The sequence below is a fragment of the Cololabis saira genome, chromosome 8 (assembly GCF_033807715.1).
Source record: "Cololabis saira isolate AMF1-May2022 chromosome 8, fColSai1.1, whole genome shotgun sequence".
In the NCBI taxonomy this organism is placed as follows: domain Eukaryota; kingdom Metazoa; phylum Chordata; class Actinopteri; order Beloniformes; family Belonidae; genus Cololabis; species Cololabis saira.
Genome location: NC_084594.1, coordinates 23,468,097 through 23,730,786, shown reverse-complemented (window position 1 = coordinate 23,730,786; position 262,690 = coordinate 23,468,097). Strand labels below are relative to the sequence as shown.

Here is a 262,690-nt window from a genome sequence, read left to right as displayed (position 1 = left end):
GATGACTGAAGACACCAAGGCGTGTCTGAGTGTTACAACATATCATTAAATTGATATCATTAAATTAACTAGAAATGTAATTGAGCAGGGTTAGATTTTTTTTCAGTTCAGTTCATAGATAGTAAGTTGAGTACCAAACTAACTAAATGTAAACTAATATTATCTAGTCTTTTTCCACATGGGGGGTATTTACACCTAGCATCAACATGCATCTTCGGTGATCCAATCACGATTGGACGGTTCTAAGTGCAGGTATAAGCACTCTCAGGAGACATTATAGATTGGTCCAGATCTGATCACTCACATCCCATTCGTGGTTGATCTGGGACACATGTAGCTACAGTCTGTTCAAATTAGTTCAAAAGGCCAGACTCAAAGGCTGCAGACTCATCTGAAGTGCCTCCACTTTTCTTTTTTTCTTTGTCTTTTGCTGCTCTGATGTGGAGAAAGAAACATACTCCTAATAAAGCTGAGTCCAAACATGTATTAATTTCTTCAGGGACAGCAAACAAAACAACACAGAGCGGATCACCAAAGCTGTGCAGCGAGTGGAGGGATGTGTTGTTACAAAAGCACAAAGATGTTATGTATTATTTCCAGAACAAAAGTTTTCAGGTGACAGAATGTAATAATTCAGGACTTTGCAGAAACTTGAAACTCACAAGTAATCACTGAGACGCAGGTGGAGACGCACCTCAATACCAGGTGTAAACTGACGCGGAGCTTTCTTCCCGTGATTGGCTAGCCCAAAGTGCATGTTGATGCCAGGTGTAAGTGGCTCAATAATATGAACCTTTAATGGATAACTGAATGTCTTAAACCAGCTTCTAAAGTAGTTGGACAAGAATGTTTTTGACACCTTCTTGCTGGGAGTGTTTTGCATTTACAATGACAGCATGAAGCCATCATTTCTAATATGTCAACTTCCTAAGATTGTTTCATCATGTGTGACAAACATTTATCCACTATGTGTCTCTTAAAAGTTGTGCATTACTTGAATATCACTAATCATTCACTTGATATGTTTTTTTTTAATTCCATCTATTATCACTTATGTTATATTTCGAGAATTTCATGTATTTCAGCATTGTTGACTAAACTGCTGCCAGATTACAGAAAAACTCAATGTTGCATTGACTTTACTTGTTTGCCCCATGGACTACCTCTGAAGACATCCACGCTTGGGTCATCTCTGGGGAGGCTTTTGGCCACTCGTGGTCAGAGGTTTCCGTCAGACTTGCAGGCGATGCATATAATGTATTCTTGAAATAACTGTCAGCTAGTACTGTTGTAGTCCACACATCTCATCTCACTACATTCATGACCATAAATGAATGGGAGACAGCCTGAAGAGTGCCTCTTAATGTTAACTCCAGCTGAGTCAATGTGTGTTATTTTACACAAGTTGTGTTTGGATATTTACTCTCTATATGGGGACAATGTTGTTCTGTGATATTACTGATAGTGATATAGTTACATACAGTACTTGATCTATTTTCAACTATTGAAAAGTTGAAGTGTAACTTGAGAAATCATCTTTTTATGCCTTACTTTTAACACCATTTTATAGTTATGTTATAGATATGTCCTCATCCACTCATTAATACAACTCACAAACCTGTGATATATATTTTGTTATGGTTCTTTACCTTGTGATTTGTGTTAATCTACTTCTTTGCGCTTATCAATAAAATATCACACTTATAAACCTGTTTGTTACGGATTATTTGTACAACATTTGCTCAATTGGTTTTGAAGGTTTAATGTATACAGATGAAATCAATATCCTTCATTGAACATGAAAGAAAAGTGAAAACAAACACGGCAACAAATCCCACATTCAGGCTTGTCAGAGATGCAAGACCACAAAATCACTAGTACAAACATTTGCACATCTCTCTTGTGAAACATGAAATTAGATGCTGAAGATTGGAGGACCTTTACTGACAAGCTACCAAATATTTTAACATCAATGACACGACATGGTTGTTGAAAAAGTGCACCATACTTTGTGCGCTAAACAATTAACAGTGCAAGATCATGACTGTTTCCTTCTTAACTTATATATGAAACTTCTTTTGTCACAATGTTTAAAACACTGCTTAGTCACATACTGTGATGAAAACGTTCATCAGAGCTTCAGTGGCACGCTAAAACAGTCCTGTTTCCCTTTCTTTTCTTTCCGGAGCGACAGTCTGTGTCTGCATGAGGCCAACAGCCCTGCAAACTCAGATCAGCTAATGGAAGAGAGTTGTTAAGCGTTGAGGGCTTTGGCTACATCTGTGAAGACCAGACGACTGGGCCGCTGCGTTATCCCTTGGGAGGTTGTGAGAGTCTGCAGAAGAGAAAGATAAAAACAGTGAGGAAAGTTAAGATCACATAGGGACCCCAACCCTGAATTGCAAAAAAGAATTATTAATAATAATGATAAAAATCCCACAAGAAGTGCTTTATCAATGTAACAGGTGCCTGATATGTGAGTTTTTAATTTACTACTAAGTCAACTAATTATTTTAGGACGTAGACTAGGATTAATTATTAAAAGCAGGAAATTAGTAGTCCCAGAGCCACAGACCACAGAAATGTAAACACCTGTACAAAGTGAAGACGTTCAATTATTTTGTTGGGGTTTTTTTTCAAATGCTTGGATACAAGTAATCTTTGCTAGAGCTCAAGCTTTTAAATTAGTTGTCTCTGCTCAGATGCAACGAGTGGATCTAGTGAAACGAATAAGAAAAGCTCATAACACGGCAAAGATCTTGTGCATTACATCCATGTGATAATGCTCTGGGTACTGAACAAAAACCCTTCAATATTCATGCACTCATCACTGACTACCTAAAGAAGTATAAGTATTAATCAATTTATAATGGCATTTAAGCCCAGGTAACATATCACAACATGGTCTTCGTGTGGCACCTGGAATATTTCTATTGAAATAATTAGTTGAGGGATTATAAAGGAAAGGAGTTGAAAGATAAAGTGGATGTAGGAGAAGATTTCAATTATAATGCTGGGTCCAGATGTTATGATGCTAATAAGTCAACATTAATTATCAAAATAATCATTTTCAAACATCTAGCCTGCCAGGTTTTTTTTCAAATACTGAAACAAAGACAGCATGAAAGATTAAGGGTAACATGGAGAAAAGGGGAAGTGTAAGAGAAACGGTTCAAAAGACACACAGGTGATACTTTACCATCTTTGCCTTACACCATTGTCAAAACTTTAAAAAAGGAAATAAAAGAAAATACAGCATAATTACCACAGTGGGAAAAAAAAACATAAAGTAGCCTCATCAAAATAATTGTTTTACAGATCAACAAACTTAACTCTACTTATTTTACAGACAGTGCTATGAAAAATGTTTTGCCCACTAATGGATATTATTATTAATATCAGACAAAGATAACCTGAGTACATGCAAAATGCAATTTTCAAATTATGAAAGAGACAAAAGCTAAAGAAACTATTTAATTTATGAATAAACTTTTTTTTTTGGAAAAGATCCAGACCCAGAACAACATCCGAATCACTGCAGGCCTCACTTGCCTCAGTTAAAGTCAGTATTTATTATACAACAATGAGAAAAACAACTGGCAAAAATTGCATTTATGGGAGAGTTGCAAGGTGAAAACCACTGCTGACCAAAAAGAACACAAAGACCTGTATAACATTCCCCCCACCCCCCAAAAAAGACTTTTGTGAAAATATTCTGTGGACTGATGAAACAAAAGTGGAGTTTATGAGAAGGTGTGCGTCCTGTTGCATCTGGTGTAAAACCAACACAGCCCTTCAGAAAAGAACATCATACCAGCAGTAAACATGGTAGTGATGGTCTGGAGATGGTTTGCTGCTTCAGGACCAGGACGACTTCTCGTAATTCATGAAACGATGAACATCGCTCTCTACCCCCTTACAGGAGAATGTCTGGGCAGCAATTCGGGACCTTGAGCTCAAGCACACTTTGGCAGGACAATGATCCGAAGCCCACCAGAAAGTCCACCTCTGAATGGCTAAAAAGCTCCACTCCAAGATTTTGGAGTGGCCTTGTCAAAGTCTGGACCAATTAAGATCCCGTGGCATGACCTTATAAGGGCTGTTCATGCTCAAAGCATCCGATGAGGCTGAATTAAAACAATTCTGAAAGTTCCTTCACAGCAATGTGAAAGACTCATTGCCAGACAGTTATCGCTCACGCTTGATTTTTATTAGATTTTGGTGGCAACTACCTTTTCACATAGGGCCAGGTTGGTTTGGATAGATTTTTCTTTTCCCCATAATAAATGAAATCGCCCTTTTGAAGACAACATTTTGTATTATCTTTGTCTGATATATAAAGAGTGATAATCTGAGAAGTGTACATGTGACAAAAAAAGTAAAAACAGAAGGTATCTGTATGCCATTTACACTAAACTCATCACATATTGCTGCAGTAAAGCAAATGGAAGCAAAAAAGTGTTTTGCAGGAGGATATTGAAGAGACGACAGCACCGTCTGATCTTAGCCTGGCATACCTTGGCATTGGGACCTGTGAGGCTGCCTTCCCGGCTGTGATCCAGTAGTTCCTGTTCCAGCAGGTCATCTTGTTCTTCCGCCGGGTCAAAGTTGTACATGGGCATAAGCTGGTGTCTCAGTTTCTCCAACCTGTAGGACAAAACACGAAATCAGAGGTGAAGAGCAGCGGTATCTGTAAAGATTTCTATCCTTGTCGCATGGTTATTGCCAGAATAATACATCACAGTTCGCATTAGGTCTCTGGGTCAGTGATGCAATGACCTTTAGGCTTTTGACGCACCAAAACTGTTGTCTTGATCAGTTTGTAAGCATTCAGACATTATTAAACTCAATAAACTTACCGCTTCCGTTTCCGAATATACAGCATCTAGAGTAAAAGAGAGACAAATTAATAATAGAATGAACTTACCCATTCTCAATGATAAAAGGTGTGTACTGAGGACTTTTCTGTTTGCTGTTGTATCAATAAGTCTGTTAGAGATAATGTTGAAGGGTTTCCTTACTATTGCCACGGCTAGGCCGATGACTGTGATGATACCAAAGGGTACGAGCAACATTCCAACACCCGAGCCCTCAATCAAAACTTCTGGAAGTGTGGTGGTGTTGAAGGTGGTCTCATTTGTTGTTATGGTAACAGTCATTAATGTTCTCGCTGTGATGTTGTCTCTGGCTCCTGGACTCGTTGAGAGCAAGGGGGCCGGGGTGGTTGTGGCAGTTGTGGATAGAAAAGTTGCAGTTGTTTTAGCTGCATCTACAGCCATGGTCAGGTGTAACTGTTTCAACTGAAGGAAGTGTTTTGGATCTCTGCGTGGATGTTGTTAAGTTGCTCAGTTTCTAGTGCGTCTCATTGTCAACACAGGTGTGCTCCCGCTGGTTTTGGATCCACCAAGGCATTGCTTGTGCCTCTGCCATAAAATCTGTCGGGAAAAACAATAATAACATTTTACTGTCCTAAAGTTTTGCCTGGATGGGTTGAATGTGATGTGCAATGAACTGAAGTAAGCATAACCGTAGTGTTGCCTAACACTTGAATTCTTGTAAAAACTCTGAGGGTTGGTGTGCTTCAAGATAAAAAAAAAAAAAAAAAAAATCAAACATCCTCATTTTCAACCCATGGCATGGCTGATAGTGCCAGCGGGGTTGTGGTGGGTGTTTGGGGCAGGATGTGGGTAGCAAATGCACATGAGGAATCTGGCATACAAATTTGATATATAGAGAAGAATACTAACCACTCCAACTGTAACGTACACCGTGAGGAAACGTGTTGGCACCACTTTCAAACTTCAAATTCAGCTTACACCCACACACATTATCACACACACATTCACAATTTCCATAAATATCCATTGCATCCAGGAGTATGTGCCTCCCACTTACAGATGTACTACACACATCACATGAGACTGAGGAGCAAGTTGTTCTGAAGATTTGTACGTGTGACGAGTTTTTAAACAGGAGCACACTTCTATTTCTGTTATATGGTGACACAGGAAGGCGCAGACATATGATCCATTCCTCCCTCCTCATCCTGTCTACTTATGCCCTTAATGAGGAACATGTGCAACTGAAGCCAACCAATGAAAAACAAAGAGGGGATTCAGTCATTGCTGTTGTTCAGTGAACAAGCTCTGCACAACACTTGCAGGATTTTACCCACAAGTCTGCAAGCATTATTTTATACTCTTGTTGTGCTCATACATGGATGTTATTTTTAGTTAAGGTGCACTGTAACTCAGCTGTCTCACTCTAACAGCTGAACTACTAATCCTGCCAACAGGAGCAGGAGTCTTGCTCCTGTGTCCACTCAGATTAGAGACGCATACGTACCTTAACATACAACATCCATGTTCAGAGGTGAATTGCGCCAGGCTGGGGATAGTTAAAGGCATTAAAAAAAATCATGGAAGAGGAAACATTTGCTCCAGTGTCTGCCCCTCCTCCTTCTCCTCCTCCTCTTCTTCCCCTTTAGCAATGCAGGTATTACACAGGCTGTTTACATTGACACAAAAGCTATTTTCTCTGAGGATGGACTCCACACACTAAAGTAACCCTATCCCAGCAGCTCCCAAGAGATTCACCTCCAATTCTTCGATTGCTTCCTTGGATCCAGTCCCGCTGTCTTGCCCTTTCTTGTATTTCACACAACAGAGGCTGCTCTTGGGATGCTGCAAACAGAGATCAGTGCAGCAAGCTCCCTCCCCCTTCACGGTGCAATTGGTCTAATGGATTCAAGATGATAGATGTGGTTGGCTCACTCAGCTGCCTGTTAAGCTTTGCAGGGATGAGAATGGGATTTAATGGCTCTGCACACCAGATGCTGTCAGACCCATGTGAATGACTGCATCCGGGTGGCAGGTCTGAGTAAATTAACCCTATGATGTCTTGTGTCAAGACAGTCAATGACCTGATTTGCTTACACAAGCAAAGAAAAAAAAGGTCAGTGGGGAAGTTTTTAACGTGAGGTTTGTTGTTTTTTTGTGAAAGATTTTTTTTTTTCTTGGTTTATTCAGAATTAGATACCAGATCAGAATCAACTTTATTGGCCAGGTTTGGAAAAACAGACATAAAATTTTTCTACGAATAACATGTTCAGTGTAAATGGGATAAACTTGAGTAATTAAAACAATTATGTACATGCCTTACTTAAAAAAATGTATGTAAACATGGATCACTGTAATTTAGAAAAGCAAAGAGCATAAATAAATTTTAAAAAAGCATCACAGCCTAACAAAGTTTTAGATTTTCCTGGTATTTGGAGGTAAGAGTTCATCAGGGCGACGGCCTGGGGGAAGAAACGGTTCCTGTGTCTGGCGGTTTTTGTTAACAGTGCTATGCAACGTCTACTAGAGGAATGGAGTTGAAATAGTTTGTGTTCGACTCATTCTAAGCAGGATCCAAGTCACCATCGTGACAAATTCTACAAACAAAAATAAAACTCATGAGTAAATAGCATACTAAGTTCCATGCTATGAAGTTCCTTTAATGCCCAACATGTTTATGACTGTCTATTTATGACCATTTGACAAGGCTTTTGACCAGGTTTTTTGTAACTTTAAACGGTCAAACCTTGACAGATCTCCTTTAACTCCTACAATGTCTATGCCCATTGCTAGCCTGGCATAGCGTTTGGTTGTTGTTATTCAACTTCAGTTTATACTTCTGTTGGAATCTGTCTGGTTGTGCTTATTTATGTCTGAATCAGTTAGTGCAAACTATTTTCTATGATCTACACCTGGATCATTTTCTTGTAATTTCATTCAGTAGTAATTGCCAAAGACCCTCAACTGTCATATAATTCTTCACTGCAAAGAAATAATGACATATGAGGACGACACATCAGAACAACACGTTAGATGCACTCCCAAACACCACATGAGAACAACACAGCATAACGAGACATCAGAACTACAGAGTGCAAGCTCCAGGTGGTTCTGACTGCACCACTGGACCAGCTGTTACACTTCCTGCCTGTACGCAGACTCATCACCATCATGGATCAAACCAACGATGGCGGTGCCATCTGCACACTTCAGGAGTTTTACAGATGGGCTTTTTGAGCCGCAGTCATTAGTGTTGAGGGAGTAGAGCAGTGGGGAAAGGACACACCCCTGTGGGACGCCTGTACTGATGGACCTGGTTTTGGATGAGATGCTTCCCAGTCTGACATGCTGCTGCCTTTCAGTCAGAAAGCTGATAATCCACAGACAGGTAGAGGCAGGCTGAGAACTGGGTGAACGTTCCTGGGCAGTAGGGCAAAGGTAGAGAAGAAAGAAAGAATGTGTGGTGAGAATGTGCACAGTTCATGCATTCTTCAGATCATTCGTATAAATATTTTTGGGCTCTTTAATGCTGGTGGGGAAGTGGGGATGTAAAGAAGCATCACAGAATATTACAAAACAAAACTGCTTTGTTAGAAATGTTTCAAAGGGGTTTTTGCCTTAATGTTCCTCTTTTTTTTTCTTTCTAACATATATGTTAGGTTGTTTGGTCATTCCGAACTGACAATAGAACTGACGCTAAGATGTTGTTAATCTCTTCTGTCTCTATGGCTCTGTGATGGACTGGGAACCTGTTGGAATACAGATTATTGCAGTCTAGGGCAACGGTCACGCATTAGGATACCAGTGATGGAAAATCAGATTTATGCAATTATAAAAAGAAAATGCATATTTGAGATCGTTCTGATTTTCTGGCACAAAAAAAAGACAGCTGTGCACATTTCTGCCTTCGATTGTGCACACAGCATTTTATACATGAAGTAGCACATAGTTTTATTAATTTTGCTCCTTGTTAAACTGAAGATAGTGTTAGAAGAAAAAAAAGTACTTTGCATAAATGTATTTCCATCCACACAATATTTAGATATCAAAACGTATGTAGTCAACATAAAGTTAACGTTATAAAAGTAGCCCATGAAGTTTTAAAAAGAATAGCCTATTGCATTTACGGTTCTTTATGTATTTTTCAAGTGTATATGGCGTTGAACAGTAAATATGATTTTATTTAATCTAATAATGTTTCTATCTTCATCTCTATTTTCGCATTTCACAATTTGCAGTGATTTCTTTGCAATTTATTTCCCTCAATGACAGCTGGAAAAGACTCCAGCACACAGAATCAGTAGGTGGAAAAAAGACATGCATGAATAGAATCATACCAGGAACAAAATGCATTAGAGTTCATATAGTTTTTATGTGGAGTAAAATGAGAGATTATCAACCTCTTTCCATTGTTTGATAATGGCATAAGGTATTTAAAGGGGGAAAAGTATTTAAATATGATCCAGAAAGATTGCTGCCTTCTCTGGGCCAGAACTTAATAAAAGTGGACTGGGACTATGTGGAAGTAAAAAAAAGCTTGATTTTTGGGGGGTTGTCAAGGGCCGAAGATTCCCAAAGCTCAGAGGGGGAGCAACTGGTTTATCATCAGCACACATTTCAAAAGGGTCACGGCATGCAAGTGCATTAAAATGCTTGTTATGGATCTTACACATTTGTTGAACAAAACCATAAATGCGCCACAATATACAGCTGTTTCGGAGGAACACAAGCTTCCATCCAGATGGCCCTTTTTCAGGCAAGGCATTGATTATTTCAACAAGACAATGTCCAACAAAATCTTGCAATTATTACAATAGCATGGCTCCTAAATTTAAAAGTCCAGGTGATAAACTGACCTGCCAGTCCAGAAATGACAACCACTCAAAACATTTGGAGAGCTTAGAAGCAAAAATCACAACAAAGAAGGCTGAGCTGTAATACGCACACAAAAAAACCCAACAAAATATCACTTTTGTAACCACAGCAGTAATTTAAAGGTAAAGGTAATTAAAGGTAATTTCCTGTGAAAATGTCATTAACATAAATGTCCAAACAATGTGTACCAACAACATCAAATCAAATTTAAAGCATATAAGTTTCATCATTTTTTTTATCTACTCTTTGTCCTATTTTGTATTAAACAATTTCCAAATCATCACATTCTGATTTCGTTTGCATTCTCCACAGCATCCAATCAATTTTGGAAATGGGGTTGTAAACTACTCATTAAAATTGAGTTGCTCTTTAAATATTTAAAGAGTGTCTTAGACCGAATCTCAAATTGCAGTATCTCATCTTACACACGTTCTTTCTTTTTTCAGCTCACGGTCAGAATTAAGACATAAAGCAACCATGAGGGGAAATAGGAAGCAGGAAAGGAAATGGTATCCTCCTGCACCAGCAGATGAAATAACAGAAATATTGCTAAAATGTGTAAAAGGAACTTAGACTGACATGCACTTATACCATTAAAGACTCATTTTAACAATGTCCTCTTTAAATGAGGGGAAGGTTCAATGTATTTCTATAGCTCTTATGATAAATCTCATTCACCTCAATTGAAAACTCAATTTTAATCCTTTTTTGTTTCCCAATTCGTTTTCACAGTAACCTAGGCAAATAATAATAATATGTTACAAATCTACTGACGGAATTCATCTGCAGTAGAATTTTGGAAATGAAATGAAAAACCACAAACATCAATTTTATAAAACAAATAATTTAATGACTAAACTGACCGAGTAAAAAAAATAATCTCTTCTTTAAACCGCATTATAGAAACAATTGTTAGGGGGTTGACAGCTGGATGCTGGCTGGTATTTGAAGACTGTACTGGATCAACTCCAGCTATGTTTTTAGACGATTGTTTCTTTGTGAGGTCGGGATCGTGGTTGTGCATCCCAGTCCACCGCGTTATGAAACATTGCCACCTAGTGAGGAATCGGTCAACCAGCAGTTATTGAATCCATTTTCTGCATCGACCAACACCACTCGCTGAAGTTAATGGCTTTTACTGCAAAACCCAGGCTTTGAGTACTTACTCAGTTTGGAATTGAGCTTTCGAAAGAATCAAGCTTCCACTAACATCCACACCTCCAAGTGCAGCTCAGACTAATTACAAGCCATTAGTCGAAGGATTTTGAAAGGGGCACTTATATGCAAAAAGAACTGGAGTACAATGTAACTTGGGTCGTCCAACAAAACCACTCTGGCCTGACAATAGAGCTGAAACAATAGCATTTAAACAAAGTGTGACTGAAAAGACTGAGTATTATATATTAAATTATTCAGTAAAGTAAGAATTGTGGTAGAGCTGATGCAGAAGATTACTTTATTTTATCCTAAGCCTAACTTCTTATGTATCATGTACATGTAAAGTAAATAAAATAAAATGAAAAATAAACTAAAATTAAATTTCATGTCATTTTAGTTTGTTTTAGGGAATGGCATTCATTTATTACCATTGTTGTCCATATCCTTAGAGCTCTCTCTTTTTGGGACTCATTCCCCAAACGCCATCATCAGCTCCATTTACCTCTAAATCCAACATCTCAAAAATGAATTTTGACAGATTTTTCTCTACTGATAACTTGCCCACCTGGAATAAAATTAAAATGGGTGAACTGCTTCAGGGACTATTCTGTTTGTTATAAAAAGATCAGCCAAAGGGGGACATACATCAGTGCAATGAAACCTCTTGAATTCGTGTTGATATTTTAATTAGACAGGCTTGCTAAAAGTAATAAGGATAAATTAAGTTAGGGCACACAAAAGATAACAACAACTTTTGTTCTTGTGATATAAAAAATGATAATGATAAGCTTTTGTCAACTGATGACAGTGAGAAACTGACTCCATCATTACTACACTCCTAATGCTCTTCCTCAGGAGTGTGCAGAAGCATATTTGACCTGTTATGGCACTAAAAGAATGAAATGAATCATCTTCAATTAGTGATAATGAAATACTGATCTCAACAAGCAAACAGAAAAGCAGAATAAAGTTGGGTAAAACTGAAATTTAAAATCAGTGAAACATTGGTATTTTTAGAGACACACACCTTTGTGAAGACAGAACGAGATCATTTTGAACAAATCCGATTTATTTATTTATTATTTATTTGTGACCTAAACATCAAGCGATGTTTTAGTTATGGCAAATTACATGGCTTGATTTGGGCCCCTTATGTTTGTGCTGCCCCCAGTGGCTCTCATGAGAAGTAACAGCCATATAAACAGAGTCGAACGATTTTATATCCAGCATTGCAATGAGATTATTCGTTTTTCTTTCACATTTCTAGGCTGAGTACAAGAGCTTTGAATCCCTGTACGTCACATGCGTTGGATGATCCTCCGTTTATTATAAGAGATTGAGGGGATTTAATAAGTAAATCAAATGAAAAATTACAGGTCATGTGACATTTTTGAGACATCACATTTATATAAGGTAATCCCATCAAGGTAATAAAATGTATGGTAAATCACAGATTATGTTTATGATTTTTAATCTTGATTTATACGTCCGTTATTACCAGGCATATTTCATTGGGCTGTATTTAACCGGTTATTTGAAACATGAAAGGATTAAAAGCCTCAAAGTGAGCAATATTTTCCTTTAGAACAATGCTTTTTGGAAAAGTTATGAATAGTAAAATGCAGGTCCATTTGGACTCAAAGAATGTGCAAAGCCATTAGTTATAGAAATTCAGTCATTTTCCTGCTATCTTACAATTAGAGAATCATTTTCATGCAATGATCCAGTCATATCATACAAAATACCTTAAGAATTCAAAATAAAGCTGACGATAAAGATGGTGAAAATTATATATATTTTTCAGGAGTATGGATGCCGAATAGATGGAAATGAGTGTGCAGAGGGCAGGGCTGTCTCGGTTTCAGGCGTAATGTCATCTGAGCCTTCTTTCAGCCCCAGATGTCTCAGGAACAGATAGAAGGGAGAGGTCTGCAAGGCAGAGTGAATGAAGATATTGAATAGAGTGAATGGATGTGGTAAGGGAAAGGATGAGGGTACTGGAAACTAGAAGCGTGAAAAAAGAGTAGTTAACAGATAAAAGGACTGATTAGTCAGATATACTGTGCCTGACAGTTTATTAGAGGGTTGGCTAAGCTGTGACTCAGCACTTTACAATATGTATTACAAGTAAATTGAAAGGAAACGTCAAAATAGTTATGAATTACATTTCAAGAAAGCTTTTTCTGAATGACTTCAAAATTCAAATCTTATTATGCAATAACATTGTACGCTGTGTTCCTTTTTTTCCTTCAGCTTTGATTTGTTACCAGAATAAACAGCACTACTGTATTTTCAGTGGACCAATTTGTGATTGTTTAAAAATGTTATCTTTCTGTCAAACAATTTCTTTGCTTTTAACAGACTGCTCTTATGTTTTAAGTAAGTCTTTAAATTAAAATGCTTTTTTTACTTTTTAAAAGTTAGTTTTATTATTATTATTGCACTATTACTGCTGCTGCTACTACTACTGCTAATAATAAGGATCATTATAGTTGTATTTTACATTTGAAAAAGCAGTCTCTCAGCTAATCTCAAGTACAGAAAAGGTTTGAAATTATGCTTTAAATATGAGGATGCCTCCATTCAGGTTTTCAATTGAAGACATTTAAAAGGTTTTGTATTAATATAGAACCCCATCTTAGTATATAAATTGTATCAACTCCCCCATACTATAGTTTTCTTATTGAACTTACTAAATAAATAAATAAATAAGATTGTGACAAGCAAATTCCGGTTAAAAGATCAAACGGATATCTGTATAAGGAACAACTTCACCTTTTGCAGATAAATCTTCATTTATAAAAAGCAAATATGACTACAAAATAATTAGCTTTTCTTTTTGAAACTCCAATATATTTTCAGTTCAAAATCAAAATGGAATTTTGAATTTGAAAAATGTAAAATCTATCAAATCGGGTTGCTCATATAAAATACTAGCAAAAATTGCAGATGTACTGGGCTTATTCTACAACATATGGGGTGTCATTTATTTTGTGTATGTTTTTGTTTCAACTGTTTCTAAATAAAAATAACATTAAGAACTTCCTCGTTTTCAGTACAAATAAACAAAAAAAATGTAAATTCAAAAACTTAAAGTTTGTCTTTGAAGTGACTTAATGAAAAAAAATGGCATCAAACTAATATAAAGTTAATTTGACATAAACAGTGATCATAAAACAAAACAGAGTAACAACTGGTATACTTTTTTCTTTTGGTTCAATAAAGATTAAGGGAAATCATGTATAATTGTAATAAATCACCATAAACTGTGCATGTGTGTTTGTGTGTAATATTGTCTATTTAAACCACTTTATGTTGCCATCTGATTACGCAATCCCCATTGTATGTAATCCGATACAACCCAACCCTGTTCCCATCAGTACACTCAATGAAATACGGTTCAAAAAACCCCAACAACAACAAAAAAAAAACATGCGATATTACTGGCGCTTCTGTCGTTATACTGAATGAATGAATGAATGAATGAATGAATGAATGAATGAATGAATTAATTAATTAATTAATTAATTAATTTTTATTTCGAACATGTATATATAAAAAAATAAAATAAACAGTAACATCTTCATATTCATATATGTTTGAAAAAAGGAGTAGGAAGAAGTATACACTTTTTCCTAGTTCCTACTCCTTTATAACTATGAATTTACATTATTGTTAATATTATATCTACACAATATCCATATAAATATAGTCTATATAAATACTACGTATTGTAAATATGCCTCTTACTACATAAGTATCCATATAAGTATATAGAAAATACAAATATTACATAAATATTATATCAATATATATCAAATACAAATATTATATAAATCTATATAAATATACACTAGATAAACTACATAAATATCCCTATATATATATATATATATATATATATATATATATATATATATATAGGGATATTTATGTAGTTTATCTAGTGTATATTTATATAGATTTATATAATATATATATATATACATATATATACATATATATACATATATATATACCTAATAAATATATAACATATATTACATAATTATAACTATCCCTCTCAACATATAATATGTACTACCTAAATATCTAAACATATCTTAAGCAAGTATAATATACCCTTTTCCCTATTTTATTTGTTTGAACTACTGAAAAATACTTGGAAAAAAAAGCTTTTCAAGAGTCAATCTGAGTATGTAAGAAAAAAATGAACACAATGTTCTCCAGGCATTTCTAGTACCTCTATGAAATACAAATACAAATATAGCAAACGAGAAGTGTGGATTTGTGAAATTTGCTCAGAAGTGACAACAGTTGCTCCTCCAGCTGACTGCAGCCCCAGCGAGCCGGCTGCTGCTGCTGCAGCGTGGGGTTTCCCGGCGCCGACTGCAGGGTCACCGCGCCCATCTCGTCGTTCATGGCCGCACGGCAGTCTAACCTCGCACAGGGACGGCGCTGAACCCGCCCGAGTGGCTGCAGCGGGGTCTCTCCTCCATGAAGAGTTGTGACTTTGAAAATTGGGTTGTTTTTTGGTTTTGACGGCGTCGTGTCTCACTAGTGGGTGTGATTTCCCCCCACCCTCTTCCTCCTCCTCCTCCGCCTCCTCCTCCTCCCCATCAAGCCGCGTTAAATCGACGCAGTAGGGTACGGCGTAGGGTACGCGGTACGTGCACGTCGCCGCGTACCCTACGCCGTATGCTCTGCGTCGGTGTAACGCGGGACCATAAATCAGCCTTCAAACCTGCTGCTCCCTCCTCGCAGAACGACGCTAGCTGCTGGGGCTAGTCGCTGAGCCCGTCGATGCGTGGATCGGAGAAATAACGCCGTCTTGTTTTCCAGTCAATGCCAAAAAACGCAAAAACGGGTGCGAATTAAATCAGGTAAGATCTTTACAAAAAGATTGCGCTGCTTTCAGCCTTTTTCCACCCCTCTCCTTGCATATATTGTAACCAATAATAACCCCAGCACCGATAAATGGTTGTGTTTGCAGGGGGTGGGGTAGCAGCAGCTACTAGTAGCTACTTTACAGCCAGCAGACACTAATAACCCCAGGTTTTTAAGAGTGTTTTAGTTATTATTTACATTATTATTGCTGCAAATCCTCCTAGACCGGTCAGCTTAACTTAATATCAATGTAAAAGCCCAGGATTACCGTGGAAGTAACCTTAATGTTGGCCAGTTTTTATTTTAATGGCCCAGTGGAGATGATTATTGGCCTTAAAAGACCAGGCTATAAACAACTGTTCTTTGTTAAGTCACTAGTTGCAGTGGCTTTTATAAAGGAGCATTGTAAAATAATAACATCAAGCCTCATCCTTGCATTATATTGCCTTTATTTGCAAATGTAACATGTAATGATGTTGCTGTGTCTTGATGACACACTGGGCTGGGCTGAGACGATAAAGAAATTAACAAGCAAATATTAGTAACTGGTGGTTGCTGAATATATGCATCTGGTATCATTTTTTTAGGTTTGCTGGTGCCTTATTTCTATATATATTTCTTTGTCTCTCATTCTCTATGTATGCATGCATGCATGTATGTGTGTGTGTGTATATATCTATATCTATATCTCTATCTATCTATATATATATATAATAATGTTTGTGTGTCAGAAGGTGCTGTTGTGGCAGTATTCAGTGTTAACACCCTGTTTTCATAAGCCAAATTTAGCTTATTTGTGCCGTCTTGCAACAGGGCGCCGGTGCAACGCCTAAACTCATGTTAGTGACGACGGGGATTTACAGATTTATGTCTTCATCAATCGATACTAATAGGTCGCTCACTTTTATGAAAAATCTCCAGCCTCTTGTTATTGCATTTGCCGTTTACTGAAGTGAATTCGTCGCCCGACCTTGCAGGGTTTTTTTTTTCCTCTCATTTTTTTCTCTCAGGTTCCCTACAGGATTAGACAAAAGTAAATATACGGATACGTCGTAATTAAATCCTGTTGCGTTTAATGAGATTGCTAGTGTGTGAGTAAGTGGATTTCTGCAGGCCGTACAGCAAGCCGGTTTCAAGGTTTACCCACTGATGGCCTAAATGCTAACCACATAGCACTGGGTGTAATTGCGGAAGAGCAGCAAGTCTTCCCTGAAGTGACTTTGGTTAGCGTTTCTTTGGATTAGATAATTTTACTGTTTTGGTCGGTATGTGAAAACATTTGGCGACTTTAGGGGCTGGATTCAGATTACTTACCCCTTAAGCACTGTGAAGACATACGTGGAATTGTTAGGATATTGATTGTGTACATTTCATATTTGCCCTGCCTGCAGGCCTTCACAGCTGAGCTAACTAGCAGACAGCAGTCTGCAAGATGGCGTTTAGCCGCATCAGATTTCCATCCGTGCAAGTCACATTATTACACGTAAAAATTCGATTAGACTTAATTAGATACTAACAGGCTATTCTTCATCAGTTTGCTGCACATTGTGAAAAATTGCAGAAATGTCCCTTTTGATATGGTCTCTATGAATGAACTGTATAACAAATTGGAAAGGCAAACCAACCAGACACGTAAAATGCAAAACATGTTATTTGAATGCAACAGTGTTGTAGGCAAATCAGACTGCTCATAGCTTCTAGGTCAACTGTCTGTACAGCCTTGGATAAGCTTGTGTAAAGCAGTTGGACATATAGTATATCTGTTTGTTTAATAGTGTTGATTTATGCTTCTAAATCTTGCATCCATCAAAAAGTAACTCACTTTATGTTTAAATTAGTGTAGGGTTTCATGTTAATTTCACATATTCATGGGTTTCAAAATAATGCAGGTTTGCTTATTAGTATTTCAATAGAGGTACTGTAGATTTTTCAGTATCTGGACATACTGGATAATTGGAAAAGAGGATCTGTATAAGGGTAGCAACTTCACTGGCAGCATAAAATCTAGGCACTTGTCTAGAGAAAGTGCCTGGATTTGTTGTATGTGCGTGAAAGAAGTAAGATTAGAATCATCCCTTTTATAATTCTGAAAACATATTTTTAATGCCTGGACAGGCTTTGCTATTATCTATGTTAGTGGACATGGATAGGATTACAGACTCATTGACTGAGGATTTTAGCTTTTAGGATTATGGTGTTGCTCAGTGATATTGCTGGTTATAGCTTTTTCTGTTATCCAGCTTAAGACCTGTGAAACATTGCATTATCATAGTTTAGCGGTACAGATAATCTGACTGGTCCTTTGTGAACAGATGTTTGTTTTCCTTTCTGCCACATTAATTTTTTCAAAATTTACAGGAAATGTACGAGATACCTTTTTTATAATTACACACACATACACAGCCCTTGAGGGACTTAAACATCTAGTGAGCTGCAACTTCAGGCTGTTTGCCACTGCTTATTGTTTATCATGCAGTCAGCTGACCCTGATCAGGCGCTTGGAAAGGAGAAGTGATGATGGGGAAGAACTCTTTAACTGTAAGCATCCACAGAGGTCAATAGGGTTTTTATTTCTGAATGAGTATTTAAAACTTTTATTTATTTCAAGATGCTTATAACCACAGGCTATGCTATATTAGTAATTATCATTGATGTTTGCAGAGTTGGATTTTTATTTTTTAGGGGGGGGATTTTGACACCTTTTTATAGGTGAGTATTCATTGGTGGGAGTGCCGGGTAAATTTTTCGGGGCCGGGCCTTTGCGGTATGTTTCCATGACCAGGAACAGCCCAGTAGTGTGGCCTTCAGGAACTTTTTATGGGGACAAAAAACGACCCTGTAGTAGGAGAGGGACGTTTTTCGGCCTGGAGGGGCTACCTGGTGGGTGGTCTCCGATGATTGGCAAACGCATTTTATTTCATGCGATTTTGGGGGGGAAAAGTATAAGTCCCATTAAGGGGACTTTTAAAAAAAAAAACAAAAAAAAAAAAACATTCAATTAACCATTTAGTAATTAATTTGTGGTGATAAAGCACTGTTAGGTTTAACTCATAATATTTATAAAAACATCAGTTTAGGTCTAGTTATTAATGGCAGGGTTGGATTTGCACATAGCAACAACTAAGAAGGTGTTTATCTGATATGTGTGGTTACACAGTCATAGAGCTATGAATCAAATAGTTTTTTGTAAAGCTTTCCAGATCTGGGAAATTATTTTGGGAATAAAAAATAACATTTGTTTAATTGTTTATGTTCTATTCCTAGAAAAAAATAATTAAATAAGCACATCATTTTTGGCATTTTGTGCATAAAAGACATAGCCACTATTATGTCTCCTTATTTGAACAGTTTGCTGCCTTGGTTTGATGTTTCAGCCATCTTCATCTTTGTTTTTGAGACACTTTGAGTTTGACTAAGATGCCACAAGAATTTAGATGCATGCTAGATGCAAGCTATGCAAAGAATCGCTTGCATTTTTGGTACCTTGCATGCCAGCGTCAATGAGAAACACATTTTGTAAGTACTTTATACCTCCGAGTTAACTCCCAAAGCTTTAGGAGCTTTGGGAGTTAAATATTTTTTCCTCCATCCCCATAGGCAGAAAACTACCAGGGAGCCATGTTAGCATCACTAGAAATATTTCTATCTATCTTATGCAATGTGAACCTTCCTTTTGTGTTTTTCAAATCTCTATAGAGGACCACAGTACTGGTACAGTTTATCATTATTTTCTTAAATAAATCTCAAATATTAAATCACTTATTTTCCTGCATCCCAATGTCTTAAAAACATTAGGAGGGCTGCATTTAATGAGTTTGTGTGTGTGTGTGTGTGTGTGTATGTATATATATATATATATATATATATATATATATATATATATATATATATATTATAGTAGACTATTGAAATTATTATTGACTGATTGGATCATGAATAGGGCAATAACGTAAACCATTTTATTTAACGATATACTTTGGCTTAGGATTGTTTAAGGCATATAGGAGCTAACCAGAAAATGTTTATTTTCCACCAAAAATGTGATTTATTTAACGTGTGTGATGAACAAACTTCTCTGCTCATAAGACTAATAAAAAATAAAGTTAAGAAATCAAGTTAAACCCCATTCGTGACCATCCTGTCATTGCCAACATGATTTGGCAGTGCTTCTCATAACAATAACTCTTTGATTCTGGAAAATTCAAAAACTACCGGAAGTGAAAGAGGACATGAAGTTAGTTGGTGTCAGAGAAGAGGATGCAGAAGACGGGGTTAGATGGAAGCAGATGATTCGCTGTGGTGACCCCTCAAGGGAAAAGTTGATGGGAAAAGACCAGAAAGCAGAGAAATAGAGCTTTGCACGCCTATACAACTATCTTTACAGCTCCTATACATCTATCATTACTGCGCTCCCAGGACTTCTGAAGTACAATCACAAACAACATTCACATCGTACATATATTTACAGTCTGTCGTCGCACATTTGTTATGTTAATTTTTCGCTGCCAGGGGCCAACCATCTAACTTCTGGGTTGTGTCTCATGTGGAACTAAGATTTGTTGGAATTCCACGGGTGGCCACTGTAGGGTGCTCCAAAAGAGAGACAATCTCCACTGACTTCCATGTTAAAATGTCCAACTTTAGAGCAGAAGTAAACATATTTACAGTCTGGTTCAACAAACCTGTTTTGGTCTCAATCTGTTGAATTCACGTCCATACATTTATTTCCAGTATGATTGATTGGCAGTTGATCAGCTAATGGCTAGCTAAGTTTCGCAGATCAGTTTCTGAGATAATTTGGTCTTTGTTTCGGAAAAGACACCAAGCATTGTTTTTTTCAATTACAATTTCCCCTGCTCTCTATCGCTCACAGCAGACTTTTGCGCACACACACACAAATGCACACGTTTGAGCACACTCCCACCAACAGACAGCACGTCAGAAAATATGTTGCATTAACCACCTTAAACGGATAAAAATCTGTGCGTTTGGAAAAAAAAGAAAATTTTTACACGGTAATATTGATTGTCATTAAAAGAAAGATGAACACCATTATTCCTCAAGGAAGTCTTATAAGTTGTGATCCACAGCATAAAAAAGACCTGTGGTGACGTCGCCAACTAATAATCGATTATTAAATTGATTGTTAACTAAATTTGCCATTGATCTTTGTTAACTACGTCTAATTTGTTGCAGCCCTAATCATTAGTCTAGTGTATAAATGTTATTGTAAATGGCTGCAATACTGGTTGGCATTGTAAACTATAGACAAAAATAGTTGCTAAGAGCACTGCAGAATAGTATTTTTGGGCAGCACTTCCAACACTATTTATACATATTGTTCAGCTGGTGATATTTATATGCACTGTTTATTAATTCAGTTGAAAGCTACAGTTTTTGGATCCTCTTTGCAGAACACATTAAAGTGTCCAACTCCAACTGGTCATATTAAAACAATAAGTTTGACCACAAAGATTCACCTAGGTATTGCAAGCGATATTATTGCCTGCATTTTTAAATGCATGTAATATTACAGTGAAATATTAGTCCACGGATTAGTAAGCAAGGTATGTGGGGAAAGATGCTCATTTGCAAACAATTAGAAGTTGCAAGTGATTCTGCAGTGCAACAGTGGGATTGTCTGAGGGGGGCCTGCAGTGGGGGAAATGGTGTCAGTATTGGGTATTATGCTTTTACTTGTTTGTGTTTTTAATCTTTATCTGACACAAATAAAGCACTATAAAAAAAAAATAGTACATAACTAATCCAAGTAGGTTTTCAATATCCCAAAGGACAAGCAGTACACCAGTAAACTCTGCAACAGAGAATTTTCTTCCTGTATTTCCCTGTTTTTTTTTGTTTTTTTTTCTTCCCCCTGTGCAGACACATGGACAATAAGAGATTATGTTTTCATATAGTGTGAAGTGGCACTTTTTGGTCTGTGTGAGAAAGGAACTGAACCAAGTTAAAAACACTACGTTTACAAGCTTATCAAGTGATGTTGGACCTGAACAAACAAATGTGTGAAAGCACCTTTAATTATTGTCATCAGTCTGGGGCTTGGTGTAACGTTTGTGAAGAGTTTTGCTGTAGAGACGCTGGCCCGTGACCGAAAACAGTGATGGTGACAAAGACAATGATCAAATCAATGGAATATTCAATAGAATAATCGATTACCAAAATATTAGATGGCTGCAGCGTTTTCTTTATTCAGTTGGTGTCAAGGTGAAGTGTCATCCCACTCCCAATAAGATACTAAATAAGAATTGTTTTCCATGACTCATTTATTATAAGATTAATGAGTCTAAGAGGATAACCTGTGTTTTAAAAAGGTCAACTTATCGGCAGATCTAAAAGATTATGTAGTCAGGGAGTTTTGTCTTTTTTTTTTTTTTTACAAAGTCCACTCACATAGATGTATTGACTGAAATACAACAGTTAAGACGTCTGGGAGGGCAAGGTTGGTTGAACTTAATCTTTCATTGCTGTTTATAGTTGCAGAAGCCCCTTTCACACAGAGATTCCGCAATATTGGTGTAAAGAAGTCCTGCCAATACGCCGCCTTTGTTGGTTCACACAGAACCATACAACGCCGGCATAACGCCGCTCCCGTCTGTAAATTCACACAGCATGCCGGCGTTCCGCAATCAGAGGCGTGACGACAGCGTCAGCGCTGGCCCCGGCTGGCCCCGGCTGGCCCCGGCATGCCGGCTGTGTCATTCACACAGACCCCGTTTCGGCTCTGTGACTACCTCCGCTGCCGGCTTATTGGTGGGGCCACTTGGCCCCCCCATTCCGCCTCCGTGACTTTCACACAGAACAGCGAGGCGGCTTAAAGGCGCAACGTTCCCGCCTCGAACTGGCTGTGTGAAAGGGGCAAGAGTTTATTGGGTGTGCTAATAAACTCTGGGTTACTTTCAAAGGTGCATTTGTCTAAAAGTTGATCAGACCAAGTGCGGTATTCATTAAGTTACTTTCTTATTATTTATTTCAAATGTTGATTCAACCTTTTTGAAATTCTTAGTAACATTTAATTTGTAGAAAATGTTGAGTTATGTGGATGCATGCTCATTCATAGTGAACAGTTTTCTGAGACTCATCTGGAATTATATTGTCCATTAATTAGTACTACAGAAATAGTCCACCATCTTCATCAGTCATATTTACATTACCGCAGAGGTTAATTAGCGGTGTGCTCCCAGATGTAGTTCTGGTGACACATTTAAATGATTAATTAAGTGGATCTGAGTACATGGTTATATTGCAGTCAGTGTAACTGGAGTCTGTAAGAGATGGGTGACCTTTTTTTAAATACGGTATATATGTGCTGTGTGCATGTGGGGAAAAAAAAAAAGTAATATACAGATTTTTTTTCAATATACATTATACAATGTACACATAGACTTTTTCAGTGTATGGCTCTCCAAGCCAATTATAATTTCTTCTTGTGTTCTTTTTAAATTGGTAATCTGTGTAAAGGAAATCAATGTTTTGTGCAGAAATGATGATAATGAAGTTATATTACTAGCTTAATGTATTAATTTGCTTTATTAGATCATATAGGATATTTTATCGATTTCTTTCTTATATCAGAGATAATTCTTGTACAATGTTTCAAATTTAAAATCTTACTTTATTAGATGAACTTTGAGGGGGCCTTGTGGCTCTGTATTAATTTAAGTGGCTTATTGATCACTTAATGAAAACTATAGGTATCCCAGGGATTGAGGTCAACAGGATAATGACTGCTTTTCAATTCGCTGGAAAGTTGTGCCTTAACAGGATTTATTATTATTATACTCGGGAAATGCACAATAATTCTTAGTACTGGAATGTATGTGTGCAAATGGCAATCAAAATCTATTCTATACCTAGTATTTATCATTATTAAGCTTGAAACATTAGCATGTCACTGGTGGTTGTGTCTGAGCTCATTCCAGAGGCACTTTTAACATAACATTGATTTTGAAATGAAGATTTGTGTGACGGAGAATCTCACTATTATTCGTTTACTTAAATATTTAATTATGCTTCATTTTAGATCAACAAGTGTCCTGGTTGCTGGAGTAAGGTATTAAAAAAACGCACTTTAAAATGAGTGAACTGGACCAGTTACGCCAAGAGGCGGAGCAGCTCAAGAATCAGATCAGAGTAAGTAACAAAATGTGATGTAATGTGAGTGTGTGTTTTTTTTTTTTTTTTTTCCCCGGATGCAATTGACTATCATAAGGAATGTACAAGGAAAATTTGACGTGACTTGGAGAAATTAAGCACTAAAGACTTGACTTCTCTTTTTCTCAGGATGCTAGGAAAGCATGTGCAGATGCCACACTATCACAGGTATTTTTTACATGTCGGTCTTTTGTTTTGAGTTAGAACCATATACTGTTGTCTGACATTAATCTGAGTATGTAATGTTTTGCAGATCACAGCTAATATTGACCCAGTTGGTCGAATCCAAATGCGTACAAGACGAACGCTGCGGGGTCATTTGGCTAAAATCTATGCCATGCACTGGGGAACAGATTCCAGGTATACTGACCATCATAAAATATTAATCCTGGTGTATAGGTTGATGTTATTGTTTTTTTTGGCAAAGTGCAAAATCTTGCTCAATGTCCAAATGTTAAACCTATATTTTATTGGTGGCATTTTTATGTTGTCCTATTGAAACTTAATCTTGCGTGAGAACTCTTGTTCATATTGTTGCTCTTTTTTTCCTAGGCTCTTGGTCAGTGCCTCTCAAGATGGCAAACTCATTATTTGGGATAGTTATACCACAAACAAGGTAAGTCATGTTACGTATTCATTCAAAGAAACTGCCCTTTACAGAAAATTGATGTAAAAAATACTTTTGAATGTTTTGTTTATATTGGTTTGTGATATAAAGATTTGTATAGAATTTATCAGGTAGTTATAAAGTTTTTTACTGCATTAATTTGCAATATCTTCAAGAGGGCCGTTGATCATCATCAAATAAACATATTTAGCTCACTTAGTTGTCTCAAGGAAAGTTCTGGGGTTTTTTTTTTTGCTACTCCATCAGAAAGTTTAAAACATGAACCCGATGTTTACAGGAAATCAACTGAAACTAACTGAGCTGACCTGCTGTCGACTAGCCTGAATTCAAACTTTTCTCCTGGTCTGCTTGTATTTAAAATGGTTGCAGGCTCAAGCACAATTCAAATTTATCAAGGGACTTCTCATAATGTGACTGTTTTGCATCTTTGGCTCCATCAGATTACTTGTTGGGGCTGAATCCCATTACCACCACCCCAGTGTGGTGCAGTGTTGGGCAAGTTACATCCAAAATATAATACATTATATATTACTAGTTACTGTCATTTGAAAGTAATTAGTTACATTACAATATTACTATATCTGAATTGTAATGCGTTACACTACTTGTGTATTACTTTTGAGTTACTTTCAACAAAATAGCAAAAAAAAATAAATCTTGTCCCACTGGCAGATTTTTCTACTTATTTCAAGTGAAAATTTACTTGAAACAGGTGAAAATTGTCAAATAAGTTATTTTTCTGGTGATGACTCTAAATGTTGAAATAGCAGTAAAACCACATTCATTGATGAAATGACATAAGGGATGGAAAGGAGGGATGGCAGTTTTACAGGGGGGATGATTTGGACCGTTTTTATTTCAGGGGGGATGATTTGGACCGTTTTTATTTCAGGGATGATTTGGACTGTTTTTATTTCAGGGGGGATGATTTGGACCGTTTTTATTTCAGGGGGGGGGGGTGATTTGGACCGTTTTAATTTCAGGGGGGGTGCCATCACATCACCCCTCATCCCCCCTCAACTCGAATTGAGTTGTTTAGCGTGACGTCATTTCTAGGCTGACGTCCGACCCGGTTTACAGGCATAGCAGGCACCGTTGTAAACAACATGTTTGAACCCGTGAATCTCTTTACTATAACCTCCTTTTTCAGAAAGGAACCATTGAGGGTTAAAAAGGGTCTTAACGCTTTCAACTCGAATAGAGTTATTACAGTAATACAGAGTTAATACAGTTCCATTGCTTTATTTTTTATTGCACTGTCCATACTGGTTGCGAGCGGCGCAGCGCGACGCAGCGCCTTTTTGAGCTGGATTTCTGTCGGGCGCCCTGTTTCTATTTTCTTCCTGTCGCTGGCGTTGAAAGCTCTGTAGGAAACAGTCATTTCAATACAAGAACCTCAATAAAGTAGCAGCTGCTAGAGGGAGATCGCCAGGGAGAACGGTTTTGATAAGATAATAAGATATAATAATAAGAATCTTATTAGGGCTTAATTTGTGTCAGATTCTGCTGGAACAAGATCCGGCACCTCCTTTTACCCACATTCCCTTGGTGTTTGTTTCTCATTGAAGTTCATAGATCGCCTGATTGTCTATTTCGGATGCATCATGCTGCGCTCTCTCCCCGATCACCTGCGCTGCGCGTCCCCGTCACAGTCTCCATCACCAGCGGTTTCCCAAATAAAACTCAGCCTGGATCATTTCTCGTGTCCTCTGCTTTTTCCCCACATCCCAGTAATGATCTGACATGCTGATATGTTTGCTGCATTTAACACCACGAACACGCCGCTCATTCCACGCTGTTCGCTGTTTGATTGCGTCACCACACGCAGTTATTAATTGTTCGTTTTTTTCCCCACTTACAGGACCTTTTCTCTCCCTCCCGATGTTCCGGGACCTTATAATAATAATAATAAGATAGTATTTCTTTCTGCCACTTATTGAGGTTTTTGTAGTGAAATGAGGAGGAATCATAGAGATAACTTCTCATTTCAACTAACTGGATCAGCCGTTCCTCATCCATGACTGTTTCCTAGTGTTTTCAACCGGCTTTCAACGCGAGTGACAGGAAGAAAATAGAAGAACATTTAAATATCACAATATCAAGCTTGTTTTCTGTTTAGAAAGTACAAACGTAGGAAGATTACAAGTAAGCACCCATCAAGAGCCCTAACGCTGAGACCATGGTAGATTTAAGTTACACGCGGACACGCCGCACTGTTGACTTTTCCCTGCCGGCTCTGCTCACTGAACAGTCCCCACACAAACAGTGTCCAGCGGCGCTACGTTCTGCCGCGCCGCGTTCCCAACGCTTTTTTCTGTTGTCGGGATGTCTCGCGGACGCGGTGTTGGTGAATTCTTTAAAAAACAACAGCTAAACGGGTTAAAATGCGTTGTAACGCGCGTTACTTAGATTGTAACGAGTAAAATATTAACGAAAATTTATTAGTAATGCGTTATATTACTGCGTTACAGCAAATAGTAATACATTACTGTAATTGCGTTACTTTTGTAACGCGTTACCCCCAACACTGGTGTGGTGTTTTAAATTTGGATTGGTTCTCCCAATGTAATGATTGAAAATTATTGAGACTAAGATTCTGCAAACACTGAGTTAATCAGGAGAAAATCCCAGCATACACAGTCTCTACACTCTCTACGCTGCTCCCTCCTGTATGAGTGCTTGAAGGCTTCCTGTCCTGTAGCTCTGTAATATGCTCTCAGGGCCTGGATTATGATGGCTATGGCAGTTATAATACACACACTGCCCCATCTGGACAGTGGATCTATGACAATTGGTGTATGTGATAGTGTCTAAATCGATTCTCCTATTAATTCCTAAAAATCGATTTTTATTTTTTTTATTTATTTATTTTTTCTTTCATAACATTTTCACCCGGTGAACTTTAATCCCAGTAGTCACGTAATTTCATTCACACATGCGCATGGTGTGAATAAGCCAGGGACACGGCGCGCTTTTCTGCCCCTTCCCGCCCCCGCTGCCCTCACAAAACAAATATGTCGTCGCGGCCGCCTGAGAAATCAGCGCAGAAGCTACAGAACTACCGGATTATTCCCAGGTACAGGGCAGAGCAGCTTCCCCAGGAATGTTAATGCTGGAATATACTAGCTGTTTGAGCCTGCGTTCGCATCCGTTCGCACAACCAGCTGCGTTGTAAACGGACCTCACTCGCCCTCCACGCGAGGAGAGTGCCTCGTACTGTAATACAAAATTACGATTCCACCTACTACAGATGTTAAAGCCGTTAAAGTACATGATCGCCAGCCTCTTTGTGTTGTAACGTTTGTTTTTCCCTATGTAAGTGTTCTTCTTAAATTTGCATAAAATGCTAAAAACCAAATTCTCAAAAATTAAAAACCGAAAAACAAAGAAAATGGAAAAAATAAAAACGTAATGTGGGAAAAGATTCAAACGATTTCATAGGGCCCTACCTCTGTTCTGCCCTGGATCTGTTTAATAATTCTGCCCCACACAATGTTTCTGAAAGCAATTATATCACAATACTGGGAGCCATCATTAGTTGCCAATACTTGTTTTTGAATCTCAATATAATACTAGTATTAATATGTTGCATAACTACAGACATATAATTCAGGCAACAGCTCAAAGTACATTTTTAATAACACTAACCCAAATCAACATCGGATCGTATCAGATCCTGATAATCGAATTGATTATTGATATTTGAATCGATAACCAGCCCTAGACATAATGGTACATTGTTTTAATCAAAATCAAAATTGTTGACTCTTTCAGATTTTATTTTCCTTTTAGGCACTGCAACGACCAGGTGATAAAAGAAGGGTCATTTTATGCTAGACATACAGAATAGTTACAACTCGCGAGCGAGCGTCAGCGTCAAAAACTATTCCATTGCTTTATTTTCTATTGGACTGTCCAAACTGGCTGCGAGCGACGCAGCGCGACGCGGCATGCCGTTTTGAGCTGGACTTTGGTCGGACGCCCTGTTTCTATTTTATTCCTGTCGCTCGCGTTGAAAGCCGGTTGAAAGCGCTGTAGGAAACAGTCATTTCAATACAAGAACCTCAATAAAGTGGCAGCTGGCGGGAGGGAGATCGCCAGGGAGTTGGAAGGTTCTGATAAGATAATAAGATATAATAATAAGATAATAATAGGATAATATTTCTTTCTGCCACTTTATTGAGGTTTTTGTAGTGAAATGAGGAGGTATCATAGAGATTCCTACAGCGCTTTCAACCGGCTTCCAATGCGAGCGGCAGGAAGAAAATAGAAGAACATTTAAATATCACAATATCAAGCTTGTTTTCTGTTTAGAAAGTACAACCGTAGGAAGATTACAAGTACTCAGCCATCTTTTACTTGTCTCTTTACTCTTTTAGGAGTTTCTTTTAGGAGTGCACGGGCGGGTAGTGCGGTTAAGGCTGATTTATGGTTCCGCGTAAAAAAGACGGTGTAGCCTACGGCGTAGGTTACGCAACAACGCGCACAGTTCGGTGCGTCGCCGCGTACCCTACTCCGTAGGGTCTGCGTTGGTGTAACGCGGAACCATAAATCAGCCTCTTAAAAAGCGAGTTTCAGCTGTCAATCAAAAGAACGTGGGGGCCCATAACGCTTTCAGCGTGGACAGAGAGCGTCCTATGCCACGCAGTGCGACGCGATAGTCGGACGCTCGCATGCAGTTAGGACAGGCTGTAAAGATGTAGAACATGGAGGAGATGATGTATGCGCTGCTGGGTCTGTGACTTGTGTTCGATATCAAGTTTAAAAAATGGGAGTGAAAGAAGCTTCAAGCGGCAACGCTTTTTTTTTTTTTTTTGACGAGTGGCTAATAAGTGACAGAGCGCCTAGTAGATCTGATCGTTCCGTATCGCCCGTCTAGATCCCTTGTTAATTCTCTCCTCAGCCACCAGGTTTATGAACATCTGCACCTCAGAGTTGGATGAAACAGACGTTTGCGCTGCCATTGCCTGTTGAATAAAATCGCTGCGAGTTGCTCTCGCGCTGACTCCCGCATCCTGATTCAAACGTCTGACAGCCCCGCCCCCCGACCAATTGGTGGCGTGTATTGTGATGATGTCAGATCCAGGGCCGACTCAGCACGCTAACCCTGCGTTCACACTGAAAGCGTCACGGGCGTCATAGGCGTCTGGCTGCCATTCATTGTCTATGAAAAACGGGCGTCGGGGGGCGGCGAGACCGGCGGGAGCGGCACGTCAATTTAAAAGTTGAAAAATCTGAACTTTATGCAAATGAGCAGCGGCGATGCCGAGGCGTCGTCCAATCACACACCGGGATTCCCGAAGCGAGAACTCTCAGCAGATTGTACTTTCATGTAGACACAAACGTACACTCATTCACATGCGTACAGGAGCAGAGCTGTGCACTTACAAACTTATTTTTATCAGGAATTAATATATTTCATCCAGCAAAATGACATTTTTGCTGGTTTGACTGCCGTTTTACCTGAACTGATCACGTGAAACACGTATCTGATGGGTGAGGAGCTGGATGGTCCCAACGATTTTATTTGCTACATTGATCCAACGAAAAATAATTAAAACCCGTGCTTATTAATCACAAAACACAGGTTAAACATCATGACCAAATCCGCTCCGACCCGGTGTGTCAGTGATCAGCGCAGACAGACTGCAGCTTCGCCTGAATTATGGTTCCGCGTAAAATGTGACGCGGAACCATAAATCAGCCACGGGGAGCAAGTGCTCGCGGTTGATGTTGATCCAGGACCAAACTTGCTAAGGAGCATCAAACTCACTCTAATCTACGCGGAAATAACGCTAAAATATAAAGAAGGCGTCCCAAAGTGTGATCTATGGTGAAATAGGAAAATTAAGAGGGTTAGAACCTTGGCAGAATAGATATAGAAAAAGTATCTACTCGGCACGCCTCCACCCACCTCCACCCGTAGTTTAAAAGTGCAAAACGGGGGCGTGGCGAGTAGAGTCGCGCTGAGTAGGTACTAGTGTAAAAGCGCCATATATGACTAGCCTTGGTGGGATTTGGTAGTTTGAGCTTTGGTTGGTCTGCTGTCAAGGACAGTTTTATTTTAAAACCACACCAATTATACCGTAACTGTATTTGGGGGGGGGGGGGGGCGATTAAAAATACGTTTTTTAAACATTTAAATTTTAGCAATTCATCTGTTTATTAATTAATCTTCACTCAAGAACCGGTGTGTGTAGAGACTTCATTATGTTTAGTGACAATCATTCCTCTTTAAGTTTTGAGCTCTCTCCTAGTTGCTGCAGCTGAGGTAATTTTTCGAATGTCATGATGCTGTTGCCACCATGTTTCCCTTCTTCATCAGACACACCAAAGACAAATAACATCAATAGGACACAAGTGGATATAATTAGGAGTGCCAAAAAGTGAAGTGACGCTACAGTAGAGGCTGGGGTTACGTTATGCATCCATTAGACCAAGGGTCGGCAGCGGCTCCGGAGCCGCATGCGGCTCTTTCATCCTTATACTGCGGCTCCGAGTGGCTTCGGAAAATAAATTACAAAAAAAAAACTAAGTATTTAATTGAAGTGTATTTTATTTGTGTTAGTTCTTCAATATTTTAGTTCTAAATTGGAAGATCGTGTGATCTTGACATATTAGAATAAATATATTTTACTGTTTTTCGACGCTCAAAATAAACGTCATACTCGCCCTTATACCTGCCAAAACGCCATCCATTCGTCGCGACTTTCAACCCCAGCAAGGCCAAGTATGGAGAAATGTAAGAAAAGAAAAATATCTGAAGAAAATCGAACATTCAATGATGCCTGGGCAGATTAATTTGCATTTACCTCTGATGAGAGTGGCCTACCAGTATGCCTAATTTGTGGAGGAAAAACTGTCTAACAATAAACGGTCAAATGTTGCAAGACATTTCAACAATACACACAGAGCCTTTGCTGAAAAATATCCAGAGGGAGAAGAGAGAAAAAAAGCTGTTTCGGAACTGATGCGGAAGGCTGATCTGACGAAAAAATCACTTCAAGAAGTGGGTGAAGTTGCGGCTCAATATTGATCCATATTTAAGGCGCACCGGATTATAAGGCGTCATTATGGTCAGCTTTTGAAAAAAATTGAAGGCTTTTAGGTGCGCCTTATAGTGCGGAAAATACGGTATCTCAAAGTTCCCGTATAGCCAAGTGTGAACTCCTTATATTCTCTCTGGAATATCCTAAGGTTTCTTTTTTCCAGACAAAGTTCCGACTTCTTACCTTCCGTTCTAACAGTTTCGGCGGTTCTCCCTCCTTCCTCAGAGTGTCACGTGATTGGAAGTGACAACGTCCTTATCAGCTGTTTTTACTATGAGGGCGTGGTCAGGTTTGACAGGTCGGCCACGCCCCCCGCTGTCAATCAGAACTTTTGTCTGGAAAAAGAAACCTTAGGATATCTATCTGAAGACATAATGAACACAATACAACTTCTCTCTGGAATGTTTGTTTTCTTGGGTGGGATGACTTCATGTGAGATGCTGTCCAAACACTAAATCTTACCCACCAGCAACTCACCAGTCACAAGTAAAACGGCCTGAGTAAATGAATGTACTATGTTTGTTTTTGGTTACTGTATTTTGTAGGTTCATGCCATTCCACTTCGATCTTCCTGGGTCATGACTTGTGCATATGCACCATCAGGAAACTATGTGGCCTGTGGTGGCTTAGACAACATCTGCTCCATTTACAACCTGAAAACACGTGAGGGGAATGTACGTGTGAGCCGTGAGCTCGCTGGACATACAGGTATGGGATGTTCTTTTTTTTTTTATCCCTCTGTTAAAATATATTTACTATCCTTAAAAAACTGAAAGTCTTAACAAATGTTAGTTTTCAAATTTTTACAAAATGTAAAATGTTGGTCAAGGTCCAAAAATTGGGCAATACCCAATTGCCCTTGACTTCGACCTAGTTTGCACACTTATACAGTCATATAAATATTTTTCAGATATACCTTATGTGTAAATATATCTCCAATGCTGATTTGTGAATTACCGAACTTCTTTCCTGATTCTCTAAATATCAGGGTATTTGTCCTGTTGTCGCTTTCTTGATGACAACCAGATTGTTACAAGCTCTGGAGATACCACTTGGTGAGTTAAAAGAATACCTACACTAAATTACTATTGTTTCAGCATTGTTCTGCAGCTAGAAAGTTGGAAGAAATGTGTAACAATGATTTATATATTTTACTTTACAGTGCACTTTGGGACATTGAGACAGGTCAGCAGACGACCACATTTGCTGGACACACCGGTGATGTCATGAGCCTGTCACTGGCCCCTGACGCACGGTTATTCGTCTCTGGTGCTTGTGATGCCTCTGCTAAACTCTGGGACATTCGAGAGGGCATGTGCAGACAGACATTTACTGGTCATGAGTCTGACATTAACGCCATCTGTGTAAGTTATCCACAAAAAAAGCAAACTTCAAGATTATATAGATTGCCTTTATTGCAAGTTGACACAAGTCAAGTTCTGAATGAAATTTCTGATGTAATTTGTACAATGCCCCCCTTTACTGTTTTGTAGCAGTTTGTAAACTGCATTTCTTCTCTTCCAAGTTGTCCTTTTTTATATTAGTCACAAAGCTTTATGCTACCATACAAATGTAAATTAGGACACACAACTACATTCAATAACCATTGAGGATGGTTTTACTGAATGAGAGGTCAAACTTACCCATCTTGACAGTTCACCCTAGAGTTCTCTTAACTGAATTAAAAAAAATACAACTCTCAATTGTATTTGTAAACTAAATTTCCCTTGTCTATAGTTGGACCATGGGCAACGTATCCTTATTTTTAGGCATATGTTCGTCCCATGTCATTTGTTTAACTGTCAAGTTTGCAAACCATCAAAACTGTGGAAAATGTTGGGGAAAAGAATCAACAGAAGTCAGATTCTCTAGTTGAGCTATAAGAAAACAGAGAAAGCACTGATAGGATATTATTAGCTCATTCCTATTTTTAGTTAATTTGGCTGCATAGCATGATAATTGGATCTTAAAGGCAAAATTCAAAAGCAAAATAATTTTCACCTCCTAGGTACTGTCAGTACATTTACATGCACAGTTTAGCCAAACTACAGGAATAGCTCAAGTAAGCTGTTTGATTTGAATCATGTCTTTGTCCCACTGTACATGTACATGCATGCTCAATTCAATTTTATTTACATAGCGTCTAATACAACAAAGGTTGTCTTTAGACGCTTTCCAGAGACCCATACCCAGAACATGACCCCGAGCAATTATTACATAAACAATGGCAGGTAAAAACTCCCCTAGTGGGAGAAAAACCGTAAGCCAATGTTAAGGAAATAGATATACCGATCAAACTACGTCTCACTCAGCCATGATGGTTGACGGTGGTGGCTGCTTTTAACTTGTTAGCATTGTGCTCTTCCACTTTACTTATTACACAACCAACTACTAAATCTTTAGTTTCGCTGGTGGAAGCAAATTGGAAAAATGGCTAACGTTGAATTGGAAAGGATTACAGCTCTGTGCATTTTACACATTCTGTGTACGTTTTCTTTTCTCTGTATTAGTCTGTATCGGCTTCTTTGGCCCTCCGGGTCAAAGCCCAGGGCAGGTAACTGGAGCATGCACAGAGCATGTAGTTTATTTCCAGTCAAATTCTTTCATACAATGAAAAGCTCCACTTCAGCTACATAATCTGAGTGTGTTAATCCAACTTTCAGAAGTACGGTCTACTTTGATTTCAGGTGGACTTTAAAACTATGCAGCTATTTTTATTTTATTTTATTGTATTGTATTTCTGACATCATGAAAGAACAGTAAATGAGGAGAACTAGTTTAATTGGAGTTGCTGCTGTGATGTAATGATACCCTAAAAATGCTGAACTTCTCACTTTAATGGATATTAATAGACCAATGCCCTCAACCACACAGGGATGTGCTTGACAGCTCCAGAGTTTCAGTAACTCCAGGCATCTAAATGAGTGTTTTAAAGCACAGAATATTCTAATGTTCATATTATTTCCACTTTAAAAAGTATTGGGATATGTTTTCAAACAATTATTTTTAAACATGTTGTTGTGCTATACTTCCATTGTGGATTAGTATATGTTTATATTTTTTTCCCTCTGTCTTTACAGTTCTTCCCTAATGGCAATGCCTTTGCCACGGGCTCTGATGATGCCACCTGCAGGCTGTTTGATCTGCGTGCTGATCAGGAATTAATGATCTACTCTCATGACAATATCATATGTGGCATCACATCTGTTGCATTCTCAAAAAGCGGCCGCTTACTCTTGGCAGGATATGATGACTTCAACTGTAATGTGTGGGATACGCTAAAAGCTGACCGTGCTGGTACGTAATTAATCTTGGTCTTAAACAGCAGATTTTAGATACTCTAACAAAATAGTTAGTACCCCAGTTAAAAAATACTGACTGAACTTTACTCTTAGCTTGATTCTATCAGTGTTTCCTCCTGGATTTTTTTCAGCAGTGGGGGCCGGCTCTCCGGGGAGTCGTTGCACTCAACTCCAGATTTTACTGTTACAAACTCTTTATTGAATAGCCAGTTGGAAATGTCATTTTCAAGGCTGAATGTAAAACGAAATAAATAAAACTATTAAATTAAATTTAAAAAATAAATAATAAGTCATTTATGGAGAACCAGTGGCAAAGTTTGCACCCAGGCTCAGAACATTGGATTTTTCTGGGTTTTTTGTAGAACAGCTCTAAGCCTCTGTTGTATGGGACATCTTTAATGCTCAGCGGCATACAGGCTCCAAGGTGACCCACCTCCCCCTCCCGCTGCCCGTTTGTCAAGTCAGTCTTCACCTACAAATATAAGACAATAATGAGATTGTTTCTCTCAATTTCCTACACCCTATTAATTTTAAATTTGTTTCTAGTTTGTGATATATTATTAAATGTCTTACCTTATTCATTACAGGGCCCAATTAACTTAAGCTACCGATATGTTCCGTAACGTTAGCTGACCATCAATATTTTAAGAATCTATTTAACTAAAATCTTTTCTGAGTTATCTTAAGCTAATAAGTACTTCGCTGCCCCTATTTACCAAGAGGACACCTGTTGCCTGACTGCGCTCTCACGAGTAATTAACATGGTATTACACCCCCCCCCCCCGCCCACAAAAAAATACATACAGAGTAAGATAGTTGTCTGTAGCTCACGTTAGCATTTGTGAGTACCCGACCCAGTGCAAGACTCTTCTGTGAAGGCATGCAACAGTTGTGTATTTGCCACAATTTAGAAAAAAAATAATAATACAAATAAATCCTAAGATTTAGGAATCTCGGCCCGCCACTACTACATGAATGTAGAGAGGAAACACTGTCCATGTTCTTGTTCTTTGGACTAAAGTTCAGCTGTGTTTCTTTTCCAGGTGTGTTGGCTGGACATGACAACCGCGTTAGCTGCCTGGGAGTTACTGATGACGGCATGGCAGTTGCAACGGGATCCTGGGACAGTTTTCTGAAGATCTGGAATTGAAGCCTGAAGGTTTGTTTTGATTTTTTTTCCTTGTATTTTGCAAGCTCCCAAAAATTCTAATGACTTAATTTGTTCTGCAGATGTGTGTGCAATGAACGTAAGCTGCCTCCCTATTATTAACTTTCTGTTCTAACTTAATTTGTTATATTTTTATATAATACCGAACAGAAAGTTGGATTAGGTTAATTGGAGATCATATTAATTTATAAATTTAACATTTTGTCTTTGCTTCACAGATGTTCTTTTAACTCCAAAGTTGACTGGAAGACAATTACAACTTGAGAATGTTCACAGCATCTTCTTCAACACTGTTTAAACTGACTTGGACACCACAAAAACGAAGGGAAATCAATGCCTTTCCTACACAAAGAAGAGCACAATTGTCTATCACCTAGTTAAGAAAGGATCTCCTGTGGTATCAAATCAGAAACTTGTGCATTCCTTCTTGGACCATTTTATGTTACCTTGAAAGAGAAAACAACACTATCATCCCATGCAAATGTATGCGTCTTGAAAGCAAATGTTGGAGTGTAATTGTACAAATTATTTAACTTTTTTTTCTCTTTTTTTTTTAAGATTTCTATTCTGATGGTTTGTTATTCTTGATGGCTTTCTTTTTTGTCATACTTTAGTGGTTTTAGATATGTTTGAATTACAGCTTGTCTTTCTAATCCAAGAAAATCGTGTAAGACAGATAAGAAAACAAAGTTGGATCATATTACATGAGCAGCTTTCAACATGTCAATAATGTATTTATATTCTAGCTGGTCTTTTTTCTTTTCATCACAGCTTTTTGCACATGAAGCTTTGCCTCTAAAACTAATACTATGTTAACTAACCAAGCACATGCTATAAGTTATGAATGCTCATTCCAATACAAAAGGAGTCGTTATAAGTAAATTATCCAGTTAAGCCCCTTGAATCTCATTCATGCCTTTTGACTATTAGTTGGAAATGGTTCGGTAGTGGCGTCGGTGCGATGAAAATTGAGGCATGATTTGATTTCACTATAAAGGAGGGGGTTTGTGTTCCGTATCCACTTCGAGTGAAACACCTCACCTGAATAAGTAGACACTTCCTTTGCTTGGGACTGCAGTTGCAACTCTGTGAATGAAATGTACAAATCAATGTCTGAAAATAATGGTCTGTTTTAAGTTGACATTTAATTTTGTCTGCCATGAGTTAATTTAGATGTGCATGCTGTAGACTTGCTTTCAATGGTGCAAAAAATCCTAGATTTTCTTTTACCAAAAAAAGGAGAGTAACTTATTGATTGAACTTAACAGAGGCCAATTTTTTTTTGCTCAGACTCTGCATACATCATATACTAATACTGGTAATGCTATGCACCAGAGTGAGCAAGAATGGCTAAGGACTTAATATTGACAGCATACTTAGTGTAAATTATGCTTACCGGTTCTATTGATGCCAATTTTTGTAATAATCATACGAATCATTGTGAGAATTCTATCCTTGAGAAGTTCTTTTCTCTCCTTAAACTCTTCACTCTCCATAGAACAAAAATGTGCTCACATATTGTGCATACTAAAACTTTTGTACATTTTTATTTCTTGGTCTTAAATTGAAAATCAGAGCATCTGAATGACAACTTTTCACTGTATACAGAAGCACTTTTGTTAAGGTTGTGACATATTTTCACTTTTCTTTTTGTTTCTGCAATGATGTACAATAAATGTGATGTATTCGTGCGTGGCCACAAGTGAAAATGCAATTCAACTGAGATGGATTTCCTTTTCTCTTTCCATTAATATTATAGAGCTCTGCACCCTTATGTACCTTTTCACTTTTTGTATTTCATTTCAGTCTGTTGGTGTTCCACGGTGAGCTGGATGCAAGATAGATACTGTACTAAATTGTACTGTTCTTGATTGAAAAATGTAATAAAAAGCTGTTTGAGATCTCTTAGTTATTGTGAATCTAATGACTTTACTGAATGTATTTTATATATTTATTTAGCATGTGTGTATTGTAGTCTACTTCTATCCTCTTTTGTGTTCCTTACTTAGACGAATACTTGGAAAAGCAGCATACACAATGCATATTTTGGGACTTAATTGGTTTTGGTCACTCAGACTTTAGAATGTAAGTCTTTTAAGTCATCCAATTATAATACATTTAGTATTGACTTTTTTAACTCGAAAACCTGCAAGAAAAACTCTTTCCCTTTTTATTTAAATGGAAATGAGCTCAGACTGAAATGCCACTGCAAGGTTTAAAATTCTTCATTGGACAGGTAAGTTTATTTTATTTGTAATACAATAAAACTGCCAGTTGCTTGCTTTTGCAAAGAAAATGTGTCGCGAAACCCTGGTTTACAAAGATTTTGAATGTGCGTTTTAACAAATGACGCTGTGTTGTCGAATTTGAAGAGATATTTTTATATTGGATAAATACAGGTTAAAAAGTTATTTGGGGTATAGCTTTGTTGATCGTAGTCTGACAGGTGTATGTGTGTGTCATGTGACACATCTGTTTAAGACACAATGATCAAGAAAGCCATAAATATATATACAGTGGGGCAAAAAAGTATTTAGTCAGCCACCAATTGTCCCAAGTTCTCCAACTTAAAAAGATGAAAGGCCTGTAATTTTCATCAAAGGTACACTTCAACTATGAGAGACAGAATGGGTGGAAAGAATCCAGGAAATCACATTGTAGGATTTTTACTGAATGAATTGGTAAATTCCTGGGTAAAATAAGTATTTAGTCACCTACAAACAGCAAGATTTCTGGCTTTCACAGACCTGTAACTTCTTTAAGAGGCTCCTCTGTTCTCCACTTGTTACCTGTATTAATGGCACCTGTTTTACCTCGTTATCAGTATAAAAGACACCTGTCCACAACATCAAACAGTCACACTCCAAACTCCACTATGGCCAAGACCAAGGAGCTGTCAAAGGACGTGAGAAACAAAACTGTAGACCTGCACCAGGCTGTGAAGACTGAATCTGCAATAGGTAAGCAGCTTGGTGTGAAGAAATCAACCGTGGGAGCAATTATTAGAAAATGGAAGACATACAAGACCACTGATAATCTCCCTGGATCTGGGGCTCCACCAAGATCTCACACCGTGGGGTAAAAATTATCACAAGAACGGTGAATAAAAATCCCAGAATCACACGGGGCACATAGTGAATGACCTGCAGCGAGCTGGGACCAAAGTAACAAAGGCTACACACTACGCCGCCAGAGACTGAAATCCTGCAGTGCCAGATGTTCCCCCTGCTTAAGCCAGTACAAGTCCAGGGCCGTCTGAAGTTTGCTAGAGAGCATTTGGATGATGCATGAGAGGATTGGGAGAATGTTATATGGTCAGATGAAACCAAAATAGAATTTTTTTTGTAGAAAAAACTTGGAACTTTGGAAGGGAAAGAAAGCTGAGTTGCATCCAAAGAACACCATACCTACTGTGAAGCATGGGGGTGGAAACATCATGCTTTGGGGATGTTTTTCTGCAAAGGGACCAGGACGACTGATCAGTGTAAGAGAAAGAATGAATGGGAGATTTTGAGTGAAAACCTCCTTCCATCAGCAAGGGCATTGTGAAACATAGATGAAACGTGGCTGGGTCTTTCAGCATGACAATGATCCCAAACACACCGCCCAGGCAACGGAGTGGCTTCGTAAGAAACATTTCAAGGTCCTGAAGTGGCTTAGCCTGTCTTCAGATCTCAACCCCATAGAAAATCTTTGGAGGGAGTTGAAAGTCTGTGTTGCCCAGCGACAGCCCCAAAACATCACTGCTCTAGAGGAGATCTGCATGGAGGAACGGGCCAAAATACCAGCAACAGTGTGGGAAATCCTTGTGAAGACTTACAGAAAACGTTTGACCTCTGTCTTTGCCAACAAAGGGTATATAACAAAGTATTGAGATGAACTTTAGTCATTGGCCAAATACTTATTTTCCACTATAATTTGCAAGTACATTCTTTAAAAATCAGACTGTGATTTTTCTGGATTTTTTTTTTTCATTTTGTCTCCATTACCATGTCTACCTCATACTGATACACCTTTCACTGTTTTTTTTTTAATTGTATATAAGTTAATAAGTGCCATTTGTCTATTTACTGTTTGCAAATATTTAAATCTGGGTTCAGTGAGCGAAACAACCAAAGTCAAATTCACTGTCTGGCATGTTCATAACGGCCAATAAAGCTTATTCTATTCTCTCATAGTTGAGATATTCTTTTTATTTATACAAATATTTGTATTGAGTTTTCAGTGTTATGAATTACACATATCACACATAAGAACATCTCAGCCATATAGACAACTACACATTGACAAAAGACGGAAACAAACAAAAATAATACATATCACCTAATCAGGGAGGGAGGGGGGGAGGGGGTCAGTGCTGCCATGTGCAGCCACAGAGAGTCCCTTATTGAAATAGTCCATGAATGGCTGCCAAACATTATAAAACTTTTTGGTACAACCGTAGGAGGAGTATCTCAGTTTCTCTAACTTTAAATGGACCAACACTTTCTCGAGCCAGTGTTTATGTGTTGGAGCCTTAACATTCTTCCAATTGCGAAGAATCAATCTTCTGGCAAGTAGTGTAACGAAAGCAACCACATCTGCCTGATTTCTAGAAAGTGTAATTTGTTCGGGTGAGGTACCAAATATTGCCATAATTGGGTTGGGGCTGATCTTTTTCTTAAAAACATGAGAGATGGTGTCATAGATAGACAGCCAGAAGGAGCTCAACATCGAGCATGACCAAAACATGTGGCTGAGGGTGGCCTCGGTCTGGTGACATCTTTCACATATTGGGTCATAGTTGAGATATTCTTGTGATGAAAATTACAGATAGGCCTATATCATCCTTTTAAGTGGGAGAACTTACACGATTGGTGGCTGACTGAATATTTGTTTGCCCCACTGTGTATGTATATGTATATTGTGTGTGTGTGTGTGTGTATTGTATTACCATATTACACTGGTCATGAAATCGCTACACTGGCTTCCAGTGAGTCAAAGGATAGAGTTTCATAATACATGCTTGATCTGTTAGTTCCCTATGAAGCTCCCAGACCCCTGAGCAAGGGCGTAGGTTTGCATAGGGACGGTAGGGACATAACACTAGCAACTTTTCAGGGGCCTCAAATTGTCCCCACCAACCTTATTTGCATTATATAATGAGTTCAGATATAAAGGTAATTTAGATTGTCTTCCCAAATGTTGTAAGAATAGAATTGACCCTACCATTATTAAGTGAATTATTTTCATTATGTTCAGACTTACATTTACCCCTTTTCATTTGCTGAATGTACCGGTACATTTTTTTTTCCTCAAACGCACGTTTGATTGGCTGATGAAAAAATAGATAAGAAATCAAACCCCCTTCTCCCCAATTTTCATTTGTATTTTATTTATGTGGTCTTAAAGCAGCCCAAAAGAGCTTTCATTTTTTGTTGAGTTTGGCTGTGCTTGTGGACAAAAGCAGTAGTGTTTAACCTAAAGGAAGGTTCCATTTTTATTTATTTTTGTTTTTGCAGTTATATTTAATTTATTTATTTAGACAAACAATGTTGAGTGTTCTTAAGACAAATGTTTATTTTTTGCATTCTGGATAGTTAAGAGATTATTAATAAATTTGTATTTATTGTGTATGTTAATATAATTTAAGTTATGTTTTAAAATGTTTTAAAAATGTTTCTTTAGTAGTTTTTGAAAACAAAGGTTTGAATCGAACCGTGTATCAGGTGAACCAATACACATGAAAGTTAGTATAAGTCAATACAGATTTATTTTGCATTGATCATTTATCCTACCAATTAGGTTCATATTCGTGACAAATGTAGCCCTGACCCCCGTTCACCCAATCTGTTTGGTCTTATCAATGTCCCGTCCCCAGCAAAAAGTGTACATGCAGGTTATGCTGTTATATCGTCCCTACCAATGTCGAGACCAAACCTACGCCCTTGCCCCTGAGGTTCATCTGGATCTGGTTTGTTGTGTGTCCCAAGAACCAGAACCAAGCAAGGTGAGGCAGCGTTCAGTTATTCTGCTCCTCACCGGTGGAACAAACTTCCTGTAGACCTGAGGTCTGCTCCAACTGTAGATCCTTTAAATCAGGGTTAAAAACATTACTGTTATTGAAGAGTACTGACCTGCTGTACTCTACTGCCCTTACTTTCAACAACTTGTGCTTTTTATTATTTTACCTCTTTTCTTATCATTTTATTCTATTTATTTGTTATTTAAGCGTACTCTTAAATCAGTAACTTGTGTGTTTTATAATTTTATTTCATTTTATTTGTTATTTACTGTCTAATTATGTCTTGCTGCTTTTAATGTCGATGTAAAGCACTTTGAATTACCTTGTATTGAATTGTGCTATATAAATAAACTTTCCTTGCCTTGCCTTGTATGTCACTGTCACTTTACTTCAATAAAACATGCTTCTGTTTTTAATGTTTGTATGGGTAAATATGAACCGCCATCTTATCATTGCCAACCAACACTGCGCCTGACGGAAGCTGTCGTCCTGGGAGTAAACCATTCTGTTGAAGGGGGATGCCAATTATCAAACATTTATTATCTACCATACAGTTCCAAAAATCTGACGAGGTTTATACAAATGGGTATAAATGGTTTATAGAGTCTTGATCCAGAGATTTATTTCTCACTAATTATATAAGATTTCTTACATAAACAACATGCACTTCTCGCGGCGACCCCCGCGAGTTGGACCGCTCCACTCTGACGTAGTTCCTCCTTCGCTTAGATAATGCCATTTTGGCAGGCCTTGCGCGGTGCACTGTTTTTACCTCGTGGAAAAGTACGCATGCTATTGAATTTCTGCGTGTTGGGATAAAACGGTCGCTTTGTTTAAGTTGTGTAACTTTTTCAAGCTGCTAAAATATATATATTTTAAGGAATAGGTTTTTTTTCCCTTAGGAAAGTGCGCAGTTGTCAGGGGTCGGCTCACAGCGAACAAAGGAACTGCACTCCGCTGTCGCGTTTTCATTCATAAGGAATTCATCTCTTTTCGGGGGGAGGAGGCGGGAAAATGGCGGAAGGTTACATTCGAGTGGCGGAGGAGGAAAATGAGGAGCCCATGGAGATCCCGGCCGAGGACGACGGCACGGTGCTGCTGTCCACCGTGGCGGCTCAGTTCCCCGGAGCCTGCGGGCTGCGGTTCCGCAGCCCCGTGTCCCAGTGCATGAGGGGGGTCCGGCTGGTGGAGGGAGTGCTGCACGCCCCGGAGACCGGCTGGGGGAACATCGCGTATGTGGTCAACTACCCCAAAGGTAAAATGCCGGACATCTGGATACTTTGCACGTCTCTAAAAGCCTGAATTATGGTTCTGCGGTGAATCGACGCAGAGTTACGGCGTAGGCTCTGCGTCGATTTAACGCGGAACCATAAATCAGCCTTAATGTGCAGTCCAACACGTACACGGTGAAGTGGCCACAGGTTCTGTTTATGTTGTTGCGTAATCTTGAGTACACTGGAAATGGATGAGTGACTTGTATTGCACCTTTCATCCAGGTACATGAAATACAAAGTGCTTAACATTTTGACTGGAAAAATAAGCATAATAAAAACAAAAATAAAAACTGGGAGACCAATGCACACTGACATACAATATAGTTAATAAAAATGAAATAATGATAAAAGTTCAAGAATTAAGGCTAAAAAAATAATCTGTCCACAGCAAAAAAATATAATAATAATAATAAAAACATTACAACAAATGGATAAATAAATAAAACAAATGCCTCTAAAAAATCTTAAAGGAGCTGTATGTAAGAGCAATAATAAAACGAATCATAAAATGACCCCAATATGTCAACAGACATTTAAAAATCATGTTCATTTCAAATACTTATGTCACTGACAACAGCACTCAAGCCAGGATATTCCAGTTTAAAAAGAGGAGTTGCAGCCCTCAACTGATGTTTATGTTGTCATTTTCTGTTTTGGCCTGAAGCTCCACCCTCCACCTATCTCCCAATCACCAAGTCAGTATTGTTTCTGAAGCTCCACCCTCCACCTATCTCCCAATCACCAAGTCAGTATTGTTTCTGAAGCGCCACCCTCCACCTATCTCCCAATCACCAAGTCAGTATTGTTTCTGAAGCTCCACCCTCCACCTATCTCCCAATCACCAAGTCAGTATTGTTTCTGAAGCTCCACCCTCCACCTATCTCCCAATCACCAAGTCAGTATTGTTTCTGAAGCGCCACCCTCCACCTATCTCCCAATCACCAAGTCAGTATTGTTTCTGAAGCTCCACCCTCCACCTATCTCCCAATCACCAAGTCAGTATTGTTTCTGAAGCTCCACCCTCCACCTATCTCCCAATCACCAAGTCAGTATTGTTTCGGCATCCGGGTTGCCAGCTCGGCTCTAATTATCGCAGCCATGGCAGCCTACGTTCCTGCTGCATTCTGCAGCCTACCTGGCAACCTCTGGTCGGGGGGAGGAGGGGGAGGGTACACGCTGCTCAACAATATTTTGAAAGTGACTGCAGTACCAGTTTTGATCATTTCTTACAGGCGGCTCCTTTAAACAGAATAAAACTATAAAATTTGATGCTACATAAAAGCCAGACCAAAGAGCTGAGTTTTTAGTCTACGTTTAAAAATGTCCACATTTCCAGATCCTCCAGCAGGTTGTTCCACAGTTTTGGAGCATCGTGGCTAAAAGCATCACCAAATGTTTTAGTTCTACTCTGTGGAACAGCTAGAAAAGAAGAGCCAGAGGGTCTGAGTTCCTTCCTGGTTCATAGAATAAAAACATCTCTGAAATATACTCTGGTGCAAGCCCATGTAGCGCTTTATAAACTAATAAAAACTTTAAAATCAACACGAAAACTAACAGGTAGCCAGTGTAAGGATTTTAAAATGGGCCTAATGTGTGCTACAGTGGAGTTGTTATTGTTTTTTTTTTAGTTGGTGGTTTTAAAATGTTTCGAATGAATTAATTATCTTTTTCTTCACAGAAAGAGTTTTACTTTTTCCAGTTTGGGGCTTTGCACAATTTTTCATTTTTTTCATTTTTTTTTCTTTTAGACAATAAAAGAAAAATGGATGAAATCGATGCCTCTTCTGCTGTGAAGATGAAGAGGGGGGATATGAAGACATCTGACCTGATCGTACTAGGTCTTCCTTGGAAAACATCTGAACAAGACCTGAAAGACTACTTTAGCACATTCGGAGAGGTCATCATGGTTCAGGTACAACTTTAAATGTTAATAACAACATACACACAAGCATTGATTTTAAATTTGGATTGTTGTGACTCATTACCAACTTTTTTTTTTAATATTCACAGGTCAAGCGAGATGCCAAGACCGGAAACTCTAAAGGATTTGGCTTTGTGAGATTTACAGAATACGAAGCTCAAGAAAAGGTGATATCCCAGCGCCATATGATTGATGGAAGATGGTGTGACTGCAAGCTTCCTAATTCGAAGGTAGATATGGTAATGTCCCTGCATATATCCCCTCATTATAGGAAGCAAATTATCTTATAATTAACACACTAACTTTTAGTATACATACATACATACGCACGCACGCACGCCATATCTCGATATTTTCTAGCTGAATGGCGATACTCGATATATATCTCGATATTTTTTCTGTGCCTTAATTGGGGTTTCCCCCAAAGCATTATAGCATAGCATCTCTGTTAGCTTCATTTTTTTCTGAGGCAAACTCTTAAAAAAACAGTCAGTTTTAATACAAAGCCTCGTGCCAAATGTCACACAGGTACCTTTATTAACAGAGGTCTGCACAATATCAAAATGTATAAAACAAATGAAATAAAAATAACCTGCCTGCATATATAGAATAAAAATGCTTCTTGAATAAAATAAAACAAATATCCCTTTCCTGCATAACAATTAAATTAAAATACACTGCAATTAATACAATGTAGACAGTAACAGGCAGACTTTTCCACTGAGGTTGACAGTTGTTCAAATAACAAAACATTTGTGCAAATCTCAAAATTTTTTTTTTTTTTTTTTTTTTAATCGATATAAACGATATTGTCTCGTACCATATCGTGTTTGAAAATATATCGATATATATTAAAATCTCGATATATCGCCCAGCCCTAATACATACATACATACATGTACACACACACACACACACACACACACACACACGTATATGTGTGTGTATATATTTTTTACCCTTTTTTTTGATTGCAGCAAGGTCCAGATGAACCGTTAAGGAGTCGGAAAGTGTTTGTTGGCCGTTGTACAGAGGACATGACCACAGATGACCTCCGACAGTTCTTTATGCAGTATGGAGAAGTCACAGATGTGTTCATTCCCAAACCATTCCGTGCATTTGCCTTTGTCACATTTGCAGATGATCAGGTATTGTATTGGCAGCGCAGAGATGACTGGGTTGTAGTGTCGTCCTTTCCCACGTGACCTGATTGGCTCCATTTTCTCCCTCGCAGGTCGCCCAGTCTCTCTGTGGAGAGGATCTTATTATCAAAGGAGTCAGTGTTCACATCTCCAATGCTGAGCCCAAACATGGAAATAGGCAGTTCGATCGTACAACACGGTTTGGAAATGGTTTTGGAGCCCAAGCATTTGGTGGCAGTCGTGGTGGGTTGGGGAGCAGCACTAACAGTAGTCTGGCTAATTTCGGTTCCTTCAGCCTGAACCCTGCCATGATGGCTGCTGCTCAGGCTGCTCTGCAGAGTAGTTGGGGGATGATGGGCATGCTGGCTAGCCAGCAGCAGACATCCACCTCAGGCAGCACCTCTAGTGGAACCAGTTCTAGTAGGGACGGAAGTCAGTCTTTCAGTGCAGGCAACAGCAACTACGGCACCAGTTCAGCCAGTCTTGGCTGGGGTACAGGGTCAAACTCCACAACCAGCGGTAGTGGGTTTAGCTCAGGTTTTGGGTCCAGCATGGAGTCAAAGTCATCTGGGTGGGGTATGTAAGTTTAGTGTTTGTATGGTAAGTATTGTGAGAAAGATGAGTCCTTTTCCAAATTTATTTCTGGTGTTAATGCGTATCTGAAAACTTAACACTTTTGTGGAAGATGTTTTGTACACTTGGAAAAAAAAAAAGCTAAAGATTTAATTTAGAAAATGTTGAAGTGAATTGTTTACCAGAATCTCTGACTAAAGTGCTATTTTTGATGTCTTGTTTGTATCCATTTCAACTGGATTCTCTAATGCATGTATTGTGAAATGTGATGCTCATTTTTGAAAATGCATGAATGTTTGTGGTTCACCATCACCCAACTTTGTCATAGACTTATAAGCAATCTTGCATTGGAAAGAATCTGGTTGAAACCTAAATGTTTTAAGTGCAACTTTATTTGCAGTCTAGTTCTGTGGAAAAGCCTTCATTGAAATCTCTTCTGCAGTTCACCTCTCTTCCATTTCCCTGCGAGGAAGCTCCTAATTGGCAGCATTCTTGGGGTGATATCGGTATCATTCTCCCTCTTCCCACCTGTAAATGCTATGCCATCAAACAACGGCTTCACTCCGCATGTTCTAAGAGACGGTGGGTGTTTTCACTTTTATCCACTTTTTAAATGGAAAGAACTGCGCAACTGACTTTTTAAGAACTGATGAGTGCGATTGAGGATGGCTTGTGGCGAAGAGTGAAGCTATGAGTGAGCGAACGGAGAGAGACGCGTGAAACGGACTGGTTGTGCAGTGAAAGAGCCCAATTTTGACTGCTTTCTGAGTGTGTGAGTGGAAGCTGCAGATGCTACCAGCACCTCCCCTAACATGGACATTCTTAAATTAGTACTTCAATATTTTCCTTTTTTTTTTTTTTTAAACTTTGCAACTTTTTTTCCCTTTAAGTATGTCTGTCAAGTGCAGAAATATCAAAATGTAGTGGAATGTTGTGATGAATATTTGTATTGCGTATATTATCTGATTTGAATGCTGTCTGGCGTGTGCTTTCATGTTATTGAACTGATCTGTAAGTGTGTTCTTGATGTGGATGACACCTGCTGAAGACTCTGGGGAACGCGAGTGATGGTGTGAGAACGTGGAGTGGTGTGTCCAATGGGTCCCAGTTGCTCATGTTGTTTGAGGTGTTTAAAACATGTCAAATGAAGGGAGTTTCTCTAATAAAGTTCATTTGAATAGTTAGATATTATTTGAGTCAGTTTGTCAAATCAAAAACATCTAATTCGATTCACATATCTAGGGACCTTGGGCTCTGCTGGTCGAGGTCTCCGTTTGAACCCTGACTGAAGTCTGTTCTGATGGACGAAGATGGAAGTTCCTACACTTTCAGTGTGTGGCCCTCTCAGACATGACACTGGGTAGTACCTGTCTTTTTGCTGCGTTGATAGCATGCTAGTGAATTCTTTATTACCATCAACTTCTAAAGGTCAGTGGCAAGTTCCTGAGTCAATTGGCTCAGAAGAGATATTACCCAGTAATGAGAACCTGGTTGTCTGGCCTCAATTTATATGCTATAGAAAAAAAGTGTCACTAAGCTGGAATTTAATTTCACGGTAAGTTTGCCTTTAATAGCTCCCTCCCCAAAGTTTCCTTCAGTTATAAATGGCACCCACAAAACGGGGTTTTGGAGGAAATACTTAGACAACTGTTCAGCTCAAATCAATATACAACATTAACCATGTTAGTCATTGTAATGTCACTTTGACAATGCTTGATTTTAGAAGAGAAAAAATATACTTATGTTCTTCAGCTGAGTTTGTCAAAATGTCAGATACAAAGTATCAGATTCAAAAGTTTGACATCTTTCTTAGTGCAGATGATGTACCGTATTATGTCATGCTATTAAGATTTTTGAAATGCGTAATATAAACTTGTGATGCAAAGTACTTTTCATTTTCATTTATTTAATGACAACTCGTGTGCTGGTCAGTCTTCATGTTCGTTTACATGTTGGGGACAAATGAGACACCACAGGCTCCCCAGTGTCTTGTCATTCTCTGCTCTCCTCAGTGTTTTTGCTCTTCCTCTTCCCACCACTCTTCTTTTTCATATCCCTCTGTTCCTGGGCCAGTTCTTCACTTTTATTCTGTATGTAGATTGACTGAAATAAAAGCAAATTAAACATTAAATATGCAGTCTTCTCGAGAATGTGTGTGTGTGTGTGTATATTTATATATTGGCCTAGTATACTGAATTTTAACATGATCGATGGTATTCAATACAGTACTCTATACTTGTTTTATATTATCTAACCAGTAGTTGTACAACTGACTTACTAGTTCCTAACTCTTAATATAACTCACCAGTGCAGTACTGCGACGGGCAGCCAGCTTCACATCATCTGGAGACACTGTGGTTCTTTTAGCATGCCTGAAATCAAAGTTGGTATTACAAAAACCAGCTCTACAAAAGGTCTTGATAGTTTTGACAAAAAATAAACAGGTAATTTAAAAGTTAACATGGCTGCAAAGAAATTATCCTCACCTTGCAAAGGCCTCCAAGTCTTTAGCAAATATATCTGTGGAAAAAAAAGAGGCATCCAAGAGTGAGATAATGAGCTTGGGCAGTTGCAAAAATAAGACATTGCTAGTGATGATATCCATTTCTGTGTTCAACAAGGGGCTTAATTGATAATGCAAGCTTTGCACAACCATTCAAGTGACCTGCTAGGGGTAAATCCCCTAAATGTAATTTAATTAAATCAGAATCATTTGTTATATTCCTTTATTTTGAATTAAACTAAAATAGTGTAAATGTGAAGTTTCTCAAATGGGACATTATTCCTGCTGCAAGAAAAATGTAAACACTTGCAGCTGCGAGAGATTATCTGGAAGGCAATTAATCCCTTTTGTTTTCTTTCTTGACAAGATGTGGCTGGATGAAAATCAGATGCTTGCTAAAACTCAAACCACCAAAGCATAGTCTAAAACTAACTGGTCAAATGATTAATTGATGAGGCACTTATCAATTAATAAGTGATAATTACAATAATTACTAATTATCAATTAAAATTTGATAATTGCACTTAAGAGTTACAGCAGCAGTATGGCATACACCACAGCCAACCATGGAGCATGAAGGTTGAGGTCTCTTGAATGTAAATGCTGTTTGTGGATGTATGGTGATAGTCTTATTAATCACCTCATATGCTGATGACCTGGGGTCCGTTTCACAAAGCAGGTTTAGTGAAAACTGGAGTCTGTTAACCCTGAAATGAGGGAAACTGAGTTTTCCGTTTCACAAAGGGAGGTAATTCAAACCAGAGAAAGAGAGGTAACTAGCCTATTTCACTAAAGAGGGAGTGGTGGTGACGTATACAGTAACGTGATGACGTGGCTCTCTGGCCAGCTGCTGGGCAGCACCAGCTTGTGTAAAAGCAAACGGTTCTTACTTAGAACCAACCGCGAACCGGCTCTAGCACCAGCACTAGCACCAGCCCTGGTACCAGCTTGGTGTAAAAGGGGTAAAAGAGAGGTAACTTAAGCTCTGGGTCAGTTACCATAGTAACAGACGCTCTGAACCTAACCTGGTCGGGACCAGGTTTATCTCAATGAACCTAGGGTTTCTTTGTGTCTCCGCCTCTTTCAGAGCCGCAGGCACATTTGATTTCCTCATTCATTCAGTCAGCAGGCGAGTTTTGGTGAAGTTCTGCCGTCTGTCATTAAAAACGAGTCAGTTTATATATTAGAAGTCCATTGTCACGAACACGGCATGTCCTTTTGATGAAGTTGAAGGTGCAGCATTAATGCGCAGAGAATTAAATATTCGTTGGGAGATGGTTATCAGACCACGTAATACATGTATATTACATAGTCTCATTACAGGCAAAGCAATATATGTTAATCCTTTATTTGTTATAATTTTCATGATTGAATTGTTTATTGATTTCATAATATATTCTAATTTTTTGAGATTTTTTATTTGGGGTTTTCATAAACTGTGAGCCATAATCATTAAAATTATAACAAATAAAGGCTTGAAATATCTCACTTTGCATGTAGTGGGAAATAATATTTGTTTCACCTTAAGTTGAATTTACTACGAATGAAGTTTTGCAATATATTCACATTTTCCGACCTCCACCTGTATATTATTACATAAATAAATAAGAGCATAATATATGTCTGTATTGGTTCAATATGGAATGCAACTTTTAATTCCCAATTACGGAATAATTCTGTATTTCAAGGGACGGGTGGCAAGCACATAAACCTATCCAAGCCATCAAGGAGGAGTTCCACAGGATTGCAGGTGAATGATGTAGAGATCTGTTCAATTAATTTTATATTATATTCTGTGCTGCGGTGTTACTCTTATCTCGAAAAACATGTTCAAATTTGCCGTATGCGCGCATTCAAATCTCTAATTCCATTCGGGTGAAAAAGCAGACCTCCTCTTTCCCGTTGCCATGGTGAATTGTTGAATCGGGGCTCCATAGATGCTGGCTTTTTGTAGTTGTGGTGCACGGGGTTAAAGGGAAAGTTCCGTTTTTTACAACCTGGACCTTATTTCTGGCATTTTTTATGGTCGTATACTCACCCAGAAAAGTTTGGTGTCATTTGGAGTCCTTCGGAAGTTATAAGGAGTTTTGTGCGAGCCGCTTATCCATATAATGGTAGTGAATGGGGCACAGCGGGACACAGACGATGCAGCGTCTAAATAACACATTATTGCCGCGAAACTCGTTCATTTCTTTTATGAATCACCCGATCTGCTTCTGTGCATCTTCTAGGACCTGTTGTCTACATCCGGGGCTGTTTGTGTAACAAAGAAATCAGTTTGTAAACAAGACCTCTGAACTCATGACGTCATCTCTGTGCGCGCGTCCCAGACACAGCTCCGTGTACAGCTGGAGTTCGCTACTGTTAGTTTACTGTTAGTTATTTGAAACATGTCTGAATATTTGTCAAATTCTGAGGTTGTGGACGACGACTTTGAATATGATGGACGTCCTTACCGTTTTGAGCCAGAGTATAAGTTAGCAAAGTCTAGCTGTACCTGTCCGGGATGCGAGTTTCGCGGCAATAATGTGTTATTTAGACGCTGCATCGTCTGTGTCCCGCTGTGCCTCGTTCACTACCGTTATATAGAGAAGCGGCTCGCACAAAACTCCTTATATCTTCCGAAGGACTCCAAATGACACCAAACTTTTCTGGGTGAGTATACGACCATAAAAAATGCCAGAAATAAGGTCCAGGTTGTAAAAAACGGAACTTTCCCTTTAACTCCAGGTGAAACTACTTAGAGTTGAGTAAATTAACTCTAAATCGCTGTTCTGGAACCGAAAACTCAGAGTTTCCGATCTCAGAGTAGATCAAGTAAGAGTTCAGGATTAGACTCAGAGTTTGTTGAACCTGCTTTTTGAAACGGACCCCTGGTCATCATGTCTCCATACAGTGCTGGGCTGCAGCAACTGCTTACAGTGCTCTAGCTATGGAGTCCAGAATGACATTGTGTTTAACCCTAAGAAGAGTGTTATTCTGATTGTTAAAGCTAAAGGCTGAATTATGCTTCTGCGTCAAAACGACGCCGTGTCTACGGCGTGTGGTTTTTGTACACGCAGAGGACACACCGTCACATGCGCCGTCAGTGACGTGCACCTCCCGAAAATTGTAACTACGCGTCGAGGAGACGCCGACCACACGCAGACCGAGAGGGCTGTGATTGGTTCGTTTGAAAGCGAAGCATTTCCGGTTTCCGGTTTGAATCAGTAGTGAACTTCCAGGGCGTTTTTCTTTGTTTATATGTGATTTTTTTTGTTTTTGTTTTTTGCACAATAGTTGTCCTTATTTCTTTGATTTACTGTGACCGGAAAAAGTCGGATAAACCATTCAGAAAAAGATCGCTAACTAGTGGCCGCGGGGGGTACTGCACCGCGACCAAACGGAGAGACGGAGAACTCTGAACGATTCGTGACGGCACCACGGGTGCGCCGTGTGCTCTGCGTGTGTGTGACGCAGAACCATACCCGCACCTTCAGGAGGATCAGAAACAAAAGTTTCCCCCATTCTTACTGTCTGACCGCTCCTTAGATGTTAAGAGAGTACGGTATTTGGGTCACATCATAAATGAGGGTCTATGATGATGACGACATCCAGCGTCAGTGCTGTAAGCTCTATGCTCAGGCCAATATGCTGCCCGTAGATTCCATATGTGCACAGCTGATGTTAAAGTAAATCTATTCAGAGCCTATTGTACACCTCTTTACACAGCTCACCTTTGGTGTAATTATACCACCGCCAAGCTAAAGAAGTTGCAGGTAGCATATAATGATGCGTTCAGGATCCTCCTTAAGCTTCCAAGATGGACAAGTGCAAGCACTTTATTTGTTAATTGTTATGTCCCCACCTTCCATGCTCTGCTGAGGAATTTTATGTTTCAATTTATGTGTCGACTCCATGAGTCAGAAAATTGTCTAATAACTGCACTCACTAACATCAAACGGAGTGATACAAGGTACACACATCTGGACTATGGAAACATTGGAACAGATGTTTGCATGTAGATGTGGAGTAATCAGACGTATACGGCATCTATTACTAAGAAAAATCTGTATTAATTTATATTATACTATGATTTATCCTTATATTTCATACTGCAATGTCATTTTGGCAAGTACCGTCATGAGCAACCTCAACTGTATCTTAATCCTGCAAAAACGTTTTAGCAAAATGATTACATTTTCCAATAGACTTACTAGATCCACCCCATTGTTCCAATCCCCAAGTATTCTCCCTATTTTTGCTGTAAATGTTTTTCAGATTTGTCTTTTTGTCTATCAATCCATTCACAAGCTACTTCCAACCTTTTTTCATTCTTTATTTCAATTCAATTCCCAAATTCATCACTTCAATAGTAGGTCTGCAAACAATCTCCATCCCACCCTTTTCAGGTCTACTTTTTCCCAATTTTCAATTAGGTTCAGAGGTCATCTTTATTGGAACACCTTACCACACCATATTAGACAATGCTCGAGTACAAATAATTTAAAAAACAAATCACAACATTTTTGCTAGCCCAACTTAGCAAATCTTAACCATTCATTTCCAGTACTTCTCTGCACACCCTCATTAGATTCCTGTTTTTGTTTTCTAGTAATTTAGCTTATTTTCCTTAGTTGTCTTATATAGGTTTTACATATTTCTGTAGATATTGTTTGTTTCATTATAGGAGAACCACTCAACAAGCCCTTATGGGTTTTTTTGGTTCCTCCCGCACATTTTCTGTTATATTGTATTTCTTGTTTTATTTCCTTTTTTTTCCTACATACTGTTCATTGGTACTTTTAAAACGGTTGTATATTTTTATGTGCAAATAAACTAAACTAAATATGTATTTTAATGTGTGACCTGTAATTTTTATGTATTTTATATGGAACCTTTTGAGTCTGTAATAAAGTATTCATATCTTAAAACCACAATTATAACTTTGCTCAGTAATGTATATCGAGCTGATGAAGGTGCTGTAGTGCAAATATTGCGATGATTGACATGCATGTGTCTGTCGATTGTTATCATTGGAGGTGTTTTAATGGCAGGTGTGCATGTGAAGGGAGGACGACCCACCACATTGTCGGAAGGCGGTCTCGGTTATGGCAGCCACGACCTGCCGGCTGAACTCCCTGCGGTGTTCTGCTCCGACCTTCCCACACAGACGGCCCACGGTGAGATGAACCGCTGCCTTCAGTCTCTGCAGGGAAAACAACACAGAGTAAAGGCTAGCGGAACCGGGCAGGGTCCATTTGAAAACATCTACTTAAATGAATCAAAATGAAAGTGATGGTAATATTACATTAAAAATCTGTAATGTTGATATTGAAAGGGTTTTTGAGACTAAATTCCTTGGGGTTGTCACTGACCAAAAGATGGAAACAACACATTGAATACATTAAAGGGAAAATTTCAAAATCACTCGTAATCCTGTATAAATCCAGAAATGTACTGAATTCCAAGGCCTTGCATTTGATCTACCACTCATTGATTGTTCCCTATTTATCTTACTGTGTGGAATTGTGGGGATCCACCTTTAAAACCACCTTAAATTCAATAATAAAACTGCAAAAACGAGCCATACGTATCATCAATTTTTCTAAATTCTCATGTTATTAAATTTTATGATTTGTTTTATTATAAAATCATGCAAATAATGTTCAGAGCAAAATCAAAAATGCTCCCTGACTGATACAGAGGTTTTGTTTCAATTCAGGAGACTCCGTAATCTTAGAGGTGTCTGCAATTTTACTGTACAAAAAGCTAAAAAAAAAAAAAGGTATGAGAAGGAGATGTGTCTCCATTATTGTAGTTAAATTCTGGAATTATGCCAACATAAATTTAAAAACACGTCATTCTCTTTTGGTTTTTAAGAAGATTTTTGAAGCTTATAAGTGCAATTGACTATCTGTTAATGTTTCTTTGCTTTTCTGTTGTTTCTTTGGTTTTCTGGAGGTCGGTAGTTGTCATGATTCAATAAACTTCATTCATTCATTCAAATGAAGGTTTCTGTAGCAAAGACATCTAACTTTGTGAATGCAGCACTGTCTGTATTTCCATAACAAAACCTCATATAGGAATACAACATGCCTATAATGATATTTTAAGAAAAACTGCATAAAAAGTTTATATTAAAACTGGACCTGGAGCACTTTTGTTTTCCAGGATGAATCCACCTTCACATTAGACAAAGCTTAATTATTCACACATGGAGGGGAAAGAAAAGTCTCACCTGCCGAGTTTCATCTGTATCAAGAGACATTGTATTTCTTAACCTGGAAACGCAAACCCTAAAGTAACAAACTAAGCAAAACCTTTTAAACAATACGGATTTATGAACTCAGATTTCGACGTCTCATCTTAAAACTGTCTCAGCCGTCCGGTTATCTGCGTTACAAGCGTTGACTGTTAAAAATAAAACCCATCAGCCTAAACTAAAACTCCCGGCACAAACTTGTCAGCAAACAAACCAACGACTCATTTTTCATGATTTTGCTTTTCTCCCAAAGTTGAGGGCCCCATCATGTGGTGTGGAGGAGGTACTACTACATTTTAATGTTTTAACACATTAGAAAGTGTTGCATTTACAGATCTCTTGGTAGCAATGTAACATTTTACTTTTATTTAATTATTATTAATAATAATGATAATAATCACATGTAAATATGAACGCCTGTGATTTCATTTAAGCCCTTAGATGCTGACGGACTGTGAGTCGTGCTTTAATATTTCTTGTATATATGTGTATAGGTTTACCTAATCATAATAAATCACTGAATAATATGATAAGACTTAATACCTATCTCTTAATTTACAATGCAAATGTATTTGCAATATCTTTCATTCACTGCAACGTGCAATTATGTAAATATCCATCTGTAAATATCCGTCTGTTATTTTTTGTATTTCTTATTATTTATTTTTCTTCTTATTATTATTATTATTATGGTATATACCAGTTTACTGTTTATAGTGTGTTATTATTACTGTGTTATTACTATTTCTATTGATGCCTCTTGTTTTTGCACTATCCCCTTTGCTGCTGTAAACTGCAAATTTCCCCTCTGTGGGACTATTAAAGGATTATCTTATCTTATCTTATCTTATCTTATCTTATGATGCATTTTAAAACAAAAATGATCCTCCCACAGTCTAAAACATTAATGATTCAAAGGGATTCAAATACACAGAATGTAAAAAAAAAACAAAAACAAATTCGTCTTACATTATTGATTCTCTTTTATTATTTTATTGAATTTGAAAATAATTGGGGATCCCATTTTGGTGCATGAAATGCTTCAAGATAGCAGGTAAAAATCAGTCAGTGTTCTTGTTATTCGTATTCTTAGGTTAAGCAATACCTCTATGTTGATGCTTAAATGTTGGTAAATAAAACAAGAAAAAAACATCAACAACACTGCATTCTTTATTAAATGTGCAGCAAACAGCATGCAACGCATTTCATTCACAGAAATAATACACATGAAATGGTTTTTAAAAAGGTGAGATCACTGAGTCTTTTTAAAGATTTGCTTGCAGACTTGATCTTCACAAGTGAGTTCCTAAAGAGAGAAACAAAATCACATAAAAAAAAGAAACGTTAAAAAAAAGCATTCCAAGTGTTTTATAGCAGCAATTAGTACCTTATATTATCTTACTGGGTTTGGGTTACAAATACACTTCAATATCGATTCACGTGATGATAAAAAATTTTCATAATTCAATTCTATCTCATTTAAACAGCATTTATTACAATAAAAATTGTCTCTCGGTGCTTTCCAGAGATCTATAGCATGACATCTGAGTAAATATGAAAGAAACAATGACAGGTAAAAACTCCCCTAGCAGGAGAAAAACCTGTAAGCCAAACATTAGCAAGGAAAAACTCGCTTTAGGAGGGAAGAAAGCTTGAGCAGGACCTGGCCCATAAAGGGGGGGGGGGGGCTTCCTGCCCAAAGACCAGTTGGGTGGAGGGAGGTAGAAAAAAAAGGGAGGATGAAGTACAAAGAGAGGAAGGGCACAAATGTATTTTCAATATTACATGAGACAAAATATAGTATATTGGTAGTCATTATCTGTTAGTGGACAAACTAAGAGTTCAAAGTACTTATATCATGACTGATACAGGGTTATTTAATGTACTACAGAGATGAGTATACATTATGTCTGACAAGTCAAGAGTCTTCTGAATTTTCTGAGTAGCCAGTAAGAATAAAATCTGTAGAAACATACCAGATGAAGCTCGTCTCCCTGAATCCAGTGAGTCCAGCCCCTGTTTCTCTTTTCTCCTTTCTGAATACCCACCAGTTTATCATTTTCCCAGTTGATAGTAGTCTGGCAAGGAACCAACAGTAAATAAGAATATTGCAAATATTATCTGAAATTGCTCTTTACAAAAAAAAAAAAAGTCACGTGTGGCAGTGCTCAAAAACTTTAATAAATGGGTCTACTTGGAGACTTAAATTTAGATTTTCTTACCTTGCAGGTCCGATTGTCCATGCCTTTTGTTACCTCCTTGAACTCCTCTCCAATTTTGAAAGAAAACTCATAATTTCTGAATGAGGTGAAAGTTCCGATGGTGAAACAGTCTCCGTCTTGCTTGATCACCTTCTGAGGCTTCAGCAGTCTGGCAATCTTCCGCGTTGCAAAGTCGATGCCTGCATGTCAAGAAAGACCTTAAGTTTACTCTGATAGATCCTTCTTTGTTCTTCTCGATGAGCAGATAAATTACTATTCTTCTCTATGATAAGAAGTTAAATGAGTGAACACATACTGTACATTTCTAGATGTTGCTGTATTCCAAATGAGTGTTACTCCACACAATGCTTGGAGGTAGAAAGCATGTCCAAGAGATAGTTAGACTTACCGAGTGCGACCATGTAACCCTCAAAGTTGACATTGCTGACAACGTCCCATGTCCCACTGTAGTCGACGCCCATGTTTGGATGTTAGTTGTGACTCTTTGGAAGCTTCAGGAGTGAACAGAACCAAAGCTCATGTGTGGGATGTTTTAATATGAGTCTATGTGGGGCAAAAGTGATGCGTCTCTTGTCCCAGTTTTTCTTTGGGGGGGACATACAGTATGTACAAGAGGAATGCTGGAGAGGGGAGTGGGACTTTTTTTTTCTTAATTTGTTTTTACATAATGTGAGGAAATGATCTTGTTCCTGATAAAGCCTTGCAGGATGCAACACCTTTCTAGGGTATAGTGCACAAGTCGGAGGCAACCTTTGACCAAAAGCACAACGGCCTAATCATCTGGCTTTGTCTTTAGTGGAAATGTTCAGCTTTCAAGGGAACGCAATATGCAGTAAAGTCTCAGGGCTTGGAAGCAGTGAAATACAATCCTTCCTCAGGGTAAATGCAGCCACCAGCTCCGGTGTTTCACCACATTAGTCTGCTCTGGATGTTCAACAATCCAATGTTTCTTTACATGTTAATCTTCTTGGCGTATCGCAGCAGCAGACGGATACCACAGAAACAGAGGTTAAAACTGTAAGTACTGCCCAGGGCAGACAAATAATAACTATTCAAGCTGCCATGTTGATGCTTTATTCATTTCTCATCCGCAGTCAAATAGTGAATGCAGTGTTCACAGTAATTGTTCTGGTCCCTCAGCTCTACGTGATGGGAAGGTAACCAGGCTGCATGCCGTGGCATCAAGCCATACAGGTCATGGGCTACTTGCACAAGGGGGAACGTATAAATAACAATGGTGTTTGTTTTGATTCAAGTCCCAAATCCTCAAGATACTGCCGGCAGCCTCTTCTGAACAACCTATCGGCCTCTGTTGCCTTGTCCCTCGTTGCTTCAGGTGAGTCCCATCAGATCACTGATATATATCAGAAATGTAGTGATAAAAAAACGCTGAAGAAACGTTTCCTCTCTTAAAGGATTTTCGGTGGCATTCACATTGATAGACCCAGCTCCTCAAAGTTTTTGGGCCTTTTATCATGTGTTCGGGCTGTTTTCATGTGGACATGGATTATGCACTGCCATTCTAACTCTCACTGCAGCATCATGTGTAAGAAAAATTGGAAAAACCAGTGCTATTCATAAGGGGGAAAAAAAAACACATTATTTCCATCCAGATATCTTTTATTTTGACAGGCTAAAACCACTCCAGAGCTGTACTACGTATCCCTAACTCTTACAGTCGCCTCTATTTTCAGTGCAGGTGTGTTACACCTCTGTGCATTGTAATAGTCACAGATTACATGCTAAACTGTACAGTTTGAAGGAGTAACACCTGTTTATGTCTGTCCAGGTTTCTTCATGGTGAGAGGAGGATTGCAGTTAACCAACAGGCGGTCTGTGACTGAGACGAGCGGAAACAACGAGGGCTAAAACGGTCCAGCTGTCCCCACACCGACACCTAATACTGCACGTTTAAACTATTCATGAGGTTTCTGTACCAGCAGCAGCTGCTCTCTATAAACCATGAAGAAAAGCAGCGAGTTCATCCATCTCACGTTTTATAAGCTTCCTGCAGAAAAGCAGATGTTTTGTCCAGTGTACCATTTCATGAAGCCATTGATCCAAGTAGGCTAATGAATATGTAGTTTACACATTAGAGTAAACTATATATTGTATAACACTAAGCCAAGAAAAATAGATTAAATGACAAATGGTGGTAAATCAGAATGAGAGAAATGATCAGTTTTTCTTTTTCTTAAATGTTTCCCTGAGTGAACAATGAAAAGTTATTTTTTATAGCAGATTCAGTTTTAATGTCATACTATAAATATTTGTGGATACATGGAGAAGACTGACTTTTATAAATGACGATCAATTCATTAACAATTATTCAGTGTCACCAAGCTTTTATTCAAATACACTCTTTACAGATTACAGTTCATCCCATTTGAAATTATAAACACACACACACGCACGCACACACGCACAAAAACCCTTTCAGACAATTAATGCAGCCTTGAAGGAATGTCAGAATTTTTTTTTTTTTTTAATATATTTCCTTCTAATTCCTGAAGCACCAATATTTTACATTCATTAAATATATGTGCTGCATAGAAATGTATCTTCCTTATAAGTAAAAAATTATTTTTTTGGCACCACCTACCATTCTACTAATTCCTAACATCACTTTAATCAGGTCTCCGTCAATCAACAATGGGAAATATATAATCAAAAAATTGCAGCTTTTCCTGGACACTGCACGCAGTTTCTGCAAGAACACCTGAGATATGATAGAATTCACATTTACAAACATGCTGGAATTGTCGTAGGAAAACCAGCATTTGTGCTTGGTGGAACTGTCTTTCAGCTGCAGATATTTAAAATGTCACATACGGCATCCTCTGTAAACTTGGAGACATGTATGCTCCACATAGCTGTCCAGATTTCCATGCATTTGAAGCTCAACTGGACTGATTCATGTCATATAAAGTCTAGCTATGCATTCACATGAGGTTTCATCTTTAATAAAAATGTACAAAAAAAAGAACCCCAACCGTTGTCAGTTAGAAACTGCGAATATTTGACATTTCTGCAGTTAAATTTTAAACAATTGTACCAGAAACCCATCAGCTTGAAAGGTCGGAGTTGTGGTAACAGTGTAATGGAGCCAAAATCCTTGGCATTGATTCCTTTTGCTGGAAAACTTCAAATTCACCATATAAGCATTGCTAGTTGACTCTACAGGAGTCCTTTCAGCATAGGAACTTTCAAACCACAAACTTCCCAGAATCCCAATTTCCCCTCAAGTCCACCACAAAGGACTATTTCAAACAGATTTCCACTGTTCTACTTCATTCTGACTGCTCTTAAAGACTTCTTTGTCTTTGCAAATGCAGTTGTGGTTGGGAATACATGAAAAACCAGGAGGATTTATTTATTTATTTTTTTTTTTAAATCCAGCAGCAGTTTTAAGTTTATTTGATTTATAGTTAAAAAGTTAAAGCTTGAAAGCTTCTGGTCCTCTCCATATACACATCACTTTTCACCAGTTAAAAACATCTGCAAAGTCTGAGTGAAAATAAGAAACATACAGAACCCTTATCCTAAAAGTGCATCGTAGTCGATATACCAAACGAGCTTCCCATTAGCAGGTTTCACCCCGGTAACGGGATATTTGTCTGGGTTGTCCTTCACTCGGCTCAGCTGTGTTATCAGCTCATGCTTGCCTTTGCCCATCACCAGCAGAGCAACCCTGCGGGCTCGGTTAATGGCATTTAAAGTGAGGCTCATGCGCTGGTGAGGCTTGACGGGGCTCTCGGTGACGGCCACCAGGCGCTCCCCGACTTCCCCCAGTTTCCCGCCAGGGAAAAGAGACGCCGTGTGGCCGTCGTAGCCGACGCCGAGTAGTACGAAGTGGAAGCTGGATCCGTTGACTTGTTGGCTGAGCTCGTTCTCGTACAGCAGCGCTCCTCCATCTTCCTCTACACAAAGACGCTGGTTGAGCTGCACTGGCATGGGGTGGATGTTGTAGTAGGGTATCCTCACGTGCTGCAGTAGGTTCTCATGCAAGTTGTAGAAGTTAGACTCCAGTTCAGTCAGCGGCACGCATCGCTCATCCACCATCCAGACATGCGTGTCCCTCCAGGGGAAGGAGAAGTGGTGCAGGGCCAACCTGTGGAAAAGCGCCAGAGGTGTCGACCCTCCGGAGAGAGCAAGGTGGAAAACGCCGCCTTCGTGCACCGCTGCCTCTGCCGCTTCCTGCATATCTCTAGCTAGTGTCTCGACCAGCTCCTCGGTCCAAGCTGACACCATGTCAGCGCTGCGAAATTTGCCCTGCATCACCTGGAAACTGTTTGCAGACTCACCCCCCATCTGATCAGGGCTGATCAGCACCACCTCGCTGTTATAACTAATCTCTTTTCCTTTCAGATGGACATCTAACATGCCTCCGTTCTCAGCACCGCCGGGATAGATGCGGGGGAAAGAACTCACTAGGCTACTAAGAAGTGGCGTCCATAAAGACCAAGACGCCAGCAGGTTTTCAGTACTTATGAAGTTATTCCTACGTCCAGAAAAGATGTGAGAGATGAGCTCTGCGTAAGCCTCCTTCTCTACCGCTGGGGTTTGCACGTAGTAGTCTGACAGCGGCAAACCTAAAACACTGACGTCTGTGTGCTCCGTCACCTCTTTCCAGTCGCTGTCCGTGACAGTTGGCCTGAATAAGTTTTTGCTGACGAGGATTCCTGGATACTGAAGGCTGCCGTGCCCAAAATAGAAAACCACCTGCTTGGGCCTGCAGTGAACATTGTCGTCGTTCTGGAGGCAAAAGATGTCGTTCTTGAAAAGGACACGTGCGTATCCCACCCGCTCATCTAACATCTTCCCAGAGATCAGGAGAATGGGCACGCCTTCATACTGCGCGTCATCGATGTGAGCCAGAACAGCTGAAACACAGTCACACGGAGGCATCACAATCTGAGCTTTTAACTACTGATCAATGAGGAATATACCGTATTTTCTGGACTATAAGCCGCACCTGTATATAAGCCGCATCAGCTCTATTTAAAAAAAAAAAAAACAATAAAAAAAGATATATAAGCCGCATACGCTCTATTTAAAAAAAAAAGATATGCAAGCCGCAGATATTTATGTTGTTAGATTAGATATTTACTACATGTACAGAAGGATTTTGAACTGTAAATGATGTACATGTTTGTACCTAAATAGATCCTTTCCTAACAGTGTCTTTTAACACGGCAGCAACTTTGCTGATTAAAACTGGACAGAACCAAGAGAAAATAACCGGTATTTATTTATCTATTTATCTGTTTGAAATCTGCTTCTACCTACTTCTATCTGCTAAAGAAGAAGTAGCGTATTCTTCTTTGCATTTATTTTGTCTTAGTTTTTATTCTAATTCCGGTTAGCATTCCCCCTAGCGGTGGAAGAAAAATCCACAGAATAGCCGCACCTTTGTATAAGCCGCATGGTTCAAAACCTAGGAAAAAAGTAGCGGCTTATAGTCCAGAAAATACGGTACATAAAACAAAGCATGGTGTTCACCTGCAAATGTGGGTGTCAGGCTAACGTGGTCTTTAGTCTTATTCAGCTCCTGCTGTACCTCGGATTTGTATGCTTGATACTGTCCGACGACAGCTTGATTCTTTCCTAACGGCAACAGGGAGCTGAGGATCTGCAGTTTTTTTTCAACAACTTCTTCACCGCTGCTCATATTCACAGGAAGCTTCATAGTCAACAAGGTCATGACCTCGGTCAGGTGGTTCTGCAGTACATCTCTGATCACGCCGTACTGGTCGTAGAAAGGGATACGGCCTTTGGGGATGAAATCAGAGGAAAAGGGAAAGCGTGAAGTCTCCATTTAGGATTTTACAAGCGGGGTTATGAAAGTTTTCCTTACCTTTAACATCCAGGATTTCTTTCAAAACAATCTCTATTCGCTCAATCTTGTGCCGGTTCCAGATGGGATCCAGAAATTTTCTGTTCTCCATTCTGAATGGAAGTATCTTTGACACCACCTTTTTTTTCCACAGAAGAAGAACAGAAAATCAAACGCTTCAAACTGCAAAAGTGAATTAAACATGGTGTCTAGGTAGGGCTGGGCGATATGGACCAAAAGTCATATCTCGATATTTTCTAGCTAAATGGCGATACTCGATATATATCTCGATATTTTTTTCTGTGCCTTAATTGGGGTTTCCCCCAAAGCATTATAGCATAGCATCTCTGTTAGCTTCATTTTTTTCTGAGGCAAACCCTTAAAAAAACAGTCAGTTTTAATACAAAGCCTCGTGCCAAATGTTACACAGGTACATTTATTAACAGAGGTCTGCACAATATCAAAATGTATAAAACAAATGAAATAAAAATAAACTGCCTGCATATATAGAATAAAAATGCTTCTTGAATAAAATAAAACAAATATCCCTTTCCTGCATAACAATTAAATTAAAATACACTGTAAAATTAATACAATGTAGACAGTAACAGGCAGACTTTTCCACTGAGGTTGACAGTTGTGCAAATTACAAAACATTTGTGCAAATCTCAAATAAAACATTCAAGTCAATTTGTCACAAAATAAGCTATATCAAAATCATTAAAAAAATATATATATATATATTTTTTTTTTTTATATCGATAAACGATATTGTCTCGTACCATATCGTGTTTGAAAATATATCGATATATATTAAAATCTCGATATATCGCCCAGCCCTATGTCTAGGTTTCTCTTACCTGCTTCCCCAAGTAGTGGTCAATTTTGTACATTTCCTCATTCTTTAATGAGCTCCCAAGTTCAGATGCTAGGACCTGAGCACTCCTGTAGTCATGTCCAAAAGGTTTCTCCAGCACCACCCTCACCCAGGCACCACTGGCTGGCCTGCAACTGCTGTTAATCTTCTCAGCAATATCTGCATATGCAAAAGCTGGAACAGAGAGGTAAAAGAGTCTCCCTTGCTCCGTCATTCCCTCCTGCTGAAGCTGTTGCTCGATGTGCCTGGCGAGCTCCTGGTAGTCCTCTGTAGTTTTCAGCTGCTGATACTGCGAGACCCTCAGGAACTGATCTTTCAGCACGGCACAGCGCTCCTTTGATACGTCCTTTGGGCAAGAAGTTGCCTTCAGGATCTCGAAGAAGACCGGCTTGGCCTTTTCAGCAGGCGACAGTCCTCCGCCATAAAAGGAAAAGCTGTTGCCAACACCGACCTGGTTGACGTACAGCTGAAAAAATCCCTGCCACAGATATTTCTTTGCCAGGTCTCCTGTGCCTCCCACTATGATCACAGAAACATGTCCAGGTCTCTGTGGCTCCTCTCTCTCCTCGCCACTTCCTCTGTGGACACACAGGGTGACCAGAAGCAGGAAAACTGTCCACAACATCATCTGGTCCTAAATGTCCAAAACCCTGTACAGACACAGCAATAAGAAGCATAACTCAGGAGTTAAAATATCGATTGACTCAGTGTGTGGATATAAATACTTGCATATGCTAGTACAGGACTGTCTCAGAAAATTAGAATATTGTGATTTTCTGTAATGCAATTACAAAAACAAAAATGTCATACATTCTGGATTCATTACAAATCAACTGAAATATTGCAAGCCTTTTATTATTTTAATATTGCTGATCATGGCTTACAGTTTAAGAAAACTCAAATATCCTATCTCAAAAAATTAGAATATTCTGGGAATCTTAATCTTAAACTGTAAACCATAATCAGCAATATTAAAATAATAAAAGGCTTGCAATATTTCAGTTGATTTGTAATGAATCCAGAATGTATGACATTTTAGTTTTTTTTAAATTGCATTACAGAAAATAAAGAACTTTATCACAATATTCTAATTTTCTGAGACAGTCCTGTAAATATGATAGTTTGTTGTCCAAAGATTATCAGCTGTATAATCTAATAATACAGGGTGACTCAGCTGATATTTTTATCTCTAAATAATGACTAATTTTCTGCACAAACAAACCGAAATGAAGAATGATCTGAGAAGTTAATGCAGACATAAGTGAAGCATTTGCAGTTCTTCACTTTAGCAAAATGCCCAAATACAATACCAGGTAACACAAACTCCAAGCAATGACTTCAATGACATGCTACACATTTTTGCTGTATTTAACGTATACAATAAATACATTTCCAAAGATTAAATGGTTTACTTATCAAAGTCCCAAAGCCCCAGATTTTTAAGAGTCCCGCGAGAGCCAGCGACACCGTCTTGAGTGTAGTGACGACTAGATATTGGTGGGTGTACGGCGGGGGTGTAGACTTTGGACTTTGCTTGGGGGCGTTGAGCTCCTGGTGTAAGAGCAGGACTGTTGACTGTTCTGGGGAAATCTTTCCAACTTATTCATGATTTTACAAATAAAGAAAGTACTTTGTTGAGCAAGATGGGAAACGATAAACTAAAAAAAGCACATGGTAAGTAAACCACACCATTTATCATTTAGTGGCAATGGTACATTTTCATGGTATCTATGTTCTACTAAGTTCTTTACAATAAGTTTCTCATTCACCCACTCACACACACGGTACTTATATCAAACAGTCATGTGAAAAATAAAGTGTGCCCTCTTTCATTACGTAAATTTATGTATCAGTGTATAATTTAAAAAACCCATCTGACCCATAACATAATTTCATATTATGTAAAATGCAACGTCAGATGCACAGCAGCACATAACATAATAACAGTGTCTTTATTTAACCTGAGTGCATTGTTCCACAGTGAGAAAGATCATTCCCATTACTAACAAGTGGAGAACATTTAAGACAGGGTAATCCCTGGTCATGCTTAGACTCTTTTTGTATGTTGATATTCGTGATATTAACATTGGTGACTTTTACAGAAATGCTGGAAGAGTATGTTTTGTTTGGAGAGTTGCCAGGAGAAAGCCTCTTCAATCGCAAAATAATACGGCAAAGTTGTTTTGTTTTTCAGAAGTGCATCTGAATATATTTCAAGACTTCTGAAATAAAGTCCTATAGAGCAACAAGACTAAAGTAAGGTGCTTAGCTATAATAAGTTTGCTGAAAACCAAATGAAACTTTTTTTAGCATTAACACAGCAAAGGGCTGATAATTTGATGGCTTGTTTTGCAGTCAAAGAACCTGGGTACCATGAAGCCCTCGAGTTGAATATGAACTCCTTCTTATGTCAAAGTTCTCAAGTCAAAAGCAAGAGACACTTCCAACAGTTAAAACTTGGCTGAAACTGGAGCATTCAACAAGGACACTGATCCCAAACACACCAGCAAATCTGCATAGTGGCTGCAAAAGCAAAAAATACAACGGGCCTGCAATGACCAAATCAAAGTTCAGCCGTCACCCTGAGGGAAATGCTGTAGCAGGAAGAGAACTGTGCATAAACACACTGCCCACAAACTTTAATGAACCGATGCAACAATGCACAGAAGAAAGGGCCAAAATTCCTCCACAATGATGCGCTAGACTGATGAGAACCTCCACAAAGTGATTACTTTAAGTTATGGCCGCCAAAGGATATTTGACAAGTGTCTGAATCGTGGAGATGCCGAAAGAGTTTCTCTCACACCTTCTGCATTTTACTTGGTCTTTTTAAAATAAACTTTGACAAAGTGTAATATGTCACGTGTCATTAATCATGTGATGTTGTATAAACATTATCATAAGACCTGTTAAAAAGTAGATCGTTATTTCAAGTTATGACACATAAAACACAAGTTGCACTAATTGTTTCATAAAACGTATGCAGCGTTTTTGTGTCTACAAACAAATAACCACAATGATGATCAATCCAATGAACATCTAGCAGGAAAATAACCACTTTTCTATTTGTTTTCTAAGAAAAAAAAAAAAGAGTTCAATAATATGCTATCGAGTTCTGTTAAGAGTTTTATTTGCTATATTTATATTATAATAAGGAGAGATGGAAAGCACTGGTCCACGGACATTGAGTATTTAGTCACTTTATGATGTGCTGACTAAAAGGTCTGGATAACCTCTAGTGAACCAGAAAAAATGATTTTAAATACTAATATAAGATAAAGGTAAGAGTTCCTCAGGGAAATATCCAGTTACAGTATAAAAAGACAAGCCTCTCACAGGCAGAGCAAAATCAAATAATTTTTTCCAGACATGGAAAATAAATTCCATGTTAAGTCAAAATTGTGAGATACAGACCTCAAACCAAATAAACATATTTCCAGCTTATAACCTTCCTTTTGTCCATGGTCTAAATGAGATTTCTGCTTCAGGTAAAAGAAAAAAATAGATCTTTAAATTCCCAATATAAAAGAGACAGCAAAAGCACAAGAAAACAATCTGCGCCGCTTCACATTCACAAGATGTCTGAGAAGAATAACTCTTTAAAGTAGTCCTGTTCCCCTCCCTGCAATATGCAAATGGAGAACAGACACGTCGTTTATTCATTGTCTCAATGAAGTTTTGGATAATCAAAGCTTTCAATTATGTTTGCTGTTTGAAAAACCAGGTGTATACACAAGGGATCCAAGTTTGAAATTGGAAATTTTCAGCTGCATGGCATTATACAACAACTTCCAATGAACGCCATGATGTAAAAAAAATAAAATAAAAACCCTGAATAATGAAAGAACAGTTTTTATTTGCCACATTATCAAGGGAGACTTGACCCATACAATGAGACATATTTTATGGCTGAGCGCAACATCTGGACTCCCAGAAACTGTCATGTTTACACAGTGACAATCCAAACAGCAAAGGCCACTTTATGACTGGTTCAACAACGGCTGAATTTCAAACTCCTTTATTATTGATGGCTGCAATAAAAAAAAGAAAAAAGAAAAGAGGTTTATGATCAACATCATCCTTAAATGTACACAGAACGGCTGGGAAACGCCTCACCAGCTATCTCACTGTTGTCATCCTTTTCTACAGTTCAGAAAGAGATACACCTTTGTAAAATGTCAGAATAATTAGGGATATTATTTTAACAGAACTTTCTTCAAAATCAGTTGCCACAGTAAAACACTTTTTGTACGACATGAGCTGAAAGGTCACACAAGGAGAAAGCCCCCTGAAGCAGAACCACCATAAAAAGTCAGATTACAGTCTGCAGCTGAGTGTAAAATTGAATGCTGCACGTCTAGATGGGATCATGAGGAATAGTTAGAGCTTGGGGGTGAATGGGTCTTCCATATGGGCAATAGCCCAAGAACTCCTTTTAAGGTGGTTGAAGGATGACAAAGTGAAGAGCAAGGGTCCCCATCACAAGCCCCTTGACCTCAAGCATAATTCTAACTTGTGGGAAAAGCTGCGAAAGCATGTGCACAAATTTGACTCAACTACACCAGTTGTGTCAGGAGAAAAATGGGCCAGAATTCCAGTAAGAGATTAAGAGGAGTTTGTGGAGGGTTACACTGTTAAACTGACCAAGCTTGTACAAACATCATAAAAAAGTTTAAATTAAATAAATCATCAAAAAAATACTCCTGTGCATGTTTGACTTATTGACATCTGAGGTTATTTTTATATGGATTCAGATATACAAAACAGTATATTACACCACGTCACTAAACTAAACTGCAAAAGTAGCCTACTAGAAAACTGATTTTAGTAGCAATGACTTGAAGTACTAGTTTTCTGAACAACATTACTGCACAGCCCTGTGGAGAAATTTTGGACCGTTCCCCTTTAAAATGTCATGTGATTTTTTTAATACGTTTTGGCTTATCTATCTTAGATCATCCATCTTATCTTTCAATTGCTTTAATGTTTAGAATTTGTCTCGGCCATCAAACATTTCTTTGGAGCTATTCAAAAACTTTTTTTGTTTCAACATCATGGGATGTTGTTTGAGGTTTTCTTTTTTCCATATGTGCCAATCACGTAGCACCAAATCTTTAAATTGAGTTTTTCTTTTTTCTTTTTGTAAAGATGACTGTATATCCCTCTGGACATACCTGTACATATTTATATCTTAGTGTAATGCGAATGCTGTTTCCTTCTTGCAAAAAAGGAGGGTTCCCCATTTCAAGCATGGTCACATTATCCAGAGTAAATTACCCTTGTGTGTAATGGATGCTTGTCTAATGATATAACAGTTATATTCATGAGTATAGTGTGCATACTGAAGAGATCCTTTCACATCCCATTTGTCTTTGGGGACAAATTTTTCACAGTCACGCGTTCAAATACAACTCCAGGGATGTTAAAACTTTTCTCTAAATTAAAACTGATGAGCCCACTGATCTATAATCCATTGTGACTTATAACCAAGCCAACTGCCCTTAGTTCAAACCACACAATTTTGAAGAAAATGACTGTGAACTACAGATCTGGAATACTAACCTCCTAAAGTTGGATAAGCTATTAGTGTTATCTTCAGTTAGACAATGAGGGAAAGTGGGGTCCTCCAAGTTTATCACCATCAGAGAGATGAACAGCTGATGAGGAGTAAAGGTACACATGGGACATCTCCTGAACAAACCAATATAATATGGCTAATCATATAAGATATTAACAACCAACAACTGAAAATATTCTGTTTAACTCAGTAGCACTTGGGTTCTTAAAGTCTTATTGCATATTTTTAAAGTTTTGTACAAATGATTATTTCTAGTTCTACACCAGCATATGTGAATCTTCTTGCCATGTAGGTTCTTATAGATTGAGATATCTTCATGGTCTCTGAACAATCATCAATCTCAACTCTTTCATACATGTAATGATCTGGACCACAAGTGTATCAGTTATAGAGCATTATACACTAAAGTAACTGCAGTATTTATACATTCACAACCTTGAGACTCACTCATGTCTTGCCAAACTGATCTCATCAATATCCTTCTGTATCCTTCTTAATTGTAGGTAAACAGTATAACTATTTAGGTATTAGCTAAGTCTGAATCATTAAGATGTATTTTGGACAACAAACTTTTTTCTAATATTAGATTAGATCTTTATTAGTCATTGTTATATAACAACGAAATTAAAAGTGCAATCAGTCGGTGCTAAAAAATAAATAGATGAATACTATGGTATATAAAACATGCATACAACATAAAATAAAACAAACAACTGATTAAAACCAAAAAATTATTAAAAATAGCTACACATGCACACAATCCCTCATATCAGTTACAGTTTATTTTTGAGTAGATTGAGTTTTGTTACAGCTGTAGGATAAAAACTGTCTCTAAAACGGGTTGTTCTTGTTTTTATTGCTCTGTACCGTCTACCTGAGGGCAACAGTGCAAACGGAGAGTGCCCAGGGTGAGAAGTGTCCTTTGTGATCCGTTTTACCTTTTTAATACAGCAGTTGTTGTCCAAGTCCTATATAGTTCTTAAAACTAAGAATTTCCCTGATTTGTTTGTCTATACCCCAGAAACTGAGGACTGCTGTGATTTCACTGTTCTGCACTGACAGGGCCTCTTTTGGCTCCTACCTTGGAGTAAGTCCTCACTGTGCAAGTAGGAAGGTTTCTGTGATGTTACTGTATATAGTTGAGTTGAATGTGCATGAAACGCACCAACAAAAAACATGTATTACAGTCACATCCATCTGGACCAGAGCTTAAAATAAAATCACTACACCAAGAACTGAGGATGCTTCAAGAACCTGCAGAGGTTTTTAAAAAGTATTACAATGATAATCTGAAGAAAGGGATGCATAATAATTTTAAATCATCAATTTAAAATTGTGAGTAAATGAACCTGGAACAGTTGAGCTGTTGAATCAGTTCTACAGAGGCAACTATTTAAAACACACGTGATTCAGTCAAAGTTAAACAAGGCTGCTGCATTTCATTTAACTGTTCAATTCTGCTCCTCCAAACAAATGTTATAGCCATGCAGCCCCCGATCACGCTGCCAACCAACACGCTTATATAAACACATTAGCTTGACTTGGCCAAAAGTAGCTGATAGTTGATAAAAGGGAAGATAATAGCGATAAAACTATAAATGTAACAGTCAGGGGTGCAGATCCGATGTCAGGATTGGGGGGGACACCAACGTGATTTTAATTTTTTATTTTTTGCCAATATGCAACTCATACCATGCCATAGATTGGTAAAGGCTCGCCAAAAAATACTGCACAGGGAATCATTTATTGAGCTTACCTTTCTTGTTTATTTGTCCTAAACAGCCAACAGTGTGTGTCACTGCTTACTTAACTTTTATTCGTAAATCATAATTTTAAGGGTTTTGGGCATGTAGTGTCTACTCATCTCAAATTCTTCTCACCATCTTCCTTTTATCCTATGGGACTACTTTATGCACGGTCAATTGATATATGGATGAAATATGGAGCCCTAAACAAGTTGTTTAAACTAACTGATCATGTTTTAACATAGTTATGGTGGTAAACAGTTCTAAAAAAAAAGGACCCATTGCTAAGAGCACAATAAACACAGCACAAGTTGACCCAACATCAAATTTATTTACATAAATGTCCATGTTCATTTATGGAATTACTCTGTCTATTTGAATTGATTATTCTATTATTTAATACATATAAAATAACTACAAATGCAAATCAGAACAACATGATCGATTTCAGTTATTATACACTGCAAAAACTCAAAATCTTAACAAGAATATTTGTCTTATTTCTAGTTTAAATGTCTAATTTTTAGTCAGAAAAATCTCATTACATTTAAGACAAGACTCAAAAACTCAAAAAACAACAATTTTCATCTGTTTCAAGTAGATTTTCACTTAAAATAAGTAGACTTTTTTTTTGCTTGTAATGAGAAGATAAATCTTGTCCCACTGGCAGATTTTTCTACTTATTTCAATTGAAAATGTACTTGAAACAGGTGAAAATGTTCAAATAAGTTATTTTTCTGACGATGACTCTTGTTTTAAGTGTAATGAGACTAAAAATGAGACATTTTAACTAGAAATAAGACAAATATTCCTGGTAAGATTTTGAGTTTTTGCAGTGCATTTGAAAAATGTCCAGTTTTCTTGACCACACAGTAAAGATAAGCTACATAGCAGACTTCTGTGATGAGTATTTGCTGGGAGTGTTGATTGATACTCTAGTTAAGTACTGTGACTCATAACCTTGCCATACCTTAGCTTCGACTGAATTGACGCCGCTGCCCTGGAAGAAGAGATCCTGTATCTTAATAGGCTAACTCTTCTTGTCTGTATAAATCTTCTTAATTGTATCTAGACAACTCATGGATAATACAACTTGACAATAACTTACTTATTTATATTGGGGGGGACAATTCATGTTTTTCAGAAATTGGGGGGGGCATGTCCCCCCGGTCCCCCCCGGGATCTGCACCCATGATAATAGATAAAACTATAAATGTAACAGATAAGCGAGCGCTGAACAGGTGGACCAGCTGTCACACCACAACGTCGTGGGTGAAGATAAAGGCTGATTTATGGTTCCGCGTTGCACCAACGCAGACCCTACAGCGTACGGTGCGCGTCGCCGCGTAACCTACGCCGTATGCTCCGCGTCGATTTAACTCTTAATTCAGGCTTAACGTACCTTCATGGATAGTTTTTACAAACTCGTTTATTGATATCATATTTTCATAAATGATGTAGCTTATTTGGGATGAAAGTCAAATACACGACACCTGCTAGCTGTCAAACTTCACTTCCGCTATGAACCCGGGATATAATCTTTTTCCGTAATATTATACTGTAGCGTTGTTAGATGGTCAGAGGACTGAACTGCAAAAATTAAAAAAATAAAATAAAAAAAACATTTAACAGCAACTTACAAACTTGATGAAAGTGAAGCGGTGGATACGCACCTGGCCGGCGCTGCACACGCCATCAACTTCCTGGTCCAGTCACGTGACCCGCTCCTGCTCCAAACACGAGGAGGATGTGGGGATTTTTTTTTCCTTCTGACTCATATCTACTCTAATATTTTGATTATGTTATGTCTCTGTGATACATTTAAAAATGTATTACATTTTTCAAAGTAGGATTTAGGATCCGTTGCCTTGTTTTTGTTAATAAATCCTTCAATAAATAGACAAAATAATTTTATTATAGGATATTTTCAGGAGTAGGCTAGATTTTAAAATCCCAATTATCTAAGTCAATAATTAATTCATCATTTAATAATGTCATTTTAAAATAGAAAATACATGTTAAAATACATGTTAAAAAATGAGAAATAGGTAACCACATTTACTAATTCATTGAGGAATGCAATATCTATTCAGTCATTTAAAATGGTAATTCCGTTTCCAATTCTGTTTCCTTTTCTCTGCTATAGCGTCTCCATTTACCGTTTCCATGCCACTTTCACCCTTGAGCAAAGAAAAGCGGGCTAAACAATGCAAATAAGGTCCTTTAATGGAACAAAGTGCTCTGCATGGTTGGTCATACAATGACTAATCAGATTTATGTAAGCTCTCCGACTGGTCTATAAGGATCCTATAAACTTCATAGCTAAACAGGATGTTTGACATACAATACTTCCATGGTGGTGTGCGGTGGTTTTCAGAGTTTCGTTCTAGTTTGGAGATAGTTTGTAAAGCATTTCAAATACCTAGAGTTGTTCTTAATAAGACACAACTTAGTGTCATGATTAGCCTTGTGTTTGAGACTGAACTGATTGGTCAAACTGTGCATTGGCAGGATTTAAAAAAACAGAATAAAACAAATGAGTTCATCCTTTTATTCAGTTTTGTCCTAATTACTACACTCAGAAAAATCTAAAATACTATTTTTAAAAACCGGTATGTTAGTGATAATTAGTACTTGAGTTCCAATAGTCTTATTACATACTCTAACTTTTTGTTCTGATGATTATTTCTGTATTTTACAAACAAAAACATTAAAATAAATACTAAAATAATGGAACATGTTTGCATCATCAAGTGTGTATCAGGTGGGTGATGTGGGAGGTCAAAGAAACAGGAATACTAAATACTTAAATGAAATACACAACATTATAAGCTTTTATTAATGTAGTAAAATAAAGTGTCAAATAAGAACACATTGCAAAGTCACATCAATTTGATTTCTTTAGTACATTTAAAATAACCTCAACAAAGTGCTATACAGGATAAACCAGAAAGAAATATCTCCAAATCAACAATAAATATGAAAACATGTCTAATAAAACAAAATACAAATTATAATTAAAAAAACAGAGCAAACAACGATGTTTACTAAAATTGTAAGGACAACAATTCTAAAATGAAATAATAAAACCAAAATAAAATAAAATGATTGATATGTGTGTATGTATACATACAATGAAATAAAATAAAATGATCAAGTTGGGGGGAAAGCCTGGGCAAAAAGGTATGTTTTTAACAAAGATTTAAAATGATCATTGGTCTGGACACATCTGATACTAAGAGGTGGACTGTGCCACAGTTTGGGATTAACAACAAAAAAAGCTCAATTTCCTCTGCTTTGCAATTTAGATCGGGGAACTGCCAATATTAGCAATGTCAGATCACATTTGGCAACAAATGACTTTAAAGCAGCATTTTTTTCATGTCATAATATCAATTTGATTTAAAGCAATATTTGTTTTAAGAAGCGTTGTTGCCAGTTAGCAAACTGCTCTATGTACAGAGGTTACTGTCCTCACAGAGGCTGCCAAGATTCAGCTCTTTAACTTTTCCCAGAGCTTGTGGGTAATTTGATGTGGGTTTTCCCAAACTCTCTGCCCCATTTTCAGTCACAATACTTAACATAAAAGGTCAGAGCCACAAAATGAAAAATAAAAAGTCTCATCCTGTGCCTCTATAATGGCAAAAACTGTCAAAAGTGATTGTGGTCTCGGACAATTGCATTTGTATCTTTGAGGCACAAGCACAGTCACCAAACCATTTAATGCCACTATGTCAAACATCAATAACAATGAAACTAGCTCACAGAGCTGCAATTGACAAGTAGAGGCAACAATAAGACTCAAAAATATAAAGACAGAATTAAAAAAAGTGTGATTGAGCAAGAAACCAAACAACAGAAAATCTTGCTTAGTGTCGTAAAAGCAACGTAACCTCTAAGCTTATAGGGGAAACTATTACACCTTTGTGCTGCTTTAACTGAATTTTCAAACTGCTTTAAAAGCTAGACTACTACCAAGTTGCAACCATCTAACATCCATATTGATGCCAACCCGGCAGGAACAAAAGTTGCAGTCCCTCTACATCGACCCGTGTTAAAATGTCCGACACTATAAAAGAAATAAACATATTTGTCAACCTGATGAATTTGATTTTCTTTGCTACATCAGGTGAATTTATATAACGCAATACATTTATTTCTAATGTGAGGCATAGCCTTTTGATTGACAGCAGGCTCAGCTAGTGGCCATTATCACTTCCTCCCTCAGTGCCATGCTATATAGCTAAGCATAATAAATCCGGTTTCTAAGCGGCAACCATCTGACCTCTGGGTTGAGTCTTATGTGTAGATAATAATCATTACAGTTCCTGGACTGGCTGCTGGGGGCTGGCTCCAAAAGCGAGTAAATCTCCATTGACTCCCAAGTTAAAATGTCAACCTTTAGACCAGAAATCAACATATTTACAAAACGTTTTGATGTCAATTATTTGATGTCATATCCATGAAAACTCTGAGGGACATGCATTTTTTGTACCACATCAGGAGAATTTATATAAAGCAATGAAAGTATTTCTAATATGATTGATTGACAGTGGCTGGCCACTATCACTCTCATCCATAGTGGTCATGCTACCACGCTTAGGGAAGCAATCAGCCGGTTGTACTAACCCAGCGTCTGCAACATCTGCAGGCAACTCTTCAGAAATTTTGGCCGGGATTGGCTGAAGGAGCTGATAGCCAAAGCTAATTCCGGTTGACACATCAACGGCGTACAAATAAAAAAAAGGGTATTAAATCCTCAGAAACCAATGGGTTACGTGAATGCTTAATGTTTTGTCTGTTGTTTTGTACAGTGTATGGTTTGTACTAATCCAATGTCAGCTGAACGCAGCAGTGATTTCAGATTTACCACTGATATAAATCGGTGCAGAGGAACACCCTCAGCACCTCATCTAAACATTACCAGCTGCAAAAAACTGACAGCAAAAGTTCCCATAGCTTTTCATGTTTTTGTACCTCAGGCATAAAAACTTTTTCTGTTTTTACAGCAGAAATTTTAAATTCTTGTCTTGAATACCAAACCAGTTTGATATACCCAAGAGTATAAGGATGGACTGGCAATGGCTCATTTTGGTTTCCATCTCTATCTTAGATCAAAGTAAGGGTAAATAAGAACTATTTTTTGTATTCTGCTTTATGACAGAAAACCTGTGTGTTTGTACTGCAGTCTATGCAGTTCAACTGAGACTACCCTGTCTAATTGGATTTTTGTTGCAGTGCTCCAAATTTTCAATACGACTTTCCCAATTATAATCTGATTGCCCCAGTTGTTCAGTTTCTTCTTGCCTTTCGTCAAACTCTGATTTGAGTTTAACAATCCAGAAAAAAACATCTTAATTTGCTTAGGCAATACATTCCTAACACCCTGAAGACTCTGCACTGTTGCTCTCAGCTGTTCAGTTCAGTTCATCTCTTCTCTCTTGAATCTTCTGTTGTGAATACTTCACAAACCCTGTTTAAAAATGAAAAGACTTCTAATTGTTATCTCCTTTGGAATTAAACGGCAGATGGCAAATTGTGCTGGATGCTACTGCCACCAACTGTGAGTCTGGCTGTTACTGCAGTCTGCGGATGCCAGCATTAAGTGGAAATCATAGTGAAGTATGTTGTGATCTAAAGGGGACTTCTTGATCAAATAAAAAACAAAAAACAAAAAAAAACGTTATAAACACGTTAAAAACCGTAAAAAAAATAAATAAATAAAAAAGCATCAAAAAGCCGGAGTACATATTTTTTTGTAGCTGATGACATTTGTCATCTGTATTTTGTGTCTGGGAGTGTTGCGGCACTTTTTCTTGTGTTGTCATGACAAGAGCGACCCCTGTTGGTCTGTAAGTACTAACTGCTTTCTACATTCCAACCCATAGAAATCATGGGCTCTAAACCTAAATACTACATACCCAAATGTGCTAAATACTACATCTCAAACTAAAAAAAAAATTAAAAAAAAATGCTTCCATCAAATCAGCAGCCTGTACGAAATATCATGTTTTTATTAAAAAATAAAAAATAAACAAAAATGAGAAATGCTGTTTTTGGTGGAGAAACATCTTCTCCTGTTTCCTCCGTATTTTTCAGCTGTCTCATTTCATCACTCTTCTGACTCCAAGCCCACCTCAAACAAAGCAGGTGTCCATTTGACTCAGTAACGACCTGATTGTTGTGGACCACACTGCCTGTTGTTCTTTCCTTCCTCTGAGCAGATGTGGACAACCACAGTGCCATTGGCCCAGTTGTCCCTTTTTACAAAAGGTAACTGCTTAACTTGAAGTTAATATCTCCTGTAAGTGTTTTCAGTGTTTGGATTTTCCCATTTTGGTGAAATGTGACTGTACTTCAGTACAGCTGACAGTCTTCCTCAATTGCCATTTTCTTAGAGCATCAATGACTTTTTGGTCCAAGCTTTTATGCCTAATGATGGGTACGATAGTCCTTGAAGTGTTTCAGATACGGATACGGGAAGTGGTCAGAGAAAATAAAGAGTCAAAGAAAATAAGTGGACGTTGGAACACCTACAATTAGGAGACGGACTACCTTACAGACAGCTGTAATGCCTGTGATCACAGAAGAGCCCTCCCAAGTCGGCCAGCCACTGTGAAATGTCAACAGTAAACAGGATGGAGCATCCTGTGTTTGTGTGCAGACTGTCGCAGACTGCAAGGGTGTTTGTGTGTGGAAGGAGGGGGTTGGGGGTCCGCTAAAGAGAGAAAGAGCCCATGCAGAGCGTGCTAGCCCAGCTGTCACTGCTATAACCTCAGACTTGAGCGACCACAAGGCGCAGGCTGAATCCTGTGTATGTGTGTGTGTGTGTATTTGTTGTCACCCCACACCCCCCGGGCATTCTGCACAACCCCCTGGCTTCCTTCCTCCCCTTTGTCAAGCCTGCAGGGCAGACTTATCCAAGCTGAGCACACAAACACATGCATATGAATGTGTGCTGTCATCTTTATTAGGCTGCTTTACCAACATTCATTACATTTAACACGGGTCTTTACTGAAGGGGGTCACACTTTTAGACCTGCTCTCGTTCCCCTCACTCTTACTTGCCAGACGCCAAGGATTAGAGTGACCTTGGTCTGGGATAAATTTGAATACACAACCTGTTACATACTAATAAGAGAACACAATCCGGGTTCATGAACGATTGGCTTACTTTTAAACGACTCATTGGTTCCCATAGTCATTTTAGGAGTGGTAACAGCTTGCTATTTGATATTCAACTTTGAAGGTAAAGGCAATTTTGAAGGGTATTACATTTCAAAGTGTCTCTTTGCAGGATTTTTTTTCGTCTAAAATATGTCTACCTACCTTCTGTGATACTTTTTTCTCTGCAGCTGCTCTTTGATGCATGCGTTTGTGCAAAAACAGGCAGTGATGACTGATCAGGGCGAAGACACCTTCAGACCAACCCATGTTCACATGAGCAATGACCTGTATTTTTCTAACCGCATTCTCCCGTTTCTCCTCTTCATAATGCAAAAACTTGTTAGAACGTGTTGTTTCTTTTGTTTCAGGGTGCTTTCCAAGCCACCACAAAGACAGCAGACACCCATCCCAAGTTCCAGCTAAGAGCATTACTACTTCCAGAGGTGACATGTGGAGCTTTTAAAAGGAAATGACCGAGGACGTCGGGAAAAAAATGCACGAGCTTCTCAACAAAGAACAGACAAGAGAGCTCAAGATAAAGAAGCTCCCACAAAGTCCATTCAGAGTTTGTGAGGAAGACAAAAGGGTGTTGCCTTGACAATAGTTTTATTGTTTTGTCTTAGAAGCACAGTTTTTGTGTATACTTTACATTACGGGAATTTTATCTTGATTCAGTGAAAAACTAAAGCATGTCAGTGAGAAGTGTTGTCATTATTACTGGGCAGAGATCAGTAATTTTGCTGAATTTTGCTGAAGTTTCTTTCTATGTTGCGAAGTAACATAGAATATACGGCTCATACTGTGTCCGATTTCTGTCATGGGATGAAAGATTGCAGAATTCTCTGTGGGTTGAAACCAGTTGAACGTACCACCTTGCAGGCTCATTAAAACGGCTCTTTACCAAAAGTGACTGCCTTGATGTGGTTGCAGACCTCAGAATCAGGACCTTCCAGTGATTCAGATCCAGTCTCATTGCCAGTTTCTTCAAAGAAACAAAAAAAAAGGAAATACTTAAATCTGTAACAAAAATGTTTTAGTAAACGGCAGATTATGACTCATAATAACTTAATCTCATAACTGTGTGATAGTATAGCGCATTGATGACTCATCATATTACACATTATATCTGGCTTCACTTTACGAATTAAAACATAAATTGCTTTGAATAACAATTTACTTTAACATCAACATCTGTAATGGTTTAAGTGCCTTTCGAACTACATTTGGTCTTTCAAATGAAATCATCTCATTGTTTCTTCCACCACCGTTGGTAATTCGAAGGTCATGCACAAACATCGTCATATGAATGCCATCATTTCTTAACAAGGGTTTTAAAAGGGGGAGGGGCCGATTTGTGAGAGTGATGCAAGGCAGTAGGTGCATTTTATGTTACGCTGCACAAAAACTCCCCAGTGCTTTGAATAGGGTTCCACCTCTCTGTTTGCTGATGCCACGAGAAGTGGGGTAATAGGGAGGGTGGTGGGTGGGGGCGAGGGGGGTCTGAATGACATGCATAGGCCGTTGCTCGCTGACCCACAAAATGCAGGCCCAGCCCCCTGCGTGAAGTACTTTTGTGTTGTCATCACCCCCAGCAGCCCAGGACCTGAGAGGCAGAAAGGGGAGGGGCAGTAAAATAAAAAAAGGGGAGGGGGGGGTGATGTTTGGGCACCCGGAGGGTTGAGCGATCTGTGAGGCAGCAGTCCACTCTCCAGCGGGACACATGCTCCGCTGGGTGAATGAAAAGAAGCATGTATTGTAATGAAAGCATTTGCATACTTGTGCGTTAGAGAGGGTGTTAACCTTTGACACCTTTGAGGACTGGATGACAACAGCGGCCCCTTCTCAGAGTCTAAGCATTAACGCACTCGAAAATAACACCTAAGCATACCCCAACGCGTATCAAAACCAATGAGAGAAAGGGCCATTCGAGGGCTTAAGATGGAAGTGTCTATCAAGTGTGAGTTCACACTCAAAATAAAGTGTCTTGAATTATTTGCAAGCAAGGAAAATGTGGACATTAAAGCACAGTGTTGGGTCTTTTGTTTTTTCCCAGTGGACTGAAGACATGAAACTAATGTTTGGTTCCCTCAAGTGCTGCTTAGAGAAGAATATTGATGTAAGTAAGTTAAGCTTACAAATAGTAAGTACAGATTAAGGGTATGGATTTGTCCTGAGAAGCACAAGTTAATATATGCAGTACAATAATGAATACCTGTATGCATAAAACAAACATCCGTTAGAGAGTTGTTAGAGAGAATAATCTAAAAGTCTTGTGAAAATGACACAAGTGTTAATGACAGATAGTTTTTTAAAACTGAGTGGGATGTTTAAGGTCAGAGAGTCATATTTCAACCCACACTTAACTTGTTAATCTGTTTCTTTCAGCAGTGGCTCTCATTCTTTCTGCCGTATGATTAATGTCCATGTATGGTCGTATTGGACAAGATAGTGCTCAGCCCTTCAGTTTATTTTATGGGAGCTCTTTGTCAGGATGGTCGGCCGTCTTCGGCTCTCAGCCTCAGCCCAAGTGCACACGGCTTCACAGAGGAGACTTGACTCTGACATTCCTCCAGATAAGAGTTGCTAGGTGACACTATTGTTAGATTTTCTTTGTGGCCACATATTCATACCCAAATTGTGAGGTTCTTTTTTGAAGACTGTCTCATTAGTAGTCATATATTCATACCAGACCACCCCCCCACTTGACCCCTCCTTTACCAGTCGTGGGAAAGACAAGACCTGGGCGAGATGTGGCGGATTCAAGCAATTACTTCGAAGACGGTCAAATCATCGCCCAAATTAAACATACTTTAAAGATCATAGAGAAAAAAGAAATTACAGTTTGCATACTGTATTATCAAGATGTAAAACATTTCCAGCCACAACTGAGAATTTCAGTAGAAAGTAAACATCCACGATGGTTTGCAGACACGTGTTTAAACAACCCGTGGAACTGCACCAAGAGAAGAGGGGAAAACTATTGTTCAGCCATACTGCTGAAATTAAATTCTTATTTTTTGTGCAAGAGAATACATAAAAGTTACACAAACAAACCAAAAAAAGACCTGACGATATAACCTGAAAAACCTTTAAAAAATATTTTCGTATTTCTTTTAATTCTCCTCTTTTTAAATTTGTAAAGCTTTCTTTATTGATAATGCAATAAAGAGAAATGTAGAGGTATTAAAAGCACTTTTATTAATCTAAATTTACAAAAAACAAAGAACTCAAAGTAGAATAATATACGTAACTCTACAAAGACGATTCATTTACCCACTGGAATAATGTTTTGTTTTTTTTTAAATCCACAATTAGCTAAACATTAAAAATTGGAGAGTAATCACATACATTTACAGAGGTATTCCTTTGTGGTGCTTGTAATTTCATTGGTAGAAATACCTTTTGGCTACTGAGTTGTTTTACAATTCTGAGGGAACTTATTCTCTGTTTGTTTCAAATTTAGATATTTCTGAAATGATGTAGAATTAAAGTGATTGAGTGAAATTAAAGTGAATTTGTTTAGCCGATATGGTAAGATTTCCTCAAAAGGAACATATGATCTTGATGTATCTTTCTTTGTTTTACTATAAAAGTATCAAATATACTAAATAATGTAATTGTTGATAGCAAACGATAAAGTATTTGAGATATTAATTCAAACATACAGTAAGAACCCAGACCCATTTCCCCTTTAGGAAAAAATATTTGAATGAATAACAGAGACAAAGTGGACTATGTCATGAACTTTCCAGGACATTTGAAGGCAGTGTGACACCTGCGTCACTATGGGTCTGTATGGGTTTAGGTGTGCAACAGCAATGAGATGTTGTTGTGGCATTATCCATTTATCCATTCATTGTTCATTCCATGCAGATGCCTTTGTACCAAGAGAAGCCACATCTGGACAAAATGATATGGTGTTTTTTTGTTGTTTGTTTGGTTTTCATTCTTGAATGTAACAGTACAGTGTATTGTTTGTGAAATTAATCATAACACTGTTTTGGTACTAGAAAAGCAGGAAATAATGTGTAATAATAAATGTCTATTCAATTAAATTTTACTGTATTGCTCAACAAAAAGCATAAAACTCCAAAGAACTGCAACACAAATACCATGTATTGCACATAGAAGATATGTATATATATATATATATATACATTTTTGAATTAACCTTTGTCTGGTGTGAGCTTTCTGTTACCATCTCCGATGTTAACGGGTCGGTTTTGACCCGTGTTTTAAATCTTCTCTAAAATACACTAAAAGCAATTATCCATCATCCAATTTGTTTCTCATCTCTTGGTTACATTGTTAGGCTTTAATATTCTTGGTGTGGGCCTCTGGGCCTTTTTTGTCAGTATAGCCCTTGATTTCAATTTTAAAAACTGGTAAAATGAGCCTCAAGAGAATCCTATGAATAAATAAAACGTTGTTGTGTTACCTGGCTATTACTGAGGGGTATTAGAACACATCTCTTAAATACATTTGTTTCATTTATTTTTTCATTTTAATATTATTAACTATAGTAACATCTATGGTGTTATGGGTCAATTTCGACCTATATACATTTACTTCAAGGAAATGGAAAAAAAAGTATTTTTTCAGCAATAGAACTTGTCACAAGTGATATTGTGACCCTGCAGGCCAGTAGTCAAATCAAGGGCCGCACATTTTCCTTGGTTCCTTGTAAATCTGTAGGTTCCAGGCATAGCTGTTTTTGGCATCGCAGGCTGCCCAGATTTTTATGCCGTACTTCCCTGGCTTACCGGGTATGTATTGCCGGAAGGGGCATTTTCCTGGGAAAGGGAGAAGACGTTCATCCACTGTCACCTCTGGTCCTGGGTTGAACATCAGTGGAAGAAGCTGCACCCATTTCTCCCAGACATCCCTGATGGGGGCAAGCTTGTCAGATCTTGCTCTGGTATCCCTGTTGTCAAATCTGAGGACTCGTGATATCATTCGAAAGGTCTGAAGTGACATTGTTGCCCGGAAAATATGTCTGCCTGTCGATGCATCCCAGAGACTATCAGTGTCCTCATTGCAGGATCTGTACACTCCAGCAAAAAGAAAAATACCAATATAAGGGTCCAGTCATTCCTCATCCATGTCTTTCCACATGTCGCCATGGACTTTTTTCCCTTCAAGGTTTGTCATAGCAATTATGACTCTTTTTATAAACAATAGCTTTTGATATCACTGACTCTTGTCAAAGCAAACCTTGTGATTCCAGGGGTCTTTTTGATGACATTTTCAGCAGCTGCCCTGCCATGTACATCATGAGGTACTGAGTTCCAAAGTATCTTTCCATTTTTGGACTTGAATTTTTCAGCAGGAGAAGCTTCAGCACCAGTGACCTCCTCGTCAGACTCACCAGATGTGTCAGTATCTTCTGGATGATACTCCACATCATCTTCCTCCTCAGAATCCTGCTCCTCTGCATCACTATGCTGCTCATTGTCGTCTCTCTCATTTTCAACAAAAATATAGTCCAGAACTTGGCTTACTGTAAATCTTCTTCTCATCTTTGCATGCTGCAAACTGGAGATTTGCACTCTGCAAGTGAAATGAGTGAATTGACCCTACATGTCTGGACATGCCCGACTTGACTTGTTTTTGTTTCTGTGCAGGTAAACTGGAAAAAAAAATCCAAAATGAGAATCCACTGAAGCTCACATGACTGGGAGAGTAGCTGGCTGTCTGACAGTGCACTTATGATTTCAGTTTTGACCCCGGTTGGGGTCGGTTTCAAACCCAACCGGGTCGAAACCGACCCTAACACCACAAAGATAACAATTTCAACCAGAGCATTTTATAATTTAGTGAAAAAAAAAATATGGATATTATTTTGTTGAAATAGAGGTTCCTGACAAAGTCAAAAAGCTTTGATGCAACGCATTTTTGTGGTAGTTTTATTAATTTAAAACCTAAGAACGGGTCGGTGGCGACCCTAACAACAGACGAAGATTAAGATGTAGTTGCTCATTAAGCGAAAATCAACAAGTGCTGTTACAGAAGCAGAGGTGTCAAGTAATGAAGTACAAATACTTCGTCACCTTACTTAAGTAGAAATTTTGGTTATCTATACTTCACTGGAGTAATTATTTTTCAGACGACTTTTTACTTTTACTCCTTACATTTTCACGCAATTATCTGTACTTTTTACTCTTTACATTTTAAAAACAGCCTCGTTACTCTATTTCATTTCGGCCTTTAAAAAAAAACTATCCAGTTAAATTGCTCCATCCGGATAGAGTGAATTAGGTTGTGGTTGTTTCAGATGTTCTTGTCCAGTTTTGTTCTTACATCCGTCGCCCTCAGATTCCTGCAACTAAACTTGTATGTACATTCCAATAAAGGTTAGGATAAATGATAACATGCCTCTGAAGTTTGACTTTTTGCACCATTACAATACTTATAGGCAACTAGTATTCATATCTCCTGCTCTCTGAAACACATGTTAATGCTCAATAGTACACATATATGGTTCTTTAATATATTTGCATTATACTAAGATGCATTCATTTTCAATGGCTTTTGTCCTTAATGGCTTTTTCCCCCTTACATTACTTTTACTTTTATACTTTAAGTAGTTTTGAAAACAGTACTTTTATACTTTTACTCGAGTAAAAAACTTGAGTTAATACTTCAACTTCTACAGGAGTATTTTTAAACTCTAGTATCTATACTTCTACCTGAGTAATGAATGTGAATACTTTTGACACCTCTGTACAGAAGACATATTTTCTAGCAAATGCAACAGGTGTGATTCCTTGGCGCCGCCCTCTCAACAATGTAAAAGAGCGTCCACATTCCAAGGGGCGGGGCGATGACGCCACCTGTTTCTCAATGGGCTGCAGCTCGTTCCCTGAGCCGCTGTCGGGACTGCTGGCTGGAGGAGCGAGGCTTCAGGCGGAGGACACCGCGCATACAGCTCTTAAAAAGTTGTATGGAATCATGGAGCTTCGTGGAGTCAACTTCCTCCTATTTTTATTTATGAATCAAGTTTTTATCAGCCTCCAGTCGAAAGAACGTAAGTACTGAATATATATTTATATACATCAAACATATATAGGCTATTATTTAAGTATTTAAGCGTAGGCTATAGCGTTACCCCACCTTATGAGTCAGGAGGTAGGAATTCATAGACAGGTTTAAAGTTTTACTTTTTCTTCTATATTTTTCCGTTAATAAAACATTAACCTCCATTCAGAATAGAAATTTGAAAAAATTATTTTTATTTTTTCCAAGTTCGTTATCATGATAATCCAGTGCGTGATTTTTTTGAATCTATCGATTGTACTTTCAATTTTCCTTAAAAATTACAGAATTATTTCCATTAAGCTATAGTATGCTTAAATATTGGATATTGTTTTAAATTTAAACCCATCACACTTTTTACTTTTCTTCTCTTTTCCTTTCTTTTTTGATGGAAGTGAAACCAGTGAGTCGGCTGATGACGGGCACCTGTTTGATGGTTTTAACATGACACACTTTTTTGTCTTACTCATGTACTTCTCCGGTCATGGCGATTTAACAACCCACGCCTTTCTCAGACACCATTAGTCCTGGATCCTGGACTTAGAGGACACGCTCAATGAAAGCCTGAATCTACCGACATGCTTGATTAGAAGTCAAAGCGTGGCATGCGCGCCCCATAAAAAAATGTTGCCCCCAGAGAGCAAGGCAAAGAAATCCAACTGTTGAGTCAAATCAAAGCGCTGTCTACTAATAACCCATTATTTATTATGTATACACTATGTCTCTTCCCTTCAGGCAAAATGAGCCTGAGGAATTGTTAATAGTTAAAACTTAGTTGAATGTAAATACATAGTAATGCCGAGTTTGTTACAGATTAGATGGTATGTGTTGCACCATGTTATAATCTTTTTTTTCTGTTTGTCCCTGCAGAAGTATTGCTGGATATGAAGGCTTTAGGATCAGAATTAGGATGGCTGACATTGCCACACGAGAACGGGGTGAGTATTTATACCTCAACAGGCATTTTTAAGAGTCCAGGTTCACCACTTGAAACCGTCTTTCTCTCTGTATGCCTTGAAGAGAACTAGTGAAATGTTTGTCTCAAGAATCTGAAACCTGCTTGGTGACAGAGGACTGTTTCTGGTCATTCAGACCACAAAAAAAGCTCTCTGGGAGAGATGGAATGAGCGGCAGCTCCGTGAGGTTTGGCAGGGATCAACCAGTCTTGTGTTAAAGCAAACCCTTTCATAAAGAGCTTATGAATGCCATTAAAATGTCAAGGTTCAGCCTACATTTAAATTTACTATACCAAAGTGCATTTTACACATTCACAGTGGAGCTCTTTATCTACACGTATAAACCAAAGAACTTTTAGGATGATTTTTTTTTTTTACTCTTGTTTGCAACTCCTTTTTAAAATGACAGATTCAACTTTTAAGACAATATTTATGATGGAAAGCTGCGAGTAAAAAGAAAAGCCAGATGTGGAGAACCATTCCTTTCTTCTCTATCTATAGTTCAGTGGCTTTCCGTCTAAACTAAGCAGCAGGATATGGTCCGTTCTAGTGTGTGGCCTGTTTCGTGTGCGACTGTTCTCAAGGATCTTGGGATGTAGGATTGTTGTTGTATTGGGGAGGATTTCCTCTTGTCTACCAAAATAAGCGATGTTCTTCTACAAAGACACAAAATGTATTCATGATCATTTTATCACAATTTTTATAATCAACCCTAACTCAGCAATAATAGTTGATAAGAGTTTATTTAGTATGTGAAATGACCATGGATAGATGACTCAAGAACAGTTACTGTAGAATAAATGAAACGTTTGGTAAATCTAGGAAAAGTTTCTCATAGCAACAGTTTAAATATTTAAATCATTGCCTTTTTCTCTTAAACCCAGCTGGACTTGTAACATGTGAGGTATTTGGGAGGGGGGGGGGTGATCTTAAATTAAGTCTTTATTCATTTTTTTCCCCCTTGTTGTTGCTTCCTCTGTCATAAAAAACTCTTAATTGTTGGTAATTTTGCTGTCATGGCTCGAACAGCTCTGCGCTTAAAAATCTTGTTGCTTGTTTAACTGCTATAAATGGTAGTTGGTATTCTATTCGCTGGATTTATGTCTCAGTAGCGTGTGTGTTAATGGCAAACCACACACGTCGTGAGCACAACATGTGTCCAAAGCAATGATGGTTAATGTGTGGAAAAAACGCCTCAGCTCACTGACTAAGAAAGTAGAGGTGTCTCATCAATAAAACTGGTTCTTGGCAAGCATAAAGCTTCCAAGCAATGTGGTTATTCCCTGAAAGAAAGAAAGAAAGAAAAAACTTTTTTTCAGCTGATTTTTGCCCCATGGACTGATGGGTCTGCTCTTTCTTTGTCTCCTTTTTGATCTGCAGTGGGAGATTGTCCAGACGGTGGTGAATGGCTCACTTTTTTATACCTATAGTGTTTGCAGCATAGACTCTGGTGAACAGGATAACTGGCTACGCACGACGTTCATTCAGCGGCGCCCTGGGATTAGCCGTGTCTCTGTGGAGCTCCGTTTTGTTGTGCGAGACTGCAACACGTTTGATGGTTCTTCCGTCGCCTGCAAAGAAACCTTCAACCTTTTCATCTCGGAGGCCGATGCCGATGTGGGGACCAACTTCCGCAAAGGGCAATTCCGCAAAGTGGCCACCATTGCTCCTGATGAGGTGACCCGAGGCCGCCTGCTGAAGGTCAACATCGAGACGAAGACGGTTGAGCCCCTGTCCAAAAAGGGCTTCTACCTGGCTTTCCAGGACGTGGGCGCCTGTGTGGCCCTGCTGTCGGCCAGAGTGTACTACAAGACCTGCCCGTCCACCGTGCAGAGCTTGGCAGCCTTCCCGGAGACCGTGGCAGATGCTCTGAAGGAAGTGGAGGGAGTCTGCGTCCAGAATGCCATCAGTCAGGCTTCCCCACGCATTTACTGCACAGCTGAAGGAGAATGGGTGGTTCCCGTGGGTCAGTGCCAATGTCTCCCAGGCTACGAAACCACAGGGGACTCGTGCCAAGGTAAGCACTGCCAGAAATGTGCCACGCATTCACACATGTTTGTCTGGCTTTGAAACTTACAACCAATTTGTCAAGGATTGAAAAATGATTGCACAGTAATGTTGATTGTGTAAGATGTGCTTGGTGCTGGCTTTGGCTCAGACACAACAGGAATTAGAGGCAACCACAGATCTCCTGTATCAACAGAAGAAATCTATATGAGGAAATTTCAACTGTATCCCGTTCATGCCTCGTCATGTCGTTGGTCAGTAGATCAGTCAACCCGCTGCTGTTCCTCAGGTTTCAGGAAGGAGCTCCACTGACTCACCGTTTTATGAATAGGTTCATCACCGGAGCTGATAAAATACAGTGGAAAAACGGCTGATTTCCAGTTCTGTGTGGACTTTGACTTTTTTATTATTTTTTTTACACTGCAAAAATAGATGTAAGAACAATTTGGAAAAACCGAGGCACTCAAGAAGTTAGGAAAATTTAAAAGGCCTTTATTAAATCATGGCTTAGAAAAAGTTAAAATGCCTAGAAAAAGTTTAAACTTTTTCTAAGCCATGATTTAATAAAGGCCTTTTAAATTTTTCTAACTTCTTGAGTGCCTCGGTTTTTCCAAATTGTTTTTGAATCTTTTGGATCCCCATACCGAAGAGCACCTGAAGTATACTTTTCTTACACCCAGCAGCACTCCATGCGTTTGTAGTTGCCTTAATAGATGTAAGAACATTCAAAGGTTTAGTTTTAAGTGGTTATGGATAACATATATTCTTTAATGGAAACTGCAGAGAAATTGGCACACATTACTTTAAAATAATTATATTTAGTAATTTGCTGAACAAAAACAAAAACCTGCCTCTACAATAGCTACAAGCTCTATAGGTTTTTTTTTTTTTACATTTAAAGGTTTCTAATAATTGTTTTCCTCTTTATAATCACCTAAACAAAACAGAACTTCAAATATGTGGTAAGGTAAAAGTTTCTGAGACGCAAGAGCATGCTGTTGATCTTCTCAAACTGAGTTTAAGTACAAAGAGAGTTTGTGGTATGTGGGGCTCGCGAGAAAGACTTTACAATGATAGGGGAAAAAAGACACAGCTGTGGCGTTATACCGTATGTGCTCCTTGTGTTTGTGTGGAAGTGAGCCTGTCCTTTGGCATTCTGGGGTGTGGTGCGTTGAACGGTCTGGAGGAAACGTGGGAGGAGAGAGGGTACAGAGTGAAGAGGAAGGAGGGAGGAAGGGGCCAGTATGCTGCAGGGATTTCTGAAAGGAATTCTTTCATCCTCGCGTCACCTGCCTCCAAGACTGATTGACTAAAGGAAGGGCTGTGTGAATATGCCATGATAACTACCTGAGTGGTGTGTCTTCTGCTCACAGGAATTTGTTTTGAGCGAGTTGCTAGGCGACGGCAACCACAGATTGCAGGGACGAGGTAGACACGCCTGCCAGGGGTTAGACTGAGTCAGACTGCGGTTTAGGACTCCTGCTGGTACGAGTCACCTTGACTGGCAGATTCAGTGTAATTTCTATTCTCATATGTGGGAAGATTATTCAAGCTGGAAGAACTGAGCAACCCTTTTATTAACTGGTCTCCATCTCATTGGTACGACGGAGTATTAGGGCCAAACTAAGACAAAAAAAAATTGGAAATTACGAGAATAAAGTCATAATATAATGAGAATAAAGTCGTAAAATTACGAGAATAAAGTCGTAATGTTGTGAGAATAAAGTCGTAATAGAATAAAGTCGTAATATTATGAGAATAAAGTCGTAATATTATGAGAATAAAGTCGTAATATTACGAGAATAAAGTCGTAAAATTCCGAGAATAAAGTCGTAAAATTCCGAGAATAAAGTTGTGACATTACGAGAATAAAGTCGTAATGAATAAAGTGGTAATTTATGAGAATAAAGTCATAATATTATGAAAATAAAGTGGTAATTTATGAGAACTCTAACAGGAAGAGCATCTTCTCCCTGTGTTAAAATGAAGAATATTGAGCATCTTGTGAAGTTATATTTATGTATTTATAATATATTACAACTTTATTCTCGTAATATTACGACTTTATTCTCGTAATTTCCTTTTTTTGTTTTTTTGTTTGGCCCTAATACTCCGTCGTACATTGGGAATGTGACACATATTCAAAATTTTTCAGGATTAAATACCAGACAAAGAATTGATTAGGAGCTCAATAAAAAGCCAAAGAAAAGTTTCAGGTCAACACAAGTGACAGATAAGAGCTGCACTTCAAAGCACAAATGTTTAGCTGCGGCTGTAAAAATGAAGACATAGCATAAGGGAGTTTCCTCCTGCTGTGCTCCCAGATGATAGCCCGGCTCTGTGCCAAGCACCTGAGATGGAAGTTGGCACGAAGAGGCAGGAAATGTTTATGACCGGAAAAGGTGTGATTGTAAAGTCTGGATGGTGACCTGACATTTAAAATGCGATAAAAACATAAGTAAAAGAGTTTTTTAGCCTTGGTTAGCCACATCTGCTGCATGAATCTTGCAGTCTCATTAGAATTTTTTGATAACTAGTGAAAGTTTCACTCTGCCAGGCCCGAGGCCGGTGGCCTGCCTCTGGAATCTGCTGAAGAGCCCAACTGTTGTGGGAAAAAGGGGAAGCAAGGGAAGATGAGGAGGAATGCTGACTGACACAAATAAGCAGGTTGTCCTCGGTGGGCAGCAAGTCGACAGTTGGTGCACGAGGGAGGTTAGCTGCGAGGCTGCTTAGTTAGGTGTGGAGTGTAATTTAGTCAAGAGGATTAGTAGAGTAACAGGACAGCTGTTAGCCAATGACATGCCCCGCTCGGCCTCCTTTTGCTCTTTCATCCGGTTGTTAACGCGCACAACAAGCTCCCTAATCCACGTTCCCACTCATTAGAACAATGAATCGACACAAAGGGCAAAAACAGGTTCAATTTATTAGATGCACCAGCGCGGAACTCGTGTTCTTTTCACACGTGTTGAAGTAAAACACGGCGTGGGACAATTAGAAGCATAACTTCCACTAACAAGTGAAAATAAAAGTTAGGTTGGTGATTGTAAGTATCAAAACATTTGTTTTGATCCAAATCTTTGCAAAAATATTTAGATGAGGGCTCCTTTGAGTCAAAGTTTGCGTGGAGTGTATTTGTGTCCGACGCTGCCGCTTGGGAGCTGTATCTTGAGCGGCGCAACATATTTATGGCACCACTCAGTCCGATCTCCCAGACAATAGATGAATAGAGCTGGAGTTTCTTTGGTACGTGACAGGGGTCCTGCTGTTCCAGCTCAAGATGAAATGGGCTGGCCCCCTTTTCTTATTCGAAATAACCTCAGCTACACCCCCACTGCCGCCGAGTGACTCCCCAGAGAGTTTCTGTTGGTGCTCCAGACCTTTGCCACCATCCCCCATCTATTCATCTTTAGCCCTCTTAAACTCAGCCAGTGCAGCAATAGTTCGGGTGCAAGGGTCCTTTTTACTTTTGTGTTGAAGTCGTGCAACCGCGTCTCTTCTCTCAGCTACCAGCACGAGGGACGAGATCAAGGACCGCTCCATGAGGAGATACCAGAACAAAAGCAGAGAGTTGAGATCTTTTACGAGATTTGTACTTTTTTTAACTGTGCACAGAGATCTTACTCCATTCAGAAAATATGTGCATCTGCTTCCATAAAGCACACATCATACTTGTGTCAAGTTTCTTTTTTTTCTATTCAAACCTGCGTGCAGTAATTTGCTGCCGGTGAAGGTTCGCGAGGTCAACGGAAGGAAGGAAGAGGGGGAGGAAACACCGGCGTCGGGCTGAATTGCATCGCTTGCTTTCTGATTTTTGTCCTGTCTGCGTGTTCATTAACCTCCCATGCCCTGGAAGGCTGTTTATCTCTGCACTGAAACATACATTACAACACTCCACCAGTGTCCAAGGTGCCATTTCCTTTTTGCAAAAACAAAAATATGATCTGCCAGAGAAATATGAGCTGAGAGTTCACACAGGGGGAAAAAAAAAAGAGAGATCAGATCACCTGATAGATTTACTGCCGTGCTGCCATCCGGCTGACACTGGCAGTGTGACCTGAGATCAGGCCCTGAGGCGAAAAGGGCGAGTGAAGGCATATCGTCAGGGAAATTCCTTCTCATTCTTCTGGGTACAAAGACTCAGTGATTATAGGCTACTCACAACAAACGCTTCCTGCTGGGTGGAAGGAGCTGGTCTGACAGAGACGGCCTCATTGTTTGCTTTTTTGATCACTCATTCCTTCCTGTGTTTGTCTTTATCATATGTCACGTTTAAACTAACACACACCCTGTTTCTCTCACACAGAATGCAAACCGGGCTACTTTAAGCCATCTGTTTCTACGGACTTATGTCAAGTTTGTCCCGATAACACCAAGCCCTCGTCAGCTGGAGCCACAGAGTGTGTGTGTGAGGACGGCTTCTTCCGCTCACCTTCAGACCCTCCGACATCAGCCTGTTCCGGTAGGAACCCAGACTGGAAACATTAACGTTAGCTCCCCGATAGGGCTGGGCGATATGGACCAAAAGTCATATCTCGATATTTTCTAGCTAAATGGCGATACTCGATATATATCTCGATATTTTTTCTGTGCCGTAATTGGGGTTTCCCCCAAAGCATTATAGCATAGCATCTCTGTTAGCTTCATTTTTTTCTGAGGCAAACCCTTAAAAAAACAGTCAGTTTTAATACAAAGCCTCGTGCCAAATGTCACACAGATACATTTATTAACAGAGGTCTGCACAATATCAAAATGTATAAAACAAATGAAATAAAAATAAACTGCCTGCATATATAGAATAAAAATGCTTCTTGAATAAAATAAAACAAATATCCCTTTCCTGCATAACAATTAAATTAAAATACACTGTGCAATTAATACAATGTAGACAGTAACAGGCAGACTTTTCCACTGAGGTTGACAGTTGTGCAAATAACAAAACATTTGTGCAAATCTCAAATAAAACATTCAAGTCAATTTGTCACAAAATAAGCTATATCAAAATTTAAAAAAAAAAAATGTAAAATTGTTTTTTTTTTTTTTTAAATCGATATAAACGATATTGTCTCGTACCATATCGTGTTTGAAAATATATCGATATATATTAAAATCTCGATATATCGCCCAGCCCTACTCCCCGAGGTATTTCACAGGTACAGTATGTTCTGACTCCCCAGTTTTTTTTTTTCCTTCTTCCCCAAGCTCCACCCAGCGCCCCGCGTGACCTCACGTCCACCACGCTGTCGGTGGAGGGCCGGCTGCTGCTGTCCTGGACGCCCCCCCTGGTGACCGGGGGCCGTGAAGACCTCACCTACAGCGCCACGTGTGAGATCTGCGACGAGGCCTTGTGCGTTCCCTGCGGTGACAGGATCCGTTTTGAGACGAGTCCTACAGACTTTCAAGACACTCAAATTGTCGTGAGTGAACTGGATTCTCATCTCAACTACACGTTCACCGTGGAGGCTCACAGCGGCGTGTCCCAGTACGGCACCGACCCGGCCTCCACAACCATCACCACCGCCCTGGATTATACAGGTAAGAGTTTACACTCACCTGTGGTTTTATATCTCTGATACTGTTAAGAAAGGAAAGTAAAAAGGCATCAGATTACTGGTTTCTTTTTCTTTCGGGGACTTGCAGGTAGGAATGGGCGATATTTTACGATATACCGTCAAAAAAATTCCCCACGGTAAGAATTTGTCATCTCGCGGTGACAAAGATAAATTCCCGTTGATGACGTTTTTGTGTAAAGCTGATTTATGGTTCTGTGTTAAATCGTGAATCGTAATGCGTGAAAGAAGGAAGAAAGGAAGGAAGGAAGGAAGGAAGGAAGGAAGGAAGGAAGGAAGGAAGGAAGGAAGGAAGGAAGGAAGGAAGGAAGGAAGGAAGGAAGGAAGGAAGGAAGGAAGGAAGGAAGGAAGGAAGGAAATGAGCCAGAAAGAAAGAAAGATATGAGCCAGAAAGAAAGAAAGAAAGAAAGAAAGAAAGAAATGAGCCTGAAAGAAAGAAAGAAAGAAAGAAAGAAAGAAAGAAAGAAAGAAAGAAAGAAAAAAAGAAAGAAAGAAATGAGCCTGAAAGAAAGAAAGAAAGAAAGAAAGAAAGAAAGAAAGAAAGAAAGAAAGAAAGAAAGAAAGAAAGAAAGAAAGAAAGAAAGAAAGAAAGAAAGAAAGAAAGAAAGAAAGAAAGAAAGAAGGATAAATTCCCGTTGATGACGTGTTTGTGTAACAAACATGGCGGAAGGCGTGGTTTTTATTAATTAAATTTAATTGGTGTAGTTTAGTAGCATTTAGTATTCTTTTAGAACAGTGTTTTGGGGGCTCCAAAGACTGAATGTGGTGATAGATTTATAGTTAAAAAGATGGAGTTGAATTGGTATTTTTTCTATCGTCATTTTTATGGTTATCGGGATAAATGCCAGAAATTATCGTGATACATTTTTTAGTCCATACCGCCCATCCCTACTTGCAGGCAGATTTCTAAACAAAAACATACTGTTAAGAGAATGACAAATTGTGAAACTATTTTACCATTCAGTTAAATGATTATTCAAAAGACCAGCTGCAGAGAAACTTAGCCTGGCCCACTGAATGTTAAAGATTTTCATTTCCAAATCTTTCAAAAGACTGTGATCACTCACTAACCATTATTTTGCTTTCCATCTCTCACCGACCATTAGATCCCCCAAAGGTGACGTCGATCCACCTGGATGATCGTGGCCCCACCAGTCTGTCTCTGTCCTGGACTCTGTCTCGCAGACCTCCGGCCCACATCAGTCTCCGCTACGAGCTTATGTACCGCAGAAAGGTAGGTTGGGAGAACTTTGAGCTCTGGTATTTCCCCCTAAGTTCTAATTTACTAAATTAATCATTTTAATGTCTTTCTTTGCAGGATGCTGAGGTGGAGCGTGATGTAACCACATACACAGTCCTGATTTTGGAGAAAAACTTTGTTCAGATCAATGACCTCACTCCAGACACGACCTACCTGCTCCGAGTGCAGGCCCTGAGTGTAGGAGGCAGCCCCGGCAGCTACAGCGTTGAGCACGAGTTTCACACTTCACCACTGGGTAACAGAACACTTCAAATCTGCACAAGCTGCAACAGTTTCTCAGATATTTCTCCGTATAATGTTGCATTCAAGATGTTGAATGTTTGCCCTTCTGTGATTTGTGCAGCTGAGTCTCAGACCCAGAACAAGCCCACCATGGTGCTGGGAGCAGTAGTCGGAGTGGCAGTAATTCTGCTTGTTGTGGTGGCCGTCCTCCTTCTGCGCAGACGGTAGGTTATAGCACACACCAGATCCACTTTCAACATGTGTCATTTAGAGTTTTTGAATAATAGCCTGTGCTGTTAAATGCACTCTTCGTCTTTTTCACCTGAGGCCAACCTGCAATTGCCAAAAGGCTAAGTCTGTATTCTTCGTAGTCCTATAGTGATTTGTCTTGTTTTCCTTTCAGAAGGATGAACCTTCATGGCAGAGGTGGACCTGAGGATCCCTGCTTTCACACTGGTTAGCAAACCATTCATGCAATAGTTCACTGTTATTTTCTAATGAACCTGTGCTTTAAGTTTCCCCCTGTGACTGACTTTATGTCATTATGTCCTTCTCAGATCAACTTAAACCCCTGAAGTCATACGTTGACCCACATATGTATGAGGACCCGAACATTGCCATCCAGAAGTTTGTCAGCGAAATCGACCCAAATGCAATCACCAAACAGAAAGTCATCGGTGTGGGTAAGTGTTTTCAAATCACCCACGTTACACTGAATGAAATCTCCACAACGCTTCTGACATCAAAACAGAGATTTTTATAAAACCAAGATGCAGGACAAAATTGATGGAACGTTGTGTTTCTGTGAAAGGAATCAATTTATGGAACAATCTGAACAAAGAAAACAAAGAATCCAAATCAAACATTACATTCAAAAGAACAATTAAAGCCTGTATGTTAAGGAAATATAACGAAAAATGTTGAGTTTGATTGACATACCCGTAGGCGGTGGTAATTTTATTTAATGTTATTTTAATTTTATTTTAGTTGTTTTTATTCACTAGTTTTAATTTTATTTTAGTTGTTTTTTTTATTTTTTATTTTTTATTTATTTATTTATTTTTTTAATTATTATTAATTTATGTTATTTGTGAAAGGGGGCAGATCAGATAAAATTCTTCTTCTTTCTGCTCCCTTTTCATTCATAAGTTAGGAACATTTGTATTTGTGTTTGTATTAAATTGTTTTGTTTTTTGAATGAAATAAAGAATAAAATGAAAATGAAATGAATGAACATCTCATCCTGCTACCCTTCTGCCAACCAGGAGAGTTTGGAGAAGTATTTCGAGGCGTTATGAAGATTCATGGCAAAGACGAGGTGACTGTCGCCATCAAGACGCTGAAGCCCGGTTACTCAGAGAAACAGAGGCAGGACTTCCTGAGCGAAGCCAGCATCATGGGCCAGTTCTCACACCCAAATATCATCCGCCTGGAGGGAGTTGTCACCAAATGTGAGTCTACAACTCAAGATAACCATTCCACAGCCATCACACGTTTATTTATAATATATATTTATAATATAATATGCTGTTGTATACTTTTATTTCAATTAACATCATTTTTTGTGTTCATTTTCAGTCAAGCATGCCATGATAGTGACAGAGTACATGGAAAATGGAGCTCTGGACACATATCTGAAGGTAGGTGTGTGTGTGTGTGTGTGTGTGTGTGTGTGTGTGTGTGTGTGTGTGTGTGTGTGTGTGTGTGTGTGTGTGTGTGTGTGTGTGTGTGTGTGTGTGTGTGTGTGTGTGTATTCGGTTGTAAACAGAGAGACCAAAAGACTTGCTCTGATTATTTTTTTATTTTTTAATATTCATTTTCTTAAGTCAAGTTTGCACCTTTGTTTATTAAAGAAACAGTGATCAGTAGCAGAAGATTCCTTCCAACATTTCTGCTAAACTAAGCTAGAGAAAAGAAAGTAAAAAAGAAAACTAGTTTTTTAAAATAAGACAATTATGACTAGAATTATGATTTCTAAAGGAAAATAAGAATAATGCTGCTTTTTGTAGCGTAACATCTAAATAACTCACCTTCAATTTGTGTAAAAGAGCTGTTAAGTTTGGCTGAAATCAAGACAAGACAGTTTTTGCTTCCTCATTGTCACCTTCTTGTCTTACCATTGTACATTTCTTTCATAAAAAGAACAGTTGAGCATTTATTCCTGTTCTCTTCAGGACCACGATGGTGAGATTCCTTCGTACCAGCTTTTGGGGATGCTGCGAGGAATAGCCGCTGGCATGAAATACCTCTCTGACATGAATTACATCCACCGAGACCTGGCAGCAAGAAACGTGCTGGTCAACAGCAGCCTGGAGTGCAAAGTGTCCGACTTCGGCCTGTCGCGGGTTCTGGAGGACGATGCCGAGGGCACCTACACAACCAGAGTACGTCTTACTGCTACATTTCACAGCTAAACGCGTAACAAGAGAGAACAGCCATTACTGTTTTTTTGGTCTGAGTAACAAACGATTCATTGTTAATAGTTTCCATACTCAAGTGTCCAGTCTGGAGTGTTGCTCTTTAGGTGCCTCTCATTTCCATTCCCTCATTTATTAAATATGATTTGTTGATGTTTCTCTTCTGTCAGGGGGGTAAAATCCCCATCCGCTGGACTGCCCCCGAGGCCATTGCATACAGGAAGTTCACTTCAGCCAGCGACGTGTGGAGCTTTGGTATCGTCATGTGGGAAGTCATGGCATTTGGAGAACGGCCCTACTGGGACATGAGTAACCATGAGGTATGCTTCATCTGTCACAACTTTTATGGCTGCGGTGACTGATTGTTTTAGTCTGTGTAGGGTATGAAGAAAACCGCCCCCACAGCGGGTCTACAGTTTCAGGCTATCGTTGTTAAATCTACTGTTAATGTAAACACACGCCAGCGGCGGTGTACTACACCGTAGCCTATTAAAACTGACTGCCAGTCATAAATATACCTCGAATTTCCTTCATTCTGGCCCGCTCCTTCCCTCAGGTCATGAAGGCTATCAACGAGGCGTTCAGGCTTCCTGCCCCGATGGACTGCCCCTCCGCTATCTACCAGCTCATGCTGCAGTGCTGGCAGCACGACCGCTCCAAGCGACCGCGCTTCACAGACATACTCAACATTTTGGACAAACTTCTCCGAAATCCAGAATCTTTAAAAACCATTGCTGACTTTGACCCACGGTATGATTATTTAATTTAATTTCATTTCATTTTCATTTCAATTTTATCTATTCCGTATCATGGAAATAGTTCACATACATGTTCCATTCCATGATCGAAAAGGGACAAGAAGAAGAAAGCCTTATATTACAAGCCCCTTTCTCAAAAAAATAAAACAATACATATGAAGATGGTCTGTCCGTCTGTTCAACAGTCACTGCTTATATAATACCAAAAAAATTATGAAAAAAACTAAACTAAACAAAAAATAAGAAAACATACACAATAACTCACCAACAACACCAAAAACAAAAAAACAACAAAAGATATTTTACCCGTTAAATTCATATTGTCTGATTATGTTGTCTTTATACAATTTCTTGAACTGGTGAATATTTTTACAATCCTTTAAATCAATTGTTAAGGAGTTCCATATTTTTACACCACATACTGAAATACACATTTGTTTTAAATGTCTGACTGAAGTTTATGTTGCATCAAGGGTTAGGAAATATCCTCCCTGACACGCCATCTGTTAACCGTAGTGATTGTTTCTTGTCGATCAGCTTTTACTTCATTCATAAAGCTGAAAGTGAAGATAACTCCCAATTGTCTTGCTTCCCCCAGCGTCTCCATCCGCCTGCCCAGCACCAGCGGCTGTGACGGCACCATGTTCAGGTCGGTGCCCGAGTGGCTGGAATCCATCAAGATGAGCCAGTACACGGACAGCTTTGCTCGCGCTGGGATAACGTCCATGGAGCAGGTGCTCGCTCTGCGGCACGAGTAAGTGCACACATGGCACAGGTGCAGCTCTGCAATGCCCTGCTGATTTATCCAGCAACAGGCTGCATTTTTATAGTTCCATAGAGAAAGTATTGAGTTCTTAGTGCTGACATTTGTTAACCAGCCTGCGAACACTCCTCTCCAACTGCGTCAATGGCTCCCTGTCTTTCTCTGCTGCCGCGATGATATTTCAACAATCTGAAGAATTTACTCATGTACAGTAATCTTATAATAACTTATTCTTTATCCCAGTAATTCAGCTGTTTAATCATTACAGTCTCAAATATTTACAGTCATGTAAAAGGGAAAGCACACCCTCTTTTAATTCACAGATTTTATGAATGATGGCATTAAGAGTAAAAAGATCTTACTATGTCTTAAATTTGTTAAATGATGAACAGTAATACACACTGTCTTTATTTATTTATTAACAATAACAACTCCAGAATACAGAAGCAGTTTTCTATTCACATGTTTTAAACCATTTAATGTCTGACATATAAAATAATACATGGAAAATCTTTTTTAATTTGATTTACTATATGAAATAAAAACACCCCTTTTTTAATTCATTTTTGTATTTTATCGTATAAAACCTTTTTTTCTTATTTGGGGAGTTATACAGGGGTCTCAGAAATTAATGTATCAAATCAAATACATCTGGCATTATAGGGTTAAATGCCTACATATGTGGATTTATAATTAAAATGAGTTCAGACTGGTGGATGGCTTCACACTCGTTCACAAGCAGGTTGCATTTTGAACCACCGCTTTGCAAATGCTGCAGTCCTTTCCTTTTTTACCCAACAGAGCCCATGTCATGCTCAGAGCCCTGAAACGGTGTTGCTTGTTGTTTCCTTTCAGAGACATCAGGAACATTGGAGTGCGGTTGCCCGGTCACATGAAGAGGATAGCATACAGCATCCTGGGCCTGAAAGACGAGACCAGCTCCCTCAGCGTGTTTGCAGTGTGATCTAAGCATTCCTCCAAATCAAAGTGCACTGACCGACCATGCCATTTCACTCATGGATGACAAGGACTAAAATGGAGGGCTGAAACTGAGCCACACTGCAGGGTGGTTTTGTCTCCCTGTGGCCCAGTGTTGCGTGACTCAGGACGAGCCTCCAAACCGCTCAGAAAAGGACTGAGACTGGAAAATATGTTTCATGTAACAGAAGAGGATAATTTATCTTTGTATGAATATATTCAATATGTCGAACATGAGCACGTCATGCGATGTGGTAAATGAAAATATATAAATAGGAAAAAAATGTGAGCGTGCTTGCGCTTGCATTCTTGACTGAAATATTTGAAGCTCTTTGCAATTAAGGGCATCTTCTTACAAGCACTCGACTTATCCTTCCAGCGTTTCTGGATCCTTCAGTCTGTTTTTACTTTCTGTGATTAATGAGACTCGCTTTCATATTTGGAATTGGTATTCCACTCAGGGCAAAGAATCATAGATTCTTATGTTTTGCAGTTTCTGTGTCAAACCTCTTCATTTGTTTGTTTACATCATGTCTTAATACAACTCTGTTCATTTTTATTTAATATTTATTTTATTTTATATTTATGTCATTTGTTGTATGAAATAACTGACCTGACGCATGTTTGCAAGGTGATGTATTTTTGTTTGAATAAAATCAATTTGTTCTTGTCACTGGAACCTTTTTTTGGTCTTCAGCAGCAAATGTTTGTTGTTAGAGTCATGCCAGCAAGTTCAGACTTAACTATCTCAACAACCAACTCAGTGAGCTGCTTTTGAAAATGTGTACAGATGCTTGTGGTTCCCTGTCAATGTATTATAGAAATGTTGATACTTTTTATTGAGTATTGGCCCAATTTATTCTCTTTATCTAGCAGAAATAACTGATCGTTAATATGAACATGTTGGGTAAAAAAAAGGGTAGGAAAATAACTAAGGAGAGGGACCTACCACTCCATATTGTTAAAGATGAATGTCATTTCGCCACCATACAGATTAACCCCAACATGTGCAGTACTTAAAACTATTACACAGAGAGGGATAAGACTGGAGTCGACGCTTGTCTGGCATTCCTAAGATGTTTTTCCTGTCATTGCTCTATTTGTGCACGACTCACAGCTTGTTTTATGTGCATGGTTAAAACACAGGAAAAGGACAGGGTTAGTTAACTGCGACACACACAACCTAAATTTTGCATATAGTAATGAAGGAGACTCCTACATGACGTGAAACTGGTTTCAGTTTTGGTAAGAAATGACACAAGGGAGAGAACAAAGTCACTAAAGGTGTAGATAAAATGACATTTTTCTTCTCTGATTGGGCTTGGATGCTCAGTTTAGACTCCATGCTCACTTCTTATTGGATGTGATTCAATGACATCACAACTATTAGGAGTCGAGCTTTGATCCAACTCTATTCTAACTTTGTAATTAAGAACCACATGTAGGTTGTTTGGAGATTGTTGGTTTTGCAAGGGCGAGTCAAATGTCACACTTAAGTGCAACGGTGCTCCATCATGCCATTCTCACCCCACCGTGTACAATTGGCCAAACTCTGCGTGTTGTTCACAAGGCATTTATTGACAGAGTACAATTCTTGTGAGAGCAACTCCTTCTTATGTGTTTATAATCAGGGTATTTCTTGTACAACCTTCTGACAGCACACACACTATGTGGCATCTGGTAATTTTTGTGTTTTTTCTTTCTTTTTCTCACACATACTCACAAAACTTACATATTTCCAGCCAAGGGGTGTTGCTAAAATATTAGAGCCACTTGATGCCAGTTCAACAACAGTTCTGACACATTAAATATCTCTAATCCGTGTCATACTCTCATGTAGCTGAATCATCCAGGGAACAAACCACATCCACACCCAACCCCAGTGACACACACAGGGAGGTAAGTGCACAGACAAAAGCAACATTTATAGGATTAAAATTGGAGACAATCACACCGTGTGACCAGAGAAGACACATTTACAGGTCAGCGTCAAACAACTGAAAAATATATGCTTGAAGATATTACGTAACTTGATTAAAGTAAAACTTAATTCCCAAGGGTTCAAACATCTGTGGATTTCGTTATCTTATATTTGTTCATCCATTTGTAGAATTTTGAGATTTTTCCAATTCTCATTTTATGTTAATACATTTCCTCTAGAGTACATCATCATCACATGCTTCAACAACATATCAGATGTGCATTCGGAGACGGTGAGCCTTACCCTCAGTCTGTTTCAGAAAATGTCTTCAGGACTGCAACAGGACTGACAGAAAGTTAAAGATGATAGTTTATAAGAACTGTGGGGTCTTCGTAACACAGCAATACTGATCACAGACATCACTTAAACTGATAAAACACTTCTCTTAATATGGTAGATCCTGTCTTACAGAATCGATTTGATAAACATTTTGTGAGATGATAGAAATGTGCCAGAGCTTGTAACAACTTGTAATGTAAAATACAGTGTGAGACTGCAGCACAAAAAAACATCACAAAGTTACTTCTAAGTTTGATCTATTTATTGATATTGATTGTGAGTCTTCTTTAGGTTTTCATATTTTATGATTTTGACATGCAGCTGATTAAAGTCTAGTCTAGTCTTCATTTTACTTTTGAATCAAATAATATTAATGAATGAATGAAATAATGCATGAATTAATTGATTCGTTCATTTATTCATTCATTCATAGGTACTCAGTGAGGATCCAGATGTGACTCCAGCAGTTGTCTCCAAACTCACATGAAAACCTGGATTGTGGCGCCCTCTAGCGACGGATAACGGAGCTGCTCGGTGCAACGTTCACGGAACAACGAAAACATGTGAAATCAAAGAATCAAAGAACTTGAACTCAAAAAACATCACAAATGTTACTTCAAGAAGTGACTGTATATCACAATTTTGTTAGTATATTTTTAAATTTGAAACAAAACGCAAACGATTTGTTATATGCGAAAATAAAAGACAATTAATAGACAAGTAAAATGTTTAAAAAATAGAGAGAGGGAGAGAGACAGAGACAGAGAGAGAGAGAATTGCTGTTGCAGATGTTAAACAAAATGTTAAAACACTAATTTGTTCCGTTGTGTACTTTTTTTACCGTTGCAAAACAGCACATGATTATGATAAAAATGATTAACGATGACTTGAAGGACAATGAAGTTGAGGCTGATTTATGGTTCCGCGTTACACCAACGCGACGCGCACCGTACGGCGCGTGTCGCCGCGTACGCTGCGTAGGCTCTGCGTCGATTTAACGCGGAACCATAATTCAGGCTTAAATTATGCCGCGTTCCATTTACCTCGGAAATCGGAACTGGGAACTGGGAATGGCAGCCATCTTGGAATGGTAAGTCGGGGGTGGTGAAGCTTCTCCATGAGCTTCTCCCACTTTCCCAGAAGGAAATCCCACTTCGAGGGGCGTTCCAGTTGAAAATTCCGACTGGGAACTGGGAAATTCCGACTTCCGAGGACAAATGGAACGCGGCATTTTTGCCACATATCGGCGGAAGTGACGAACGCGGTTGTCATGGGGCGTTTCAGTTTACGGAAGCATTCTCTCCCATCAAGTCCCTTTGCTGCTGGAAATAGTGTTTTAGTTCAACAGTCTCTGACCTTAACAGAACTTTTGTCCAAAATATGACAATTTAACACTACAAAAGTATTTACATACAGAAGGCACCTTTAAAAGCAGTTTTCTGTGACTGACTTTGGACAATAAGTGGGCTCTGTGTGACTCCATAAACCAGCATGGCTCAAGTTCCTCCTGCAGGATCAGTGCTGGTGGCTGACTGGCATCAGTGCAGAGAAAGCAGGGACTATTTCAACAAAATCTTACACAAGAAGAGACGCAAAAACTTTGGTAATGACACTTTTAGTTGTTTACTTTCCCCCCTTTCCTCGCCGATGTTGGTAGGCTGCTACAAAAGCGTGGCCATCGTCTTTAAAATGCACTGAATGTTTGAAAAAAAATTTTTTCACTCACCCTTTGTCTATGAAGTTGCTAGCAGATACATATATGCATCTATTTGGAATCAAAATAAAAAGTTTTGTTTTGTAACTCTTGTCTGAGCACATTTAATGTCAGAAATCAAATTAAAGCACAATTGTTGCAACTGGAAAAACCTTACTTATTAGATTGGTGTAGTGCTTACAAAACTAAATCTCAGAATATCAGAAGTCAAAGTTATTTTAATGAAAAGGTTTTTGTCAGTATCAAATGTAGAATATATTGAAGCTTTCCAAGAATACTTTGTGAAGATTTGATAAGTTATCACAGCGGTTGAATTGGTTTGATATTGGATATTGGATATTATGAATTCAACACCCATAAAACTTGTGATACATACCACTAATTTTGGTCATATTGCTTGTGATGTGTTCATGGTCATCTAAACTATATATCACAAGAGAATAATTATTATAAAATCATAATATGGGCTGATTTAATGAGGTTTAATGAAAACAATCGGTGTTATGTATCACAAGTTTTATGGGTGTTGAATTCATTAAACCTCATTAAATCAGCCCATATATATGATTTTTAAATCAGCCCATATATATGCCCATATATATGATTTTTTTAATAATTACTGTTTTGTGATATATAGTCTAGATGACCATGAACACATCACAAGTGGTTTGACCAAAATCAGTGGTATGTATCACAAGTTTTATGGGTGTTGAATTCATAATATCCAATATCCAATATCAAACCAATTCAACCGCGGTTAAGTTATCATGTTCAGTCAGACCAAACTGGCAAAAGTTAATCCATCATTTTGTTCACAGAGAAAAACTTCCTCATTGATGACAAACATAAAATGTAGAACTTGAAAATGTTTATTTGGATAAACAGTAAAACAACTGTGTAGCTTTGTTTTGTGTTTTATTCATATATGGAAAGGATTCTATATAAGCCACCAGGCTTCTTCCTTTCCTTGTATGTTATTTCATTGTTTTTCATTTTTTGTTCATATTTGTCTTATATTGCTAAATAAATAAACTAAACTAAACTCACTCGGGATTTCTATAAAATTTCATAACTCCCATATTTGTATATTTAAGATAACACTAAAGCTGCTGTCCTCAAGTCACAGATCTTTGCCCAATAATTCCATTGCTGAATATGAAGATTGTTGGATATCCAACTGCTAAAAATATGGTCTTAGTTTTGAAAAATGGTACTTCTGAGTAAGAAGCTGTGTTGTAAAAAACATAATTCCAAAGAATATTTAAATGGTCCACAAACTTGTTTTCAGGTCTGTTGGAGTCTCCAGTGATGCCACCACATGTCGCTGTGGACACAGTTAATTATAAGATCTTTATCTCTGGCAAGAGTGGAGTTGGGAAAACTACTCTGGCTGCACGTATTGCAGGGCTGAATATTCCCAACATGCACCATGAAACCACAGGTAAGTTCATTATGATCATTTTCTGACAAGGAATAGAAAAGTCAGCCTTTTTCTGATATTTCTCCATTTGATGTGTTTGTCAAGGTATTGAGACGACAGTTGTGTACTGGCCAGCGAAGCTGAGAGAAAGTGGCAGAGTGGTATTTTTTCGTCTGCAGTTATGGGATTGTGGCGAGAACGCCTTGCGTAGATTTGATCACTTGCTTCCGGTATGCATGTATATATATATATATATATATATTAAAAAAAAAAAGTTAATTTGCCTAACCTGAAGCAGAAAATTAAGTCAACTACCACCACTTTGGGATTCTGACCATTTTTCTATCCGTCTTTCAGTCCTGTAGGGAGCAGCTAGATGCCGTCCTCTTGCTATTTTCCTTCACCGACAGGACATCTTTCGATGACCTACCAAATCAAATTACTAAATGGACTGGATCACCTGAGGGTCATGTTGTCAAAGTGGTTGTTGGCACCAAGTATCCTTTTAATTAACTATACTCCATGTAAGCAATCCCCAGCTGTGCATTTAACATGTAACAGAGTTCAGTTTCTCAGCAGTGACATTGTGCATCAAGTTTTAAAAGGAGAATTTCCCCTTAATGTCCCTCAGATTTGATCTGTTCATGCACTGCGACGTGACGGAGAGAGATGTAAAGGAGTTCCAGGAGACATGGAGATTACCAGTGCTGCATACAGGAGGGGAGGTCACGGATGGGCTGGGTGATATTGCCCCCCTTCTTAACTGCCTTGCAGAGAACTTGTGGTATCAAGACTGTCTTACAGCTGGGGCCAGCCACTGTTTGCAGCAGGAGGAAGCTGCGACTGTACTTTAATGACTCCTATTGCACATGTATTGTGCCAAATAATGCAACGAGTCCCAGCGAGCGTTGTAAAAGCTACTTAATCTCCTCTTCTATAAAGGGGACCCCTCCATGCAAAAAAGAAAACGTGCACAATTGTGAAGTAATGGAGGACAAACATTAAAAGCTGCAATGTTCAGACAGCGCAGTGCAGCAGATTGACTTTACAAAAAACAGGCTGTGCTATCAGCTCCTTTGGAGTAATTGATAAGGGGAGCAGTTTCCTTTATTAGAGCCAGAAAAGAGAAGTCAGATATGATCCAAACCCCCCACAGAAATACCAACTCCCACTGTAAACAGTCATGTGGGCTGACATTCTAACTCTTTGAACAACGTTTTGTCTTAAGAGGCTCTTCCTGCTCAACCATGAATTTAATTAGGCTGATTGGATTAGTTCATAAAAACCTTTATTGTGCATTGAAAATATTAAAAAGGGCACAATGCTTAAAATACACCAGTAATGTAACCAAAGTGCAAGTAGTACAAGTTTGTTTGATTACTGTGACAACGTTAGTGCCTTTTAGACATTGAATTGTGCTCCAAGAGGGCCATCAGAACAGTGTCCCAAAAAGAAAGTACTTCATGTAGGAAAAAACAAAAAACGCACCAAAGCAAAACTTAAAAGTTGCTAAATCCAATATCCATCACTCTTTTGATGACAGCGCCTTCATCCATAATTCCTTATCCGAGCTGAAATTGAAGGGAAAAGAAAAATACCATCATTAGATGCATGACAGTTAAAGTCGAATCGTGATCACAGCAGAGATGTTCTGTGCACCTTGTAAGTGCAACAAGTATCATGGCAGTCGCACGTCCTGTTTGGCTTTGAGACAAATGGAGCAGAAAAGAGTCTGCGGGAAGTCCCAGGACCTCAGTCTGTAGATACTCGACAGTCACATGTGTAGGGAACGGAGCATAATCCACCACTTTGAACCCCTGATCCCTGAACATGATGCAGACAGAAAACAGACTTGTTATACTGCACAAACTAATGATTCAGTTAAAAACTTCCCCAATGTAGTTACTTATGATTAAAGATATTTGTTGTGTAATGCAGTTTTGTTTGTGTGTGCGATACTTTTTCAAGGAGACGATGAGAAGATCATTAAAGAGATGGAGGTAGATGCTGTTGAGTGACATTCTTAAACCGCCCGTGCTCTCCACAGTTAGCTGTCTCAAGGGGCCTTGGAGGATCAGAGACCGTGTGCTTCTGACAAGGGGAACCGCCTGGATGAAGATGCAGCATTTGAATTTAAGGCTTTTTGCAGGTTCAGTATGAATAAGTCCATAAGAATTGTTTGAGGTAAATAAAACCTTAACGTCACTGAAATCCAGCAGCATTTCCAGACAGATCAGCTCCTCAGTTTGTTTCATTTTTTTGACCCCGTCATCACACTCCGTCACTATCTGGGTAGAGTACAAACAGGTGGAAGTGATCAGAATGTCTGTTTGCACAAAAGTGGCAACAAAGCTATGTGGAAGTTAAACTAAATCAGATTTTTAAATACACAAGTGACCAATTCCATCACAACAACCTTTTATTCACTCTAATAGTTTATCTAGAAAGGATGGCTCTTAAATGGTGTAGCCACCAAGATGATGAAAAGGATTCAAGCACAGTTTATACTGTCAAGTGGATCATCATTACCGCATGGATGGCACCTATTGCCTTTTTGAGATTTGAAGCTGCGTCAGAGTCCGGTTCAGTCAGTTTCAGGATAGTCTGGCAAAAGAAAAGAAGAAAAAAATACAAAAACAAAAAAAAACCTTAATGAAATGTTTAACAGAAGTTTAAATGCCTTCATTTATAAACTCATTACAGGTGTACCTCCAGCAGAAGTTTCACTCGTGTAATTCTCTGGAAAGGAAGAACCAGGAATGACTTGAGTGTCTGTCTTTGACAAACTGATTCGGCCTCAAGTTTGTTCAGTGTATGCAGAAAGTCTCTGTTCTGCTCCCTTTTTAAAAACAAAACAGTTTACTCGGTGGTGTTCAGTACAAGCAGCACTATCAAGTACGGCGCAGACTTACAGCAGTTGGCCGATGAGGGACTCTTGGTACATCATGTTGATCACATATGGCACATAGAGTCGTTGAAAATCTCCCCGATGCTGGAGGACAATGTCGCCAACCTCAGGTATTAACACACACCGTCCCAGTTGAGCCTCCAGATCCATGAGAAATCTAAGTGACAGGCATCCAGCTAAATGTCCATGCAAACAGTTTATAAATATTAATACCTAGTGTAGTCTTTCACCTTTCACTAGCTGCTTTCACATGGCAAATGTTGGAAAACAAAACATGATGCTCCATTTTGGACAAAGTCCTCTTCAGGGTCTTTGATGCATAGAAATGGTTTACCACCACTCCGAGGCTTTTTAGGTAAGATGCTTCAGAGCCAATCAGCTCAAACATGGACTGCAGGAAGAGTAAACAAGTTGCATTATTAAAAAAAAAGAAAAACACACACCCACACCTGTACAATACTGCCAGTAAAAAGCCGATAGCTTTCTAGAGTTTGTCAGTTTAGGGAAGGGAACCCTTACATAACGCCTACTAAACAATTACCTGGTCAGAGCCTGATAGAGAACTCTCCAAAAAGCTTTTGAGGCCTTAAAGCTGGAGAATTATGTTGAGAATTATGTTGAGAACTTTATGGCATAACCTCTTCAATTTAAAATACTTCATTAATCCCCCAAAGGTAAGTTAACCTCTTGCTGAAGAGGGTATGCAATAGAATTGTAATCAGATACCTTCCTTTTAATATTGCGCAACAGAAAATATAAAAATGAGAAAGAGGGCATGAAAAACAATCTGAAGCAGCAAAATAGCAACGTCTGAGTTTGCCATCTTGCATCTGTGCAGTGCAACACGCATCATGTCCTGTCTGCAACTGACTGGAAAAAATCCCCACACACAAAATGCATCTATAGGAAAAAATCCCCACATGATGTGGGCGGACACAGACCGTCTTCACCCCCCCCCCCCATTTCCTCAAAATGATTATCTTGTTGTTACCAAGGCTTTGATGTTTCAAATCAACTATTTAGGATATAACTGAATAGATGTACTAGAAATATTAAATACAAACACGTATGGGCTTTGCCAGCGAATACATGACTTCTAGATAATACATTTGCATTTTAAGTGCCACTATATTTAACCAAATTTGAATACAATTTCATGCTGAATGCATTAACCACAACAATGGATGAACAAATAAAATCATGACCACCACCACCTTCTTCTTCTTCTTATTATTATTATGATGATGTCATTTTCTTTAGTCATATTAAGAAAAGCATGAAAAACACTTCCACCTACCTCCTGAAGGCGGATTTCTCTGGCAGTCAAACTACTGAGGAGGCCAGATGCCTTCACCTCATTCAGATCTTGCCAAAGGGTGGAGGGAGTGACACTAAAGGGCTGAAATGGGGGTGAGCGAGTTGACCTTGGCTGAGCAGACGCAGCTACAAAAGACCTGCAGAAGCTTGGTGGGACATGCAAGCTCTGGAGATGCTCTGGATTTATCCAGTCAGTCTCAAAAGTGACTTTGAGTCTGTGCAGATCATCTCTCACACCTTCTAGGCTGTAGTCTTGATACAGTGGGACTGCAGAGCAAAAGCAAGCAAAAAAAGATTCACATACCACTGACATATTTTCACTTTCCGGTGGTTCCCAGAGACATCTCAGTAAACTTACAAATGTCCATGTACTTTGATTGGAATGCCACACACTGCATCTCCTCCTCAAATGGATCTGCACCCCTGGATTAGCGAAGGAAGCCACAATAACTTGACTGTATTGAAATCGTCTGATCTGCCAAGATGCAGTTTTATTGTTTATCTTACTCTTCTGGACATTTGTCCAGCTCTGTCCTTGGAGACAAACCCGAGTCATCTTCCTCAAGTTCAGGAAACAGTACTGCTAAACAAGTCCTTAGATTTTTTGCACACACTGACTTTAGAGCTGAAGAGATGTCTATGAGAGGACTGAGACAAAAACAAAGTTAATTGTCAGGATCCTGCAAACCCTTCAATTACATCTACTATACTTTTACACCCTTTGGTTTACCTGTGATCCTCAAGCTTGCTCATGACCCCACTGCTCTCATCAGGGCTGTTTTCCACATGAGAAACCCCTAAACTGACCTGCTCACTCGTCTCCATGGTTGTCCTTTGTGATGTTAAATCATTAACTAAAAGACCGTTTTGAAATAGCAGAGTAGTGGTGGTGTCACGTCTTAAACTGTGGCTGCTGCACCTGAAGTAAGAATAATCAATGAGGAGCTCTTGCAGAGCTACAACTCTGACCAAAACGCGCCTGTGGACAGGTCGGCTCCCTCACACCAACTCAGGCTCAACAGTGTGCAGTTCCAGCTTTGTTCTGCAATCAGGAAAACGAGAAGCAGGTGTGTTTTCTTTCTTCCGGCCAACCCAATCAATCGCTGACTGAACATCCACTGTTGCTTATAAAGTGTATGATAAAGTGACAGAAAAACCAGCTAGATTCATCATTTTGTAAAATCTTTTAATTAAGCCGTTAACTAAACCTCCAAAAAAATAATTTACCTGAAACTGGAGCTGTTTCACAGGTGTGATATTTGTTTTAAAAAAAAGAAAGAAAGAAAGAAAAGATTCCAGACTCATCAGTTATACAAATACTAGTTTTATTTTATTTGCAATTTAAAATTGAATACAAGATAAAAGTAAATAATTAAATCAGTTTGAATGTTGTTGGTATGACTTGAATAAAGCCAATAAAATCCTTGATATACAATGCACTGAGAAAAAGCATTTGGCAGCCATGAAAGGCCACACTCAAAATGAGGGGGAAGAAAAAGAAAGAAGTTCTTAGTTACGGACATAAAAATAAAAGACTTTCAGAACAGGAGGTACAAACAGTTTTGTTAACTAAACTTTGACGCTTTCAAACGGTGGACACCGACACATACAGGATTACCTTCTGTAATAACAAACCGAATCAAGAACAAATTCAAACTATGGTCACACTTTCATAAATGCACTTAATATTATTAGTGATAAGGACTGAATTTAGGGGGTTTTGCTTACCTTGCTTTAAAAAATATGTCCAAACTACATAAAGATAATGATCTTTACTGCAGCATTTTTCAAATTGTCCACTGTTGAGCTCTGATTTGTAAGTTAGAGGAGCCACAAACAGAATAACAACATTTTATAAGGAAATTCCTCCAAATACCTGGATTTGAGTTGAATCCTTGAAGGATAATTCAGTGTAAGAGAAGGGATAGCTCTTTTTTATCTTATCAATCATGAACACATTGAATTTTAAAATGAAATGTTTTCAGATCAATAGTTTTTATGACATAAAAGAAGAAATTATAAATCATCAACAGTTCAAGAATGAGTGGTACAATTTGCAGTTTCGTCAATGCTGGGCAACAAAACAAGAAAGTCAATCTTTAAAAACCAAGGACATAGGTGGGCACCCAAAACATCTGCATGCAAACACACCTCACATATCTATTATAGCTAGAAAAGAATTACCAGTTCTCCTGTTTGATCTTGGATATTCTCTATGACAAATCAAGAGACAGCATTTCCCTGTGATGTTTAGGTGCTCCCTTTTGAAAAGGAACAGAGACATCTGGATCAGTAACAAGATTTAAATAAGACAGACTTGAGTTGAGAAGCTCGGGACTCGCGCGGTTGGTTATGAGTCTAGGTGGGCACAGTGATACTGCGGGCTAGAAGAGCCAGCAGAGCCAGCTCCACAATCCCGTGGGCTTGCTCGAGTGCCTCCACAGCCTCCCTGGCAGAAAAACCTGCTGCCTGGATTCTCTGGATGTGCTCAGCTGGAAACTGTTCTGTAAAGGGCTGAGGAGAGGGAAGAAGAGGCGCCGGACATGAAGGCTGAGAGTCCTGAGTGAGACGAGGAGCAGAGGAGGGTGGGGTGTTTGGAACTTTCTCCTGAGAGCCCGCTGCCGGCGGGCAGAGGAAAGTGTGCTCAGTCTGAAGAGTCTCTCGGGTGTTGGTGCAGGAGGCTTTTTCATCTAAAGCCCCATTCTCACGCTGCTCCTCGGGTGGGTCCCTGAACTCCAGCTCGTTGTCAGGAGGAACCTCTTGCTCAGGCTGAGAAATGCTGATGTTACTGGCCTCCTCTTGCCCTGGTTCATCTGCCCCTCTCTCCCAAGAGCCATCTGGACACTGGAGTGGTCCTTGTCCGTCTGCAGCTTCTGCTGTACCTCCGTCCAGATGGTCATCCTGACCACAAAGGTCAGACACAAGACACTGAGATGGTTCCTCATCAGACATAGTAGCAGCATAGTTGACTTTGGCATTACTTGATTCTGCACCAGCAGTAATGACAGTAGAGCATGTAGGCCGGGGATTTTCAGGGGTTGGGGTACGTGATTTGGAGGACACTTTGTCGGTGTCCTGTCTGAGAGGAAATGATGGAGAGCAGGAAGTACTGCTATTTTGGGACTGTGCGTGGTTGTTGGATACCAGAAGCTCATGGAGCTCCATGAGAGCAGCTGCCAGCGAGGGGATGCTGTCGGAGCTGGAGACACAGCCTCCATCAGACTGGTCCTTCTCAGAGGACACCACACCCCGGGAGGCGGTGGGAGACTCCATCTCTACTGAGTCAGGTTGGCTGGGAGCCACTGACTTGGCCTCTGCGGTATCAGAATCAGACACAGTTGAGTCCTGCTCCATGGGCTGAATCTGACAAAGGTCCTCTGATGTGGTGCACCCAGAGCTTTTCCCCACTTCATGGGATTCACCATCCATCTCTGTGGTTCCCGGTTGCATCTCACCCCCTGGATCCTGGGATGCTGTGGGTGTGTCTACAAAAGGGGCAGATGTACAGAGGACATCTGTTGAGGGACCGGGTAGAGAGAGCGCATCGGGGTTGGTATGGAGAGGTGGAGGGTGAGGGTGGGCACTAGGAAGTGGAGAAGCGTTATCTAATGTGGGTGAAGATTGAAAAAGCTCTTGGGGGCCAGGCTTGTCCTGGCACTTCCCTGGTTCTGAGGCCTGCTCCATGGTGGCTGGTGCAGACTGGGCGCGGTCCAGGATCGGGTTCTGGGGTTGACCACGAGAATGGCTTTGGGAAGGAGAGGTGGGCGAGGACAATTGGTCTAAGGTTCTGGGTAATGTAAATGATGGGGGCTGTAGTGAGGTAGTTTGTCCATCTGCAGTGTCTATTGTAAGAAGAAATACAACTATGAATCAAACAGTTGGATTGTGTATAAACCTCTCATGTAAAAACATACACATTGGACATAATAAGAGAAAAAACCTCCAGAACATTTTATTTCTGAAAAATTTGAAAACTTTCCATACAGAAATTTTATAATTTGATCCTTTTTTTTTTTTAAATACATCAACATATTCAGATGAATAAATATGAAACAAAAATTACATCTAAAAAGCAGCAAAAATAAATAGCAAAATAAAATAAATAAATAAATAGCAATGGACTTAGCACTGGCGATGGACTTGTGAATTTGCAGTACCTGGTTGGTAGGGCCCTCTCCAGCTGTCTCCAAATGCATCAGTGCTGTCCTGCTCAGGGGTTAGGGCACACACCACACACATCATGCAAAGGGACGGAGAAAGTTAGCAGTCACACACAGGGCATGCAAACCAAACTAACGGCCTTTTCACACACTCAGATGTGAAAAGTGTCATCCAAAAATGACTTCAGCCTCAGTCCTGACAAAAAGGTAATGGCATATTCACTAAACCACAAAAGGCCTCAATTTGGATCTGAATCATAACTATATACATCATTTATTTGAGACAAAATATGTTTAAATTGCCCGCTGATTGAACTGTTTATTTTCTAGTGGGGGAATACCTGACCTCACAACACAGCAGCTGCGCCTCTGAAACTACAACCAACACAGTTCTACCACAGGAGGATTATTTATGGCATTTCATTTGCAATCTACAGCCACGCTCAGACATGAATTTAAATTATTGCATTTTTTTATGTAAGCCTTGAAAAGATATCTGAATATTACATGTTTCAAGGATTCAGGATTTCTCTTACCAGTTTAATAAAAACATTACTATCTTTGTGACACGTTAGATTTCTAACAATAAAAATTGAAAAGCTCTTTGTACACTGACTTTGGTAAGAATGCCTTCTGTAATAACCACTTACCAAAATGGTCACTAAGGCCAAAGATGCACTGCTTGATATAAGAAATTGCAATGTAAAGTAATAGCTTCTTGTCTGATTTAAGTTTTATCTTAATTAAAAAGCTCATCCATTCTTTCCCCTACTCATGAACAGATGAACTGCTCAACCACTGTAGTTTACCAACACATTACTGTTTTTCAGTTTAACAACTCTCTTTCTGAAGTTATGAGTTTGTTTGACACACGCCTTGTCTTAACTTGTATGATCTAAACTTATTCTTAAGCACATTCAATGTGCCATGAAGATGGCATGAAGTGAAAATGTGACTGAGAGTTCAGATGACTGCATCAATGGGACTGAAAGTAAGAAGCTTAAAGTGGCTCATGCAAATGTAGTTCCAACTGAGCTGCAAAAAGCTCAGTGAAAGACAGGCTACTCAGCAGAGTTTAAAGACGCCTTCTTACCGCTGTCCTGTATTGATCTCTGAAGTGCTTCTGCCAGTTCTCTGTCAGAGATTTCTTCTGGACGAGCATCTTCACGCCCCTCTGCTCCGTATGCCAGGCGAGCACACTCGGGTAGCTCTGCCTCAGACAGGAAGCGTGTTTCAGTCCCCGTGGTGCCAATAACAAGAACACTCTTCTTCAGGTCGATCGCACACTACGAGAGGAATACAACAAATCATGCTCCAAGACTTTCTTCAGATCTCGGTTCATTTGATATAAAGTGAATAGAAAACAAAAGTATGTTACAGAACATTTAATTCCATTCCTAAACTGTAATGAACACTGAAAAGAGATCAGACCTGGTGTCTCTTCAGCATGTCCAGACCAAGCAGCATGTCCATTGGCTGGTCCTCCAAAATGGAGAAAGAACAAGGAAGAAAGTCCCCCTCTATTTGTACCTGAGCTGGAAACATACCAGAGATGAAAACTGAAAAAACACAACAAACCCCAAACAACAAATAGATCATGCTGAACTAATAAATTAGCTAGTCTGTGGATGTTTGCAAGACATTAACCCTCTCTTGTTGTGAAGAATATACAGTAGAATAGGTTGTGGAGATGACCGGACTTAACATTTAAGCTCTTAAGAACCATGCCATGTAAGATAAAGACATAGATTAAGCCAGTAAATGTACTCATCATACATTAGAGGATTTGGCCTGCTCTGCTTTAAATGATGGCCAGCTATGTAAACGAGAAAATCCTGAAACAAACCCAGATGAACTCTCCCGATGATCTTCTGAGTGCCCACTCCTTTGGCAATTCCAGACCAGCGTCGGTCTACCAGCCGCATTATGTTACAGCGCTCCGCACAGGCTTGACTCATGATGGTCATCTGGGCTCCTAAAAGTGAGGAACATCAGAATAATGTTTCTTACAACTCAAATTGTAACTTAACACAGCTAATTAAGAGTAGTGGGGGGATAAAGAGAGACATAATCTTTACTTTATGTGAACTGTATAAGTATGATCAACCACAAGGATGTTGCTCTCCATCTCTTTTGTCAATTATTAATCAGAAGTTGATGAGTAAACATAGATGTGGAAAGAGTTGCAAGCAAACAGGCTAATTTATGCTTGCATTGGAAAACCAAATATGAAAACTGCATTTCTCTTCTACAAACTTTTTTCCACATGAATCAATGATCAAGTGGAAGTTAACACAGAAGAGAGGCATTCTTCCATTTTATGAAACAATTGATGGAATAGTCTGAAACTGAGCATGAAAATGACCCTCAGTCAGCAGAATTAAGGAAAAATTGAGCCTCTATCTATGCAGTCAGTTTATGAATATGGATTTACAATATAATTTAAGCAAAATTAAATAGGAAGATCACTTCCACTTACTGTGCGTTACTATGGTGAATCAAGGTTCCATTGATAATGGCTTTTTATAACCGCGTTAACTCAAGAGTCAACATACTAACAGTTGACTGAGCTGACAAATGTTGACAGTCAGCTATTTTCAATCTCATTGCAGCAACCTAAGGTTCTCCCTGGAAGTAATATTAGTCGGAAATATGAAGAATAAAATGAAGAACAATGCTACCAAGCGGACTAAACATATTTGTTGCTGTCTGGATCAACCAGACGTGTAGTAACATTTGTGGAAAGATGAATGTCAGGGTACAGTTCCCCGCTAAGGTGTACACACCTACATACATTGGTTCAACATTAATGCATAAACCAGGCTTTAGGTGAGAAGGACTTCCTTGAACCTTACATTTTTTGCAAATATGGTGTATGAAAATTCAATATGGCATATGAAATAGTGAATACAAACTGAGGTGTAAAAGTGTGATTTAAATGCATTTCTAAACATCTGTTTCGGCACGTAGAAACAGCAGTCATGATATTTTGAACATAGTCAGGAAAATTTCCATATTATAAGTGAAATTTATAAACTCTTAAGGCAGTTACAAAACAAATAAATGATGTTTCAAAGTGGGAATTGGAATGATAAAATATCTCAGATCATCAAGTGTTTGTTCAAATCTGTCACTGCTGCAGTCAAATTAGGAGCTCCATGATTTAAAATCTTTAGGGGCCACAGAAATTCTGATACTGTGTAGCCCATTAACAACTGAGCACCATGTTGCTTCTTGCCAAAAAAACCTCATCATAGCTATTTTGGGTATCAGGATTTATTGTTTATTACCTGAGTCAACAAAAGCTTTCACAGGGTGGCCATTGACCTTGCAGTTAATGTACAGCATAACCACCTGTCCAAAGCTTTCTGGTGCCTCCTCCATTGCAATGGTCATATTTTCTTCCACATTGTGCTGCCTGAAATATATACAAATTGGACAGCAAGAGATTTGAAGAAAGACATACACAGAGCAAAAATATTGGAAACAATTCTTAGTGCCAGAGGATATCAAAACTTCATTAGAGTCAAAACACTGCACCAGTACATTTGATTATCATGTCAAACTAAGACTGTGTCATGATGAGAATTACGATTATTATTTCCATGTGATTGGTTGTCTGTGACTTGACCATGCCATTGTTTCCAAAAGCCTCTAAAGTCTTCCTATACCTGATGTCCTCTTCAATCCTTGCCTGGGCATCCAAATCAAATGGATCAGCGGTCAGAAGTCTGATTCTCTCTTGCTCCTTTTTCGCTCGATCCTGCTGTTGCTCCAGCAGCACTTTGGTGAACTTCTCTAAAAGAAATGTAGTTACGCAAACGTGACCAATTAATAACAAACTAATAAACCCTAAACACATGTTGTAGCATACGGTATGAATTATTTTCTTTTTGTTTTGGCTCACCTAAATCTCCACTCAATAGAGCCTCAGCAAGTGGAGGGTTTCTCTCCTTTAAGAGTGAAAGCTCATGTGGATTTGATAGAAGCATCTGCTGAAGTAAGGCGGGGTCATCAAGACCCTGGGGAGAAGAGCCACGAAAGGCCACAGGCGTGGAAGGCTGTGGGGCTGGCTGTGGAGCCGGTTGCTGTGGCCTTGTGGGACTACCTTGGGTGGGGGCAGAGGAGGTGCCTGGGACTGTGATGGAACTAAAGTCGATACGGGGCAGACCTGAAGAACACAGAGGATAAAAAGAGTTAGTTCATGGACCTACAAAAACCTCTTACCAAACTCATAAACTGTCAACTTATTTTCAAATATTCCCTGCCTGAAAGCTGCAACCATCATCCCCCATCCCAATAATATCTTCACCAATCGCCTGAAGGACTTCCTACCAGTGGCTCATTTTTATGAAGTGCTTTGAGAAGCTCGTCAGATGTAACATCACCAAAATCCTAGGTATGACGCTTAATACCATCATCCCACGCAGACTTTAGGTGCCACAGAAACTCTGATACTAAAAACAATGAAGAATTATGAAGAATAATACTTAAAGGAGCTTGAGGCCGGATTGAGGTAGGACTTATGAAAAAAATGTGTATAAGTTCTAAGTTTTCTAGTAATAATGTCAGATGAAGCGTTCCAAACCCAAAAGAATGAGCCCTCTAGCGTATCTCTCCGTTGCCTTGAACAGGCTGTGTGCTGCAAAATGTGCTGCAATTCGGGCCCAAATTTCCCGCGCTGTCCTGTGGATGTGACGTCACATGACGCTGCATGCACGTTCTGCCCGTTCTCCCGTGCCGGCTTCGCTGTTGGCTGCAGTACCCCCAACGGCCGTCGTGGTGAAGGGTGGCGCTAGAGAGTCTCATTTCTTAAAAGGAGCCTCATGCTCCTTTAATTAAATAACCAAACTACTCAACCTTGGCCTCCCACACTCCACCTGCCTCTGGATACAGGACTGTTTGACAGATCGCTCAGAGTTAAAGTAGGCAGGGGGGAGTGGTAGTTTAGTGGCTACAGAGGTGGGATTGGGTCTGGAGGACCCAGGTTCAAGCCCTTGGTTGCCCCAATGGCAACCAAGATGAGCCACCTTGGCCACCTGAGCAAGGCCCTTAACCCTAATTGGTTCCCCCCTGTTTGTTCTCTCAGACGTAAGTCGCTTTGGATAAAAACGTCTGCTAAATGACAGTAGTAGTAGTAGTAGGCCAACACCTTTCCTCAGGTTCAACAGCAGCTCCCCTAAACACTCTCTGTAAAATATGATTGCACCTCCACCCACCCACATTAACACCCTCATTACATTTGTGAATGACACATTTGCCATTAATCTCTAATTTTTTGACGGGGTGGGGGGGGGTGTAGGACATAGTGAGACGGTGAAGAGACTGTTGACATGGTGCAGTGACAACAGCTTGATCCTTAGCACAGAAAAAAAACTAAAGAAATCATTGTGGACTTCAAAAAGACCAGATCTAGCCTGCAGCTTCTCGCCAAAAAGGCTGTTTGTGTGGAAAGGATATCCACCTTCAGGTTTCTGGGTCTACATCTGGATGACAGCCCCCTCCAGTAAAACTAACACCACTGTCTGATAAAAGACGACACAACAGCACTCTTCTTCCTGAAGCCCTTAAGGAAACCAAATCCACCTCAAAAGCTGTTTGTGTCTTCTACAGCTCTCCACCAAGAGCGTACTGAATCTCTGCATGGTACCCTGGAAGCCCAGCAGCAGACAGGACAGCCCCGAGATCATAAACACCACTCCCTTGATGCTCACTACCCATCTTTGCAGGACATTTTTAGCACAAGGTGTCCAAGTAGAGAAGCAAACATTCTAAGGCCCAATCCCAATTCTCCTTCACTCGCCCTTCTTTTCTCCACTCGCACTTCTTTTCTTCCCTAAGCCCTAAAAAAGAAGGGGGAGATTTTAGGGCACTTGAGATCTAGGGCACTTGGCCCAGGTGCCTGTCCCAATTCTCCCCCTACCCCTCGTTTTCATCCCTAACCTGATCAGGAAGCTGAGAGCCAAAAGCTGTTTTAATTTCAGCTGTAGCGCTGTTAATATGCCACTTTATTAAGTTTTAATATTTTTTCAGGTATAATGGTAACCTTAAGATCCCCAACCGGGGCTCAGTTTATCCAAATAACGCCTGTTAAGAAATTTGACCCGATGTTTTCGGAGATGAGAAGAGCCGCCGGCCCCGGGGAGCAGCCTCAGCTCACAGCCCGAGAAGAGACGTCTCCGCCGGGTCAGGCTGCTCCGTCAGCCCCGGGAGAGACACTCTCTCCCGGGACGCAGCTCTGTTGAGAATCACGCCGGCTGAAATAAATCATTTAGGAATATGTTGGTTTAATAGATGACATCTAACAGTTGTAGCTACGCCTGTTAAGAAATTTGCTCCGAAATTTAGAGATTTCTGTCTGCCGGGTCCGGAGCTTGGGTCCGCGTTAAATCGACGCAGAGCCTACGGCGTAGGTTGCGTAACCTCCGCCGTAGGTTCTGCGTTGGTGTAACGCGGAACCATAAATCCCTTTATTCTGGCGTGATCTTCCGCAACTTTATCTGAAAGTGTGTAAATTACCCAGATAACAGCTGGATTACTTTGTGGTTTCTGAAGACTATTATATCAGAAACATCCAAAACAAATCTGACGAGTCACAGGATTATTTCTCTCTATTTCTCTGAGACCAGTCTGCCTGTTTGCCTTCGGTCGGCGAGTCAAATCGACGCAGAGCCTCTTTTTTTCATACCCCCTCGCTCGCCAAGTCAGCATCTGAAATCCCTCGATTTGAAGGGGCTATTCTCAGCCCCTAGCCCTCGTTATGCCCCCTCCCCCTAGGTGAAAAGAGGAATTGGGACACCACTACCTTCACGGGAACGCGCAAAAGTTAGGGTTAGGGAAGAAAAGGAGGGCGAGGGGGAGTATTGGGACGCACCCTAAGAGACTCTTCCCACTCCGGTCATCATTTTTCTGAGCTGCTACCCTCTGGCAGACCCTACATGGCCATACCAGCTCCTACAAAAAGACTTAAAAACCGCCACTTACCCAAGTGCCATACATCTGCTTAATAACACTTGAATCACATTAAATCTCACTTTGGTCACTCTGTTGTCACAAGTGACTTTAACATGTTTTTATGTTTACATTTGTATATAGTGTGTGTGTGTATTTATATATATATACCGTATATATAAAAAAAATCTGAATCTTCTTATTGCTCATACTGTATTGCCTAATAATGACATTTGTGTGATTAACGAGCACACGTGTTACCTGGGAAGGCTGGTTGAGTTGGCGGTGACCTCCTGTCGGCTTGTCGAAGAACCACAACATCCCCATCCTTAACACCGTAAGTTCCCAAAGCACGAGTGGGGTCTTTTAGGGGCTGTTCTACATATGTGATCTGAATACAGAAATGTTCAGAGTCAGGAACAATAAACAAATATAAAACTAAACCATTAAACGAATTAGATGTGGAGAAGATCCAGAATGCCACATTTCACCAAACTGCAAAAATGTGTATACATTTTCACTGGCCTAGAAAAAGACATTAACAGAAAACTATGTTATACTCTACACTGCACTAAAAATCTATAGTGCAGTGTGTTTACTTTCAGTTAGGTTGTACACATAACCAGTGTTGCCAAATCTTTAGAGAGAAACAGGCCATCTAAGCTGCATAAACAAATGTAAAATAAATAATGGGATCTTTAAGATTACACAAACTGAAAAGAAAAACAATGAGAAACAAATTATTGACGGTATATAAAGTATCCTTCTTCAATTCTCCAAGCACACATGGAACAGTGAATGGTGGACAAAAAGTTTGCAAGTTAATTGGGCCAACTATTGGCCATTACTTAAATAACTGGCACTGGCCGCCAGTAATAAACAGGTGGCCAGCCCTGTAATTTTTAACACATAGCATTGCTGCTTGTTTCCTTTTTTAAAAATACTTAAAAACATATTTAAAGTCACACAAAGGAGTCAAATATCAATTTAGACTTAATCTGAAGGTATTTTGGATTACTTTTAAGTATTGGGGTCTGTTGTCCCTACTTTAAGATAAAAAAAAAACACCCAAAGGAACCTTCGCTCCTATACTGGTCATGTCTTCTTAGTGCATCACTTTCTGGAACGACATACTACATCTACAATGACTTCACAGAAGTACATCGTGTACATTATGGCAGAGATGACTAAGGCCATTTATGATACAGCATACTACACACTGCACTTACAAATCAACAGTATGTTCTGCATGTGGCCCACTGGTCAATGTTGCCATGTAGTATGCCAGTTATTATATGGCAAAAACAGAAACCACCCACATAGCCAATCTGTTTAGCTTCCCTGCACTGGTGTATTGCATTATGGGGGATATGACAACTTTCCCAAAAGTTGCAAACCATACATGTACTTATCGCATACTGAAAACAGTATAATTGCTTGCATATTGTATATTATATTTTGCATTTTTGGAAAACCCAGTATGCAGTAGTAGTACAGTTTATCAGTTTTCAAAAATGGCCAAAGAGACTTAAGAAATTAGAAAATGAGGGCACAATTGAGTCACAGGGAAAAAAAAGGGTCCATATCTTATTGTGATATCACTATACAGCTTGATACCTTAAAGTATTATTAAAGATAATAAATATACTGTACGTGTATTAATGTCTCTGCTCTTGCTTGTTGCACTTTATTCTTTCAGCTGCTTTCTAAAATATGTTTGGTAACATCACTACTAAGCTGTGGCTTCTGCTTACAACTTTTTTCATACTGTACACTGAGTTTACACACACATTCATATTTCAGTCCTGCAAACGTATGAAACGTAGCTACACAAACGTTACTGTTACATGTGTGCTTGGATGGGGAGAGGGGTGGAGCATATCGGGCTGTGGCAGATCCCAGTAGAGAAGGACAAAACATGCCATTTATATTTGTTTAAACATGCACAATCCTTATTTGCTGCAAGCCTAAATAAGTAACTACACTTGGCAACAAGACCAAGAGAGCCTCAAACCTCTCCCGAGACTTGAAGGCGACTTTTGAAAAGAAAACTCTCACATAACTATAAAACAAGGTTCAGGCAACATGGAATTAGAAAACACGTAAGACAATAGTTGAACAACTAAATCGGTGGTTATTAACCGCATAAATCACGTTTCACAACCCCCCCCACGTAGGGTTGCCAACACCTCATCGGCAGGACCGCGGTTGAATTGGTTTGATATTGGATATTGGACATTCAACACCCATAAAACTTGTGATACATAACACCGATTGTTTTATTGGTGTTGAATTCATTAAACCTCATTAAACCTCATTAAATCAGCCCATATGATTTTATAATAATTACTCTCTTGTGATATATGGTCTAGATGACCATGAACACATCACAAGTGGTTTGACCAAAATCAGTGGCATGTATCACAAGTTTTATGGGTGTTGAATGTCGAATATCCAATATCAAACCAATTCAACCGCGGTATCGGCAGGAACTATTTGACTCGAACCTGAATTGAATTAGATGCATATTTTTGACTGCCATGAACACATGGAAAACAAATTATCCAGAAATTCACTTTAATACAAAGTAAACGGAATAAAATAAGTATATTTCTTAAACAGAAACCTGTCCTGCTTCAGATAAAATTGTATAAATCAGAATAAAACAATAGAAAGAAAGCAGAACATCCATTCTGTAATAGTGCACATTTTAGCACACTAACAAAAGTGCAAACAGAAAGTCTGTAGAAAACGTATTTGTGCCTCAAAGGCCATGACTGTAGGCTGAAGTTGTAGTAAAACAGGAAAAAAATAACTTATGAACTCAACAGCTCAATGCCATTTTCGATTGGCATGTTATGACTATTTTTTGACTCTCACAGTAAAGGCTGATTTATGGTTCCGCGTTACACCAACGCAGAGCCTACGGCGTACGGTGCGCGTCGCCGCGTACCCTACGGCGTAACCCTACGGCGTAGGCTCTGCGTCGATTTAACGCGGAACCCTAATTCAGGCTTAATACAGGACTAAAGTGCGTCCCTTTTCAGCTCCACACGGGACTCGTACTTTAGTTTATAAATACGGGACGATTCCGCTTTCCAAGGGACGGTTGGCAACCCTCCCCCCCACCCACAAGTCTGATTCATGCTAGCACGCCGGCTAGCCTGCGCTAGCCGCTAGCTCCGTTAGCTCCACGTAGCTCGGGTCTTGCCTGAATTTCCCCGGCTGGGATTCCTGACTCCAATTCACAAAGTGCTACAAAGTCTCTCAGCTCCAGCTCCGGAGACACATCGAGGGCAAATGTAGTTTCTGGGCGATCCCTCGGCGCGCAGAAAACGGTGACCAGCATCGCTTTGTTAGTGTGGGGACGGCAGCCCTGCGTGTGACAGAATGCGGTTAGAGAGTTCCTGGTGTCAGCCAAACCACGGCCAGTATCTGGGGGGTTTTACACAACACTTGGATATGTGTGCCAATGAAAAAGCCCGTCAAAAGCGAGGCTGATATTAAAACGAAAGTAAGCGACTGCTTTGGACTTACTATGTAAACGCCTGACGCGACAGTTTCTCTTTTGACAACAACAAAATAACAAGTATCACTCAGTAGTGCCGCATCTTATCAAGTAGGTGTCTAGTTTCTTCTTCCACGGTTACAAAACGCTGAGCTCGAAGAGAGCGCCATCTACGGGGAGGAATAGCATTTGCAATTTAAAGCGTAGCAAAGTAAGTAAAGTAAAGTAAGGCAACGGCAAGGCAAGTTTATTTGTAGAGCACAGAGGTGTCAAAAGTATTCACATTCATTACTCAGGTAGAAGTATAGATACTAGAGTTTAAAAATATTCCTGTAGAAGTTGAAGTATCAACTCAAGTTTTTTACTCAAGTAAAAGTATAAAAGTACTGGTTTCAAAACTACTTAAAGTATAAAAGTAAAAGTAATGTAAGGGGGAAAAAAGCCATTAAGGACAAAAGTCATTGAAAATGAATGCATCTTAGTATAATGCAAATATATTAAAGAACCATATATGTGTACTATTGAGCATTAACATGTGTTTCAGAGAGCAGAAGATATGATGACTAGTTGCCTATAAGTATTGTAATGGTGCAAAAAGTCAAACTTCAGAGGCATGTTATCTTTTATCCTAACCTTTATTGGAATGTACATCCAAGTTTAGTTGCAGGAATCTGAGGGAACGGATGTAAGAACAAAACTGGACAAGAACATCTGAAACAACCACAACCAAATTCACTCTATCCGGATGGAGCAATTTAACTGGATAGTTTTTTGTTTAAAGGCCGAAATGAAATAGAGTAACGAGGCTGTTTTTAAAATGTAAGGAGTAAAAAGTACGGGATAATTGCGTGAAAATGTAAGGAGTAAAAGTAAAAAGTCATCTGAAAAATAATTACTCCAGTGAAGTATAGATAACCAAAATTTCTACTTAAGTAAGGCAACGAAGTATTTGTACTTTGTTACTTGACACCTCTGGTATAGCACAATTCAACACAAGGTAATTCAAAGTGCTTTACATCAACATTAAAAGCAAGACACAATTAAACAGTGAATAACAAATAAAATGAAATAAAATGATAAGAAAAGAGGTAAAATAATAAAAAGCACAAGTTGTTAGAAAGTAAGGGCAGTAGATGACAGCAGGTAAGTATTTAATTTAAGATTACGCTTCAGTAAACAGTAATGTTTACAGTAAATAGGTTATGCAACATAACTTTGTATTTATGTTTTGTATTGTTTCCTTTATCTTGTTTTTATGAAAAGGCACATTTTTTTATCCTTATTTTAGTGTTTTTATCTACTGATGTTTTAATTGATCTCGCTTCTTATCTTGGCCGTCCTTTTTGTTCTTTGTTCTTTTAGCCAAAGCACTGTCGTCACTTTATGTTGTCCTGGGTTGTTGAGTGTATGGTTTTGGATTGTATGAGGAAGCACTCACTGTAAACCAAATTTACCCAAGTGTACAATAAATAAATCTAATCTAATCTAATCTAATCTAATCTAATCTAATCTAATCTAATATAATCTAATATAATCTAATCTAATGTTTTTAACCCTGATTTAAAGGAGCTGACAGTTGGAGCAGACCTCAGATCTACAGGAAGTTTGTTCCACCGGTGAGGAGCAGAATAACTGAACGCTGCCTCACCTTGCTTGGTTTTTTTTCTTGGGACACACAAGAAACCAGATCCAAATGAACCTCAGGGGTCTGGGAGCTTCATAGGGAACTTTCCAGACCGGAAAGAAAGGTGTCTATCAAACCCCCCTGAGAGTTATACTGTCTTCATTTTAGGATATTACTTTAAATAATCAAAAGTGACACAAAAAATCTATCAGTGACTATATTTTCAACTGCACAAAACCACAGTCACTGTTAATTTTGGCTCACGCTAAATGTAATTGTTCATCAAGAAGTGGCAATTAGAAAGTGTTACCCACAGCCATCAAAAACATAAAACAAAAGAATTGCAAAATCACTTAGGTTTGATTTTTGACTTGTTTTCTTTTTAACTCCATTAAGGGGTTGGGATTTTTTGGAAATCATCACAAGTTATGATTTCAAGAGGATGCAATAGAATCCAGTCCACCATTTATTTGCATAACAGAGTCCCTCCTGTGTTTGTCCTGATGCCGTGTCATCAGATGAGTAATCAGTAAAGAGTAATCCCTTTGATACTAAGCTATTTCATTTTTACAATCTCATTCTCTAGTCCCAAGGTCTTGATCACAATTTTCACTTTTGGATGAATCATATTATAGCTCTAAAAAAGTATAACATGAAGTGTGAGGTTTGACTTAAAGCTCTTCTGAAACTAATAAAGGTGCACCTAATAAGTGTACACAAGCAACACATTTCTGAGAAAAAACCCAACTTAAACTAGTCAATTCAGGCTGAATGGTTTAGTAAGGTGTTCTCACACATCCGTTCTCAAAAGCACAACTTGTGTGGTTGTGTGGTATCTTGCAGAAAATCTTATGTAATGTGGTTTTTTTTTCCAAGGGCACTCCATATGCAAAATGCATAATGTCATGTTCTAAGAAGCAAACTAAGTTACCGAAAGGTAACGTTTCCGATAACAAACCGATTTTTTTTTCCTTTAAGAAGAGGAAAGAGTACCGACAAAAGCAAAAAGCTGTTGCCAAAATAACTCTTAAGCTAAATATATATGATATATTTTTAAATATATCACATATATTTCTTTTATTAATATGCATATATATATATATATATATATATATATATATATATATATATATATATATATATATATATATATATACATACATACCCATATTTCTTTTTTAAATGTATTTATTTTTTTTTTTTTGGGGGGGTGACATCTGCTGCTAGTCCAAGATGCGAAAAAAACACATGGAAACAACACTATTTCCTAAAGCAAACTTTATTGTGGTGTTTGCGGAAAAGTTGGAAAAATTACAGCTTTATGATTATTGATGTTGCTATGAATTTTAGGCTGCACAAATAACAACAATAATAATAATTTTCATCATTTAACTTACTTAATCTTCAGTGAATTGAAAAAGAACCTGTCTAAGTATGTTGGATATCTGCCAACATCCTGGCCTGCAGTCCCACCCTTTGACCACCTCAGTGTCTGCTGTCTACATCTGTTCAAATAGTCATTCCTGAAGTACACCAGTTAAATATTGTGTCTGCGTCTCTCGTCTCTCTCTGTTCTTCATTTTCTCTTTTCTAATTTTCCTGCTCTACCCAGCAGGCCTGTGTCAGGAGGGTCCCCCCTTATGAGCCAGGTCCTGCCAAGGTTTCTTCCCTCTGCCATTGTTTATGTTTATGTAATAATTGCTCAGGGGTCATGTTCTGATATATATATATATATATCTTTATTTTTTTTATATATATTATTTCCGGAAGGTGCTTGTTACATGCTGTAACAAGCACCTTCCGGAAATAATCATGTCTGCCTCACTCTCACCCAAGACCGTAATAAATGGAAAAAAGCTTTACAAAACGGACTGCAGACTCACGAAACCGCCCTGGCTCTACACCGAGAAACAAAAAGGAAGTTGAGGAAGCAGAAAGCCACCATGCCCACACCAGCACCGGATTCAGTCAACACCTGCAACGCTTGCGGCCGCGTCTGCCTCTCCCGAATTGGACTCACCAGCCACAAGAGAAGCTGCGAGAAGAAGATCTAACCTTCTCCAGACACAAGAAATCAATGGTCTTCCGAGATTGTGATGCCGATGATTTTATTCAGAGCTGTAATTTTTCTCTACCTCAAACTGCTGCACCTTAGTTGTTTATTTGTATATATGTCAACAAGTACCACATTTGTTTATCTACTGCCTAAAGAGCAAAATAATCGGAGTCAAATTCCTTGTTGGACAATGTTCGAACCTGGCCAATAAAGATGATTCTGATTCTGATTCTGATTCTTTTATGTGCAAAACATGGTATTTGTGTTACAGTTCTTTGGTGTTTAATGCTTTTTGTTGACTACAAATTAGCTGTAGGAGTGAGTGTGACTGGGAGTGACCCTGTGATTAACTGCAGGCCTCTTCAGGACATTGTCTGTCTGTTGCATCGTAACAGCTATGAAAGACTCCAGCAGACCTTTCACCCTTAATAGAATTAAAATAGGTTTGAAGGTTTGAAAATGGATTGTAACTGGTGGATTCAAAATGACCAAGAGGCAGTCATTGATCTAGTCACGAGACAACATGAAGGTTAAACCACTGGAGTGGCCAAACTGTTGATTTACAACCCCTTTAATAGCCTGATTATGGTGCAATGTGTTGTTTAATCATTCTGCTCCAAACTCTCCTTTCCTCCCAAAAACAAGTTCAAACAGATTAAATAATATTGGAGATAAAATGTGTAAAATTTAAATGATTAAAGAAAAAAGAACTAGTTAAGTTCAAGGATTTGTAAAAAGTAATTTTCAGCTAATTCAAATACTCCCTGAAATCTAACTTTTTAACTGTAACTCTTTATTTTTTTGTTTTGGAGGTAAGGGTTTACGTTTCTCGTACTGTGTGGTTCGGTTGTTTCCGTTGTGGGTGATTGATATAGGTAATGCTCCATTTCAGTTCTTGAATCACAAGCACTCGTGGAGAGAAACAGTTGACACACTTGTCTTGCAGCAGAATTAAGCATGGTTTTGTGCCATCTGCTCATATTCATTTTGACTCTAAATGATTTGTTGGCATTTGTTGAGTGTACAGGTTGCCGTCCAGGTAAAGTATGCCTTTTTTGTGTTATATTTAATTTTCTCCTTCATTCTCTTGCTGTTTAGTTACTTGTTTGCATTTTATACATAGTTTTGAATGTATTTATTCAAGTATGTTATTGTGATTAAAGTACTCTGTTTTTTTTGACATTGTAAAATATGTAAAGGTCAGAAGATGAGTCGTGACAATGGCCATTGTGAACCCTGCGACGGTGGATATTATCAGCCTACAGAGAATGCTTCTAAATCTTGCAAAGCATGTACAAGGTGTCGCGACGGTAAGAGTTGAAGTTCTCCTGAGAGTGATGCAAAAGAAAAAAAGATAAAGGCCCAGTTTTAAGTGTTTCACAAATTCAAATACAGATTCAAAAAAGAGTCAGAGTGATTCTTTTCTCTCTAGTTGTGTACTTTCCAGATTTAGTGGATCACTTTCCAGTTTGCCTTTGTCTGACAGACATGTCTTTCTGTTGTTGGATCAGGGAGTTCTGTTGAAGAGCCATGCACCAAAACCACAGATACAAAATGCCAGTGTCGCAAAGGATTTGTTCCCTTATTCCCTCATTCTGAAATATGCCAATGTGAAAAGGGATCTGGACTTGTTGGAAGAGGTATCCAAGACAGATTACCATCATTTCTCAGTGTTTGCCATCTGTGACATGAAATATGTCTTTTTCTAATAAATAATTATTTTTCCCTGCCAGAACCACATACCGTGTGTTCAAAATGCGAAGACGGATATTTCAGCGCACAAACCAATACATATTGCAAAAGATGGAAAGAGTATGACCATTATATTGACATTTTTCAGTAGTCTGCACATCCAAAATATAAATCCTTGCAGTCTTAACTATATATAAAGTTTCAAACTGGCGTTTTATCTTTTCTAATCTAGTTGCAAAACAACAGGAGAGAAAACTCGTGGAACCTCAACCTCTGATGTCATCTGCAATGAGTTGAAGGATGGTCCTCAGATCAAAGACGCTACCACTTCGAAGATAACCACTTTACTCTCAAATTCAACAACCCTCCGTCCACATGAGGGGGCTCAAACGGCACACTTTACCACCACTTCCACAAAACCTCCTCAGGAGCACACTGAAGAAACCCCCCCCTCTCATGGGAATTACTTAGGTAAAACACTGGCTGCCTTCGCTCATCAGGCAACCTCAGAGTAAAGAGTACAGTAATCTGTTATGAGCTTTTCTTGTTTAACCAGGTATGTCTCTCCTCCTGTTTGGCATTGCGGGACTGCTTATGCTGACTGCTGTGACCTGCAAACTATTCATCACTCCTTGTTACAAGAGAAGATCAACACGAAATCGTATGTTGCAAGTAAAATATTTCTGTACCTACTGTACATGGTGGTAATAGCTTCAAGTTTGAATTATCACATATGCAATTACAATGTAATGCACAGTGACTTGATTTCAACACTAACATTTTACTTTAAGTGCAGGGTCATTGAGAGTCAAGGCTGAAACCTACTGAGCCTTGCCGAAACATATTAAGCCATCTAACACTTCTTAGACAGAGTTTGAACAGCTGTTTCTGTCTTTACGCAAAGTTAGGTTGACCAAACACTGGTATGTGTGAGAAAGGTAGTGATAAACATAATCAATCAAAATCCCAGTTTTTTTAATATAAACTTTAAACACCTTACATGAATAAAAGAGAGAGGTGATAATATTTTGCATATTTTATCTTTCTATAATTGCCAGAAATTACAATTTTTCTCCATTTTGAATGGTTCACATAGGATTTTAAAGTCTTTGTGTCACATTTTTGAACTCGGATTAATTTTTGATTGTAGAACCAATATGCTTTAAAATATCAGCAAGGACTACTGTCAATAATAAAAGCAGCTATATAATAAGTCGTAAATATTACATTTTATTCATTACGGTTCCATTTTTGTTTTCAGAGAAGGAGTGCCGGATCCCAGTTGAAGAAAGCGGCAGTGAGGAGTCCTACAAACTTAGCCTAGAGCCCTGAGGTGCAAGTATTCTTGACATGAATCTGTCACTTAATGCTGTGAATTCCCAGCTCAGATGATCAAAAGCCAAATAGTTCAAAAGTGATCCGTCAATTATATTACTAGTTTCATGTTATACATCCACCAGAAAGCTGTATTTTAACAGTTGTATTTTCAAACTGCAACGTAGTCAATGTTTGACATTTGCTTATTTCGCTGTGAAAAGATGTGGGGTGAACTATCAAGACTTTCTTGTATTATACCTCTCGTTACACACTTAGGGAACTTAGTCATTTAAGTTGTGACATTTATCCTCAGTTAATTAAACTGATTAACAATATTTAATTGTGTTAATATTACCAGTATTATTGATGTCATTTTTCTAAGAATGCACACAAGTGTAATTGTAATATTTATGGTAAATTTAAATGACCTGAGAGATAATGCCATATATATTTTCATGTACTGTAACATACTCTAATGGGTCTTAAGACATTTCTGAAGAAAAAGAGAAAGGAAAGTATGAAAATCTGCTAAAAAGCTCTTAGGAAAAAAACAAACCACATTGCATGTTGAGTATCTGTTTCTGTTTTTAGAGTGATTCTGTTTGCTAAGTCTGTTCCAACGGTAGCAGTAGAGAGCAAGATAAAAGACACAGTTTCTGTCAAATGTGGGGTTGGGGAAGTTCCCATATGAAGCTAAAAGTGCCTCTATGTTTTCCCCCACTGAGAGATGACACCATGTTTTTCTTGCTGTGGCCTTAGGAAAGATTGCTTTCATATACGGGAGGACTTTCGTGTTGTTTATACCTTAGCGAAGATGTTTCTATGATTAGGGTAATGAGAGGAGTTATGAAAGCATGTCCTTATTACTTCTCCTCATTTACATCAACTAAAACACCAGACAGTTTCATAAGTACCTGACTGACTCGTTGCAAGTCTACCAGGAAAAAGCTGCAGTTTTTTGTCGTAACTCTGATTAAAAAATAAAATAAAATAAAAATCAGATGAGGCAAAACATGATCCCAACTAAATAGACTTATGTTCAAAGTAACAATTCTGAATTTATTCAATTATGCATGCCTTTTACAGACATTGTATTATACATTTAAATGTAGTTAAGGTATTAACTGTAAAATGTATTCAAGAACATGATGAAAAACATGGCCAAAATATTATCATATATTGTATAGACTGTTATTGATGCATGATATGTACAGAACAGTTTATTCTTTCAGTTAGTTTTGCTAAAAACTGGTACTAGAAGTGTGAAACACAGAGACAGAGTGAGCAGTACAAGCAGTCCTTGCAGAAGCTATCACTCAATGTTTCTGATCCAGGAAGTTGGTGAGTAATTTCAAAGAAATACAGCCTACAGAATGTGACGCAAACCCTGTCAGAATTTAGAGGAAAACGCTCAATTGTTACTCAAAAACCATGGCATGAACTGATGATAAATAACCTCTCAAAGCTGTACAGGTGAAACAATAAATAGAATTTTTTAATGTGTTTATTTTATACTAACATTAAAAATGTCACTGTTTTATATTTTATTTTTCAGTTTGTAAATAATATTTGTTGTATTATTATGATTACATTGGGTAATAAAAAAAAAGAAACAAAATGTGTTTTTCATTATTGCATGGAACCACACACAGTGATGCCAGAATTCCCTGCAGGAGGCTGGCGTATCCTGTGGAGCATAATCCACACAGGGTGTGTGTGTCTCTCTCTCTGTTTTGGTCTTCATGCTTTGTTCTAACTTTAATAATCAATGTTCTTTTATGGTAGATCTCTGTAGAAAGGTTGCATCCAGTTTACTTTGCGCATACAGTATGAACGCATAAAACATAGATTTAGTTGAAGAATCATATAGTGATTCCCAACACCTTTTTATCAGGTATACCCACAAAGCATCCATTCCATCAGGAACATTAATCAAATCCTGTTACAGTTCGTTTTCACACAGTTAAACAATCCGTGACTGCTTTGCAATACACACACACACACACACACACACACACACACACACACACACACACACACACACACACACACACACACACACACACACACACACACACACACACACACACACACACACACACACACACACACGCGCACACGCACACACAAACACAGATACACACACATAAATTGTAACTTTTCAAACAGGCCTTTAAATTCCTTTGAGATAACACTTTTTATACTCATTTGTAGTAAATAAATAAATACTCCAGAAGGTCCTGCCTCTTCTTCATTAGTCAAAGCCAACTAATCCTGTCACCTATCGCTTGAGTGCTGACTGACTAGTCCCCCATATGAAAATGCACTCTCCTGGTTCTCATCACACCTCACTGAACGTCAACAGTTTGTACAATTTAAGAACCACACATCTGGGTGCATGGGTGTCACACTGGGTGTCCCCTAGGGGTCAGTATTGGGCCCGCTTCTTTTCACCATCTACCTCCTACCCTTGGGCTCAATCCTCCGTCACCACGGGGTCCATTTCCACTGCTACGCCGATGACACACAGATGTATATCTCCTCCAAACCCACTGCTACTATACCTCCCACTTCCCTAACCAACTGTCTGGATGACATCAATACCTGGAAGAGCCAAAATGTTCTAAAACTCAACGGCAATAAAACTGAGGCTCTTCTTATCGGCTCCAAATCCACCCTCACCAAGTCACAACCCTCTCCTGCTCCACCCATCATCATCGACAGCTTTCCGGTACCATTCTCCTCCCAGGTCAAGAGCCTTGGCACTATCCTGGACAGCACCCTTTTATTTGCACCTCATATTTACAACATCACCCGGACTGCATTTTTCCACCTCCGCAACATCTCCAGACTCCGTCCAGCACTGTCCCAGTCCAGCACTGAAATTCTGGTCCACTCCTTCGTGACATTCCGTATCGATTACTGCAACGCCCTCCTCACCGGCCTCCCTACCAAACTCACCGACAGACTGCAACTCGTTCAGAACCTGGCCGTCCGGATAATTACCCGCACCAAGTCATCTGACCACATCACCCCCCCTTCTTATTCAACTCCACTGGCTCCCAGTTCACTACCGCATCATCTACAAAAACCTCCTCCTCACCTATAAAGCCCTTTACAACCTAGCTCCCACTTACCTCTGTGACGTTCTACATGAATACACTCCCCCCCAGAGCCGCCTGGGAGATTTGCGAGGCCCTGTGCGAAATGGCCGGGGGGGCCCTCGCGCGCGAAATTTTTTGGGTTTTTCGGATCGGGTGTGTATATGCGCAATTTTAACTCTCCAATTAGCAAAATACTGGATACCTTCCCCTGCCTCATCATCCTTTGGCTTGCCTCGATGATGTTTGTAACAAATTTATCAAACGAGCCTTTCAGAGAGGCATTAAACTCTTCCATTTTCTTTAGTTTTTTTTTCTTTTTTCATCCCCTGATGGAAATTTCCTGATTCTGTCTCATTCTCTCGACATTGTGTGACAGTTTGTTCCAACTCCACCCGTCTGGATCAGAGCAGCTTGTGTCAACGCGCTTGGTCTGACGCAGTTGTATTGAACAACAGACACGCGCATCATGCACATATATTTATTGATATGCACAGACTAGTACACATTTAGGTCTGTAATGGAACGTGACTGTTGATATTTATAAGGGAAAAAACGAAAAAAAAACGAAAAAAAAAAATTTGATTTTTTTTTTTTTTTTTTTTAAACAAAAAAAAAAAAAAAAAACGGCCCATAGCGCGAGGCCCCGTGCGGTCGCACGGTTCGCATACCCCTTGCGGCGGCCCTGCTCCCCCCCTATATTTATGTTGATATCAAGATGAACGAATGATGGGCAGGGGTAGCCAAGACTTCAGTTTTAGATAGGTTACGTTAAAGGAGGTGATCCTTCATCCATGCCAACAGGTCAGAAAGGGAAGCAAAGATATGTGCAGATATTGTGTGGTCATCTCGGGGGAATGACAGGTACAGCTGTGTATCATCTGCATAGCAGTGATATGAGAAGCCATGTGAATGAATAATCTGACCCAGAGAGGTGGTGTATACAGTATGGCAAAAAGAAGGGGCCCAATTCAATTTTCAATTCATTTTTTTATATAGCAGCTATTACAACACAAGCTGTTTCTAGGCACTTTCCTAGTACTGAGCCCCTGGGTACCCCCTGTGGAGAGTTTTAATGAAGATGTTTTCCCTTCCATGAAACTAAAGTAATGCCTGGTAAAATAGTAACATAACCAAGAATTTGGGGGTCCTGAGATACTCAAGTCTGAGACTTTAGATAGCAATATGCTGTGGTTAATTGAAGGCAGCAGATAGGTGAAGGAGGATAAGCCGGGAGACCATACTATAATTTTCAAACAGAGCAAAGTTGAGTGAAGGTTTTTTTTAAGCGCAGCATGATTGTAGCTTGTTTGAAGGCTGATGGAGATGTATCTGAAGCAAGTGAGGAATTTATCATGCATGTGACTGCTGGCACAACTGTTCAAGCTATGGCTTGGAGTAGGTTTGAAGGAATTTTGTCCAGCAGACAGTTAGTAGGACTGCTACTAGTGAGTAGTTTGGATACCTCACCCTCAGTGAGCGGAAAAAATGGAAAGGTTTTCCAGCTCTTTTCAGGTAAAAGTCAGGGGCACGCGGCCCTGGACTGGTTACCATTCCATTGCCGTGCAAACATATAGACAAACAACAACACGCACCTAATTAAACTAACGTCAATGTTTTTGGACAGTGAGAGAAAGCTGGACTACCCAGGAAAAGCCAACAGAAGTGGGGGGAAACATAGAAAAGCTCCTAAAATATTCCTGTTAGTAGAACCAGGAACCTTTTTATTATGAGGTACTCCCCTGTGAGAAATCCCGTGCAGAACAGATTCACAACTGTAAGGCAGAATTGATATCTGACTTCCATCATTTGTGTTATGTTTTTAGATGGGGAGCCCACAGTTTTAAATTGTATTCATTTTTTACTACTTTATTTCATATTGCAGATTTAGTTTTTAACATTACAAGTAACAAGTTGCTATGTTTGCACAGAGTCTATAAGGGTTAGTGACACGTATATAATGGGAACTCCAGTGTTTTCAGTGACATTACAGTTGTGGCTACATGGTGGTAACTCAAGAGGAACATACGTAGGTTTAGGGTAAGCCTATACGTCAGATCCTGAGGGAGGTTTCGGGTATGTAAATGTGTGGTTGTGCATGCGTGTGAGTAACAGACAGAAAAGTGAGTGTCTTTGTTTTCTTGACGTATCAAACATATGTCATGAGAAAATCAGCAACATATGATCAGTGTTATTATGTGCAGTGCAATACTGCTGACATTAACTTTGACCTTAACCTTAACATCAACCTCTTCTGCTGCTACTTGATGAACTTTAACAAACAGTAGATGAACAATTAATTTAATTTTGTTCTGATTAAAGTACTCTTCATTTACCGAGGAAACTCCAGCCCCCACCCCCGACCCAAAAAACACTCCGAGAAAGATCTGCTTGATCACAAATATAGCAGACTGACACCAGCAAATCTACACAACCCATATATTGTTCTTGAATAGAGATCAGATTAACGGTTAGCAAGGACTCTCCATGCATGGGATTCCATGACATTTCACCAGCTTATTTTTCTTAACGATTTAGTATTTTATGTGCAGTGGGGTTTTCTAAGAGGTGATCTAACTCTTCTTAAGAAAAGCATGTGTTCGTGTTTTCATTTTGTGGTTTCTCAATGTGAGGTTCAGGATATGCTTTGCGTGTACTCCTCTGGTGACACCTCCTTCTCTGAGGTTTCTATAGGTGTACCATTTTCCACTGCTCTATGCTCAGTTTGTACAGCTATAAAACAGATGCAGATATTAAGTAAATGGGTGTAAATCAGAGGCACTTTTCAGTCTAAAAACAAATCTATTTTAAACCAAACTAATTAATAAAAAAAACAACCCCTGTTCTTTGGAACGTATTAGGTGCCGCTCGTAAAAGCAATACAAATCATCCAGGAAAGGAGGAAGTGTGTATTTAAGGAACTATGCCAAACACATTGAAAAAAGTTTAACAAATATACTACAGAGAATAAAAGAAAACCATTAAAAAGATTAAATTGAACCAGATTTGTAGGTTGGCTCATGCCTTTTCGGTTTTCAGCAGTCAAAAGTGGTCAACACTTCCTCCCATGACTTTGGTTTTACATCGCTTAGAAAACCAAAGTCAAAGTGACGTAAGCAGAAAAGCCAATATAAACCCCAGACACATAAGCAGACGCTTCATTGAGTACAATGAAGCATCTGAACCTCCAAGCCTTGTCTCTACTGGCATGTGTACTGAGTATTTCGACTGCAGCACCGGTCAGCGGCTGTGGACATCCAAAGACTATAATAAATGGACTTTGCTGTGATATGTGCCCCCCAGGTAAACAACTGATATATGTACGTATGTTGTGAAAAATAGATATTTTGTTTTGCATACAACTTTTCATATCCTCATCTGATGATTATATGATGTGTATGAAAAAAAAAAGATTTATTTCTGACTTTGAAGGTACTTATCTGAAGGACTTTTGCTCAAAGGATCATCCAACCATCTGTAGCCCTTGTGAAGATGGGAAATACTCGGATAAATACCATGTCTTTGACAGGTGTAAGCAGTGCCAGTCTTGCCAACACGGTAACACTTAACAGGGTTAAACAAAGCATTTATTATATTTGACAACAACAAAAAAATATGTGTGGTTGAAGTTCTTGTCTTTCTTCAGAGTACTCAGAGAAATGTACAAAAACCAATGGGGGAACCTGCTCATGTCGATCTGGTTTCCTGTGTTCCGACAACCTCTGCTCTTCTTGTGAGGTGAACAAGTGCATGGCCTGGGAGAAACCAAATAGGACAGGTAAGAATGGACATATTCGTAGGTGAGGGAAATTAGGTTTTTAGGACAGCGGACAAATTCATATGGATGATGCATCAGTAAAGCTTCACTGTTTCAATAATGACTTACTGCTGCCTCTTTAATAACTGTGAGTGTTATTAGTGGCTGGTCACAAGAGCGTTAATAGAAAAAAGTTGTGGGTTGTTAATAAGTAAAACCACAAATGCCAGTTAAAACAGTATGAGTGAGAAGTGTGAGAATTTTATGTTTATATATTCAAGTATATATTATCTATCTGTCTGTCTGTCTGTTTGTCTGTCTATCTATGTATCTAGACACTCCTACTGCTCAAGGGTTGACAGTGCATTCATACCACTGTGAGCCTAGATGCCCTGCAAGTAAATACTTTGATGCAAAAGAGGACGACTGCAAGCCCTGGACAAAGTAAGACCCATTCAAACAACAGTTTTTCTCAGTTGCTTTGACTATTTTTTATTCAAATTCTTATAATTTTTGCAACAGTCTTAAAATTCTCTAAAAATCATACTGTGGTGATTAGTTCAGTGGGCATCAGAAACCTAATGCATCACTAATAAATACAATTAACTACCAAAATCTAATTTTTGTGTCAATGTGGCTTTGTTTGAAGACTGTGATCAAATTTCATTACGAATCCGTTAATCAACTTTCTATTTACTTAATGCATGTATAAAACATGCTGAATTGAGCTGAATAAAACAGAAATATGAATCACCTGTGATAAACAGCTTATAAACATAAAGCTTGTTACTCAGTATATGAAAATCATAACTCTCGTTTAAGAATTAAACTAAAGCAAGTAAAATATGAAATACTTGTGGTCTACAGGTGCGCTTCTGGTCTAGCTGAACGTTTTCCAGGGAACAAAACTCACAACGCAGTCTGTGACAAACCTGGTAAGTTGACAGAGGGAATTTGATGATGGAGGAAGTACATGGATGCTATAGCAGTGTGGAGAGCTTGAACTTCAGTGTTTTATTAAACTTAATTAACTTCATTGACTTCCAGAAATGCAAAGAGACTCTACTCATGTGATCCTGCTTATCATCATTGCTTTGCTCTGCCTCACCGTTATTGGGACTTTGTTTTGTATCTGCTCAAGGAGATTGTGGAACTGCACAGCAAGTAAGCAAGTCCAAATGAAAAATATATTAGGACGATACACACCCATGTGCACATACACAAGTCCCCCTGAAAGTTGTAGAAATAAGAAAAACTCAGTGATTTTTCTCGTGAGAAAGATCATAATAAAGTGGCAACATTACAAAGAGGAAAAAACTTTACTCTCCAACCTTTACTCTGAATACAAAAATATATTTACATTAAACATTGAAATCAAAGTGATGAGAAAACTTGACAGCTGATGACATGATGGGAGAAAATTCAAAGTCACAGTAAAAATGTGAATCACTGATTTTCTTTTACCTGCATTTTTCTTATCATTCAAACTTTTATTCATAAGGGCTTGTAAAAGAAAACACAGAGGATGGATAAAAACAATATTGGAGGTATTTAGAGGGAAATATTTATGTTAAATAAATAATTGTTTCAACAAGTTCTCTCTGCCTCAGATAATAAACCTATCCAGACCAGTGACTCTCATCTGTCGGAGGAGGAGAGTGGGCGCCACTTCATCTCCCAGGAAAAATCCCAGCACACCTAAAGTTCTCTTGAGGTGCATTTGGAAAAAATCTCTATTGTATAATATCAAGATGACTTCATCATTTTGATAGGCTAAGAACACTAATAATACAATCATAGAACTGTAATAGTAAAACAGATGTCTTGTGTTTGCAAACATTTAAATATGTGTTTAAAGGGTTTCTGTAAAAGTTAGAAAAAGTTGATCCCGAGTGGAATAGATTAAGGGCGAAAAGTGAAATGATAACCATTTGTCTTTTCTGCATTAATACTCATTATGTGCTCTTGATCATAATGCTTTATCCTTGCTTGCTTCACTGTGGTGACTAAATACCTCACACGAATGGGCTTTACTGTGTAGTCATGCATGTAAAAACTCATTTTTTGTCATGTAATAATGTTTATTAATTACACACACACACACATATATATATATATATATATATATATATATATATATATATATATATATATATATATATATATATATATATATATATATCCTCCAAGATAATATCACTTGCCCCCACAGAGCTGGATTATTTCCAGAATTTAGGAGTGGAGAGGATGGAATGGCCTGCCTGCAGTTTTGACCCAGTTTTGAACGCTTGTGGGATCAGTTTAGGCACGTTGTTAATGCCGGAGTGACCAACATAACCACATTGGCTGACTTGCAACAAATACTGGTTGAGAAATGGGATGACTTTGTGAAGTAGTGTGTGATTGTTGTGGTTTTTGTATGGTGCTTTCAGATGCTACTGAGGCCTCTGTTTCTTTAAATGAATAAACTGTTAATCGCCAGAATGTCTTGTTTCTTCAGACTTCAATCATCCAATTCAATAAGCACCACCAAACAAGAGTCAATGGCAGAATAAGCTGTTTGGCATTGGCTGTTCTTCATCAGCAAAACCCAAAATACTCAACCTGTTTTTTGTGATTTGCTTGCTTTTTTAATTTAATTTTAATTGTATTTTATCTGTTGGTGTTTTATCTGTCATTTGTAACTATGTGTTGTAATTGCTGCTGCCTATCTTGGCCAGGTCTCCTTTGGAAAGGAGGTTTTTAATCCCAATGGGATCTTCCTTGTTAAATAAAGGTTAAATAAAAAAATAATAAATAAAAAACGTACCTGCTGTACTCTACTGCCATTACTTTTTAACAACTTGTGCTTTTTATGATTTTACCTCTTTTATTACCATTTTATTTCATTCTATTTGTTATTTAATGTTTAATTTTGTCTTGCTGCTTTGAATGTCGATGTAGGCAAGGCAAGGCAAATTATATATAGCACAATTCAACACAAGGTAATTCAAAGTGCTTTACATTGACATTAAAAGCAGCAAGACATAATTAGACAGTAAATAACAAATAATATTGAAAAAAATAAGAATAAGATGATAAGAAAAGAAGTAAAATAATAAAAAGCACAAGCTGTTAAAAATAAGGGCAGTAGAATGTAAAGCAACTTGCCTTGCCTTCTGGTGCTTGCAGTTCCCTGAGCGGCCAGCAGGGGCGGAGCGGCGCAGGTGGGTTTGGGCTACGTCAACGACGCCGCCATATTGGATGTGGCAAAACTGCGCTCTAAACTAATACAAGTAAATTGACTTATTTTCATAAAGCGCCTTTCCACAAAGAAATGTACGTTTTACGTCTCATTTATTCATTCACACACGCACTAATATACTTGGGAAACAGTTAGGCACCAAATATAATATATTTAATTTTCTCAGATGGCAAAAATAAAAACTTTATTGATCCCACATAGGAGTAATTCATGTTATATCAGCTATAGAGAACAAGGTAGTGCTAAAAAACAATATATATCCCCCCTCACAAAAATAAGAAAAATAGAGAAACATATTTTCTCATCAACAAAACTAATTTAAAATTTTTCAAATAACATATTTGAACCATTTTTCAGACAATAAAATAACATTTGAACCATTTTTCAGACAATAAAATAACTGAAAAAATCTGAAAATGGTTCAAATATGTTATTTTGTTACTTGAAAAATTTTAAATATTTTTATGTAAAATATGCTTTGTTGATGAGAAAATGGAGAGAATTACTCCTATGTGGGATTAATAAAATCTTATTTTTGCCATCTGAAAAAATTAAATATATTATATTTGGTGCCTAAACTGTTTCCCAAGTATATTAGTGCGTGTGTGAATGAATAAATGAGACGTAAAAGGTAAATTTCTTTGTATAAAGGCGCTTTATGAAAATAAGTCCATTTACTTGTATTAGTTTACAGCGCAGTCTTGCCACATCCAATATGGCGGCGACGTTGACGTACGGCTCAGCGCTCGATGGGGCGTCTACGTTTTTATGTCTCCGCGTACCCTACGCCGTACCCTACGGCGTAGCCTCTGCGTCGATTTAACGCAGAGCCATAATTCAGGCTTGCCTGGTCATGTGACCGCCGCCTTGTGTCCCGGTCCTCTCGCTCTCTTCCCGGCTGGAAACGCCACATCTGACCGGGAGGGAGAGGCAGATACCGCCACAGGGGAGTGTGATCACCGAGCCTCAAGATGCTGGCGCTAATAAACCGGCTTTTGGACTGGTTCAAGTCTCTCTTTTGGAAGGAGGAAATGGAGCTGACGTTGGTCGGCCTGCAGTACTCTGGGAAAACAACATTTGTAAACGTGATTGCTGTAAGTCTGCAGCGGCTGCTAGCCAGCCTGCTAGGAAACTGCTAACAGCTTTAATAACGGCATGACAGTCGACTGTCCGGGTTTTGAGGCGTAAATGTTGCTCCTCTGGTTGCGCAACATCTATAAACACACCTGCGGAGCGTCGGGTTGTGTGTGATTTGTCAACAGCTGAGCTAAGTAGTTTGCTGCTTTTGTCGGTCACTAATCAGGCTCGTTAATGCTAAACTCCAGAGCAGCAGTGACTTGGGTTTTTTTTTTCTTTTTTAAAAATCTCTTTTAAAACTGAGTTACCCAAAACTGTCAAAGAGTTTTTATAACCAACAGGGTGTTAACATGCTGACCATCTTTGCAACAGCTGCCAGAAGTACAGACAGGCAGTGGCGTCAATTCAGTCGAAGCTAAGGTATAGCAAGGTTACAAGTCACAGAACTTAACTAGATTATCAATCAACACGTCCAGCAAATACTGTAGCTTATCTGTACTGTGTGGTCAAGAAAATTACAACTTTTTCAAATGCAGTCTCGCTCACTGCAAAAACTCAAAATCTTAACAAGAATATTTGTCTTATTTCTAGTTAGAATGTCTCATTTTTAGTAAAAAAAAATCTCATTACACTTAAAACAAGAGTCATCACCAGAAAAATAACTTTTTATGTGACCATTTTCACCTGTTTCAAGTAAATTTTCACTTGAAATAAGTAGAAAAATCTGCCAGTGGGACAAGATTTATCTTCTCATTACAAGCAAAAAAATGTTGTTCCACTGGCAGATTTTTCTACTTATTTCAAGTGAAAATTTACTTGAAACAGGTGAAAATGGTTGTTTTTGAGTCTTGTCTTAAATGTAATGATATTTTTTTGACTAAAAATTAGACATTTTAACTAGAAATAAGACAAATATTCTTGTTAAGATTTTGAGTTTTTGCAGTGTATAATAACTAGTGAAATCGATCATGTTGTTCTGATTTGCATTTGTAGTTATTCTATATGTATTAAGTAATAGAATAATCAATACAAATAGACACAGAGTAATTCCATAAATGTATTTAAAAAACAAACATTTACATTTTCCCTTGAAGCCGAGGTGTGGCGGCTGCCATACCTTGCCATACCCAATTGACGCCCCTGCAGACAGGTCACACAATTATGCACATTTTCAGACTGTGTGTCACTTTTGCACAGGTGTACAGTAGCTGAAAAGCTGATTCAAGCTTCAAAATAAAAATAAAAAATAGTTGCCACGGATTTGGGAGGCTTTTACAACAGGTGAAACACAAGATGAGTACCTAGGCCAGTTATTATAAAATGCAACTTTTTTTTTGTACTGTTATTCTTGATGTCTTTTTGCAGATATTCAACCTCATTGGGTGACACGATGATGAAGGGGCAAGATTGTGCATAATTTAGTAAAATGGAAACAGTAGCAGCAACTGCAGAAAAACGAAATGCAAATTCTGATAAAAGTGCAGAAATGGATGAATTGCTTCCATTGTGACTGTTTTCTTTAGCAATGCACAGTGTCTCAACTTTAGCAAGGATGTCTAAATGGTTTCCTTTTTGTGAGCAGTTCACATTGTCTAATCACTAGAGTGCAACATGTACTTATTTGAACGTGGTTGCGGTTGGTCTTGCAACCATTTTCACATGTGCCCTCGCTTCATGAGCTCCGTCTGATAACCAATCAAATTTAACTGTAACGGCTTAAGTGCTTAAAAAGTACCTTACTATATTTGGCATGCTTCTGATGGGAGGGGTTTGTGTTCATTTACATTACTGTACCCCAGTTGATCTGCATTCTGAGCTATACATGTGACAGTTTAGTCTAAAATTGATAAATCATCTCTAAATTAACAGATGCTATCTCCAGTCTCAACTCCAGTTTCACAAAAGCAGTAAGTTGATTTGGTCTTTGGAAAACAGATTACAATTTTTTGTCATTCAACTAGGTAGTAAATCCTTTTTTTTCCCCCATTAAGACAAAAAAAGCAAACATTTATGGAATCATTGTTGACTACATCTTTGTTTTGGCAAAGAGAAAAAAATTAAACAAGATGTAAAATTTAAAAAGCCATTTCTCAAAGAAATTGAAAAATGTTATTTTTATAAATGAGATATTTAATAATAAATTATTATGTTTACAAGGCACAAAAACCCCACAACACATGTTAAAGATTGTGCTGAAAATGATGCGAACTAACAGGAGATCAGATAAGAAATTTGAGTTGAGAGTAAAAAAATACGCTCAAAATGAGATGAGATGAGAAAATTACCCCAGCAGTCAGTGACGCAGAGGTCTGAGTACATGAATGGCTTTTGCGGGGGTGGTTCCTCCTTTCTCAGTCACAAGATCATGGCATTCACTTCCACTTAGCCTCATCAGGTGACTGGCCAGTCATGTGCTGTAAAATATTTGTATATCAGACAGAGCAAGTGCTTACGTCTACAAAGAAAGACGTAGTGAAAACTTATCAGTGGCTTGTTAAGTTAGACATAAAAAGTGAATTCAGTGTTTGCTGAAACTGATCTTCTTACACTTGACCATGAAACGTGCACTTGCAAAATCTAGAGCAAACTTTATCATTTGGCTTCGTTTTAAGTTGGATGTATAAATAAACGATTTTAAGAAAACATTTTTCTTCTCAGAAATATCACCCTGTTGTTTTTTTTTCCCCCTTAAAGAATACTGTCAACACTATTTCATTATCTCTAATGATAACATTTTTCTTCCAGCTCCTTGGTAAAGATCCTGTTCAGAAATGGTTATACTTTGATAAAGGCCTCTCGGTCGTTTTTCAATGGAGTTTTATATTTAAGATCATGTTGAACCAACCATGCTTTTTACGAGTAGTTTATTATAGGGGGTTATTAGAAGTGTATAGAAGTTGTAGTAATCTGTTATACAGTAATGTTCAGGTCTGCTGCACAACACTTGACAAAAGGTAACATGCAGTTTGTTGAATTTTCCAGTAAGATCACATTTTGCCCCTTGATTTAAAAGGTTGGTTCATCCACCAAATCAAATTTAGAAATAACACAATAACTTACCAAAACAAATTTCATGAAACTTGGTAAAGAGTGGTAGCACGGGTGACGGAAGAACTGTAATGAACTTATTTTACATCTGTGTTTCCTTTCAGTCTGGGCATTTCAGTGAAGATATGATCCCTACAGTCGGGTTCAACATGAGGAAGGTCTCCAAAGGAAATGTCACCATCAAGGTTCAGTGTCAAACTCTTTGCTTTGATTAAAGTATCACTTTTAAAATAGAGATGAGTATTGTTAGGCTTTTATTGAAACTGAAAAGGGGTATTGGTATCGATGGGGTCTGAGCAATCTGAATTTAGCAATACAGTTGTCTGTAATTTAAAATAAAAGTAATTAAAGTGAATGTGTTTGAAATTTCTATTTAATGCTTTTTCTGTTTGCTTGGTATGATCATTATTGTATTGGGACAAAAACCTAGTGAGCAGCACTGCTGAGGCATACCACACTGTACATATTTTTAAACTTATTTGCATAACCTCAGTCATGCTAGTTGTGATGTGTTAGTTCACTATGTCTTTATTTTTTCTAATGTACTAGCTTCACATCTGTATGGATCGTGTCACTCTCTACACTGTTCATATGAACAGTACCATTGTGTAAGCTATGTCTTCCAATGTTCACCTTTGCACAATATTGTTCCAAGAGTACAGATGTGCAGCAAATTCCTGTGGTACATTACAAGAAAAAAAAACCCCATCTAATTTAAAGTGGAACACCAAATTACCCTCATAGTCTCCTTACAGTTGATGATATACATCAGAAGTAGAAAAATGATCACTTATCTGTGGTTGACAAGACTTTTTTTTATGAAACAGTGTTCAAGGACTAAAGAGTTGTCTCTTAGTCAGTTTATCAACAATTATTTAATGGAGCATTTTAACCAACTCAACTGGTGGACTGACTGACTGAAATGACAACAGATTTGTTTCATGGGAAGGGAATGATGCATTGTTTATGACATTTCAAATCTTGTGTTCATATTTCTTCAGATCTGGGATATAGGAGGGCAGCCAAGGTTCAGGAGCATGTGGGAGCGGTACTGTCGGGGAGTTAATGCAATCGTGTGAGTATCCAACGCTTTTCAAAAAATTTCCATGTAGGGGAATTCAACTGTCACAGAACTAGCACTGTTGTTGTTAGTGTTAGCTGGAGTGTAAAATATTCTGTGACATTTTGTCATTTCTAGGTACATGGTTGACGCAGCAGATCGAGACAAGGTGGAAGCATCTAGAAATGAGCTTCATAATTTATTAGACAAACCTCAGTTGCAAGGGATTCCTGTAAGTTTAAAAGTCTGTCATTTCCATAAAAGTCATGCAAAACGGTGTGTGGGTTTCTGCTCGATGCTTCTACTTGCTTCAGATTTCATTGCTACCCTTGTTTTTTGTTGTTGTTTCTTTAGGTTTTGGTACTCGGTAACAAAAGGGATCTCCCCAGTGCTCTAGATGAAAAGCAGCTCATTGAGAAAATGTAAGTTTGGAAAGTGTAGATGAATAGATACATTATTATCTGTCATTAACAGTTGTTGGGTTGTTCACATTTACATCAGTCTACTGAAGATGCATTCCGTCATAAAAATAAAAAAAACGGGATTAAAATCAGAATATTATTATTTTCATGTACACTTTTAAACTTTAAATTTCAAATAAGTTGAACCATTTTTGTACTAATGACAGGTGCAATGTTTATGGTCCTTTCCTCTTTGTTAAACCAAAAGATGTTTTCATTTGTAGCTTACTGGCTCCCTCTACTGTCAAATTAAAAATATGTCTGTGTCTTTCAAACATGCAATGAATTAGTTAGATTATGTTTTAATGCATACCATTGCATACTCATATTTATTTCTTTGTGTAACTTTTCTTTTCCTTTTTTACAGGAATCTAGCCGCTATTCAGGACAGAGAGATTTGCTGCTATTCAATTTCCTGCAAAGAGAAAGACAACATTGGCAAGTTGCAATTACTACTCTTACTACTTGTTTGTAGGGGGCCAGAGGGATTTAAAAAGACAATTTAAGGACAATTTAATCTTTTCTTGGGTAGCGGTTTGAGAATGTTTGTTTAGTGTCTCTGTTCTACTACTTGAAATTCCCCTTTAAGAAGGACATATTTTTTCTCTTGCTTTCCTTCTTTTTTTTAACACACCTTTAACACCCATAATTTGTGGGTTTCAGGCCTTTCTTCTTTTACTTATATAAATCTCAATCTAACACATTTTTATGATGTTTATCCAGTGGACAGCTTGAAAAACTCTAAACAAAGAGTTTCTCTTTTGTCCATTTCTTACTTGTTAGTTGATTAAACAGAGCAAAGGAGGCTTTAAAGAGACGGGAGCTAAAACGGAGCGTATCAGATAGAAGGGGGCAGGAACTGCTGAAGTGATGTTTAATTTGATTAAAAAAAAAAAAAATAAATACTGTTTGGTGAGGATGCAGGTCCCAAAATTAATTAAAAAAATTAACTTGTAAATGAGCATGATTAGGACTCTTTAAATTGTAGTGCCTAAATGAGCAATTATTGCAACCACCTAGTGTAATAGAATTATATATTTAATAGATTTTATATAGTTAAGGTTTTTGTCTTACTTTTCCTTTAGCAATGTCGAAATCTTGTTCTCAGTATAACACGGCGTGTTCCTTTGATTGCAGATATCACACTTCAGTGGCTCATCCAGCATTCAAAATCCCGCAGGAGCTGAAAATCCCGGAGTTATTGTCGAGCTGTATTTGCCATATTACTGTCGTGTCACACTTTACCACTCTGCAATGATGTACAGTTGCACCTTCATCTCATGTGCTGCACTGTTCTGCTTGTGTCATACCTTTTTTTTTTTTTTTTTTCCTCCCCCTCCCTCCTTAAAACCCCTCTGTGAGTCTTTCACAAACCCAGACAATGCACTATATAAAAGCCGTTTGTACTGGATTCAAGAATGGTAATTGGCATTATATGTCTCATGAAGTTATACTTCTGATCTACATTTTACACTGCTGGCATTACTCTGTTAATCATACCCAGTAGTTTGTACATTAACATTATGTTGGATGTATTACAATATTCTGTTTGGAGGAAGGTGTTTTTATTTTTTTACCCACCCCCCCTCTGTTAAACAGGCCTCACATAATGAGACAGGTTGCTCACACAGTTGATGCCGGGTGATGGTTGATATAGACAAGAAGACTTTCCTGACTCTGTCAAGCTCTGCGGTCATCTTTGATGACCATCACCCTTTGCTAGATCGAAACGTGTCTATTGTTTTAGAAAAATGTACGTTTAGGTCGATTTAGACAGAACTGTACAAATATCAAGCTACTATGATTTTTACCAATGTGGGATGTGTGTATGAATATATGATTCTATTTAAAGTCTGAATGTACTAAAGGTAAAGCTGTACAGGGTTGTGTGATTCATAATGGTCTCTGTAAAATAGCCTCAGTGGATTGATGTCCTTTGTGCTGCCTCAAAGCTGAGAGAGTGGCAGAACTTGAAGTGCCTTGTGCAGTGTTTCTCACCTCTGAAGCTAAGCAGCATGCAAGGTGTGCCTACCTAGGTCAAGTTAAAAACACCACTTCATATACATGAAATAAACAGGCATGCTTTTAATTTAGATATGTCTCTCTCTTTTTTTCAAAAGTATGAATTTAAGAATCATTCAATACCTGCACAAGTATCATCCTAGCAGCAGATGTAACCATTACAAAGGTCTCCCCAGTCTGTGAAATGACCTCAAACTTCAAGTGGTCTGGATCAGTTCCAGTAGACAGACCACTGAATTTGCCACTGACCTAATCTACCATTTGTTGGACCTTCTATGGCATGGAGTTCATCAACCTGAGGAAATTGACTGAGTTGTAAAATCATCCACTAAAATACAATACATGGGTAAGAAATTAACTGCTTGACTTGACAGATTTGTGTCAGAGCTAACAGACACATCCATTGAATATTGCAATTTAATGTGTAAAACTGCACCTGTTCTAAAGGGTAAAAATTGTATTTGTTAGTTACTGACGCAATAGATGCACAGTTAACTTTCTCAGTGGGGAGTAGCTGTGTGTAAAGGAACGATGGTCCATAAAAGTCCTCGTTTACCCTTTTTTTTTGCCAGTATTCTATTTTTATTTATTTATTTATTTGCACAATGACAACAGTACATTTTTTATCATACAAGGACAAATAATTTGTGCAGGAGAGGAAAAGAAGCCCGAAGGGCTTATAAGAAATCCTCCCCCTCAATACAAAATCACCAAAACAAATCAATCAATAGAAAAAGAATAGAAAGGAAAAGAATAGGTAAAAGAAACAAAGAAAAATACAATAAACACCCAAACAAAAACATCCATGAAATGGCAATTTCATTTCAGTACGAATAGCCTGTTAATTTTGTCTAAAAGATACCCCATTAAGTTGGTCCTAAACATTTTTAAGGATGACACTAACTTAAGAGATCTATCTAAACAGTTCCAGAGTTGAGGGCCATGGAATTTGACAAAAGGATTGGTGACTGGAGGTACGACAAAGAGGTAAATGAAAGTTCTTCCCACCTCTAACTGAATAAGAATGAATATCTGATGATAACAGAAAAAAATTATGAAAAGTGCCTGGAATGTCTTGTTTGAAATGAATGAACTTAAACATAAACAGGCATGTTTGAAACTTGTTAATAGAAAAAATTGATAATAATTTAAATTTGCTAAATAAGGGTCCAGAAGGTGCAGTAGGTTTAATCAATCACTTTTAAATGAACTGTCTCGATTTTCTGAACTTTTGAATTCAACTGCTCTTTGTGTTCCGTCTTTTGGTTTATTGCAAATGCAACCAAATAACTTTTCGAGTCCTGAACGTTTCACTCTTGTGGCTGTTTTCTATTGGTCCAGAGGTTTAGATTGACAGAGACACGGTCCAATCAGGCCCTTCCTTGTGTATGACGTCAGGCAGACAGGTCCAATCACAACTCCGGAGCTGGGAGGGGCTGGTTTGTTGACAGCGGTTGACAGGAAGTGTGTAAACGAAAAACCCGTTCTGTGTTTGTAGTTCAGCCTAAAATTCACCGGAGTTTACATTTGGGTTAGTTCTTGGGGAGACACGTGGACGTGAATTATGCGTTTAAAGATCGACGTGAGGTAAAGATGCAATGGAGGTCGATAGTGGTCGGTCTGGTCGTGTTGAGACTGTCTGTCAGCTGTGTGCTGTGGCTAGCCTTCGGACTGGGACCTAACCTCAGTTTGGGATTCAACTTCCACTTCAACTTTAATTTGCACAAATTAGACGTGTTGTTCCGGGAGGAAAAGGACAGCGAGGCCAGGATTAACTCGTGGTCTCAGCGAGTGCACGCCCGCAGGTATGAGGAGAGGGCGACCACCTGTGCCAAGGTGGGAGAGGAGCCGGTCCGGGGGTCCTACCTGAGTCTGTTCGATGGCAACAAGGACGAGTACGTCCGGAGGTACCGCAACTTCCCAGACCCGCTGAAAGCCAAAATGAAAGACATGGCCAGAGAAATGTTCTATTTCGGATACGACAATTACATGAAATACGCCTTTCCAGAGGACGAGTTGAACCCCATTGCCTGTGAGGGGAGGGGTCCAGACGTGTTGAACCCGTGAGTCATGCTTAACCCACTTCACCCAATACTGTTAAGTAGGCCTGTGTTGAAAAAAAATCGATTTTCCGATTCTAAATCGATTCTCATATTAATTCCTAAAAATCGATTCTTATGTCTAAAGATCGATTTTTTTAAATTTTTTTTTATTTATTTATTTTTTTTCATCATTTTCGCCAGGTGAACTTTAATCCCAGTAGTCGGACACACAGTTTGTCATGACACTTCTGAAAAATGCCAAGTGCTTCATGGCAATATGTGTGTGTGGTGACAGAATAAATTAGATAAGCTAAAATTATTTGTTTACTGCATGAACTGTTGCAATTTCTTTCTTTTTTGCACTTTAAATGGATATTGAAAGGCCTGTTTGAGTTAAATAACTCTGTAAAGAATAAATACATAAAATACAACAAACAAACAAAACAAAAAAGAAAACATTGATTTGACATCTAATTTGGGTCCAAACCTATGAATTCCTGTGTGAACTTAAAATCGTTTTACATACTTGCATATAATTGTCATTTGGGTTTATTTTTCATAACCAAACAGCCCTAGTGCAAAGCCATACTGACAGTATGTAACACAAATCTTCCTTGTCCATTAGAATGCAGTGATTAAAGTTGTTCCCTTAGTTCTAGCAGGCTATGCTCCCAAAGAATAATGTTATAGAAATGTTTGTTGATATGTGACCGAAGGGGATCATCATTGTTTACAAGCGCCGAATGACTGTTTTTCAATCCTTCCCATCCACTAATTTATAGTGGCACATTTGAAATGTTTAGCAGATATTATCTTCAGGTTAAATAAGACAGTCTTTTAAAGAAGGTAAACCAAAGAGGGCTGAAACATTTACCCTAATGATTACAATATTTTTTGTTTTGTGATTAATTTATGTGTATATAACTTTTCACATTTAATAGCTAAGACAGTATGTAATCTTTAAGGTTTGGAAAAGGACTTCATCGATCTATCTAGCTATCTATTTTTAACAATCCAATTACACACTCCACTTTTTCTTTTCTTCTTGTTCTTGAAATCAGTTGTGAGCTATCCTTGTATCTCGTGTGGACCAACAGACACTTGTGTATTATAGGAGAAAAAAAAATAACCCTGTGTCATTAGATCAGCTTTTGTTTATTTCAATACTTTGTCATGTTCTGAATTGATTACAGCTGAAGAGAGAAATCCTAGACTTATCACAGTCTGGTTTACTGCTTTTTTTTTCAGGTCAAACATCAACATAAATGATGTCTTGGGGAATTATTCCCTTACTCTCATTGACACCTTAGATACCCTCCTGGTAAGTTGTTTTCTTTCCAGTTTCTGTAAAAACTGTCTCAGAGTTGGCACAGTTGACCTTTCATGGCTTTAACAGAAAAAAGAAGTTAAAACACAGTATTGTTATTGGTAATTGCAGTTCTTGGCCTCAAGTTAACTCCAAACAGGAGGTTTATAAGAAATTTGTGGTGTTTTTTTCTCTTTAAAATACAGACAGATTTAAAGTCATCTTAAATCTGACAGTCATTAAAGAAAGTAAAAAATACATTGGTCAGTGAAATAACTTAAAACTGACAAAAGTAGTAATAATTTACCAAAAACTGGCTAATGAAAATCTGACATTGGTTTTGAATAATGGTTAAACAGAATCATTAAAAATGTACCTGCATTTACCTGAACTACATTCTTTCTGATAGTGGTTTGCGTTTGCTGTCATGTAAGTTTTGGTTTTGTATCACCCAGGTGCTTGGGAATGTGACAGAGTTCCAGAGAGCCGTCAGACTGGTTATAGATACCGTATCTTTCGACAAGGACTCAACTGTACAAGTTTTTGAGGCAAACATAAGGTATAAATATTATTTAAAGTCACTATTTTTTTAAGTTACACAGCAAGAATCTATCCAGCTTTAAGTTTAGTTCTGGAGGTTGCATCTCAACATATTTTGTAAGGTGATTTATTTTTTGGGGCATTTGGTAAATCGTGTCACTTGGCAACATAATAGGAAGTGTGTGGGTGCTGAGAAATGTTTTAGCTAAACGCCCATCCCTCTGAAATATTTACTGTATTTGTTTATTTTGAACTGTGTTCTCTGTCTTTACGAACTCAGTAAACTCACAAGATGAATGAAACTCGCTCAAATATACAAGTATGAAAAGCAAAACAGAAGCGCAGAAGCAAGGCTGATATCATTTTTGCACCTGATGGAGTTTAACTTGTGAAGGCAGAATCTTGATTAAACTTGATAATTATGAGATTACTTTGGTGGCACTGATTATGTGAAATACTTTCAAATGTTTTTTTCTGCAAATAAACACTGTTATAATTTTCAATCATTTGTCTCTTCAAGGATCTTGGGAAGCCTCATCTCGGCACATATTCTACTGACTGACCCAAAGCATCCTTTTGGGAAGGTGGGCGTTGAAGGTTATGATAATGAGCTGCTGCACTTGGCTCATGACTTGGCTGTCCGCTTGCTGCCGGCCTTTGAAAACACCAGCACAGGAATTCCTTATCCCAGGGTGAGGAAGACTCTTGTGATTGTGAATTAAAGATCTGTTAATCGTTCCTTTCCCTAAAGGCGGTTATCAAAGTAGAAAAAAATGCACCCTCATTCAATTGTATCCTCAACATAGGTGAATTTAAAGACTGGAGTTCCTCCAGACAGCATCAATGAGACCTGTACTGCTGGAGCCGGGTCCCTACTGGTGGAGTTTGGGATTTTGAGTCGCTTGATTGGAGACTCAACATTTGAATGGGTTGCTAGACGAGCTGTCAGAGCTCTGTGGAATCTGAGGAGCAACGAAACCGGTCTGTTGGGTGAGTACAGCTTGCAAATTATGTGAAAGACTAGTCATCAAGTGAAGAGAAAATCTGAAGTGCTCAGGGAATTGTTCAGAAAAAATCTTGAAGGTGCTCTTTGGTGTTGGGGAAAAAAACAATATCTAGTCAAAAAAGGGAGTCCAAGGCACTCTTCTTGTGGAAAAATATTAAAAAGCCTTTATTGAAACATGGCTAATAAGTTTAAAAACATGGGAGCAGAGACCCACGCGTTTCGGCGCAAGCCTTCTTCAGGGTACTGCTCAAACAGGAATTCCTAATGATATACACCTGCCCTGCACAGGTAGGAAGTCACATGAACCATTTCCCAGGTAAACATTACATGCAAGGGCCACTAGGTGGCCACGCAGGTGTCAAAAGCCAGTGAATGGCCAGGTAGAGGGAAAAGAAAACATACAAACAAAAGAAGATACATAAAGAGCCAGTAAGTGGCAGCAGGTTTAGATAAGGACAGCTACCAATACTAGAAAACCACTTATAAACTGAGAAGTCATTACAAATAAGGACTAAAATCAATTTCTTCATTTAATCCTGGGTATTTCATGGCCTGCAAAGTGTATATGTAGAAAGTTTCCCTTTGTAGTAATAATTTTAGCCTGTCACCACCCCTAATATTCTTTTTGATAGTTTCTAGACCTTCAACCATTAACCCATCTGGATTGCTATTGTGTGCTGTGTGAAAATGTTTAGCCATAGGATAATCCAAGTTAACCTTCCTAATGGCATTTTTATGCTCTTATGTAAAAGACTAGTTTGCATTCTTTATGTTTTATTCAGAATTAAATCAATTTGGTATGCCAAAGGTTACAAGCTTTGATTACAAGTTACAAGTCTGTGATTCTTTTTCTAGGAAATGTTGTTAATATCCAAACGGGTCAATGGATTGGCAAGCAGAGTGGTCTTGGAGCTGGTATGGACTCCTTCTATGAGTATTTGCTAAAGTCATACATTCTTTTTGGTGAAAGAGAAGACTATCAGATGTTTCAAGCTGCCTATGACAGCATACAGAACCATCTGAGAAGAGGGTGAGTCCCGTTCTGAAGCATTGTGACACACTTGTATTTTGTTTGTTGTTTTAGATTTAGAGAAAGCTTCTAATAAGGTTTCAACTGAAGTGTGAAACTTCCACAACAACAAGATTGACCTTTATCTGTCACTGGCTATATAATGAGGAATTAAAAGTGTTAATGGTTTTAGGTTCTGCTAGCAGATTTCAAAAGCTGAATCCTGAGATTTTAAAATGTTGACATTTATTCTACTTCAGTAACCACTGATAAGTAGCTGTTGAGTAATACTCATAATCCTCAATTCAAGTTGCTAGCTGCTCACAGAAAACAAATGTGGCTAACACTTGTGATTTAAAAAAAAAAAAAAAGTTTTATTCCCTGCAATTGAAGTTTTAATTTAATAAGCCGTTATGGTGAAATGTCACAACCTGGATAGTCACCTTTCCATTTTACATCAAACAGTTTAACTACAGAATGGGAAGAGTTTGGTGAGAAGTGGATGGGGTCCAGTTTGCTCACTATCTTTGGCTCTCAGTGGAGCAGTTCACAGCCATGTGTAACGCGACAGGGATGATAATCGACACTTCCAAATCTCTGTTGGAAAAGGGTAGAATGCCCTTTTGGGGTTAGGAGTAATGGGAGTATCTCGGGGTCTAGTTCATAAGTGAGAGAAGAATGGATCAGGAGACAGACTTGACAGAAAACATCGTCCATCATCTGCAAAAGATGCCCCTGTACCAGTGTGTTGTGTTAAAGAGAGAGCTGAGCCAAAAGATAATACTCTCTGTTTATTGGTCAATCTGCGTTCCTACCCTCACCTATGGGCGGTAACTTAAAGAAAAAGTTGCAAAAACAAGCGTCTGAAATTGGTTTCTTCCAACCACGCTATCAAGAGACTTGGAATAGAGTTGTTGCTCTTCCACGTTGAGAGAAGCCAGCTGAGATGATTTGAGTAACTGGTTTAGATGCCTTCTGGACGCCTCCCTGGGGAGCCATTTGTAATATTGATGTGTACGTAAGGGTATGTGTGAGATGCTGAGACGTTTGCATGATGTATGTAGATATGAGTATGTGTGCATGATGCAAATGTGGCATGACATATGAGTATCAGGCATATCCAACCAGGAGGAGGCCCCGAAGCAGACCGAAGACATACTACAGAGATTATACGGTATCTCTTGGCTTACTTGGGAATGCTTCAGTATTCTCCCAGAAGAGTAGGAGGGAAGGGCTGGGGTGAGGGGGTCTGTTTCTCCATTCTTAGTGTGCTGCCCATGCTGCCTGAAGCCAGATCAGGAGAAGTGAATGGATGAATGAGTGAAGCAATCTAAATTCTTTTTTAGTTTTCAGAGATGCCGAGGAGCATTAAAGGTTTTTCCTTTTTTTTTTTAACTCTCATTATTCATTTGTTTTTATGCCAGACGAGAATCTTGCAATGAAGGGGAGGGTGACCCGCCTCTCTATGTAAATGTGAACATGTTCAGCGGTGAGATAATGAACACCTGGATTGACTCTCTTCAGGCCTTCTTTCCTGGGCTGCAGGTTAGGTTACATACTTCCCTCTATGAGGGAACTTCTGTTTAATTAATTTACACACATATATATATATATATGTATATGTATATATATATATATATATATATATATATATATATATATATATATATATAGTTGAAATAAGCTTGCGCTGCTCATTCTTACAGGTGCTGAGTGGTGATGTAGATAATGCCATTTGCCTTCATGCCTTCTACTATGCCATCTGGAAGCGCTTTGGAGCTTTGCCAGAGAGATATAACTGGCAGCTGCAGGCTCCTGATGTGCTCTTTTACCCTTTAAGACCCGAGTTGGTGGAATCAACTTACCTTCTGTACCAGGTAACAGTCTTGCATGGATAGCAGTGTTTGTTGGTGATTTTTATCTTGGAGACAAAACACATTTTTACTCTGTTACTTTCCGCAGGCGACCAAAAATCCTTTCTATTTGCATGTTGGGATGGATATTCTTCAGAGCCTTGAGAAAAATGCCAAAGTCAGGTGTGGACTACATAGGTATGTGAAATATTGTGAATGTATTTTTCAACTTTGATACATTTGTGTGTCTGTCTTATTTACAGATGTGGGTATGCCACTCTCCACCATGTCGTGGACAAGTCCAAAGAAGATCGGATGGAGAGCTTCTTCCTCAGTGAGACCTGCAAATACCTTTACCTAGTAAGTTACAGCCTTTGCATATTTAGATGTTTGTATGTAATATAGATATGAAAGCATATATAGCATATAATATTAATAAATATATGTTGTAATACAATCAGTTTCATACGCAGTGTTCTTTTTAAGGATTTATGTTGGATTTAGTGCCCTTTGGGCCTCATTCAAAGCTGGTATTAATATCTTGACAGCCTGCAGGTGTAGATATGTGTATGGTTTATCTGTTAAATAAAGCCGTGACGAAAAAAAGAAATCCAGTCACAGGTTGTCGTTTGAGAGAAATGCATGTTAGTCGCAGGTGTGACCAGATGAGCTTAGAGCTGTCCATGTGTGCTTGGATCGCTCAAGACGGATGTTTATACCAGTTCTACACGTGGCTCTAGTGCTGTAGCAGCTTTGCAACCGTGAAGAAACCCCTCACCCAACGCTAAACCTTTTAGAGCCATTTTTTAGTTTGTCAGGGGTCATAAAAGAGAATTCCCAGTACAGATGTTAAAGGCTCATGGTAACAATATCTCAGCAAGTTGTAGATATCTTATCTCTTCAAAGCACTGCCAGTTGCCTTCTGTGTTACCCCTTTATTTTTCCTTTTTCTGTTTATATTACAGCTTTTCGATGAAGACAACCCTCTTCACAAATCAGATAACAAGTACATTTTTACCACCGAGGGTCATATTGTGCCTATCGACAAACGTTTCAGGGAGAAGCAGTGGGACGATTTGTTTCCATGTGAGGAGGGAGCCTTGGCCGAAAGTCAACCAAACAACCAGCCAATCCTGAGAAACATCAGCAATGTGAGCGTAACGTGTGACAGGATACCAGAGGAGCGACGGTACACTCTGCCATTAAAGAGCGTCTACATGAGGCAGATCGATAATATGGTGGGACTTTTTTGAGCAAGAGGACAGATGTGCTGAAAAGATCTTCAGTGTTCCCCCTCAAGTGTGGATGCAGTAGCTTGAAGGAGACTCTGCTAATCAAAATCCTTGTCCCGTCTTTGCTGCTGCTCTGGATCCAGAAAGGAAACTGAACTAATAGTCTTGAGGAAGCAGTTTGCTTTCTTGCTGTATTAGAGTGAATGGTTGGGTGGGTATTTTAGTTATTTGGTGAGTGAGCATGAAGTCAACAAATATGACAACTTTCCTGTTGCAAAATGAAGACTCATCCTTTAATTTTTAACTGATTAAGTGGTTTTAGATGAAGCAATTTTCTTTCTGAACAAAAAAAAAAATGTCTGGGCAGGTATGAGTGTGTTAGCCGTGTGTGTCTGTCTGTGTTTTTTTGAATTTACAGCTGAGCTGTGAATGATCACTTTTACGGGAACAGTGCCATTAAGCCTCATGAATCTAAAATGCGTAGCCTATAAAAACACTCACCTGTGCAAGAACAAAAACACCTAACCATGATCAAACAGTGCCTCTTTGCATTTGAGTCACTTGACTAGATCGGTGCATATTAAATAAGGGCTGCACATTAACAGACAGCATTGATGAGCCTCCACATGAGTTGGAATCACGTCCTTCATTTAGAGACATTCATGTTTTTTTTCCATTCAGTTGAAACACTTGTCAAGTCTTTTTTTTTCCCCACATTTATCAAGTAAACACTCAAAGACTTTTTATTTAATCCAGAGAGAAGCAAACAACATGAGGGCAATCTGCGTCCTACCTAATAGATTTTGACACATATCCTCATGAATCTTATTACACATAATGTTGAGAAGAAAAACAGATGTGTTGGTCAATCATGCTTCTTGCAAAGGGCAAATAGGTGTACCATGGGAGTGAGATTTGAAGTGCCTTCTGTTTGTCTTGGTCTTTCTGGATGCTGTGCAGCGCATAGTAGTTATGGATAACATTATTGAATAGGTTTCAAGTCCACTGTTGATTTTGCACAAAAAAAAAATGTCACTCCATGTGTATATGCAGTTTTACACAAATGACATGACCTCTTCTTTTCAGACTTGACAAACCAAGCCATAAGATGTTTTTTTGAAATGCCAGTCAATGTTTAATAAGTGGAAACTCTTCTGATTTGTTCCAGATTCAGTCTCATTTCGAGAAGGAAGTTGTCATTTGCTGTTCCTCTTTTCTATTAAGTGCACATCATACTTAACATGTGGTAAGAACTCAGGGTTTAATAGAAATACAAAAAAAGCAAAAATGAATGCTTTCATATTAAAGAAAACTTTCTTGTAATGTCTGCTAACGTATGTCTTAAGATCGTTTTCAGTATTTATGTTACAAATTGAGGTGGGTTGTTACGTATCGGTTCTCTGAGGTCAAAGAAAAGCTGCACTGCAGTACAATTTTACACACTTTTAAAAAGTGTAATATTGATATTATGTTCTTCAGAGGTGCGCATCATGACTTTATATTGTACTGGCTGCTTTACTCAGTTACAGTTTAAACTCGATGTTTTATATTTTGCCTTCGGCCGTGGAAGATGGCTATCCATTTCACCAAGTGTCTAACTGACACTTTGCCTCAGGCCAGATCACGGTTTTTTGTGAAATACTGCCCTAATCATTTTGTTCATGTTGAGTTGAAGTTTTTAATGTTATTGGGGGTTAATTTACTCATTTTGTTGCTGATGTTGGGATTTGATGAAACAAATAGTACCAGTTCATAGTCTGGTCAATACGCAACCTAAATGGCAACTAACCTTTCCTGCTGGTGGAAAAAATGTTGCAGCACTCTTTCCAGCGTCTTTACTCATGGGTCTTGGATGTACCATGTTATAATTAGGAAATCCTTTAAATTATCTGTGGAGGAACTTGTGTCCTTCTGCCAGTTCAACGAATATGCATTTTCTGTGTCAGCCTGGTTACTTTAGGATAGCTTAGCACAAAAAGTGCAACAACCTCTGCTCTGCTCACAACTGGACGGATCATATTTTGTCTAATGTCTACAAAAACTTTAAAGTGCCATGCTTCATCAAATAAGAAACTAATCTGTGATTTCTGTGGATGTGGATTCTGATGTCCAGACAGAGCCAGGCTTGCTGCTTATCACCTTCTTTGTGCTAAACTAGTAGCTGTTGACTAAAGGTTTTATCTACAGGGTGGGTGTGGAATCAATCCTCTTATGCAACTCTTCTTAAAAAAAAAAAAAAAAAAAAAAAATGTAATTACTTTTTTTTTTTTTTTCAACTGATTAGCAAGCAAAACTTTGTAAAGAAGCTGTGAATTCATACATTTTTAATTAATATAATTTCCTGTGCAAGATTCAGTATAGCATAACTGCACCATTGCTGCTGTTAAGTCAGAATGCATAGACACCAGTTCACATTTTTATTTTTGTAATCAACCCAATAGAAAATTGTTATGTTTTGTTTACACTCATGTTTCTAATTAGGTCTTCCCTGTGCATTGATGCTACTATGCAAGCAAAACTTCAGTAAATTGTAATTACTACAATTGCATTCTTGAAGCATTGTCTAATCTGGTTGATTCAGACACAAAAGTAAGGGGGAAAACCAAAAAGTAGATTCTAAATATTTCTTTATTCTCTTTGTAAAACTGCGGCCTTGAACTGGGCGCTTAAAGGAGACCAAAAAATTCTTCAAAATGAATAAATGATTGAGAAAAAGACATCCCTGTGTGTCTAATTTGTCAAATAAATAATACAAGAAGTAATGAGTTTTCTACAGAAGCTTTATTAGGTTTAATTGAGATGAACATTTTTGTGTCATTTCTGTACAGGTCAGTTCTTTCAAAGGCTTTCAGAGAAGAATTTTCAAATTAAACTTAGACACATCTATCAATCAGCAATGTTACAGGTCACCATTATATTATCAAACATCATTAACTGTCCGATATAAATCAAATTGTATTATATACACTGGCCCTTTTCAACTAGTGCAAAACTTACATTTTCTAGTGCTTCTTTGAAAATAACATTTTTGACTTCCTTAAATTATACTACAAAAACTGTACAGTTGTGAGTGTGTGTGTGTGTCGACACATTAAAGCCATTTCTAGTGACAAGTTCATTTTGGATCTAACAGAGGCTGAAGTGCGTTTGCAGGTGTGAGGCCGTCTTGTTTGCTCTTTGGCTGTATACTGACTGCTTACTGGAGCACGTAGACACGGCATTAGCTGGACATCTATTCACAACAATGCATGTGACAAGATATCAGTTTATTCTGACATATAAGCTTTTGATGTCTTCACTAAATGGCCTTTCAAAGATGAGTTCAGGAGACTGAAGAAAAAAGAAAAAACTTAGCTCGACTAAAAATTCAACTCATCTGAAATCTGCTCAGGATTTTCTGACTTAAGAGCTGTCTTCAAATCTCAGTTGACAAGAAGTCTTTGGTCAAAGCTACCAGTTAGTTAGAACACAACAAATAGATTTCTGTTTTAAATTGTTCTTATTTTTTCTGTTTTGCATTCGCTGGTTTCGACGATGGCTCTTCGATGTGACGGTTTCTATCTGAAGTCCTCAGTTAGGAGGAGCTTGTGGAATGTGACAGGGCTGCAACAACACCCTGAAAGAAGAGAGTCACGTTGATGAAACGTTTCAGCGATTAGTCTCAGTTACAGTTGAAGCATCTACACTTTGCTCACCTTAACTTGGTGTCTCTGCTTGGCTCTTAGAAGAGACCGCAGTCTTTCAGGTTTTCTTTGATGATGATGTCGGTGACGGCATCGAACACAAACTTGACGTTCTCTGTGTCCGTGGCACAGGTCATGTGCGAGTAGATCTCCTTGATATCTTTGCGCAAGTTCAGGTCCAAGAACTGCAATTTAATGTAGTTACCAGCATCCTCATAGGTGTTGGGTCCTAAAAAACAAACAAAAGATAAAGCTTAGTCCTTATACCTTGTAATTTCCTTTGATGTATGCATGTAATATGTCAACCGCCATGATCTTACCATCATATTCGGGGAAGCACATGCTGAGATGAGCTTTCTTGATCTTCTCAATGAACACATCCTTCTTGTTGAGGAAAAGTACAATGGATGTGGTGGCAAAGTAGCGGTGGTTGCAGATACTGTTGAACAAGTGTAGACTCTCATGCATTCGATTCTGAAAGTAAAGTCCCATTCAAAGTCTGTTGAAGAACCTCTCATGACCTACTTCAGAACAATATCACACAGATAGTAAAGAATAAGCACATAAAAGCCATAAACTTTTCATACCACTTCATCATCCTCCACCAACACCATGTCATAGGCGCTCAAAGCAGCAATGAAGATGATACAGGTGACACCTTCGAAGCAATGGATCCACTTCTTCCTCTCTGACCTCTGGCCACCCACGTCAAACATTCTACATAGAAACGAAAAGACATTTAGGATTTCAATTATGGCGCCTAGATTATACTCTGTTGTTGTAAGTTTCTCAAGAGTTGCGCTGACTCACCTGAAGTGGAGATCTTTGAAGGAGAACGTAGTCTCAATGATACCAGTGGTCTTCACTCTTGATCGCAGCACATCCTGCTCAGTGGGCACATACCCGGGTTGGACCAGCCGCTCCAGGTCATTCAGGTAGCTGTGGGAAATTACATTCAGTCAATTGCCAATACTCACACGAGACGCAACATTTTTGAATTTGAGCTTCTGATATATCTTACTATCCAGCTGAGTCGTTGAGCTGGTACTCAGAGGCTCTGTCAAAGCACGCTTGAATGCCAGAGTCCTTCCACAGACGCAAAATGATGTCTGACAATTCTTTGGGCATAGTGCCTTCCTCAATCGTGTCTGCAAGATGCATGAGTTTCCTGGCATCATCCTGCAGGGCAGATCCGAGAGGACAGTCACACATAGTTTAGTCATCTGACATCAATTTAGCCTACGATACACGCGTATGTGTGTCATTACCTGCTGATCAGAGTGGCCAAAGTTGATATTGAGTGTGCCCATGGCCTTCACAATGGCCATGGCGGACTGCAGGGTGTTGCTGTAGATGATGGTAATGAACTCCAAGCACTCTTCAAGCGAATAACCATCTTTGTGGATAATTCTGTTGAGCACATCAATTCAGTTAACAATAAGTTCATAAGAAAAGAGAGGTTACTTAGAAGCAAAATCTAACATCTTACTTCATCTGTTTGACAATAGTACTCTTGCCAGATTCTCCAGCACCTACGAGAGAGAAGACAATCACATCAGAACTTATTTATGCTGGAATTTTGCTTTTATGGCAAAACTTATTTGACATTTTTCTTCATTTCAAGGATTCGTGGGAGACATTGCAATGTTTTGTGCTTCTGTTTATGCCATTGTTTTAAGAGATGAAGTGATTAACATCGATGAATAACCTGTGTTTATTGCAGAGGACATCTTTTGTCAGGCAGCGGAGCCCAGCAGGTTATAATACTTCTTACCTCAAGCCTAATCTGTTTCCCTGAACCTGACCTACATTATCAGGAAGAGATGCAGAAGCCCAATATGAAAGTATGTCCATATCAAACTGATAAAGTCAAATGCACACTGTGCATGCGTTAACCAATTCAAATAGTAACGCGTTAGACTTGGTAGGACAATCAGAATTCAAAATGTGGTAAAATACTTTTTTTTTTTCAAAACAAACATGTTAAATTGAATAAAATACTTGAACTCAGACGCAGTTAACGTTAAAAAGACAACACATTAGTCTTCTTTTTAAATGAGATGTATTACAATTAATAGCATTACTGTTCTATTTAGGTTTCATAAAGCATCTGTGCCCTTCATGGTTAAGCCCTTTGTGCTGGAGGACCTGTTGTATCAGGATTAATGGAGGATTGGCTTGTCCGATTATCAAAGTGTCTTAGGAATTCAGTGACACGGGTTATTAAGCTTTTACTCGACTGAAACCAGTTGACTAGTTAAGAATTTGAAAACTGGGTAAATATATACAATTATACAAACACGTGATTTATCCTAGCAATACCTTCACATCTCTCATATAAATTGAAACTGAGTTTGGGAATAATTTAAAGAAAAGAAGAATCTAACAGTTCCTGCAGGTTAAATGTGTTAAGTGTTTTTTTGTTTCAAAGTCTTTTTATAAATATATATATATATATATATATATATATATATATATATATATATATATATATATATATATATATAAAATATTCTGTGTGCATAACAGCTGGATTATACATCTTCTAAACTTGAGCGCAAAGAAAAAGTAATCTCTACAATTGTATGGGATGTTAATAAAATACAAAATAAACCAGAGGATGAAATGTCCTGTTACATCCTAACTACTCTGGATCACCGAGCCGTCTTGTCTGTCTTTACCTAGCAGCAGCAGCTTGACAGTTCTTGCATCAATGTCAGCATCCTCCTTCAGCTTCTTCTCCAACTCTTTGGAGCGTTTCTCCTCCGCGCTAGCTCCGGCCCCCATCCTACTTTTCCCGGCTTGGGCCCCTCTGCTAAAAAACAAGGGTCAGGAAAAATGGAAGCAGGTCCTGGCTGCTCGCCTTCTACTGTCTGAGCGGTGCCTTGAACGACACAACTGATGCGTCAACTGCCTGCAGCAAACACTGGATAAAGTTAGAGTAGTTTCCTGTCTTAGGAAAGGATTTGGGGCACCCTCTGTCCACCTGACCAGCGGTGGCCAATGGAGCCCAAGGACAGTGGTTTATGGGGCAGAGGTGCGAGGAGAATCATACATACATCAGTGTGGGAGTGCCCTAACCTTTAGGGGACTTTGCTGCGCTCAGCGGAAGATGAACATCGGCTCAAGTGCTTATCTCTCTGCTGGCCTTAGGTGCCTCCAAAAGACAAACATGTTAAGCTAAACAGTTTGGTCCATGGTGTTTTATAAAGCTGAGGATATGGTTACCGAAAATAAATTCACTCCACAATAGGACTAATGTAACAATATTGGAAATGTTTCGGTTCCTAAAAGAGAGATGATGAGATTGACAAGTGCTTTGCTGTCTCTTTTGGAACCAAGATGCATTTATTTTCAATGTATTTCTTCCCAACACAGCAGTGAGCTAATAGGGTCAGTAACAAACACAACTGCCATGATCTAAATACATATGAACATTTCTTATCGGATACTACAGACTGAAAGGTGTGTCAGAAGTGTTTAAAGAGCTTTGTGGTTTCACTAGACAGATCTCATTGACCTCAATCTGAAGCTGGTTAAGGATCCTAATCTTCTCACTTTCAATTATGTTTGCATGAATGTTCAGTGTACATGTGCATGTGTGTGGCTGCCGAACCACGCTTTCCTACACATTTAATTGATCATTTTCTCATTTAGCTGCATATAACCCCCTTCGGGAAGTGCTTTGTAAATTAAACATGTTACCAAATAACATTTTGCAGGCTCTTATCCCAAGTTGACAATGATAAAACACCTGAGTCATAACTATGAATGAATACACTAATGCAGATCAGCAGTGGGACACATCCTCACACTCCTATTGAGTGTAATTTGTTGATCTTCCCATTTCATTCCCTCTCATCTTGTCTTGAATATTTCAGGAGGCATTTGGCTTCTTTTTTTTTTTAAGTTCAGAAACGTCGCCGAAATGGAATAAAACACAAATAATTGAACAAGATTAAAGCGAACTTGATGGCAACAAAGATTGAAATCCATGTCTGTGTATACACTGAAACCCTGAGTTATACCACTTGGAGTTTTTTTAGGATCTTGGTGATGTTTCTCCTACCGCATCTTACATCCATTATCTATACCCGCTTTATCCTTTGCAGGGTTTTGCAGGCCTATCCCAGCTATTTTCAGGCGAGAGGCAGGAGTTACACCCTGGACAGGTCGCCAGTCCATCGCAGGGCCACATATACAGACAAACAACCGGACATACTCACACTCACGCACTACGGGCAATTTAGAATCGTCAATTTACCTAGCATGCATGTTTTTGGCCTGTGGGAGGAAACCGGAGTACCCGGAGGAAACCCACGCAAGCACGGGGAGAACAAAACTCCACACAGAAAGGTCCTGCTGGGCCTGGGAGTCAAACCGGGGACCTTCTTGCTGTGAGGCAACAGTGCTAACCACCAAGCCACCGTGCCACATCTTACATATTAGACAAAATTTAGTGGATCTAAAAGTTTATGAACTATTTGGAATGGGCATTATTTCTAATAAAATCCTGACTAAAATTAATTTAATCCTCATGTGAGTTTGAGTAACAAATAAAATCTGAATTTTCCTTCCTGGACTTATCAACATGTCCAACCGTCTTTAGTAACAAGAATGTCCACAATATATGTTTCTTTATGAGACTTGAACTACGATAAACACACTTGGTTGAAAATTTCTGCAATGTTATTTATTGAACTGCTATTTTTGGGTCACGTCACAATATCTCAAGTAAATTACATTCAGGAACTAGACTGAGCCGTTCCAAAACATGAATGTTCTTCTTGTTGATTTACCTACGTCTTTGTAATGTGTGTCTTGTTCCCACGTCAGGCCATGTACTGCCCCTACTTGCGTCTATAAAGTTTTAATTATACTGTAGTTACATTACAGCAGTGCTTCCAACTGTTGGGTCGGGAACATTTTCAGTAGGTTATGGGGCTTTGCCTCCGGTAAAGGTGACACATTTTTCACTCTTTTGAGATCTACTTCTCATTTTTTGCACTTTTTTTATTTTACCTCTGCATATGAAACCACTGTTTACAATCTGTACAATCTGCGGTTAAAACTGCACCAACTTTTTATGAAATAGCTATAAGAACTTGGACATTTTCCAAGATTTGGAAGCCGATCAGAACTACTGCATTATAGTGCATATGAGCAATAAGAGAGAGAAGCATAACCAAACCATGACGCTTCCTCCACAGTAGCTACTTCACACAGGGGCGTCAATTGGGTATGGCAAGGTACGGCAGCCGCCACACCTTGGCTTCAAGGGTTAAATGTAAATGTTTGTTTTTTAAATACATTTATGGAATTACTCTGTGTCTCTTTGTATTGATTATTCTATTACTTAATACATATAGAATAACTACAAATGCAAATCAGAACATGATCGATTTCACTAGTTATTATACACTGCAAAAACTCAAAATCTTAACAAGAATATTTGTCTTATTTCTAGTTAAAATGTCTCATTTTTAGTAAAAAAAAAATCTCATTACATTTAAGACAAGACTCAAAAACAACCATTTTCACCTGTTTCAAGTAGATTTTCACTTAAAATAAGTGGAAAAATCTGCCAATGGAACAAGATTTTTTTGCTTGTAATGACAAGAAAAATCTTGTCCCACTGGCAGATTTTCCTACTTATTTCAAGTGAAAATGTACTTGAAACATGTGAAAATGGTCAAATAACAAGTTATTTTTCTGGTAATGACTCTTGTTTTAATTGTAATGAGATTTTTTGACTAAAAATGAGACATTTTAACTAGAAATAAGACAAATATTCCTGGTAAGATTTTGAGTTTTTGCAGTGAGCGAGACTGCATTTGAAAAAGTTCCAATTTTCTTGACCACACAGATAAGCTACATAGCAGACTTCTGTGATGAGTATTTGCTGGACGTGTTGATTGATACTCTAGTTAAGTTCTGTGACTCGTAACCTTGCCATACCTTAGTAAGACTGAATTGACGCCACTGACTTCACAGTTAGGGGGTGTTAAAAAAATGTAAAAAAAAGTCAAGATGTGTCCCTACATTGCAGTTTTAGTCGTGTTCTCCAGTTCTCCCTAAAGGTTTACCATGTGCAGAAAACATGTTCTTTTCACTATCTGCCCTTCAAGTTCTTAGTGTGATATTGGAAGCAACATTGTCTTGTCTTTACAGAAGTGCCCCTTCTTTGTCCACATCTTACACTTCCTATTTCACCACATTAATTACTATATTCTGAATGTACTTTGGCAGGTAATGTAAAACAAAATAGACCGTGTGTTATTATAAAATATAGAGCTTTAATTTATTAGTTAGCAACATTGATGAGGAGGAAGAGATATTTATACAAGTCATTATATTAACACCAACTGTGCATATCGTACATCACCTCAATGATCTGCCTGCCGTAGAAAGCAGATGCACGCGTCTGAAATATGCAAACTTGTTTTCCTTTTTTTTTTTTTTTTTGAGAACGAGCGAGCACAAACAAAATCACAATCGTTCAGACCTTTCAGCATTTCCCGCCATTGAAAGAATTCATTTTCCCAAAAACAAGAAAGACATTCACCGACATCCACAGCAACATTGCATTTTTAGACAAAATACCACATACATACACTGTACATGCCATGCACATTTAAAGTCCGCCCAACTGAAGATCCTGTGGTTTATCTTCAAGTGTGGTGGTCAGCTTTTTAGTGGTTGAACCTCGTTTTCATGTGTAGAAGTTACTCAGTCCAATGGGTTTCTATGAAGTGGGTGACGCTGATAACAGCAGCAGGAGAACAGAACACACCTGTGAAAGCTCTGCTGTTCACCACATCATAGTCAGGACAGCACCCACCAAGAGATGGGATTTCCAAGCACATATGAGTCGGCTGATTAATTTTCACAACTATCTACATGAAAATGGTAGGAATGCAAACAAACAAACAAACAAACAAAAGAATCTAACTTATATAGACAAACTGTGTAATATGCCACAGATATATGAGAAAGATTTAGTATAGGATTTATTAAAATCACCAATTTGGCAACAGAAGGTGCTTTGTCTAATATATATCTTTAATCCCAAACTGTCACAAACTCATACATAGCTGCCTGCTGGAAAAATCTCCTCTCCACGAAAGGAAAAGAGAAGGCAATGTTATGTTTTCAGTTTTTGTGTCATTAAAAATAATCTTTCCCAAATGACAGTTTATCGCACACAACGTGTTGAGGAACACAACGTTGTGATGTGAAATTCACATGTAAAAAGAAACGGAAAAACTCTTGGCAGGTTGTGACTGATGGTGGAAGAATGTGAACAGCGGCAGTCCGTGGGCATTTCTACTGTCCTTGAACGTCCCATGAAATGCCTTTTTTTTCCGCCCCTCCACATTTCTGCTTGTATTTTACAGTAAAAAAAAAATAAAAATTCTCCAGTATACAGTAGATTGTTCTAGTGAGGAGGTTTGGGGAAGTTCCACAAAGTAAGACTTCCGGTCTCGACTTTGAGCTTAGATGCTGAATACTGCCAGCAGTCGAATGATCCAACACGACCACCTCTGTCCTCGTCCGTGTACAGATACTCTCAAAGTCCTGGGTTATTGTTGCTGTTTAAAAAACCAACAAAAAACAAACAAACAAACCACCAAACATAAAGGTATTCTCAACATAACACATTGGAATAAACAATAACACTAACAATAATATTATTATAACAACAATATTTGCACATATTTATCTATTCACAAAAACAGGGTTTCTAGATAGGTACAAAGAATTACTTTTTACAAACTACAATAAATATTGTTTCTTTTTTCTTTGCCAACAGTTAGACATAAACTGTTAGGTGCTTTCTGTTGCAGTGTCTGTTCTGTGTCTCGCCCTTTATGATCATTTATTCTTTGAATGGAGTCGTTCCCCTAAATGGAAGGCTGTCGTGTTCGGGAGGTCGTGTGGAAGAGTAGACGTGGGCGGTGCTTGAATATGACGGGTATCCCCGCGAAGCTCGCTCATGTCTCGGCCGAGGTCGTCTGCTCGTCGTGATGCCGGCGGTTGCGAGGCTTCTTCTGCTCCTTCAGCTCCTTCAGGCTTTTGGCTTTGTTGTCCCCGAGGCCGCCGTCTCCCAGCTGCCAGTAATCCTGGCAGTACTGGTTGATCAGTCCCATCTCCGGTTGGCTGAGGATGGTGAGCAGGTCCTTGTATTGACCGGCACTCGGAGTCCAGGCGCTGGACTGCAGCGGGGGCAGGGCCGGGCTGCCCGTCTCCACCAGCACGTTGTTGACCGTGCGACTGGACAGGACCACGAGCTGCAGCTTCACAAGAGTGTGTTTGAAGTTTTTCTCGGTGGAAGTGCACTGGTAGATGCCGCTGTCCGACGCCTGCAGCGATCGGATCAGTAGGCCTTGTTCCGTTTTTAGGACCCTACCCTCTGAGCGGATCTGGAAGGAACACAAGGCCAGCATTTGAAACTTGTTTGTAAAAGTTAGAGATGTTTGAATTTATTTGCTGTGAAATCTTCATTTTACTCTAGAAACCTGACTGCTTTAATCAAGAAGAAGTTCTGTTAAAGAACCAGCAAACGTCCTGCATCACTAATCCTGTAGAAGTAACTGAGTACCAAGGGCGTAGGTTTGCATAGGGACGGTAGGGACAGAACACTACCAACTTTTCAGGAGGCTCAAATTGTCCCCACCAACTTTTAAGCAACCTTATTTGCATTATATAATGAGTTCAGATATATAGGTAATTTAGATTGTCTTCCCAAATGTTGTAAGGATAGAATTGACCCTACCATTATTAAGTGAATTATTTTAATTATGTTCAGACTTACATTTACCCCTTTTCACTTGCTGAATTTGCCGGTCCATTTTTTTCCCCTGAAACGCACGCTTGATTGGCTGATGACTTGATTATTAATACGTTTGTATTTATTGTGTATGTTAATATAATTTAAGTTATGTTCAAATATTGCAATTTAAATTGCTAACAAAATCCTGGAATATTCTGGAAGTTTTCAAAATGTTTCTTTAGTAGTGAAAACAAAGGTTTAAATCGAAACGTGTATCAGGTGAACCAGTACACATGAAAGTTAGTATAAGCCAATACAGATATATTTTGCATTGATCATTTAGCCAATCAATTAATTAGGTTCATATTTGTGACAAATGTAGCCCTGACCCCCGTTCACCCAATCTGTTTGGTCTTATTAATGTCCCGTCCCCAGCAAAAAGTACATGCAGGTTATGCTGTTATATCGTCCCTACCAATGTTGAGACCAAACCTACGCCCTTGCTGAGTACCTTGATTTTTTCCACTGTAAAAGTCGTGCTCACCTCTTTCCTCCTGTCACTGTTTTCCTTCTGCAGATGCCACTTCAGAGACACGTGAGGAGAGCGAGCCTGGCACTCCAAGAACGTTGTGCTCCCCTCCACCCCATACTGAACTGCCTCCAGAGTGTTCTTATTACCTATGAAGCAATATCTGTGTTTATACTCTGCAACAGTCATTCCTGCTGCCTTTGCAATAAAAAAGTTGTGTAGTCCCTGTGGTCTTATTACAAAGGGATACTCACTGTTTGAGTTATAACCTCTGCACTGCCGGATTGGGTTTCCATACTTTACATCCTGTCGACGGCTCCGTCTAGAGGTGGTTGATCAAACAGGCAAAAACGTAAAGCTCAGCTTCAACACATTTTTGAATATGGCCAGTCAGTGCCCACGCATGCATTGTGTTTGCAGGTTTCCTCCTCACCTCTTCTGTGAGGCAGAGTATCTGGAGCAGGATTTGCCATCCCAGGCGCAGTACGGGTCCCGGGCCAGACAGCAGTCAGCACAGGCCTCCCCGTACACGTCACAGCGGTGGAGAGCCAGATGGGTCACACCAGAGACAGACCCCACATACAGTTGTTGCTTAAATAGGAAATTGAAAAATAAATAAATAATATAAAATGAAAATGACCAATTGAGTTAGACATGTCAGATTTAAACATTTCTGATGATTACACCTTATTCTAGAAGTCCAGTTCCTAATTAATTAAAACAGAAAACGTTGTGATTCAGGTCTTTAGAGAAAGCTGAAGAGCTCTGTTGAACAGATTGAGTTTCTTGTGATGTTCCACATTTTAGTTGTCCTAATTTTGAAATCAAACCTGACTTAAATAAGCCTCAAAATATAATTGGAGAAGCAAGTCATATAATAATCAATCAGGGAATAAATAATGCAATTCAAATCAAACATATTCACACATATTTACTGATTGCTCAGTAGTAGATTCATCAGGGCAGCAAACCGCACAAATGTGCACGTTAAAGCGCCCCCTTCAGGCCGCCCTGTAAATGCACAGCTGTGACTCAGAGCAACGAGCACTGCTCCTCAAAAGGAGAACCTTGCTTTAAAAAAATGCATGGTTCATTTGTAAGCATATTTGAGTAATCATGGACTCAAGCAACTGTACAAAGTAATTAAAATGTATCTGATTTCTACATTGTAACTGTTTAGACCTGCATTACTTACTTAAAGAAGTCTAAAAAAATGTTGCATATCTTCACATTTAATAATCTGTGTTAATTTTAGTTCTTTGAGATTGAGGCCAAAGTTTAGGTAACTTGCTCAACTTCCTCATGATCATTATGACCTTTCTTAACAACGACTTAAAGGGAAAACCTTATACTTTATTGAACTATGATCCGTGTCCTCTTTTTTTTAGTTTAATTGATAATCTACTATTTGTAGAATTAACTTTTTATTTGAATTATTTGATCTAACTGAGTTCTCATTAACTTACCCGTTTTGATGAAATCTTCATGGTGGTAATTGCTGTTGGAACCTGCAGTCATACAATTAACAACAGAGATCCACAGTTAACACTGAGAACACTAAAAGAGTTATGATATAATTATCCATAAAATTATCATGAAACTGACCTTAAACACTTCTACCTCCTCCAAGACCAGCTCCTCCGTCTGCAAGTCATCTCTTGGCAAGACAATGACTTTCTGAACTGTTCCCCGATCTTAAAAAACACAGACAGGTAACTTTGGACCTGCTCGCTTGATTTATTTAATTAAAAAACAACCAACATCTTAGTGAGAAGGCTCTCAATTCACCCTCAAGATGATTGTTGATGAGTGATGATGAGTATGCAGTGACATGGCAATGGCTGTTTTGCCTTTAAAACACTGACCTGTCCCCAGGAAGAGCACCTCATAGCTCCCATCTGCAGCTCTCACTTGGTCCACAGCAATTGTGGTGAACTCATAGTCCACGTTGGTTCTGACCACCAGGGGGCGCTTGTGCACTGGATACACAGCATTGTACATGGTGGGGTGGTTTCTCATGAAGTTGATAACCTCATCCGGGTAATCCTTCGTGGATTTCATGTTTGGGGTGAAAGTGCCTCCTGGACACTATTGACAAATTGAAAGCTTGTATGTCAAAACAGCTCATGTAGAGTTTCCAAAACAAGTTAGTGGTCGAAAACATGGCGCCAGTTTTATTGATTTTTTTTTTCATCGTGAATGTACCGTGCCAGGCCGAGGGTAGGGGATCTTCCCACCATATGCCACCCACTGGTAGTTGGGCCCTTCCTTGTGGGCAAAAGGTCCATTGAAGACCATGCGAATGTCAGCCATGGAGTAGACGCACACGGCCGAGCCTTTAAACACAGATCTGGAGGAGGGCAGGTGAAAACAGGCACAAAAACATTAGCCAGAGGACTCAGATTAACTCACTACACTGAGACAATTACTGCGAGGTGCTCTCTGTGGCTGGTGGATCCGACTTCCTTCCCACATACTCAGTCTGCCTCTTACAGGAATACACTGAAAATTATGACGCACAAATGCACTCTCAAACGGACTCAAGTAGAGTCAAGCTGTCTGACACATTGACATACAAACACCCACATATTGCAGAGCATTGCCAGAGTGCAGGCTCTTGCTGCTGTGTGGTGGGTGTAGCATGTTTGCAACTGCTGTCATGGGCCCCTTTCATTAGCACCACGTGTGTTTTTATCGGCTGGGTTTAACGTCGGTGATGCCTATGCTGAAATGAGAACAATAACAATATTTTTTGCTCAAATACATTAATCAGCACATGTTTATTATGGCTCTGTGCACATCTTTTCTTTTTTGTGTGCCAACACAATCTCAGTTTAGCGTGTCTAATGTTGCCTGATGATTGACAACCTGTTATCAAATGTACTGTACGAGTGAGACTACAGACTCCATCAGCGTCATCAGAGCCGAGTCTCCCTCTGGGCTCCACATTTACTTTCTGCCCCGTCTTTGTAGCCAGATCGTGTGACAGGCCATATAGCATTGCAACATCAGAGAGAGCAGACACCCTCGGGCTGAATGAATATGACTTAAAAAAAAAAAAACTTGAGGGAGAAATGAAAATACAGCCCATGTCCAAAGTTAGAGTTTGAGAGAAGCATCCATTTACTCACCCTGAAACTGAAAAGACTCCATAGATGACTGGGTTCTTGGTGTCTTGAGTTGGCTGGATATACACATCTCCTAATGGATGAAGACAAAATTTGTTGTAATTAGTTAAAGCCACAAACAGCCAAAAGCTTTGGATTTATTTCATTCATATCTTTATTCAATATAAGCTGAATGGATGCAGTTTTAACATCAAAAGTTGAATTATTCAATTTGCCTAAAGGCAGGATGACATTGGATAAAAGACTGAACTCCTGCAGTCTTCCCTACTCTGCTGTGTTTCTGCTATACTGAATTTAACCTCTCTAAGCCTCAGACTATACAATCATCCGTTTAAAGGCGAAAGCATTCCCTCATAGACAACAGAAAATAAAATATTAGTATATTATTATAAGTCTCTCATATAAAATTATCCCATGACTTTATGATTCTACCTGGTTCTTACCGAAGCACCTCTAATTATGACATATGGATACTTCTTTTTGCTTTTGCGGTTACCAGAGCCTCAGTAAGATTTTGAATACAAAGCTGAAACTACAGTGCCCCGGTCTCAGCAGGGAATAGAAGTGAAATAGAGATGTCTGTTGAAACACGGCTTTAATAAGAGCCATATGCATTCAGTGACTGTGGAGCTGAGACAGTGGTGAACCCTGAGTATCCTCCGATGGTTTCATGAGAGAGACGTGTAAGGAAAAACAATACAGAGGAACGCTGACATAAATTTAAGAGGAAAAGCTGAGTACACGTAGGTCTTTTTTTTTATGTTTCCATGAATGGGAAGCGAGTAAAAGGGCTTGGCCCACTTGTTTGAAAAAAGGCTTTTGAGCAGTTAAGACAATAATTACCCATAGTCAAAAGTGTTCGGAGAGCCCCGTTACAGTGAATGGTCATGAAATAAGATCCTGCCTTTCAGAACCTGAGTTTTTTTTTCACATTATATTGGAAGCTAAAAGCATGGCGTTAATGTGTCACGCAAGAATAGCATGTAGAGCTACTGCACAGATTTATCTCTCAAATTCCACCTGAATGAACTCGAGATTCAACAAAGCACAAATATCCATGTAGACACTGAGGTGAAACAAAATACGAGCATTTTCCTTTTCACATTGCATTAGAAAAAAGTTCACTTGTAAAAAAAAACAACTCAATTTCTCACTTAAACTCCTTTTTGATCATGAGGTTTAAATCTTTCTCTTCACATACCAAATGGATAAAAATGACAGGTAAGGGTCTGCTTAGTGGAACAAACATGAACTTTTGGCAAAGAAAGTAAAAATTCATAACCCAGCGCCAGTTTGTCAGACCTCCAGGCAATAGAAGAAAAGAAATAAATCAGCAGAGGACTGGAACAAGTTCCATCACTCTCTCTTTTCTCTCTAATGTTTTAGCAACATTGGAGTCTTTGAGGCACTCTGAGCTCAACATTTTGTGAGAAAACACCTATTTTTATTGGAACCATCGTAAAGCAAAAAGCTGAGGTAAATACGATTTCCAGAAAAGGGAAAACAAGTCATAATGTGGAGTATGCACTCAGCAAATTGTCACTGGAGGGAAGAAAGACTTTGAAATAACTAAAAGATTGTAGATCATCGACCTTCTTGATATTCATCCAAACAGATGCACATCTACAATATTGAGATATTCTTTGAAAGACTGATCTTTTTATGAGTAGTCAAGAGGTGTTTAGGGATTTGTAAACTGCAATGGAAACACAAAGACAACCAAAAATAAAACTGCAAACTGCATGATTATAGTTCAGTAAAGGCCGTAAAACGTCTGGGTCCCCACGTTCATTCTTCTTTTTGTCTGGCATAAAATTTCCTCTCTTTTGCATTTTTCTGCTTTTATGCTCCTCTTCTCCCTTGGCAATGCTTTGAATGCTTTCTCATCTGTTGCTGCTGCCATTTGAATCTACTCCACATTCTCCCTAGTGTCCTCATCCCACCACTCTGACGGCTCTGCCGGGCTCCATCAGCACCAGCAGCACTAGAGACGGAGTACATTTCTCCCAGACCGTCTGTGGTTTGTGGGAAGAGCGAGTGGGATGTTACACTGCACCTCAGGACCCACAATGACATCACCGCGAACTGTGATCGGCGCTGACGCTAACTGACCTGCTGCACTGTGGAGACTACTACTAAAGATGCACCAACACTGACGGAGGAGTGCTTTTCTGTCACAGGGCTCGAGTGCTCTTGATGCATAACAAACATTTGCAAAAGCATGGCGGCGCGAGTAAGCGATGTCAGTATTGATTCAGCTCACAGCTGGGATGTGTTTAATACTACTGTACTGGGCTGGTCCATTTTATCAGACAAAGCAGTGCTGAATAAAAGGCCTACAAAAGGAAAAACAAATATGTCTGTTTCAATGGACAATAAGTTATTTGCATCTTGCTTGATATTACTTAGAATCAAACTGACAAAATGACAGCAAACAGTGACCCTTGAATGGTTTGGTGAAATGTATTTATTTAAGCTATCACAATGTGCTGTATGTCCCTGAAGAAGAAAAAACAATTAGCCCAAGGCAGAGTTTCTGATGTCAATCACTGCCACTTTCCACAGAAGTGACAGTTTGCGCTGTTTTTTTGCACAAATGCCGAGCTGGAACACAACAAGGTGGTATAAGAAGATGAAACTGGCATGTGTAGCTTTGTATCAAGGTTCAAAAGGTGTAATCTCTTTTTCATTTTAAAGATATGATGACCTTTTAAAGTAGGTTAAACAAATTATGCCCACTATTGCACACATGCATCTAACTGATCACAGGGTTTGATCCCTGTCAGATTGTGTGTGCCCCTCTCTCTTACCGCTACAGCTATAGGGTTTACTGATCCTTTGTTGTCATGTTTGACATGTTTCTCTGTTCCAACACACCTGATTCATAGAAATGGCTCAGCTCATCAGCTCTTCATCACTCTCTGCAGAAACCTGATAATGATTTATTAATATTGATGAAGAGGATTCAATCAGAGAAACAAGTAAAATGTGTAGGGCTTGAGGACAAGGAATTACTGTTATTTGTTTACCTACTTTTATTCATTTTTACATAAAAATGTAGCAGTTTGGTTATGTTTAAGCAAATTAATGGTGAAGGAAATGATCTTGGTTTGATATACAGCTGTAAAAGTAATGAGATTTCTTTCCATTTGAATCTTGTTTTCTGCCGATCAAGAACAAGAACCTTTTATAAAGTAAATGCAATCTGCTCTTTTTGAATTTGCCGTTTTAGTCTCTATTCTTATTTAGTGAATTTATTTTTTGGACATTTGGTTCCTTTAAGGCTTTAGCTGAATGGGCCAACGTTAATATCAATCCATATTTATTTTCTTATTGTAAAGGTTTATAGGGAATTAACAAATTATAGATTTTTTTGCACCTTGAAATTTTTAAATCTTCAACCCCAATTTTTGTAAAAACCAGAAGAAAACAGAAAAAAAGCATATATATATACAGAGAGAGAGAGAGAAAAAGAGAGAGAGAGACAGAGAGAGAGAGAGAGAGAGACAGAGAGAGAGAGAGTGCCACTCATACCAGCTGTCATGATAAGTTGTGGGATGCAAAATATCCCTTCTTAATCCTGTCAGTTATGTGAATGACAGAAGGGCTGGGATGATCCACAGGGAGTTGGACTGATTCCAGATGCTCTTTGCTTTGATTGCTTTCTATGCGGGTGTATATTTGGCTTGTTTTGTAAGAAATGAAAATTCTCATTGAAACACTAATGGTGCTTAATAACCCCCCCAACATGAACGATTTTCAGAATGGCATATACTGTCCAAGAGCTACACTATACTACTACAATATACTGTGAATATCAGTATCAACATGTAGCTCAACCTAAAGCTCTATAGTTTCCCTGGTATTCTTCTTGCTCTACATAAGGAAAGATGTGCTGCATACTTGTGGATGTGTGTCCCTACAGTACGCTAAGCTGTTGGCTGACGTACTGCAGACAATTCTGGTTAAATGTGGATTAACATCATAGTGAAACTATGCAAAGCAAATGTGCAGAGAACTCTGCAAATGACAGTGTTTGTTGATACTGGACCTGCCAACACAGAGTCCATCTGCAGACCCTCGTGTGGAGTAGTTGTGATTATGTGGTCATTTACGAATGCTCACTTTCCGTCTGCCAGTTTCTCTTTGAGGTCACAGACGTGTTCATTATGTACTTCAAACTAACACCAAACAGATCCATTACGAGTTACCCTGAGTTGTGGAAATCACTCTGTAAAATGCAGCAATTGCAGTTTTTTCCTTATGTGGGGAAGAGAAAGCAGTATCTTTCTCATGGTTTTACAATGTACACCGTTTTAGATGATAAATGCTTGATAAATGCTGAGCGTGTAACTGGACAACAGGTGGTGCACGCAGGGCTGAACTGATGGGGGAGGATTGTAAATCACCAAGAAAAGACTTGGAAGCTTTAGAGAAGTTCAGATGGGATGGTGGGAGAGTCCTTAAAGAGAGACGGAGGGGGGTGGTACTCACTTAGTTCATCAAAGTGTGTTTCAATGCCGTCAGCTCCAGGTACGGAGCAGATGAGACGAGCCTTCAGGAATGTGCTCCACTTGTTGACCAGGCAGCAGTGTCCACCGTCGTCATTCTGTAAGCCAGATGCACACCGACGTGACTCACGCAGTGCTCCAATAACCACTCAACAGGACCACTCCAATAATATCTGAATAACAGCTGTTTGAAACAACTGGCCAGGCTAGCTGATGTGAGCCTGTTGTTACTGGGCCTCAATGAATAGCGATCAGCTCAATGTTTCAGTTGACTGATCTGTGCAAGAGGTCAGCCAACTGCTACTACTGAGGTATAGAACTGAGCTTTGGGAGAAATGATTTGTGGGCGAAAGCTCGACACAGTCCAGATGATCCGCGGGGATGCAGAAATACACATGTCTGTTTTTCTACAATAAAAATGACAAAACTTAGGGTGAAAGTGTAATGCAGAGAAATTACTTTAATTTTATCACATTAACTTTAGTCGTCCATGGAGAACATTGCTGATGATATTTTATACATTCATTTACCAGTACATCACATTGTGTGCGCAATAGGACCAATTCATGCATCACTGGATATGATTCAAGAGAAACAAGAACACATTTCAGACAAATAGGGGGAATGTGTTGTGAGCATCTGCTGTGACACAAAGCACTGCTGTAAGCAGAAACACTTATTTAGTCTTGTTTGTTGTCTTTCTTCTAAGTTACATTCTTAAGGATGCATCTCAACAACACACGGGACTTTAGTTTTTTTTTCTCAAGTCCATGCATTGATGGTTTGTACGTTTTGAACCTTGGTCATCATTTGAAGATCTTATATAGCTTTGTTGGGACGTATTTGCATGTGTGTATTAGGGATGGGCGGTATGGACTAAAAAATGTATCACGATAATTTCTGGCATTTATCCCGATAACGATAAAAATGACGATAAAAAAAATACCAATTCAACTCCACCTTTTTAACTATAAATATATCTCGCTCTCAGATCTGCCATGTTTGTTACACAAAAACGTCATCAACGGGACTTTATCCTTTTTTCTTTCTTTCTTTCTTTCTTTCTTTCTTTCTTTCTTTCTTTCTTTCTTTCTTTCTTTCTTTCTTTCTTTCTTTCTTTCTTTCTTTCTTTCTTTCTTTCTTTCTTTCTTTCTTTCTTTCTTTCTTTCTTTCAGGCTCATTTCCTTCCTTCCTTCCTTCTTTTTCCCTTTCTTCCTTCTTTCCTTGTTTTCTCCCTTCCTTCTCCCCTTTCCTTCCTCCCTCCCTCCCTCCCTCCCTCCCTTCCTTCCTTCCTTCCTTCCTTCCTTCCTTCCTTCCTTCCTTCCTTCCTTCCTTCCTTCCTTCCTTCCTTCCTTCCTTCCTTCCTTCCTTCCTCCTGCTCTCTCCTTCCTTCTTGCCTTCCTCCTTCCTTCCTTCCTTCCTTCCTTCCTTCCTTCCTTCCTTCCTTCCTTCCTTCCTTCCTTCCTTCCTTCCTTCCTTCCTCCTGCTCTCTCCTTCCTTCTTGCCTTCCTCCTTCCTTCCTTCCTTCCTTCCTTCCTTCCTTCCTTCCTTCCTTCCTTCCTTCCTTCCTTCCTTCCTTCCTTCCTTCCTTCCTTCCTTCCTTCCTTCCTTCCTTCCTTCCTTCCTTCCTTCCTTCCTTCCTTCTTGCCTTCCTCCTTCCTTCCTTCCTTCCTTCACGTACGTTGTGCGTGGATTTAACGCAGAACCATAAATCAGCTTTACACAAAAACATCATCAACAGGAATTTATCGTTTTTACCGCGAGATGACAAATTCTTATTGTGAGGAATTTTTTTTGACGGTTTATCGTGAACGGTAAAATATCACCCATTCCTAGGGTGTATCTATCTATGGATCAAAGTAAATATGAATATCAATGTACATTTTTGTTTCATGACTAGTTTTATGGTCAGCAATAACTGATTATTACATCAGACTTTCCTTTTTTGGCCAATTTGGACCAATTACCATAACCGTCCATTATGGGGACATATGAACCTTTTACTAGTAATTGTTACCCATGAGCCCTGTTAGCTGGTGTGATAACTCACCAGACAGATCCGCCCTATCCTGGACTGGGTCATTGGACTCTGGCCCATCTCTGAGGCTTTCTCACGGAAAAAGAAGTAGAGCTTGTCATCATTCTTCTCAGCACTGTCTGGGATGAGATGTGCGTGGACAAAAGTAGGATCTGTAGGAAAGAACAAATATTTCAAACATAGACTCAAATCTTATTTTATTCAGATGGCATAGGAGGCCTAAAATGGACTTGCAAAGGACTTTCACACAGCTTATTTAAAACTGTAAGGCCTTGATACACACGCTCATCTGCAGCTGTAAACAGTTTTTTGGCATCTGAAAAATTCCTCCTATTGCTATTAGCCATTTGAACAGCCACTTCCTGACATGCTGCCAATGTCAAATGTAAATTCAGGGGTCGCAGTCGCCGTAAAGGCGATGCAGATCTGCACGATCATTTAGAACAGTGGTCTCCAACCCTGCTCCTCAAGATCCACTGTCCTGCATGTTTTACATGTTCCCTGCTTCAGCACACCGTGACACAAATGACTGTGTCATTAACAGTCGTGTACAGTCTTTGATGACAACCTGACAATGGTCATTAATTAGAATGAGGTGTGTTGATGCAGGGAAACATCTGAAACATGCAGGACAGTAGATCTTGAAGACCACTATCTAGAAGGTTCCTCTTCTACCTATGCTTTGACTTTCTACTAAGTTTCACCAAGTTTGCCGTGGTGGTGCTTAACATGAGCTTGATCACAAATGGTCAAATGTCATCTTCACATCCCAAACACACACTTGTTTCAGCTGACATTAGACTTTAACATTTTAATCTATCAAATCAGGTGGAAATGTTCCATAGTTTCATTTGAAAGTTTCTATGTGTGGTCTGATTCTTTTCTGAGCATTTAAGGGGTGATGGTAGCACAAATATAGATTGTTGTAGACTAAATCTGAAAAATGCTCACTGACCCATGAAATGTAAAGAATGAGAGCTATGGATTTTCTAATGGATGCATCAACAAGAAAGAGATCGATTAATGGACACTACTAACAGAAAAATCATGACAAGCAAATTCTGTTTCAGTTTACATATTACTTCCTGACAATTTGTTTAGGACATATGATTAAAAAGTGGACATTTTCCAAAGTTAAGGTGATGACAGAAAATCATTGCCATTTCCCAGTAACAATGCTCAATATGGCATCACACTGCAGTCGCCTCGGCTGATTCAGTGGGTCACCACTGAGCTCACATCGCAGAGCGAAGCTTCCCACTGGAGCGGGCCGAGGCTCCAAAGTGGGAAAAACCAAAAATCAGGGGGAAAGTGATGTTATGATGGAGATGGCCAGAAACCAAAATATTTCACATGGCTGATAGCAGGACTTGGGTGTCCTGGATCAGTGCATCACCGGCAGGAAGCTGTTGTCAGGGCAACAGGGTCAGGGGGAAATATGGGGGCCAGCAACACCAGTCGGAGCCTGTGATTAATTCAGCAACATCAACCACCGACATCCGACCTGAGTTGTTTCACCGTGAAAATCATGATTCGTAACACATAGAAGGCTATTATGATTCAATGGCATTTCACTAATTTCACTTTGCTACTACACCACTGACCCTGCAGCAGACTTGGAAACATCAGCATTCTTAGGTGGCAAGCTGCACGATTGAATGAGTTCTGACAGGGGTTAGCAGGAGTGATCATATTTCCTGAATCTAAGCTACCCTTCATTGGCTGTTAAATTCAGGAAATAACACTTTTAAGCACTTCACCCTCAAACTGCAGGCTTGTGGTTTCTTGAGTTTCCAAAACTTAGGAAGGGAAGCACAACCTTCAGTTATCAGGAATCTCTCTTGTGGAACCAGCATCCAGTCAGTTCTCAGGAAGCACACACATCACATTAATCTTTGACATTAGACCCAAAACGTTTTGATAAAACTTGTAGGTTAGGATAACATAATTGATGACATATTCATGTTGTATGTATTTGTCATTATCATTGTCTCTCTTTCATGTCATCTCAGACCCCCAACTGGTTGAAGCAGATGGCTGCCTGGTTTTGTCTGGTTTGTCTGGATTATTTTCCCCTTTTAGCTCTGTCAAAAAAAAAGAAGAAAATTACTTTTCCTCCCCTCTTGCATCTCTGGGGGCTGCCCCAAAGGGAAGATTCTCAATGCACTGTTGAAAGTACATTTAAGAAGTTGTGAGACACACTACAGTGGCATTCTTAAACTGCAGAGGAGTAAATTAACAATGGTTTGAGGCAAGAAGAGTGAAAGAACTAAAGCTTGAGTCATCCTCAGCTGTGAATTGAAACATTACCATTTAACCATCTGGAGTTGTACTGATCGGTCCTCATGGCTGTCTGCTTCCCCAGAGTACGGAAGATAGCGGAGTCTGTTCCCATGAAATCAATGTAGACTCCTGCATAGAGTTCTCCATCTGTCAGTCACACACAAAAGAAAAAAAATCAGACGTGAAACTGTAACGTATGATTGAAATTTCATTATAAAGGTACACAGTCCCTCAAGGTTCCATCTAAAATCATAATAACACGGTAATCATAATTATAATAATTATAAATGACCAGTAAAATTCCATAGGACATCCATACCTCCAAACCTGGGTTTCATGGTTTATACAAACCCCCTGCCGAATAACTGAACTCCCCTCTTATGCTTTTAAACAGCTTTTGCTTGGAGGCATGGATGGAGACCTCTAGGGATGACTGGCACCATATTAACAGCCGATCCACTGAGACAGGTGGGACCTACGGCACATGCCACAGATACTCAAATTGGTCTTAATCTGGGGAGTTTGGAGGCCATCTCAGCACCTTGGGCCATTAAGAGTTATTTCTGAGCAGTTCTGGCAGTGTGGCATGTCTCAATGTCCTGATGTATATCATTTATATATATATATATTACTATCAACTAGGGCTGGGCGATTTAATGTTAGCTTCATTTTTTTCTGAGGCAAACCCTTAAAAAAACAGTCAGTTTTAATTCAAAGCCTCGTGCCAAATGTCACACAGGTACCTTTATTAACAGAGGTCTGCACAATATCAAAATGTATAAAACAAATGAAATAAAAATAAACTGCCTGCATATATAGAATAAAAATGCTTGTTGAATAAAATAAAACAAATATCCCTTTCCTGCATAACAATTAAATTAAAATACACTGTGCAATTAATACAATGTAGACAGTAACAGGCAGACTTTTCCACTGAGGTTGACAGTTGTGCAAATAACAAAACATTTGTGCAAATCTCAAATAAAACATTCAAGTCAATTTGTCACAAAATAAGCTATATCAAAATCAAAAAAAAAAATTAAAAACATTTTTTTTAAATCGATATAAACGATAATGTCTCGTACCATATCGCGTTTGAAAATATATCGATATATATTAAAATCTCGATATATCGCCCAGCCCTACTATCAACATAACATCCACAACACTACTATGACCCATGGCTTCCAGCAAGGTTTTAAAACATGATGATCTGTGTGATATTAACATAAAGCAGATGTTTATCAGCCAGTAGCTGTACAGTACCTGGAAGAAAAATAATCAGAAACCCAGAGGTGTGTCACAGGTCACTTCAAATATAGTTATGTATACAATTCCTAAGACCCCCAAACCAGGGAAATTCCACCTCTCTTTGTTGCATGAGTGTGGTAGGTCTCTGCCCTGATAATTATGTAAGGCAGCTTTGCACAGGTCAGCTGTAACTGAGCTCCGGGTTGCAGCAAAGGGAGAACTTCTTTCTTTCTTTGGCACACACAGACACACAGAACACACACACACAAACACGCAGAGCTGCTGACAACATTAGACCACCCATTGACAGGGGACGTATTTGTCCGACCAGATAAGGAGCAACTGATAGACGACTTGGGCCCCCGAACAATTACTGCTGAGCGACTCTTTGCTCTATTTCTAACAGAAATGTCAAAACTTGTTTCAGCCTCCAAACACAATTGTTTGTTTTGGATCTTTAGTGAAAGAGAACAGCTTTAGCTTTTGGACTGTTGGTCAACCAAAAACTAAGTTTTTATTTGCATTTTGTCCCCCTCACCCCCACCCCCCGCTCACTTCTTGATCAACCTGGTTTGTTGCAACTAGAAGCAAACAGTAGGTTTTTGTATATATATATGATGAATTGGAAAAAAAAAGGTACTCACTGATCAAAGCAGAGACACTGTTAAGTTTAGGGTCATAAGGACATTTTCCTTTCCCAGAATCCACTTTGCCAGGCTCAAGGCGGAAAATATATTCCTGTTAACAGAGGGAGAAAATCATGTAATATATATATTTGTCTGTATTTAAAGAGATTTATTTGACAAGGTTCTTCAGATGTTTAAAACAGTGTTAAATAAAACAGTAAAACTAAAAATTAGATTTGACTAGTGAGATGTTACAATGAGGAGCTGTGGGATGCAACTCGGAAGGCACTGTATAACGCATTCTCTCAAAGCACTACCGCCTGTGCTGGGGGGAAGAAAAAAGGCACACAAAGCCAGTTATCGGTGAGGTGGAGGGTGCAGGAAAATGCTGGGAGGAAGCCAAGTCTCATCCACAGTATGTCTGATGTTAGTAGGCCCAACAAATATTCATTATTCCACAGTTAAGGATGGCATGTTGAACATCTGTGTCAACACTGATGTTTTGATAATGTCTGACAGCTAAAAAAGATGTTCTGCAGAGCAGGTTTAAAGCCAAAGCTGTGGATGTAACCTGCACTTGGATGTCATTTTTAGAAACTTTTTAACTCACAGTGGATGTAGCAATCGAACAATTGAAAGAGGCTTTGTCCCGCCACAGCTTGTGTGCCTATATGATATCATGTTTAGCGTGCATTAAAGTATAACTGGTGTGTTAAGGCTTCTTTTTTGTTGATGGCTACTTGAAAGGGGCTATCGTTCACATCAAAAACTTTCTACATTTGAACATTTCAATGTTGTCTGGTACGACGGAGTATTAGGGCCAAACTAAGACAAAAAAAATTGAAAATTACGAGAATAAAGTCATAATATAATGAGAATAAAGTTGTAAAATTACGAGAATAAAGTCGTAAAATTACGAGAATAAAGTCGTAATGTTGCGAGAATAAAGTCGTAATAGAATAAAGTCGTAATATTACGAGAATAAAGTCGTAAAATTACGAGAATAAAGTCGTAATATTACGAGAATAAAGTCGTAAAATTACGAGAATAAAGTCGTAATGTTGCGAGAATAAAGTCGTAACATTACAAGAATAAAGTCGTAACATTACGAGAATAAAGTCGTAATGTTGCGAGAATAAAGTCGTAATATTATGAGAATATAATTTATGAGAACTCTAACAGGAAGAGCTTCTTCTCCCTGTGTTAAAATGAGGAATATTGAGCATCTTGTGAAGTTATATTTATATATTTATAATATATTACGACTTTATTCTCGTAATATTATGACTTTATTCTCGTAATTTTACGACTTTATTCTCATAATATTATGACTTTATTCTCGTAATTTTACGACTTTATTCTCATTACATTATGACTTTATTCTCGTAATTTCCTTTTTTTGTTTTTTTGTTTGGCCCTAATACTCCGTCGTAGTCTGGGGACGCAATAATGACAGAAAACATTAATTAAATATTCTCAGCAATAGTATCCACACTTCTCCATCTGTAACTTAAAGTAAGGACTCCAGGTGGGAACCAAACGCTACAAAAGTCCTCCAGCCCACCTCTGCGCTCAAAGGCTCTGATGTAGTGCTGAGGTCTGCTGCTCGACTTGTTCTCCCTGCTGACTGAGGTGACTGGAGATAGTGGAACCCCTAAAAACAGAGACATGGCACAGTGGGCCATCTCATTATCAACATTCGAGAGCCCAAATTGAACTGACAATGACCATTACAAAAACCAAAGAAGACAAGAAAAAGAAGGCGTAGAGAAATCATGTAGACTCCGGAAAGATGAAGAAATCTGAAAGATGGAAAAATCAACATGAAGGAGGCTCAAAGTGGAACAGAGAGAGTCTGGTGGGATTTAATAGCATTTAGTAGAAATGTTTGATTAGAGCATGTCATGCAAAGACAGATGTAAACTCCATGCAAAAAATGTGCAGTACAAAGAAAGAGAGTGGAAACGATAAAATGGCTGTAAATGTAACATCGAAATGCAATGATGACCAAAGATATTTCTCAAAATCACATTTCAAGCACATTAGAAAACATTTCACTTTTAAAAATAAAGCAGGTCTACTCCTTAGCTAATAGGCGTTCTAAGTGTCTTAAAAGAAATCAAAAATGATCTAAATATGATTTGATCAATTTGTAAATCATTTGTTTCATAATTACATTTCACATGACATTCATTTTTTTTATGAACTAGTTATCACTAGAAATCTTCAACATTCATTTATAAAGCTAAAACAAATATTATTATTTTTTTAAACATGTTAAACGTTTTGATGTTGGACATCAGAAGTTGTCTGTGGAACACGGCCGGGGAGGCACAGAGGCCCGAAGGTTAAAGAAAAAGTTTCAAAGCTAATAAAGACCCAAAATTACGCCTGGAAGATTTCTGAACAAGCTGTTTATGTTTACATCTAATCTCACGGAGAAAAATCCTTACAGTGTGAAGCAACACAACATTTGGGCCTCGGGGGAGAAAGTGAATGACAAGAGGCAGACTGACCTTTACACGGAAATCTGAAACCTCCATTTAAGCGGTGAGACTAAACAATCAGAGTGCTGAATGTAAGTGTGCTGACTATAACTGAGCCGGCAGCTGCCGCGGCTCTGCGCGGCCGTCCGTGGAGGGAGGGGTGAGCTACAAGGCCGATGATGGATGAGAAGCTCCATCAATAATGATGGCCTTTCAGGAGCTCTCAGCCAGACAGAGAGAAAGACAGGCCACGGGCTCTGCTGTGTGTAAACAGGTGAGGGGGGAGCAAGAGGAGGGGGGGTTTCTCTAGATATAGACGCACCATACCATTCCCTGAGGTCAGAGAAGATTGAAACTTCAATGATTTTTAAGCAGCGGCAGTTAGGTACTTTACCACCAGCAATTTTGAAATAATAGTGGCGATCTGACGAGAACCCACCGGAGTTAAAGAAACGGGGCGAATCAATGAAAACTAAGAGGTGGAAAATGATAGAAAAGAAGAAGAGCCCATGGATCTTGGGAGTGGGAGCAGAGAGGGCATTTTCTGACCTGAGATTGATTGACTGATATGGTTCTTTAAGATCTAAAGAGTAAAGGTCAAAATGTCTCCATGGATGCCTAGCTGTGTCTTTGGTTACCTGTGACCTGCGTCCACGGTCCACATATGTGCAGATGGGGTTGTATGCCCCTGTTCCACACACATACAGGTGGGTCCGGTTCCAGGGCTCTATCAGACGGATGAAGTTTCCGCATTCTCCCTGAGGGAGGACAAAACAACACGCACCAGGATTAAAGGACTTTTTTATTCAAATCTGATCACGAAATCCAGAAAAAAGGGTTATGTAACAGGTAATGCCCCGGCTTTTCTTTTCTTTCTTTTTTTTTGGTTAATAGTTCCTCTGCTTGGCCTAAAACCGTGGTATCTATCTCCTCTGTTGGCTGGCATGCTTCACATTATACCACACTTAAAAGTGAAAATGTCTCCACAAAAACATATCAGAGTAGGGCTGTTCGATTTTGCCCAAAAATAAAATCTCGATTTTTTTCTCTCAAAATCCGATTTTCGATTACGATTACGATTATTTTGTGAATTGACAAAAGGCAAAGAAATGATTTCAAATATGCTGTTTTTTTATTGAACATTTGCCCCATTGGGCTTTAAGTGCAAACTTTCCTCTTATTAAACCAAAAATGAATGAATAAAGTGCAAAGCTCTGTAAAATAAGTTGAAAAAAAGTTTTGAAAAAATATTATAAAATATAAAGTTTTATCTCTGAAAAAAAAATCAGCAAATCAGCACTTGCAAACATACAGTAAGTTATATTTCCAATTAAATAAAACAAGACATTTTCTAATTAAACTAAACTGGGTCTTTGCATGCTAAATAATAATGCAACCCATGAAGGAGGTAGAGGTGTGTAATGTCAGTCATTACATTTGCTATTCACATTTGCAAGTTTTTTGCAAGGAACACGAGCCGGTCTACCGCATCTGGCTTGAGGGATGCCCGGTGGCATGTTACAACGCCCCCTCCTACACTAAAGAGCCTCTCCGATGGGGCACTTGTCGCAGGTATTGAGAGGTATTTCCATCAATCATTAATATGGTATCAATCATTAATATGTGTGCAGACAAGGTATAAAAAAAAAAAAAAAAAAAAAAAAAAAGAAAAATCGATTTTACGATTTTCACGTTTTAACATCGTTCTAATTACATAATCGCGATTACGATTTAAAATCGATTAATCGAACAGCCCTATATCAGAGTGCTGCAGAAGCCAAGAAAAGTGGTGCTTCTGGGATGAAAAGTGCATTTGCTGTTAGGATTGTGGTCAGACACAATTCAAACTTGACAAATGAAAAACATTTTGGTTTGAACAAACAAGGCTGTTGAAGAAAGTGTTGGTTTTATTTATAAAAAAAAAAAAAGTGGCTTAAAACAGAAAATGCTGAGGACAAAGAGGTGCTCCTGGTGAAAGCAGTTCCATTTTTGGGGGGGTCTTTCTAATCTCTCTGTGTGTTTTAGGCAGCTGGCTGCTTTTCTGGTCCCAATCCACACAAATCATATGCCGAACAACAGAAATGAAGCTATCTGTTCAGATTTGCCCATCATGCTTTCTGCTGGTGACAGCTGGGGAAAAAGAAAGGATGTACTAGTACAAAAAAAAGATTGTATGCAGAACAGGGGGGTGAGCCATTTTGGCTGATCTTGACAACGCGACAGATGCACAAGTCAGGGGTTTCAGGGGATTTGTTGTGTGTGTGTGTGTGTGTGTGTGTGTGTGTGTGTTTACACATGTGGGCCCTGCGTGTATTATTCAGCGTGCAGTTGTGCTCCCCCACAATGAGCACAGCGGGGATGATTGCCTTTGACCTCCTGCATGAACCGATGTCCCCCCCTGAATTGCTGTTGAATTGTCATCATCTGTCATTCACTAAGGAGCAGCATTGCCAAGCTATCATGCAGTAGCCAATTTTATTTCTTCTTCCAGGGATGAAATTTCAAACCCACCCCATGTGCACACAAGAACACACCGAGGCTTGCACATGCACACGTGAATATATATTTATATACGTAGGCCAATACAATGTAGCCGCAGGCTGCGAGCAGCGTAGGTCACCAAACACGCATAAATGAACATTCCAGTTGGATAAACAGCAGCCTGTTCTCACTGCCAGCAGGGGTGAGCAGGGCTGTTAGCCAGAGCCCCGCCACTCGCACACACCCCTGCAAGCACTCACCCAAAACTCACATGAAATGTGTGTGTGTGTGTGTGTGTGTGTGTGTGTTCAGGATGGGGGCGGCGGCAGTGGGGTTACAAAGAACCAAATCAAAAGAAATGGATGTGTTTTTGGTGTGAATTTCAATGATGGCTTCCCATCTCATCCTCGTGGAGGCTGCACAGACAGTGGCTGTGTTTGAATGTCTGAGTCTTATTAACACATCAAATGGGCCAGTCGCTTCACGCTGGCCGGTTTATTTCCCCCAGCTTGTCCGGATAACAAAAGGTAAAATAATAATTCTGCTAAAAATAAAACTAGATTCTGTTAAAATGCAATAAATGGAAATGAGAAATGTAGGCGAACACAAGGAATGTGCTTACGGCTCTCATTGAATTCAACTAAGGTTGCACATTTTGAGTCACTGCCAGAGCTTAATTAGTGACAGCTGTACACAATCAGCAATCAGGGATGCAAAGACAGTAAATAAAAGCTTCACAGGACGTCACTCTCGGGGAGGAGCTTTATTGTCATCTACTGACCCATGGGCGGCATTTAAAGCACCACAATCACTATTTTACACAGAAATAAAGCAGCGAAAACAGAAAAACACAATTATTGTTCTTTGTTTTTTTTGGGTGATAATTTCACCATCCACTTTCAAAACCTCAAAAAAATACACAAATATTTTATGGATTAAGTACTAGAACATAAACCGGATCATAAAATAAACTGAGGTTTAAGGTACTTGTTGCCTTTTGCAGAAATATTATAGCTCTCTTTTTCAGTGAGGGTTTTAAATCTCTCTTTTAATCACTTTTACTACGTTAGTAGGAAAAAAAAGTGTTCTCTTACAAATAGATTTAAAGAAATATCGCCAATAGACAAAAAGCAATATGATAAAAACGACTAGATGGGAATAAATTAGATATTATATCTGGGAAACAAAACAGGATGGAAATTCTAATTTTTCCACATACTTTTCAGCTTTTTATTGGTTTATTAGCAATTGACATTGAAATTGCCCCCCCCCCCCCCCCCAAAAAAAAAAACAAAAAAAAAAAACACTGGGTTTGTATGTGTATATTTATGTATGTGTACGCATAGGCTATGTATGCGTATATATATGTATATATATTAAATATAGTAATAATGCACATATATATTTGGTTTCTACCGTCATGGTACCAATCATTAATATGTGTGGAGACAAGGAAAAAAAAAAAAAAAAAAAAAAAAAAAGAAATTGACATTTTGCTCACTTCTAGGAACTAGGTTTTTTTTTAAACAGTGAAACTTCATGGCAGATGCTTTTTGAGAAAGGCTTTGATCAAATCCACAACATATTTATAGATAAATCAATATAATAGAAAGAAGTATCAAAGAGGATTGCTCTTCTTTTTTAAGTTAGACTTTTAGAGGTCTGATCGTGATGTCATGGCAGAGATTAAGCGATTAGTTTGCATGTTGCCCAGACTAGGTAAAAATAATTCTGGGATTTTTATTAACCAAATACTTGAAACTAAATACTACAAACCCCATTTATTCAAATATCATTTTCAACTCTGTTACTTACATTGGTGTCTTTCCCTGACAAGACACATTCAGTCTTCCTCTGGGGTGCAACAGGCCAATGGATCTGACAGGGAAAAATAAATGGCTTGGTTAGCTGTCAGCGCATGTTGAGCTTGTCCAGGTTAATGTTTCTGAAGAAAATGTCTTACTATGAGGGGCTCCTTGTTGATGTCATGCAGATCCAGAGAGAGGATATAATCTTTGCTGCCCACATACATGCGGTCATGGTCCTCGTCCATGCGAAGGATCCGGTAGTCGGTCGAATTGAGCAGAAAGGAGAAGTGGTGCGCGGTGCCGGTAGACTTTAACTCTACAGAGACCCAAAAAAAAGAGGAAAATATACAGTTTTGTTCAAACTGAGCTTTTAATTACTGTAAGAATAACATTGACATGTTCATAGGAGATGTAAAAGCTGCAATTTTTTTACATAGATGGGCAAAAATCCTGTGTGTCAGTGGTAATGACATGGTACTATACATTCTGATTTAATGGGATTACAACCAATGAGACAAAAGACAAATCTCCACTTGTGGACAAATAAACTAACTAACTAACTAACTAACTAACTGAATCTGGTAATTGACAAGCTTTGCCAAAGGAAAATACGGTATTAATTGACTCTTGAGGGGCTGAACTGAATAGCAACAAACAGCAGCAAGCAGTAGATCAGCCAGTTATAATAATCATTATAAGTCACATGACATGTTTTCTGTTGCAAAAGTCCAAATGGTTGATGATGTCCATGCTCTTGCACTTTGACCTCATCTTTTTTTGGAGACGGCAAAGCTGTAAAGAAGAGGTAAGCCTTTTCTTTTATCTCTTCGTCGGAATTGTTTAAAAAAGCAGCAATAAATAAGTGTAATATCACTAGACCTCCTCCCGCATCACTGTTAAGACCATTTTGAAATAAAACTGATCTGAAGTGGCTCACATACAGACAGACAGACAGACTCTTTTTTTAATGCTGGTTCTCCTACCGCCCACTTGCCTGTTGAATATAATGTGTTTTCCTTTCTATCATTCAACTTCCTTGGGGAAGTGGAGATTGGGAAAACTGAGCCTGCTCTTGCACTGTTTTATTTATAAAGAAAACTTGACTCGATGGAGGACCTGTCCAAGATCCACTTTAATTAGACCAGTCAAATGACTCCACTCTTCCATGTAGACAAGTCTGACACAGTGATAATGAAAAAGATTTGACAAGACAACTACATTTATTACAACTTTACTTCACCAGAATGAAGCAGAATGTCTTCCTACTTAGCAGAGAGTTGAAGAGGGCACAAAGCGCTCCAGGTGCAGAGGACGTGTTCAAATTCTGACATGAATTCTTTCCTAGAAAGTCTCCCCTTCTGCTCATGTGCTGAGCCTCCTTCAGATATTGTTAAATGCTGTTGCCACGGTGCTCTGCAAGTAAACCAAGCAGGCATGTCCTTCACCTTTAGGATGTGGCTTCCAAAAACATGCTCAATAAATACTCTCTGGGATAAAGAGGCTTTGTGCAAGTGTGGTGTCCTTATTGAAAATGAAAGCAATTTGTTGGATCATAAACCAAATAGAAGACGGATATAACCAAGTTAAAAAGTGTACAAGAATAAACTTTCATGTTTGGCATCGACATCCATGTTGGGTGATCCAATGACAAGTTGGCAAGAGTTCAGGTAGTTTATATCTAATTTTAGCATGAAGTAGTATGACATACTATTAAAATCCCAATCAATCTGTACATAGTACGACGGAGTATTAAGGCCAAACTAAGACAAAAAAAATGGAAATTACGAGAATAAATTCATAATAATATGAGAATAAAGTCGTAAAATTACGAGAATAAAGACATAATATTACCAGAATAAAGTCGTAATATTTTGAGAATAAAGTCGTAATATTTTGAGAATAAAGTTGTAATATTAAATATATTATAAATATATAAATATAACATCACAAGATGCTAAATATTCCTCATTTTAACACAGGGAGAAGATGTTACGACTTTATTCTCGTAATGTTACGACTTTATTCTCGTAATATTACGACTTTATTCTCGTAATGTTACGACATTATTCTCGTAATATTATGACTTTATTCTCATAATACTACAACATTATTCTCATAATATTACGACTTTATTCTATTACGACTTTATTCTCGCAACATTATGACTTTATTCTCGTAATTTTACAACTTTATTCTCATTATATTATGACTTTATTCTCGTAATTTCCTATAATTTTTTTTGTCTTAGTTTGGCCCTAATACTCCGTCGTAACATAGCATGAATCATCCGTTGAAAACTTCTGAAGAATTGCAACTTCCATTGATATCAATTAATTTCAACTGTAATACTTAGTTCATATTTTAAGAAGTACAAACTCAAAATGTCCTGCTGTAAAGCCTGTCAGGTGTCTACTCATTTAAAGACTACACACACTAAAAAGCTAGAGCACCACCCTTTCTCTAACAGGATCCCAGCTCTTTTTTGTGTGCAAAAAAAGGCAGCAGACAACAATAGTGGATAGTCCATATTGAATCACCTGTGGACTCACGTTCACACTCACAGGCAATAGAAAGGGGACCTGCAGGTGGTGACTGGCTGCCACAGGTCCAACACTTGCATCACCCCCAACAAGACCTGGCAGGCAGACTGACAGATGACCTACTATATTACAAGTAAACGTTTGTCAAAACATACGACCCATTAAGAGTGCTCACCCTCCGGTGTCTAAAAGCTTGGTATTTGCCTTTCATGTCAGTTTTCTGTTCAGGATCACAGGATCAAACCCGTGAAACCTTTTGAAGCCCTTCAAAATAAAACAACTTTCTAAAAACTAGCAAGTTAGCTCTTCTATTCAACAACTACATCAAAACCCACAGTTTTTGCCTTATTTTTCAAATTTAACTACAGTGACTAACTGCTAACAGATGATGGAAAATATGTTTGATTAAACTCAGCCAGACAAGAAAACATGTTTTCATGGAAATTTTTTGTAAATTTCTCACAAGGAAAATGAAGCAAGAAGCTCAGCCTTTTCAATGTATGACGTGAGAGGGGGAACGTGTTTATCTGTAAAGTTCAAGCGAACATAAAACAGCACATTGGATTTTTCTCTCTGTCCTGCTGATGTTCACTAACGTGAAGTCTATGTGAAGTCACCTTTGCGCTAAAATGCAAAACTCAGTTAAAGTCGTACAGTATACTAACCCCATTTAGCCGTCTATTTTTATCCATGTAACTGAAGTGGCAATCTAACACCCGGATGAACAGTCTTTGCAAGACAAGACATGCTTAAACGCATTTACTTTGAAATAATGCTTGTGGCACGGTGAGATAAGGGGGGAAGTATGATAACAGTCAACCTCAAAGTGTGCATGCAATCTATTGTCAGCACAAATTAATCTTTACAAAAGCATTCCTGTGGGTTGCGTCTCAGCAAAAAGTGTCCTCTGAAGCCAAAAAAAAATGTTTCAAAACAAAACAAAACACGGCCTTGACACCGTGTTAAATGGCTGAATTTACAACCAGCTGGTAAGTTCAGCAACAATGGGGCACGAGTGTCAGGATCTGGCGTATATCAGCCAGTTTCCCAGTGAGGTCTTTGGAGGCTAATCACTACCAGACACGCAGGCAGAAGGAACAAAAGCATCTTTTTCTTCCCGTGTGAGCAAATTGTCTTCAGTTTGTTGGAGACCAGCTTGTGTGGGACTTAATCGGGTCTGCTGTCCAAGAACATGAATGACAGGAGCCTATGCCAGCTGTCAACGGGTGAGAGGTGGGGTACGCCCCGGACAGGTCACCTGTCCATCACAGAGCCACGCAGAGATGAAGGAGAAAAGAGACTGAGCACAGTCACTCCTAAAGACAATTTATAATCATCATCACGGTGATGGTTAATGTGTATGTGTGACGTGATGTTGAGTTTCTTTTTTTTAATCAAAATTATGAGATTTATCAAATCAGTAATGTTTTTAAAACACAAAAAATAAAAAGCTGTTAATTGTTTCCCCATCATCAGGTGCACCGGAGAAGATACAGGTGAAGGAATAACTGACTTTTATTACTGAATAGTGCGTACATTATTGAAACTATTTCCCTTGAGAGGTCCTTTTTAATATCCTAACTCATTTGTCCCCAAGGACAAAATATCTTACCTTCTCAAAAACTGCTGTAAAAATATTATAAATTAATATTTTTCTCCACTTTATGAAGTCAGTCTTTTAAAAGTACTTGAAATGTACACATCATATAATAAATGTTTTTTTTTACCCTTAAAAGGCCAGTATGTTTATATAACTCCACTTTTTGAATTAGAAAAATAATAATGATAATAATGATAATAATAATAGTTGACGTAAAATACATTTTATGGATTCATTGCTCATAAATATTATCAAGCCCTGACGAGGGTCATTGAATGGCAGCTATACTGATTCTGATGCACTTATTTCTCCCCAGTGTCAGATTGAAAACTTCTCCCGCTGTTACTTTAAGCAGATGAATCTTTGGAAGAGGTCACAAGCTGTTTACAGCCAGCTTTGTCAGTCAAGCTAGAAATCATGGCAGGGTGACAAGAACAACATTCCTTAGCCTCTATGAAAAACGTCTGTACGGTGACATTAAAATCAATTCTTTTTTAAAGTTTTCACCCGTGGGAAAACAACGGAATCACAAAGATATTTGGAGTTGTGACAAACAAGCACACACCTGACTGCTTTCAAACTCCATCATTGTTACAACCACTGGTGCCAGACAGGCGCTTTAACCGCAGATTGAACTTTTTCCCTGCATCTGCTCTCTCTGATTGGTTAACCCTGAAACGTCCAGCCAGCTTGTTCCCAACCCCACCTCCCATCCCCAACCGGCATAAGCCTCTCTCTTTTTGATACAAGTAAAACCTTACACACCAAAGTTGTTCTTTTTCTTACACATGTTTTATATATGTGTTTTTGTATGTTTGATATTTGTGAAAAAACTTTTTAGAACACATAACACCTTTGGAAAGTCTTGATACCATTTTTTTTTATTGTTGGTAACACTCAAAGTTACCCCTGAATTGTATTTGCAGAGAAAGGAAGGAGGATACACTCCCAGACCCTGCTAATGCTCCTTTTCATGCCTTTAAGAGTCTAGCCCCTTTCTTACCAACAGTGTTTCATTTGACTGAAAGAAAAAAAAGGGGTTTGAGGGAGCAAGCAGCAGAAAATCCCACATACCTGCCCAGGCATCCATGGCATGTTGTCTGAATTCTCCATTCGGCTCAAGTTTTCATTGTACTAAAGTGGAGGTGTGGCCCCACCTTGCTGAAGCCTCTCTGCAGCCAAGCGTGCGAGGATGTGTCCCTTAAGTAATTAAATTTTTTCAAAGCTGTCTGGAAAAGTTCTGTGACTTTGACATAGTTGACTGGCTCTTAAATCCACACAGTCAAACCTTCTTCTCTGATCGCTGTGACTTTACAACCATCGAGAAATAATTGACCCTTTTCTTGCAGTTACATGGGAAAAGAAAACCTAACTCTTGCAGAACAGCAAAAACACACTTGGATCTTTGTATTTGGAAGGGTATGACAAACTTGAAATGTCCTTTTGGACTGGAGGAACTTTTGATGAAGTGGTGATTAGGAGACAAAGACATACTGACCTCAACGTTGAATGTATGAGGCAGTGACTCTTTGTCTGTTAGAAGGATGGAGAGGTCACCGCGGATATCAGAACCTGAACAGCAGGCGGAAGCCTTATCAGCTCAACCTGTCATACTGTTTGTCTTTTGTATCTGCTTCAGTTCAGCACCTAATAATCAGCCTCTCAGCACCCATCGGGGTTGGGACTATTGACTCAGAACACATGTCGCCGAAGCTGATGTCTGCTTACCTGCGCCTGGCAAAGAGAAATAATTGGCAGCAGATTACGTCTTATCTCTGGGCTTCCGGTTGCTGTCACTCAGATGCTCTTCACGCTCGTCTGCCACTGATACACTGTGTATATTTGAGTCAGAGCGTGTTCACAGAAAATTAAAGTAGAGCTCCCTGATCCTCACATCAAATCAGTCATACACCCATCTCTCTTTGCACGAACTGGAAGCAGAGATTGATTTAAGCAGTGAGTTCACTTCCTGAGTGGAAATGAGAGATTACAACAAATCTATTTCTGCTGTTTCACATGACAGAAAAGGTTAATTAAAGCACGGGGGAGAAGAAGATCGCTCCTTTAACTGACAGCTTAGCTTAGTTTCTCATTGTCTGGTCTCCAAACCTGACCTTAATCAAATTTATTTTATAGAACAGCAATACTTTGTGTAGATATATGAAGAGGAAATGGGTATCACATGGACTGAGGAGAATTTGCAAAACATTAGATTTGTCGTACAAATGCAATTCTATTGGCTCTCTACAATGATCAATTTTTAATTTTCCCAAGAGGAATGATAAGGAAACACTTCACTAACGAATAAAATAATAAAAACAAACTTTCTTTGCCTGACTCATTAGTTTTACCTATAAATACTTGCCGCACACTAATAAAAAAGCTTGAGGTGGGTCTGAGGCCAGGATGCATTTTTTTTCTCCCTTTTCTGTGCATACCAATGCATCGGACAGCTGCCCTGAACGGCTTTGCAAGGCTACAGGTGAAAGGTTAAAGAGGTCTGAGGTGAAAGCTCATCTTGGGCTCCTTGCACTCGAGAGAGCTGGGTGGTCATGATGAGACTGGGATGGTACGATCGAGGAGAGGAACAGCGGGGATAGATGTTGGACTGCGGCTTTTACGAGATGTTAGAGTGATTAATAAGTTAAAAAAAGGGAGGGACCGAGGAAGGTAATTTTTCATAAAAGAAAAAAAAGCCAGCTTTTAGCAGGTTTTACCTTCTCACAATAAATATATCGCAACTATAACACCAAACCAAAACATTTGAATCTTTCATTCTCATCCTTCACATACTTGAGAGTGACAGTTTTTACTATAGTCCAACATTTGACTGAAAGATGGCCTCAAAACCAAACTGATTAATGAAATAAATGATCAACAAGTACAGCATATATTTAGAAAATGTGTATACCGAATATTTTTTTGATATATAAAGCCGATTATCTTAAAGAAGACCATTCAATTTTCCCAGCAACAAAACTTCACGGTTCTCGCCAAGAAACATGAGAAATTCCTGCTGGTGATGAGCTCTAATACTTTAACAACCTGCCTTTCAGGAGATCTGTTTCCAGCACTTATCTCTGGATCTTGAAGGACATGAAATCCACTAGCTCGTTCCTCATTTTTGTTATGGTTTAATCGTGGGGTGCCGCCCGGGCCTGTGGCTGGCTGTTGCATGCACAAATGTTTATATGTATAGGTATATTTGGGCTGGTGGTCACGCTGATGCTGCACGCTTCTGTAATGATGATGAAGCTCTGTTTGTTGTTGTAGCTGCGCTGTCGCTTGCAGCGGGTTTTATTTGGGGTAGTGGCAGTGATCAGTGGTGACAATGCAGTTTAGAGAGATCACCAAAAGGGCTGAATTATGAGACAGGTCTGGTATGAATGAATGAAAAATCCTCCTCTCGCCAGCTGACCTCTGACCCGGCTCTCAGAACAAATACTCTCCCTCTCTGTCAGCTGCGCTAACACAGAGCCAGATGTAAAATGTTTTCTCAGAAGAATCCCCTCATTCCTATTTATAGATCTATCCCGATTCTTGATTTAATTAGATGGACTGAAATGTGTATCTTTCCTCAGACAAGCTGTCCACAGATCAGTTTTCATCTTGCTTATTTGAAGCAGATTTGAACAAAGAATAATTTTCAAAACAACTTTTTGCTACCTTGTGTTCCAAGGTCATGGCTATAGTGCTGCTAGCTGGGGGCAATAAGAGGGGGGTAATTAGAAGGTAAATTTAGAGGGAGACCATTAACAGCAAGTGTTGACTTTGGGTCTAGCAGGCACAGCAGCCACCTCTACTCGCTCTGGGTGTTCCCACTCTCCAGCCCGGCACAGACAATCCACTTTATTCCCTCTGGTCGTTTTTCACCCACAACAGCAAAATGCTGCGGTAGAAGAGTGAGAATGAGGGGAGGAATCCCAAGAGTAGAGAAGCCTGACAGCGAATCTAAGAACGTCCATTTATCAAAGCAGGCAGGCGAGAGAGGGACGGAGAGAGAAAGATAGAGAGAGAAAGAGAGCCATGGAAACTCTGACTCCAACTTGAGGAGAGGTCCAGTTATGCAGCCAGCGCTCAGAAAGGCTGATAGCCCCGCTGTTGCTGCAGAAGGAACAAAGAAACAAAGCTAACAAAGACATACAAAGGCTCTTTAATACCAGCCACAAGATGGAGTGAAGAACACCCTAAAATTGTGCCCAAATATAAAAAAAAAACACTGATTAGAATCTCAGCTGACAGTTTAAGTCGAGCAACAGAGAGAGTTGTGTTAAAGTAAGAAAACATAAAGGTAAGAGTTGACAAACCAAAGAGGAAGCAAGATCATGCAAACATGACAGCCATTCCCGATAAAGAGTAAAATGATGAATCTGACAATAATCATTATACTTAATAACAAGCTATGTCCTTCTATACAAATATTCATAGGAAGTGTTGTCCAACATGATTGTGTCAAATTCAGTCCATATTGGAAATGATGTCTGAGGTCAAACGAAGAAGAAAGAGAAACCTAGTGATACGCTGGGAGATATTTTCCCAGATGCAAGGGGGGGGGCAAACTTTATATTAGGTTGATGGGAACTGTTCTCTGAAAAAAACTAAACAAAACAAACAAAAAACAAAACAGTGCCTGTTTTTTTTTAGCAAATGACCCTGACGTTTACATTCAAATGTCAAAAATGTCCAGCAGCTCTAAACGCTTGTCTTGTAGGAGTAACTAAGGGAACAGCGTGACGTTTTTCAAATGCCACAGAAAGGAACGAGGGGGTCCGGGTGGTTTGGAGGTCGCAGGAGTCTGCTGGTCATTTACCATTTTCTATAGACAACCAAAGACAGCCTTCATTTCAAGTGTTATCCCAACCTAATCATGGTGGTGTGGCCCGTCGCTGAACACAAAATCTCAACGTTACCAAGTCCTCAAGATACACAACTGGTGTTTCTCAGAATGTTAATACCCAGGCAAGCAACCCTCATATATTTAGCAACTTATTAGCATATTTATTTTCCAACATTTATTTCTAAGTAGAGCTGTGCTCAACTCATCTATTCAACCTCCTCCCTCACTTTTTCTCACTTTCTTTTGCAATGATTTGTGATGAAAATATAAATACAGCTGCAAGGTTGGACTGGATGCAGTTGTAGACTTGTGTGTTCTTGTTTTCCTCAAAAATCAATGAATGTGTCGAGGGTGGGGGTTCTGCGGTGCCTTTTGGATGAAACGGTTCCTCCAAGTGTTCAGATAAGGTTGAAAAATATTTGATATTATGCTGCTTTCTTTCAGGCCTGAACGCTTTCTGCCTTCTAATCTTTTAATCAGTCGTTCATTTAGATGAATTTAAGGTGATGGCCAAAGTCGGATATCCTAGAGGATGCTTCGTGTATTTTATAAAACAGAAGTGATTTATCTCCCAGTGACGAGTGATGATCATTTACCATTTTCCTGTCTATCTTTTCAGATGCTGCATTTCTGCCAAAATATTTAGCAAATTCTTCAAAGATGTTGTCATGCACACAGTTTTATGGCATCCATGTCGATCTGAAAACATACATTTTCACTCATCACCATTTTTCCTTTGACACCTTTCCTTTTCCTGGCTTGTCTGATCCTGCCTGTTTCACCAGCCCCTGTCTGCATACCAGTCCACTAAGATAACACACCCTTTTTCTGTTGATTTCTTCACCCTTTTCTTTGGCACCAAGCATGCCACAGGTGGGAAGAGAAGGGAGATGCGGGAAATGCGTGCACTCGCGATGTATTTTTCTATGGCTGCCAGGTTAATACTTCACCCACTGACAGCATTTGGCCCTCGCATGAATAAAGAGTTGACAAGTGCCATGTCTAATGAGGTCATGCTTCCTCTCTAAAGTGCAAGTTTCAGGGCATTACTTAAAAAATAAAAATAAACCTTTGCTGGAGGTTATGCAGTTCTATCAGCTTGTGTTTTGTGTAATTATTCACAAGGACATATTCAAACAAGGGGTGGTAAATCTTAACACATCATGGCATTTCAATTCTGCTTCTCACTTCATTTCTGGTATTTTAATGAATTACTTTGTCTCATCTGTCCACACATACCATCTTTGTTACACATCTTGATGACCAAAAGATCCTTTTTTTAATGTATGGCAGATTTAAGTACATTTTGAAAGCACAAATGACAATCATGCAGTAAAAAAACAACAACAAAAGGATGGACACTCATCTAGAAAAAAATCATCTTAGAATTAAATGTGTACGGGAAATGCCAACATGAACCTCAGCATGTATTAAGTGCAAAATAAGGTTTGTAAAGTGTGTGTAAAACTGCCCTCAGTCCAAATGGTCAGGCAGGGGAGTGAGTTGAGCTCCAGAGTCGCAGACACGCGAGACATTATCATACCACAACACATTAATGGGTGGTTGTCCATCTGCGTCTGCTCGGTCAACATAATCCTGCATTCCCCACTGCTGTACGCATACACTTGACCCTACATCAGTGCTAAACAATGGTAGGGTCGCCCCCGACCAGGTACGCGTCAGCCTCGATCCCTGGTCAAACCTTACGCACTAATGCCATATGACAGGCTGGGAACAACCAGATAATCAACCGAGATGCAATCTTGCAGTCGGTTGTTGTGCATGGTGAGGGTGTTTGTGTTTCAGCCTCCCAAGATGATGTGAAAGATGGAGAAAGACCGAAAACCTAAATGGTGGATAAAATATTTTGAAACTGCCTAAAATTACTTAATTAAACAGAAGAATATGTGTCCATTCCTGTTTTTTTTAGATAACTCAAACAATCTAGTTTCCATCCGAACGGCATAACCAGCAGTCCAGCTCGTCTGCTGCTTTATAAACAGTTTACCCAGCTTTGACATGTTTTCTATCTATGAAAAAAGAAGAGAGGGATATAAAATCATCTAATCCTAAAAATATGTATTTTTTTGTAAGCCTAAATTTGTAATGTGTTGAAATAAAACACTTGCAAAAGCTTTCTGGCCAAAGCTACATTTTGTATTTATTTGTCCAAAAGCAGCTTTCTATGCCAATATGGTCAACTGATATGATAAACATTATGCTCTCTAAACAATGTAAACATGTCAACTTAAATTGACAAATATTACAGAAAACAAAGAGTTGATCCAGAAGACAAGACCCATGACCACTTTCAAAACTCAAAAACTGCCTCAAGAAATGTTCCTCTTTCACAAAAATCAATCCTGACATTCCCCTGGTGAGCCGTCCCATTAGTTCCCGAACTGTGCGTTGGTCAGACAACAAATCAATATGGCACTGACCGGCTAATACTGAAGGCAATTACACTCAAAGAGAAAAAATAATTGAATCTCCGCCAGAGACAATAACTCGGGTAACACCTTAATTCTTGTAACCTGGACATACTCCAGGAAAAATATTTCTGTCTTCAAATGTGAGATGTTACTTTCTAGTGTTTCATTTTTTTCTTAGGGTTGTTTAAACAAAGTATATTCTGTCTCCAAATCCTTCCAAGAACAGGCAAAATGAAGGAGTAACTGTATCTGTGTGTCCTGGAATCAGTAACTCGAGCTCCTTTCTGATCAGTTATTATTATATGAATTATTATAATATTATATCAATTATCAGGAAAAACTCATTTCATGGCCTGTGCATGTGCAAGTAAAGACAAACTATGTTGGCAAACAATATCCCCTGCTGTTAAAACCAACATCACTGTCCCTTATTTGTTTCCTTTTAGGCCATAACAGTTTATGGTTTTTGGTGAACTTTTAAGCATGGAAGATATTCAAGACAGCCTCACACACACATAGGGGATTATGATTCCAATGTGTGGAGAAAATTATCAGGGCAGTTCGTTGAAAGCTATGGAGAGGGAAAAAAAACACAAAATAACAGGGAGACCAACTGGTGAAAGTCATCTGACTGAGTGAAAACTGTAGGTGAAAGATAGTTCGCCTTCACTTGTGCATCTGCTGTCTGCCTGTCAGTCTGTTTGCTTGGTATAAATAGGAAGTGGGGAAAGATGACTGTAAATCAGGACGCTCTTTTTTTTCTTTTTTTTTCAGTGCATGTAAGATGAACGCGGTTGTGGTGGGAATTGTCAGAATTTGCGGTAAGGGGTTAAGAGGCAGAAGTGGAGGAGGGGTTGCAGAGAGCAAGGCAGACATGTGGGACTTCTATTGATCATTGTTATGGAAATACTTGGATGTGGGACCATTCTAAAATTCTCACACATTCACCTTTTAGTGATCATAATAAGATAAAATACTTTTGCAGATCCTATCGACATGCTGCCGTTTTTTATCTGAAGGTTCGAGCCAGACGTACGTCAGGGAGATGCAGGTGACGCAGCATGTGGTCTATTGAAATGTAGTGTCAAAGACCAAAAGTCAGTGTAGACAACTTAAATACCATCACCTTTGGAGGCTTGTTTGTTTAAGTATCCTGACAAAGCAGTATTAACTTCTTTATGGGCCGAATTGCCTAAAATTAAGTAGGGCTTCATGGGAATCAATTAAAGGCTGAATACAATCATTTACATTCCAATAGCTTTAATTTCTGCTTTGAAAGGGATAAAAAGTGTCATTCAAGACGAAACCTGTTGGCATCCATTACATCTTTAATGGATAATGTGAATTGTCAGCGAGAGGTGGGCCCCACACTGTCATCCCTCCCTGCGATTAAACCAAAGCTATCCCAAGGTCAGGCTGAGTGACAGGTCCTTTAGATTACTGTCTGTCTGTGCAATCTTTTTTTTTTCTTTTTAAACTTTCCAAGCTGACTGAGGCACCCATGCTTACCTTTTAAAACACAAAGGCCTGTTAATTTGGTGTCTTTCATGTTTGATAGACAGCTGGGACATCCTACGCTGTGACCTTTGGCCTTTTTCTCACCCACAACTAGAAGGTCAACATGCAAAAGATGTCTGTTTAAGGCCTCTGAGGAGAAGATGTGTGAATAGCTATAGTTTTGGGTGAAATTGTATTAAAAATGTTGTCTAAATGAGATTCTGATATTGAATGGTGAGATTTTTCATTAAACAAAAAGAAAAAACTAAAGCAGAAGCAACAAAAACAAGAAATAACAGCCAGAAACAAATCATTAAATCAAATCTGCTCCATGTGGTTGATATAAACTCATTTTGTCAATACTGCAGAGCAGTTAGCACACTCTAGCCACAAAGGAAGAGGAATGCCTTGTTCAGATTACTGACTATCAATTACCAGGAAAAAAAAAGAAGCTGTGCATGCAAGGACTCAGAATTGCTTTGATTTCTCTGGTATGTTGTTGCTGGCAGATCTGCACAGTGATCTAGCGGAGATAGATAAGAAATGTTGAACTGACCTTTAGAAAAGTTAACCACTGTCGGTGTAATGCATTTGCACCTCAAGCTACGTGTTTGTTGCTTGCTATAAATTTTCACAGACCACTGGTTGAGGCTCACACGTCACTAAACAATCCTACACTTACGGTAGACATCATTTAAGTGTAACAGAAGAAACTAAACTCAAGAGACTGTTTGATCACACGAGACTATGATATATGTGAATAAAAAAGACGAAGGAGAAAGTTTCATCATGTGGAAGGAGGCAACGTGGGAGGGGGAAATCTTGGTAAGTGTCACCCTCCACCCCGTCCTCAAATGGTGTGATACAGACACATAGATGCCAAAAAGCCGCTTATCATCAGATGTTGCACCTTGTCATAAATCCATGCTCAGCCATCCACACGGCACTGATAAGGCAACCAAACACAGACACAAGAAATGGAGAGATATTCCCTGCCACTTCATGCACCTCTACTCTCACCCTGTTCTCGCCCATCCCCTTCTGCTATCTGTATTATCCGTTTTTCATTCATCAGATCTGAACAGAGATGTTATTTTTTATTTTTATCGGTTAGGGGCTTTTTTTCTTGCAACTTTCTCATATGTTCTGCTGCAGCTCTTCTAGCATTCAAATGATGATGATCTGAAGTATTTGTGAATCGTTTGCAACACTGTCACGAGAGAGAGAAAGAGGAAGAGAAAGAAACTCGGAAGTGCTGAGAAGTTATCTCTGGATTCTCACGTAATCAGGTCTTGCTATAAAAAAAAAGAAATGTTGCAATAATACTTTTTACATGGAAATTGCTAAAAGGTCACCCCTTTAAAAAAAGGGATGAACTACTGTTAATATTTCATGGTACAAAGATGAGAATCATACATTAACTCCACAGGTGTGAATAGTTTTCCTTACAGTTAATGATGTTTTGAAGATTCATTTTGCAAGTATGTTTAAATAAGTACTAATATACATTTACAGGAAGAGAAAAAATCTCAGTTTTTAATTCAACTATATAACTAATCTCTGCCGGCACCATTTTATGCCGACCAGAGTTTGTTTGCCCGGAAAGCCCGGTTCATTTGGGGGAGGTGGTGTGGATACACAATTGAACTATGATTCGGGTCAAAGAAACAGACTCTGGTCCACCAAAAAAATGTTGTCTGGGCCTGACTTCAAGTGGACTAAATGTGGACTATAACGAGGGGTATCGTGGGTACATATAACCTAAACAAACGTGCATGTTGCATGTAGTGATTTATGAGTGAAATGAGTGAAAGCCTTGTTGAGTGAAGTTACGTTAAAACTCTGATAGAAGTATGGTCGGACGGAAATATATATCACAATTGCTGGGAAACACTCACAAGAGCAACGATGTTTGCAAACTAAATAGTGCTGAAACAGCGATATATTAAACAATAGAGGAGTGAGTTTTCTTCCTTATTTACCTTGCCGCTTCCTTCAGTAATATTTAGTGCAGCGCCACCATAGATGAGGAGGGGATCAGATTATTAAAAGGGTTCAGTTTGTTTCTGAAAGGAGATTGTGAAAGCTAACTCGGACAGGCTGAATGTTGCAACTCCAATCCAGTCAAGTCCTCAGTCATATCAAGTCTTCCAAACTATTAGGTGTGAAATGTGAAGTACCATCATTTAAATTATAAAGGAGTATTCCTCATCTATAGTGATGTTTACACCAGTTATCAAAATGTGAGGGATCCAGTCACAAACAGACAGCTATGGACACGTCTATCACACCTGCCACCAATGTGTATGTGTAATTTAGCTAACAGTATGAGTATGTTTTACATAAGGTGCTTTTTGCCAAACAAAAGAAACAATAGTGAAATTGCAACAAGATGCTGCTGCAGGACGCTAGTTTTTCCATCGAACTGTGTTTTGGGAAGGAGCGTAATTCTCGTGAAATTATGTCCCTTGAGACTTCTTTTTATGAGCGTAACTCTCCTAGAATCTCGTTCTGGGAGACTTCTCCTCAAAACAAAGAAGAAGGTCATCTCCACTTTGAAGAAGATGGACATAAACATGTTTAGTTTTGGACAAATTATTGTTACTGCCACTACCACTGTTGCAAAAATAGACAACAGAAGAGAAAGGCAGCAGGTGATCATTCGTGCGGTCATATGGTCTGGTTATATGTGGGGCTAGATCAGATCCAGTGATGCCGGAGATGCGGAAATAAGAAAAAAGTGTTTCCATAGACTATCAAAACATCTAAAAAAACTGCCTCATAAAAAGCTTTTTAGGACATTTGACAGTTTTTTTTAAATCCTAGGTGTTTCCATTACAGGTTTTTCTTGGCGATTTTTAGGTTTTACGTAAATTGCACTGGTAATGGTTGACTAAGCTTTTTCTAAAATTTGTCCAACATTTTTACAACCTTGTTTAAACAATAAACAGCGCTTGTAGTGACATCCTGCAAACAGGAATCCAGCTCATCAATACAGCAGAGTTTTGTCGGAGCAGAGATAAATGAAGTCGCTTTTGTCTGTGACTTGAATGGCTCACGGTGTACTGCAATGATTTGTGACTAATTAATCATGCACAGATGGTTTATTAAGACAGGGTAATCCAGCCACGGTAGGGAAAAGGTAAATTTCACACTGTGTGCCAATCCTGTTTACCAGCAACACTGGCATAATCTAAGCCATGGACTAATGAATTCCAAGCATGTTAGATTTTCTAAAGGCGATTACACTTGAACAAAGCATCAGTTGGATTGGAGATCTTCCCAGTGTCGCACGACATTTCGTATTTCCTCTGTCCCATTCTCGGCTGAATTGACCACATTAAAAGTAGATCTGTCAGCCGTGAAAAAAAAGAAAGGCTGCTGCCCTGTATTTGTGCCAGGAAGTGCTTCCGTTTGGAAGCTCTTCGAAAAGCTGTCTCTGGTCGTCCATCAATGTAGTCCCTTGATGCACAATGTCTGGAGGAGGATAAGTTCATCTAATATGAAATCTGGCAGAAGATGAGAGACCATAATCATAGCTAAGTTTTGAGTGATGGCTATTTCACCAGCCATGCCAAGAGGTGGAAAAGATGGTGAGGGATTGATTAGAGTGTGCAGATGGAGGAAACAGACATAGGAAGGTGCCCCGAGCATCAATGCTATGCCAAAGTTGTATACCACTCCCCCTCTGCATCCCTGCAGTGACACGAATGAAGTAAATGAATGATGGACCCGGCCCACCCAAACGCCCCTCTCCTATTGAGTCCAAACAGTCCATTCACAAGGATGAGTGAGGCGTCGACTCCAACAACAACAACAAAAACAACAGCAACACTGGAGGCCCTTACTCCCATTTCTCATTTATATGTGCAGGGACACAGACACAAACATATGGCACAAACACTATGGACAACATTGCCAAGATACCATGAAGGACACCTAGACAAGGTTCCTGAGAACAGGGTTAACTAACAAAGCTTGGACGCAAAGGGGCGTGAAAAGGGCAGGCACTGAAAAAAAGGAAAAATCTTGGCATCATGTCAATATAACCGCCACAAAGATCAGGGCTGAGAGGCCATCTCCTCCCTACATAATTATCAGGAAGCCCATCAGTGGACTAACCCAGAAACAGGGGTTGGAAACCTCATGTTCCACCACATTCTGCCCTTCCTCCTTCACAAGGTGGGTTCAGTAGGTTCTCGGCCACACAGGCTTGATCCCACATAGAGGTCTTAACCTTAAATACAGGAATCACTACCTAAAGCAATGGCAGCTAATGGAACTATACGAATCTGATATGAATTAAATACATCTGAGAAGGAAGGCCCTGGTAATTGCCAAGCATTTACATATCAAACTTCCAAGTGGGTTCTGTAATGAAGTTAGCGTCTGACATACTTGGTTTTCATCAGTTACAGCATGCTTCACACAGAGAGAGAGTTGGCAGAGCATATGAAAGTGGGAGTGGGTAGTAACCAAAATAATGAACTTCAGCCCTGACAGGAGAAAGCAGAGAAGGGAAAAATGTTGCTGTTGCTGTGTGTGTGTGTGTGTGTGTGTGTGTGTGTGTGTGTGTGTGTGTGTGTGTGTGTGTGTGTGTGTGTGTGTGTGTGTGTGTGTGTGTGTGTGTGTGTGTGTTTAATCCAATAGTGAGACATCATCACTGCAGCCTCCCACAAGATCATGGCTCAGACATAGGTTTCATTTCAGCACAATCACAGTAACAGGTTCTGGGTCCTCATCCAAGACATCCACACAGAGAAGTTTACTCCACTGATTCTCCAACACCTGAAAAATATCATGAGATTGTGACGCTTCTTCCCCCAGAACAACCTTGTTCTGTCCTGAAGGAGATGACACGTTTTGCTATGAAACATTGGTAAACTGGCAAAGTGAGAAACTTTGACCACATAAACATTCAGAAGAAAACATTTCTGCAAATATGTACCACATTTGCTCAAATGAAAAACAGGAATCAATTAAAAACCAGGCCTCTTATAAATGTTGGCTCTAGTACATTACAACGAATGAAAAAAATCTGCTTCCAAAATCAAACATTTTCACTGTACTCAAAAAGGAAAAGAAAAAAAGATCCGTTTCTAATAAAAAACCTTGCTTCCACAAAGATATAGTTAAATTATTTTAATAACTTAAACACCTAACTTTGGCTTCCCATCAATCTATATATTTGAAATAATAGATATACTGTCTCATTTTTTGATTCAGTTCAAAATGTTGTCTTGTGCCAAATTTCTCACAACAGATAATTCAAAAGTAAATGATTAGCAAAGTAAGCAGTTTGTGTGGACTTCAACTACTTTTTCACTAAAAGCTATTGCTAAGGCAATGACACAAAGCTGACCCATGAAGGCTGTCGGAGCAGTCACCAGATAAAGTTAACCGTCTGCTCCAACAATTGCACATGGCTAACGTGAAGCAGACACACAAACTATGCTGAGCGTGCCTTTGTGCACCCACACTCCTCTCCTCCTTTTTTCATAGTCAAATCCATCCATTTATCCACACTCTGGCTGAGATAGCAAACCTGACACTGATGCCCCGTAGTCCATTAGTGCTCTCAGAGCGCCGCCGGATTCTGCTCTATTGCTCCCGTAACATTTTCCTCCACTCAGCTCATCTTCCAGACAGTCCTCATTTCTCTCCCAGCTCTCACCTGACTCTGTCCTTCTGCATCTCTTCTTTTTCTTTTATTCTCTGTCCTAAATATCTGCGGTGGAACAAGGCAAGTCAAAGAAAAAACTAAACTAAACAAAAAACTAAAATATTTGCAGTTTTAACAGTTGATATGCTCAAGGATCCACAAGGAAAATTAAATTACATGAAAAAAAAAAAACTGTCACTCTTTATTTTTGAGATAAATCTTTTGCTCTAACTTGGATATGAACGCTTTTAAATTCAGTACACATTTAATTAATGTAACTTTGAGTATGTTTTAGTAAACAACTAATAGAGGTGAATTTTATCTGTGCCCAAATAATTAGAGACCTAAACTAGCTTAGACATGTACGATCCATCTATAGAAATGTTCAAAATGGCCACCGCAACAATGAGGCCAGTGACACTGCAGTAACAAGACCCCAGCACTGACAGACAAATGAAATGAATGATAACTGTCAAAGGTAAACAAGTGGAGAGGTGCCCTTGACCTTCTGTCTCCTTAATTTCAGTTTAGACTGCCCACCCGCACCCCCACCCCACCCCCATCCCCAACGACTCCCACCCTTTGGCCACATCTGGAGAGCATGTCCAGCCGGGTGGAGCCTTTGTGCAGAAATCAATCCCTCACTAAACTCTCCATGCCAACTTCACTTCACTCTGAAGATCACGCCATGGCTTCATCAAAGTCTACTGTTTCAGCAAATTTATTTTCACATTTGTCTCAACTAAGCCTTGAAGGCTGGGTGCTGCTTTGTTTCAGGATTTCCTGCGAGCAGACTAGACAGCACACATCTGGGGAAATAAGCACGAGGCTGTGATTGCATCCCACCTCCTTTCTGTGGGGAGAAATCATTTGAACCCGATTCCGTTTGTGTTGAGGAGTGACAGGTAGTGGCTGCTATGGCAACCAGACCAAAGCAGTGCCATAGATGGCAAATCTTCACAGAAGAGGCTCTGCCAGACTGGGAGCACATACAGACACACATGCATAAACAAAGAAGGCAGGCATAAGCACATGGACTTGAAATGAATATTAAAAGACTCTCTTCCATTCCTTCCTGTCACTTAGAATCTTAGGCAAACCAGCTCTTATATAAAAGTAATTGCCACCTCAAAGTTTGTCTATACTCTTTTATTCCTCTGCCTATCTGCCATGGTTCTGCAGGTGGCCTACCCGTATATTATAATAACAAAAATAATGAGTTTATATCGATTAAAAGCCACATCTTAAGAATTATGAACTCCGTTGTGCTCAAAGGAAAACATCACAAGGACTACGCTGACCACATTTCTTCTACATGCTTCTGAAACATGAGGAAATGGAGACATCAGTCTGATGTACCACTGTGGCTTATATCTATTTTTATCCTGTCTGCCGCATTTTGATCAGAAAAAACTGGCTACAGTAGGGACCAAAAGACAGAAACACACCAGGATGTACACTTGCACTCAGTTGTGGTTTAACAGTCCAATACTCACCCACCATGGTGTGTTTTTATCTCAGCTCCTGCTGAATGTTGACACCCTTAAAACTGCAGCAGAAACATAACTGGAAGCCTATTTACTGAACCTGCCACAAAGTCACCTACATGTGGAAGAGGTCCAGTGCAGCTGCTGCAGTGATTCAGTGACCAAATTAATAACTTTGGGAATTTGATTGCATGCAAAACTAACAGTGAGTCTCATGGTTGGTGTAGAAATGATGAATATTTAAGTGCTACTTTAGGTGCACATTACATGTAATTTTAGCACTGGCAACTTGATGTGTGCATGAACATTGCATGACATGCAATGCTAGGAAAGACAAATTAGATCAAGCTTGTCATACTACAGCCTTTTCACTGCTTCAAACAAAAGGAACTGTTTGCCTTGTTCTTTTTTTTCTATGACTAATTTACAAGCCAAGTAAGTCTGACACCATATATAATACCCAGAATTCAAAGTGCTTCCATGCAAATCATATTTGGTAAAACTTACTATACAAACACAGACAATGAAGTTTACTTCTCGCAAAGCGTGAAATGAGTGAGGAACAAAAAACAAAAACAAAAACAGATGACAGGATGACAAGACAAAAAAACAAATTATTGGTTAGGACGATTTTCTTCTCTTGTAAGAAATAGTCTTCTCCTTCTTCCATTCAGAGATATTGATACCCTGGGTGTGATAGTAATATCTCCTATTAGAGGTGTGTTCCATGTCTTGCATGTTAACTGGGCACCAGGTCTAAGGGAGATTTTTATGCACTTTGTCACATATCACAGGCAGTCACTTATTTTGAAACATAAATGAAGATCATATTGTCAAGGTCTAGGGTTTTTATGTTCTGGATTCCTTTTCTTGGATATCTTGTTTTGAATTTGTTTCACTTAGTTCCTGTTTTTATTTTGAAAATCTGGGTGTGTTTTGGTTCTAGTTTGTCTTCCCTTGCCCCATCTTCCCTGATTGTTTCCACCTATGTCTCCTCAGGCATTATATTGCCTTGGCTTTTCTGTCCTCCCGGCTGGTCTGTCTGTTTCTTCCTGGCTGTTTTCCTACCTGTTGGTAGCATGGATCTATTGGTTGGTAGGCTTACCAGTCATATTTGGGATTTACTTTGTTTTCTGTCAGAGGCCTTTTTTGAATGTATTTATTGATTAGAGAAAATACACATAATTTAAGTTTAATACAACATTTCAGATGAAGAGGGAGTTATCTAGCATCCAAACCAGGGCATCGTTTGTTCATAATTTTCCAACTCTTGTGACTCAAATTTTCAGCTCCAAGAAGAATCACACTTCATGTTACTGTATGTCCTACTGAACCCATGTATAAATTAATTACTTAGGTGTTACTGTTTCATTTACAACTTTCATGCATCTTAAATTGCTCAGTAAGCTGAGTTTACTCTGATGAGGCCAAGGCCTGATGAGTGTGCAGGTCTGCTCCTCCTCCAGCTCACATAATTAAACCTATGATTACAGTGCCTAATAGCAGGAACAATACATACCAGAGTGATTATGGTTTCATTTTTGATGTTGTGCATTTTCATCACCATGGAGGGACATTTAAGAATTAATAAGTGTTTCCAGACCAGCTCAGAGATATTGCTGATAAATGTTTTCAATCTAGTTCCTTTCATCAGAAGAAATACTATGTATGCGCAACATCATACAGGGCAGGAGACCAGCAATTTCTGGAGAAAAATGCTGTTGAAATGAGCAACAGAAAGTGGACACTTTTTTCCATCCAAGTCTCAGATTAATAATAGTAATGATTATAATACTGCATACTTTTCACATAAACTGCAAATACTGATTGCATTTGTGGCTATAGCCATTACCTTCATATCAGATATATGTGGAAACGTCTTACACTCATTTGCATTTATTTTCTCAAACTGCTGTGACTTCAGCTCTCTTGGTCACGTTAGCTTTCCTCCTTAAGAAAAACTGATAGAGAGAGATCCTTTCTCTCGCTCTCTCTCACTTCTTACCCCTTCACCTCTTGCGTGTGCTAAAATACCGCCTGGGCCGTGGGTGGCATACTGGGGGCTTTTTCCTTCAGCTTGCACTACCTGCCTCTTATCAACAGGCAGAGAGAGAGAGAGAGAGAGTGAGTGTAGAGTAAAGGCAGAGGAGGATGACGAGGCAGAGGAGGGGAGGAAGATAAAAAGAGAAATCAACAGACAGGAGGGACACTATATTTAGCAGTGGAGCTGTCACCTTATGTTTTGCTCTCCTGAATAGTCATAGTTTGACAGAATGTATCCTGCAGTGCAGAGGTTGCTGGAAGACACCCTTACCCCTCTCTTTCCCCAGAAAACCTACCTAAACATTGTAATAACTGCTGAGGGCTTGCGTGCCACAGCCACCACACATTACCTTGTGAAGACATTTTTTTGCAGTGCCTCAACATTTTTTATATAATGTGACATGTTGGCAGTTTGGCACATCAGGCTGCACTAGGTACAATGCTGCATGATTAAAGCACACAAGTGGTTTGGAGAAAGTAAAGTAATAAGTAATAAAATATTTTGAATAAAGTATTCGGATAAATAATCTGCGACATGAACAAATAATATTTGCACTTCTTTCTGATGACTGGATTATTACTGTAGAAGCAGTGGCTGTGGCAACAGCCTTATATTGTGAAATTCAACAGAAAGAGAGAGGGCTTGTGCCCAGCAGGCTGCTGCTAAATGTGTGTGTACTGGACTGGCTGCACGAGGATGATAGCTTTCAAACATGCAGACCTGCAGACCTCCCTTGGTAAGACTGTGTTAAATTCCTTCAGCAGAGGAAGAACTTTCCAGTATTAGAAGTAGGATTTGTGATGTAACTTGACCGATCCAGAAAATGTAAGCGAACTGAGATTGGTTAAGATAATGTAAGAGTAAGGGGAGTGACTGAATACACAAGTCCAGGGTTTACTAAGATGATGGGTGATAGAGGATGTTAAATCATGTGGATAAAATGCAGATTGGTGCAGGATTTTCAGTAATGCCTACTCTGTTGTGGTGAGGGAGCTGAGCCAAAAGGCAAGGCTTTCTATTTGTTTCTAACCTCTTCTGTGGTCATGAACTAGAGGTAATGAAATGAAATGAAAGAATAAGATCATGGATACAAGAGGCTGAAAAGAGTTTACTCTGCAGGGTGGCTGAACTTTCCCTTAAAGACAGGTTGAGTTCAGTCATCTGTGAGGACTCAGAGTCACTGGTCTTCCACATTGAGAGGAGCTAGTTCGGGTGATTTGGGAATCATGGATGTACAGATGGACAATGTAGTGTACTGACCAACATAGAATCATTGCTTCTCGGCATCATGGTGAAAAACACAAGACACAATGACAAACAAACATGGTTAATTAATGAGAACTCAAGGGTTTAGCAATGGAAGTGCATATCAATGATCAAAGCATAAGGTATGGACTTCCCTCTGGATCATTACGAAGAGGAGAAATAGAGCTTGGTGATGAGGTGAAGAAAGAAACTTGAAACTATGGTAGAGTAAATGTAAGATCCGAAGAGTAATTAAGACATATTTAAGATCACAACTTAACAACCTGAGCAGTGCAAACAGAAAACAAGTGAAAGTTGTTGATGGACAGCATGTATATGGCAACAGACCAGTGAGTGTAGGAAGAGGGGGAGCGATCAATAAAGTCAACCCTCAACAACAGACATTAATGGAGCCTCTTTTTACTTTGTGTGTTCTGTATTAATTTAAAGTGGTTTTGTTTTTGATTGTGTGATTATTTCATTGATGGAAGAAAGCATGACACGCAAGCCGGATCAGGGATTACAATTCCATGACCCTACCAAACCACACACCCAGTCAGATTGCTCAATGGGGACATGGCTTTTATCTCAGCATCTCATGGATTAAAGATCAAGAAAGATGCCTTTTTGCAGTGTACACATCCATCTCATTTGGTAGAACTAAAAAATTAGCACCAACTCTCCCAGTAGAGCTGACAGTCTTCATTACAGTATGTGTTAGCCAAATATCGTTATGTAAATCTGCTATGTTTATCCGTGGAAAGAATGCCTCAGTGTTTAACACCTCTGACAGTGTGTAAAATCTAATATAATAATAGCCACTGAAATGTGGTCTGACAATACAGTTGATCATGGACAATACTTTTGTGGCTTAGCAGCAGGAAGGTTGTCGGATTATGGAACTGACATATGGGCTTACTTTTGCTGCACGTTTCTCTGAGTGCCAGCTCATCTTTATGCCACCGTCAGAGCCAGCTGATTTTAAATGAGATGGGACAAAATGAATAGGACACAATAATAGAAGTACATGTCAGTATGTGTTTGCAAACTGAATGAATCAATCTCCTAACTGATTCTAAAACCTAACACGGTGGTAAGCTGAACCTTTTGACCTTTCTTTGAAGGAGGCGAATTAAAACCAGTGGAGGAGCAACTGAGTTGCGGTTATCTGTGTGCACTTTTTTTTCTTCTTTTTTTACATCTACAGGTAAAGTGCTGGAAAGAACCACATTCTATCTTTGTCTTGACTTCTATGGGCAGACAAAAGATTTGTATTCAATGGCCAAAGATCGTGTTTAGCAGACAGGTTAGTTATGGATAAGCTTCCACCAGCTCTTTGGTTGCTTACACTTGATTGTAATAAGGTTCGGCTAAAGCTCTTAGCTTCATCTTAAATGCTAAAATGACATAAGTGAACTTTGAGGTGCAGACATTGGTATACCCTGAAGCAATCTGGGGGGTAAGAGCCAGCTTATAGTGTGACATGGGTGATTAATGCTTTCTCTTTCACCAAAGATGTCAAAAAGATGCCAGCAGTGCAGGACCACCTACATGAAGGAATGTCACTCTATTACAGGAAGCATGAGCAAGACAAAAGCCTCTTATAAATCTGCCTATGGAACATAATCTGTGGAAGCTCCCTATTGTTATAGTGTTAGAAATAGAAAGTTCAAACCCAGTGGCAGCTCCTAATTATTCATAGAAAGTCGTGATTTTTGATTTTCATCCTGAAAATTGTTGGGAAAGATGAGCAGATAGCAAAGCCTTTGTTCAGACGTGACAACCATAGACCCATTACATGGCACAAAAAAAGACTGTCCGTGGAAGGGAGGAAGGGAAGTACAAAGGCAGGGGTAACCTTAAGATTGTCCCTGGGAATGAGTCCAATTACAGGACGGCCTGCCTTTGTCTTTTCTCTCTAGGGTTTCTTCCCAGACCTATCTTTGTGCCCAGGTGTTCTCCCATGGACTACAGAGGCTGAAGAAAAACAAAGTTAAACACTTTCAAATGTGCCTGAGGATTACCCTAACAAGCTATTACTTGTTAATATGGTCCATTCTCCTGGAGTTTGAGGGCAGTTAACCTCGGGTGTGACTGGCTTCTGTTTGATGGGTCACAACCTTGCAGAGTCCTGCGCACTAAAATAGCATGTGATTATAGACCTAGTTTAAAAGTAAATATAGGAGTTCTCAGCAGCCGATACAAGTCTGTCTTGTTCAGTCTTTATGGGAGAGAGTGCACCTACATAACTGTAAAAATGCGACTCTTTTGCAACACCTTAAAGACTTATTTTATAGTATCATCTACACTAATGCATAAAAGACAAAAAGCTCTATGTTGTGCAGACTTGTGTGTTTTTTTTCTTTTTTTGTGCATGATATTCTCTATCTTTTGAAGTCTGGGATGATGATCTGCTTTGAATGGACATTCCTTTGGTCTTATCTGCTTGTTTGTTCACTTGGTCCTTTATCACAGTTAATAACTCAACCCAGGCTAACATACTTAGTTGCTGCTTTTAGGAAAACGATCAGTTGAGTTTCAAAGTGATGTATAGAAATTAAAGTACAACACTGCGTGTGTGTGCAGCTATGCCTGATGCCTTTATAGGGGGCAAGTATCTGAGAGGCAAAGGAAGATTGTAGGTACTCTTGAAAATACTTGGATTTCATCCAAACACAGCACAATCCTCTTTCACCATCTTTATAAAATGCAAATAATCAGTAGAAAAGTGATACTGTGTGACCTGTATAAGGCTGGCTCACAGGCAGTAAATATCACCAACTTTGAACAGCAGATTCTATCTGATACTAAAACAAGGCATCTGACATTTGCAGCTTGCTCACTTTATTTTCTTTTATCATATGAATTGAAATACTTACGGGAAACCAAATTGTATTATGCTATCACATGGAATGTATCCAAGCGCTGCATCTACATGGCAGCAGTATAAACTCTCATGAAACCTAAAGCCAAGCACCTTGTAAAGTACACTTACACATAAAGAAATTAGGCATTCCCATTAATAAGGTTGTAAAACCAGTACAATGTAAGATTAGGTGCATTTATAGTCTCCAGCTATCTTCAATCATTATGTGTTTCTTAAAATAGCCTCCAGAACTAATTAAAAACAAAAACACATAATTAACAGAAATAGAAACTCAATTAGCTCTTTACAAAAGGTAGCTGAGACCATCACTGAAAGACAGACTGGATACCAAGGATCAGAGGCAACAAACAAATGGACAAAATATCCGGGAACCCAAAGAAACCTTCACAGTCAAAGTCTTTCATTTAAAAAGTTAATAGGGGCTTCCTTTGACCATGCTGCCCCTCCTCTCCATCCCTTTTCAAAAAAATGTTGGTTCTTGGTACTTACACAGTACTTGCGTACTTAAGTCTGCAGGTGTCATTCAGTCTTAAGAGTGGGGATGGTCTACAAAGACATGGACCCAAACTCAGACCCTTGTTAAAGTTTTCTTCAAAGAAAGGCACACTAAAACTTCAAGAACAGTCGTAGACACGATGTTGACACCTGACTGACAAAGCAGCAGAAAGTGCACCGCCGAAGCCTATTTTAACAGGGCTGCTCCACGGACAGGGTCTCATGTGGCACTGGCCAACATTCATAACATGCTGGATCTGCACCCCGAGTGAGCGCCCAGCCAAGTGTTAAATTTGACTTGATTTCAGAAGGGAGCCGAGGTTGCACAAAGCCCTGTTTTGGGAACTAATAGCAGCCATGCGATTAGCTGAAGACAAATTTTCCAGCCCTGACAATCAGCAGCGCATCTCCTCATTCTTCTCATTGGCCGCTCTCACACAATCAAACTCCTTGTTAAACTCTGGGTGCACAAAGCATTGCTTACCCAGACCTAAATTCAAATGGTGCCGCTAATGAACCCATTCCAGATATCAAGAATGATAAAAAAAAAAAAAAATCAAAGGCAATTGCATGTGAACTAATCTTCATATACAGTAGGTGAACGCAAAACCACACAGACTACGCTGCAGTTACGGCTTATTTTTCAGTGCCTTACCTTTGAAGGACAAGAAAATTCTGGGAGCAGACAGGGGCTCATTGGAAGGGAGAATCACTCCAGAGGACAAGGCCAACAGGGCCAGTAGCCAGGACAGTTTGTCCCACAACATTGTCCCTCTGTTTATGAACAGGAAATGATGAGTGTCCAGGAGCTGAGAGAAAGACAATGAAGACAGGCAAACAATAATTAAGCCTGCAAATCATCAAAGAAATATAGGTCAAACAATTATTGGTTGTTGAATTACTAATACAAATCACTTTTCTTCTTCAGTTACATTAGTTCTTCTTACAGACTTTGGTTTGTGGTTTATTATTCTGCTTTTTTATTCTAAAATGAAACCTTCCTGTTTGGCATATTCTTTATGATGGAGTCAAAATTCCTGGTTCCCAAAATATAGTCCTGTTAATTGTAAGAGGTTGTGCAATACATGCAAAGCAATGTCTCTTGATGGTTAATGGTTGCAGGAGTCTGGAAAGAGAGTCTGCTGGCTCAGATTGTCTTTTTCACAATAGTTTCTGATCCATCTATCATTATGATGCCCCTTTTCTGAACACACGCAATTGTTCTCGCCCGTGTTTGCCACTGAGAGCATTAAATGTGAAACCGCACTAGTCTCCTTCTGCCGTCGCCAGAGGCTCGCCTCTCTCCAGCCACATCACCACTCCTCACCACTGTGAAATAAGACGTGGGTTTTGAAAGCTGTGAATGGACGTAGGAAGTATTGCCTTCATTTTCAACGAGACGCGAATTTCATCAGTTGCAGAGTTGCTCCTTGCGCCTGGCGCGCAGTGGCAGATTAAATCACAAAGCGCATCAGCATGCTCTTATCCCCCACAAAAAGAGCTCAAGATAATATCCTCATAAAAGGATCTGAAAGCTGTCCAAGTTGTCTGTGTGCGGACGAGCTGGCACAAGTGCGCGCAATGCCAGTAATAAAACGCGTAAGAAATGCAGTTTGGGGAGACGGGTATAGAAACCATAAAACATGGTTATTATGGTTGTTATAATGGCAGTGGGGTTTTGTTGTAGTTATTGTTGAGATCAGTGCAGGTCACTGCGGTCACTGATCTACTCCCAAACGTGGATAGGAGCTCTAGGTTGGTTCCCCTGCAGACAGAAAGCTGACCATTTACTAAAATAAATCCCCACTTGGCTCTGATATAGACATGGGCATGCACCACGTGTCATTTAAGAACAATATCTGGTGTTTTATTGTATTTATTTATCCATCTATTATTATTTGTAAGGTCAACATGCGCAAAAAACTTGAAATGCCCCCCAAAACTCACATTGCCCCCTCCCAAATAAACAGCACTCTCACACACACACAAGCAGCTCATGAGTGTTACATGTTTTCAAAACAGTATTTGAGACTGTAAATCCTTATAAACGCGCCAAAAAAATCAAAATAAAAACATTTAAGATAATTTTGTTGCAAAAAACAACGTCAATAAAAATGGATCACGATTAAATCATTTTAAATAAGTTTATCTATATTGCACACATGCAGACATGACTCTACTCCACCAAATTAATCTATTTATTTACTGTAGGAGCCCATCAGTCAAAACAGAAATGATTGTTTTCACTTGTCATGCTTGGCATTTCATTATAACCTACCTTCTAGTAAGGTCCAGTGAATATTGTGCTGAAGCTGGTGAACATTTATAACCATCCACCCAGGTTGTTTGAGCTCTTCTGTCCGCAGGCGTATCCACCGCTGATCTTGCACGATTATCTCCAGAGCCAAAACAAAAGCTCGCATTCGCATTAAATAGACACAGTCGCAGTAAGTTGAAGTGAACACTAAAATGCATCAACGGATTCTGTAATTTCCCACCCGCGGAGGCGACAGACAAAAGAGCTGTTCCTGAAGACAAGCAGGGGAGAGGAGCTTGGACCGTGCGCAGCGGCGCTCAAGTGTGTAGTACGCGAGAGCGGATTTTGCAGGTGGATAGACGGAGGTCTCTCGGCCGTGGACACACCCATGGGGGAGGAAACCTACCTTACCGCCCGTGCGCGCCCTCCCTTCCCAAAATCTGGAACAGAATGGTTTTGCGCTGCGTCTTCATACACTCCAGGGGGCTACAAAAGTAAACTTGCCAATAGGAGGATAAGTGTTAGTGAAAATGTCCGCAGCAGGGGAGGGTGGGATGACGAAATTCCCTGTTTCCTGTAATAACAGGAGGAGAAATGATCAAATTCTCCTACCACTACACAAAATGTATTTTCTCCAAGATATTTGCGCTTTGGATCAATTTGTTTTGCCTGCATTTACAAAGTTTTTTTGGGGTCTTTTTTCATATTTCCCGCTGCCAGTAATTATCATATCACATTTTCCATGCGTTCAGACTGTCCATGAATTATGTGTCATTATTTTCATCAGAGTGGGAACCCTGCTGCATTTAGGTGTTCTGTGGAGCCAAAAGCATGTCAGCGTTGGTTACTCAAAATTTTATTTCAAGTGTTGAAAGTACATTCTGAAATAAAACCTGTGGCTTCCGAGTCTGTTTTTCTTGTTTTTAATTTCATTTTTTTTAATTGTTAATTAATTGGTATTTATCTTGATGGCCAAAATATATATGATTTAGAATAACAGTTCGATTATAATTAAATTCTATAGAATTCACATGCTAAAGTCATTGACCCCAGGTGATTAATTGGAGAGTAATGGAAAAACATACTCTCTGTAACCAAAGAATTGTGGGAATTTGTGTTAGTTGGAACCCTGTAGATATTTAGATGAAGCTTTGAGGGGCCAGCAGAAGCTTGTTTTACGTGACAACTGCTGAATCAAACTGGGGTTATTTCGCAACTTTAATTAGCCTGTGATTGCCAGCTACTGATTTCTAATTGCTGCCTGGAGCCAGTACTGGGTTGCATGTCCAGGTTGAGCAACAAAACGAAAAAGAAATTATCTTTCTGCTTCTTTTGCCTGTATCATAGTGTTTGATGTATGGATAATGTATGCATCATTTACTATGATTTGATTCTGGCTGAGATGAAAGAAACACATAAGATATTAGTGAAAAATATAAGGAAGATTTCCTCCAACACCTTGGCGACCTGACAGAGGATCACCGGCTCTATAGCCTCAGATAGGCATCAGATATTCATGGGCAAATGGAGCCTTAAATCTCTTAATCTTGCTTGATCCTCAGCCCGATCACACTGGCTTATTTTCTTTCTTATCCAGTCAACACATAAAGCAGCTGACGCCCAAAATGCATGCTTATTATTCCATAAAAGATGGATACAGTAGCTTAGGTTTTTTGCAGTCCTTGGGACACTACAACTGCCTTACAAATGAGTGAGGTCAGACAGGACTTTTAAGGATGCTTCATTTAATCATATTCGCAGAGGTATTTGCTGTTTCTTCTGTGTTACTTAACTGGTGGAATGTTATCACGGTGATAGAATATATAAGATATTACAGTTATATATGGGAAGGTTTTACTGATATTCCAATGGGTTATTACTTTCACTGTTTACACATCTGTTTTGTAAATTTCCAATACAAAAGGGCCTCTGAGACAGTCTTCACAAAATAAGACACTGGATATCTTGTTGTGGCTTTGAGCTCTTAGTCTTCTAAGAGGCATCTTGGAAGAACACATATTAAATCAGTGTATAATAGAGTTGTTGTAGTATGGCTCCAGGAGTCGCCTCTCAAACCAGGGAAAGAATGAGCAGCATTTTGCCATTGGAAGTGTTAAATTTCCTCTGACATGAGAAAAACTCTCTGAGAAGCAAAATGACACAACACCTACATGCTCATTCACAGAAGGCAGAAGATATTGTTTGATGCTTGAGCCCATCTGAATCTTGGGCGATCTTGAAGGACTGTCAGTCCCATTCACCCGCACAAACACAAAGAGGCACCCAGTTTGCTCTATGCAGGTGAGAATTCATGCCTGAAGGGTGGTCTGTGCATCAGATCCAAACAAACGGTAACTCTCACGAATATCTGGAGCGCAACTCTCAGTCCCACGCTGAGCTGACGAGTAGTAAATACGTGAAAATATATCTATTTCCCCAAAGTTCACCCAAACGCAGCTCCAATGACCCCCAAATGGAAATGTATGTGGACAAACCAAGTTTCATTGTGTCATCGCTACCCTTGTTTCCAGGCTCCGTCTCTTTCCATTTTCCCTCTTCCCTCTTTCTTTTTGTCTTTCTTCTTCTGTCTCACAGCCAACAGCTGCATGTTGTTTCCTATATTTCTTTTTTAATCAACAATACCATTCCCATCTTCAGGCCTCTGGTGGCCTCACCATCTGTCACTTGCGTGAGACATGAGGAAAGCAATTATTGAATCCTGGCTTTGAGGAGCACCCGCTTTCGTGAAAGTCCCTGATGCCTTCCAGTTTTTTTCCTCCATTGTTCTGTCGCAGCTATCTGAGGAGTAGAAAGTGGAAGATAATGTAGAAACCAAAGATCACAGTTGGGTACAATAACGCAGACGAAAAACAGCTATTGAGATTCAGTGAAATCTGATGATGAAGCCTTGCGTTCTGGAGAAGACAAGCCAGCTTTTTAAATCTGAATTTAAACACTGCCAGGGGGAAACTTTGTTCTTACCTCTCTTGAGAAGCTTTCTTTTTTTACAGATGTCACAGTGCTTCAAGCGTTTATTTCTACAGCAGTAAATTTGCCAGCATCAGAGGCACATTATGAGTTTGACTTTCAGATGACTATTTCTATTTAAAAATGTTGTCATTTTCCTGGAAGACTTGAAGGTAACACCACATGCATTATTGCTATCACTCTTGCAGAGGTTTTACTTTTGAACATTGCTCAGATGGAATTACAATTAACTACACTGTAAGAATATAAATAAGATCATTACGATTAACATAAATAATTTTGATGGAAACAGGTGCTGCAGGGAATATAATATCAATCCAGACTGAATAAGAGCAGAGGTCATTATCTAATATGAATGTTATTGTATTGAATTAATTTATCGTCTAACCTTTTGCCACCGATGACTCCATCACCCAGACAAAGTAATTATTAACGGGCTGTGACAACCTAAGCCTCTGTCCTCTGGATTCCCCACATGATGGGAGGCAATTAACAGCTGTTCATTACTGATCAGGGCGAGAAACAAGTGCTACTGCACACCGATGTGCACATCTGCTGGGCGTGCACACGTCTGAATGACACAGGCAGATGTGAGGACACACACATTCTCACAGAAGTGACCACACAAACCGCAGGAACGACACTCGCAGCTGAGCGTGGCACGACACACACAGTGGCCTTCGGCGCACTCTGAGGGACACATCAATTGTGTTGGATTTAATGAGGGAACATGTAGTCATTCCTCCACCTCACCGGGAGAGCTGTTACCTTTTGGTGTGATAAGATATTAAAAATTCACACTGTTTCTGCAGCACTTTGACTGCTACGGCAGTACGCTCATTAGCATTTAAATAGGAAAAAGATAACTCTGCACTTCACAGAGTCATACCTCCATCACAAAACTACTAGACAGACAGGCAGAGACTGAGAGCGAGAAACTTGATGTAGCTTTAAAAACTTTGCCTGTTTTTCGATACTTGAGAAGGGAAATAGCTCCATCCAACAGCAGCGCGATTGTTTTATTTTTATGCCACTCACATTACTTATTCACTTGATCTCATTTTGTGCTGAAAAAACAAACTCAATCCTATATTTATTTACTTTTTTTTTTTTTTTTTACATAAAAGTCCCAATATAAAATCAACACTGCAGGAAGACTGAAAAAAGTGTAATTTACTGTATGTCTTTAAAACAAGAAAAATGTTAACTGAACCTAAAGAAGAAGAAAATAAATGCTGACTCTTAGGTCAGTTTCTTGTTTTTGGAGAACTTCCAGATATTTCTCTTCTTGTTAATATTATAGGCGCATTGTGTGTTCGCTTGATAATACAGCAATATTTGTCTATTATTCTTTATGCCCACAGGAGAGACATTCCCATTCACACCACCCATTGTGGACCCTAGTAATAAAAATAACTTGGATTCTTTTTCTATTTTTGTTGGCCTAGCATGATGCTTGGCATGTTGACTTTAAGACGCAGTATTGTTGAAACAGTTTCAGCAATTGCTTGTGAGTGACTCTAGAGGTTTATGCTGTTTCATAAATAATGCTCAGAATATACTTTTCCCTCTTCATTTACAGTATTCACCTATGCAAGGCCTTTTGAGCCATAAACTAAATACAAAGAGAGCCCTTTTTTTTTCCACAAATGATTTCCAAATCCAGATCCCACTGCGCTTGGCTTATTGTCATCGTCATATTTCGTCTTTTGTTCCTCAGTCTTTTTACAGAGAAGATGATTATGACTCAACTCAGCTGGAGCTTTGCAAAGCTAAAACTGGGACAGCTGCCTTTTATAAACAACGCAAGTTTGTCTCATAGTACCTGGCTCACATATCTTCTGCCTGGGAACAGAGAGAGCAGGGCAGCTGTGGTGGGATGATTTGGTATGAATTAAAGCTGTTTCCTAACAGGCTCCACGGGGTCTGATCCCGCTCCCTGCTTGCATGGTGGATTCTCTCTACGACTTTCAGCTGGCTTACAGACTGCATTACATTATTTCAGCTTTTATTCTCCCTTGTCTTTTGTCCCTCAAGCACAAAATATAACCCCCAAAAAATAGCACAGTTTTCATATTTAGCATGATTTGGGATGAAGGTGGCACAGTCATACTACCTGTGGTTGGTTGAGGGGGGGTTGTGTAATAGTTTTCCCACGCCTCATTGTCAGTGTGGGTTTCCTGAATTTCTGGTCTGTCAGTACCATTCTTCATCGGACTCCAGCCACAGGTCTCCAACAAGAGGGAGACACTGTAGACAAGAACGGAAATGACTGGGCTTTTTGCTCCACAGGCCACTCAAAAGTGGTGAGGGTTAGTAGCTGAACCCAGTCTACTGTAGTCTGTGGTCTGAGTGGGGAATACATGAGACTACTTTGGTTTCCCCATAGCTGAGTGAAAACCCCTCTCATTGTGTGTGCTTTTTGTTGAGTAGTTGGTTTTCTTCCATCTTTTTTCCCAGCTACTGAAACAATAAGACTTGAGTGCCCTGAAAAGCGCTATATAAATAAAATGTATTATTATTATTAAGACTTTGCCGTTTGACCAATCTTTCAGCTTCTCTTTCTCTTTCTTCTTCTCACTGGCAAAGCAATATCTATTCCAAAAACATCAGGTGATCTGTGCAGATAAAAGGCATATCAAGCTACAACTGGTATCTAGCACCTTGGTGTATGTACTATATAAGAATCAAATAAATATTTTAAGGCATATGAGGGCGCCATGATCTGAAACAGAACTTTTGTCTGTGTTTTCCAGAGGTGAAAAGTCAAAATTCAAAATTACAACACTTTCCTTACGTAAATAACAAACCCTTTTTGGCGGGCATGTTTTATTCTTGAAGCAACAGAACAGACCTTTTCTGCGCTATAATAACAGTTTCAATTTCAGTTAAGGCAATATTTAAATAATTTTAGGAAGCCCTCTCTAGCTGTCGTGGACCGACCATCCAAAAACCAGCCAAAGTAATGTTTGGACTCCTGTGTTGGTAGTCTTTTGCAGTGACTGCATAAAGAATAATTGAACAAGGTCACAGAGTAACAGTGGAAATCACCTCAGAGGTGTCTGGGAAACTCAAGGAAATACTGACAAAGAGAGAACAAGAGTGGCAGAGCAACAGATGAAAGTGATTTAAACTACAAGGGGACTTGCTGACCTAAAGAATCAAAATGTTCTTTTATTCTTCTTTGAATGAAAACTTGTGAATTAAAAAATACATCTTTGTTGTATATGAGTTTTTTTGTTTTTAAACAAACAATAACAAATGCAGGTATACATGTTTTGGAATGGACGTTCTGGAAAATGTAGACTTTGATCAAAAGAAATCAATTTTCTCAGATCCGAGCCAATTTCACGTGATCAGTATTTCAGTCTTTTGTTGGTATACCGTACTTCCATGTGGCAGCGTTCAGTTATTCTGCTCCTCACCGGTGGAACAAACTTCCTGTAGACCTGAGGTCTGCTCCAACTGTCAGCTCCTTTAAATCAGGCCTAAAAACATTACTGTTTACTCAAGCATACTCCTAAATTAAATACTTACCTGCTGTACTCTACTGCCCTTATTTTTAACAGCTTGTGCTTTTTATTATTCTACTTCTTTTCTTATCATCTTATTCATAGTTTTATTCAATCTTATTTGTTATTTACTGTCTTATTGTGTCTTGCTGCTTTTAATGTCAATGTAAAGCACTTTGAATTACCTTGTGTTGAATTCTGCTATATAAATAAACTTGCCTTGCCTATTTATTCAATGAATAGTACATTTGTTAGAAATCATTTGTGACTAATCTCACTTATAATGACAAAGAACTTTTTTTTTTTTTGTGACACAACAGTGACTGAAAAGTGGTCCACAGTCAAAGGTTTGACTGCCATGGGTCGTCCGTCTGAGGGGTTTTTGTCCCCAACAAGGATGCAGTTGTGTGCATGTGTCTGGCTGAAGTTTTGAACCATACGGTGTTTATTTACAGAGCCTGTCTGTACTTCCCTTAGCTTCCCAAACAACTCTAGCTGGACTATGCTGAGTCCCTTGTCCTTCACCCTTTCTCCAACCCGCCCTCCCCCACTCATCGTCCTGTCATCACTCCCCCTGATGAGGCTGTGAAACAGGTGGTTCAAGAATTCAAAATGACATAGGAGAGACAGTGAGCAGTTGTGTGTGTGAGTAAGATAGCGGCGGATAAGGTTTTTGCATGTGTATCTGTGTCCATGGAAGACAGAATAAGAAAGTGAGAGGCCAAACAAATACAATAACAAGCAATATACCGATTATGTCAGTTTCTTCAGCTTTCTGCCAGGACATCCCTAATAAAGTTAAACTTAATGAAATCCATGTCAAACCATGAACTATAAAGTATCAAAGATGAATAACTGGAAATAATAATAGATTGGACCATTTAAACGGTACCAAAAGAAGTAATGATCATGGCTTTGTAAAGTTAATTTGAAACAGACACAGTGTCTTTCAGCGATAAGATGAACAGTTTTTATAACAATGAAAAATCTGTTTGAACTCGTATAACCATGCAGACCAAAATGTTCTCAGCTCTGTAGAAAGAGTGCAAATCTATGTGGACATCTGTTCCCAGACTCTTCAGCACCAGTTGTGTTGTAGAAGATCCTGTACTATCTTGTCTGGAGACAGCGTGGCAGATCAAGAGCATACTCTAAACTATGTCTTTCTCTGTGGCTTAGCGTGCAATTTAATTAACTGTGGAAATGTTGTTGGAGGGATGTCACAACTGTCAGTGGCTCTCCAATCAGTCCCAGAGGAGACTGACTCTGTCTTATCGCCGTCTGTTTTCCCATCAGTGATTCCCTCCTCCACTCACGTTACCCATTTGTCATTCACATTTTATAAAATGTGCAATTTTACAATTTGCAGGGGAGAAAAAAGCAACTTGGGTTCAATGAAACTTTCAAAATCAGTTGCTTCACAGTTGTTGTCCTCTGGTATCCATACGTGTTGGCAATTATATGGTCAATAAGCCGGGAAAGTGCCCAGCCTCACACAGCTGTCAGTAATGGGCACATCTGGATCCTAATTCCCCCAAAAGAGACGGAGGCCCCAAGTTGAACCAGTCGTTCCAGAATTTGCAAGCCAAAGTAAGCCAACCTAATTATCTTCTCTGTGTGAAGATGTCAGCGGGATAATTTGTCTCTGTGTTTTCAAATTTACTTAGGATGCAACGAAATAGGCTCAAGTTTGTTTTCTGCTTTTTGGTAACTGTGAAGAGGCGGCTCCTTCATTTTGATGCTGACAACTCACACAGAGCGGACATGTTTATTTCATTATTTTGGACCACATGGATAGTAGCTTTCAAGCTCTGTAATAGTTAGTTCAGAGTCAGTACTGCTGGATGAGCCAAAAGCACAGACCCCATTCCTTTCTCTTCTAATGTCATTTTTTCCCATTGTTTTTCTGTCCATTAATATAACTCTGAAGTCTTTTTTTTTTTGTCCTAATGCCTGACAGAAGTTGCAGAACCACCCAGTTTTATGTGTTTCTGAGAGAAGAGAGTCATTTGAGTCTGTGAACATGTTCCAGCAACTTTTTCCTGTCCACGTGACAGATGCTGGTGTTTGTTCATGAAGTCCACAACGGCACATTATGCAAAACTGAATAAACAGAATAAACCTCCACAAACAAGACACATGCTTTTAGCTGTTAGACTGTGGTGCATCCCTAGATACGATAGGCATTTTGAATCAACTGTAAGGGCAATAACATGCTGTTTTACAAAGCTAACAAGCTAATTTTAATGGAAAATTAGAGGTCCTGGGAACAACATTGAACTTGAATGTGGAGTCCAACATAAGCAGATAACAGGCTGCTGCTGAATTTGACAAGTTAATTCTATTTTGTTGGAAAATTACAACATTATTTCATTTATCTAAGTTGTTTTAACTTCCTAAGACCTGGCGTACACATATGTGGAAATCACACGTTGTGTTGTCAATATCATAATATTTAATTTTAATAATGGGGGCCCAAAGCAAAAAGCAAAAAAAAAAATAGCACTGTGTCTTAGGAGGTTAATGCATACCGGGCAGCAGATCCTCAGCACACACAAAGTATGGAGAAAGCAACAGCACAGCTAGTCAGCAGTCTGATTGGAACAGGGGAAGCAATCAGACAGACAGCACGGGGAGAGGTGGCGCCTGTCATGTGGAATGGATCTCATTAAAAGTATGCCCCAGGTCACACTTTGATGGACGGGGAGATGTCAGTCATCTGCCAGCTAGATTAGCTTAGACTGAAACCCCTTCCTTTCTCTCTGCCCCTTGAGAGCCCATAGAAAACCAAGTGGGTCCAAGCAGGCGCTTACAGGTGCCCCTCAGCCTTTGTCAGTTCTCTCCCCTCCGGCCCGCCAATCATGGAAACAAACAACCCTCCCCACCTCAAATACTAAGAAGAAATGATGACACCTGCTGTGTTAAAAGGCAAGTGGTTGCAGACCTTTTTCACATTTTAAGTAGGCTGTTTTGTTGTACTGTAATAAAAAAGCCTGAGCAATCAAAACTTTAAACTGAGGCCTGAGCGTTTCTTTATGAAAACCTGATTTCCCTTCTGCAGCTTTTGAATCCTGCATGTGCTTTGTTGTTCTCTGCCTTCTCAGTGTCTGCAATGCTTTGTACCTTAAAATTTGGACTTATCTTGGATTGTTTACTGGATTTGGATTTTTCTGGCCTGTTGCCCTTCTTTTGCATTTTTGTTTCAGTCTTCATTTCTCCATGTGTAACCCCAGAGTTGCTAAACCAACCCTTACAATTTGATTTTACCTGGCTGCGTCCTTTGGCTGTCTTCCCACCACTGTTATAATCAAGTGTGTAGTAAAACTGATAAAAAAAAAATACAAATGTTACTTTTTCATATTTTTTCCTATAAAAAATGCACATCACTCTCTAATGAACCACTAAGGGATTTTGTTATAGTAACTGTCTTCAATTATATTGTAGCTGCTGGCTGCGTCTTATCGAAATGGAAGAATAAAAGTTAACTGATTTTTAGCTGCCCTAAAAGCACTCCGACTGTGAGTTATTTAATATTTTCTTTGGGAAAAAAATGGACTGGGACTGGGACTTTTATTTATTTAAAAAATACTTTTTTTTTAAAGTGGTGACTTCCTGGACCCTGCTGGTTGCCTTTTTAAATTTATACTCACAACAAAACTCAGTGTGCCAGGCCAAGAAACATAAACCCCCTCTAAAACCTTAAATTGTTTCAACAATTTCATTGTTTGTACTGATTAAACAAATAATATATAACCAGCTAAAAACAAGCTACCCAGGCTCTGCCACTGAAATGGAGCTAGCTTTGCCGATTCTTCATTTCTTGTACTTAATATTAAATTTAACCATAGTGGCTGTAGTTTCACATTTAATTGATATTCATCTTCACAATTAACCCTTGGCATGTGGGCAGTATTTTGAAAAAAGATTAACTATTTTTGTGCCTGAACTATGTCCTTCAGAATAATGAGTACAGCTAAATTGATGACAATAAAGCATTTGAGTAATACTGTACATATGAGACAAAAGTTTATTGAATGTTGCTGACCCACATTTTCTCAAGAACCTGGCATGTCTGTCTTGTTTATAGTTTATAGTACATATTATTTGGTATATCTAATGAATACAATTAACATGCAGTTTAACTCCAGAGCCATTTTTCTACGCCTTGCTGCTTTTCTTACAGAAAAAAGAGCCTGTGCTGTAATTACACAGTGACCTACTGTTTATCCCAGCATTCCCAAGAGTTCATGTCTCCAGCAATAGACCTGTGGCATGATGCCCAGGACAGGAGCCACGGATGGCTCACTCTGACAAGTATGCTTGTCAAGGCTGTGCTAGCATCACTCAAAGCAGACATGGATTCTCAACCATCTCTGACACGCCAGTTGACGTAATACAAAGTCCATCTGAATTATGTCCACATCTGAGGCCGGTAAAATTGAGAGACTGTTTTGGCAAAAGATAGAAATAATTTGGGCTATTTACAGAGCTGAGTATGGGTGCAAGAAAATGTGTCAGTGCTTAATAACCCACACTGGCATTTTCATTTGTGACAACCCCTGCAGATATATGAAGTATCTCACATTTAATCCATGCTGGAGTCTGACCAGCGTGCAGTGTCTCATGCTACATGCATCCTAGACGATAAAGGCCAAAAGCACCAAGAAAGATATGAGGAGTTGTTGTTCATGCCCTTCCAGTTTGGCAGCTGTAAAAAGCTCACTAGATGTAATGATAGTAATGATAAAAAAATATAAATCAATGAACTAAATTTTCCACAAGATTTTCTTTCAAAATTCAAAACGACCCAAGTCTGTGTACGCTTTCTGCTCATGCAACCTCAAACTTTTACTCTAACTCTCTGTCTATCTGTGTCATGTGTAAAAACATAATAGCAATCAATCAGTGAGTCTTAGTGGGAATTAGGCAAACACTAACTCAGATGAAAATATAACGTATTTCACCATGGCATTATGCATCTAACAAAAATGAACTAAAAGAGGAAAGAAAAAAAATCCAGTGGTAAATATTAAGTAGCTATGATTCAGTAGCTTGTAGCTCCATCTTTAGCAGCGATTTACATCCAGGACAGGATTCTTCACAGGGCCAGACATAGACAAACAACCACACGTTCACACTCACTCCTATAAACAATTTAGAGTCACCAGTTAGCCTAGCAAGCATGTTTTTGGACTGTGGGAGGAAATCGGAGCAACCGGAGAAAACCCACAAAAGGACAGAAAACATGCCGACTGCACACAAAAAGGCCCCAATTGGGATGTGAATCAGGAACATTCTATCTGTGAGGGAACAGTGCAAACCACCAAGCCAACCACCAAGATTTTTATTACGTTTTTACAGACACACACACACACACACACACACACACACACACGCACACGCACACACACATACACACACGTGGTTTATACGCTTGCTGCTGAGATCATTCAGCACTTAAAATTCATAAACTCGATCTGACTTGGACGCTGATGATACCAGTAAAGACTTTAGGGCTTTGACATTTCCTATATATGTCAAACTGATCAGTGATGTGGGACTGGACCTGTGTTTGTCAGATTTGTTCATGGATACGATCCAGATTGTTCTTGTATGGTTCCAGCGGTTGGGAATTGGGCTTCCTGTTAGACTCTGACTTGGGCTTAAGTGCTTTTTGGTATTAAGAATTGTTTTTTGTCTTCTTTTATTCATTCACTTTGTTCAGTGACCAAGGTGCAATTATAATTTTCAAGAAAAAGCATGATAAGACAACTTAAAACATGCAGGTATCAAAGCTTAATAGCTTGATGGTTAATGGAATAATAATCAGGCACAAACTGCTTTACCAGAGCCAGCACATCTTTGTGGATGTAGTCAGCTCCTCCTCACTCCCGATTCATCACATATTGATGCTTGGATGAGAGCCTGGTGCATTGTTGTTGAATGCACAGGGTATTCCCAAAAGCTACATTTTTAGATGTGCAAGATTCTCCAAGCTGTTATGGTAAGAACAAAAGCTGACACCATAGCAACATGACAAATGTAGGCAACACTTTTTTTTATTTAATGGTTTGCTATAATGTTTTTTGTCATCTTCATTCCATCTTCACACCACGATTGTGGTAGAATTAAATCAAATTAAAGACAGAAAATTGAAATACATTTTTTTCTTCTCAGCTTTGGACGAAACACCTCCTTCTTTGGATTAGTGTGTGCCATCTCCACTCCAACCTTCTCTTGTGGTCTGTGCTGTTTTTCTTTCTTTTTTTAATGACGCAATCACAATAGACTTCCTGAAGCTTTCCTGTCCCTTTTTACTTTTGTATAACATTGCATCAGGAGTGGTCTGTAGTCTTGATGCACTTAAAGCTATAGATGATCCAGTGCCCAAAAATTCCCCCACAGGCTGATGTATGTTGTCAATACCGAATTAGTGCAATATAATACTCAAACTTCCTGGTGATGACAAGACCATGTTAAAAGAAAATATGAACGAAAATTAGGTGTTTGTTTATTAATGTTGTACTTTTTAAATTGAATAAGCAAATATGATTTAGGCAAGGACAAACTGTCAATCTCTTGGCTTTCGTTACGAGGTCACTTGGGGAAAATAATGGCCCTATAGTTTTCATCACATCGGCTGCGGGGTCAGAGGGGCTCAGCAGTTGGTGTGATATTAGCCCTTTTTTCCTGAGGGATTATGACTTTTAGACATTGTTGCAACATGAGCTACTCCAGAGCACCATGCTGGGCCTTCACTCCCGCGACACCCTGGACCCGGTTCACTGCGGGCTCTGACATGACCCTTCACCCTTCAGGACTTACTTACTGAACCAGGATTACGTAAAGTGATATGTATGGGAAATGTTAAGTGGCATCAATGTTTTGTTGATTTCCCTCGACATGTTTTGAAGTCTGGTTGAAGCATTTTCATCCGAGTAAAACAGGACAATTAATTAGCTGCGGTTTATTAGTGTAACGTGGATTCAGACATAATGACTTCCATCCAACAAGAAAGGTTGAACATAAAGGAACAGATATCACAGCAGGGGGGGGCACCACATGCAGGTCTCCCTGAGGCACAAAAGACCCCCAGCCGTCCTTTCTTTGGTCCCCTCTGGAGTGACATGCCATTAGATGGGTGGGTGGATGATGCAGCGAGTAGACTTTATTTTCCATACAATTACTGTCTGTTGATGAGATGTTTAAATGTCAGAAAATACCAGTTTTAAGCACTGAAAGGAATAATTGGAATTTCATGCTTACAAAAAGGTATGCAGGAGCTAATGTACCTTCTGAATCCCTGTAAATCTTTTGATTTATAAAGATTATATAAATTATCTATCTAAAACCATAAGTCCCAGTCATAAATATGTCCTCAAAGAAATTTGTTAAGTTCCGCAATTGTGATACATAATGACATATGAAACAATTTTTTGTACCACAAATTAGTTAACAATTCACAGCAAATAAATTAGATGGATATGTCACTTTTCAGAGGTGTGAAGGGTTGATGCCATCATTTTATACATATTGGCACTTTGCAGGTTTGGCATCACATTAAAGAGCATGCTGGCATAAAAGCCTATAACATCTATTTTTTAAGTGCTAATAAATACTCAGCTGGACTACTAACATTTACATCTTTTTTCTCATTAAATGCTGCTGAGGTGCCAGCGAGTATTCAAAGCAGCCACAGAGAGGGAGCAAGGAAGTAACCAAGCTCGGGCTTCTCACGGGTTGCTGCTGTACTTGCATTTCCCCCCCGTTTCACTGTCAGGCATCGAGATACTGTACCACTCTTTACTGCTCTTGTCCATCATCCGCCATCCTTGCTAATGCAGTCCGACTGCTGGGGTCATGTAGGAAATCAGCCACATCTTTTAGTGTCACTTCTCATTAACGTTGTGAGTCAGGTGAGAGTGGGCCACTCATTTACAGTGCAAGCAGAGGAACCCAGCTAAAGCCGTGAACTTCTCTCATCTTCCCAAATGTTTCCTGTAGAAGAAGCGAACTGAATTGAATCAAATTAGATTGAGCTATTCAACGTTTCAACATGTCCTGTCTATGATCATGTATGTGCGTGATCAAATTTGACCTTATTGATGGCATCAGTCCTCTGACATCCACGGCCCTTCGGTTTAACACCCATTTAACCCAATTTTTTCAAAGTTCTTTAATTTTTTATATTTTGTTACATTACTTTCACTTACATTGAGATGTATTCTCGATGACTCGCCCTGCAACAGTTTAATTACAGTTATATAATATAGTTTTAGATGCTTCAAAATGTATATTCTGGGCTACAAAATTATACATTGTCTTTGCGCAACGCATCCCAATATTCAATGTACTTTGATCACATGTGGATGCTGTTTTACAAAAAAAAAGGAAAAGAAAAGCTTATGGATATGTTTCCACCTCACAACATCACTCACTGTGAGAAGAGCAATGACTCCATGACCGCTAAGACTATGACGAGGCCAGGGTGAGTGTTTGCAATTTGCTGCTTTACTGTTTCAGTATTTCCCAGACCTTTTGCTCCATACACACAGCTGGAGGAATCTGCCACTTCACCCACAATGAGCTTCCAGGCACAGCTAAGCTCACCGCATGCTGGAGGGTTCAGTTTTTAATATTAATGAAGCTTAAGCCTGACACTCACCTGCAGTGCAGCATGCGAGTGAGAGGAAGGGAGGGAAAAGGATCTCGTGCATGTCATCCGACAGCCCAGCGTGGATAGCTGCTCCCCCATCCTTACAACATGTATGTCAACTGAAAGCCATATGCATGCTAATGCATCAGAGCTCATGAAGTGTAAGGACGACTTATCTGTAGCAACAGCTGAATCTACAGTATACTTATTTCCTCACAGGCCCAAACGGAGTTCTGTTACCATAGCAATGTAAACGTTGGGCTCTTGGATTAATCCGTTGTAACAAGTCTAGGTGAATGCAAAGACGTTGAAGTTGTCGGTGTTATTCTTCAGAACATATATTATCTCTCACTAAGTAGTCCAGAAAGAAGAATTGAAGTAAATATTAAAATGAAATGATTCATCAGCTGGTATTGGGTATGCTAACTCACTGACTAACTCAAGTGGCTTAATGAAGCATTTAAATAAGAGGAAGACACTTTTCACACATTTCACAGAAACACCCAAGATGCAAAATCTCAGGTTGTGAGGTTAAAAAAGAGCCAATTAATTTAATGTGCTAATGCAAAAATTAACCACCGTAGAAATTCACAATAAAATTCACTCTGAATCTTTTTTTTTTTTTTTTTTTTTAGGTTTTTAAACAGTAATTCTCACTTCTCACGCCCATTCTGAGCAGAGCTTAACTCCGCTCGCCTGTCATAAGTTCCTCCTTATCCCCCAAGCTGAGAGCATTATGAAAGCTGCCAACTGCAGGTAAGATACTATGTAATCATCAGTATTTCACACAAATCCACAAAAAAATCTAACTAAATATAAAAAATAGGAGGCTTTTATATTAAGACTTGTGACACGTGTGAGTGTGTGCGTGCATGTTTGTATGTGTATGTATATATATATATATATATATATATATATATATATATATATATATATATATATATATATAGAACTATGAGGGTTATCTCTTTGTTATTATTACTATTATTGTTATAATTATTGATATTGCAGCTTAGAGAACTCCCTATCCCTACTTACTTCTTCTCTTCCATAGATACACCAATATGTCCAAATATCCTCCTGTGGGATTTGGAAAGCGTCCTTACCAAATTCAAATTAACTCAACTTGCTCCCATTAATGTAGAGGAGAAGTAATGCTAATCTGAGGATACATCACTGCAGATGCTGCAATCCACCTGTCAAATGCTCCCTCCCATCCCACTCATTACCGGTGGTTTGTAGCCTCAGATGTTGTCACATTTTCTCAGCCATGTCATTCTAACATTTGTAGCACTCTTGTAACAAGTGACACAAGCTTCTCTTTCAACCCATCATGATAATCTCTGAACCTTTACCCACAAACCGTCGGAAAACCTTGATATTTTATTCTTTTGCTTTTACAAGCATGGACATGACATTAAGGTTGCCCAACCTGTTCATGCTCTGAATTAGGATTATCCCCACACCCACTCCACCAAACTGTGCTTGTTCCTCCTTATGGACACATTGCACTATTTGTTGTGGTTACAGGGTCGTTTACAAAGAGGTCGAATGACTTTTGATGGATTGACTCAGACTGTTACGGATTTACAGAAAATTGCCTCAGGACACTTTCGACTGTCATGCCATTACCTCCAAACATTTCTTCTTTTATCTAAATGTGAGAGACAGTTCGTGGACTTTTACCCACAGGCATTTCTAAATGTCACCAGTCCCCCTGTTTGACATGTACCAGGAGAATATTCTAATTAATCCTGTTTTAATATGACCTAAATGCAGTTTTGATTGCAACTGTATTTTCAAAAGGCTCTTTCAATGGATTATATTCTCTTTAACGTACCTTGGTCAATATTTGTTATTTTTGCTCTAAAAATAGATTGATATGAAAGCCTTTGTGATGATGAAAGTAAAGATCTTCAATTACTGTTGGAGTTTATACCACCTCTAACAAAGATAATGTTAGAGGAACAGCGGTGCACTTTTCTCTACTGAATAACACAGAGTTGTTCATTGATTCAGTGTTGTGAAGGACTGAGCAACCTACAGTGTGAGAAGCATCAGGCAGCTGACATGTCCTGTCACTGTGACCTGGCACCGTCCTGCCTTTCCAGACACAGTTAAGCCTGAATGCACTCACAGCAAGAGTCCTGTGCATCATAGCCAACACAGGAAACACAGCTAACCATGCACGCACACACACACACACACACACACACACACACACACACACACACACACACACACACACACACACACACACACACACACACACACACACACACACACACACACACACACACACACACACTAAGATACATATGGGTTTTAGCTTGTCAGCTCTTTTGGAACATTGTCACCTGTATGCTGTTTCTACAGGGACCAAGCACACTAATGAGGTTGTGTGTGTGTGTGTGTGTGTGTGTGTGTGTGTGTGTGTGTGTGTGTGTGTGTGTGTGTGTGTGTGTGTGTGTGTGTGTGTGTGTGTGTGTGTGTGTGTGTATATATATATATATATTCAATTCAATTCAATTTTATTTATATAGCGTCTAATACAACAGATGTTGTCTCTAGACGCTTTCCAGAGATCCAGAACATGAACATAAACATAAACAATATATATATATATATATATATATATATATATATATATATATATATATATATATATATATATATATATATATATATATATATATATATATATATATATATATATATATATATATATATATATATATATATATATATATATATATTTTCATACACATATACAGTATGTGAGGAGAATCCTGAAATTTCAGACCTGATAAATCATAATACCACATGTCCTGAGAGGAAGAAAGGTGAAAAACCATGCAAGCAACCTGCAGCCAATTAACAGTGGAGATAAGGCAGATGGTTCATTTGGCTGCTAAAATGGGATTTTCGCTGACTCCCATAACCTTGAGGTCCTGCTTCCTTTTACCAAGCAATTACTTTGACCTGTAAACATATTGTATAGAAATCATAACAAATATGTAATTGAAATTGTGCCTTCGAAATGACTTCATACTCTGGCAATTATGTCCCATAGTGTCATGTTGTATCCTTGCTGTAACTGGGCAGGAGTTTGTCACTTATCCAGGGTGACAGTGACATGTGGAAGTGCATTATGTGAGTGGATCAATAGGATAAAGCAACACTGCCGAATATAATGGCCTCCAGAGAGGATTGGGTGAGCAGTGACCATTATGAAGTGTCAACGAGCCAGTACTTTACAGAGTTGAAAGAGTTCAATTCTTTAAAGTTTAAACCAATGATGCTGCAAGAAGAAAATTCTGTTTCTAAAAAAATAAAAATAAGTGTTGATGTAGCTCCTACAGAGTCTGTTTTAAAAGATCAGACTGGACTTTCAATTTCGTTGGTCAAAATTTAAGTAAAAAAACAACAATTTTTTTTGGTGTTGTTCTTTTTCAACCTAATCAAGCATCGGAGGAGTAACTGATTGTTTTACATTCCCCATCTTTTCTCAATCCCTGAAACCAGGTCATATAATCAAAAAGTGTCCAAAAAGCCCATGCCCCACATCAGTTCTGCCATCTGTGAAATAGAGGCCCTTTTTCCAGACCAGGATGAGAGACCCCAGGTGCAGTGGCCACACAACTAAAAACCATGTCTCCCCTTTTGGGAAAAAAAACAAAAACTGTACACTTTAGGTTTAGTGCAGTGTGCATGTGTGTGCAAGGGAGTGGAGAATGAACTTCCGACTTTTTCGGTCAGACAGACACCCACAGGATTTTGGCTCAATAAACTCTCTGCCCTTTGCACCCTAAAGGAAGTCCACTGGCTCTGCAGAGTGTTAGGCGGCCTCCAAGCAGCCTGAGAGATGTACACAGAAAGGGTATGGTTCACCACTGATGGCTGTGTTGAGATTTCAACTTCCTAAACGATGCATTCTTCCTTTGCAGATCCACTCAGGGTCTGTGACATGTTTAACCTTGCTTGTTATTAATATATGAAACCCTGCAACAAGAAGTTTTTGATAAAGGTCATAAGATCCCAAAGGGAAAAAGCAAATGTTGAGGAAAATGATTGACTTCACCCACATCTGTTAGACTACTTTTGGTTTTATTTAACACTAATAAAATGTCACATTGTTCAAACATTCTTCTTTTCTGCAGTTCATGGTATTGTAATTTTCAGCAGCATCAGCCTTATTTTCCTTCAATGCAGCTGCAATGAGAAACTGTCGGCTGTTTAGTGTGCATCAGCCTGCAGGGAACAAGTGTGAGCAATTACTGTTTCATATGTGATACCAGCCACAGCTACAGATGTAGACAGCTCAACATGTCTGTCAACATGATGGCATATTATTAAGTGCTCCTACCATCTCATAATCCCCTGATATCCTCCACATAGAGCCTGGAAGAAGAGGAGAGGCACAGTCAGCATACCTAATGGTGCCAGTATTCTGTTACACTTGATACTAACATATATTTAATGTCAGTTACACCAGTACTGTCAGTTATGACTAATAGTGATATTCAGTATTGACAATCATGAGTAGCAAAAATATCAGATTTGTCAAAATCGCATGTCTCCTTGACCATGACAGACATTTGATCAAATGCTCCTCCAGTTGTTTTTAATTTGCGCCAATTACTTTTCAAGTCTTTATATATATATATATATATATATATATATATATATATATATATATATATATATATATATATATATTGTATGTATGTATGTATGTATATGTTTGCATGTATGATTTAGTTTTTTAGTTTCCTTATATACACTTCATTCAGAAAAAATACAGTTCTTTTACAGTTTATTTTTCATTCAACGCGTTGAGGCTGTTGTGAAGTAAATTTGGTTACTGGTTCTGTCTTTGTAGACCTGGTATTTTTGTTTTTCCATATGCTGTCCCTCAGAGAGGAACGCCTTAATTCAAACCCTATGACCTGTCTCCTGCATTTAACAAGATCACCAGTGACATTGCTCTACTATTTACTCTCCTGAGCCTGGATGTCATAGAACAAAGAATTAATGGGATTACCTGGTTTAAATCTCTCCCCGTGCCTTTGAGAACCAAATTGCCTCTGCTCACCAAATCCACCTGGAGATCTGAATCTTATAATCAGCTTGCAGAGGGGTAGCTAACATGCCGTTGATGTCTGTTATCCTGCCGTGCGGTGCATTTTCACAAGTGCTTAAGGCAATATATAACCCTAGAGGGTTGTTTAACATGGAATTGTTTTATTTTCATAATGTTTGAGGGTAAAGATGTCATCTTGGCTAGTTACATCAGCGGGTATTTTACATGCTGGTAAGCCTTTTTCAGATTTATTCTGTTAATAACGGAGTAGGAAAAGTGAGGAACAATTACCCAATGTGGCTTTTACAAATTCAGAAAATAGTCTCAGAACCCACAATGATGTTAGCACCCTGGGTTGTCAAACAAACAAAACAAAAGAAAAAAATCAATTCATCTTATTTTGAATCAAATTAATTATTAAGAAAAGCCAGCTGAATTAAGTTAAAATTAATACATAACACAAAAAAGCCAGACATTAAATGATCAGCCAATATCCCTTGTTGTGTCAGAAATCTGATATTACCCTGTGTCCAAAATACACAAAACTAAGCAAAACAGACTCCTTAGATCTTGCCAGAATAGCTTAATTTTGTTTCAAGCTGCACACACAAGCTGCTGAATGCTCGTCCCAAAGCAATCTTTTTTATTTGAGGGATATTCTGAAAAGTCTTTTCAGTTACATTTTATTTGCTGAAGTACCTCTGCGCCTGGAAGCCCTTTATGTTTGGATTTTAAGTGAATGGTTGAAAAGGTGCGGTAACTTGCTGCGGTTTTGCAGAAAATGCATGCCTTACTTATTATTAGTGTTTTGTTATGAACAATTAGCACAAAAAGAAGAACAAATATTTTGTTATAATTCTTCAGCCAGTGACAGTAATACTGACATCCAGGGGATGTCAGTATTATTATATTATAACACCAACATTTATGATATTTGCCCAAAATATGCTTTGTTTAGGAAGAAATTACAAATAAAATCTAAGATAAAACAACATCAAATTAACAAATGGCAGTTAGACAAAGAAAGCATCCAAAACAAATCAGAAAAAAAACTTGTTAGAGTTTTTGTCTTTAGGGTAACATGCAAAACAACTGAAAGAGGGGACTGGGGATTGTAATTCAGCTATTGAAGAGGGAAATACAACATGAATTATGCATCAAATAATAAATAGACGCTGCTCTTTGTTCCAAAGTGCACGATTCTGCACGTACACTAACTGTTTTAAAGGGGACGTGATGGGTGGGGCAGGGCTTTTCAGTGTACTGAATCAGTAGAATCCATCTACCCCACCATCCCTCCATCCCTCCATCCATCCATCCATCCATCCATCCATCCATCCATCCATCCATCCATCCATCCATCCATCCATCCATCCATCCATCCATCCATCCATCCATCCATCCATCCATCCAACTCCATTATCCCCTTGTTCCCAAGTGCCAACCGTTTTCCATTATACATTTTTCAACATGAGACTCACATCTGTCTCAGTCATTTTCCATTGCAGTTCAGTACCACCTCAGTGTGGGCGGGGCCTTCATGGCAAGGCGGCCTGAAACACGTTGCCTCTTCAAGCTCCTCCGAACACGGTTGTCTGCCATGAAGCACAGAAACGTGCTTCTCGTTGCTGCACCAGAGTAGGTTTAGGTGCGAAAAAAGGAGGCATTAACCGGTACTAAAACCTAGAAGAAAACCCTTAACAAGAGTAAAGTCGAGCAGAGCTGAGCTGAGTTCCATGTTAAAATGGAAAAATACAAATAAATCTATTTATAGCCTGGTTCAAAAAAACATTTTGGTCTCAATCATTTGATTTCACACCCATGACAAGCCTGAGGGGGGTGAATCTTTTTTGTACCACACCAGGAGACATGTATTTCTAATATCACTTCCTCATCTGTAATTGTCATGCTCCTGCACTTAGCGAAGCAAGCAGCCGTTTCTGTTAATCCAGTGTTGGCTAAATGTGACAGGGATTTTTGATTTTGCACTCGAGTCAACATGTTAAAGAGTATATCCCGCTGTAAACGTCTGTCGGCAGCTCCTCAGATATTTCCGTGGGGTTCAGCTGAAGGAGCTGGGAGCAAAAGTCGCCAGTTCATCGCAATATAGACAAAGAACCACTCACATTTACTCCTAAGGGCAATTTAGAATAACCAGTTAACCTCACATGCATGTATTTGGGCTGTTGGAGGATGCCCCGAGCACATGGACAAAAATCAAACACAGAGAAGCCCCAGCCAGGACTTGGGAGTATCGTCTTAGTGCTAGCCACCACACCGCCGTGCTGCCCATCACTGGAATCTGTTCTTTAAAAAGATTCGTTCACCGAATCGTTACTTGATCAGCTCTGACTGTGTAGCAGACTCACTGAACTGAAAAAACAACTGAACAGTTCATGTTTCATCGGCTCAGGATTTTTGGCTTCCAGCAGTGCTGTTGCTTCAACAAACACACCAAAGTCCACTCATAAATCTTGATATTTTAGAAGTTTCCTCGCTGAATGTTGGTGATGAATGCTGGTTTTAAAGTATTTTAATTCTCTGTAACTGGTTTACAATTCAACATAAATCCTGGATTTGATGAGCCTGATTTTGGCAATTGAAGCGGACTATCACCATAACTCACAAACGTACTGATCACACCAGTGAGTCTCTACACTTCCTTGTACTGCGGTTCAGAATAAAAATTTCATTTTGTGTTTGTTGAGAAAGTTTTACAGCAGGGAATTAGAAAGTGTGTGCTTATGTTTATATGACTATAGAAAAATATAATATCAAATAGCAATGTCCCATCGTATGACTACATCAGCTATTAGCTAGGCACGGGGATACATTCACTCAGCGAGTGATTTTGAGGAGAAAGAAAGTGGCTTCAGTGGTGTGACCAATGTGGTACGCACGGGTAAAATTATTGTCAGAGATATTGCTGAGATTCTGGATATATTAAGAATGTATTTTCTTAATGATTTACCAAATTATTCCACTAAAACTTCAAAATGACCACTAAAAAAACAAGCAAAGATCTCAAAACATAGAAAATCATGTGATCTGAGTGATGAGAGGTGATGAGACACAGATGTAAATCAGGCACAAACGGCTTCAGCTGACATAAATTTAAAAACTGTGCTTGGAATGATAAAAAAAAGTAAATTTCACGCGCATATGCATGCATAAAGTGAATTTTATTTCTTCATTTATCTACTTTATCTGTTTCTCAATTTGCGTCTGGGCTGGAGTATGATTCAACTAGATTCGGCCGGGGGCCACACCTGCAAAAGGACTGTATGGAGAGGGCCGCACAATTTGAAAATTTGGGGGTTTTCAAAATGTATTTTGCACTCAAAGACGAAGACTTATGTATATATAATACATTTGTATTATACATTTGAATATATCTAGTTTACATATGAATTATGTATTAATTGTCTCCAGATGTAGTCATTGTGAAAATATAAATATAATATTCAGATAAAGAAATATTATTTTAAATGCAAGTTAATTTTGAAACCATGCATTGTGCAAACTTAATGAAGTTGATATTGACCTACTTTTAATAAAACACGCCATAATGACAAAGCACCACTTTCCACCAAGATTTCCTTATTTTAATATTATATTAAGCATTGAGCACAAGCATTTCAGTCCATAGTAGCCAGTTTGATGTTATAAATAAGCAACCAAAATATTAACCATAAGCTCCTTTATTAATGACACATCTGTGCATTATATCAGCAAAACAAAACAATCACATGAAATTATAGGAGGCTTAGAAGTTCCATCTGAAATGCAAAGTCCTCACTTATTCAAATGAAAAAAAATGTCAGGCCAATCCTAGAAGCCTAATGATGTCAACAAGTCCTCTGTACAACGGAGGTTAATAATAATGTGACAAACATTAACACTGTGCAACACTGGCAAAAAATCTGAAGTAAAAAACATCTCCAGCAGAGATTAACATGTACAAACACTATGCATCGTTAACCAACTAAAAAAAGGCTACCAAGCATCTTAAACTTAAATGCGATATGCATTCTCTGCACACAGTATTCTCTGCACGCTGTTCGCTGTTTGATTGCGTCATCACACGCCGTTATTAACTGTTCGGTTTTTTCCCCACTTATTCCACCGAACACCGAAAGTGTTTTTTTGCTATTTTCGGCCGAACATTCGATGCATCACTATTAGTAAAAAAAAAAAAAAAAAAAAAAAATTTTTTTTTTTTTTTTTTCAACAAACAACCCCTTTTTTGAAATATGACCAGGGGCCACATAAAAGCTCCTGGCGGGCCGCATGTGGCCCGCGGGCCGCCAATTGAATATCCCTGATTTAAACAATGAATTTAGAGAAAAAATAAGTAGTATAAAATATCTAAATACACATTTCATCATCATGGCCCCTAATCTTCTTGTGATTTAAAGATCAACATTATCTGTAACCAGAATTAAAGCACAGATGAATTGATATTCTCCTTATTTGGATTTTGTTTCAAATTCAAAGGGTTTCAGCATCCGCACAGTCAACATATTGTACAGCTCACACTGTTTTGTATGTTTCGGGTCTAAAAGACCATTTTAAGGTCTCGAGTGAGAAAGCTCCTTTCGTACCCTCCTATTTTCACAACAATGCTTTCCACATCTGTCTCTGCAGTCTGGGGATATATGTGTCCTTTGGATGTCTTTGCTAATGCGACTCAATAAATCATAAAAACTATACATATTAAAGCATTTCAGTCCGTCAGTTTCTGAGTGTCTTGAGACTGAAAAGTGGAAAAAATCCTGAATCCTTTCTAGATAAATTCAAATCACTTTGCATAATGGATGATAACGCCAGAATATAAGAGAACCAGTGTCCCCAGTCCTTGCTTAGCCTGTTAATATTCTAGATCCCGACTCAAGTACTTCCTTCACACAAGCTGCTTTATGCAATGACATATTAGGAGAGATGGAGCTACTGCACAGTGAACAAGTCAAAAGGATACTACCTCAGGGGAAAGGTAACCAGTTCAAATGTGCTCCAGTCACCTACAAGTGTGGTAGAATATATCACAGCTGCATGAGAACTGTCATCCTGTGCCAGAATTAATCAACCTTTGTGGCATGGACCCCGAGACCTACAAACATAAATCTGCACATGCATGAAATTCAAACAAATACCTTTTCACTCTGTGCTGATGGAGCCCATTATGCATGGGACCCTTTTCTTCTTTGTAGGTTTTTTTTTTTTTTTTTTTTTTTTTAATGCGTGTACTTGCTTTTTTGGGGGGGAGGAGCTGGACTTGGAAGCGAGTAAACTGCCAAAACAGCAACATAAACCATGTTTACATTTACAATGTAATATTCTTTTGAAAGCATCTTTGAATGCAGGTCCTCCAAAGGAGCAGTAATGTTTACTGTAACAATTTTCTGCACTGGCAGGAGTCTAAAGCAGAGGGATATTCTTCGGAAGTGTTTACAGCTCCACTGACTTCTCCCCCTTATGCTCTGAGGGTCTCTAATTACAGAGTCCTTCACATACTGTCCGTGTTCACCCCTCACACTTCAAACACGCTGCTCCATTCACACAGTCTGTGAGCTGATAGAATAGCAGCCCCAGCTGTTGCGATGTCATCAGAGTCTCCACCAGCAGCAGGAGGTCAGAGGCCAATGACGGCTGAGTTCATGTTTACCTGGATATGCCAGATATTGTCATTCCGTAGGCAAACCTCTGGGAAAAGACGCCGGTACAGATGCACCAGCTTGCAGTTTCGATACAATCATTCCAAAGAAATTGTCTCATAGAGCATTATCGTAGAAGAAAGGAAATATTATTATTTTTAGCAAAAACCACAAGCGTTTCCTACTTCTAACCAATCATAAGTGGTGCATTAACCTAACCAGACCTTAACCAGAGCGTCGTCCAGCCACAAAATATCCTTTTTAATTGCTTTTGAACCAGGAAGTGGAGACAGGCGATATTTAAATTCATTGTTTTAACCATTCTGCCATTTCGTCAACCACAGGGAATTCCCTGGGCATCCCCTCTACGTCATAGAGTGACAAGTGGGGATCCTGATCACGTTTTTTTTAGGTTAATGCACCACTTATGATTGGTTAGAAGTAGGAAACGCTTGTGGTTTTTGCTAAAAATAATAATTTCACATCACTTACGCCACCTCCGTCGTCATGGCGACAGCAAACAACATGGTTAAATACTCAAATTTACGTTAAATACTAGAAAACACGGTTAAATACTCGCCGTCAAAATACTGTTAAAAATCATAAAAACACCATTAAAACACTGTTAAATCAGCGTTAAAAACATGCTTTTACAAACTGACAGTAACAAACAGTAACTTGCGCGTCAAAAACTCATAACTTTGCCACTATAATAAAGAATAATATATACATAATAATAATGTAATAATCCGTGTATATATCACGACAACGGAGTCCATTGACTTCGCATAGTACAATATCCGTGGTGCTCACACGGAATTATACCTTTTCCGTGTTGGTGCCACGGAAAATAGTGGTAAGAGGTCGTGGGCATTTCACGGATTTTTGTGAGATCAGGTTGAGATGTGATGTGAGGCCAACTTGAAGCACACTATTGGTTCTGCTCCTTCTTTGTCAGTGGTATTGTGTAGTCATATGCACAAGTCTTTGTGCAACATTGGACCACAAAAAAATTGTCTGCAGTTGGTTTTTTTTAAACTCACTTTAAAAGTTGACTGAGCTTTTGACAAAATCACTGGCTGTTTTCTGTGGTAGCAGAGAGAAATAAAACACCAGTGTTTCACACAGTGAACAAGCAAAAACAGTGGATTCACCGGGTCAGACCTTAGGCCTCGTTTTAAACAAGCTCTCTTAAGCCTGAGGATTTCCTGGAAAACATAAAAATGTCTAATAAAACATTTAATCTTTTTTTTTTCCTTTTTGCCTCTGATGAAACTAGAAAAATGTAATAAAAAACATGTTTAGATGTTAAACTTTTATTGCAAATTACAGTTGGTCACCATGTCTATCAGTATTTGTAGAATATAATTATCTGTGTCTTGAAACTATTGATCCTACACGTGTGACACTGTTTGAAAAGTAAAAGCATGTATATCTTGCACCAGGTCAAGAGAAATAAAAATAAAAAAAAAAATAAAAAAATTCCTTTAACTTGTTCTTCAATTTAGCATTTGTACCGCTGTGTGAAAATGTTTTATCTTTACAATAACGAGAGCGTAACATAATATTCAGTTGAAGAATTACTGCTTAAGGCCAGAGGTGTCCCATATACTTTAGTTAGTGCCAATAAATCATCTGCAAAACCAACACAAGTAATATATGTTTGGTGTCTTTCCCTCTCTGTGCTCTCATCCTCATGGCCATTTGTTCCTTCTGAGGACATAAAACTGAAATGTTAAGAGCAATGCATTTCTTAAAGGTAAACCGTGACTACTCTTTGCAACAAAAAAAAAGCATGTGTTTTTAATTTAAAACCTGGAAGTCTGTGACTCTGTGCCATATTCACCTTCAGCTACTATCGTAGTATTTGTTTGTTTCAATTTCTTTGCATAATTTATTGATAAAAATATAGAACATAATTCGACTCTACATTTTAGGTTTAATTTACAGTTGAGGATAAAACACATCACAACGTGCTACTACACTAGTAGTCAGCTATGCATGATTGGTTGGAACAGAGTCATGACCTCTTCATGGGGGATTCGGGTGTAAAAATATAGGTGATCTGACAAGCACAAGCATCACAATGATGTTGGGTCAGGGTTTTTTCTTTATTTTATTTTATTTTTTCACAGGAAGTCTATCCAACCAAGCTCTCAAAAGACCCTGGAGTATTTTCAGAATGATTAACATGTCTCTCTTGAACTCTGACTCTCGCCTGTGCTGAGTTATGATTGTTTTGTCCTTGTTGGAGTATGATTGCACCAAATGTTTGATTTAAACAGGCCTTCACTTACTGTCAGACGCACAGGAGGGGAGCAGGGGCTGAAGTGGAGACATTTTAAACCTCAGGGGCAAGCTTCTCTGGGAGTTCTTTCATTAACTCTTGTACATAGGTCTGTAAAGGCATGACACCGGACCGAGAGTGTTTCTTACTAATCTACTACAACTGCCTCTGGGTCTGAGTGAACAACCTGATTAAGATCTATAGATTTTGTTGTAAACGCTGTTTTACTTTGCTAAAGGCAAGTAAACTGAATGCGCCTGGTGGAACCCCGACACACTGTTTCCCTGTGGAAAATAAAATTAAAGCAATTGGATTAGAGCAATAAAGCCAATGGTTATCATGGATCAGACATTTCAATTATTAAATTATGCCAGTCCTAAGAGGCTGCTGGGATCAAATCTTACTCTGTGCCAATCTACATTAAGTGTCAGCTGTACACTTAATGCTGCTTATATTAAATATATGTTTAGATATTCTTAAGCAGGAGTGATGTCAATGATTCCTGAGCTACTACATGTTTTTTATTCCCTTTTTTAATAACAATCTCACTAAATAAATAAATAAATAATTAAAATAAATCTTGAGCTATAGACCTGTGCTGTTTTTCTAGACGTAATCCAATATTTTTAACTCTTAAAGACGAGAAGAAAACATCTGGTAAGACTTGTACAAACCCAGCACTAGCTCCAGTTGTCTGAAGAGACGCCGATCACGTCTCTTCAGACATGTTTGACCTTTGACTGGAGCGGGAAACAGACTTATTGGGTTGTCTCTGTTCCTCAAACAAGTAAAAAGGGAACTGGAATTCAAAGACGCGGCAGTTCAGAATCTAGGCGACAAGACACCGCAGGGTGACTGAAGCATTTGGAGTGAGTGCTTGTAATTGAGATGGAATTTGGGAGAAATACAGCTGTGTGAGGTTATAAACACATGTGTGCCTCTTCGTAAGTCTTCAAGCGTTATCTCGGACAAAACTGTCAAAGCAAAGCCTGGAATAATTTATAGATATCCTGAAGCAACCTTTGTAAAATCCTAATCCGAAAAATGAAGCACCTGAAAAATGTTGAAATCAAGTAAGCCTGTATGAGCGGACCTGACATCCAAATTTTTCAAATTTTGTACATCATCTAGAACTGTGTTTTCAATTGGGGTCAAGTGGAGTCTGCGTGCTCTTTTTAGCTCACAAAGCTGCAATTAAACAAACAGACCAGACACAGTGAGCTGTGAAACATTTGTGTGCAGACACATTAACTCATAAGTTCATTAACTCTCCTACAAACTGGCCAAATTCCCGTTTGTTTGGAGTATAAAACTGCTCTAATGTGATAATCAAAAGATAGAATTAGATGACATTTATTCCCCACAGATAATCAAAAACTGACCTAGGTGTGATGTAAGCTATCAGTGACATGACCACCTAAACCCATATTCAGACATCTGTGATATAAGATAAAATACATCTGTGGCCCAGCATTTTGGTCACATAGTCAATCAAAGATACTCTAAGAGCAAAAGTCCTGCCCGGGCTCCCTGCAGGCTTGCGACATCCCCAAGAGAACATTCAGCCCGTGTCTACACTAATTGTACAGATTGTGATTATCTCTGCTTACGAGGTAATTATGTAGTGTCAGAGTCACTAAATCAGGGTTGGAATGAGGCTATCACAGGGCTGGCTCTCTGGGGATTAAAGAGAGCGCATGTCTGGGCCTCTGCGTTATCTCAGTTCCTCTCCTGTCCTTATCTTCAGAGCGTGAGCCTGAAGAGAAACAACAGCCGGGCTACAGCCAAAGCAGACACACAGTTGGGGAGTCAGTGCAGACGACACACATGCAGTCACACGCATGTTGTTTTCTGTGAGTGCCAGCATGAGCAAATGCAATTTCACACTTTTTTATTTTTCATTGAAAGATGAAACTTAACTTGCAAACGAAAGCAACAGTTTTTGATTTGAGTCCCGTATTTTGTCAGCGTTGGCCTTTGTTGTATTTCAGCGTTTTCTATATGGAGCCCAGAAGTGATACTGCCAACAAATATCGTCTGTCATGGTGGTCCACCAATTCATTGCTGGATGTTTCAACGTTATATTGTGTGGAGTCACATGCAGCCAGAACCAGGCCAGATTGGCTTGGTGCCACTACTGTCTTAGCACCATTTGTTGAACTGAATGAGGGTGCACAGCCCAAGACAACACCAACACTATGAGTGCAGGAAAAGAAAATGCTGCTCATATGTTAGTTTAAAATGTTAATTTAGGAGCTTTTACATACATGAAGATTGGAGGGGAGATTATAAAATGACTCATTTATTTAAGTTATTTAGTTAAAAGTCCAACTTGGAATAGGGTTTGAGATAAAACTACAGCCCTCTGCTATTGTTTATGAAGTCTGAACTTCTATCACAAAATGTTCTTATTTGTGAATATATGCGTATGCTGGATCTGACTATTGTCAATCAAAGTAGTGCCAAAAGAGCTGAGACTCTCACTTAGAAATCACATAGCTTAATTATTCAGAGGCAAAAACTCTGTCTCTAATTTAATTCTACATTGAAAGAGAATTGTATGGATCAATAGTGCAGGTGAGGGGTAGGTAAATGTTTATAGGAATGAACCATTGCAGGACTGGATCTAATTGACTGACTAAGTTATTTAAAAAATTTGCAAAAGGTTCAATTGTAGCAAAAGTTATGGATGTCTTCTATTGCGTTGTGTCTCAACCATCTCTGTGGAAGCATTTTCAGTATTGTATTAGGTACAGTTTGAATTTGTTGGCAGCAACACGACTCAAAAAAGTTGGACAGGGTGATGTTTACCATTGTTTAGTATCCTTTAACCACTGGCTGTAAACATCTGGGTGGTGAGGAGACCAGTTGCTAAAGTTTTAAAAAAGGGAATGTTGTCCTATTCTTGTCTAATGCAGGATTTTACTTGCTCAACAGTTCTGGGCTTTTGTTTCCTGCTTTTTCATTTCACGATGTGTTAAATGTTTTCTGTTGGTGAAATGTCTGGACTGCAGGCAGGCCAGTTCAGCACGTGGACTCTTTCCTGTGAAGCCATGCTGTTGTGATGGATGCAGAATGCTAATGCTATGTCTTGCAAGGCCTTCCCCCGAAAGAGAAGTTGCCTTGATGTTTAGAGCTCATTGCTCAAAACCTCTATGTACTTTTCACCATTGATGACATCTTTCCAAATTTGTAAGGAAGCTTTTTTGAGATGTGTTGCAGCCATCAAATGGAAAATGAGCTAATATTTTCCATAAAATAGCAGAATATCTCAGTTTCAACATCTGATATTTTGTTTATGTTCAATTGGGAATAAAATATGTGTTTTTGAGATATGCATATCTTTGCATCCTATATTTATTTACATTTCACACAAATGTTGGGGAATAAAGGTTGTAGTTTTGGGCTAATTAAAGAATCATTTGGCTAAAATGCTTTTTTTCCTTCAGTTAAGATAGCCAGAGTTATTTCTTAGCTGTGAGTGAATTCCAGGAAAAAGGCAGATTTCTGGAATATCTCAAAGATGTTGCAGCTGTCACTTCGGTTGTTGCTGCTTTGGGTCCCTCTCATGGAGGAGGCCAATTTATTCATCATTGTGACAACTGAAAGTTAAACATTAGAAATAATTTATCAGGAATGTGGTTAAGTATCCTTGTTTCTGTTTTCTGGCCTTCTCAGCCCTGGCAATGTCCCAATCTTGTTCAGAGTAGCCGATGATTATACCTTCAGTACATACAGTCATGGTTAAACTCGATGCATTGGAAAAGAAAGCTTGTGTAGTAACTTCAGTCCAAGAATACAAGATGGACAAATGCAAAGTTTGACAATATAAAATAAATAACTGCAAGTACAGTAAGGGCATTCAAGCCATAAAAGGGGTGAGAAATATGTGCGCCTCTCAGAATAAAAATATACATTCCATATGTCAAATGGAGACTGTTTTTTTTCCCAAAAAAAGTTCTCATCTAAGCAGAGAAAGAAGGGAAAGTTTTAGACTGAGAACTTTGCGAATATTTCTTTGTAAGCCCTTGAACATTTCAGTTTCTTCATCTGTTCAGTGTAACAGCGTCTGATGACAACTTTCAAGTTCTGAAATATCTGCTCACTTATGCCAGAAACTTCCCACGACCCTGCATCCACTTCTCAAATCATGTCTTATTCTCTCTTCTCTCAGAAGTCCTCCTGTCATTTGGAGCATTGAGCAAGAGGATTTATTTTTCATCTTGGTCTTGAGAGCTCTCTTGTCTCCGGTAACATGTTGCTGAGCTTTGATGTGAATCTTTATGATGATCTATGATGTCACTTGCAACACACCAACTTGGCCAGAAACATTTAATGTAAAAACCCTTTGTAAGGAAGCAAATTAGCACACCGACAAAGAAAAAATTATTTCATTGAATGCCAAGTATGATGTTGGAAATTTTTATGTTTTGCCTCTTAAGTAACGCTACTTCTAGTTTTATTTCATTTATTCATTTTAATCCTCTTTTTATTTCATACCTGAGCTCAGCTGTCCTATGATCATTCTCTTCATTTGTATATATATCAGGTTGCCTTTGTTCTGTGCGATATCCCTGTAACAGATTTATATCCTGCTCCTGCCCTGTCTTTCCACTGCCACATAATGCATTTTTCTAATTATTTCTTGGACTGATATTTTCAAATTTATATCCTTTTTTGGTTCGCCTGCCTACTTATCCTCAGTCTACAGTCTACTGGCATGTATTTGTTTAGGAGTATAAACTGGCAATGTATAATCTGAACGTCCCACTGTAAACTGTAAACTCAGTTTAAATATTTTGTTTAGTTTTGGAATCCATTCCAAAACGTATCACAAATAAACATATCTGGATTTATATACTGTCACTTTGTGCACTATGTCACTGTGCCAGAACCCCACAGTGATTAGTCGATTATCAATGACCTGAAAACAGTCACAGTACAAAGCATGATTATCTTTATGCTTCAATGAGCGAATTCAGTAGGTCCCACTGCAAATAGATTATGATTTCCGCCACATTGCATTCAGTGTCTGATAGAAACCACCATTTAAGATGAAGACCATGTCAATGCTGTTTTTCCCATGCTTTGCACGCTATTTGCTTGATGAGTGTTGTTGGACTTTCATCCTTATTTTTTTTCTTCTGATGTACCTTTTCTTATCTCCCATATCAGAAGAAGAGTCACTCTCCCTCCGAAAAAGATTGTCTAAGAGCTGCTGAAGATGCTCCGGCTGCTTTCAACTCACTTAAAGCTTCCTCTTTCCTTTCACTGTCGGTGCACGGCATACAGATTATCAGCAGAGCATCCCTTTGTTGCTGCATGGTGGGGATGTGGGTATTTGAGCTTGATCTCTTGGATAACATTCGGAGCACCCAGATATAATTTCACGCAAGGCTCTTTCATGCTGACAGAGCTGCTTGTACTGGGATGTTAACGTGGTTTTCTTATTTTTTTTAGAAAGTTTGAATAGGAGCTGCCAAGCTCATCAACCTAAATGAAAAACACATGTATGCAATAAGAAACAAATGATAGACGGTTGCTTGAGTTTCTTCCTTCACATGTTCCAAAATGTATTGTGTTCTGTTCTATTTGTTGACTAATCTTTACTGTGCATGGAAGTGGGGAAGCGGAAAGCAGTCAGAGACAGACAGCTCACCGATGTTGTTGCTTCTACACCATAATGAATTGGGCTTATCGGTGGCCTTTCTCGCAAAGTTGACAGACTTAAGGCGGAGATCTGATCTGCTTTTTTGTTTTGATTTCCTCAGACTTCTTATCGCTGTATGACTTGGGTGGAATCCAGCTGCAGACGCAAAGTCCAGAGAGGAGACGACACGCTATGTGGTTACGCATGACTCCCCTTGGCACCAGTTTTTGCATCAATAGTTACCTCATCAAATTTGTGGCATGTTTGCATCATATTGGTCTGTTTATCTAACGTTCACATTTTCATCACTGGTTAAGGTCTGTCCTTTTTTTCATTTTTTTGTTTTTATTACAGCAGTGTTTCCAGTGTGTGCTGTTTAGTTAGCAGAACTTAGTTCAAAATTGATTAATTAAAAGAAACAGTTGGATTTTAAAATTATTTTTAATAGCACTCTGTTTTGCTTCATGGCCAAAAATTACACGGAATGATTCATGCTGTTCTTCTCTGTTTGTACATATAAAACTGAGGCCATGGAAGTAAAACATTATTCAATGTAAATGCAACATTAGTCAAAATGTAAGTCTTAACAAAGGAAATAAAAAATAAATCTTGTAAGAACTTGGGTTTGTGCTGAGATTTGACCTGTCAGATCATTCTTACTCATGTTTCAGAAGCTAATTATTATGTATGGGTTATGGCTTGTTGACAGTTGGCAGTCACCAAAACCAGGAAAATAATGTCCATATGTCATAAACAGATAAGGGTATGAGGTTGTTTCTTAATTCTAATGCTGCTTCTCTTTTTAAAAAGTCCTCTGTTGCACAGATAATCTGAAGGAGGGTGGGAGGAAAAAAAGTTGAGTTATGATGATTCATGTTCCTTAAAATCATCTTTTTTTCTGTTATTTTCCTTCATACTGTCTTCCCGCAAAAGGCCCCCTCTCAATTTCCGCCTCATCATGATGCCTGAATTTTCCCTCCTAACTAGCACATCCACCGCCACCAATGTTTGCACTCCCAGGAGTCCTATCTCATCCACTTCCTTCACTCACATCACAGCTGTTCAAGATGATCCATTGGGCCCTAATCAACAAACGTATATGTTTTAAATTCAGTCTCGGCACATTGATACATTTTGTTCCAGTCTTTCACTTAGTCTTTCTTTATTGAAATGTCAGTTTAAGAAAAACATGACGGAGGTTCACGATGATTAATTTAAAACAGAACATTGTAGCCTGACCGAACACCAGTATAATTGGAGAAAAATGCATGAAGAATTTCATGACAAAACAGTTTTAATCACACTGTTAGCGCAGTCTGGCTTTGGGATTGTCCTGCAGCCTGAAGTACGGACAATATAAACTTCCGAACCCTCAAAACGTTTGTAAAGTCTTTAAGTGGAAAATGCCTCCAAGACAGCTGCAGAGCTAAAACCCTTCTGGAGGGAGAATGGGTGAAGCTTTTTGATTGCCATTGTAAACTTTTCTAAACCCTATTAATCAGCCTTGAAACAAACAGTGTGGATTGATAGCGCACGTATTACTCTTGTGGGTTCTGCAGCCAAAGTCACATTATTTAGGGGGAAGTATATCATTTATCACAGATTTGGTAAATTACACACAGGCTTTTGAATATATTGTGCAGCTATCCTAAAATGTATTAGCCATTCATCTGTTAAACTGTAATTTAAGACATGTGGACAAAACATAATCACAAAGAGACGGCTGCAGAAAAAGTATAAAGCATTACCTCACTGAGAGGTTAGAGTGCACATTACCTAACTCTCACTACCATGTGTAAAACCATTTAAAGCAATATTTACAACATCTTTACCACCACACTACCTGCTTGAGATGCCTGCACACATGAACAGATTCTTTACAGGAGCAGCAGCAGCTCCACAATAGTGTATATGATATCTGTAAAGGCATTTGTCAAATAAAACTATAATTAGCTCTCATTAATAAAACTTCCATAATCTCCTGTTAAAGCAAGTCGACAAGATGTTTTGTCTTACCTAGTAACCTACAGCACAGCTGATAGCAATGATATAGTTCAATAAAACAGGATAGGAATTTAAAGAAATGTCAGACTTTGTATGTGCACGAGTTGAAAGAATCTTCATACTGTATCTTACATGCTGCAACAATTCCTGAAAAGGATCAGGGTAATTTTTCAAAGGAAAGAAGACTAATTCGTGCATAAAAGACCGAGCTCATCAATCTCCCACTATCAGGACATGCCTCACTTAGAAACAAAAGCATAACAGTTCAGAGCTATCCAGAATGAGCTCATTCACAATGAAGCAAAATGGAAATTTAACCCGCTCTATAATGAAACCAGTTTCAGAGGGTGCGGATCAAATGTTTTGCTAAACTTTGTTCTCTCCTCAGGTCACGAAAAAGATTTCACAACGTCCTTCTCAGGTCAGTATCCCCGCTGGAACAGGTTTAAGATGATTTCCTTCAATCATGTTTGAAATCTTAAATCTTGCAACGAGTACTCTTTTAGTTGTTTGTACCTTCAGTAGTAATCTGTCTGTTCTCCTTGTTCTAGTATTTATCTTATTTTCTTAAGGCCACTATAAACATAGTTAGTGTTTCTGTTTGTTTATGCCAAGTCGTCCATGGAGATATGACTCCTCAGGACACCTCATGTGCCAGTGTGCCAGGTGGCGCCTCTTGTCTTAGGGCAGGTTGATGATGAGTTAAAGCAAATAATTCAATGAAAAGATGAGTAATAGTCAATGCAAAAAAAAAAAAAATATTAAAAAACAAACAAATTCAAACATGTTTTATGATTCCATTCATCTGGAATGGGGGGGGGGCAAACCAAGCCAAGGCAAGACAGGTTTATCTGTATAGCACATGTCAGCAACAAGGCCATTCAAAGTACTTTAAGTCCAAGTCAAACCTTAGAGGCACTGAACACTGAACGGGAACCAGAAGAGGAAGACGGCGCAGGTTCGGTTTGAGTGAAGGAAGCGACCACTGTACACTGAATATGAGTCAATATTGTATTACATGCAGAGTATCAGAAGTAGCGGTGTCCTCCTTTCTTCCTTCAGGGCATTCCACGCACACCAGATTCAGGGAGCGGCCCACGTCAGATGATCCTCTCTGCGCTTCATACACCGCCGACAGGGCTGTCGTCAGGGGGCTTTACCAGCGGTGTCTGTGAAACCTGAGAATTGCTGGACAGACTTCACACTAGGGGCAAGAGGTGAGGGAGGGATGGTTTAGCACCGACGAGGAGGTAATGCACACCCAAAGTAGTGGCGAAACTGTGGCTTGGTGGCTAGCCACAGGGCTGCCTGAGTGTGAGGAAAGCCAAGCAGTCGCCTCTAAGAGGATCAAATTTCCTCACAACTTGTTGCCTGGTGCTATATAAACTCTGGCATGCGGTGATGACACCTGATATGGACTAAAAGGGCCGCTGGAGAGAATCTCTGCACCCAACGTGTACCCGGTTCTTCCAAGTGCACTGGTCTCTTTTCCCTTTGCCCAGACCAGCTTACTAGCATGGTCCCCATCTACGAGGCCCCCAGCGGATCTTCGTCACACAGCTCACACTCAGGCTCAATCATCGGTGCGCTGTTAATTAGGGCCTCGAGGGAAAATCTACCACAAATAAGGGACACTATAGAACCAGAGGAGCTTCCTCTGGCTGCTGTGAGGAGGGAGGCTCTGCCATTGAGCGTAGATGTCCAAGAGTTTAAAGCAGTTTAACTGTCTGGCAGACCCATCTTAATATGGATATAAATAAACCATGTCATCATGATAGACCTAAATTTATGTGTGGCTCTGGTATAGAGGAAAATAAAAAGACAGTTCAACAATTCAAAGCCACAGGAGGTTCCTCTCATCTTCTGAGGTGAGCTAAATCACCTGACTTATCTCTGGGTTTGGAGATGTTTTCACAGTAATAATCCCATTTCCATCTGTAGATGTGAATTCTGGAGCATTTATTAAAAATAAAAAACAAAAGAAAAAATAATAAAAGGTGGCTGGATCTAGATTAGATCAGTTAGAAGTATGTTCTTTTTTTATCTTTAAAGCAGTTGATAATATTTCTGAGATGTTCCAAAAGATGTAAATGGGTCAGTTGTGGACCTGATGAAGCTTCTTATTTAATATTTGTAAAAGTGATTTGCTCCAAGAAGCTGGTCTTCGTCACAAAAACCTCTGAATTATTTTACATACTTTATGTAAACCACAAACAGTTTTAGTATGTGTCAGCACCTGCCTGTAAGGAACATGGAATATGAGACCTCAGAGTTAAACTTTACTAGTTTTACAAATGTTTTAGTTCACATAAAACTTTCATAATGTCATACATAGTGTTATTTCCTCAGCGTATCAGGGCTTTTTTATTTTTTATTTTGCAAAATCTTATTTGGAAAGAAACTAGGAAGAGAAGCCATATTTTTTTATCTGATATGTAGAAAGTTGTGAAGTAAGAGAAACTTATTTTAACCTGTCCTTTTCCGGCTGTGCCAGTCTTTCTGACGTCTTGGACTAGTCTACTTCTGTCAGCGGATAGCTGTGTGAGTGTGGCAGTAAATCACAACAGAAATCACTGCCTGTACTCAGTAACAACCAAGCATCCCTCCTGCTGATCTAACCTAGCTCTAACCTTTTATGAATGATATGAACAGATTGCTTCGTGCAACACGTGGAACGTGAGGCTTTGAAGTATGACCCATGCTAAGAACTAAAAGTCAGGATCATTTTGTGCATCTGCTCCCTCATCCTCTGGAAAACATAACATGGAATTTGTGTAGTACTTTTGCATGACAAGGTGAAAGACTACTTACTTTAATGCATTAACAAACTAAACTCTATTTTTCTATTTAAATCAGTCTGTTTATATCCTGTCATTTAAGGTACAAAAATTATTCTTTATTGAGATTCTAACCCATCTAAAACACACACGCACGCACGCACGCACGCACGCACGCACGCACGCACGCACGCACGCACGCACGCACGCACGCACGCACGCACGCACGCACGCACGCACGCACGCACGCACGCACGCACGCACACACACACACAAGTAAAAGATTGCTATCTACTCATTGCTATCAAATGGATCAAAAAATCTATTATGAAACTTTTGATTTACTCAAGTATTGATGTTTTAGATGGTGTTTGTCTTTGACATTTTAATCTTTTAAGTCAATAGACTTACTCTGAAATGGAAAGTAAATATTCCAGTCCTGCAAACAAGCAGCCGATTTAACCTGATCCATTAAAAAGTGCCACTAAACAAGTTCACATTGGCAGTTTGAGGTCTTAATAGGGTAATGATAGCTTCTAGCATCCATTATTCATTTTTATTGAGTAGGATATTAGTTTCCTATTCCTCATCGGAAATCTGACGAGCTGGCAGCCTCCACAGCCTCCTATAAATTCATCTTATACCAGAGAGATCTAACAATCGATATCATACTCCTTTGTAAAGATCAAGTTAATGCACATAGTTGACCTAGGGATGTGAGCGTGGAGAGATGGTCTGGGACTACAGTAAATCTAAATCCAGATGTGCAACACATCAGTATTTTTTGTGGGTCTGATACAAAAAAACACCCTTCACTGAATGACTCTGACAATGTCATCTACGCTGTAATGAGTATCGAACTGCAGTTTAGGACTTCAAACTCATAAATCAGATCTTTTCGATCATGTAAATAAATGTTTCTGATTTGATCGTATTTAAAGCAGTTTCCTCCCAGTTGTACTTTGCAGCTCCCACTGTAAGCTACATCGCTATAAACAGCACGGTTTTCTGGTTCTTGCGGTGGAGGCTTGAACAATCCTGCCCATGGCCTTTCGGATGTCTAAAACTCTTTGAAGAGTCACTTCAGATGAAGATTAGGACTAAGAGAAGAATTTGGCAACACGAGACAGGTCTTTTTGTCCCAGTTAGCGGGGCAAAGGAAAACGGCCACATACTTCCATGAAGGCTGCAAAGAAGGAAAGCAAGAGAGAGAGAGAGAGAGAGAGAAAGAAAAGAAGCAGGATTAAAACAGCAGAGGGCCCCTCTCTCTTCGTTCAGGATGTTGTTTATGCTGTTGACAGGCCTTTTAACCTCCTGAAGCTCATTCTGTGAGGTCTCTTTGGGAGCTCACTTTGGGCTTGCAGCCTGTGGAGTCTCCATTCAAACAGTTGCATTATTTATGAGTAGTGTGGCTGTTATTCTGACTCCCTTATTGAGATTGTTGATACCTCATCATGGAACAAAAATAATGAGGGGACAATAAATTTAAGTGCTGTCAACAGCCACTTGAGGGAACAACATGTCAGGTTTCTCCCCCCTACAACCTGATGACATCAGCGATACGATTTCCTGTTGGACAGGCCCAATGGATTGGCCTTGAGGCCCATTTCACACTGGATTAGTTTCCATTTCAACCCTCATCTTCTGTACCAGAGTCATAGACTAAGGTTAAGTCCACAGAAATACTTTTTTTTAAATCTTCTGTCACGGGTCTAAAAACAATGTGACAAAGGTTTTCTTTTTTAAGGTATAAACTAAATTGGCTTCAGGCAAAATCCCACTCTAATCCAATTGTTTGAAGGAGCCCTGAAAACAGGCCTGTAAATCACAAAACAAAAGTATTGTGTTTGACACATTGAATAAACTGGGAGGAGATGACAGTCTTGGTTTGCATTACTGCATGTAAACAGCTTTGTGCACCCAAGAGACCACCATCGCTACAGTCACCTTCTTTTCCCTCACACAATACACTTTCTGTGTCTCACACACTTTTTCCTATAGACACGCTAATTCAGATCCCACACTCACAGGAACACACCGAAGAAAAAACATATACTGTAAAGAGCATTTCTTGAAAGAGATGTGCTTTCAGTTGACATCTGTATATGTATTATCCGTAAGCAGCATACTTCCAGATGTGCACACAGCTCAGTCACACGCATGCACAAAATCAAAATGAGTGTCTGTATCAAAGAGAAACCATAACAGGAACGGACCAAAGGGGAATGTTATCCAAGATGAAGTAAAGTTCCAGCACATCACAGGCACTGGGCAGACACTTCGTTACCATCTGAGGGATTTGTGAATAACAGAAAACCATCACTGAAATTCCTGTAATATCAAGGACAAATAGCATTTATGTATTTGCTGATTCCTGACAGCATGAGCTCGAATCACATTAACATCATAGTGTTGTTACAAATCTGACATCAACTTCATCGAGTCCCATTCTGTTACTGATTAGCTCTTTAACCCATTGCTGAGTCTGTATTAACTCTTGTCCTGTAACACCTCATCATTATAAACTTCCAGTCACACTACATTTTCTGGAGCTAAACGAGGCCACTTTGGGGAATAAAAGCCTTCCAGCTTTGACCTCCTGACTCCAGTTCATGAATCCTTCAAATTCTGTCACTTCTTTTTTGCAGTCCATGCTAACACACCATAAAGAGATATAAAATGCTCAC

At 39.0% G+C, this 262,690-nt stretch overlaps 17 protein-coding genes across 26 annotated transcripts; 9 read left to right on the top strand and 8 right to left on the bottom strand.

Moving 5' to 3' along the window:
* Positions 1 to 1,294: 1,294 nt before the first annotated feature.
* On the bottom strand, positions 1,295 to 8,720 carry si:ch211-161c3.5 (uncharacterized protein C3orf18 homolog). 2 transcript variants are annotated; one of them, XM_061727330.1, is made up of 6 exons: positions 6,346 to 8,720; positions 5,022 to 5,435; positions 4,860 to 4,885; positions 4,518 to 4,647; positions 3,200 to 3,226; positions 1,295 to 2,335 (listed from the first exon to the last, which is right to left on the bottom strand). In XM_061727330.1, the coding sequence occupies exons 2-5, from the start codon at positions 5,277 to 5,279 to the stop codon at positions 3,221 to 3,223; spliced, it is 420 nt and encodes a 139-aa protein (XP_061583314.1). In that variant the 5' UTR covers positions 5,280 to 5,435; positions 6,346 to 8,720; the 3' UTR covers positions 1,295 to 2,335; positions 3,200 to 3,220. The 2 variants fall into 2 exon arrangements, with proteins under 2 accessions (XP_061583314.1, XP_061583313.1); XM_061727329.1 differs by lacking the exon at positions 3,200 to 3,226 and having other exon boundaries at positions 6,346 to 6,387; positions 6,597 to 8,615.
* A 6,856-nt stretch (positions 8,721 to 15,576) lies between these two features.
* Positions 15,577 to 37,976, top strand: gnb1b (guanine nucleotide binding protein (G protein), beta polypeptide 1b). The gene is made up of 11 exons (XM_061727328.1): positions 15,577 to 15,754; positions 23,800 to 23,909; positions 24,060 to 24,098; positions 24,184 to 24,290; positions 24,483 to 24,546; positions 32,153 to 32,315; positions 32,596 to 32,662; positions 32,770 to 32,971; positions 34,688 to 34,904; positions 35,953 to 36,068; positions 36,296 to 37,976. Exons 2-10 carry the CDS (start codon positions 23,853 to 23,855, stop codon positions 36,057 to 36,059), a joined length of 1,023 nt encoding a protein of 340 aa, XP_061583312.1. The 5' UTR covers positions 15,577 to 15,754; positions 23,800 to 23,852; the 3' UTR covers positions 36,060 to 36,068; positions 36,296 to 37,976.
* A 4,844-nt stretch (positions 37,977 to 42,820) lies between these two features.
* On the top strand, positions 42,821 to 49,122 carry tardbpb (TAR DNA binding protein b). Of its 3 annotated transcripts, XR_009782975.1 has the most exons (6): positions 42,821 to 43,336; positions 45,104 to 45,267; positions 45,366 to 45,515; positions 46,254 to 46,424; positions 46,511 to 47,573; positions 48,234 to 49,122. XR_009782975.1 is itself a non-coding variant. In XM_061727325.1 (5 exons), exons 1-5 carry the CDS (start codon positions 43,096 to 43,098, stop codon positions 47,000 to 47,002), a joined length of 1,209 nt encoding a protein of 402 aa, XP_061583309.1. In that variant the 5' UTR covers positions 42,821 to 43,095; the 3' UTR covers positions 47,003 to 48,175. The 3 variants fall into 3 exon arrangements, 2 of the variants coding, with proteins under 2 accessions (XP_061583309.1, XP_061583308.1); XM_061727325.1 differs by lacking the exon at positions 48,234 to 49,122 and having other exon boundaries at positions 45,366 to 45,506; positions 46,511 to 48,175; XM_061727324.1 differs by lacking the exon at positions 48,234 to 49,122 and having other exon boundaries at positions 46,511 to 48,175.
* On the bottom strand, positions 48,825 to 55,950 carry cenps (centromere protein S). Its single transcript, XM_061727327.1, has 5 exons — positions 55,715 to 55,950; positions 54,559 to 54,682; positions 49,478 to 49,511; positions 49,297 to 49,363; positions 48,825 to 49,094 (listed from the first exon to the last, which is right to left on the bottom strand). Exons 1-5 carry the CDS (start codon positions 55,742 to 55,744, stop codon positions 48,984 to 48,986), a joined length of 366 nt encoding a protein of 121 aa, XP_061583311.1. The 5' UTR covers positions 55,745 to 55,950; the 3' UTR covers positions 48,825 to 48,983.
* Positions 55,951 to 56,890: 940 nt separating this feature from the next.
* On the bottom strand, positions 56,891 to 58,510 carry rbp7b (retinol binding protein 7b, cellular). The gene is made up of 4 exons (XM_061728538.1): positions 58,349 to 58,510; positions 57,961 to 58,139; positions 57,715 to 57,816; positions 56,891 to 57,044 (listed from the first exon to the last, which is right to left on the bottom strand). The coding sequence occupies exons 1-4, from the start codon at positions 58,419 to 58,421 to the stop codon at positions 56,991 to 56,993; spliced, it is 408 nt and encodes a 135-aa protein (XP_061584522.1). The 5' UTR covers positions 58,422 to 58,510; the 3' UTR covers positions 56,891 to 56,990.
* Positions 58,511 to 58,885: 375 nt separating this feature from the next.
* Positions 58,886 to 60,079, top strand: LOC133449396 (uncharacterized). Its single transcript, XM_061728537.1, has 6 exons — positions 58,886 to 58,977; positions 59,055 to 59,117; positions 59,217 to 59,296; positions 59,376 to 59,506; positions 59,593 to 59,659; positions 59,750 to 60,079. Exons 1-6 carry the CDS (start codon positions 58,889 to 58,891, stop codon positions 59,827 to 59,829), a joined length of 510 nt encoding a protein of 169 aa, XP_061584521.1. The 5' UTR covers positions 58,886 to 58,888; the 3' UTR covers positions 59,830 to 60,079.
* Positions 60,080 to 60,570: 491 nt separating this feature from the next.
* h6pd (hexose-6-phosphate dehydrogenase (glucose 1-dehydrogenase)) lies at positions 60,571 to 73,713 on the bottom strand. 3 transcript variants are annotated; one of them, XM_061727322.1, is made up of 5 exons: positions 73,670 to 73,713; positions 64,657 to 65,323; positions 63,818 to 63,935; positions 63,463 to 63,732; positions 60,571 to 62,843 (listed from the first exon to the last, which is right to left on the bottom strand). In XM_061727322.1, the coding sequence occupies exons 2-5, from the start codon at positions 65,299 to 65,301 to the stop codon at positions 61,498 to 61,500; spliced, it is 2,379 nt and encodes a 792-aa protein (XP_061583306.1). In that variant the 5' UTR covers positions 65,302 to 65,323; positions 73,670 to 73,713; the 3' UTR covers positions 60,571 to 61,497. The 3 variants fall into 3 exon arrangements, with proteins under 3 accessions (XP_061583306.1, XP_061583307.1, XP_061583305.1); XM_061727323.1 differs by lacking the exon at positions 73,670 to 73,713 and adding an exon at positions 68,088 to 68,139; XM_061727321.1 differs by lacking the exon at positions 73,670 to 73,713 and adding an exon at positions 66,086 to 66,146.
* A 12,331-nt stretch (positions 73,714 to 86,044) lies between these two features.
* epha2a (eph receptor A2 a) lies at positions 86,045 to 101,760 on the top strand. The gene is made up of 17 exons (XM_061727320.1): positions 86,045 to 86,190; positions 87,069 to 87,136; positions 88,535 to 89,171; positions 93,465 to 93,620; positions 94,361 to 94,693; positions 95,835 to 95,962; positions 96,047 to 96,224; positions 96,333 to 96,435; positions 96,615 to 96,667; positions 96,769 to 96,894; positions 97,477 to 97,662; positions 97,790 to 97,851; positions 98,386 to 98,595; positions 98,799 to 98,948; positions 99,185 to 99,378; positions 99,985 to 100,140; positions 101,005 to 101,760. The coding sequence occupies exons 1-17, from the start codon at positions 86,115 to 86,117 to the stop codon at positions 101,111 to 101,113; spliced, it is 2,925 nt and encodes a 974-aa protein (XP_061583304.1). The 5' UTR covers positions 86,045 to 86,114; the 3' UTR covers positions 101,114 to 101,760.
* A 3,018-nt stretch (positions 101,761 to 104,778) lies between these two features.
* On the top strand, positions 104,779 to 108,175 carry cplane2 (ciliogenesis and planar polarity effector 2). Its single transcript, XM_061728536.1, has 5 exons — positions 104,779 to 104,990; positions 106,390 to 106,542; positions 106,627 to 106,751; positions 106,879 to 107,018; positions 107,153 to 108,175. The coding sequence occupies exons 1-5, from the start codon at positions 104,879 to 104,881 to the stop codon at positions 107,373 to 107,375; spliced, it is 753 nt and encodes a 250-aa protein (XP_061584520.1). The 5' UTR covers positions 104,779 to 104,878; the 3' UTR covers positions 107,376 to 108,175.
* On the bottom strand, positions 107,497 to 111,415 carry si:ch73-15b2.5 (rho guanine nucleotide exchange factor 19). Its single transcript, XM_061728535.1, has 10 exons — positions 111,254 to 111,415; positions 111,105 to 111,169; positions 110,727 to 111,013; positions 109,660 to 109,820; positions 109,434 to 109,586; positions 109,231 to 109,360; positions 109,051 to 109,125; positions 108,481 to 108,809; positions 108,181 to 108,345; positions 107,497 to 108,092 (listed from the first exon to the last, which is right to left on the bottom strand). Exons 2-10 carry the CDS (start codon positions 111,142 to 111,144, stop codon positions 108,047 to 108,049), a joined length of 1,386 nt encoding a protein of 461 aa, XP_061584519.1. The 5' UTR covers positions 111,145 to 111,169; positions 111,254 to 111,415; the 3' UTR covers positions 107,497 to 108,046.
* A 641-nt stretch (positions 111,416 to 112,056) lies between these two features.
* ddi2 (DNA-damage inducible protein 2) lies at positions 112,057 to 125,501 on the bottom strand. 2 transcript variants are annotated; one of them, XM_061727319.1, is made up of 11 exons: positions 125,395 to 125,501; positions 125,069 to 125,233; positions 122,119 to 122,248; positions 118,814 to 119,077; positions 118,578 to 118,704; positions 118,197 to 118,324; positions 116,753 to 116,881; positions 116,338 to 116,441; positions 116,000 to 116,192; positions 114,904 to 114,952; positions 114,501 to 114,588 (listed from the first exon to the last, which is right to left on the bottom strand). In XM_061727319.1, the coding sequence occupies exons 2-10, from the start codon at positions 125,204 to 125,206 to the stop codon at positions 114,942 to 114,944; spliced, it is 1,224 nt and encodes a 407-aa protein (XP_061583303.1). In that variant the 5' UTR covers positions 125,207 to 125,233; positions 125,395 to 125,501; the 3' UTR covers positions 114,501 to 114,588; positions 114,904 to 114,941. The 2 variants fall into 2 exon arrangements, with proteins under 2 accessions (XP_061583302.1, XP_061583303.1); XM_061727318.1 differs by lacking the exon at positions 114,904 to 114,952 and having other exon boundaries at positions 112,057 to 114,588.
* A 4,454-nt stretch (positions 125,502 to 129,955) lies between these two features.
* si:ch73-361p23.3 (tumor necrosis factor receptor superfamily member 4) lies at positions 129,956 to 133,576 on the top strand. The gene is made up of 7 exons (XM_061728533.1): positions 129,956 to 130,084; positions 130,245 to 130,355; positions 130,557 to 130,685; positions 130,779 to 130,857; positions 130,970 to 131,208; positions 131,294 to 131,398; positions 131,999 to 133,576. The coding sequence occupies exons 1-7, from the start codon at positions 130,003 to 130,005 to the stop codon at positions 132,067 to 132,069; spliced, it is 816 nt and encodes a 271-aa protein (XP_061584517.1). The 5' UTR covers positions 129,956 to 130,002; the 3' UTR covers positions 132,070 to 133,576.
* A 4,754-nt stretch (positions 133,577 to 138,330) lies between these two features.
* Positions 138,331 to 140,963, top strand: tnfrsf18 (tumor necrosis factor receptor superfamily, member 18). Of its 3 annotated transcripts, none has more exons than XR_009783034.1 (6): positions 138,331 to 138,458; positions 138,588 to 138,713; positions 138,802 to 138,933; positions 139,248 to 139,847; positions 139,960 to 140,076; positions 140,523 to 140,963. XR_009783034.1 is itself a non-coding variant. In XM_061728532.1 (6 exons), the coding sequence occupies exons 1-6, from the start codon at positions 138,446 to 138,448 to the stop codon at positions 140,313 to 140,315; spliced, it is 804 nt and encodes a 267-aa protein (XP_061584516.1). In that variant the 5' UTR covers positions 138,331 to 138,445; the 3' UTR covers positions 140,316 to 140,963. The 3 variants fall into 3 exon arrangements, 1 of the variants encoding a protein (XP_061584516.1); XR_009783035.1 differs by having other exon boundaries at positions 138,331 to 138,475; XM_061728532.1 differs by having other exon boundaries at positions 139,248 to 139,356; positions 139,780 to 139,847; positions 139,960 to 140,963.
* Positions 140,964 to 143,003: 2,040 nt separating this feature from the next.
* On the top strand, positions 143,004 to 149,895 carry arl8ba (ADP-ribosylation factor-like 8Ba). Its single transcript, XM_061727317.1, has 7 exons — positions 143,004 to 143,250; positions 146,386 to 146,466; positions 147,283 to 147,356; positions 147,480 to 147,573; positions 147,696 to 147,763; positions 148,170 to 148,240; positions 148,940 to 149,895. Exons 1-7 carry the CDS (start codon positions 143,128 to 143,130, stop codon positions 148,987 to 148,989), a joined length of 561 nt encoding a protein of 186 aa, XP_061583301.1. The 5' UTR covers positions 143,004 to 143,127; the 3' UTR covers positions 148,990 to 149,895.
* A 1,377-nt stretch (positions 149,896 to 151,272) lies between these two features.
* edem1 (ER degradation enhancer, mannosidase alpha-like 1) lies at positions 151,273 to 161,897 on the top strand. Its single transcript, XM_061727315.1, has 11 exons — positions 151,273 to 151,887; positions 153,115 to 153,187; positions 153,628 to 153,731; positions 154,233 to 154,404; positions 154,519 to 154,702; positions 155,574 to 155,748; positions 157,152 to 157,272; positions 157,434 to 157,604; positions 157,690 to 157,763; positions 157,844 to 157,940; positions 158,546 to 161,897. Exons 1-11 carry the CDS (start codon positions 151,418 to 151,420, stop codon positions 158,831 to 158,833), a joined length of 1,929 nt encoding a protein of 642 aa, XP_061583299.1. The 5' UTR covers positions 151,273 to 151,417; the 3' UTR covers positions 158,834 to 161,897.
* gnat1 (guanine nucleotide binding protein (G protein), alpha transducing activity polypeptide 1) lies at positions 161,266 to 165,488 on the bottom strand. Its single transcript, XM_061727316.1, has 9 exons — positions 165,177 to 165,488; positions 163,985 to 164,027; positions 163,764 to 163,905; positions 163,517 to 163,674; positions 163,306 to 163,434; positions 163,083 to 163,212; positions 162,816 to 162,969; positions 162,508 to 162,724; positions 161,266 to 162,428 (listed from the first exon to the last, which is right to left on the bottom strand). The coding sequence occupies exons 1-8, from the start codon at positions 165,280 to 165,282 to the stop codon at positions 162,534 to 162,536; spliced, it is 1,053 nt and encodes a 350-aa protein (XP_061583300.1). The 5' UTR covers positions 165,283 to 165,488; the 3' UTR covers positions 161,266 to 162,428; positions 162,508 to 162,533.
* Positions 165,489 to 169,899: 4,411 nt separating this feature from the next.
* On the bottom strand, positions 169,900 to 221,764 carry sema3fa (sema domain, immunoglobulin domain (Ig), short basic domain, secreted, (semaphorin) 3Fa). Of its 2 annotated transcripts, XM_061727312.1 has the most exons (19): positions 221,414 to 221,763; positions 219,791 to 219,944; positions 192,565 to 192,725; positions 192,417 to 192,479; positions 188,759 to 188,878; positions 187,199 to 187,288; positions 185,653 to 185,746; positions 183,785 to 183,904; positions 181,487 to 181,626; positions 179,420 to 179,534; positions 174,929 to 174,998; positions 174,003 to 174,147; positions 173,663 to 173,885; positions 173,403 to 173,491; positions 173,264 to 173,305; positions 172,231 to 172,388; positions 172,052 to 172,119; positions 171,813 to 171,946; positions 169,900 to 170,918 (listed from the first exon to the last, which is right to left on the bottom strand). In XM_061727312.1, exons 2-19 carry the CDS (start codon positions 219,900 to 219,902, stop codon positions 170,490 to 170,492), a joined length of 2,373 nt encoding a protein of 790 aa, XP_061583296.1. In that variant the 5' UTR covers positions 219,903 to 219,944; positions 221,414 to 221,763; the 3' UTR covers positions 169,900 to 170,489. The 2 variants fall into 2 exon arrangements, with proteins under 2 accessions (XP_061583296.1, XP_061583297.1); XM_061727313.1 differs by lacking the exon at positions 187,199 to 187,288 and having other exon boundaries at positions 221,414 to 221,764.
* Between the last annotated feature and the right edge of the window lie 40,926 nt (positions 221,765 to 262,690).

What these genes read in the sequence shown, in the direction of transcription:
- si:ch211-161c3.5 (XM_061727329.1), bottom strand. Translation starts at nt 5,279, where the DNA reads ATGGCTGTAGATGCAGCTAAAACAACTGCAACTTTTCTATCCACAACT. An exon ending in TCGGCCTAGCCGTGGCAATA is followed by an intron (nt 4,886 to 5,021) that starts GTAAGGAAACCC and finishes CTTTTACTCTAG; the next exon opens with ATGCTGTATATTCGGAAACG. An exon ending in TCACAGGTCCCAATGCCAAG is followed by an intron (nt 2,336 to 4,517) that starts GTATGCCAGGCT and finishes TCTCTTCTGCAG; the next exon opens with ACTCTCACAACCTCCCAAGG.
- gnb1b (XM_061727328.1), top strand. Translation starts at nt 23,853, where the DNA reads ATGAGTGAACTGGACCAGTTACGCCAAGAGGCGGAGCAGCTCAAGAAT. An exon ending in CAGATGCCACACTATCACAG is followed by an intron (nt 24,099 to 24,183) that starts GTATTTTTTACA and finishes AATGTTTTGCAG; the next exon opens with ATCACAGCTAATATTGACCC. An exon ending in GCTAAAAGCTGACCGTGCTG is followed by an intron (nt 34,905 to 35,952) that starts GTACGTAATTAA and finishes TTTCTTTTCCAG; the next exon opens with GTGTGTTGGCTGGACATGAC.
- tardbpb (XM_061727324.1), top strand. Translation starts at nt 43,096, where the DNA reads ATGGCGGAAGGTTACATTCGAGTGGCGGAGGAGGAAAATGAGGAGCCC. An exon ending in GAGAGGTCATCATGGTTCAG is followed by an intron (nt 45,268 to 45,365) that starts GTACAACTTTAA and finishes TAATATTCACAG; the next exon opens with GTCAAGCGAGATGCCAAGAC. An exon ending in CTAATTCGAAGGTAGATATG is followed by an intron (nt 45,516 to 46,253) that starts GTAATGTCCCTG and finishes TTTTGATTGCAG; the next exon opens with CAAGGTCCAGATGAACCGTT.
- cenps (XM_061727327.1), bottom strand. Translation starts at nt 55,744, where the DNA reads ATGTCTCTTGATACAGATGAAACTCGGCAG. An exon ending in ATACAGATGAAACTCGGCAG is followed by an intron (nt 54,683 to 55,714) that starts GTGAGACTTTTC and finishes TTTTCCCTGCAG; the next exon opens with AGACTGAAGGCAGCGGTTCA. An exon ending in GACTTGGAGGCCTTTGCAAG is followed by an intron (nt 49,364 to 49,477) that starts GTGAGGATAATT and finishes CTTTGATTTCAG; the next exon opens with GCATGCTAAAAGAACCACAG.
- rbp7b (XM_061728538.1), bottom strand. Translation starts at nt 58,421, where the DNA reads ATGGGCGTCGACTACAGTGGGACATGGGACGTTGTCAGCAATGTCAAC. An exon ending in GGGTTACATGGTCGCACTCG is followed by an intron (nt 58,140 to 58,348) that starts GTAAGTCTAACT and finishes CTTGACATGCAG; the next exon opens with GCATCGACTTTGCAACGCGG. An exon ending in AGGGAGACGAGCTTCATCTG is followed by an intron (nt 57,045 to 57,714) that starts GTATGTTTCTAC and finishes TTCTCTCTTTAG; the next exon opens with GAACTCACTTGTGAAGATCA.
- LOC133449396 (XM_061728537.1), top strand. Translation starts at nt 58,889, where the DNA reads ATGTTCAACAATCCAATGTTTCTTTACATGTTAATCTTCTTGGCGTAT. An exon ending in CTCTCACTGCAGCATCATGT is followed by an intron (nt 59,507 to 59,592) that starts GTAAGAAAAATT and finishes TTATTTTGACAG; the next exon opens with GCTAAAACCACTCCAGAGCT. An exon ending in CGCCTCTATTTTCAGTGCAG is followed by an intron (nt 59,660 to 59,749) that starts GTGTGTTACACC and finishes ATGTCTGTCCAG; the next exon opens with GTTTCTTCATGGTGAGAGGA.
- h6pd (XM_061727322.1), bottom strand. Translation starts at nt 65,301, where the DNA reads ATGATGTTGTGGACAGTTTTCCTGCTTCTGGTCACCCTGTGTGTCCAC. An exon ending in ACCACTACTTGGGGAAGCAG is followed by an intron (nt 63,936 to 64,656) that starts GTAAGAGAAACC and finishes TGGAAAAAAAAG; the next exon opens with GTGGTGTCAAAGATACTTCC. An exon ending in AGAAATCCTGGATGTTAAAG is followed by an intron (nt 63,733 to 63,817) that starts GTAAGGAAAACT and finishes TCATCCCCAAAG; the next exon opens with GCCGTATCCCTTTCTACGAC.
- epha2a (XM_061727320.1), top strand. Translation starts at nt 86,115, where the DNA reads ATGGAGCTTCGTGGAGTCAACTTCCTCCTATTTTTATTTATGAATCAA. An exon ending in AGGGCACCTACACAACCAGA is followed by an intron (nt 98,596 to 98,798) that starts GTACGTCTTACT and finishes CTCTTCTGTCAG; the next exon opens with GGGGGTAAAATCCCCATCCG. An exon ending in GGGACATGAGTAACCATGAG is followed by an intron (nt 98,949 to 99,184) that starts GTATGCTTCATC and finishes TCCTTCCCTCAG; the next exon opens with GTCATGAAGGCTATCAACGA.
- cplane2 (XM_061728536.1), top strand. Translation starts at nt 104,879, where the DNA reads ATGGCTCAAGTTCCTCCTGCAGGATCAGTGCTGGTGGCTGACTGGCAT. An exon ending in CATGCACCATGAAACCACAG is followed by an intron (nt 106,543 to 106,626) that starts GTAAGTTCATTA and finishes GTGTTTGTCAAG; the next exon opens with GTATTGAGACGACAGTTGTG. An exon ending in AAAGTGGTTGTTGGCACCAA is followed by an intron (nt 107,019 to 107,152) that starts GTATCCTTTTAA and finishes AATGTCCCTCAG; the next exon opens with ATTTGATCTGTTCATGCACT.
- si:ch73-15b2.5 (XM_061728535.1), bottom strand. Translation starts at nt 111,144, where the DNA reads ATGCAGTGTGTGGCATTCCAATCAAAGTACATGGACATTT. An exon ending in CAATAGGTGCCATCCATGCG is followed by an intron (nt 108,810 to 109,050) that starts GTAATGATGATC and finishes TACTCTACCCAG; the next exon opens with ATAGTGACGGAGTGTGATGA. An exon ending in CTCATCGTCTCCTTGAAAAA is followed by an intron (nt 108,346 to 108,480) that starts GTATCGCACACA and finishes CATCATGTTCAG; the next exon opens with GGATCAGGGGTTCAAAGTGG.
- ddi2 (XM_061727318.1), bottom strand. Translation starts at nt 125,206, where the DNA reads ATGCTGGTCACCGTTTTCTGCGCGCCGAGGGATCGCCCAGAAACTACA. An exon ending in AACTCAACCAGCCTTCCCAG is followed by an intron (nt 119,078 to 122,118) that starts GTAACACGTGTG and finishes TGTGTTCTTCAG; the next exon opens with GTCTGCCCCGTATCGACTTT. An exon ending in ACATGCTGAAGAGACACCAG is followed by an intron (nt 116,193 to 116,337) that starts GTCTGATCTCTT and finishes TTCCTCTCGTAG; the next exon opens with TGTGCGATCGACCTGAAGAA.
- si:ch73-361p23.3 (XM_061728533.1), top strand. Translation starts at nt 130,003, where the DNA reads ATGGTTTTGTGCCATCTGCTCATATTCATTTTGACTCTAAATGATTTG. An exon ending in ATGTACAAGGTGTCGCGACG is followed by an intron (nt 130,356 to 130,556) that starts GTAAGAGTTGAA and finishes TTGTTGGATCAG; the next exon opens with GGAGTTCTGTTGAAGAGCCA. An exon ending in CTCTCATGGGAATTACTTAG is followed by an intron (nt 131,209 to 131,293) that starts GTAAAACACTGG and finishes TTGTTTAACCAG; the next exon opens with GTATGTCTCTCCTCCTGTTT.
- tnfrsf18 (XM_061728532.1), top strand. An exon ending in GACTGCAAGCCCTGGACAAA is followed by an intron (nt 139,357 to 139,779) that starts GTAAGACCCATT and finishes TGTGGTCTACAG; the next exon opens with GTGCGCTTCTGGTCTAGCTG. An exon ending in CGCAGTCTGTGACAAACCTG is followed by an intron (nt 139,848 to 139,959) that starts GTAAGTTGACAG and finishes ATTGACTTCCAG; the next exon opens with AAATGCAAAGAGACTCTACT.
- arl8ba (XM_061727317.1), top strand. Translation starts at nt 143,128, where the DNA reads ATGCTGGCGCTAATAAACCGGCTTTTGGACTGGTTCAAGTCTCTCTTT. An exon ending in AAGGAAATGTCACCATCAAG is followed by an intron (nt 146,467 to 147,282) that starts GTTCAGTGTCAA and finishes ATATTTCTTCAG; the next exon opens with ATCTGGGATATAGGAGGGCA. An exon ending in CGGGGAGTTAATGCAATCGT is followed by an intron (nt 147,357 to 147,479) that starts GTGAGTATCCAA and finishes TGTCATTTCTAG; the next exon opens with GTACATGGTTGACGCAGCAG.
- edem1 (XM_061727315.1), top strand. Translation starts at nt 151,418, where the DNA reads ATGCAATGGAGGTCGATAGTGGTCGGTCTGGTCGTGTTGAGACTGTCT. An exon ending in ACACCTTAGATACCCTCCTG is followed by an intron (nt 153,188 to 153,627) that starts GTAAGTTGTTTT and finishes TGTATCACCCAG; the next exon opens with GTGCTTGGGAATGTGACAGA. An exon ending in CCTTCTTTCCTGGGCTGCAG is followed by an intron (nt 157,273 to 157,433) that starts GTTAGGTTACAT and finishes TCATTCTTACAG; the next exon opens with GTGCTGAGTGGTGATGTAGA.
- gnat1 (XM_061727316.1), bottom strand. Translation starts at nt 165,282, where the DNA reads ATGGGGGCCGGAGCTAGCGCGGAGGAGAAACGCTCCAAAGAGTTGGAG. An exon ending in ACTATTGTCAAACAGATGAA is followed by an intron (nt 163,906 to 163,984) that starts GTAAGATGTTAG and finishes TGTGCTCAACAG; the next exon opens with AATTATCCACAAAGATGGTT. An exon ending in CTCAACGACTCAGCTGGATA is followed by an intron (nt 163,435 to 163,516) that starts GTAAGATATATC and finishes AATTTCCCACAG; the next exon opens with CTACCTGAATGACCTGGAGC.
- sema3fa (XM_061727312.1), bottom strand. Translation starts at nt 219,902, where the DNA reads ATGTTGTGGGACAAACTGTCCTGGCTACTGGCCCTGTTGGCCTTGTCC. An exon ending in ACCGTGGACGCAGGTCACAG is followed by an intron (nt 187,289 to 188,758) that starts GTAACCAAAGAC and finishes CTCTGTTTTTAG; the next exon opens with GGGTTCCACTATCTCCAGTC. An exon ending in CAGTGTCTCTGCTTTGATCA is followed by an intron (nt 183,905 to 185,652) that starts GTGAGTACCTTT and finishes TGTGACTGACAG; the next exon opens with ATGGAGAACTCTATGCAGGA.